Source organism: Tubulanus polymorphus, chromosome 6 (assembly GCF_964204645.1).
Source record: "Tubulanus polymorphus chromosome 6, tnTubPoly1.2, whole genome shotgun sequence".
Taxonomy (NCBI): domain Eukaryota; kingdom Metazoa; phylum Nemertea; class Palaeonemertea; order Tubulaniformes; family Tubulanidae; genus Tubulanus; species Tubulanus polymorphus.
The window spans coordinates 21,061,452-21,325,592 of NC_134030.1; the positions used below are offsets into that span (position 1 = coordinate 21,061,452).

At 40.2% G+C, this 264,141-nt stretch overlaps 8 protein-coding genes and 2 long non-coding RNA genes across 11 annotated transcripts; 5 read left to right on the plus strand and 5 right to left on the minus strand.

Moving 5' to 3' along the window:
• Positions 1-4,871: 4,871 nt before the first annotated feature.
• Positions 4,872-5,958, plus strand: LOC141907843 (uncharacterized). The gene is made up of 2 exons (XM_074797585.1): positions 4,872-5,829; positions 5,924-5,958. The coding sequence occupies exons 1-2, from the start codon at positions 4,872-4,874 to the stop codon at positions 5,956-5,958; spliced, it is 993 nt and encodes a 330-aa protein (XP_074653686.1).
• A 6,813-nt stretch (positions 5,959-12,771) lies between these two features.
• On the minus strand, positions 12,772-14,067 carry LOC141906774 (growth factor receptor-bound protein 2-like). The gene is made up of 5 exons (XM_074796138.1): positions 13,946-14,067; positions 13,575-13,728; positions 13,394-13,491; positions 13,112-13,234; positions 12,772-12,996 (listed from the first exon to the last, which is right to left on the minus strand). Exons 2-5 carry the CDS (start codon positions 13,650-13,652, stop codon positions 12,831-12,833), a joined length of 465 nt encoding a protein of 154 aa, XP_074652239.1. The 5' UTR covers positions 13,653-13,728; positions 13,946-14,067; the 3' UTR covers positions 12,772-12,830.
• Positions 14,068-16,209: 2,142 nt separating this feature from the next.
• On the plus strand, positions 16,210-26,660 carry LOC141906764 (integrator complex subunit 10-like). The gene is made up of 16 exons (XM_074796121.1): positions 16,210-16,392; positions 16,821-16,888; positions 16,972-17,075; positions 17,990-18,129; positions 18,641-18,722; positions 19,207-19,356; positions 19,847-19,997; positions 20,778-20,941; positions 21,222-21,297; positions 21,850-21,998; positions 22,500-22,648; positions 23,208-23,261; positions 24,261-24,428; positions 24,965-25,130; positions 25,396-25,492; positions 26,086-26,660. The coding sequence occupies exons 1-16, from the start codon at positions 16,225-16,227 to the stop codon at positions 26,243-26,245; spliced, it is 2,046 nt and encodes a 681-aa protein (XP_074652222.1). The 5' UTR covers positions 16,210-16,224; the 3' UTR covers positions 26,246-26,660.
• Positions 26,661-27,405: 745 nt separating this feature from the next.
• On the minus strand, positions 27,406-37,540 carry LOC141906762 (molybdenum cofactor sulfurase-like). Its single transcript, XM_074796117.1, has 16 exons — positions 37,455-37,540; positions 36,620-36,776; positions 35,009-35,919; positions 34,349-34,478; positions 33,954-34,030; positions 33,386-33,573; positions 32,708-32,824; positions 32,143-32,302; positions 31,340-31,638; positions 30,763-30,925; positions 30,589-30,682; positions 30,080-30,201; positions 29,511-29,624; positions 28,927-29,039; positions 28,272-28,376; positions 27,406-27,984 (listed from the first exon to the last, which is right to left on the minus strand). Exons 1-16 carry the CDS (start codon positions 37,498-37,500, stop codon positions 27,874-27,876), a joined length of 2,907 nt encoding a protein of 968 aa, XP_074652218.1. The 5' UTR covers positions 37,501-37,540; the 3' UTR covers positions 27,406-27,873.
• A 1,571-nt stretch (positions 37,541-39,111) lies between these two features.
• On the plus strand, positions 39,112-179,416 carry LOC141906777 (poly(rC)-binding protein 3-like). Its single transcript, XM_074796141.1, has 16 exons — positions 39,112-39,175; positions 80,282-80,365; positions 93,027-93,091; positions 130,901-131,095; positions 144,820-144,843; positions 146,814-146,846; positions 149,892-150,008; positions 150,374-150,505; positions 153,336-153,464; positions 160,381-160,506; positions 162,899-162,976; positions 163,935-164,019; positions 165,237-165,302; positions 167,671-167,833; positions 168,420-168,539; positions 176,983-179,416. The coding sequence occupies exons 4-16, from the start codon at positions 131,015-131,017 to the stop codon at positions 177,023-177,025; spliced, it is 1,197 nt and encodes a 398-aa protein (XP_074652242.1). The 5' UTR covers positions 39,112-39,175; positions 80,282-80,365; positions 93,027-93,091; positions 130,901-131,014; the 3' UTR covers positions 177,026-179,416.
• A 20,406-nt stretch (positions 179,417-199,822) lies between these two features.
• LOC141906775 (basic phospholipase A2 nigroxin B-like) lies at positions 199,823-201,775 on the minus strand. The gene is made up of 4 exons (XM_074796139.1): positions 201,689-201,775; positions 201,141-201,282; positions 200,742-200,860; positions 199,823-199,984 (listed from the first exon to the last, which is right to left on the minus strand). The coding sequence occupies exons 1-4, from the start codon at positions 201,744-201,746 to the stop codon at positions 199,866-199,868; spliced, it is 438 nt and encodes a 145-aa protein (XP_074652240.1). The 5' UTR covers positions 201,747-201,775; the 3' UTR covers positions 199,823-199,865.
• Positions 201,776-204,450: 2,675 nt separating this feature from the next.
• Positions 204,451-207,784, minus strand: LOC141907844 (A disintegrin and metalloproteinase with thrombospondin motifs 9-like). Its single transcript, XM_074797586.1, has 4 exons — positions 207,733-207,784; positions 206,517-206,740; positions 205,918-206,076; positions 204,451-204,588 (listed from the first exon to the last, which is right to left on the minus strand). Exons 1-4 carry the CDS (start codon positions 207,782-207,784, stop codon positions 204,451-204,453), a joined length of 573 nt encoding a protein of 190 aa, XP_074653687.1.
• A 2,420-nt stretch (positions 207,785-210,204) lies between these two features.
• Positions 210,205-215,521, plus strand: LOC141906779 (uncharacterized). Of its 2 annotated transcripts, XR_012619414.1 has the most exons (6): positions 210,205-210,259; positions 210,592-210,695; positions 211,022-211,145; positions 211,256-211,468; positions 215,039-215,086; positions 215,426-215,521. It is a non-coding gene; the product is annotated as an uncharacterized LOC141906779 (long non-coding RNA). The 2 variants fall into 2 exon arrangements; XR_012619413.1 differs by lacking the exon at positions 215,426-215,521 and having other exon boundaries at positions 215,039-215,283.
• On the minus strand, positions 214,623-220,626 carry LOC141906778 (uncharacterized). Its single transcript, XR_012619412.1, has 5 exons — positions 220,567-220,626; positions 219,418-219,526; positions 219,200-219,314; positions 218,527-218,703; positions 214,623-214,784 (listed from the first exon to the last, which is right to left on the minus strand). It is a non-coding gene; the product is annotated as an uncharacterized LOC141906778 (long non-coding RNA).
• Positions 220,627-238,205: 17,579 nt separating this feature from the next.
• LOC141907845 (collagen alpha-6(VI) chain-like) lies at positions 238,206-260,625 on the plus strand. Its single transcript, XM_074797588.1, has 19 exons — positions 238,206-238,560; positions 240,982-241,024; positions 241,846-242,020; positions 242,959-243,151; positions 247,072-247,267; positions 247,728-247,739; positions 248,002-248,231; positions 248,766-249,116; positions 249,845-249,873; positions 251,899-252,002; positions 252,102-252,190; positions 254,181-254,226; positions 255,633-255,807; positions 256,319-256,511; positions 256,990-257,185; positions 258,186-258,197; positions 258,577-258,797; positions 259,033-259,374; positions 260,040-260,625. The coding sequence occupies exons 1-19, from the start codon at positions 238,516-238,518 to the stop codon at positions 260,139-260,141; spliced, it is 2,754 nt and encodes a 917-aa protein (XP_074653689.1). The 5' UTR covers positions 238,206-238,515; the 3' UTR covers positions 260,142-260,625.
• The last annotated feature ends 3,516 nt before the right edge of the window (positions 260,626-264,141 follow it).

The window sequence follows — 264,141 nt, forward strand, 5'->3', positions numbered from 1 at the left end:
AGTTGCTGCCGCAACACTGAGATGAATCGTTACACGCCTGGCCTTTTGGCAAGCAACCTATATTTTAAAAAAAAATAACGTGAAATTAGTAGTGAAATTTAGAAGTAGAACAATTCTTCACATTACTAAAATCGAAGAAATGATTTGAACCTCGACCCCGGATCCTTGCGATGGCGATGATAGACGCCCCTCGATCTTCGGACAAACAAATATATACAAGAGTTTTGGAAATAAATAGTGTATGTAAGAACAATATTGCTCGACTTCAATTGACTGGGTTTTTATCAGAATATAACTATTCAATATTATTTCTGAAATGTATTCATCTAATTAATTCGTTCAGCCGATAGACGCCTACTAAATGTTTACTGATAATTGTGAATTTTATTACATCATTTATGGAATCCTACGAAATTGTGTATCATTTTCCAAACAGATACTCACCTTCTGCTAACGCCACGGCACTGACCACAATCGCAACGATTCCACATATGCGAGTCATTGAATAAGCAAACATTTTCTTCGTCTAGGATTTGAATTGAATATATGCTACTATAGCAATTTGGCATTGCGGGGAAATCTCAAATATTCTGATTATTCAACAATTTTGAAGAATTGCTGAGAATTATTCAATGAAAGGTGCAACATCATAGAAAAGAGACTCCATATTTTTTCGAATAGAATAAAGTCAACATTAAAATCATGGAGTCACTTTTCTATATTTAACCCCTTTCGATGAAGACTTTTGGGAATCCTTCAATACAGTTAAAATGGACCAGAAATAAATGTTTTAGGTCCACTGCCAGTCATTCCTGGCTCTTATAAGGTATTTGTTAGGTATATACCATCGAAACTGACTGAGCTAGGCCACCAAGGTCCGGTTTTATGGACTGGTATTATCTTTTAACTCGGGGGGCCAACTCAATTCATATTCAATTCGGATAACCCCCGGGTTAAAGATAATACCAGTCCGTAAAACCATCCCCCGATATGCTCTCGGGTCACGTAAGTTTCCACGACCATCAACGTTTTTAGAAATCATGAAGGTATGAATATGTCTTCACTGCGCTTACCTTAGTCGCTTCTTCCAACGTGTTCAACTTTCGTAGTGAAAAATATCTAGATTTCTCGAGCCAAAAACAGTCGACGAATGACTAAAACATATTGCGTGCGACATTCTATACGTTTCAAATACAAATTGAAAAATTGAGAAATTGAACTGATTACACAGCTTGATATCGATTGGAACGGATCGTATTTGTTTAAAGGAGTTTCAGCTTTATCCGCCATGCCACCAGAATTTTCTGTCAGAATTGAAATTAGGTTTGCGATGCTCGACAAATTTGGCCCGAGCCCGATCCGTGCCAATTTGGCCCGGGCCAAATCGTCTCCAAGTGATCGCGGCTTATCATTTAGGGCAATAGGCCTTCACTCATGTACAGCCTCCTGGCTTGCCCGTTGTCCTTTCTCCTTTTCACGAATTATCTAATTTATGCTGTATTTATGAATTTGTGTGAAATTTATTGTAAATAGGAGATAAATAAAGAGATATTTCTGATATCCCAATTTTCATTATTATTTCATTATTACCATCTGAGAAAATGAACTACAAACGCCAGACATTAGATATTTTATCAGCTCACTTTCAAAAACTGATCGTCCACACTTCACATGTGTTCAGTGCTTCACCTGAGACATTTCTAATTGAAAATGAACTACAAACACCAGATATGAGACATTTTATCAGCACACTTTCAAAAACTGATCGTCAACACTTCACATGTGTTCAGTGCTTCACCTGAGACATTTTTAACTGAAAATGAACTACAAACACCAGACATCAGACATTTTGTCAGAACACTTTCAAAAACTGATCGTCCACACTTTACATGTGTTCAGTGCTTCACTTGAGACATTTTTGATTGAAAATGAACTACAAACACCAGATATTAGACATTTATCAGCATACTTTCAAAAACTGATCGTCCACACTTCACATGTGTTCAGAACTTCACCGTAGATATTTTTCATTGGATATAAACTAAGAAAATCTCACATCATATATTTGATCACCTCATATCCAGAAAATGGTCGAAATATCCTGCGCAAGAGTGTGATATTGATTGCCAATACGCGAACATGATAAACGCTTAAACACTTCGTTCGAGGTAGTTATCGAGGCCAGTTTTAATCAATAACATCATCGTTAATCTAATTCCATACAGTTATGGGGGTTTTTTAAATAGTATCATCGATTCCACACAAATATTCATATATGCGGTAGATATTTTAATCTCGCTTTTTACCCGAGAATCGGCCTAAATATCAATCTCTTATCCAGCGATTTTGTGGTCCAACTAAACAGACTCTGCAGCAGTTGGATTTACATTAATGGCCTAATTATCGATGAGCAGTTTATTCTAATTCATAAACCGGCTACGGGAAGAATAATAACACGCGTCAGTTCACCAAACAACCTTCTTATCTCACGTACAAAATCTAACTTTGGTGATCGTATTTTTCGGCTTCTGGCCCCAAACTTTGGAATTCCCTCCTGGCCTTGCGGGCTTGAAATCACTGGACTCAATCGATAGTTTCAGCTCAAAACATGGTTGTTCCACAAACACTTTGGAGAAACAGCGCTTTGAGCTTGGCATGGAAAGGCGCTATATAAATATTCTTTATTATCATCATTATCATTATCATTGCCGTTGCCGTTGCCGTTGCCGTTACCGTCACCGTCACCGTCACCGTCACCGTCAACTTTACCGTTACCGTTACCGTTACCGTTACCGTTACCGACCGTTACCGTTACCGTCACCGTCACCGTCAGCGTCACCGTCACCGTCAACTTTACCGTTACCGTTACCGTTACCGTTACCGTTACCGTTACCGTCACCGTTGGTCGGTCTAATCTTGGGGTAATCATTATCATTCAGCATTTTATTCACGTAGTGACGTCACCTGAATACATGTAGAAAGCTAATAATGTTCGGTGTATTTGGTATAGATTGAAACAACGTTATTCAGGGATAGGGAATTCGTTTTTTATATAATTGATTATCAATTCATTTCAGTTTTCATCGGTTGTGTTGACACTCGAGGAGCCCCGCACTCTGTCAAACTGGTAGCACATGTATTTGCTCATCGATTCATCATGAGTTTCTAATCGATCAGAAATTAGTAACCAGAACCTCAAACGCACTAGGCGATTGGTATACGTGTATTTGCTCATAGATTCCCGATGATTGCTAATCGGTCAGAAATTTCAGTAACCGGAAACTTCAGCGCAACAGGTGAGTAAATCGGCTGACATTTATTCGATGGTGAATTGTTTAGATGTCGCTATCTAGTATACAGCAGAATAAGCATTTCTAGATTCCAACTGATGGAAATTCTAATGTAAGCTCAATAAGATTCGCCTTACCACCGATACCGCCGAAAGACTGACTTTTTTAATCATTGTGTTTTTAAGGTGCTAATCGTCAACCGAGCTCCGGTACTGCGGGTATAAAAGTAATAGTGCAATACAATACGATACAATAGAGAACAATGCAGTACAATCGAATACAATGCAATTCAATACAATCGAATACAATGCAATTCAATACAATCGAATACAATTCAATGCAATACAATCGAATACAATGCAATTCAATACAATCGAATACAATTCAATGCAATACAATCGAATACAATTCAATGCAATACAATCGAATATAATGCAATTCAATACAATCGAATACAATGCAATTCAATACAATCGAATACAATGCAATGCAATACAATCGAATACAATGCAATTCAATACAATCGAATACAATTCAATGCAATACAATCGAATACAATTCAATGCAATACAATCGAATACAATGCAATTCAATACAATCGAATACAATTCAATGCAATACAATCGAATACAATTCAATGCAATACAATCGAATACAATGCAATTCAATACAATCGAATACAATTCAATGCAATACAATCGAATACAATGCAATTCAATACAATCGAATACAATTCAATGCAATACAATCGAATACAAGTCAATGCAATACAATCGAATACAATGCAATTCAATACAATCGAATACAATTCAATGCAATACAATCGAATACAATGCAATTCAATACAATCGAATACAATGCAATGCAATACAATCGAATACAAGTCAATGCAATACAATCGAATACAATGCAATTCAATACAATCGAATACAATTCAATGCAATACAATCGAATACAATGCAATTCAATACAATCGAATACAATTCAATGCAATACAATCGAATACAATTCAATGCAATACAATCGAATATAATGCAATGCAATACAATCGAATACAATTCAATGCAATACAATCGAATACAAGTCAATGCAATACAATCGAATACAATTCAATTCAATACAATCGAATACAATTCAATGCAATACAATCGAATACAATGCAATTCAATACAATCGAATACAATTCAATGCAATACAATCGAATACAATTCAATGCAATACAATCGAATGCAATGCAATTCAATACAATCGAATACAATGCAATGCAATGCAAAATACAAGATACGATACGATACGATACGATACGATACGATACGATACGATACGATACGATACGATACGATACGATACGATACGATACGATACGATACGATACGATATAACACAATGCAGGTGATTAAATCGGGGATTTTCTTTTATTCTGTACTACGGCCTTCCAGTTTTTCCACATCCGCCCCGTAGTGGGCGAGTTATCTGTGCAGCTATGATTGGGCGATGGTTAAAAACGTTCATATAAAAAACGTCGGATACTTATCATTATAAAAGCCGTTCTATTCGCGTCATTATTTTGTTTGTGACAACATGGCTCACAACGAGGCTCACAACATGGCTCACAACGAGGCTCACAACATGGCTCACAACACCACCATCAATATCACTGATAATCTGAGCGCCGCGATTTGTCCAATCAGAACCGTCTATGTCCACATACACTACATATACCTACTCGGTATTGGTCCGCTATGCGTAATTGGACTGAATTTCAACTGTTTAATTTTCCTGACAATCCGACACCGGCAGGTGCGCGTTTCCGGCAACCAGACGAACTCGTTCTTGTTGCAACAGTTAGCGATTAGCGACGGTTGTTTCCTGGTGATTTCATTCGTATTTTTCGTCGTGCGACATTTGTACGAGCGACTGCGCAACGCCGGCGAGTTAACCGTCTACAAACTGAACGATACAGCGATCGGTTATATTCTCTTCTTCGCTACGATATTTCCGTATTTCTTCGCCCAACAGATCCGCAGTTGGGTCGTCGTCACGATGTCCGTCGATCGATTTCTGCACATTCGTTTCCCGTTTTGGGCTCGAAAATACGCCACGGTCCAATTGTACAAAACCGTTTTTACGGCCAACATCGCGATATCGGCTTTTGTGCATTTATTCACGGGGTACCTGACTCACGGCGTCGTTCTAAAACCACACCGGTGTCTACCGGGCCGGCCTAGGTATCTCGGAAAATTCTATGGCTTTGTCAGTTGGGATATCATGAGAAAGTACAATAGCATAACCTATTTTGTGTTTCTGATCGGCGTTCCGCTATTGGTCTTATGCTGCGTCAACATTTTGCTGATCTCAGCAGTCCGGCGTGCCGCCAAACTATCAAAGTCGCTTGCCGCAGAAGGCGATTCCTCCTCCGGCGAGGCCCGGGCGCAGAATCAAGCAACATTGATGGTGATCGCTGCCGTAGCTGTGTTCATATTATGCGAAAGCCCGGCTTGCGTTGATCGGGTTGCCGGGCTTATCTACGCGTTCAAAGGTGTGTCGAATTTTCTTAACTACGCACGAAAAATCAGCCTTTTACTGGTGATTCTAGATTCGGTTCTGAATTTCCCGGCTTACTGTTTTTTCAGCAAAAGATTTCGTAGAGACGTCCTACAGTGTATAACAATTCGGCATTAGCATTTTAGCCACGCCAGACAGGCCTTCCGCAGTTATGAGTTAATAATGTTAACTCTAAGCGAGAATAAATTCATTTTCAATTAGTCAATGAGTTAACTCCCATCTCTGCGATGGTGCCGGCTACCAGAAGTCGAAAGTTCTTCACTTGGCTATAGATTCTTAGGTATGAGGATCCAATCCAATATAAATACCATAGATTCGGTATTTTCAAGACGCGAGACGATGTAGATCAGCTATCACTGACCAACAACGTCTATGTTCAGTGCTCAGTGTAGTTTGTTAGGTCTACCAAATCGCTGATAATCATCGGATCGGCTCATGGTGGTATGTGAGAGTATCCGATCGTGATACTATCAAACCGCGCACAGCTTTACTGACTATACGTCCAGTATTGACTTATCAATTTGTTTACAGCGCGCAAATTTCCGACCCAAAGCGTACGAAATCAATTCTCATGTGGATTTTTCATTGCTTGGTATTGACGTTTCAAATTGAATGCACCGTCTCAATTTGCGCTCCGAAGCGCGCGAAATTAATTCTAATGTTTCTCATGCAGTTCGTTAAATCTGGTGTACCATGTCACGTGCTCATCATTCTATCTGACACATCTACGGTTTCAGCTTGTATACTCCTATGGCAATTGCAAAGATATCAAGGCAAGGTGTTACGTTTCAAAACATTTATTTATTTTTCGCCAATCGTAGCACAATCTGCACCCCAATATAACTAAGCTATGAGAACAACATTGCCCTGCAATATGCGCGACAGGGGCCTGACACAAAAAGCTTTGGACCCCAGTATCCTAGCTGCCTAGTTTACCTACATACCGGGGCCCAAAATCTTTACTGGTCAGGTCACTATGCACCGTATAAATTCACATTTGAATACGACGCGTGCATGGTGTGACTATGGCATTTGCTAAAAGGTACGAATGCTATATTTGAACGGACGATACAGATGACTCTGAAGGCTATTCTTTCGAAACCTTACGAATAGACACTTCGAATAAAATTTGGGAAACCAACAGTTCAGAATGGGTGAATAAACAAACTAACAAAGAATTTACTTTTATTTTGAAAAATATCATCACATTTGCATTCCATAACACATCCTCCCCCGGCAGGGATTCGAACCTGATGGCATCGAGATTCCCACGGCACGAAACCCTGCCATAATCGACCGTGTGCGCAGATACATGCGCAGTTCAGATGATGTGATTTTTAGCCAATCAGAAATCCCGTTTTATTTTAGCCCGGGTTTTCCCATTTATAGTTCATCCTTGAAATTTGCCTCAACGATTATACAACGAGCAATCTGATTGGTGCCGCCAGTTTTCGTTCGGAAAGCTGCGCATGTACCTGCGCACCCGGTCTACTGATGCAGGGGTTCGTGCCGTGGCTGAGTGTAGCGATGCCAGGTTAGAGTCCCTGCAGAGGGAGGATGTCCATAACATAGAAATAAAGAACAATTTGAGGATTTCAATTCATGCCTCCAACAAGTGATAAAAGTCGATATCATTTATTCGAAGAGAACTCATTCGGTAGAAAAGAAACGATGAAAATAAGCAGGACCAAGCCCAAGGGCTTCATTTCAACCGGCATTGAATTCTCATAATTTATTTCTAGCTTCTGTTAAAGGTGACAAAAATTGTCGTCATAATAAAGAGATGTTAAAATGACAACCAAAATATAGCTAGGACAATTTAATGATTATCATACTGTTCACATTTGTCAAGAAACTGTTCCTCTTTTTTTCGATAGAACCTCGATTGGTATTTCCATAGGAAAGCATCAACGTTTGATTGTTGCTAAAACTTCATGAAACGATTGGAAGGTTTTAACGTGAATCATATTTATTCTTATACAACAATTATAGAAAATGCCAGATTACGTGCTGGAGGAATTATAATGTAAGTTCCTCAAACACGTGGACTGTATATCAAAAATAATCCAACCATGGACGCATAAACTAGGACGATTAACTAATTAACACTGTTCATATATCCTCATTTACCAAGAAACTGCTCCTCTATTTTCAATAAGACCTTAATTGAAATCCATCGTGGTATACAACTTCATTTGGGCCTTTGAAAATATCAAAGCCATGAGAATAGAACATCTACAGTTCTGTAAATACTCGCAGAATACCGCCTAACGTTATGGACCCATCTGGAACTCTGGTGGTTAACGTTATGAAATACTATCTGCTCTCAGATTTTTGGTACTATTTTTAAGGCGCATCGGACTGGTCAGTCGTCCGTAAAAATCTTAAGATACATTTAAATGATTTCCAAAAAAAATTGGTTTCCAAACAAATGTTAAAAAACATAGCCAGTATGCACAGAACTGTAGGTGGCGCCCACACTTTTTGGCCAAGTCAAGATTTTCAAAACATCATTAAAATCCAAAAACGAGAATATTACGCGTATTAACTTTTTATTGCGTCTAAAGTCTTAAGTTTATTAAAATCTGAAAATCTATGTCCACATATTTTCGCAAATACAAATTTTTTAAATACCGAATACTTAAAACGTTTTAGCTAACATTATTATGACGCCAAGGGAATATAAAATGAACCACTATTTCTAAGATTGATTGATAGAAGACTAAAAGACCAATTCATCCAATCAAGGCAGGTTGATATGGAGAACAGGTTTATATGTCATTATCACAAATCATTCAAGCTATACTTAACTAACTATGCAAATTATCTGAACTTTAGTTCACAATATCATGTTTATATTATATCTCAGTCTAGACGTAACTCAATCAACCGATGAGTCAAAACCAGGCGGTGGATGCGATCATTTAAACAGCGTCACCAACCTAACTATGGAGCGTAGATTTTATGGGACTAAGAAGGAACTTTCAGTCAGATTACGAAATGACTCTGTTTACAGATTTGTCTCCACGAAAACAGTTCACCCAATCAATTTTAAAGTATAAGGATGCTATTCTATCGAGATATTCAAACGTAGATAGTTCCTTCTCAGGCCACAGAACCCTAACTATCCTCACTTCAATTCCATAAATAAATCATTACAAGTAGACTGTAATCTGGTAAATTTCGTTAACTACATTTCCAACTATAGACCAGTTTGTAAAAATGCGATGTGTAAAAATAAAACAGTTCTTCACTATACTTGGAAGTCCACTTTTGTCTCTGTTGCTCCTCAAGTGTTTATAAGATTCACTAGCTGCTCTTCAAGTGTTTTAAGATGCACTAGCTGCTCCTGAGTCAATGTTTATAAGATGAACTAATATCTTTGCTCCTCCGGAATCAGTGTTTATAAGTTACACTATTGTCTCTGCTGCTCCTGAATCAGTGTTTTTAAGATGCGCTATTGTCCATGCTGCTCCTCGAGTGTTGATGGAAACCGCTACTGCTGCTCGAGAAGTGTTGGTAGAAATCCACCATCATTTGTTGAAGAAATCCTTCGTTGGGCGATAACTCGCTGCTGGCAGCACTACTTCTCATCTGGACGTCTGCAGTTTTCATCGGGTTCAGTAGTCGTCTACTTTTGGTTGTCGTTTACTAATCGAACACCATTATTTTCAGGATAGAGTTTAGCTGAAATAAGAAAAAAAGAACATCCTTTGACGCAGACGATCCTAACGAGCATTGATGATAATTTACACGATTATTTGAATTATACTGGACGCCAATTTTTTCATACAGGAAAATTCATCGAAATTGACTGCAGTTTAAAAGTCCAATAATTTATAGTAGTTTAGTAGTTTTATACATCACTGTTTAGACCAGTAACGATAGAATATAAGGCTTGATTCAAAATCAGTCGTACGGACCGTTACATGTAAATTATAATACAGCAAATTATTAGACAATAAAGAGGTCTGAAATGTCTATACTATAAGAATTTCCGAACATTTAAACCCATCTCTATTCTAGATATTTAAACAATACATATTTTTAGCTATAGTTTATTTCAGCAATTTGAGTGCCTATATCCTAGTAAGCCTACTAGTAATTACCCTCTATTGATTAATTATAACTGACCTATTTACATTTCAACAATCAGACAAGAATATTCATATGGGACTTCACGAGTAATATTTGGTGCAATGATTGTCTTAGATATTAATTCACTAATAACCATATACCGGCCACAGAGGTTCAATCTTCAATTTATATTAAAATTGAGATACCAAACTTCACCAGCGCCTCTGTTCTCTGCAGTGCTATACGCATCCTGCCCTTGATGCTAACTCAGAAATAAAAAATCAACTTAGCTTTTTATGAAGACTGCCAGGTTCTGTTTCAAAAGGTCTCTTGGTGTTTTGTTGATGAGTTTTATTCAAGCTTGACTCTTCCATGGTCACTTCTGGTCGGTAGGGTCTAGATGGCTAATGTATCTCATGCTGGGCCTTTCCAGATTCAAGTTTAGCTGAAATGAGAAAAAGAATGACATTCTGTAGTCATACAATTCTTTGATTAATTGCAATTTACATGTGTATCAACTTAACTTTCTTAAGATTGCCGAGTTCAGTATCGCCTTAGTGTAGCATCCTTCCTCCGTCATCTTCTTCGTCATAGTCTTCTGGGGGAGTCCTGAAATGAAAAAAAGAGAAGAGCGATGAAAACCTGGTACGGAACAAAACTAATGTTCGAAAGCTTTTCAGCTCTCCGTCGCCGGTCACATGTCGAGAACACCAGACAATGAGCCAGCCAGGAATATACTACCCTCTACACGCCCTCACACAGAACGCGAAAACCAGAATGACAACGCCCCACATTCCCCATCTAACTGCAGGATGTACTGGGCGACGTCAGTAACTGACACACCTGTAAAATTGCTCGAAACACAAATGGCGCAGTACAACCAGCTTGACCGGGTGAGATTCAGGATCTCAACTAGCACCCAAAAGCGTGACAAGAGACTTCATCCACCGACCGAGGTTGTCACAAGGACACAATGAAACTAGCACTCACAAGCCGACGAGAGACTTCATCCACTGACCGGGGTTATCACAAGGACACAATGAAAACTAGCACTCAAACTAGAAATCAAAGAGCGTGACAGTAGAATCATCCCTCAGCCGACTCAGAATACCAGAAACAAAGAGCGTGACAGTAGAATCATCCCTCATCCGGGCGGTCACAAGGACACAATGAATGCTAGTAGCGTGACAATCCAGTATAACCACTCCATTCGTATCCCGCGCAATCCCGCAGATATGCCCGTTATTGACATCACTCAGCACACTTTGTAGATAGGTGGGGGCAGTGAGGCCTCGTCATCCTGGTTTTCGTGTTCCGTATGAGGGCGTGTAGAGGGCAGAATTTCCTGACCGACTCTTTGTCTGACATCCTCGACACATGACCGGCGAAGGAGAGCTGACGCTTTCGGACGTTAGTTTTGTTCCAGCAAACGTTGAAATTCGACAGAGAAATCGGCCCTGAAAAATAAAACGGATTAGACGCTGAAAAACAGTATGGATTAATAAACACAGAACAGTACAGGACAGCACACGGACGGACAGTAACACATAAAACATAAAGACGTCGTTCCTCGCAAAGGAGGAACCAGCTAGTAGAGCGCAGCGTAATCGCGAGGATGATCGCCGGGATGATCGCCGGGATGATCGCCGGGATGAACGCCATATTCGAAATCCTGTCAGCACAGTGTGAAGATCAAGAGATGAATGACTGGCCTAGTGATTCTACTCACCGTCGACCGGTGGCGTATTTCAATATTTACCAATAGGCAGCCGCGCTGTTGTCTCTACTGTTGAAAGGCTTTACATTGAAGTTTGCTGACCGTTCCGCTGTTACACACGCTAGGCGATCGTGACGTCACCTCTGTAATACATCCAGCATATAGACTGGGCACACAGGTACCATTGAAAATTGATCTATAGAAATATCTCTGAACATTTCGAATTGTCGAAGTTACCGCATGATAAAACACTGACGCGACGTCACCACCTCTATACACCCGGCATCTGGATATGGTATGGAATTCCTGGAGGGACATGCCAGTTGCTAGTTGCCAGTTGCCAGTAGCCAGCTGCCAGTTAGTAGAAGAGTTTCTGGTGGATCCTCGCTTGCCACTGGCTGTCGGACCGTGACTCTGAAATTTCCAATTTTGTATTTCGCCTTTCAATTTGATGTCTGTATTGTATGGAAGACCTGGAGGAACATGCCAATTGCTTGTTGCAGATTGCCAGTTGCACATTTTTCAATCCGTCCGCCATTTTTTTAATATTTTACCATTTACTCCATATCAAGCATGGATAATATCAATAACACGATATAGCCATTATCAGTAACAGGTTTTCAGGCAAAAAAAATCAGTTTTAGCCAGTAAGGAATTGTTTCTGATGATTGACACCGGGGCTGTGAATAGCCTACGGCTACTAAACACCGACCGGAGCCGACTACGAGACCATTACGTACTCACGATTCTTTTTTCACTTTAAAGCGAAATTAGACTCGAACATAAATACAGAAATTGCAGGCAAAATGTTAACCGTTGGAACCGACGAAGAAAAAGCAGTACTGAAAGCAATGAAAGAGACATTTCCATATGCTACTGACTCAATTGTTATGCTACCGACTTAATAGAAAACGTAAAACGGCATTTGCAACTCAAAATTGGGGTGAATGATAAAATAAAAGATGAAATAGTCGACACTTCATTTGGTTTTTAGTAGGAGCCCGGGCGTGGGGCTAGTCTGACCAAGACTCCGAATGCGGCCTTAGCAACGAACCGAAAAAAAGCAAGATAAAACAAGAACACTTAGTTTCATTTATTTCATAGTTTCATATTTTTTCTATGAAGGTTCTATAATTCTAACTAGATTCTAATTGTTATTTCTCTTTGCACATCTGGTCGGTTTAATCCCGTTTCATATCTTTCAAATATATAGTTTCTGAGCGAGAAACAGATGCGGCTCGATGGTATTCAACTAGCTGATTGAGTGAATTGAATTTCACAACCCAAAGAAAGTACTTCCCGGCACCATCTCTCAAAACTTTGAAATGTTGTACATCGCTCTGGTATCTGGAAATACAAAATGATCGTACTTACTACTTGGGATTTATCACTGCCAAATGTAAATACGAACGAGTGAATAAATTTTAAATGAAATGTTCGAAAAAGAAATAAAAAAACTTACTTAACAGAAAGTGCGAAATCGCCCTCTGTTGATTCGCTGTCTCGAATTAAAAAGGCTCCGTCGTGCGGTTGGCTTTTCAATATATCCTCAGCGACACTGCGTGTAATTCGACCATGATACCATCTATAACATTAATAGGCATCTTCATTTTTCAATGTGTTCCACCGAAAACTATGGGGAGCATGACGTGACAACTCAAATTCTGCCAATCAAGCAGCTCTGAGACAACATAATCTTTCTTTGGAAAATAATTCTTCGAAGTGAAATTGAAAAAAAACTTACCCGTTTGGTTTTACCTGAACATAATTAAGAGGTATGCGACCTTCCCTGCCAAATTGTTCAGCAGTTGGCCAATGGCTATCGTCATGATATTTTAAAATCTGGATTCGATACACAAATATAGAGTTAATTCGAATAATCAATAAAAAAAACCAGATAACTGCATTCCATATTCGTTCTCTACCTTTAAGATTGATCCTCTGTTGAAACCGAGTTCATCATCATTGGCTGGCGTAAAATCGTGTAATGCTACGGCTTCCATTATGCACTGTATGTACTAGTACACACAAGTTATAAAGTTATTCCATACGCGCAGTACAACACAAGGCACGGATTTACTTTATGATTCGATTCGATATATATAAATATATATATATATATATATATATATATATATATATATATATATATATATATATATATATATATATATATATATATATATATATATATATATATATATATATATATATATATATATATATATATATATATATATAATACTAATCTTAATCTTAATCTTAATAAGTGAATTGTCAACCGTGATCTACCCACCGCGACGACGGGAAATTAAGCATTTGCTCAGTCTTGTAACGCGAAATATATGTGTGTGTATATATGATATATGTATTACATCTAATCATATCTGCCGATATAGTATTTTTTGTTGAAACTTTCCAGCCATGCATATAGTCTCATATAGTCGCATATAGTATCATATTACATGTATATCTGCTTTTATATCAGTGCTTTATATCAGTGCTATCAGTGCTTGTTTATCAGATGTTAATGATTATAAGGGTTTCTGCTGCTTTCGCAGAAGCCCTCTTGTAATTCTGTTGATTATTATTATTATTTTAATAAATTTTCCACTTTTCAGCCGAATATTTTTCATAAAATGTAACTCCTCTCAGATTCGACTACCAACAGCTTATAAACGAAATTTTCATTTCTGTCAGAAATATAACTCAGCGCCTGACCATTTCGAATTTGCGTATAGTAATCTATTATGAATTAATCCCGCAAAATTACCGGGTCTAAACAGCGACAAAAATAACGCAAAGAATCGTCATCCATTGATAAAAGTACACCCCGAAAAGCCTAAAATTTACCGGACGACCTTGAGCGTTAACTCAACCGTAAATCACGGATTCGGACTCACATTAGTCCGGACACGTCAATTCTCGCTATCTGATTCATATATGAGCGATTCAAAAAGCCGCCATTTTGTTTTCGCAAATCACCTAATCGGACTGATATAGTTCCCGATCCGCCATTTCATGTTTTTGTTCCATCTATCGCCGCCATTTTGTACCATCTTCCGTTTGGCAGATGAACTCAACATTACCTAGACTGGTCGCCGGATTCGTGGTAGCATATCAGACGAAGATGAGGAACATCTCCTTCTGCATTGCACAGTGTTTAATATCAGGCGATCTAAACTATACATGGGACCTTGCCAGATTTTCAACATTTGATTTTAATCTTAACTGTAATTCGGACAAAATAGCCTTTCTATTAGGCAGTAACGACCGTGAAATCATGAAGTATATTCAACAGTTATTTCTGACTGTTCTTGTATTAGGAACTTGAAATTGTTTGGTGTACTACCGAAATAATACCATAATTTCTCTGTATTTTTGATTGTTTTGTAACTTGTAACTATTTTTGTACCTTTATATCACATTTTCTTTCAGTTTGTTTCTCTATTGTAAACAATCCGATAATGTTATGTTCATTAAGGAACAATAAAGTTTATTGTATTGTGTTGTAATGTATTGTATTGGTCTCTACTTTCAGCATAGAACTATAACGGAATTCCGTTATAGTTCTATGCTTTCAGTTAGATTCTGACTGCGAATGCAGGTGGCGCAGAATTGGACAGGCGACCAGTCTAAACATTACCTTAATCGCTTCAAAGACATGCCACATCAAGTTCGAATTCCGACAATGCAATAATTTTGTTACCTATAATTCCCTCTTTGTGATTTAAGTAAATTAATGTTCATTGAATATACGTTGTTAAGGTCGTTTTCAAAGTTGTTATAGTTCAAACATATGTATAATATGTAAACTATCCCTAATAAATGAAAACAAAAAAAACCTTTTTTTAAAAATTGTTGTTTATTTCTAAATGCAAATTCCTCATTTAACAAATTGTAAGTAGACCAACCTACCGGTAGTATTAACTAAATTATGGATCATCATGCGCAAGGAGAGCATGTGCGACAGACTAGTTCATGCAACTGCCACCAGGAGCCTTTGAAAGAACCATATCTTCGGTTGAGCCATTTTGGTACAACGATACTTTTTACGTGGTAGCCCTTGTATATAGCTGGGTCCATATATCCAGCATATTGTTGACCCAGGTTGCGCTTCTTGGAAATAAGGCATATGTTATGAACTGTAGAATTATTTCGATGACGCTTCCCAGTGCGATATATGAACCAGTTAGGCAGAAACCCGTTATCGCTGCTATGCAGCTATATTTATTTTTTTCACACTTTGTAACATGTATGTACTTATAAATGTCAGTCACTGAGTGCATTTGTTTATACTGAATAAATATTTGAATTGAATTGTAATGATTACATTAGGTTTCACTAGAAATACTTTTTCGACGAGCTGCGTTACGAAAATAAACACAGATTTTTTGAAGACATGTTTGAATTGGATATGGATTTTTGAATGATATTTCAGGGAGTTTTGTGTATAGCATATGAACCGGTTTGTTACGCCGCAATCGTGGCGACGCGAGTCCAAGCTCCGGGAAGTAGTGATACCGATATGGAACAGTTTTTCAGTCCAGCCACCGAGATTTTGCGAAATCAGAAATGGCGGCCTCTACAGCTGATAAACAACAATCAGGCCCAGTCGGCGCCGGTAATAATGAAGAATGGATGGTTAATCGAGCTCGACACAGTCTCAGAACTGATCCGTGCGCCGCTAAATCATGGCTGTTAACCGCTCGAACGATGTTCCCCGGTAACTTCCAAATACAGGTACGTTTCTTTAAAAAAGCCGTTCGAAAACTAGGGCAGGCCCTCCCCCTGTCCCCCCAGCGCACAGCAAGCTTATCTCTTATCAGCTTATCGTTCGCGGCTCAGTTAATTTCATCATAATATACCGAAATCGATAATCGTCACCTGTTCTCTCCCTCCTCTCTCTGATCGGTTTTCGCCCACCTCCCCCCCACCCCTGTTTTAGTCTGGCACCCGTCTCCTCTCCCCTTGTTTTCTCTCTCCGTCGCTGTCGGTACTTAGGAGGAACCTCTCACTCTCCTCCCTCAACCCGCCAACGAAATTGGCCCGCCATTTATACCCGTAGTCATTATCAGTCATATCGAACCAGGATCGGCATTTTAAAGTTAGATTTCATCGTTAGATAGCCTAGGCCTAATTAGTTTTATTTTTTGTTTTTATTTTTCCAGTTCGAAGCTTATACGATCGAGAAAAACGAGAAGAATCTTCGAGAGGCGGCGAAATTACTGCAAGAAATGTACGTTTCATTCGTAACATGAATTTCACAGTTTCGTTTTGCGTTTGATGAAAAATTCTCATCGTACTTTCACGTTTTTTCAGGTTTGCTAATTTCGCCAATGAGCCGCAATTGTGGACAGAAATAAAGGCTATCACCGACGCTTTGGCGGCTGAGGTGCTGGATTCCAAAACACAATTCATGATTGGTAAAGATTAAACCAGATACTGATCGTCCACACTTCACATGTGTTCATTGCGTCACCTGAGACATTTTTAATTGAAAATTAACTACAGATATTAGACATTTTATCAGCACACTTTCAAAAACTGATCGTCCACACTTCACATGTGTTCAGTGCTTCACCTGAGACATTTCTAATTCAAAATGAACTACAAACACCAGATATTAGACATTTTATCAGCACACTTTCAAAAACTGATCGTCCACACTTCACATGTGTTCAGGACTTCACCTGGGACATTTCTAATTCAAAATGAACTACAAACACCAGATATTAGACATTTTATCAGCACACTTTCAAAAACTGATCGTCCACACTTCACATGTGTTCAGTGCTTCACCTGAGACATTTCTAATTCAAAATGAACTACAAACACCAGATATTAGACATTTTATCAGCACACTTTCAAAAACTGATCGTCCACACTTCACATGTGTTCAGGACTTCACCTGGGACATTTCTAATTCAAAATGAACTACAAACACCAGATATTAGACATTTTATCAGCACACTTTCAAAAACTGATCGTCCACACTTCACATGTGTTCAGTGCTTCACCTGAAACATTTTTAATTGAAAATGAACTACAAACACCAGATATTAGACATTTTATCAGCACACTTTCAAAAACAGATCGTCCACACTTCACATGTGTTCAGTGCTTCACCTGAGACTTTTGTAATTGGGAATGAACTACAAACACCAGATATTAGACATTTTATCAGCACACTTTCAGAAACTGATCGTCCACACTTCACATGTGTTCAGTGCTTCACCTGAGACATTTCTAATTGAAAATGAACTACAAATACCAGACATTAGACATTTTATCAGCACACTTTCAAAAACTGATCGTCCACACTTCACATGTTTTCCAGATTTGGTATCCCTGATTCCGCCCGAGGTTCAGTGTCACATGTTATTCAAGATGGCCGACGAGACGCACGATATAATCGAACAATGTCGCCTGAAACTGTTGGCTCTCGCTCGATTTCCACATTTACTCTCGTTACACGGGGTAAGTAGAATCCTCCAGGTGTCGCTAGTGTACGGTAGGACATCAACTACTGCGACAATAGAGTATTCTACTAGTGGCAAGTGAGGATCTATCAGGTGTCGCTAGTGTGCAGTAGGACATCAACTACTGCGGCAATAGAGGATTACGCTTTTGGCAAGTGAGGATCCACCAGGTGTCGCTAGTGTGCAGTAGGACATCAGCTACGGCTGCAATAGAGGATTCTACTAGTGGCAAGTGTGGATCCACCAGGTGTCGCTAGTAGTTACTCTTCAATTTAAATTAAAATCAAATTTTCTTCTCTGAGTAAATCAATTATCACTGAAGACTATACCAGTACACTGACAGTAGATAAGTGTGAGTGTTTTTCGAGGCCTGTTCGACGATCAGATTTGGATTCGCAATTTTAAAAATTCTGACCTAAAAATCGAAAATTGAAAATGAACTGATGAACTGAACAACACCGCCTGGTAGCATGATGCGGTACTAACATTAATGTTTTTTCTATTTTCAGACTGAACTCGTCGACACTTTGATTTCAACGGAGAAACATTCGCACCAACAAACCCCTCTCAACAGCTACCGGAAATACCTCGGTGAATACAGCTTATTTTAACTTGTCTTCAGAATTTCAGATATTTTTAACCCATCTAGTGCGTTTACCATACTATGCGAAGTTTACCCGCTCTATGTAATATTGCACCTACACCGCAGTGCGGTGTATCCATCTAATTATGAATTAGTCAAAATCCCTATTGAAAGGAGGCAAAACCTATCACATTATAGATATTAGCGCCTAATGATACACTGCACTGCAGGGTTGCACAATATAGCAGTATATCCATTACACACCGCACTGCAGGGTAGACACAATATAGCAGTATGCCTCATACACCGCACTGCGAAGACACAATACAGCAGTATATCCATTATACACCGCACTGCAGGGTGGACAATATAGCGCTATGCCTGTTACACACTGCACTGAAGTGAAATTTACAAAAAAAATCTCCAGAAGCTATGGGGTATTAAACAGTCGACAATAACAGGTTGAACAAATTCTAAATTGTGTTCTTGCAGTTTGTGATGTGTTGCCGCTGTTGTTGAAATCGGCGAATTTGAATCTCGGTCACAAAACGCTGTATCGCTGGCTTCAGAAATCCATCGATTTCTACGTGTGCTACGCGACGCGACCGGCGCCACCTAGTGAGCTGAATGACAACACTTCAGGTTTGTATCTATTTCACCTAAAGTTAGAACCACTCAGTCTCAGGGTGCGGCTGCTTAACCTGCAAATCAGGGAAAGTCGGGGAATTTTCTTTTGTTGAAGATAGTCGGGGAATTTTATTTTAAAAGGAAGCTCAGTCAGGATATTATATGAACTTTGAACTAAGGGACAAATGAAATTTTTATGGATATTTTCTAAAAACAAGGAAAAAAGAAAATGTTGGGTTTCTTTTTTTTCGAGGAGTATATGTTGAGATTGCTAGATCACTTGAAAAACAGTTTCTGTCTTTGTCTTACACGTATTTGACTGTTAATTGCTTGAATTCTTAGCAGACCACATCAGGGAAAACAACATGCCAGGGAAAAGTCAGGAAAAAAGTCCATTAGTGGCTAAAACTGTTTTAGAAAAGTAATTCTGAAATTCCCTGATTTTCCCCTTTATTCCCTGATCTGTACGAACCCTGCAAATGCTTTACCAATGTTTATTTTGTAGATGTGTTTGCTGGACGGCGCGGTTCAGTGATACAGGGTCTCACCGAGAAAGAAAGCTACATCTCGAACCCGTGGAACAGTTTATACGAAACGATGCATTTAATAGGATTACACATGGGCTGGCAGAATACGAACCTGCTCGTGAAAAACAGGTACGCGAAAATTACCCCCCTCAGAAAATTTGCTGTCTGTACCCTGCACCCAATCAGACAATCTGCTGCCTGTACCATGCACCCCCTCAGACAATCTGCTGTCTGTACCCTGCACCCCCTCAGACAATCTGCTGTCTGTACCCTGCACCCCTTCAGACAATCTGCTGTCTGTACCCTGCACCCCTTCAGACAATCTGCTGTCTGTACCCTGCACCCCTTCAGACAATCTGCTGTCTGTACCCTGCACCCCATCAGACAATCTGCTGTCTGTACCCTGCACCCCTTCAAACAATCTGCTGTCTGTACCCTGCACTCCCTCGGAAAATCTGCTGTCTGTACCCTGCACCCCTTCAGACAATCTGCTGTCTGTACCCTGCACCCCATCAGACAATCTGCTGCCTGTACCCTGCACCCCTTCAGACAATCTGCTGTCTGGACCCTGCACCCCTTCAGACAATCTGCTGTCTGTACCCTGCACTCCCTCAGACAATCTGCTGTCTGTACCCTGCACCCCTTCAGACAATCTGCTGTCTGTACCCTGCACCCCATCAGACAATCTGCTGTCTGTACCCTGCACCCCATCAGACAATCTGCTGTTCTGCACCCCTTCCGATAATCTGCTGTCTAAACCCTGCCTGTCACTCCCCCTAAAACTGCTGTCTGTACCCCTGTTGGCATCCCCACTGTGATTACTGGGTCCTAAATCACCGGTATCCCTTGCATTCTAGCCCCTGTTTCATTGAAATAACTGACTGTTTGTTTGTTGATTTCTATTTACAGTGTTGAGTCTCGATGGCAGCTGGCGTTTCAACTTTACCGCGACATGAAGCAGAAAACCGGCGCGGCGTCCGTCACCGCGAAACAGGTTCTATTCTCGTGTATGGTTCTGCTGTTCGAGTGTTTATATCAATATTGCAGTATGAGTTATCCGGATCAGTTCGCCAGTGAGTTCAATCGCTTTTATTCGCAAACATTTCAATAGCTTTCTTGTAATCCCGTCTGAGATTTCTATTTGATTCATATCTACGTTAGACCTGACTACCTAATACTATTTGAGAGTAGTTACTGCTACTCTTTCGAGAGCTTTATTACTGTAAAAAATATCAGAATATTCTCAAAATAACATTTTTATTCAACCTTTTATTATAATCGCTTATATTCGCAAGAATGTTTTCTAAGCTATAACTACTCTTCATCACTATTTTCGATGTCGATGTATTTCAGATAATGCCGCCCCCGGCAGCCCATCACTGGTTCTAATTGAAGCAATGAAGGCCAACATTGATGAACGAACAATTGAGTAAGTGATGATCTTACGGGCTAACATAGATCTGCTTTAGAAATGGGCCCCATCCGCTGTGGGCCGAATCCCCGAACTAAGGGTCTGTGTACTGTTGGACACGTAGAACATCCATGGAATATTTGGTGTTGATCTAATAAAAACTCGTAGAGTAGCTGTGATAACTGGGTTTAGAATAAATAACTAGATGAGTAGTGCTATATAGGTTAACTATTTATTTGACGTATGAGCTTTGGCTACTAATGAATGGAAGCTTCTATACATTAGGAGCGAAAGCTCGCGCGTCAAATAAATAGTTAACCAATATAGCACTACTCATCTAGATATTAAGATATCATCTAGAATATGGGCCCTATCCATTGTGGAACGAATCCCTGAACTAAGGGTCCGTGTACTGTTGGAGTGATAGAACATACGTGGAATATTTGGTGATGATCTGATAAAAACTGTACGATTAGTTGCGATTCATAGTGCAACTGGCCCCATGAGCTTAAGAGAGTTTGTTATTTTATTATCGTTTATTTTTCATGAATTACGCAATCTACGTTCCAGACCGCGGCCGAAGAAACTGCGAACCGAGTCGCAGTCGGTTCCGAGAGTTCACGTTTCGAAGTCGATCGTAAAAGGCGACGAGGTCGTGTTGTATTTACAAACGGCGTTGAAATGTTGGGACCTGCTTCACACGGAGGAACTCGAAAAAGGTGCGAAACGATCGCTTGAAACCAGTCATTACCGAAATCTTTTCTTCCGACGCTTATACGATTACTCAAATTAATTAACCAGGGTCGCTATGACTCCTGATTTCCTTAACCCTTTCAGTGCTGACTAATTAATACCCTATAGTGCTGGAGAAAATTTGAAAATTCTAAAAAATTCCACCCTAGTGTGTTGAACAATGGGAATACCACTATAGTGCGTCTACATCGCAGTGCGGTGTATCGTTAGTTACTAGTATTTCACTATGTTTGACACTTGCTGCCATTTTTCAATAGAGATAATTACAAATTACTAATTACATTAATACACCGCAGTGCGGTGTACTAGCAAAATCCATCACTGATTTATACACCGCACTGCGGTGTAGACGCACTGAAAGGGTTAAAAATTCCTTCAAAACGAATAATTCTTTTACATGTGCTTAACCCTTTCAGTGCGTCTACACCGCCTTTTAATCCGACTGATTCGAATTTTTTTCTCTTAAGATTTTAACAGTTTGTTACATCACTGGCGCTCGGACGGCTGGACGTGGTTTAAATCGTTTGATGTTGATCGACTGATCTATCAGGGCAAATTTCTCGAAGCAGTCGTCAGGATACAAGCGCTGCCCGCAACGCAAAAAACATCCACCCAGGTAAATTACCGCGTGGATCCACTTGTCGTTTATTCTGAACCTGCTAATACAACGTGGAAGAACCCAGTTCCACAGTTGTGGAATAAGATCCAAGTTCGCCAGTTGTAAATTCAAAATCCAGTTTCACGGTTGTGGATTCCAAACCCCAGCTCCAGAGTTTTTGTTTCAGAACCAAGTTCCACAGTTGTTGATTCAGAACCCAGTTCCCCAGTTGTAGATTCAGGACCCAGCTCCACAGTTGTAGATTCGGGGCTCAGTTCCGTTATTGATTCAGAACTCGATTCCACAGTTGTGGATTCAGCCCCAGTTCCACAGTTGCAAATCCAAGATCCAATTCCACAGTTGTGCATATAGAACACAGTTCCTTCAGTCTTGCTTGTGAGGTTCGTCGTCATGACTCTTCAATATTTAGAAACTAACCGATTCAAAAGAATTAAATCTAACACAGCTCCAGAACTGAACCGATACGGGATATGTGGAACTGGGTCCTGCTAGCAGGCTGTATTTAAACGAGGTTGAATTTTCAAGTCTTTAATCTAATGAGTTTGAATAATTGTAGATATGTCGCAGTATACAGTTAGCTTGCTGCCACTGCTGTCTGGGCAACCGCGGGGTGAGTTTCAAAATGTTTCCTCAAGTTTTCCACGAAAAATTGCAAGTTTAACCCTTTCAGTGCGTCTACACCGCAGTGCGGTGTATGAATCGGTGATAGATTTTGCTAGTTCACCGCACTGCGGTGTATTGATTTGTAATTACTAATTATCTCTATTGAAAAATGGCAGCACCTGTCAAACATGGTGAAATATTAGTAACTAACGATATAAATGAAGAAATCCCACACTTCGAATTTGAAATTATACTATCAAATTTATTATTACGTAACCACAACGTTTCTGCTGTTGACTAACATTCATTCCACCTGATGACGGCTGTTAGTCAACAGCCGAAACGTTGTGGTTTCGTAATAATAAATTTGATAGTATAATTTCAAATTCGAAGTGTGGGTTTTCTTCATTTATCTACAGTTTACTCGGATTATAGTGTTTATTCGACAACTAACTAACGATATACCGCGCCAGGGTGTAGATGCTCTTTAGTGCTATTCCCATTATTCAACACACAAGGGTGGAATTTTTCAGAATTTTCAAATTATCTTCAGCACTATAGGGTATTGATTAGCCAGCACTGAAAGGGTTAAAGGTGGTTTAGTTTGAATTGTTGTCCTCATCGAAAACATTAAGTAAACAGGGGCAACTAAACCATGAATTGAGTTTAACCCTTCCAGTGCGGTGTATAAATCCACAATGGACTTAGCTAGTACACTGCATCACGGTGTAGTGATGTAATTAGTAATACATTTCTATCACTATTCAAAGATGTTAACGTCTGTCAGACAGTGAACGATGCACTGCACCGCGGTGTAGACATACTACAGCGGTATTCCCATTAATAGAACCCACTGGGGTGGAATTTTTAAAACTTTCAAATTAGCTCCGGCATATTTGGGTATTAATTAGTCGGTAATGAAAGGGTAAACTTTTTCTTGAAATCGTACCCAGGCTTCAATTTCCTTTTAACAATTAAGTTTTTGTAAAATGTGATTATTTTCTAGCACGCATGCGATGTCCTGTTGAATCTGGTCTCCTCGTTGCCGACTCGAGAATCCGCGCCGATTCAAACGCAGTTCGCACAAGGCGTGGGGCGCCACCTGTGGCTACTGCCGTGCATCGATGTCGAGATTCTACCGTATTGTATCGAAATGTTAGTTTCATCGCTGAAAGTGAGTTTCAATTGAAAATTATTTCTCAATTTTTCTAGCTTCTGTCATCGATCACCTTATGACATCATCAAAATACTTACCATTGATATGATCTATAGACACTTTTATGAAACATGGCTCCCTCCATAAATCCCCCTATGACATCACCACATTATCCACTAGTGTTTTGATCTACTGGCTCTTGTAGATTAAGACATCTGCCTCCATAAATCCCCCTATGATGTCACCGAATTTTCGACTAGTGATTTGATCTAAATGTACTTCTAGAAAAGATGCCATCATTAGTTCTCCCTATGACATCATCAAATTGCGTACCATTTTATCTATAGACACTTCTAGAAAAGATGACCACCTTCATAAATCCCAAAATGACATCATCAAATATCTACTGATAAGACTGGATAGGTGTATAAGAGTTATTGAATTTGATGATGTGATAGGGGGATTTATGGAGGCAAAAGTATTTTCTTTGTGTCTATATTAAATTTAAATTCGTATGATTTGAAATTTGGCAATGGATTTTGTTTTTTTCACAGGAAAAGGCGTTCTCCAATAAAGAGTACAATGACATGTGTTTGGGTCACATGCTAGTTTTACTGCAATACGATTGGCCGAAGCAGCAGACGTTATTCGACCAGGCGATGACTAGAATCCGGTCCCGAGGGTCGTTCACTTACAACATATTCTTCAACTACATCATCAGTATCCATTTTCAATGTTGAAATCATCTTTTCAGTGTAAAGTTTAAGAGCAGCTTTTCTAGGTAGAAACAAATCGAATTTGTCAATTTTCAGTCAAAATTAGTTGATTTTTGAGCAATATGGTGAAATTTTTGTCAAAATGGTTCAAATTTTGAGCAAAATTGTGAAATTTTTCATAAAAGATGAATTTCTAAAGTTTTTTTTTCTGGTTCCACTGGGCATACTGATTTCCCAGTTATTTTCTTCGTAACCATCTATTTGTTCAGATATTGATATTTTGGAGGAATTCGCTTACGTGAAAACTAAAGAGGGCGGAAAAGTGACATTAGACATTCTACCGATCAGTACTAAGAGTATAGCACAGTAAGTTTCAATGGGAATTCGGGGGTTCAGAGCGCTCCACTCCTGACAATTGATAGTTTGAATCCCGACAGTGACAGGTTTCTTTCTGTAGTTCTTCTCTGCACTCTCCATGAAAGTGACAGATATTCCACTCTGAGCTCTCCACCCCCGATAATTGATAGTTCAAACCCCGAGTTCTCCAACCCCAAGATAGTCTGAACGCGGAAAGTGAGTTTCTGTAGTTCTTCTCCGAGCTCTCCACCCTGACAAAATGATAGTTTGAATCTTTTCACAGTGACATTTTTTTCTGCTGTTTTAAGTTTCCTGACAGTGACAGAATTTCTGTGTTTTCTTTTCGTGGTTTTTCTTTAAACTTTGATCGGATAACTTGAATTATGACAGTGACAGAGTTCCATGGTTCCTGTCTCCCTCCCTCCCTCTCCCTCCCTCCCTCTCTCCCTCCCTCTCTCTCTCCCTCCCTCTCTCCCTCCCTCCCTCTCTCCCTCCCTCCCTCTATCTCTCCCTCTCTATCTCTCCCCTCCCTCCCTATCTCTCTCCCTCCCTCCCTCCTATCTCTTATCTCTCTCTATCTGAATTTCTGTTTTCTCTTACAGACAAAGAACGATGACACGAGGTGTAAATAAAGGCGTGCAAGAAGATTTCCACGCGTCGTTGATGAAACAAGTGACTCGTAGTGACGAGAACGTCGAATCTCTCATCCGGCAATTCTTGTCGGAAGAACGTGAAATACTTAAACAGAATCTGACCTCGTGATCTCAGCCGAACATAAACTCGCTTCAACGGGTTTGTGATCGATACAGAACATCGGTTTTAAGTCGAATTCAGGATCCAGTCCCACAGATCCGGACCTGTTTCATCGGTGTGAGTTAAATTCGGAACCCGGTTCCAAAGTTATCATTTGCAGAGGGCGGATCTCGGACAATTTTTGAATAGATCCTAAAATATGCAAGTTCCAATGAGGATGAGTGCTCAATTGGCCAAGTTTAGCTATTTCTGTCGTGTCGAAAAGGACAACCAGACCAAGGACAGCCAAGGCAGACACCACCCTCTAAATCCACCCCTGATTAGCTGATTTGAACTCGCACTGAATTTATTAAATCTTCAGCTAATGTGTTGTTCAAACTGCGTTTTGTAAATACGTGTACAAACAAATAAGTGTAAATAAATCAGTTAGAACTGAAAGGAAAAATTAAATATTCGTCTTGAACTCAGAAGATTCTTGTTAGTATTTGGGGGTTTCAGTGAGCTTTAAACTCACAACGATCAAAGAGCCATGAGCTAGAATGGTTGTGGTTACAAAGAATGCATATGGTAGGTACCGAGTTATATGTGGAAATGCGCCTTGCTTTTTCTCCAACGCCCCCTGGTGAACATACAGAATGACCCTAAATCGCCCCACAATCATAGAACATGTCATGAGCTAAAACTTTGCGATTGATTGCGGTTGCTAGGTGTGCATACTATGTAATTTCCCTTTTCAATGCCACCTGGTGAACATAGAGACCTTGAAGGCGCCATAAAATCATAAAACATTTCGTGAACTGTAAAATGGATGATAAGGGATCATTCATTAATTACGTACGCATAAAATTTGAATTTTTCAACCCCTCTGTGCGCAAAATCGGCCATTTTTTCATATACATTAAGCATTACAGTACGCAATTGCGCTGACCCCTCCCCCTCCCCTAATGCGTACGTAATAAATGAATGACCCCTAAGTGAACGCAATAGCCCGCTGGGGCTATAATTGCCCGAGCGGGCTACAAGACAGGATGTCATATTTCATGTGTAGAAAGATAAAGTATATTTTGTGCGCATAAAAGTCTTAAACGGTTTTACAAAAACATTCGTAAATAGATATATATATATATATATATATATTAAAATGATTTAACAATATAAATTCAAATCCTTGCATCTCACAGAATACTGTTTCAATTATCAAATAAAATATAACTTGTGCAAACAGGGTCCCTACAACTCCTTGATACCTTAAAAGCCCTTAAACGGGAATTGCTTTTGAAGGTGCTCGAAACTCCTTTTAACTCGAGAAAAATGTCAGAAACTCTTAACTACTTCAATTTTTGAGAGATAGTCGATTAGATGTTTCAGAAATTGTACGGTAAACTATGTCTAAATCAGTACAGTTGGGAGCAGGATCTTTTGTACCCAATTAGGTAGTTACCAAATCAGAAAGCTAGTTTGTTTCAAAGATAAATAATTGCTAATTAAACCACCTTGAAGGAATCAATTGCCAATAGAAGGAATCGAATCTACTCAAATTGGGATGCAGACGCTTACTCCTTATATCTAGACCTTTGACCGATCGGTAGGGACCCTGAGCGAAAGGAATTATGTCATGTTTCGATTTAAAATAAATGTTAATCTCCTGTACTGGTTGACAGACGGACTGCATCACCGATTCGAATTTTCAAATTCTGCGCCCCTCCGTTCACACATCCGGTGTGTTTCAGATAAATACCGAATTTCATCTAAAAAAAAAAATTGCATAGCTTTGGAAATCACCTTTCAGACTGATTATTACCTGTTTACAGTATGAGGGTGGCTCCAAGGAGCGGCCCGGACTGTAGACTAATATCTGTATAGAATAGCTGAATGGGTGCCTCCAAGCTCAAGGGGTTGTTCCAGTAGATTGTTTTAACTACGAAGACCGAAGTTTAACCAGGGTACAGGTTCCAGACATGGATTGTTTGAGGGGGTGGCTCCTAATTGATACAACGCCCCCCCCCCCCCCACACCTGCGTGAGATAGAAATTACCTTTTTATCGTTGATGGTCGTCAGCGTTAAAAGCGGAGTTTGATTTTTTTCCGCAGACGATTGATCAATACAAATCATTTGACATCGATTACAACGACCTTCACTCTGCAAATACGCACACAAAACATACATGGCTGCTTACATTCATTAATACAACCTATGACATCATCGAAAATGGTCGCCTTCCTGGGTACAACCTTAGACATCATCAAATTACCTCATAATAATCCATAGAACAATGCGGTAATCACGGTTGCCTCTTTACAAATACCCCCTATGACATCATCAATTGCCAATTTAGACTTGTTTCCGGAACAGAATATCCTCCTAAATTTTGACATCAAATTGTTTACTAGTGATTTTATCTATAGACACTTTAAGATGGCTGCCTCCATAAATCTCCCTATGACATCATTAAATCATCTACTAGGGATTTTATCTATAAACACTCAGAAAAGATGGCTGCCTCCATAAATCCCCTATGACTTCAAATTGTCTACTAGTGATTTTATATATAGACACTTTAAGATGGCTGCCTCCATAAATCTCCCTATGACATCATTAAATTATCTCCTAACAATCTTATCTATTAACACTTCCAGAAAAGATGTCTGCCTCCATAGGTCCCCTATGATGTCATCACGTGTGAACTTACGTGAAATTTATGTGATCCGATTTTGATATCGGACCAGGAGTCCTCGGCGAACGGTGAATTTCCACCAGAGATAATGAAATTTGCCCGAAATCGACTGAGCAAATTAGATAAATCTGCAACGAAACAAAACATCGTAACTTCTAAATAATCTATCCATTCAACCGAGTAAATAGAACAGTTAATGCCTATCTATCCTGTACATTACTTTTTGAAATCGTGATCAAGTTCATAATAACAGACCCAGCAGTTATTGAAATAAACAAATTTTATAGCAGGTTACAAAATGACCCAGCTGATTAGGAGAAAAACACGGTATCATTGAGACACCTGACATCCTCCCAAGGGGTCATTCATTTATTACTCACGCATTAGGGGAGGGGGGAGGGGTCAGTGCTATTAATTGCGTACTGTAATGCTTAATGTATATGAACAAATGGTCGATTTTGCGTACAGAGGGGGAGGGGGGTTGAAAAATTAAAATTTTATGCGTACGTAATAAATGAATGATCCCCAAGCGAAGTTGACATGGACATTACTAACTTGAACATGACTCAAGAGAAGAGATATATTCAATGGTTGTTTACCTATTTCATCGGTAGTTGTTGCATTTTGTTTGTTGATGGCTTCGAGGAGATGTTTCGCGCTTGTTTGATTTATGAGTAAAAACTGCGACTGATTGGCTAGAGATAACTGACCATCTGAAATATATAGAAACAAACATCGATATCACATTATTCACATGTCCTTCATAACACTCTGACATGCACATGTAATTATATTCTGACATGCACATGTTCCATATGATATAATGTTAAAACATGTTCTGACGTGTAGATGTCCCACATTTTACATTCTTGCAAGCAACCATTCCTTGGCTATCGATTTGACATACTCATCTACTTCATCTAACATTTCGACATGCACATGTTTCGGGCGTATCATTCTGACATGCACATATTCCTTATGTTCAATCTGACATGTACATATCCTTCATATGCACAAGATTCTAACATATACATGTCCCTGATGTAATATATTGACATGCATTTGTAACATAGTGACATGCACATGTAACATACTGACATGTACATGTTACATACTGACATGTACATGTTACACACTGACATGCACATGTATGAGCTGTATTATTTACCGGTGGTATGGCGAGTAGATCGGTTATCATCGGTGTGCTGTTGTATAAGACGACACCCCGACTGACCTAACGCATCGGAGACCCATTCACCGGCCTGCTCCCCTAAGTCTATACCATTCACTCTACAAATATACAATTAACTAAACCTTCAACACCTTAGAAACCATATCATTCTATAGCTGTTTGCAGGGGGGGGGGCAGATACAGGGGTGATTTACGACCATAGTACCCAAAGAGTAGAGCATGTTGCAAGCAAATTCCTATCCTTTCTAAGTTTGGTAACCGCCTAATTGGGCAACAAATCCCGGTTCTAACTGTACCGATTAATGAGTAGTCTATTAACTTCTAAAGTTTCTAATTGCCTTTGTCTCGAAATTGAAGGAGTTTCAAAGGAGTTTCACGCATTTTACTCAAATCAAAGGAGTTTCAAGAACCTTTAAAAGCATTTTCCATTTAGAAAGAGTTTTTGAGGAATCGTAGGGACCCTGTACAATGGCCATGACACTCACCCATCACCACAGACTTTAGCTCTGCATAGAGTCGCGTGTACTTTGTCATTGCGGTAAAAATCACCACCAAATGGAACGCATAAATTAGGCATCCCTGAAAAATAAGATTTATTTGTCCGTTGATATAAATTATGTCGGCTAAACTTAAGATTCAAATCTTATACTAAAATTTACCTGGTTTTGCTAAGACTAGAATTCGCTGTTCCGCGTCGATGTAAGGTTGTATGAGGCAGAGTTGCGGCGCCCTCTTTTGACTGAGACAGACACCGGCCTTGTTTACGATCATCCACCGTCGATCGTACAGCAGACCGCGGCTTCCGATCTGCCACGACGCCACCTATTGATAAAACAATACATTAGGCGCCTCTCAACTCAAATCTATGAAGGTAGCTTGAAAGTGTACATAGATCAAATCACTTGTAGGTGATTTGATGATGTCATAAGGGGGATTTATAGAGGCAGCCATCCTTTCTAGAAGGTATAGATCAAATCACTAGTAGACAATTAGATGATGTCATGAGGGGACTCATGGGAGCAGCCATCTTTTCTGAAAGGGCTACAAATACTATCACAAGGTTATTTGATAATGTCATAGGGGGATCTATGAAGGCAGACATCAGGTTTATGAGAAATCCAAGACACAGTAAACCCACTTTATCTGCCGAATCATTTTGGCTGTTCTATGACAAAAAGTGCACCATTAAATACTTAGTTTTTAGGGTGTAATTTCATTAAAGTTTCATAATTTTACCTGAAAACCGGCGCAAGATTTCACAGGATACAAAATGATATTTGTGAGAATATTTTCGTCGGCGTTTTCCTCCAAATTGAGCGGCGCAGTCGACTGATCTTCCATTACGCGCCAGTAATCACCCGACCCATCGAGCCAAGGTCGTGACCTCGAGCCGTCTGCGGGCTGCAAAATCTCTGTTGGTTGAGACCGCGACCTTTCAGTCGGTTTTGAGCTTACGACCTCGTGTGACTCGACTTCTTGAGAATCCATCTGAATTACTGACGAATCATCTTTAACGATCAATTCCGACAAAACTTCTGCAAGAAAATAATCGTACGAAAAAATTTTGAAGTACGTTGTTTTGTAATATTCCCAGAAAGAACTTATTTCGTATGTACTAAAATAAAAGCATATTCAATTAAGTACTCATTTCATGTATTATCGAAATTCTAAGTACTTATTGGAATAAGTACTTATTGGAATAAGTACTTATAAGAATAAGTACACATACAACAAGTAGAAACAAATCTCAACTTTAAAGCACTTTGACATGTTAGTGCTTTTCAACGCATTTACCAGGTACTTGATGTACTAAGTGCCTACTCAATGTATTACTCAAAACTTATTCAAACACTTTCTGAAATTGGTACCAGGGCCCAGTTTCACGCTAAAGTTCAAGCCTAAAGCGGTTAAGTTTGAATTGTTGTCCTTATCGAAAAAACATGACCAATAGCAATACCTACTCCAAAAATTTGAGTTTAACTTTTTCGTGAAACTGGGCCCGCGGTACTTTTCATACAAGAGACTAAAATGAAACTTACCGTGTTTATTAGAAGAATTTTCCTGAACGAAACATTTCTCGACGAACGAAATGAAATTCAACGCGTCCTGCGCGGTGGACATATAACCGAACGAAATCCTCACAGAGCCAGTCGGACGCCCGTCGATCAGATCCATATCATCTCCGCAAACGTGACCAGCCTGTCGTAGAAAGTATCATAAATAAACCCAGTTTTGAATAAACCTGGGCTAGAACGATAACCACACTCAAACGTGGTGAAAGGATAATAAGATAAAAACCCACTATTTACGGATCAAAAATTTAAAAACAAGAATTCCTTTATTCAATAAATATAAAATGAATATAAAACGTCTTATATTTATTGAATAAATAAATTCTTGTTTTTAAATTTTTGATCTGTAGATAGTGGGTTTTTATCTTATAAACCTGGGCTAGTTTTCATCGATAGATTTGATTTACTCAAAGAGAAAAAAATATAATTAAAATCTAGAAGAAATTGAGGAGTAACTACTAGGGACACCTGGTGGATCCTCACTTGCCACAGTAGCATTGCCGGTACTGTAGTTTCTTCCTAATTTACGTACCTGGTAATTGGATTTAATATCGTCGGATGAAAGTCCCATGAAATATTGACAGGCTCCGATATTACAGAAACATCCCGTACGTAGGTGTATATCATTTAACTGAGCTAACTTATCAACCTGAAAAACAACAACACCAAGTTCTACAACTGCGCTTAATTCTGAATCCAGTTCCACAGCAATGTGGTCTAATTTGATTCTGGTTCTGGTTCCACAGTTGTGTGAGTTTAATTTGATTCTGAACCCATTTCCACAGTTGTGTGGGTTTAATTTGGCTTTGGCTCCAGTTCCACAGTTGTGTGGGTATAATTTGATTCTGAACCCAGTTCCACAGTTGTGTGGGTTTAATTTGGCTCTGAACCCAGTTCCACAATTGTGTGGGTTTAATTTGGCTCTGAACCCAGTTCCACAGTTGTGTGGGTTTAATTTGATTCTGAACCCATTTACACAGTTGTGTGGGTTTAATTCGACTCTGGATACAGTTCCACAGTTGTGTGGGTTTAATTTGATTCTGAACCAAGTTCTACAGTTGTGTGGGTTTAATTTGGCTCTGAACCCAGTTCCACAGTTGTATGGGTTTAATTTGGCTCTGAACCCAGTTCCACAGTTGTGTGGATTTAATTTGATTCTGAACCCAGTTCTACAGTGTTACTAATTAATTTGAATTTTCTATAAACAGACCGTGCTATAGCCGACGTAACTCCCGTCATCGCGCAAAACGTTGAAATTGATCACGTTGCCATGTAAACTCGGGCCATCGAAATACGACCGCACGACCGGCTGGCCGTTCGAATGCAACAATGCTGTCAGTTTGTCGTAGACGAATTTTGTCAGTTGCGAAATTCGCGTGGAAATCGCCTCCATTGTTCCTGCAATAAAACAGATAATTTAATACCGTTTGAAATTTTTATGGATGTCTTATGCCCCCCATACCTTGATGAAAATTGTTTAATCAGTTCAGTGTGTCTACACCGCAGTGCGGTGTATAAATCAGTGATCGACTTTGCTAGTGCATCGCATTGAGGTGTATTGATGTTATTAGTAATTGGTTTTTATCACTAATGAATAGTGATGGCAGCACCTGTCAAGCATAGTGAAATATTGGAAACTAACGATACACCGCACTGTGGTGTAAACACAATAAAAGTTATATGCCTACTATGCAGCGCACAATTTCTTAGAATTTTCAAATTATCCCCAGCATTTTCAGGCATTGATTAATCAGCACTGATCTTAAAAGTTTGCTCACCTCCTATTCTGTCAAGAGCATCAAATCCATGGTTCAATGCAATGATGTCTAAAAATGGCAAAGTTCCATCTTCGAATCTGTAATGAAAAGTAAAATGGACCAAATCAGCGATTTGTTATTACAATACCAAGTACTGATTGATAGACCAAATATCAACACAATTGATCGAAGCAACTTCATAACTTCCTATAAAACATTTTATAATGCGCTCGTGCAGATTGCAGTAAACAACAATGGATGCCTGGCAGCCATCTTAATTCTGATCAGGGTATTTTATATGTTGCAGTTGTGTTAAGGGTAGATACGTGTATAGATCAGAAACAATCAATCCAAGCATCTTCAAAACCTCCCCAAAATAACTTCAGATTTTAGCGAGCTAGACAATCCTACGTTACCTTTCATGAATTTTAGCAGATCTGTTGACATGAAAACGCTCGGTTGCCAGGGAAACGAGCACCGTTCCACCGCCGAAATAAGTCTTTTGTAGTGATTCATCGGCGATTTCATTGCGTACCAGTAAAGCACCTACGGAAAAATTGACACGCTATAATAAATATATTCATCCCACTCAGACCAGCAGATCCCAGCAAAGTACTATGGCAAGTGTGGATCCACCAGGTGTCGCTAGTGTGCAGTATGAAGGTTTCAGGACCATTGCCCCCCCTCCAAATAAAATCTTTTTAATCTCAAAGTAACTGATATTAACTTGAATCAGTCAGAGTAAGTAGCTGCACTAATTAGCTAGAATTAGTTCACTTTGTCTAATTCATTAGAAGTTAATATCTGTGGGGGACAATTTTCCTAGAATCCATTAACATATCAACTACTGCGAAAACAGCGGATTCCACTTGTGGCTAGTGAGGATCCATCAGGTGTCGCTAGTGTGCAAGTAGGACATCAACTACTGCCAAAACAGCGGATTCCACTTGTGGCGAGTGAGGAACCACCAGGTGTCACTAGAGTGCAGTAGGACATCAACTACTGCGAAAACAGCGGATTCCACTTGTGGCGAGTGAGGATCCACCAGATGTTTGTTATACTAAAAATAGGCTTACCCAGTCCGGTAGGAAATCCGAAAATTTTATAAAACGACAACGCAACGAAATCCGGTTTGAACTTGTTCAAATCGAGTCGATTAGTCGAAACAAACGACGCCGCATCCAGGCAGACGTACCATCGATTAACACCACCGGGGATTCCCCTCACACCACCAGGGATTCCCCTTGTGACGCCGGGGAATCCCCGATGAGTAAACCTAAGCGAATATTTCTGTCCGTTGAAATTACTCGACGCCGGGTAGACGAATAATCCGTTTGAACGTTGCGGAATACCACACGCGCCATTTACCGCGCCACGTGTACCATCGCTCGTAAGCGGTACGGCGTTCAAATCAATCGCGCCATCGGAATCTAATTTCTCGCTCGCCGCCAAAAACTCCCCGTACGGCATGTAGTAAATGGACGCTCGTTTGGCGGCGGCGATTTCGCGCATACCAAGCACGGAGGTGTGCGTGTCTTGGGTATAAAGGAACGCGCCCGTACCAAAACAGTTCTCATCACAGCTAGCATCATTCATACGAATGTTCATACCATTTTCATCGCAGTCCCCTTCACAGCGGATTTTGGCGCTTCGGTCATTTTGGCGCATGGTTGCACGGTTCTTGTCGCAGAACCTATCACCGCGGGTATCAACACCATTTTGATCACATTGCCGAACAGATTGGGAGCTACTTTCGGAAAAATGTCGACCATTACAACGACGGAATGTTTCGGAATCATTCGACGTTCCACCGGCGGTCGCGAGAGTTTGGGAGCCGTCCTTCGCGCGAGCTAAACGCCGCCCGTTACCGTTGTTCGGCGATGCGGCGAAATTGAAAGTTTCGGCGAGTAGTTTTAACGCGGCCGTACAGCCCGATGTGAATATGACGCTGTATTCTTCGGAGCTCGTGCGAAAATGGCGCAAAATCCTGCAACGATTAAAAAATCAAACAAACCAAGAATCATGATGATCTTGATTATCAATTTTTATTCACAGTCTCTTTTATCAATACCTTACACCTGAGGCCATACATAACAGGGCCCCCCGGTAATATTGTAAAAGTACCCTTTTTGCAAATATTATTATCCGATAGAACTGCCCTTTTTCGGGTTTCTCTACCCCCCTTCAAAATTCAAATGCTAAGTACGAGAGGAATATCGGTTTTTGACTATCCATTTTTTTCGGTAAAATGCCTTTTTTCGGGTTTCCCTTCCCCTTAGATTCAAATACTAGGTAAGGCCCTGAAACTCCTGAAGCCTTACCCCCAACCGTCCTATGATTACAATTTGTGTCCCCTTGCAATATTACCCTAAATCGTTGACCCCGAGCTTAAGGAATTTCTTGAAATTCATTGATTTTCCTTTTCAACCATCATTCTAGAATACTTATGGATTTCAGGGCTGGGTTTCATAGATGTGGAAGAAAAATAGTCTCTGGGAACATTTTGAAATTTGTCAGTTATTACCACAGTTTCTCATTGTAACCATGGTGGTTGTTACCCAGATTGAGGATTTACCCCTAGGGATAACTTTGATACTCAGTCTATGAAACCGGGCCCTGGAGTCACCCATCACGAAAAGGATCTTGGAGACATCCACCGCAGAAATATATGAAAAATGTCGACTGACCTTTCTCTGACTTGGTCGACGGTGTTAGCCGTATTCAGACCACTAAGGGATGAGCTGTGAGTGTTACCGTACAGGTTCTCTAATAAATCTTTTTGATACGCTTCGATTTGACGGCGCGAGTAAAGGGTGGCTCCGACGTGGTCCAAATAAGTCACATCTAATGAAACAAAAACAAAATCGCAGATTTCCGTATTAGTTTAGGTAGCCTACAGAAAAGAGTTTAAGATAAATAGTCCAACTGCCCAACTGACATAATGAACAAAACACAGTCTGGTTAAACCAATCCCGGTCCAAATCTTATAAGTGACTGGACCAAACACTGGGCAGTTTGATTACTGACTAGACCAAACAGCAGTCTGGGTACTGACTAAAATAAACGCGTTCAAATTGAATTTGAAGTTCAACATCATTCTACTTCTACTTCTACCAATTTATGGCCACCATCAACCAGTTGATGATTTTGCCATCGAGAGGTGCATGAAAAAATTATTTTATTTTTTTTTGTTTATTATGGTTATATTTGCTGCCCCAAAACTGCCCCAATGGCGTTAGGCAGTTAGGAGAGACTTGAAGGCTTCATTGGATTGGACTAATTCACAGGGACTTGACACAAAAGGATTTTGGCCCCAGTATCCTATATACAGGTACTAAATAGTATATATAAATTATAAACAGACTTATTGTGGTCTTGGACTAATTGCATAATTAATTGATTTCCCCTCTTCTTCTAGTATTACTCAACCAACTTTTCGGCGATGACAACCCAAGAAATACCCTCGTGGATTAGATCTAACACACCCGTGGATTAGATCTAACAAGAAAATCTCATAATCACCTTTAATTTGGTCGAATTCGTCAGATAATCGCGTCGTTATTGACATTTTCTGACGCTGTGTTGACGGTTTCTCGCGAACGCGGAAGTGAACCCGTTTTTTGAATTGAATTGAATTAGCGTCAAGGTCGTTATTACGGGGGGCCACGTGCTTTTGTTTACAATTCTTTCGAACCAAAGAAAATTCAATTTATTGATTCAAAACTTAATCTTTCCCTATCTTACCGACGCGTGGTAGTGCTTTATACATGTACATCAATATGCTTGAATATATAGATTGTGCCCCGTTGATTGTATTGAATTCCTGACATTGTGTTGTCCCCAGACAAGGTGTCAAGGTCGTTGTAAATGGGGGGCCACGTGCTTTTGTTTACGTTACCTTCATTATCAAAGCAACGGATTTAATCAGGGGCGAGGATCCAATGCGGGATCAGGGCGGATCTAGGGCGGGTGTGATTCAGGGAGGAGTGCACCCCCAAAATAGGGCATAACATGAAATTAAACGGAGGACACACCCGAAAGAACGGGACCTCGCAAAAACTCAACGTGCGGACACTTCGAATGAAAACTTAGCAGCTAGATTTGATTCGGTCTAGGGCTACTACTACATGCACGCGTTTTACTATTGAAAACGCATTTAAACTAAAAAAAGAAGTCCGGCGCTCTAGATCTGTCTTATCCAACATTCTAGGGCAAATTGATAAGATAAGCGCAGTTCCGGCAGCACCCTTAGTCAGACCTCATTTGAAAGTTTCCGACAAAAATTGTGCCAGTGAAATTCTGCCGGCCATCCTGGTTTACGAACAAAGCCGCCCAGCAAGGCTTACAATATCAAACATGGCGTCATGTACAGCAAATTCCAGTTTTAATCTAAAATGTAAAGTTTTGAATGGTGTTATGAAGGAAACGTTTGAAGTTTCGATCCGTCAATAATTTTATGCCATGGTTTATAAGCGGCGGGTCCAGGGCAATGGCAGGAGCGCCAAGAAATGAAAAGGGCACACTACTCAGGGTTAGCCTTATACCGAAAAAAGGGCAAGTTAGGTATCCACGCCAAAACAAGGGTCTGGAAAACTTTCAGTGCATTTCATAATAAATTCTAGGCAGGCCTAAGCTCAAGAGTGCTGTCATATAATTTCAGAACTCTGGAATTTCAGGTGGAAAAAAGTCTCCCGTATATATTGCCATTGTATTTCAACAGGGCCACTGGAAAATTGCGACAGGAGCACGTCTGGATCCGCCCCTGATATTATGCCGATTTTCTAAAATCGGGCAAGTGTTTTGTTTTAAATTTCGCGCTCGCGTCGCTTATCTCGAGGATCAAGTTATGAGTGAGTCACCGATTTGAACTGCACAAGCTGTTTATATACTCGAGGCGTATTGACACGCGCGCTACGAAATCCTATTGAACATACTGAAAACCATTCGCTAGACAGCACAAAACACCGCCTTTCTATTCATACAAGTCACCGGGCTTGAAATCGGGCCTTTTCAAACCTTTCAAACTCGCCGTAGCGAGACAGTATTCGACGCACTATTTCTGCAGCGAGAACTAGCGTGCGTGCGGCGCGTACGACGACTGTTTAATCAGCTGTTGTGAGTGATTCGGCTCTCCTGTGCATGGTACCTGTACATACCACCCTCACACTACCCAGCCTCTCACCAGCTACCTGAGCGAGCTCCACCCGCCAAACCTTTATAGAACCCATCTCAAAAACACCAAGGTACGTTTAACCGTTACTGTTTTCGTTGTCATCATATTTTTCACCCGGTTTTTGATGTTTTTTTTTTTTAAATTGTGCTCGGTTTCTCGACTCTCTCAGTCTAACTAACCTTCATCCGTGTGTCTACTACTATACACACACGAGATATAGCATCGATCAATTTCTCGGTTTTGACGGCTCTTGTCAGTTTAGACTTCGATAACCAGTTTGAAAACGTCGGCATTTCATAAATAGCGAATATTCTCGATGGATTGATATAGAATATTATCTAAAGCTAAATTCTTAAGACTTTGTTCAAGACTTGTGGTAATTTAATTCTGTAACATTTTTGCCTTTACAATACATAGTTATTGTAAGCTAAAATACGCATGGAATACATACAGAATACGTGTATTTTTGGCAAGAAATACATGTCATTTGAAGATATTAATTTTTACAAGGTTGAGATTAAAGGTTAGGTTTTGGCCACTAAATCTTGAGAAAAGTTGATATGATAATTTTGATAATTTTCAATTTCAAGTGGAATTATTGATTATTCATTTCAACATGTTCTTGATATATTCGATAGTTTTGAACCCGGATTTCAAATAAAAACGATACTTACACTAAAAGAAGTAATTATCTTTTGGATATTTCGATTTCAAATTATATATTTCAATTGATATTTTTTGTATTGGATATTTTTAAAGAATTCTGAAGCTAGAATTTCAGAATTTCTCAGTTGAAATCTAATTTAATGACGACTTTCTTGATATATTGAAAACTTATTATCAATTTAATTTCAAAGTGTAAATAAATATCACGATATATTTTTATATTTCGATAATTTTGAAAATCTTTCGACTGAATTTTGAATTGAAATGCTTATGATAATCGCGATAAGAAGCAATTATATTTTTGATATTTCGAAAAAGAAAAACTAATAATTTCGAAATTACTTATAAAAAAGAAAAAGCTCCACCTACTGAAATCTTAGGAAATATCGAAGACATTTTGAAATATCGAAACAATTTAAGTAGATGTTAATTTATTCGAATAATCAATTGCTTGAATATGTTTCTGATTTCCTTACTGGTCTAAACTGACAAAGCAACCGTTCAAAAATCATGATGGCGCAAGTTTCGAAATCTTAGCAGATGCTGTTAGCCTTTAAACATATTTTCAGGCGTGGATCCCGGGGGTGGGGGACTGGGGGTCTATGGGGGTAGGGATTGATCGAGGGGACTGGGGCTATCCTGCAAATTTTTTTTCTCGCAAATTCTAGAAGCACAATTTTCAAGAAAAATTGAAATTAAAGAAATATTTTCGAAAAAAATTGGATAATTTTGCCACCAGAGTAGGGGTCACAGACACAGCACCCCATACCTCCCCCCCAGCCCCGGGATCGACGCCTGACTTTTCATCGGTCAATTTTCTAGCGTAACACATCCGCGAAAAAAATATCGTGCATGCTTTCAAAAACTTGATTAACCACCGTCTTCCACCGAAACCCTACTACCTCTCCCCCTCCCCCCTACCCCCTGAAAATTAATCATCCAGCCTGGAATAATCTTGAATCTCGGGCGCAAATGGGCGATGATCTTTGTGCATGTTTCTCAATCGGCCGCAGTCCCCGGCTCGGTTGTTTATTATTTCTCTCGATCGGCTTTCCGCCAAACCCCCCTCGATCATCAACTATATATCGAAAACCCGTCCTCTTTTTAACCACCGAAAAAATTGTTTCGAAAAATCTTAACGAAAACAACAAAAAAAAATCTGATTTGCACCTAGTGTCGACAAGCTTTCTCCTGTCCCCCCTTCCTACCACACCCCGTGCTCCCTACCCAGACGCTTAGCCTTGAAATCAAACGCGTTTTCAAATAACGTAGATATAACGTCCTTCTAACCGTGTGCCGAAAAAAAGTCCGCGTCGAAATTTTGAAAAAATTTTGTCGATCGAAAATTTGTCCCCGACGAAACGCGCGTCGAAAAAGGAAAAGTTGCGTCCGTTTAGAAATTTGTTCCGGAAAAAAGTCCGCATCGCGAGGCGGCCGTGTTTTTAAGATAACCGTCACAGATTCGGCGCGCCGTTGGACTAGATCCGAAAAAACAGAACGTAGGAAAAAAGAGACAATGCCGGAAGAAAGTCCGCATCGGGTGGCGACCATGTTTTTAAGATACCCACAGCGGACTCGAAAAGCGGATGAAAAATCGCGGCGGGATATTTCAGCGGCTGTCGTTCGTAAGGAATCGGATTATTTCGTTGTTTTTGTGCCCGAATGAAGGATTTAAATCGTCATTTTCGGGAAATACCATCTTTTCTGTCGCAGCAAATCGTTTGCCATCAAAGAGCGGATAGAAAACACGGACTGGTTGTCGGCGCATGGGACCCGACGACGCAAGAAAGAAGAACAGTTTGTTGTGAACGTTTTTGTGTTATTTTCTGTCGAATGATATTATTTTTTTAGGTAAAAAAATGAAATTTCAATCAGTAAGGTAGGGACAAAAATGATTCGCCTATATATATATATATATATACAGGGTCCCTACGCCTTCTTGATTCCTTACAAACTCATTTCAAATGGAAAATGCTTTTTAAGATGTTTGAAACTCCGCTAATTTGAGAAAAATGCCCAAAACTACTTTAATTTTGAAAAATAGGCTTTTAGAAATGTTTGTCTAGTTTGTTGTACAGTAAACTACCCCTAAATCGTTACAGTTGGGACCTGGGTTTCTTTTCTTTTACTAAATTAGGCGGTTACTGAATTAGAAACCTAGTTTAGTAAATGTCTCAAGGATAAAGATTGCCTACGAAACCAGTAAATTAAAAAACGGTACCGATTTTTTGAGGCTTCTACTGTATTTTGGAGATATGTCTCCAGGAATGACTGATATCTGTAGGGACCCTGTTAAAACTCCTTATATCCAGGAATGACTGATATCTGTAAGGACCCTGTTAAATCTCCTTTTATCCAGGAATGACTGATATCTGTAGGGACCCTGTTAAAACTCCTTATATCCAGGAATGGCTGATATCTGTAGGGACCCTGTTAAAACTCCTTATATCCAGGAATGGCTGATATCTGTAGGGACCCTGTTAAAACTCCTTATATCCAGGAATGGCTGATATCTGTAGGGACCCTGTGCATTAACTCATAGTATTTAGTTCCATAGTTCACGTGTGTGAAAATTCAACTCAAAACCGATTTAAAAAAAAACACTGGAAAATTGATTTATTTTGAGTCTTAGAAGTTACCTTTATCCGTGGATCGTGGAACTGGATCTCTTTTTTCTAAAGGTTTTTCTCGTAAAATTGAAATCAGGTTAATCGAAAGTTTTTCACAATTTTACGAACAGATGAAGATTGTTTTTTGCTAATGTTCAAAGAAAAAATATTTGTGCGATCCAGTTCCATGGTAGTCGTCAGTTAATGAGTTTGACTCTATATATTTAAGATAATTTCAGACTTAGGGTTTGAAAAAATGATACCTTGTCTCTCCTAATCAGCTGGGTCATTTTTGTAAACAGCGATAAAATCTGTAATCATTTCTATAACTGCCAGGTCTGTTATTGTCAGCTTTATCGTGATTTAAAAAAATTAATGTACAGGGTATATAGGCAGCCGGCCGGTTCAACCGTTAAGCTCAAGCAGAAATGAGAAACAAGGTATCAATCTTTTCGAACCCGGAGTCAAATTCGAACCAATGGCATGGAACTGGATCCGCGCTTAGGCGAGTCGCAATTTCCATAATTTGGTTCAGAAGTGGATGCATTTTTTCAGCGGGGTAAAAAAAGTGCGGCTTGAATGGAAAAAGCGGTGTTTCTAGGGGGGGGATCTTTTTGGGGGTTACGATTTAATAGAGGTTACTGGCAATGCGTGTTTTTCTCGAATTCGTGCGCTTTCAAAAGTAAGTCTCTAGCCCTAGTCATTTGTAGAATGGTTTTGGTGGCTGCGTAAGTCGCAGGTCCTTCATGTTCTTAGATTGATTCTACAGAATTTGAGAACTAAGTTGCGCGAGTTACCAGTCATTTGGTAGTTCTTATTTTCGGCTTAGAAAACTAAATAGTTTTTCTTGTTCTTCGACTTATTCTACAGAATATAAGTCGTAAGTCGTTCGTCGAAAGTCTTTTTTCCGCGGTTTTAAGAATTCCTCGGATAGAAATGCGGCGCCGGTTTCTAGAATGGAATATCGGATGACAATTTGAAATAATTCGAAGTCATCGCGGGGGCCCCGGCTGTTTTTCTCGCCGTTAAAAAGCGTGACTTCCCGATTTCGAAACAAGTCGTAAGTCAAACGACGACATCCTTCGGAAAAAAAAGTAATCGCCGATTTTGGTCGGGTTTTGTTTTTCCTGACGATTAAACCAAATGATACGAGTACGTTTTAAAGTTTATGTTCTTATTTTTTAAGAATAATTGAGTTTTGAAGGGGATGAGAAATGTCAGTCAAGTACACTTGAATTCTGCTGCAGGTCGTCGGTAGCGTCCTCGAAAAATGCGCATCTGATGCAGATTTTTTGGCGGTCTCTTTTTAAATTTTGCCCCCAGTTAAAATATGGTTCAAGTGGCGTCTCCCTCTCCCCCTCTCTCCCTCTCTCTCTGCTTTTTAAAAATAAGTAATGATTTGTGACTGTTTTATTAAGAGGAGGGGGGGGGGTTAAATGTCAGTCTAAATCGTCTGGATGTTGGTACTTGTATTTAATTTATTGCGTTTAAGCCGTGTTTTAATGAGTGTCTGTTGTGTTAACTGCACAGTCTCTCTCTCGCTCGTGATATAATTTTTGAGGGGCCTATTTTATTCTAAGCGACGATTTTGATGCACATTGCGCCTGGGAGGGGGTTAGCTATCTTAGATCCACTGCCTGCTGGCACTAGCTACTTAGTTCCACTGCCAGTCGGGGCTAGCTACCTTGGATCTGCCGACCGCTCGGGCTAGCTACCTTGGATTTGCTGACCGCTCGGGCTAGCGACCTTGGATGTGCTGACCACTTGGGCTAGTGACCTTGGGTGCGCCGACTGCCTTTGATCAGCTTCCTTTACCCGGGCTATCTGCCTCATCCAGAAAACAGGATATCGCTTCCTATATCTTTCTCGCGCGCAGTTTTCTTCCGTTCCCTGCAGAGGTTTATCTCTCTATCGCGCGCATCGTAAGAAGTAAGTCTGGGAACTGGGTTTCCACACGCGACCTTGGACGAAACATTTTTGCTGCATGCGCGTATGAAAACATTTTCGCAATCGAGCAATATCTCAGTCACTTGTGTAAATATATATATATATATATATATATATATATATATATATATATATATATATATATATATATATATATATATATATATATATATGCATGTGTAATAGGCTTATGATAAGTTTTTCTCGCATGCTCTACCACTCTCAAACGGCTTATCAGTCGGACCGATAGTAACTATGGCGATCTCATGCGTTCGCTTATCTGACTGGTGGAAATGATATAATGAGTTATGATTTTATCGCTGTTGCTATATCCGATACAATGGTATTGTTTACGATGAGATTTATGAGTTATGCGGGCAGTGTTTGAAAAAGACGCGGAAGTTTTTTCTTTTTTCTCTCTCCCTCTCCCTCTTGCTCTCCAACTCGCGAGTGTGTTCGCTGCTAAAAGTCGTCGGGATTGAGTTCGGCAGCTTGAAAAATCAAGCTCATTTCCAAGTGATTGTTGTAGATTCAGCTGTCTTAACCCAGAACTGTGGAACTGGATCCGGAATTGTGGAACCGGATTTAGGACTGTGGAATTGAGTCCAGTTACTGAAACTTGATTCAGAAATGCGGAATTGTGTCCTGTAACCAAACCTGGGCCCAGAACTGTTGGATTAAGTCCATAAACTGGAACAGGATTCAGTACTGTGGAATTAGATCCAGGGGCCATATGCACAGTTGTGACTTAAGTCCAAAAGTGGTCTTAGATCTTAAGACAAAGTTGGTCTTAGACTGGTCTTAAGTCTAAGCCATGACTATGCAACCGGCCCCAGGATGTAGGTCCAGAACGGTTTGATTGGGTCAGTAACCATGGAACTGAGACCACAACTGTTTTAGCAGGGTCAAGACCTGTGGAACTTGGTCCAGAACTATGGACCTGGGACCAGTTGCACAGCTGTGACTTAAGTCCAAAAGTAGCCGTAAATCTAAAGGTCTTAATTTCTTGATTGGCTTTAGAACTAAGTTGGTCTTAGACTGGTATTAAATCTAAGCTATGACTGTGCAACCGGCCCCTGGTGTCCAGAACTGTTGGATTGGGTCGGTAACCATGGACCTGAGTCCACAACTGAAACGATGGAACACGCTTAGTTATAAAACTTGGCCCTCCTCCGGAGATGTTGTTTTCTACTTCACGTGGAGCTGAGCTGAGCTGAGCTGAGCTCCACGTGGTATCCGAGATCTAGTTATATTAGAAAAAAGTATATCTTCTTTCTCACACACACTCAGTTGACGGAGGCGTTCTAAAAACAACCGAATACTAATCCTCGAACGAACGGCAGTAAAACTGGCTGCTGGTTGTTGGTTTAGATTAACGAGCGTTAGTTTACTCAATGCTAATGAACTTCATTTTCTCGGCGCGAGGTTTTTGATTTCATGGACTCGAGGCGCGCGATGGCTATGTACGGTCGTCGGAATTCATTTATATCGATAAAAATCCTCTTGAGTTTAATATTTCAGCTTACTAATAACGAGGTAATAGGGCTTGGATTAAAGTCCAATAGTGGTCTTGTATGGTCTTATAGACTGGTCTTCTTGAAGTTGTTAGATTGACTATAGAACCAAACTCGGCTTAGACTGGTCTTAGACTGGTAATCAGATTGGTTATAGAACCAAAATGAGCTAGACTGGTCTTAAGATGTTAGATCGGTTATAGAACCAAAATGAGCTTAGACCGGTCTTGAGTTGTCAGATTGGTTATAGAACTAAAATGAGCTTAGACTGGTCTCAAGTTGTTAGATTGGCTACAGGACTAGGATGGTCTAAGGCTGATGTCACATCTAAACCATGACTGCCTTCAGTTTTGTAGACTTTTTAAACAGCACATGGATTTTGCTTCATTGTCTTCTACTCTCTCTCCCTCTCCCCCTTTCCCTCTCCCCCCTCTCCCCCTTTCCCTCTCCCCCTCTCCCCTCTCAGTTTGTAATGGTATATATTATGATATAATGATAGAGCCCCGTGGTGCTGTGCGTGGTAATTGATTAGGCGCTAATTATTTGAATCAATGTTTATTCAATAAAATATCATCGACGGAGCTCACACGCTGGTTGCAGGCTGCGGCATGCGTTTTGTGCCGGCTATAGATTTAATATCCCAGATGTTGTTTTCATTGTAGTGTATAACATAAGCGTAGGAATATCATCGCGATCTAGAGGAATCTTTTAATATCTCATCCCTGATTTTGCATCGCGCGGTTTTTTCCATTTTTGTCCGGTCCCATTTCGTCTGGAATATACTACAAGCCATTACAGGAGATACGTCTAAACTTGTTAACCCTTTCAGTGCGTCTACACTGCAGTGCGGTGTATAAATCGGTGATAGATTTCGCTAGTACACCGCACTGCGGTGTATTGATGTCATTAGTAATTAGTAATTATCTCTCTTGAAAAATGGCAGCACCTGACGAACATAGTGAAATACTAGTAACTAATGATACACCGCGCCGAGGTGTAGACGCACTATAGTCGTATTCCCGTTATTCAACACACTAGTAGGGAATTTTTCAAAATGTTCAAATTATCTCCGGCACTTAATTAGTCCGCACTGAAAGGGTTAAAGGTGCCATCAACTAATTGCCGAAAACAATCGCATTTAGCTTCCACTGAAAAGTTGATCGAGTAAATTTTCCCTCCCAGCGATCAGGCAGGTGATTAGCTATTTACGAGACGTGAACTGATTTACTTTTTACTAAGTCCTATGAAATCATGGACTCGTCGAAACGTTTCAGAGTCCATTTCACCGGGATTGTTTCTAACGGGAGGGAGGGAGGGGCTGATGTTGAAATCAGATATTCAAGTACAGATAGCGACAGTTCATAGCAGTCCTTGAAGTTTTGAATTGGGAATGGATCTATTCACAGCCCTTGAGTATCATGCAATGAGCTTTAAAATCTTCAAGTCTTTATCATAGTCCTTGAATGGTATCAGATCACTGATACTCTTGTAGTAGTTCATTGTTACAGCTCTTCAAATCTACTGATTTTAAGAATGCCTGGAAAATGTAAATTTCAGCATTCCTGGCTTAAGCCTTACGATAATATATATAAGTCCTGTGTGGCCTGTTCCTCAGTTGAGATTTAAGTCCAATAATGGTCTTAGATTCTAAGACTAGTCTTAAGTTGTTAGATTGGTCATAGAACCGAAATGAACTTAGACTGATCTTAAGTTGTTAGATTGTTTATTGAACCAAAATGAGCTTAGACTGGTCTTAAGTTGTTAGATCGGTTTATAGAACCAAAATGAGCTTAGACTGGTCTTAGTTATTAGATTGTTTATAGAACTAAGATGAGCTGAGACTGGTCTTAAGCTGTTAGATTGGTTATAGACCTAAGATGAACTTAGACTGGTCTTTAGATGTTAGATTGGCTATAGAACTAAGATGAACTTAGACTGGTCTTAAGTTGTTAGATTGGTTATAGAACCAAAATGACCTTAGACTGGTCTTAAGTTGTTAGATTGGTTATAGAACCGAAATGAACTTAGACTGATCTTAAGTTGGTAGATTAGTTACAGAACTAAAATTGTCTTGCCATGACCGTGGAACGGAGCTCTGGAATCCGAGTCCAGAAAGTCATTGAAATTCAGTAAATGAGATCAAGGTCATGGACACTATTTAACCCTGCTGAATCTGGAGAATTTTTCTTCAGGTGGTGTCAGATTTCAAGGGGGGTACACTATGCAATGCGATTTCGCGTAGCAGGTGCTTCAAATATGTATGAATAAGACCAGTTCTTGAAATCAACCTTACGAACAAGTTTCTACGCGGCACGTGATAGAACCTGTTACTTACGTGTATAATAGTTCATGAAATCGGATCTTTTTCAATTGGAGGCGATTATTGACTTTTAAAAGTCGACGATATGAAAGTGTTGTTTCTTTTTTTTTTTTCGGCCGGTGTCATTCTCGGCGTTTGAATAGCCGCGTTCCGCTAAACGCCGTTGACAAAACACGTTTGTTACAACTTCGGAGCCATCGTTTCTTTTTCGAGACAGGTTTTGATAGATTCGAATATGATTAATGCACAGTTTCTACTCACCCTTTGCGAAGAAATAAAAAATCGCGAGGTAAATAGATTTCTAAAGATATTATCATTCGGGAGCTAACAGGTTGTACACAGTAACAGTAGGCTATTCACTAATATCTCTTAATAACTGGTTTTTTGTGCGCGTTTTTTTTTTTTTTTTGATAATAATCTAACTCGATTCTATTCATGAAGTCGCCGTTAGTGTGTGTTATAGAGCTCTCCAGTGAAAGGTTGTAAAAAGCGATTTAGCAAACGGAATTATTTTTATGAACTTAGCTCCTCGAAATTCTAATTCCCGTCGGAATCAAGAACGGCTTAGCTTAGCTTGGATATCCTGAGCCTAGCTTAAATCGACCGTGACTATATACAGGGCTCTGAATTCCAAAGAATTCCTGAAACTGACAGTTTTACTTCTATCGGAATTCTAACTTAAACCCGAGAGCCCTCCTTGATCAGAAGTGTCCAGTGACCGGTTCCATAGTCATGGCTTAGACTTAAGACCAGTCTAAGACCACTATTGTACTTAAGTCTCGACTATGGAACCAGCCCCTGAAGTCTAAATATTCTACTCTAATTCTTAAGACTGGTCTCAAGTTGTTAGATTGGTTATAGAACCAAAATGAACTTAGACTGATCTTAAGTTAATAGATTAGTTAAAGAACTAAAATGAGCTTAGACTGGTCTTAAGTTGTTAGATTGGTTATAGAACCAAAATGAGCTTAGACTGGTCTTAAGTTGATAGATTGGTTAAAGAACTAAAATGAGCTTAGACTGGTCTTAAGTTGTTAGATTGGTTATAGAACCAAAATGAGCTTAGACTGGTCTTATGTCAGTTAAATGGTATTGGGTCTTAGCTTGTAAGATAATAGAACCAAAATAGGCATGGCTTTAGACTGGCTGTAAAAACGAAATTGAGCTTATTAAGACTGTTGTTAAATCTGAGACATGACTCGTGCAACTGTAGCCCATAAAGCTCCGATTCTAATCATGAAATCTAATATGTACGTACAGCATCGCGCGCGCGCGCGCGCAGATTAAGGCGCTTCAATTATCTTAAACGTCTTAAGATAAATAATACATGATCCCCGTAGGGGGACTAGCGCGTAATAATATCGATAGGATCGTCATTCATTGGCGCGCGCGCAGCCCTCAGTCAAAGAGCTTTTAGAGAATTTAATATCGCATCTGCGCAATGACAATATCAACATTTCAACTAGCATCGATTTTACGCTCGTGTCGTGGCCTTCTTCAATACAAACCAAGAGTCGTCTTGAATATCATCTATTGAAATGTGTTTGCTCAATTGAGTTAAACAGAAGCCACGCGGCTGGCACGCAGGCTGGAGGTGATAGTGCGACTGTAAATAACGCGCCCTCAGCTGTGTGTGACACATCAATTTCGTTCCCTAGGAATGCGCTAGATGTTGAATTCACACGTTGCTGACTTTCGCTGCTGTCGATGATTAGTACGAGGGTAGCTTATACAGTTATGTCATACGCCTGCGGTAGTTTATTATAAACCTGAAGTCTTTTTAATGTTGATAAAATGTCTGGTGTTTGTAGATCATTTTCAATTAAAAATGTCTCCAGTGAGGTTCAGAACACATATGAAGTGTTGACGATCAGTTTTTGAAAGTGTGCTGATAAAATGTCTAATATCTGGTGTTTGTAGTTCATTTTCAATTAGAAATGTCTCAGGTGAAGCACTGGACACATGTGAAGTGTTGATGATCAGTTTTTGAAAGTTCACTGAAAAGATGTCTGATACCACATGTTTGTAGTTCATTTTAAATTAGAAATGTCTCAGGTGAAGCACTGAACACATGTGAAGGGTGGACGATCAGTTTTTGAAAGTGCGCTGATAAAATGTCTAATGTCTGGTGTTTGTAGTTCATTTTCAATTAAAAATGTCTCAGGTGAAGCACTGAACACATGTGAAGTGTGGACGATCAGTTTTTGAAAGTGTGCTGATAAAATGTCTAATATCTGGTGTTTGTAGTTCATTTTCAATTAGAAATGTCTCAGGTGAAGCACTGAACACATGTGAAGGGTGGACGATCAGTTTTTGAAAGTGCGCTGATAAAATGTCTAATGTCAGGTGTTTGTAGTTCATTTTCAATTAAAAATGTCTCAGGTGAAGCACTGAACACATGTGAAGTGTGGATGATCAGTTTTTGAAAGTGTGCTGATAAAATGTCTAATGTCTGGTGTTTGTAGTTAATTTTCAATTAGAAATGTCTCAGGTGAAGCACTGAACACATGTGAAGTGTTGACGATCAGTTTTTGAAAGTGTGCTGATAAAATGTCTAATATCTGGTGTTTGTAGTTCATTTTCAATTAAAAATGTCTCAGGTGAAGCACTGAACACATGTGAAGTGTGGACGATCAGTTTTTGAAAGTGTTCTGATAAAATGTCTAACGTCTGGTGAATATATCCAAAAAACTCTCGGTTCCCATAGTAGTAACGATTGATGTGAACCAGTGTCTGAACTTCTCACAATGAACTATTTATTCATTCAAACTGCTGTCATTTTTCAATTGATTTCATGTTTTGTCGCAATTGGGTTTGATCAATATTTAGCACTTTTTCATTTAAGGATTTATTGATTGTTTTGGGAGGGCGAGTACTGTCTGCCTGTGTTGTGTCTGTCTGTCTATCAGATACCTAGTCTTTCTGGGGTATATATCTTACTAATAAAGTCTTATAGCAGCCTTCTGGGGTATATATCTTACAGACCGAGTCTTATAGCAGCTTTCTGGGGTATATATCTTATTGACCCAGTCCTATTGCAGCTTTCTGGGGCATATATCCTACAGACCGAGTCTTATAGCAGCTTTCTGGGGTATATATCTTACAGACCGAGTCTTATAGCAGCTTTCTGGGGTATATATCTTATTGACCCAGTCCTATTGCAGCTTTCTGGGGTATATATCTTAATGACAGTCTTACAGCAGCTTTCTGGGGTATATATCTTACTGACACAGTCTAATAGCAGCTTTCTGGGGTATATATCTTACTGACACAGTCTAATAGCAGCTTTCTGGGGTATATATCTTACTGACCCAGTCTTATAGCAGCTTTCTGGGGTATAAATCCTACAGACCTAGTCTTACAGCAGCTTTCTGGGGTATATATCTTACAGACTGAGTCTTATAGCAGCTTTCTGGGGCATATATCTTACAGACCGAGTCTTACAGCAACTTTCTGGGGTATATATCTTACTGACCCAGTCTAATAGCAGCTTTCTATTGTACATGTAATCTATTATGATGAATGGCGCTGTTGACAAAAGTATAATGTGATCGATTAAAAATGGCTCTGGATATCTCGGATGGTACCTCCTACACTACGGTCTATGCGTTACTGATGCCTCAAAGCTTTTTGATTTCGCTCCAATTTCTCCTTTTAGCAAGGCTCAGTTCCTTAGTAGAGTCTTACATTTAGAAGTGGTCTTAAATCTTAACACTGGTCTTAAGTTGTTATAGAAAAAAAGTGAACTTAGACTGGTGTTAAGTTGGTAGATTGGTTATGGAACCAAAATGAGCTAAGACTGGTCTTAAGTTATTAGATTGACTACAGAACCAAAATGAGCTTAGACTAATCGCGAGTAATATTGAGTTAATATATTGGTTTTAGAATCAGAACGAGCTTAGCCTGGTCTTAAGGTGTTAGCTTGGCTTTAGAACAAAGATGTCGTGAGAATGGTCTTAAGACAAGCAGGCCCGTGCAGTTCTAAACCCACTCAGTATATGAAGCTGCTGTTTCTATCTAGCCGCTGCTGCTGCTGCTGCTGCTGCTGCTGCTGCTGCTGCTGCTGCTGCTGCTGCTGCTGCTGCTGCTGCTGCTGCTGCTGCTGCTGCTGCTGCTGCTGCTGCTGCTGCTGCTGCTGCTGCTGCTGCTGCTGCTGCTGCTGCTGCTGCTGCTGCTGCTGCTGCTGCTGCTGCTGCTGGTATACATTGTGATTAACCTGCCACGTGCCGTGCGTGTTCAATAATGAGATTAAAATGTAAATTCCTCATTTATTGCGACGGAAATTAAACTGCGGAAGCCTGCCACGTGAGAGGGAGCGATGAGAGGCAGTGGGGAGAGAGGGAGGGAGGGAGGAGAGAGGGAGAGATAAGGAATGAGACAGAGGGAAATAGCTGAGAGGAAGAGATGAGGAGAGAAGAGACAGGAGCGGGACAGAGGGGAGAGAGAGAGTGAGAGATGAGGGAGATAAAAGACATGAGGGGTGAGACAGAGATGAGGGAGAGAAGAAAGAATAAATAGCCTATTTCTTTTTTGCCCGGCAGCAGGTATTATCTTTCTGCCCTTCTCTTGCCCTCTCCCTGTTCTCCTCCCCCTCTCCTCACTCTCCCCCTCTCCTCTCCTCACTCTCCCCTTTCTCTTCCTCTCCCCCTCTCCTCACTCTCCCCCTCTCCTCACTCTCCCCCTCTCTTCTCTCTGGTGATCTCTCTTGAGGACGTCACCGACGAGTACGAAAGCCGTAAAGATATTAATCCGACGTCTTAGTCGCCTAGCAACCGGCCCTGTGAAATTGCCAAGTGAGCGTTTGAGAATAGAGCAGCAGCAGCAGCAGCAGCAGCAGCAGCAGCAGCAACAACAGCAGCAGCTGCATTGTGTCGTACTAATATTGTCTGCAGCAATACGTGTGTCCACTCAGGTGAATCGCATTATTACATCAACCAAGTAAAAACCAGTGATCAAAAAGAAAAACCAGTGCATCCTGTCTGTAAAACTGGTCGTCCACTCTTCACATGTGTTCAGTGCTTCACCTGAGACATTTTAAATTGATAATGAACTATACTAACACCAGATATTAGATATTTTATCCGTACACTTTTGATGCATACTATGATAGTGGATGTCTTGTGGTTTCCAGGCTACAAATTGATTTATTCTGCCGGTAATTGAAAATCAATCTGCTGTAATTAATGTTTGATTCGTTGCACTGATTCAGACGGAATCCACGTTTTTTTTTGTATCGCCGTCTACCGATCATTTTTATTCTCTGTTCGTTAATCGGTCTCTCATTTCACTTTCACTGACTCACTCAGCCCTCGCGAGGAGCTACGCGCGCCGTCCGGCCGTAGCTGCCGACCGCGAGGGGGTACAGGTTGTCATGGAAATGCAACGCAGAAGCTATTTGCCAATTTCCTGTCTCGATGATTGACGGCGAGGTGAACGGCAAAATAAACAACCGACTTAGTAGCAATCGGTGCCCGGATTTAACCGGGATTAATTAAAGCTCGGCCCGGATTTCGGAATAATCTACGGATTGATTTATAGTCGTTGTCGTCGTCGGTTACAGAGCTCGCTGATGATAGCTGCGTACGGGTTTTATAATACGGTTAGCGCGCGATTCACTAAATCGTTATTCCGATTCCGTAAAAGTTCTTAAAGAAGGTTTTTCTTTGAAAATAGTGAAGTTCTAAGTATTTTTTTTTATTTTAAGTAAATAAATTTTGAAATAATCCTCTTTCACATAGCTCTAACCCTATTTCTTAACCTTGCTCAGCTGGGATTTGAACTTGGGACCTTGTGCACGGCAGCCGCGCGCCTTAACCACTTAAGCCAATGAGCTGAAGTGATTTTCAGGGTTTAATAGTTTGCAATGACCATTAGTCAGGTATGGTGACTATTCGCTAACCCGCTCGAACACTCTCTGGGTCCGGTTCCACAGTTGTGAGTTAGAGTTGACTCTGAGTTAAAATTAGTTCATTTTCGATTTTTTAACTTTAGAGTCAAATTTAACTCAGAACTGTGGAACTGGATCCTGATGACTAGAGTTTCTATCACATTCAAAAATCAGGAATTTCTAAGGCTGTTGTTTCAATATTTCCCATTTGGCAAATTTGAACGAATATAAAGTTCTCGATTCAGTAACAATTCCTGCTCTATTGTGATAAGTGTTGACAGGAACGTTCGTGGGCAGTAGTTTCAAAAGGAACATTTTCCATCGAAAAAGGCATCTTTATCGCTTAACTTGTACGTTTGAAATCGAGCTAGCTTCTGAATCAGCGATTCTCTATAAAGTCTTTAATTTCTAGAAAGCTACTTGGCCTGAATTCGCCCTGGGTGTTGAATGTTGTTGAATCATCTCAGAGGTTCTTCTCAAACCCACAGTAGTAGTCGCGCGTATAGCTTGAGTTATCTTTATGGAAATCTGTGCATGCCTTATCCCTTGTGGGTATCGGCAAATTAGGAAATACCGCGCTGGATATTATTCAAATATCTTATGGAATATTGGAGTGTAGATTCCCGGGGCTATGTGCGGGACCGCACTCGGGGCTATAGGTCAGGACTCTGTCGGGTTGAAAGCCATGTGTTCATTCATGCAGGATTGCAGTCAAGGAAATCATTTGATCTTATTCGATATGACTTTATATACAGGACTTTAATAACCATGGTATTCTGCAAGGATACATGCTGGGGCCCACAGCAATCTTGTGAGAAATCCCGGAAAAAGTCGAAATTGTGCCACTTCGAGACAATTAGCCCTTTGCTAACTTATTAAATAATTTTACCCTAAAATTATTCAGGAGGATCCCTATCCCTTGCTGTGTATTCACTCTTGTTTAGTTCCACACGTCAAGATCCCAGTACCATGGTTCTGACCTCAGTTCCACAGTTCAGAACCCAGTTCCGCAGTCCAGACTTATGTCCAAAATAGATCTTAGATCTTAAGACTGGCCTTAGATTAGGTATAGAACTAAAGATAGTCTTAGCACCAGGTCCACAGTTGGACCGGCTTTAATTTGATTACATTATTAAAATTTTACATCGATCAATGAGCTCTTTTCTAATATACGAAATAAACATTTTACCTCATTACAGCAAACAGTAGCTACACAAATTTAAGTTGATTGAAAATATTAGTAGTTATTACGAGTATGAATTGTACTGTTTTACTGTAAAACCCATGTTCACGATGATTAAACCGCGAAGTCTTTTGTTTAGCGGCCGGGGACCAGATGTTCGATTCATTACATTCATCCCTGTGTTCAGCGACGTTGCGGCTGAGCTGTTGTTAATTTCGTAAATACACACACCACTGGTCTGCACAACAGTCTCGTATTGAGCTGTGTTATTAGCTGCTGCCGTATGCATTTCCTTTGTGGTAGATGTATGCTCTGCAACGTGCGAGTTTTACAGCCATTTCTTCATCTACTGCACCAATGAACTTCTCAGGATCCAGTTCCGCGGTTCTAAGTTAGAGTTAACTCTGAGTTGAATTTAGTTCATTTCAATGAGTTATCTCAGAGTCAAGTATTAACTCACAACTGTGGAACTGGGTCCAGGGCACCAGATAATCTGTTCGTTATAACCGATAGTTCTATATACAGCGGAACCTCGTTACAACGAACTTCAGGAGACCAGAAAATCTGTTCGTTATAACTGATAGTTTTATATACAGCGGAACCTCGTTACAACGAACTTCAGGAGACCAGAAAATCTGTTCGTGATAACCGATAGTTCTATATACAGCGGAACCTCGTTACAACGAACTTCAGGGGACCAGAAAATCTGTTCGCTATAACCGATAGTTCTATATACAGCGGAACCTCGTTACAACGAACTTCAGGAGACCAGAAAATCTGTTCGTTATAACCGATAGTTCTATATACAGCGGAACCTCGTTACAACGAACTTCAGGGGACCAGAAAATCTGTTCGCTATAACCGATAGTTCTATATACAGCGGAACCTCGTTACAACGAACTTCAGGAGACCAGAAAATCCGTTCGTTATAACCGATATTTTTATATACAGCGGAACCTCGTTACAACGAACTTCAGGGCATCAGAAAAACTAGCGCTAACATTTTGAGCGATGGTTGATTTTTCCCGTGATATTTCAGTTGTCATAAATCGGCATATTGTCAGCGTTGTTGAGGTTGTTTATGTTCCCCGAGGGCCGCCCGGTAATGCGCTTGTAATTCTTGATCAGATTATTTCATAAAAATCATTTGGCGCCGCTAGAGTTTTTCGCAATCGGCGCTAATGCGAAGACGGGGGTTCTGATTGGAGAACTGCGAGGAAATGAATTCCCGCCGAAAAAAACGATTGGATCCATAAGATAAAAACCCACTATCTACGAGAATTTAAAAACAAAATTTTTTTATTCGAACAATCTAAAATATATATAATACACGACATTTCGATCTCACCCTAGAGATCATTGTCAGGTTTCACCTGTCGTGTGTTTCATATATTTTAGATTGTTCGAAATTTCCTGTTTTTAAATTCTTTCAATCTGTAGAGAGTGGGATTCTATCTTATTATCCGTTCACCACGTTTCAGTGTACAGGTTATCGGTCTATGATTGGATCCATTTTCTTGTCGGCTTTCGCGAGCTCGGAATTCACGCGAAAACTGAGTTCAAGTCGGATCGGTAACTGCTTGAATTAACTATTGTTCCTCGGCGTGAGAAAATGTGTAATAAATTCGGAAAGATTACGCGAATTCGAATCCTGAGTTCGTTCGTCATCAATCCGCGAGCCCTTTAAAGATCGGGCTCGCCGATGATCTCTCGGCCTCTATACCACAGCATCGATCGCAGATTAGCTGATCTTTCTATTATGATGGTCGCGTAGGATAAGATTTATACATTTTCACAGCCGCGTGCGATCAATATTGGTCTCTTACCCTGAGACGTGTATACACACACAGCGCTATACACGCACTACATCACCGAAACTACCTTCACATCGCTATCAGATATACTACCTTTAATCAACACTGAACCCACAATTCTGAATCATATCACAGTTTCACAGTTTTGTGGGTCTAATTTGTCTACAAACCCAGTTCCGCAGTTGTGTGGGTTTAATGTGACTGAACCCAGTTCCACAGTTGTGTGGGTTTAATTTGACTGAACCCAGTTCCACAGTTATGTGGGTTTAATTTGACTCTGAACTCAGTTCCACAGTTGTGTGGGTTAAATTTGATTCTGGACCCAGTTCCACAGTTGTGTGGGTTTAATTTGACTCTTAACACAGTTCCACAGTTGTGTGGGTTTAATTTGACTCTGAAACCCAGTTCCACAGTTTGTAGTGAACCCAGTTCCACAGTTTGTCGTGAACCCAGTTCCACAGTTTGTAGTGAACCCAGTTCCACAGTTTGTCGTGAACCCCTGTCGGGACAACTCCAGTTTTTATAATCAGCCTGTAATTCAATGCGATCTTGCTACTCCTACATTTCACGAATTCGATTATGTCTTTGAGAGGTGGCGTACATCGGCGTAAATCTCGACTTGACGCCAAAACCGAATCCGATACCGTTTGATCACCGTTTGTTAAGCGCTACTCGGGGGATAATTCGATCGGACTGGTTAATAGGAAACGGCGTATAACGACTCGGGATCGAGATTCGATTTGCGACCGAGGTCCGCGCGATTCATCGATACCGAATCTAGCCGTAAAATTGCTATCTTATATTTACTGGTATAATAGAATGATTGAATGATCGACATCTCGCGAAACGTCTTAAACGGCATCAGTTCAATAAATGGTGATCTTTGACGCTGTTTTGCTGTTCTACGATCAAAAGGGACGAGAGAGAGAATGTAGATAGTGTATTGTTGATCGTTTTTAATTGAAAATGAACTACAAACACCAGATATTAGACATTTTATCAGAACACTTTCAAAAACTGATCGTCCACACTTCACATGTGTTCAGTGCTTCACCTGAGACATTTTTAATTGAAAATGAACTACAAACATCAGACATTAGACATTTTATCAGAACACTTTCAAAAACTGATCGTCCACACTTCACATGTGTTCAGTGCTTCACCTGAGACATTTTTAATTGAAAATGAACTACAAACACCAGACATTAGACATTTTATCAGCTCACTTTCAAACTGATCGTCCACACTTCACATGTGTTCAGTGCTTCACCTGAGACATTTTTAATCGAAAATGAACTACAAACACCAGATATTAGACATTTTATCAGCACACTTTCAAAAACTGATCGTCCACACTTCACATGTGTTCAGTGCTTCACCTGAGACATTTTTAATTGAAAATGAACTACAAACACCAGATATTAGACATTTTATCAGCTCACTTTCAAACTGATCGTCCACACTTCACATGTGTTCAGTGCTTCACCTGAGACATTTCTATTTGAAAATGAACTACAAACACCAGATATTAGACATTTTATCAGCACACTTTCAAAAACTGATCGTCCACACTTCACATGTGTTCAGTGCTTCACCTGAGACATTTTTGATTGAAAATGAACTACAAACACCAGACATTAGACATTTTATCAGCGCACTTTCAAAAACTGTTCGTCCACACTTCAGATGACACTTTCAAATAAGGTGAATGCCTGAAGGATTCCCAGGCTGTAACAGATTGATATACACATCATTGAACTTAGCTCATATATTCTGACTCACATCTCACATGGCCTTGTGTTAGTTAGTCTGTGGTCAATCCTAGAGCTGTACCTGCCAGTGTAAATCAGCTACTGGTCAATCAATCTATGTTTACTTACTGGTCAGTATTTACAGCTGTTGTTCTGATAGTCTAACATGGTTTATTCGTACCTCCGATTTCTAGAATCAACCCCTGGCATGCGTTGGTATCTCCGGTGTACTGGAACCGTGGCAGTTTCTTTACCCTCAGGTTCATATAGAAACACTTTTCTCGTTTATAACAAAGAGTTTTATAACAAGTAAAATGATTTATTTTTCACAAGCGTTTCGTGTATTTGTTCTGGAAATCTAGTTTATTTGTATTCAAGGTCGGGTTATCTGAGTCGGTAAGAGGGAGTGAGAGAGAGAGAACGGAATGAGAGAGAAGAGAGGGAAAGAAAGGAATATATGTGAGAAGAGGGGAGGGGGATTAGAGAGAGCTCTGGGAGAGGGAAAGAGGAAAGGGGAGGGAAAAGGGAAGTTTGATGCTGTGAGGGGGAGGGGTATATTAGAGTATGGAGGACATGGAAGTAAGGCAGCTGAAAGAGATAAGACAGGGGAGAGGGAAGTGGGAGAGGGAAGGAGGGAGAGGAGAGACAGGGAGGGGAGAGAGGGTGAGAGAGAGATAGGGGAGAGGGAGGGGGAGAGAGGGAGGGAGAGAGAGGGGAGATAGGGGAGAGGGAGGGAGATAGGGGAGAGGGAGGGGGAGAGGGATGGAGGGAGAGGAGAGACAGGGAGGGGAGAGAGGGAGAGAGAGAGATAGGGGAGAGGGAGGGGGAGAGAGGGAGGGAGAGAGAGGGGAGATAGGGGAGAGGGAGGGAGATAGGGGAGAGGGAGGGGGAGAGGGATGGAGGGAGAGGAGAGACAGGGAGGGAGAGAGAGATAGGGGAGAGAGAGAGAGAGATAGGGGAGATGGGAGGGGGAGAGAGAGATAGGGGGGAGAGAGAGATAGGGGAGATGGGAGGGGGAGAGAGAGATAGGGGGGAGAGAGAGCGAGAGAGGAGAGAGATAGGGGGGAGAGATAGGGGGGAGAGAGAGATAGGGGAGAGAGAGATAGGGGAGAGAGAGGGAGGGAGAGAGGAGAGAGATAGGGAAGAGAGAGGGGGAGATAGGGGGAGAGAGAGATAGGGGAGAGAGAGATAGGGGAGAGAGATAGGGGGAGAGAGAGATAGGGGAGAGAGAGGGAGGGAGAGAGGAGAGAGATAGGGAAGAGAGAGGGGGAGATAGGGGGAGAGAGAGATAGGGGAGAGAGAGATAGGGGAGAGAGAGGAGAGAGAGGGGGAGATAGGGGAGAGAAATAGGGGGAGAGGGAGAATGGAGACAGAAGAGAGGGATGAGAGGGAGAGGATATTTTTCTTCTCCACTAAAGTTGTAACCCATTTTGATCTTCCCTTCTACGCAGCACTGAAAAGAGAAGAATAATCATTTCCGGGAATTCTACCCGTATGAACGTACGTTCTCACATACAAGTACGTGGTGTATGTCGAGTACACGTACAAGTATTGTTGGGTATCACACATTTCTGTATGATGATATATGCGTATGCTTGTATTTTTGTATCTGACGCGTTAAAACGAGATGTTGTTTTATGAAGCCGAGTTTCTTGAATTATTGCGCGTATCTTTCCCCCTGGCTGCGTCGAAAACTAACGAAAATCGTATTTTTTTTTTTTCAAAACCACCGAAACAGTTCCGATTTAGGAGGAGTCTACTATAGTGTATACTGATATGAAAGTGATGCAGACGCTTCCTTGAAATTTTTGAATTTTTCCTGTTAAAACTGCTTATATCCAGGAATGACTGATCTGTATATCATAATCTTTGAGCGTCGATGCGCCTGTTTCGCAATTGATTAATTAGGCGGTCGTTAATTGCTAATTAGCGCGTCGCAAATTGTCTTATTGTCATTGGTTGATTCGTGCTTTATCTTTTTGTTCCCGTCGGACCGCGACTGACTGACTGACCGATTGACCGATCGCGACTAACCATCAATTAACAACAACAACAAACAGCGGAAACTTCCTCTCTTTGCCAAATTACCTTTGATTAACGAAGAGAGGGTACCCCTGGGGGGGACGCGCAGGGGGAAGCTCCCCTCGCTTGTTTGCGCTCATGCAACACCTAATTAACTCTGATAAGGTCTATTCTTGTTCTGCGCGCTGAATAGGTGTTCGCCGACAACTCTTGTGGTAGCGTCTGTCCCTTCGGTGCGTTCTTCACTTGTACATCCGGCTAATTTGATTCATTTGGTTGATTCCTTCTAGCTCGCCGCCGGATTCAACCAGGAATCTCGTTCTTGTTTGCGTTGGTTAACTGGAGACACCCAGTTATATCTGAGTTCAGTTTCGATCTAACAGTTGAAACTAGTACAACTCAGAGAAACTCTCTTTTTAACTCTCGTTTCTGAATTGTGGAACTGGTTCTTCCACTGTGGAACTAGTTATGCCACTGTGGAATTGGACCTTGAACTGTGGAACTAGTTCTTGAAATTGGCCCGGGCTGAAGAAGCAGCTCGTGGGCAGAGGGACCAGCTCGTGGGCAGAGGGACCAGCTCATGGGCTGAGGAATCGGCTCTTGGGCTGAGGAACCGGCTCTTGGGCTGAGGAACCAGCTCTTTGGCTGAGGAACTGGCTCTTGGGCTGAGGAACCAGCTCTTGGGCTAAGGAACCAGCTCTTTGGCAGAGGAACCGGCTCTTGGGCTGATGAACCGGCTCTTGGGCTGATGAACTGGCTCTTGGACTGATGAACCGGATCTTGGGCTGATGAACCAGCTCATGGGCTGTTTAACTTGTCTTTGAGAACCAGCCCCTACAGTGTTCATTTCTTTACATGAAAAATGAAATCCATCCAAAAAAACCACTAACATCATCATGTTGACTGAGCTGAGCTTCTTTATTGGCGTCATTTCAGGTGTCGTCGGCCATTTTGTATTTCCGGGACGAGCTCAGTGGTTATTAGTGAATCTAGTAATAAGGAAGTGAGGTAGATCTATCGCTGTACACTGGCAGAGACTGTGAACACGCTATGATTTATTAGATTTTCTCACTCTCGCGACTAATCGCGAATTCTCAACGAGAATTTCTTGCGTTATTATCGGATCGGTCCATTACGCAATTTCAGCCTCGGATTTTTACTTCCATATGCCTCTTAGAGAACCTCAATACCTCCTAGACAACCTCACTACCTCCTTCTAAACCTCAATACCTCCTAGACAACCTCTCTGTCTCCTTCTAAACCTCAATAACTCCTAGACAACCTCACTACCTCCTTCTAAACCTCACTACTTCCCTTCAAATATTTCAACTTTTAAATCGAGTCACATTTCACGTGTGCATCTGGTGCTAAGCCACAACTGTGGAAATCCACAACTGTGGAAGTGGAGCTGCATCTTAAAAAATCTTGCTCGGCCAAATCTTGACCCTCAATCGAGGAACTGAGGTGAAAAATTGGGTTGGTAGAATACAGGACAGCAACTCGCGAGGCTTCCCGCTGACTTCAATAACTCCAATCTATAGCTTTTAAACTCACAGACTTTAATTCTCCTTCACGGGGCAGAATATGAAATTGTGTATTTCTATACAGGGGGAGTGGGGAGGGGGAGGGAGAGGGGGGTGTTATAGTGAATGTGTAGCGTGCGTCGATGTCTGAATAATCGAGTTAATATAAACTTAGGTTTATTAATAACCGCCGCACCGAGGGGATAAAACTCATTTGATTTCTCAGCTGCTGCTGCTGCTGCTGCTGCTATGGCAGACGTCTCCTTCGTCGTTCGTCGACACGCGTTTAAACTGAAACGCACCGTGTAATTGTAGTCGCCGTGGAAACCAGTTGACGTACTGACGGACGGACAGACTGTTTCCGGTCGTGTGTCCGGGGTTATTTATTCCTGGGGTAATTATTCGAAATGGTGCTGCCTAATTTAGGGCATCATAGTCCGCCGTTTCGCGTATACGACAGGCTGTATGTCCGCTTGCTAAGTCGACTATAGTCCATTTTGCAATGGATGAGACCTGGGGCCAGTTGCGCAGTCGTGACTTAAGTCCATAAAAAATGGTCTTAAATCTTAAGACTGGTCTCAAGTTGTTAGATCGGCTATATACCTAAGTTGGTCTTAGACTGGTCCTAAGTCCTAGCCATGTCTTTTCAACTGGACCCAGGAACTCAGTTGCGCATCTACAGGGACTCACCAGTCTATGGCTAGGCCAGGGACTCGAAGTTCAAAAGTGGTCTTAAACCTTAAGACTGGTCTCAAGTTGTTAGATCGGCTATATAACTAAGTTGGTCTTAGACTGGTCCTAAGTCCTAGCCATGTCTTTTCAACTGGACCCAGGAACTCAGTTGCGCATCTACAGGGACTCAACAGTCTGTGGCTAGGCCAGGGACTCGAAGTTCAAAAGTGGTCTTAAACCTTAAGACCGGTCTCAAGTTGTTAGATTGGTAACAGAACCAAGTTGGTCTAAGACAGGTCTTAAGTCTAAGCCATGTTTTTGCAACAGGCCCCGTGTTATCCTGGATATTTTGCTTGCTTTTGGTGTGCGTGTACCTCGTTTAGGACTTAACATATTCCCAAAAATCGCGGGCAACAACCGAATATGCGATATTATTCCAGTTCTTGGTAATACCTCATCCTGCGCGAGAATACACAATAATGGTAATAAACGTAATATGAATAATAGTAATAATATCGTAAATTGTGGTCGCGTTGAGTGTCGTCCGTTCGGTCGCGACTTGTCTCCTCAACCTCTAGAGAGAGAGAGAGATAGACGTACCACGCGACTGCGATGAATTTAATTCCGTTGCCTAGCGACACGACTATTTCTCGAGTCGAGTGACAATCTGTTAATTTAGTCGCGTAGAATCAACTGACTGGTTGGCTAACTGGCTGGCTGACTGATCGACTGACTGACTGTCTGGCTGGCTGGCTGACTGAATGATCGACTGACTGTCTGGCTGGCTGGCTGGCTCGTGTGTCAGCTACGTGGCTGGCTGGCTGACTAGCTGGCTGACTGACTAGCTAACTGGCTGGCTGATTGACTGGCTTGTGTGTGAGCTGACTGGCTGGCTGGATTGTGTTCGCGCTAACTGGCTAACTGACTGGCCTATCAACCGACAGACCGACTACCAACTGACCAGCTGATAGACAGACTGTCCGACTGACCAGCCAACGGACAGCCAGCCAGATTGACTAGCGAGCTTACCGGCTTCTGTGGAACTGGGTTCAAAATCACACCTGCAACTGAGTGAAACAGTTGTGTAACTGGGTTCCAGAGATTCACTCGTGAGCCGATGACTGAGTAGGAGTTTATCTCGATAGTCACAGACTGCTGCAACCCCTCGCGAGCGGCGTTCAATAAATAACCGGTCGCGATCGGATTAAAATCATTGATCGATTTATCAGTGACTAACAGACAGACAGACAGAGAGAGAGGGGCTTAATTAAAATCACTGCTTTATTGTCGCAATCGGAATAAATCCTGTCTTAATTAATTGAAAGCTATCATTGTGAATTGTTGAATTGTTGTCTGTGGCTGTTCAGTCTGGGGTAGATACGAGACTCGCTGCTCGGGGACGGCGAGGCTGCAGTCACTATCAGACCCTCACGTACCCTGTAATGATGCAGACGCTTCCTCAAATATGAAATGTTCGCCTTAACGACTCCTTATCTCCAGGAGTGACTGATCTGCGGGGAACCCATCGGTACCTTTTTTAGTTTTCCTGCCGCAATCGCGCTGAAATTCTGAAAACTGCCTGCATTTACAAATTTAAATCAATCGTTGAAATTTGTTCCGTTTTTTCGAAAAAGGTCAGAAAATCATCTATCGATATATCGGACGACCTTTTAAACTTTGGAACTGCTTACCAGATGCAATTAAATCTAGTCATTCTACTGATGTTTTTAAATCGCAACTTAAAACCCATTTGTTCACTAAAGCTTTTAACTAATGATGTAAATTGTTTTTTTTTTCTATCTTCATGTTTAAATTGTGTTTTTATATTGTAAAGCCAATGAGCATATTTTATATGGATTTTAGGCTCAATAAATTATTATTATTATTATTATTATTATTATTATTATTTAAAACCGTAGCCCTCGCTCTAAAAACTTATCCAAACGCTTCGAATTGTATTCTTCTCTATCATCTCGCTGGTATTATAATAATACGACCGATTCTCGGCATATGTAGTTGAATTTGATCCGCCTGCCTCCCTGGCAAACATACACGGTTATCTGTCAATCAATACGCTCTCCCTGGAGAAGAAGTGGCTGATAGCTTATGCTTATGCCTTTTCTTTTTTATTTCTTTCTCTTAAAAAAATTCCGCTAGCGCGTAAAAATATCGGCGGCTGACTGTGAAATCGTGTAGTTGTTGTTTTTTTTGTGCTACGCAGTCAGTTTAGTTGAATTGGCAGTTCACGGCGCGATTCTTTCTGCTGCTTTGAACTGACTGGATGTCGAACGTTTGGCACGGGATGCAATTTCGACAATTGTTTGGGTCAATTCGCGTCGGAAGTTTTGACGCAAGCGGCCGTTTTGCACAGTTTTGTGAGTGAGGATTTGATTTACAGTTGAAATGAGTTTACGAGTCAAATTTCAACAACGCCGAACCTAGTGAAATAGTTCGGGACCCGGATCCGCGGTGCTTTATCCACTTCCACAGTTCTGGATCCGGTCCCACGGATCTGGTTTCTGGACTCTGTTCCACAGTTCTATATCCAGTTTCCATATCTAGTTCCACAGTTCACGACCCAGTTCCAGAACTGTGGAACTGAGTTCTGAACTGTGGAACTGGATTCAGAACTGCGAAACTGGATCCTGAACTGTGGAATTGGACTCAGAACTGTGGAACCGAGTCTGGAAGTTTGGTATTGTGGAACTGACTTTGGACTCCTGGAACTGTGGAACTGGGTCTAAAACTAGGTCTTTATTCTGGGTCTAAAACTAGGTCTTTATTCTTCATGTTGGCTCATAAACTCGAGGTCATTTTCTACACGTGGGATCTCCAGAGGTCTTATTCTGAATGTCGTCTTTCTTAGATTCGTTTTCTACAGATACATACCAAACCACCGGGTCCTGGTAACTAGGCTTTCAATGTAAACTCGCAATAATATTTCCGTCAAGTGGAACCGAACCCCCAGCAGAACCCTGTATATTATATGCTCTGTATCTAATATCATTGAAGTGGTTGTTTTAAGCGTAATCGAAGTCATCCATTCCGTTAAAAATCTTACCGCACACAAACAAAAAAAATCAGTTAAAAATGCGGAGACCCGTGCGTGAAAATCAGTGAATTTATGCCGGCTCTTAGCGCATGACAGCAATATGATATTTTGCACTGGTTTTTAGTTTATTGTTCGTAGCTGAATAATCGTGTCTCGGGGCTCGTGAAATGCTTCACACGTAGATATGAAGTGTGTTTATGCGTCGAGGGCTGTTTTTAGATTTTTATTTTTTTCGTGAGGAATTTTTTTATGTCAGGACACGAGAATTAGGTTTTATATTCATGGGTCGGTTCGCTTTGGGGATGTGGATTTATAGAAGTGATAAATCTGCATCCTGCATACTGCATCCCTTCAGAGATATTAGACATTTCATCAGCACACTTTCAAAAACTGATCCACACTTCACATGTGTTCAGTGCTTCACCTGAGACATTTTTAATTGAAAATGAACTACAAACACCAGATATTAGACATTTTATCAGCACACTTTCAAAAACTGATCGTCAATACTTCACATGTGTTCAGTGCTTCACCTGAGACATTTTTAATTGAAAATGAACTACAAACACCAGACATTAGACATTTTATCAGCACACTTTCAAAAACTGCTCATCCACACTTCACATGTGTTCAGTGCTTCACCTGAGACATTTTATCAGCACACTTTCAAAAACTGATCGTCAATACTTCACATGTGTTCATTGTTTCACCTGAGACATTTCTAATTGAAAATGAACTACAAACACCAGATATTAGACATTTTATCAGCACACTTTCAAAAACTGATCGTCCACACTTCACATGTGTTCAGTGCTTCACCTGAGATATTTCTAATTGAAAATGAACTACAAACACCAGATATTAGATATTTTATCAGCACACTTTCAAAAACTGATCATCCACACTTCACATGTGTTCAGTGCTTCACCTGAGACATTTTTAATCGAAAATCAACTACAAACACCAGATATTAGATATTTTATCTGCACACTTTCAAAAACTGATCATCCACACTTCACATGTGTTCAGTGCTTCACCTGAGACATTTCTAATTGAAAATGAACTACAAACACCAGATATTAGACATTTTATCAGCGCACTTTCAAAAACTGTTCGTCCACATTTCACATGTGTTCAGTGCTTCACCTGAGACATTTTTAATTGAAAATGAACTACAAACACCAGATATTAGACATTTTATCAGCATACTTTCAAAAACTGATCGTCCACACTTCACATGTGTTCAGTGCTTCACCTGAGACATTTCTAATTGAAAATGAACTACAAACACCAGATATTAGACATTTTATCAGCGCACTTTCAAAAACTGTTCGTCCACATTTCACATGTGTTCAGTGCTTCACCTGAGACATTTTTAATTGAAAATGAACTACAAACACCAGATATTAGACATTTTATCAGCATACTTTCAAAAACTGATCGTCCACACTTCACATGTGTTCAGTGCTTCACCTGAGACATTTCTAATTGAAAATGAACTACAAACACCAGATATTAGACATTTTATCAGCGCACTTTCAAAAACTGTTCGTCCACATTTCACATGTGTTCAGTGCTTCACCTGAGACATTTTTAATTGAAAATGAACTACAAACACCAGATATTAGACATTTTATCAGCATACTTTCAAAAACTGATCGTCCACACTTCACATGTGTTCAGTGCTTCACCTGAGACATTTCTAATTGAAAATGAACTACAAACACCAGATATTAGACATTTTATCAGCGCACTTTCAAAAACTGTTCGTCCACATTTCACATGTGTTCAGTGCTTCACCTGAGACATTTTTAATTGAAAATGAACTACAAACACCAGATATTAGACATTTTATCAGCATACTTTCAAAAACTGATCGTCCACACTTCACATGTGTTCAGTGCTTCACCTGAGACACTAAAACGAGCTGCAACAATGAATATATGAAGGTCAGTAAGTTTCAGGCTGCTGTCATCAGGAGATGAAAAGTTTCAATTCGATAGTTTATTAAACCGGAAATTAATACGCGAATGGAAGATGTTTTTGATTGAATTTACTCGCTGCACGCCATCCGTCTGTTAATGTCAAATTAATTACGCTCCGTTCTCAATTTACCTTACCTCATTCGCGATTCTGTCTCCAATTTCCTGTATTCATTTTTGCGTACGGATTTGATCAAAACTTTCGAACAAAGAATCAATTTCTAAAAAACGGTTTATCGAAAAAAACTAACAAGGATTGAATCTTGTGACACACTAAGTAGATCTAGTCTGATCTTTTGACGTGAGAGTGATATCTGAGTTGGATGGTACAGTAGACTCCGCTCAAGTCGGATCTTTTGACTTGAGAGTGATATCTGAGTTGGATGATACAGTAGACTCCGCTCAAGTCGGATCTTTTGACTTGAGAGTGATATCTGAGTTGGATGGTACAGTAGACTCCGCTCAAGTCAGACCTTTTGACTTGAGAGTGATATCTGAGTTGGATGATGTAGACTCCGCTCAAGTCGGATCTTTTGACTTGAGAGTGATATCCGAGTTGGATGGTACAGTAGACTCAGCTCAAGTCTGATCTTTTGACTTGAGAGTGATATCTGAGTTGGATGGTACAGTAGACTCCGCTCAAGTCAGACCTTTTGACTTGAGAGTGATATCTGAGTTGGATGGTACAGTAGACTCAGCTCAAGTCTGATCTTTTGACTTGAGAGTGATATCTGAGTTGGATGGTACAGTAGACTCCGCTCAAGTCAGACCTTTTGACTTGAGAGTGATATCTGAGTTGGATGATGTAGACTCCGCTCAAGTCGGATCTTTTGACTTGAGAGTGATATCCGAGTTGGATGATACAGTATCGGATTCTGCATGTGTTGGATATCACTGTCAAGTCAAAAGATCAAAAGAATCTAGTATATAATCATAACGCCATGTACTTTCTTTATCTGAAAGATATTTTTTCTCACGGGAATTCAGTACGGGAGGGAGGGAGGAAGAGGGGAGGGAGGGAGGGAGGGAGGGAGGGAGGGAGGGAGAGGGGGAGGGAGGAGTGTATTTTACTGTAAACTGCTGTTGATATTGTTCATATCTCATGGTTCAGATAATTGTTATTTTACTGTGTTAGGATACAACATTCTAAATTGTAAGGTTAAAAGAAGTTTCATGTTATACGTATATTGTGTGAATATCCTGTATTGTGTGAATATCGTGTAAGACAATAAAATATGATATTATTTTGTTGATTTAACCAACGATTTTAGTTTTCCTTGACGTGTTTTATTTACGGAGGATCGGATGATGTGAGATATTCTCGGAAGCGGAATATTTTTAGCGGGATTGAATTCGTCTCTCTGCGCAGGTGACGCCGTCTGCCAATAGGAAATCCCCCTATGACATCATCGAACTGCTTACTGCTTTGCTGGGTCCACCGCGAAAAAAACCTATGACATCGTTAAGCTGCCAGGTCTATAGAACCTTTCATACAAAATGGCCGCCTCCATGAATCCCCCTATGACATCATCAAATTGTGTACTAGTTATTTGATCTATAGACCTGTAGAAAAGATGTCTGCTGTCCCTGTTAAAACTTTTTACATCCAGGAATGACTGATATCTGTAAGGACCCTGTTAAATCTCCTTATATCCAGGAATGACTGATATCTGTAAGGACCCTGTTAAAACTCCTTATATCCAGGGATGACTGATATCTGTAGGGACCCTGTTAAAACTCCTTATATCCAGGGATGACTGATATCTGTAGGGACCCTGTTAAAACTCCTTATATCCAGGGATGACTGATATCTGTAGGGACCCTGTTAAAACTCCTTATATGCAGGAATGACTGATATCTGTAGGGACCCTGTTAAAACTCCTTATATCCAGGGATGACTGATATCTGTAGGGACCCTGTTAAAACTCCTTATATCCAGGAATGACTGATATCTGTAAGGACCCTGTTAAAACTCCTTATATCCAGGGATGACTGATATCTGTAGGGACCCTGTTAAAACTCCTTATATCCAGGGATGACTGATATCTGTAGGGACCCTGTTAAAACTCCTTATATCCAGGGATGACTGATATCTGTAGGGACCCTGTTAAATCTCCTTATATCCAGGAATGACTGATATCTGTAAGGACCCTGTTAAAACTCCTTATATCCAGGGATGACTGATATCTGTAGGGACCCTGTTAAAACTCCTTATATCCAGGGATGGCTGATATCTGTAGGGACCCTGTTAAATCTCCTTATATCCAGGAATGACTGATATCTGTAGGGACCCTGTTAAAACTCCTTATATGCAGGAATGACTGATATCTGTAGGGACCCTGTTAAAACTCCTTTTATCCAGGAATGACTGATATCTGTAGGGACCCTGTTAAAACTCCTTATATCCAGGAATGACTGATATCTGTAGGGATCTTGTCAAGAATGACTGATCTGTAGGGACCTTGTCAAGAATGACTGATCTGTAGGGACCTTGTTACTGCAATTTACAAATAACAGGCGGACATTGAACTGATTATCGGACAGGTGATGATGAATGGCTAGTGCGGTTTGCTCCGTGTCCGGTCACAGTTGCAGGTAATAACGTATATATATCTCGTACCTGCTGCAGCGGCGGCAGCTGTGCCGGGATACTGCGCCGGTAGCTGCTAAAGATTTAACGGTAATTAAGCGTGCCGATTGGTGGGGTAAGAGAGACCGGTACCGGTACCGGGTACCCGCAGAGTCACTGAAAGCGTTACGAACGTTTGCGGTCGGGCGCCGCGAGGTCGACCGGTGCAACAGACGGCTGATTTCTCAGATGAGTTTACTGATTGTTCGCTGAAGGAATTCTACTTAGAAACTTTGGAACGTTGTCTAAACGGATTTGCGAGAATTCTGCGGGAAAGAAATGTTCACCGATACACGAGGTCTACGAATACCTGACCGCAGGGGGTTCGCGGTGAACAACAACGTTGAATTTACAGGATTTAAAAAAATTGAAGAAAATTGTTCATTAGCCCTCGGGGGTGCGTTAACAAAATGTCCTCACCTTGGCAGGGGGGTCGCACTGACCTGGAAAACAGACAAATCTAGAAAAAACTGTGGAACTATATATATATATATATATATATATCACAACTGTGGAACTATATATATATATATATATCACAACTGTTTATTTAGTTCCGTACAATTGTCAGAAATCCGGATGTTTCTTTATTTTTCTTATGCTAGAAAATTGACGACGACGGCGATGAATTTCTTTTCAGCTCCTTTCATTTGTAGCTTCAAAGAATCCAGACTTCAAAGTCGACAATTGAAAACGGAATTGATATTCAGACTTAAAACGAACTGTTAGTCACGACATCTTGTGGCGGTCGTTGGTAACAACCATATATGTGGTGGTCACTATCCTGGAAATCGGGGAAAAAGCGCGGAATTTTCTTTTCTTTGAAAAAGTCGTGGAATTTCGTAAATTTCGTAAAAATAAAAAACCTAAAAACCTGAGAAAAGTCAGGAAAATTTGTTGACTCGGCACATGAATTCAAACAGTTGCTGTCCATGTCTTACACGTATTTGACTGTGTTAATTGATCGGATTCTTAACAGATCAAGTCAGGGAAAATCAACGCGCGTGTCAGGGAATTGTGGAGGGGGAAGCAAATCGAAAATAAAAGTGGCTTAACTTTCATGGACAGAAGAAACATGTTCTCCATTTGCTGGAATTCTAAACGGGGCTGCGTTCATTGTTTAGTGTATGACATCCTGGCTGTTGAAGTAGCAAGGCTTTCGATCCCCCCCCAAAAAAAATAGAGAAACTTTAACTTAACTTTGGTATAGAGGGTATAGCGGTATATCGGGGGTGTTTTACTATGTATTTGTATGGGATGTACATTGAGAAAACCTGGCGGTAGGGGGGGGGGGGTGGTGGTAAATGCGAGGGCGGTATGTGCTAGGGCGGTATATTGGGGTTCACTGTATTTCAAAGCAATGATCGGTATTGATAGAATATTGATATCGCTCTGACCCTAGCTGACATTTTTTTAAGATAGCTGATTTTCAGAGGGGTGGATGTAAAAATGAAAGGGTGGCCTCCATTCTAAATCCTGCGGCGTAGAACGCTGATTAGACGGTTTTAAAATCCTTGAAACAAAAAACTTTTCGAAAATAATTTTCGAGTATTATCAAGTTAAAGTTTCGATTGACGTCGTAATCACGAGGGACGCGGGCGTAATTATAATTATAACTCGATTACGATCGGAACTTTGATTACGATCGGTTGCCGTTGTCGGTTCCGACGGCGACCTCTTCCCCGTCGTCGTCGTCGTCTGAAGATTTGAAACACGCGGCGACCGTTCGTCAAACGAAACGAGATGCGTTTAGCTCTCTCTCTCTCTCTCTCTCTCTCTCTCTCTCTCTCTCTCTCTCTCTCTCTCTCTCTCTCTCTCTCTCTCTCTCTCTCTCTCTCTCTCTCTCTCTCTCTCTCTCTCTCTCCCTCTCTCCCTCTCCTCTCCCTCTCCCTCTCCCTCTCCCCTCCTCCCTCTCCCTCCCCTCCCCCCTCCCCCTCCCCCTCCCCCTCCCCCTCCCCCTCCCCCCTCCCCCTCCCCCTCCCCCTCCCCCTCCCCCTCCCCTCCCCCTCCCCCTCCCCCCTCCCCCCCCCCCCCCCCTCCCCCTCCCCCTCCCCCTCCCCCTCTCCCTCTCCCTCTCCCTCTCCCTCTCCCTCTCCCTCTCCCTCTCCCTCTCCCTCTCCCTCTTCCCTCTCCCTCTCCCTCTCCCTCTCCCTCTCCCTCTCCCTCCTCTCTCTCTCTCTCTCTCTCTCTCTCTCTCTCTCTCTCTTTCCGTAACTCCGCGAGTCGTTTTTAAGCCGCCCGTTTCGCCGCGTTCGTGACGTGACGTGAGTTTTTCCGCGGATGGGATTTTTTTCCGTACTCCCGTTTTAGATCAAAGCTTTCATCCCGCCGGCGAATTTCGTCTCGTTTAAACGAACGCCCGAAACTACGATAATTGTCTTTTATGAAATGTCGTCAAATGACGTCAATGCCTCCACGTTGGTTACCCCTTTCAAATCGGGCGGATCTATGATAGTTGGTAGGTAGACTAGGGTCCAGAACGAAAAGCCGACAAATAAATCGATCCTAAAAGATGCGAATTCCGAGTAGATGAGTTTCAAATTCATCCGTTTACTGTATCTTTCTTGACCTCTCTCGATGGGAAGGCCTCACGACCCCTGAGAACACCCCCTAAATCCGCCCCTGTTTAAGCGAGTCTACACTGAAGTGCGGTGTATGAATTGGTAGTGCTAGTACATGGCACTGCGGTGTATTGATGCAATTTATGATTATCTATTATCATCTATTATGTTACCATGTATTGAAAGATGCTGTTTGATTTCGTAACCGATCTTGAGAAGCATTTTGGTTTTTATAACCAATCTAACATTTTAAGACCAGTCTGATTTCATCTCGGTTCTAGAACCAATCTAACATTTAAAGGATAGTCTAAGCTCATTTTAGTTTTACTAAAGCCACCTGGCATGTTAAGAACAGTGTAAACTGAATTCAATGTTTCGCCGATCTGATAATTTGTTCGAATTCGATGATATCCCGGTATGAAATCTGAGCGTTCACCGGCGCAGCTGACCTGTGTGTCTGGATGAATACGAGTAGCGCGAGTAGGAGTCGTCTGCCGCTGTTTTTCCCGAACGAACTCGATGATCGTATTGCGCGGGCGGCGACGACAACAAAGAACGGACGGACATTAAGTGATTACGGCGAACTTCACAAACAAACCATTCGCGCAAAAACACGGGAAATCAATGTCGCCAACAGCCATCTCACAGATATAGCAGCAACTAATTCGATGATATAACAATGTGGCTGTACTGCTAGTCATACTGGTACTTGTTCGATGCGTACGACAGTTGAGTGCCATTTTTATTGATCACTTTGACTTTGACTTTGACCACGGCTGCTTTGCACCAGTCTGGGGCAGATCTGGCTTTTCGAAAAATGGGGGATGCGCACTGCTTACTTGGGTCACTACTTACACAAGGGGGTAATGGGGACTCCAGAAAACTTAGATGTATTTATGTGCAATCTGAGCGCTTTCCTGTTGAAATTAGGAATGAAATATGTCCAGAATTTCTCCACTTCCTAAACTTAAGTCTTAGGGAGGGAAATTCCATGGCCATAAAAAGGAATGCGTGTTGCAGGTATAATTTAAGTGTCCCTATAGCAGCACTCAGGTCGCCCTACGACGCGACGCAACTGAAGACCACGAGTTGTAACTGCGCTCAGGTCGCTTACAACTAGAACTAGAGGCGACCGGCAGCAACGGGATTGAAACGTTTAACGCTAATCAGTGCGCGCTCAGGTCGCCCTACGACCGTCGCTGCAACGCGCGATTCAATTGATCATGTGATCTGTTCAAAATGGCGCCGCCCATGTTCAATTGATCATGTGATCTGTTCAAAATGGCGCCGCCCATGTTCAATTGATCATGTGATCTGTTCAAAATGACTATAGTACTTCCCTACAACGCGGAAATCGGTTGCAGTAGCGCTCAGGTCGACAAAAACGCTGTACAACTAGTGGTAGTCGCTGCGACGCGTTGCTGAAAGTTCAGCATGTTCAACTCATAGCGACTGGCAGTTTTTGCGTCGCCGACCCGTCGCTGTCAGTTGTAGACGCGCTCAGGTCGCCGCGACTGGGAAAAAACCAGTCGCTGACGATCGCTGCCAGTTGCTCGAGCCAGTCGCTTCTAGTTGTAGTTGCAGTTGTAAGGGCGACCTGAGTGCCCCTTATGACTCCTTCATTCCTTAAAAACTCCTCCAGTGTCATTAAACGCTTTTAAAGGTGTTCGAATGCCCAAAACTCCTTTAATTTTGAGAAATGGGCGATCAGAAACACGTAGACTACGCCTATATCGATACAGTTCTGCACACTGAATTTGACTTAAACCTCTTTTTGTAAACTTTAAAACTAAACATGTAAACAGCAGCTGTGAGAAGTGGAAATGATGACTGATTACGCTCATCGGTGCTAGGATATCATCACCTAACTATCGGGGGATATCAGCGAGATAATTACTAACACACTAGTCAAATTGATGAATGGTTCCCGCGAGAGTCGACTCCGGAGTCCTCAAGGATGTCGGCGACTTCCGCATTGCTGACAATATGTGTTATTAGAATGGATTACGAACGCGAGTTTGTTAACGGAGCAGAGCTAACTATATCTCCTCGGTTAACACCGCCTATTTCGACGAAAGGCTTAACTTTTTTCCCTTGAGGTACAATCCTACGGAGCATCATCGATAGGCTTATCGTCTAACCTTGAGGAACACTTCCAAAACAACATCAATTAAGCAGACCTGACTTCCGCTTGTTGAGAGTAGTTACTACTGTTTTATGAGTTATTTTTTTAATGAAAATTATCAAAATACTCTCAAAATCAGAAGGGTTTCTAGTTCATTTCTAATTAGACTACTATTTTTGAGGTCAAATTACTCACATTAGTGGTGAAAACTACTTCAAAATGGAAATACTGAAGTCTGATTATGGGCTTACTATCTATCCTTGAGGTACACCCCTTAATAAACTTAGAAGGTTCGCTGTGTATCATTGAGGTACAACCGAAAACAACACAAATAAATGGCTTACTGTCTACCCTTGTGTTACCTCTCCTCCATTAGTGGCGAGCTGAGTATCTACCCTTCAGCTACACCTCACCACCCAATTTATCAACGTTGACAATATCTACCCCTGAGGGACCCGTCGAAAATTGACAAACTGTCCACACAGCCGAGTCAAATCAACTCAATTGTCCATTTCAGTATACCTAACTTGAGTACGAAAGTAACTGATTCCGAAGTCAATTTGGAATCAGTTGAGCTGCTGCAAACGTGGAGAAGAAACAATATCCGCTCCCGGAGAAAGGATTTTAGAACTTCTTCCAGAATGATGTATGCGAAAATCTAGCTGCTCGAGAGAGAACCATCAACTTCCCATCAAACTCGCAACATCGGAAACTTACTTAAAACAAGTGCTGCTGACCCGAGTAATTACTCGTGTTATAATAGAAAAAGCGCTTTATTTACGATTCCTAGACTTACATTATCTGAACGAAAATGATGCAATAAACTTAAAAATCAGCTCGCAATATAGACCTAGTGAACCCTTGAAGCGCCAGTTTGAAATGAGATAAAGATATCGGTATTCTCACCTAGAATTTAGGGGTCAGTTAAAACTTGGTTTAATCCCAGGTGTTCTGGTCGACCCTGGTCTACAAGGCAGTGGCCGCTTACCGGAAAATCAGGAACAAATCGGGGAAATTCTTTTCTCTGAAAAAGTCAGGGAATTTTGTTCGGAAAGTTCGAAATTGGGGAAATATCTGGTAAATATGTTAAACAGTTTCCGTCTATGTCTTGCGTATTTGACGAAATTGAGTTAATAAATTGAAATTGAGTTAAGTAGGTATAAGATTTTAAGAAAAGCCTTTAGAACTATACGCGGAAAGAATGGTTTAAGCAGTACCGATTTAGGAGGAGTCGACTGTAATCGGGATGTGAAAGTTCTGCGGTGAAAATGACGCTTAATGAAATATGAAATATTCTCCTTTTTAAAACTCCTTAGAAACTCGTTGTATCCAGAAATGACTGATCCTTTAGTGAATTCACTTCTGACTGACGTGCGAAAACTCGGCGCGAAAAACGAGCTCCGTCGAATCTTGCGAGCATTGATTTCTTGAATAACAACGTTTGACACATTTTTTCCTCCCCGAGCACACATACACACACGAAAGTGTACCGGTTCGAGATCAGCTAAATTGACGCTAAAAGCATTTTCGCGCGAGGCTGTATAACGCCGGGCTTTCTCGGTGAGCATTCGTCATCTATGCGTGAGAGACAATATCAATTAACCCCTTCCGGTCGGAATACCGTTCGTACATTTGTGATTGTATCCCTTTCTACTTCAGATACTGTTCATATATTTGTAGCAGTGTGGTGAAGCATTAGGGTAATTCTTATGTCATGGGCCAAGTATGTATGTGAAGGGCATTTCACGTTCATTAGGGGTTAACGACCAGGAACCAATTGCTCAAAAGTAATAATAATAATAATAATAATAATAATTTATTTTTCATTTAACTTAAAGTACAAGATATAATAACGACAATAGTGAAGAGAAATAACAGTTAAATGAAGGAAGCAGTGAAAGCCTAGAGGCTGTACAGGTCACTGCACCTGAAGACATTATAATAATTATTGCAATAATTTAAGTTGGTAACTAAAGCAGTTATTAAAAGTAAGTTAAGTTGGTTAAAGATAATTGAAGATCCACTGGTTAAATCTAACAAACTTTTCAGCAAATGGCCCCAAGAGTGTGAAGCCAAGACAAGGGGATCTTGTGGTTGACCCCAAGGAAATTGTAGTGTCTAATTAGGCTTTAATGTGGGATCCTCAATTGCCACAGTACGCCTGTGCTTACCTGAAAATAAGGGGAAAATTCACGGAGATTTCTTCTTTTTCTTTAAAGTCAGGGAATAATATGGAAATTTTTTTAAGCGTAGCTAAAAATCAAGGAATAGTTGTGGAAATTAGTAGAGATGCGTCAAATCAATCAGATTCTGTCTATGTCTTACGTATTTGACTAATGTTAATTGATCGAATTCTTAGCAGATCAAGTCGGGGAAAACAACACGCGTGACAGGGAAAAGTCAGAAAAAAAGCAAGTTAGATAAAAGTGGCCATTCTTCAGTCGCGTTGTATCTCGAGTATGCCGAGGGTTAATGGTATGGGAGAGAGAGAGAGAGAATTTTTGACACATCAGTCTCTTACAGTGTAAATACAGTGTACACAGTGTTATTTATTGTCCTGCTACGACGAACGAACGCTACGATTTTATAAATAGAATTCATCCATATTCTTCTAACACCGAGAGATATAAAAACACTATTGACACTTCTCGCTGCCGTCTGCTGTAACTGTGAATACACTTACTGTAAACATGGCCGCCACCATAAATCCCTCTATGACATCATCAAACTTGTTTGCCGGTGAAGTGATCTGTAGACACTAACAGAAAGATGTCTGTGGTTAAGACCGAATTATTAGACTTGCCAATGACAGATTTAGGGCGGTGGACCAGGTGGACTGGTCCACCCATTACAAATGTAGAATGTGCCCTCCAAAATGTCTGGCAATTTAGTTTCGCAAAGGAAATATAAAAAGTTTAGATATCACACCATTGAATAGGCCCTGATGAAGCCTATAGTAGCCTTGTTTTGGCCCTATAAGCCCTAAATCTTCTGCGGGTGGGTCAACAGGACCCCACTGATGTTCACGCCCGCAGCCCTCGTATTACCAAATCTGCCCTTCTCAAATTTAGTGCCTATTCATTCATGTTTTTAGGTCCCCTCCCTTCGAAGAATCCCAGATCTGCCCTTGCGTATCTAGAAACAATGGCTGCCTCCATTAATATACCTATGACATTATCAAATTACTTTCAAGTATAAAAGGAATCGTAATTTAATTAGCAGTTTTCCGCATGTAATTCTAATGTGACGCAAACTCTTCATGTTTTACTCGAACAACCGCGATAATGTGAATAGTCAGTTACGACTGGTATTTCGATCGGTTGCCGTCAAACACAGATGGCAGACGTCGGACGTGTAGTGTAAGACTAATGGACGATATGAAATCATACTCCTCTTTCCCTCTCTCTCCCTTTCCTCTCTCCCCCCTCTTATTCTCTCAAACCAGACTTCACTTGCGCTGCTGTCATTTGCAGTAATTCAAGTTAGCACGCTTCAAATGATGTTAACCCCCCCTACCTCACTAGTGACACCGGGTGGATCCTCACTTGCCGCATGTGGAATCCTCTATTGCCTCAGGAATCGATGTCCTACTGCACACTAGCGACACCTGGTGGATCCTCACTTGCCACTAGTGGAATCCTCTCCTGTCGCACTAGTTGATGTCCTATAGCACACAAGCGACACCTGGTTGATCCTCACTTGCCACAAGTGGAATCCTCTATTGCCGCAGTATTTGATGTCCTACAGCACACAAGCGACACCTGGTGGATCCTCACTTGCCACAAGTGGAATCCTCTATTGCCGCAGTAGTTGATGTCCTACAGCACACAAGTGACACCTGGTGGATCCTCACTTGCCACTAGTGGAATCCTCTCCTGTCGCAGTAGTTGATGTCCTACTACACACTAGCGACACCTGGTGGATCCTCACTTGCCACAAGTGGAATCCTCTATTGTCTCTGTAATCGATGTCCTACTGCATACTAGCAACACCTGGTGGTTCCTCACTTGCCACTAGTGGAATCCTCTCCTGTCGCAGTAGTTGATGTCCTACTGCATACTAGTGACACCTGGTGGATCGTCACTTGTCACATGATCGTCAAGACGACTGCCTACATCGATCCCGCATTTTCTAATGCGTGCTTGAAGGCCAGCAAAATCTATATTAAACTAATCCCTTTCTTAGATAATCCGCGGATTATACTAATGTTTGGATAAAAGTCATCCCCGTAGATTGAATACGGTATTAACGAATCGTTAGGAATCAGTATTGAATCATGAGTTGATTCAATGTCGTTGGCTACGTAAGGTACGCGCAGTCGTAGCCCGCGGTAACAGTGATTGTGGTCAGCTTTATCGATCTCCGTTTCCCGTTCGGCGGCGAATGTTTCTGGTGAAGTGCGTGAGTTGTGGTCGCGCGCTGTAAACAAATACCCACTTACGAGTTCTACTACGAGTTAACCCCGAATCCCAGTGCCGTCCGGGGGTCGGCGCTACCACGCAGGTGATCGGTTCCATAATTAGGCAAATTTGATTGTTTGACGTGAAGTGAATTCTTTTATCAGTTCGAATCCCATCAAGTTCGGTCTAGAATATCCTGAAATGGATTTCTAGCTGTCCAATTCGGTCTAGTTGCTGTCCAAATTGTCTTAACATTGGGTTTTGTGTGTGAATCAACCATATGATAACCAATACGTCTTTTAAAAAAATCTAAAATCAAAATTGAATTATTGCCCTGTTTTGCCCAAATTTTGCCTGAAATTTGCCCCAAAAATGTCCTATAATTCAATTCTAGCTCCAGCCTTGATTGTCTGCCGTTCAAAGATAGTCCTGACTACCCAGGAAAATAAGCGTAAATCTTGGCTCGAAAATATCTTTCGCAGAATTAAAACCCGAGTTGTTTGTTCTTGTATTTTTCAGGTGAGAACTATTCGGTCGAGAGAAAAGGGTAACTGAATTAGACGTTTCTATGTATAGTTGAACTGTAGTATTTAGTCGATCGAGGTAAGATTCTGAATTCGAATTAAATCGTTGATTCATGAATGACGTAATGAATACTATTAGGGGTATCTGTGTCCCTTTTGTTTTAGTCTTGTGCCCAGTTTTATAGACTGGCATTATCTTTAAGCTGGGGGCTGACTCCGATTGATTTTCAGTTGCGTTGGTCCCTGGGTTAAAGTCAATACCAGTCTACGAAACCAGCCCCTGGTGTTTAGCCTAGGCTGTACCCCTGGGTCGGGTTTCACAGTTTTGAGTGGGTCCTGGGCCTTAGTCAGGTTTCTTGTGAACGCAATTTTTGTCCGATCTTCTTCAAATTCGGATATATATTGACTTGTGTGTGGCCCAAAAATCTTGGATGAGAAATTTGTAAATAAGCGGAAAAATTGCAGAAAACCTGTTACATGCACCACCATTTTGCAGCTATAAACTATTAGATCTACAGTTAGTCATTAACAGTATTAGATTTATCTTCGAAGTCGAATTTATCGACTATATATCATGACCTCGAACCGCCGATATCGCTGCCTGGCAGCCGTATTTAAAAAGTCTATAATTACATCGATGACAAAAGCAGTTTCGTCGTCGAGTCAAGTGTCAACGCGAAGAACAATGTCAATTTGCGTCGTGTTTGTCGAACTCGTCGCTGATTGGCTTCGTCGATATTTTCGCGAAGTCGAAAGCTCTTCAAAAGACAACTCTTCAAAGCGTTTCATCTTCTTGTCGGCGTAGCGCGACTTTAAAACGAGCAGTCTTTGTAGGATTCTCTCCATATCTTATTTTAAACATATCATAGTGCAATTTGAAAAGGCACGTAGTAGGATCGTACCAATAGCTATTCTTATTATCTGTCCATTTCCTCAGTAAGTTCTCAATGCGCCGCTATTAAATGTATATCCCCCCCCCCCCCCCGTGGGGTTCTATTGTCGTGTTCATTCACCACGCTTTACAATGTGGAAGTACTTTCTTGTCGTATTATTTAATAAAGAAATAAACTTGTAATAATAATGATAATAAAAATAATAATGATGATAATGATGTAAATTGAGAAGTGGGTGGCTTTTGAATGAGCTTCGTTTTTGATGATATTTTTTTTCTTCGACGTTAATAGTGTTAGTCGTTCAATTTCAATTAAAAATGTCTCAGATGACGCACTGAACACATGTGAAGTGTGGACGAATAGTTTGTGAAAATGTGCTGATAAAATGTCTAATATCTGGTGTTTGTAGTTCATTTTCTATAAAAAAAATGTCTCAGATGAAGTACTGAACACGTGTGAAGTGTGGACGATCAGTTTTTGCAAGTTAGCTGATAAAATATCTAATATCTGGTGTTTGTAGTTCATTTTCAATTAAAAATGTCTCAGGTGAAGCACTGAACACATGTGAAGTGTGGACGATCAGTTTCAGTTGAATGTTTTGAATATAAAGGCAGCAGACTTTGCCCTGGCCTTAATTAGCTCGTATGTAACGGAGTTTTTATGCTCTCACAAGTATAATGTTATTGTATGGTTTTTTCCACCGCGCGCATTCGGTGTTTTCATAATATTATCCGCGGATATTTATGTAAGCTGCGTATGGCAATTAAACGGAATACAATATATATATATATATATATATATATATATATATATATATATATATATATATATATATATATATATATATATATATATATATATATATGCGTGTACCCCCAGCCGGTGCTGGTGTATATTTACATCGAGATAGATATTACCTCCCAGAAAAATTCATAGAAATATTACACCTAGGCGAATGTGTGAGTTCCGTATGTGGGGGGCGAGGGCTGATCCGCTGAAGAAGACAGATTTATCTAGTTAACCCTTTCACTGCTGGCAGTTTTATGATGCCCTGAAGTGCTGTAGATAATTTGAAAATTATTGAAAATTTCACCCCAGTGCGTTGTATGACAGGCATATCACTATGTTGTCTCTACATCGACCAGTGCGGTGTATTGTTAGCTACTATGATAGCTTTTATTATGCACTGCATCTGGAACCCAAAATGATGGTCAAAGTGGAGCTCCCAGATCTTCTCAGACGCTGAAAAGTTAAACCCTGACAAATTCTTACCCTAAAGTGCTGGAGAAAATTTAAAATTCTTTGCTAATGTATCCTTTAACAGACAGGCGTACCACTATAGTGCATCTACACTGTGGTGCGGTGTATCGTAAGTTACCAATATTTCACAATGTTTAACAGGTGTTGCCATCTTTCAATCGAGATTTTAACTGGTTGATCGTTACCATTACACCGCGATGCGAGAGAGGATCAACCAGGCACTGATTTGTACGCCGCACTGCGGTGTAGACACACTGTAAAGGGCTAAAACCCTGCCTTGCTGAAGTTATTTTCAATTAGTCAGATTTGTTTGCCAGTGCACCGAACTGAGTAAGATCCTTGAACCCATTTCTAAATCAGATCATATGAACAATTGTTTTTTTTATCATCAGGAATTGTTTGTTCCGGTATTTTTCTTCTCGCGCGCACGAATGTTCGCGGCTTGTCCGACATCGAGCCTAAACACATACGAAGAGAAGTGATAACATCAAAACACGGATATCGGATTATGTGCGGGAATGTTTTTTCGGAAGATGTCGAATAAATAAATTGCGGGTATGAAATTACGTGTATGGACGCATCTGACATCGTCAGGCGTTACGATTGTTGGAATATCCGATGTTTGTTGAAATATCCGATTATCACCTGTACGGTTGTTCAATTGGTTTTAGCTGGGGCTATGATCGTTGGACTCTTAAGAGTTTCTTGGGCTTGGATTATTGAAATATCGTATTAGGGCTATGATTTGCCAGGACAATGATGGTCAAAATTTCTATTGGCTCGGCTTTGATTGTTGCAATATCTGTTGCCAGAACTACAATTGTTGAAGTATCTGTTGCCATGAATACAATTGATGAAATATCTGTTGCCAGGAATACAATTGTTGAAATATCTGTTGCCAGGACTACAATTGTTGAAATATCTGTTGCCAGGGCTACAATTGTTGAAGTATCTGTTGCCATGAATACAATTGATGAAATATCTGTTGCCAGGAATACAATTGTTTAAATATCTGTTGCCAGGACTACAATTGATGAAATATCTGTTGCCATGAATACAATTGTTGAAATATCTGTTGCCAGGACTACAATTGTTGAAATATCGGTTGCCTGGACTACAATTGTTGAAATATCTGTTGCCATGACTATAATTGTTGAAATATATGTTGCCAGGACTATAATTGTTGACATATCTCTTGCCTGGGGTTTAATTGTTGCAATGTTGTAATGTTATTTGCAATGTTTTAGTTGTCAGGAGTATGATAGTGCTGAAGTTGAAATAGCTGATTGCCAGCGGCGGGTATATTTACCATTTCAAAAATTTCCTCATCTTCTCGAACTGCGTTTCATTCAATGATTGCGACTTCACAGTTTGATTTCGTCTCGGCGAGAAGATTGCTCTGAAATTGGGTGTTTTGACGTTTGCGTAAACAGACTGTCGGCGGCGGGAATGTTTTGATTACTGGTTTACGTTCGTGTTCCGTTTGTCTGATGGCAGTGATTTCAATGACGTTTGTCGACTGACGGAATCGCAATAATTGATACTGCCGCGAAAATAGATCATCTTGACGACCGCAGCGACTGCCGCCAACATAGTATCGACTATTCCAGACGTATAATTATTTCTTACTGAATTGCAGGCCTGGTGGATCCTCACTTGCCACAAGTGGAATCCTCTACTGTTGCAGTAGTTGATGTCCTAGTGGACACAAGCAATACCGAGTGGATCCTCACTTGCCACTAGTGGAATCCTCTATTGCTGCAGTAGTTGATGTCCTACTGCACACCAGCGACACCTGGTGGCTCCTAACTTGTCACAAGTTGAATCCTTTATTGCCGCAGTAGTTTATGTCCTACTGCACACTAGTGACACCTGGTAGATCCTTTGCCACAAGTGGAATCCTCTATTGCTGCAGTAGTTGATGTCCTACTGCACACTAGCGACACATGGTGGATCCTCACTTGCCACAAGTGGAATCCTCTATTGCCGCAGTAGTTTATGTCCTACTGCACACCAGCGACACCTAGTGGATCCTCACTTGTCATAAGTGGAATCCTCTATTGTCGCAGTAGTTGATGCCCTACTGCACACTAGCGACACCTGGTAGATCCTCACTCGCCACAAGTGGAACCCTCTATTGCTGCAGTAGTTGATGTCCTACTGCACACTAGCGACACCTGGTGGATCGTCATTTGCCCCTAACCTTGCTTCAATCCTATTCCTATGATATATGACATTACTAATATTGAGTAAGCTATATGTGTTTACGCTCTCAGTAAATCAGTGCTGCGTTAAGTACCTCTTAATGCACAACATCTTGAATCCGCCGTGAACTTATCACAAATTGAACTCTCTTGACTTTCTGGAATATCCGGTTAGTTTCCGTCTAAAGCGTATATGTGCAGGGCTTTCACTCTCGACGTCGTCAATTCAACTCTTCTTCACGATTTCAGTCATCGGTTCTCTGTTGGGCTCAATACTGTTCGATTGTCATTGAAGGATTGTGAGAGTGATTGTATTTTACTAGACAATCCCTGATACCGATCCTAATTTTTTTCATCCATATCTACATTCTTACACCAACTCCAAACGGCCACCTGGAGTTGATTCAATGGAAAATGAATGAATTGTTGAATTATTATAAACCTAGAAATTTCTTCCCTTCACTCGGGGAATTTTGTGAAATCACATGAAAAAATCAGGGAGAACTCTTGGGATTTGTAAATGGGTGCCAAGTGGCCACCCTGTACACCCCACTTTCTCCATCCCTGCATGAAGGGAAGCTATTTCCCCATTCTCTGTTTGGTGCATAGGTAAATTGCACTTCCCGGCTCCTAGAGTAGGTACATCACGCGTGGGGAGGCTATCCCCCACTCCTTGCTCCCCCACTCCTTGCTCCCCCACTCCTTGCTCCCCCACTCCTTGCTCCTAGATAAGGTACATCGCACGTGAGGACGCTATCCCCCACTCCTTGCTCCCCCACTCCTTGCTCCTAAAGTAGGTACATCACACGTGGGGATGCTATCCCCCACTCCTTGCTCCCCCACTCCTTGCTCCTAGATTAGGTACATCGCACGTGAGGACGCTATCCCCCACTCCTAGCTCCCCCACTCCTTGCTCCCCACTCCTTGCTCCTAGAGTAGGTACATCACTCGTGGGGACGCTATCCCCCACTCCTTGCTCCCCCACTCCTTGCTCCTAGATTAGGTACATCACGCGTGGGGAGGCTATCCCCCACTCCTTGCTCCCCCACTCCTTGCTCCCCCACTCCTTGCTCCCCCACTCCTTGCTCCCCCACTCCTTGCTCCCCCACTCCTTGCTCCCCCACTCCTTGCTCCCCCACTCCTTGCTCCTAGTGTAGGTACATCACTCGTGAGGACGCTATCCCCCACTCCTTGCTCCTAGTGTAGGTACATCACTCGTGAGGACGCTATCCCCCACTCCTTGCTCCTAGTGTAGGTACATCACTCGTGAGGACGCTATCCCCCACTCCTTGCTCCCCCCACTCCTTGCTCCCCCACTCCTTGCTCCCCCACTCCTTGCTCCTAGAGTAGGTACATCACTCGTGAGGACGCTATCCCCACTCCTTGCTCCCCCACTCCTTGCTCCCCCACTCCTTGCTCCTAGAGTAGGTACATCACTGATGAAGAGAGATGTCTAATTTTCTAAAAGCATCATCAATAACGACATCATCGTTGTACTAATCGGCATTGATATACGAGCAATATATGAGTAAACATTTCCCTCGTCGATTCATACCGTAAACAAAAGACAGATTAAGATTTGTCTGACGTGAAAATCACGACGATATTTTCATTTCCTTGTTCGCCCGTTCGTCACTATGGTTACGACGTCTGACGGACGGACAGACGTGATTTAATAGTTATTACGACTTTTGTTCAGGTGGCGGCGATGAAAAAAACTAATAATCAAAGTAACATCCTACGCTTTATTTCTTCATTATCAACATCAGCATCCTTTATGTCTTCGATCCAGTTCCACAGTTGTGTCGGTATAAATTGAATCTGGATCCAGTTCCACAGTTGTATCGGTATAAATCGAATCTGGATCCAGTTCCACAGTTGTGTGGGTATAATTCAATTCTGAACACAGTTGTGTGGGTTTAATTTGATTCTGAACCCAGTTCCACAGTTGTGTGGGTTTAATTTGACTCTAAACCCAGTTCCACAGTTGTGTAGGTTTGATTCAACTCTGGATCCAGTTCCACAGTTGTGTGGGTTTGATTTGACTCTGGATCCAGTTCCATGGTTGTGTGGGTTTAATTTGACTCTTGATCCAGTTCCACAGTTGTGTGGGTATAAATTGAATCTGGATCCAGTTCCACAGTTGTGTGGGTTTGATTTAACTCTGGATCCAGTTCCACAGTTGTGTGGGTTTGATTTAACTCTGGATCCAGTTCCACAGTTGTGTGGGTTTTATTTCACTCTGAACCCAGTTCCGCAGTTGTGTTAGTCAAATTTGACTCAGGACCCAGTTCCACAGTTGTGTGGGTCTAATTTGACTCAGGACCCAGTTCCACAGTTGTGTTAGTCTAATTTGACTCAGGACCCAGTTCCACAGTTGTGTGGGTCTAATTTGACTCAGGACCCAGTTCCACAGTTGTGTGGGTCTAATTTGACTCAGGACCCAGTTCCACAGTTGTTTGGGTTTGATTAGTGAACACGGTTCAATTATGTAATGTATCAATATCAGGTAGTACTGGTATAGCAGTGTCTCCTCGGTGCCGCATACAGTAAGTGTATCACAGACTGGATTGAATATCAATGACAGATCTCTAGAGGCAAACGGAGCTGCAGGATTTACGACGTAAAGAGACTCTATTACTCTTTGATTGCGATACCCACGTAAAGCGACTACTGTTTATCACTAAGCTTACCCAACCCAGCTTCTAGATTTACATCAAACAGAAACCAACTTTTATCCGAAATGATCATCCGTCTTTCAAAAGACCCATTTTTGTCGGCCATCGATTTTCTTTGCTTTGGTTCTGCAGCTATGAATAATGTAGGTATGAATTCACAGCTGGGATGAGATCATCCATTCCTTACCTTAGACATTTCCAATTGAAAATGAACTACAAACACCAAATATTAGACATTCTATCAGCACCCATTCAAAAACTGATCGTCCACACTTCACATGTGTTCAGTGCTTCATCTGAGACATTTTTAATTGAAAATGAACTACAAACACCAGATATTAGACATTTTATCAGAACACTTTCAGAAACTGATCGTCCACACTTTATAATGTGTTCAGTGCTTCACCTGAGACATTTCTAATTGAAAATGAACTACAAACACCAGATATTAGATATTTTATCAGCACACTCTCAAAAACTGATCGTCCACACTTCACATGTGTTCAGTGCATCACCTGAGACATTTCTAATCGAAAATGAACTACAACCACCAGATATTAGATATTTTATCAGCACACTTTCAAAAACAGATCGTCCTCACTTCACATGTGTTCAGTGCTTCACCTGAGACATATTTAATTGAAAATGAACTACAAACACCAGACATTAGACATTTTATCAGCATATTTTCAAAAACTGATCGTCCACACTTCACATGTGTCCAGTGCATCACCTGAGACATTTCTAATCGAAAATGAACTACAAACACCAGATATTAGACATTTTAACAGTACACTTTCAAAAACTGATCGTCCCCACTTCACATGTGTTCAGTGCTTCACCTGAGACATTTCTAATTGAAAATGAACTACAAACACCAGATATTAGACATTTTATCAGCACCCTTTCAAAAACTGATCGTCCACACTTCACATGTGTTCAGCGCTTCACCTGAGACATTTCTAATCGAAAATGAACTACAAACACCAGATATTAGACATTTTATCAGCACCCTTTCAAAAACTGATCGTCCACACTTCACATGTGTTCAGTGCTTCATCTGAGACATTTCTAATTGAAAATGAACTACAAACACCAGATATTAGACATTTTATCAGCGCACTTTCAAAAACTGATCGTCCACACTTCACATGTGTTCAGTGCTTCACCTGAGACATTTTTAATTGAAAATGAACTACAAACACCAGATATTAGACATTTTATCAGCATATTTTCAAAAACTGATCGTCTAAGCTTCACGTGTGTTCAAGACATAAGACATTCAGACATTACAAATTTTGCTTATGTAATATTCACTGTAAATTCTATAAAATCTCGTATGGAATCAGTTTTTATCGTCTATAAACCGACCGCATCATCAGCGCGCGGCATTTGCGCAAAAAACCGACAGCTATTTCGCAATAACGCTGGCGGTTTAATGGTCAATATACCGAATGCAAAAAGAAAGAACATTTTATTAGATTCTAAGTTTCTTTTTTTTCGCCGGCAGCGATGAACATTATCTGCAGCAGCGCGAGCTACATATCATTTGCAACGATTTGTTTTTTTTCTTTGAGGTTTCGTTGTCGTGACGTTTGATTTTTTATTCGCGTCCTAAAGCGTTGCTCGACGATCTGAAAGCATTTTCCCGCTTTTTTAACGGCGATTTATGATTTCGATGTGTTTTTCCGAATGCACAATCGTAGGCGTGGACAATCGCTTTTTCGAGAATGGAAGTTACCGCGATCGACGATTTTACATTTAGACAATCAGTGATTTAGACCAGACAATCATCTATAAAACTAGAAAATCTTAGATCGAGACAATCAAGAGACAATCAATAATTTTGGATAATGATATTTGAAGACAATCATCGATCTAGATAATTGTTGAACTTGGACTTGGACAATCATAGATTGGAACTGAGTGGGTTTTGACATTCATATTTTAAGACAATCATATTCATATAGTCATTGAATTCAGACAGTCGTTGGATTCAGACAATCATTGATATGTGAACATACATTAATGAAGTTATTGATTTTGAAAATCATCGATAAAAATCACTTGAAACAATCATGAATTTAGACAAGCATGAACTGAGACAATCATTGGTTTCGACAATGTAGACAATCATTGGTTTAGACAATCATTGGTTGTTGCTATTAACAATTGCTGTCGTGTATTATTCCGATCAGTAGTTTTTATCAATAATGCATTTCGGAGGCTGTTTAGCGGCTGCGTCATTTATCCTGTATTTAGTGTACGGACTCGTTGATGGATGACCCCCGACAGGCCTGATACGTATTTTTAGGTGATATTAATCGGCCCCTGTCGTATTCGGCGCGTCGCGAGCGCAATTTTTTATTCGACGGCTATGATTGATTCTGCATCGCGTGTGGAGTGTCTGTATCTGATAGACGTGAGAGTGTCTATTGGCGAGTGTCATTGTAGAGCGCGTGTGTTCGTCCGCCCGTCTGACCGGCCGTCCGTCTGCCAGTGGCGTGATGGATCGCTTGTCGACGGTTGAAAATTTCAATAATGAATCGGTAAATAAACAAACAACGACAACGCAATCGAATCAACGGTTTATTTAAACGACGAGGGCCAAACTTGGGAATTGTTCGTGTCTTTGTTGGAGATATGAATTCAGATTTTCGTTTCATATCTGTAATGCGACTGCGGCAATAGAGGGTTGCACCTGAAATAAGGATCCACCAGGTGTCGCTAGTATATAGTAGGGCATCAACTACTGCTGCAATAGAGAATTCTACTAGTGGCATGTGAGCATCCACCAGGTGTCGCTAGTGTGCAGTAGGGCATCAACTACTGCGGCAATAGAGGATTCCATTTGTGACAAGTGCGGATCACCAGGTGTCGCTAGTGTGCAGTAGGACATCAACTACTGCAGCAATAGAGGATTCCTTGTGGCAAATAAGGATCCACCAGGTGTCGCTAGTGTGCAGTAAGACATCATCTACTGTGGCAATAGAGGATTCAACTGGCAAACACTGAAAAATGAAGGGTTGAAAAGTAGAAATGTGTGATTGTTTTTTTTGAGGCTCATTTTGATGATATTATTTGGACTAAGAAAATGGATAAAGAAACTTGCAACTATTGATACAGAAATAGAAATTGAAAATGAATGGCTATTGAAGCGTTACTGTAAGTTTGTGTTGCCTGTTGTTAGATGACGTTGATGATGATGGTGATGATGACAGTGTTGTATCAGGTTTATATCTATTTGTCTTCATTGAAACGTGTGTTAAACCTTATCGGTTCAGTCATTAATTATATATTAAACACTGTCGGATACCAGCTGAGCGTAGCGCGCCCTTCTCTCTCATCTCATCGATGCTCTCACTTCTCTCTCCTCTCTCCCCTCACACCTCTTCTCATCTCTCAAACCAAATCTCTCTCAAACATCTTTCCTCTTCTTATACCTCTTACCTCTCCTTTTCCTCTCACACCTTTCGCCTCCCCCCATCTTATGATGCCTCCTTCCTTTTCACCTTTCTCATCTCCTTTCTCTGCTTCCCTCTCTCCCCCCTAGCTTCAAGTTATCTGATTCATAGGAGAGGGTGATGGAGAGGGAGGAGACAGAGAGGGGGAGGGAGTAGGATAGAGGAAGGGAGGAGAGGGAGGGAGTAGGGTAGAGGAAGGGAGGAGAGGGGGAGGGAATAGGATAGAGGAAGGGAGGAGACGGAGAGGGGAGGGAGTAGGATAGAGGAAGGGAGGAGAGGGGGAGGGAGTAGGATAGAGGAAGGGAGGCGATGAAGAGGGGAGGGAGTAGGATAGAGGAAGGGAGGAGATGTAGAGGGGGAGGGAGTAGGATAGAGGAAGGGAGGCGATGAAGAGGGGGAGGGAGTAGGATAGAGGAAGGGAGGAGATGTAGAGGGGAGGGAGTAGGATAGAGGAAGGGAGGCGATGGAGAGGGGACGGAGATGGGGAAGGGAGGAAGAGGGATAGATGATGAGAGGTAGGTGACAGAGAGGGGAGGGAGAGGGGGAAGGAGGTAGGAGCCAGAGAGGGAGAGAGAGCATATTGTCTGATAGGTAATAGCTCCACGCCGATTCACTACTCACACTGATTCGTGTATAATACATAATACAACGAATCAAAGTTTACGATTCATCGGTGATTAACTTGAATCATTAATCTGTAATCTCTCGTCGAGGGAGCAGCGTTATCAGCTCGTAAAACAGACTCCGGAGTCGCGTCGCGGAGTCGACAGATGATCGTTGGGAGTCGTCGGTTAATTCCCTGTCGACATTTACATTATTCATAATTATCAGTCTCCGCGTTAACCCTTTCATATCCGTCTGCCGAGTTCATAGTTCTACCACTAGGTGGCATGAGTTGTTATCTCTGCATTCCATCTGCTGAGTTCATAATTCTACCACTAGATGGCATGATTTGTTTTCTCAGCATTACCTCCTTTCATATCCGACCTGTGAGTTCACAATTCTACCACTAGATGGCGTGATTTGTTTTCTCAGCGTTACCTCCTTTCATATCTGACCTCTGAGTTCACAATTCTACCACTAGATGGCGTGATTTGTTTTTTCAGCGTTACCTCCTTTCATATCCGACCTCTGTGTTCACAATTCTACCACTAGATGGCGCGATCTGTTTTCTCAGCGTTACCCCCTTTCATATCCGTCTGCCGGGTTCATGATTCTACCACCAGGTGGCATGACTACTTATTGAGCAAATATTCGTAATAAATATTCGTATTCAAATAATTTCACTGGTAATCGGAAAAATGTATTGATTTGATTAAAAAGACCCGCAATATTTCGGATTTCGCGTGTTGATGTTTCTGGTAGAATGCTTCCGCCATCTTCGGAGATTTATCGGAAATGAAATTCATGAATTCGAAATCACCCCGTCAGACTTCTATAAGACGTCAAAGAAAGAAGCGATGAATTCTATTTTTTTGTACAAGATACATGTCATAATTAAAAACACACTTGGATTTTAGGCTGAATAGATTATTATCATTATCATTAAGACCCGTAACAGATTTGATAAGGATTAAGTCTATTACACTGACGTTTCAGGTGGAATTTCTTCTTAAGAGATTTATTTCGAACAGAGCTTTTTCACCAAATATGGGTAGAATTCACTGAAATTCCATCCTCTGTAAATACATAAATCGTAACACGATTGTAAAAAGCTATTCATTCAACTCAACTTGCGTGTTATTCAAAGTCCACCATTCTGGAGTTATTTGACTAAGTCGGTATTTAACTGCAGCAATAACGCTACAAAATCATCGTGTAGTGCTTCAAATATGTTCGTTACTAAAAAACATTCACGGTTTTAGAGAAATTCACAGAAAAACAATATTTTCTTTTAAAACGAAGTTGTTTTTTTGCGATGAAATTCTCAAATCATTACTTAACTCTTCAAGTATCATTTTGTCCAAACCATTCATTTTTTGGTAGAAATCACTTTAAAAATTTTAAACATTATCCTATGTATATCTGTGCTATATATTAAGGCGTAGTAATAATACTAAATTTTGTGTAACCAGCATTTATGTTTGTAAATACAATCCGTTATAATTTTTTCTATGGACCCGGTATCTGAAATAAAGTTTATTAATATCATTATTACAATTATTAATATTATTATTATATCTAAAACATTTGCTGCTCATTTTGCAGATTTTGAGTTTTCTTCATTTTTGTATTTTTCAGATATTTGTGTTTTGCGGGTCACACGTTTTGATGTCACAGTTTTCCAGATGACCGACGAACTAAAGGTAGGTACTTATTTGAGCTGTCAAACCCGACATGAAAAAACTTTGAAATTTTATTGAAATGGCGAACTTATTTTCAATATTCAGCTAAAACCATTTTTATCACTGGTTTGTTAGGGTGGTCTGTAAATGTAAGGAATACATAACCTAACCCTTCCTAGCTCAGCTGGGATTTGAACCAGGGACCTTGCGTGTGCCACACCCATGAACTAACCACTTGAGCTACTGAACTGTAGTTTGGTTAGTCAGACTGGTCAGTGAGTTCACCAATTGTCTGCGTTGACCATCAGTCATGAGTGTTAACTATCAACTAACAATAACGTGGTAAAACTACGCAATGAATCGCGAGAGACGAATAGAATATTTAAGTCCCACAATCACAGGATCGAATAAGTTTTAAAAAAAAAATTGAAATTATTAAAATTTATTAAAAACGCGAATTTTTCGGTTTTACACTAAACATCATTTTCAAGAGTAACGATACTTGATAACTATTGACTAACAATATTCTGGATCCAGTTCCATAGTTCTGAGTTAGATTTAACCATGCAGTTAAAACTTTTAAAATGAACTGATTTTAGAGTTTCAAAGGCGAATCTTTTATATTTCCGGTAGGGTAAATTTTCCACCGGAAAAGAGTCTCATAAGAATGCAGAAAAATAGACTTAAAATTCTCAAAACACTGACTGACTATACCACCTCATATGTTGATAGTTTTCAAAATATTCTCTACCAGAAAAAAAACCGATCATTTCCTGATTACAACAGATTCTTGTCACACCCGATTCTGGGAATTTTCAACAGAATGAGTCTGTTCCATAGTTTCGTTTTCGATAATGAAAAAAAAAAACAACTTCTCATAGCAACAATTTGTGCCAAACTTAAAAATAGCTCTGTTCGCTAACAATACCTGCTACAATTCTCAGATTACGAGGGAAAAGTTTCTAAAACCTAATTGCCAGGAATTTTCAAGGGAAATTACTCTCTTATCCATTCGATAGGGAAATTGTTTTGCAAAAATGCCAGAAAACTAAGGCATGAAAAAAAGAAGTGAAATGCTCTTTTTCTTGTAAAATAACCTGATGGAGAATAGGAATTTATCGGGACAAGGTAATTTACTCAGGAATAAGGTTATCTAAACCTGGACAGTTTTTCGAACTTGAAGTTCAGGGGCTGGTTCCTCAGTTGAGACTTAAGTCCAAAAATGGTCTTAAATTTCAAGACTGGTCTTAAGTTGTTAGATAAGCTACAGAACTAAGTTGGTCTTAGACTGGTCTTAAGTCTAAGCCATGACTATGGAACTGAGCCCAGCCTTTTAGATGCAGTTTTACTCGGATGAGCATTAGTTCAGTTCTCTATTATCAGAGGGCAGCACTGCATTGTATGGAAGCTTCCTCCATCTGACTGATACGAAATTCCCCGATTGATACAAAGAATTTCTTCTCCATTTTTGTGCAATCTTTCGGTTCTCATGAAAGGAATTGTGAATCTTTTCATCTTTTAATGAGAACATGCAAGAAATTCGAAAAACGGTCGATGAAACGGTGCGGCCCTCGACCAGTAGGTGGCGAATGGGTGGATATTCGAAAATTTCTTGTGACTTTTTCATTGTGAATCGGAATTTCATATGCCTTAAAACAGATTTTTTTAAAATTTCAACCGAAATCTTTTACGTTTCCAACAATGTGAATTTTTGATCGAGAATCAATAAGAATCTTATTGAAAAATTCAAATTCAGGATTTTTACCGCACGTTGCTTAGAAATTTTGTTTGACGATTATGAATTCAAAATTTGAATCTTAAATGTAGACTTAATTAAAATCTTAACCCAAGACTGGTGACGACTGAAATCTATTTATTATCGGAGCAATTTTTATTGCGGAAACAAAATTAAAAACGCCAAGAATTTGTGTCAAGTATTGTTTTGATTTTTCCGCCGGCGAGCGGTTGATAGCGTCGAGCTGCACCGCGACCCTCTTAAATATCTATTAATTCTATTGTTTACCAGTCTCGGCCTCGCCTTTGGGTCATGTGATCGTGCGGGTCATGTGATCGTCGTTCGATTAGCTTTAGAAACGCGTACAACTCACGACCTTCACCTTCACCTCGTTGATATCTTCTGTTCTGGTGCAGTTCAGATAAAATCGAACTATCAATCGATTTTCAGGTGGCTCTAATTTTATTTCTTTGAACGCAAAATAAGGAATAAAACAAAAAGTCTAAAATGAAAATGAAATTTTTTGTCGAATTTTCCAGTTTTTGTTTGACCCTTTCAGTGCGTCTACACCGCAGTGCGGTGTATTGATGTAATTAGTAATTAGTAATTATCTCTCTTGAAAAATGGTGTATTTTTCAAAATTTTAGAATTATCTCCAGCACTATAGGGTATTGATTAGTCAGCACTGAAAGGGGTAACCCTTTAAATATTTTTGAATAGACATGAGGTCCTGGTGTCAGATTGTGGAGGTTCTGTTTGATCAATCGCAATTAATCACTGTTAATTAAAATTATAGGTTAAGCTGGGTCTAGGGCCCAGTTTCAAAAAAACTTTAGCTCAAATTTTTGGTGTAATTGCTATTGGTTACTTCACATTTTCAATGAGGACAACAATTCAAACTTAATCGTTTTAGGCTAAAGAATTTTTTGGAAACTGGTCCCAGGGCTCAGTTTTCACGGGCACTTTCTAACGGTCCCAAATAGATCCAACTTGAGAGCGGAGTCTACCTACAGTAGTAATGTCTAGTAAGTAGAGTATTAGCGAAATTGTTAGATAATATTTCTGGTGGTTTAGGCGATTATGGGTAAGCTGATAGTTGCCGGGTAACCCTTTGAAAAAACCGTGTAAGCAAAAATCATAAGTATGAAGACTTTGTTACGCGGTGGGTGCTCAAACAATCGGAGCCAGCCAATATCCCCGACTCTCGTGGGTATGATTAGTCAACTCGTAAAAAATGACTTAATACCTGCGGTCAAACCATATGCCTTTCCAGTACGTAGACTAGGATCCACTAAAGCCGCCTCCCGAGGCGGTCGGCGCGTCGTTCAAAACTTAACTTAAGACTTCGGAAGATGTTATGACAGGCGGGATTTCCGAATTAGCATATGGCGTGGATTCTATTGTTGAAATCGTAAGATCCGGTTGCTGTGTTCGTCAGCTTTAGTTTCTATTATAGAACCGGGATGGTCTTAAGTCTAAGCTCTGATTGCGCAACTGTACTACTGGTTGCTGGACTTACAGTTGCGCAGACATTATCTAGACATCAGACCAGTCAGGATAACCACTTAAAACCAGTCTAAGCTCATTTTGGTTCCATAGCCAATCTAACAACTTAAGACCAGTCTCAACTAATTTTTGGTTCTATAACCAATCTAACAACTTGAGACCAGTCTAAGCTCATTTTGGTTCTATAACCAATCTAACAACTTGAGACCAGTCTAAGCTCATTTTGGTTCTATAACCGATCTAACAGCTTTAGACCAGTCTAAGGTCAATTTGGTTCTATAGCCAATCTAACAACTTGAGACCGGTCTTAGCTCATTTGGTTCTATGGCAAATCTAACAGTGCAACTTAGGGTCCTGAGATTCAAAATTTGAACAGATAATTGAGAATCAACTGTTCTGACCACCTTAGGACCCTCGGATCCCTCAAGCCTTGTAAACTATTTTTCAATTTTAAGCATTATTTATGTAAATGAATTATTAGTTATGAATACAAGAAATCTTTATGATTAATTAAACATCGATTGATTGATACATTTTAGGAGGACACCCTGAGCCCTAAGAGCCGTACCTCAGGGGGGAGGGAACATCCTTTATAAGATACAATAATGACTTTATAATATGATAATATAACGAATAATCAGACAAAATACAAGTGATAATGAGGATTATTATAAACGTAAAGAAAATAGAAAAGAATGATAAAAATTATTATTATAATAATAATTTACTTGCCGATCTTATTGACGTCAATGGTTTCAATTCTAAATCTATATTTGTTTATTTCCAAATCATTTTTAACATGACTTTTATAAAGAAAACTATCAATATCACTTTTATCATCTTAGTTGAATTGAGGAAAAATTGAATATCATATACCATATCATATCATATCATATCATATATATATATATATATATATATATATATATATATATTAACATTACAACAGTGTTTCATCTCCACGGGAGGGGTTTCTCTCTCTTACGTCAACAGTACCTGCTGCTGCTGCTTCTGCTGCAATCTCCCAACCAGAGTTCTTTAGGTCACTAAAACCATACCTACACGTGTTAAATGTAAATATGCTCATTGCCGCCGCTGGTTAGAACAACTCTCTCCCCCTGACTCTCCAGCGCGCGTGTTCGCTTTATTATATTTTATTTTCTCCGTTTATCGAGAAATTCTCCGATTAATTTCCGCGTTGATTAAGCGAAACTGGTAAGTGTTAACAAACCTTTTCTTATATCGATTATCTAACGGTCTTAGAGGTTTTTCGTTTTTGAAGGATGATTGGTTTTCAGATGTGATATTTCTGTTTTTATATTCCGTAATTCGGTCGGTTTTAAAACTGAAAGTTTTGTGAAAAAAATATAAAAAGTGGGTTTTTTGCGCTCGCTTCGAACTCAACAAAGCGATATTGTTGTCTCCGGATCAGAATTCAGGCAAAAACTGCAACTCAACGATTTCTTATTATTGTCTTTTTAGTATTTATGGTTTCAGACCAGTTTTGTCATAGACTAGGTTTTAACTTCACTCAAATAGTTGACTTGAACTTAATAGCGTTATAGTTGAAAAATTGGTATTGATTTCTTTTTCAAATTTGAGATCTATTTTCCGGGTAAAGTTGTTTTTATTTCTTCGTCGTGAATTCCGATTGTGACCAGGTGTCGCTAGTGTGCAGTAGGACATCAACTACTGCGGCAATAGAGGATTCCACTTGTTGCAAGTCAGGATCCACCAGGTGTCACTAGTGTGCAGTAGAACATCAGCTACTGCGGCAATAGAGGATTCCACTTGCGGCAAGTGAGGATCCACCAGGTGTCGCTAGTGTGCAGTAGGACATCAACTACTGCAGCATTAGAGGATTCCACTTGTGGCAAGTGAGGATCCACCAGGTGTCGCTTGCGTGCAGTAGGACATCAACTACTGCGACAATAGAGGATTCCACTTGTGGCAAGTGAGGATCCACCAGGTGTCGCTAGCAGTAGTTACTCTTCAATTAGTTCCAGATTTAAATTAAAATCGGATCAAATTTTCTTCTCTTTGAGTAAATCAATTATCAGTGAAAACTATACCAAACACTGACGGTAGAAATGTGTGAATCTTTTCATAATCATATTTGGATTCGCGATTTAAAAATCCAGACCTCAAAAGTTGAAAATTGAAAACGAACTGATTTTGACTCACAACGCCAGGCGGTGGTCAGATAGTGTATTAGAACTAACCCATTGAGAACAGTTAATTAGTCGATGTATCTACGCTCTGTAAGGGGTTCGAATATTCAGTATTCAAATAGCTGTTAATTAAAGATCTGGTAAAAGTACGAGCTATGCTTACATATATCGCTGGTCAGTGAAACCAACACCTCCTCTCTGACTGATTCAGACTGTCTGTTCTAATCCCTCACTTCTGAATCTCAGTAACACACCTGTCTGATATTACAAATAGTTATCATACAGTTGTGAGGGTAAACTCATTCTACAGATCAGATATGTGAAATGTGAGATTGTTGATTCGTATATACGCGATCTATACTAAAACATTTAACCTTAGCCTTATTGTATTTGGGTTTAATTTGACTCCCAAATCAGTTCCACAATTGTGTGGGTTTAATTTGACTCCCAAATCAGTTCCACAGTTGTGTGGGTTTAATTTGACTCCCAAATCAGTTCCACAGTTGTGTGGGTTTAATCTGACTCCGAATCCAGCTCCACTGTTGTGTGGGTTTAATTTGACTCCCAAATCAGTTCCACAATTGTGTGGGTTTAATCTGACTCTGAATCCAGCTCCACTGTTGTGTGGGTTTAATTTTACTCCTAAATCAGTTTTACAATTGTGTGGGTTTAATCTGACTCTGAATCCAGTTCCACTGTTGTGTGGGTTTAATTTGACTCCCAAATCAGTTCCACAGTTGTGTGGGTTCAATTGGACTGTGGATCCAGTTCCACAGTTTTTGTGGGTTTATTTTGACTCTGGACCCAGTTCCACAGCTGTGTGGGTTTAATTTGACTCCCAAATCAGTTCCACAGTTGTATGGATTGATTTTGACTCTTGATCCAGTTTGCACAAGTGTGGATTTAATTGGACTGTGGATCTAGTTCCACAGTTGTGTGTTCCGACCCCCAGCACGTAGCATAAAGGATAATCCGACAACTAGAAAAAATGTCAAGCAAGTAAAACTCGGCTCAGCTCAGCGAGTGAGTGAGTGATATGTGGGGCCCTGGTTGAAGATGGAAGGAGAGGTGAATATTTTCTAGATAAACACAGATGTCAGAAATCCAATCTTTGCACCCACAATATGTCGTATACCCATACTGCTTTCTGAAAAGACAAGCAAAATGAATCATCACAAACAAATTATGTTTATATCATAACCTAACATATTCAGTAAACTATACCATTTCCTCTCACTCTCTCTCTCTCTCTCTCTCTCTCTCTCTCTCTCTCTCTCTCTCTCTCTCTCTCTCTCTCTCTCTCTCTCTCTCTCTCTCTCTCTCTCTCTCTCTCTCTCTCTCTCTCTCTCTCTCTCTCTCTCTCTCTCTCTCTCTCTCTCTCTCTCTCCCTCCCCCTCCCTCTCCCCCCTCCCCCCTCTCCCCTCTCCCCCTCTCCCCCTCCCCTCTCCCCCTCCCCTTCCCTCCCCCTTCCCCCCTCCCCTCTCCCCCTCTCCCCCTCCCCTTCCCTCTCCCCCTCTCCCCTCCCCCTCTCCCTCTCCCCTCTCCCTCTCCCTCTCCCTCTCCCTCTCCCCTCTCTCCCTCTCTCCCTCTCCCCCTCTCCCCTCCCTCTCTCCCTCTCTCCCTCTCTCCCTCTCTCCCCTCCCCTCCCCCTCTCCCCCTCTCCCCCTCTCCCCCTCTCCCCCTCTCCCCCTCCCCCCTCCCCCCTTTCCCCCTCCCTCCCCCCTCCCTCCCCCTCTCCCTCTCTCCCCCTCTCTCCCTTCCCCCTCTCCCTCTCCCTCCCTCCTCTCCCCTCTCCAGTCCACAATCTAGTTACACACACTGTGGAACTCAGTTCAGAATCAAACCCACAACTGTAAAATGCAGTCCAGAATCAAACCCACACAACTGTGAAACTGAAATCAGAATCAAACCCACACAACTGCAGAACTGAGTCCAGAATCTAGTTAAACCAACACAACTGTGGAACTGAGTCCAGAATCTAGTTAAACCAACACAACTGTGGAACTGAGTCCGGAATCGAACCCTCACAATGAAACTTGGGTTCAGAGTGAAATCAAATAATTTACTTTGTAGTTCTTAAACCAAAGTCATAAATTTGGGTAAGAGATATACAAACTAGAAGAGTGCGTCATCCTAGCATTGCGTATACACGTTTAGGTAAACACTGTTTACACAAAGTTGTTGTTTGTTGTTTGTGCAAATGAAAATGTGTTGAAGAACGCATGGAAAGCTGAAGTGTTGAGTTTAAGTTTCAATTCTTTTTATCAGTCATTAACGAGGGGTCATCCGTACGCCTGGGTTCAACATCCGGGTGACTCCTACCAGACTCATGAGTCACGACTCCCGCCCTCGTTCCACAGCTGCGACAAGTGTTATACGGTGCTGTGGTACCTGACTGTGATTGAGAGCCTGTTACTGTGGTACCTGGCTGTAATCTCGAATCAGGTGCTGTGGTACCTGACTGTGATTGAGAGCCTGGTACTGCGGTACCTGGCTGTAACCTGGAATCAGGTGCTGTGGTACCTGACTGTGATTGAGAATCTGGTACTGTGGTACCTGGCTGTAATCTGGAATCAGGTGCTGCGGTACCTGGCTGTGATCTGGAGTCTAGTGCCACAGTACCTGACTGTAATCTGGAGTCTAGTGCCACGGTACCTGACTGTAATCTGGAGTCTAGTGCCACGGTACCTGGCTGTAATTGTTAATCAGGTGTTGTGGTACCTGACTGGTATCTCCAGTGGTGCAGTACCTGACTGTTATCTGGAGTCTAGTGCCATGGTACCTGACTGTAATCTGGAGTCTAGTGCCACGGTACCTGACTGTAATTCAGCGGTTGGTGCTATGGTAACAATGTCCACGACAATAACCTAAACGACGATTATATTTTATGGCATACGTTGTTTTTTTATGAGATAAGCCGGCCTCCCAGCACCCCCCGGTCCCCGAAACCCCCCTGAAGCTACAAAGTGCATTCTCTCGTAACCGGCAGTCGCCGAGATTTTCTCGTATTTTCGATGATTATTTCGCCGTAATTATCTATAAATCTGTAGTGATATCCGGACTGAGGCCGGATACGGTCGCTGGTTACGTATTCTATTCTTACCGGCGTGAGAGTTAGCGAATGCTTCCCTGTTCATTCATTCATTCATTCATTGTTTGATTATTTATTGAAATGACTTTTCTTCGTAGCCGCTTCAGGCTGAATATTATATTTCTAGATAAGGAGGTTTACGAGCTCTCTCTTTCCCTCTCTCTCTCTCATCTTCGCTCTCCTCTGTTCTCTAGATGACGTTTTCGCTCTCTCTATCCCTCTCTGTCTTCTCGCGTTCTTCATCTCCCCTCTTCCTGTCTCCCTCCCTGTCTCGACTAGCTTGTATCTTCTCCTCTCCTCTCTCCTCTCCCTCTACCTCCTCTCTCCCTCTCTAGATGAAGTTTTCTCCTCTCTCTATATCTTTATACCTTTCCTCATCTCTCTCTTCTCTAGCTCTGTCTCCGTATTTATGGTTTTCACTCTCCTCCATCTTCAGATAAGGTTCTCTCTGTCTTTGCGATTGCTAAAAAAAACAAATGATCCTCTTCCCAGATCTCTCTCTCTCTCTCTCTCTCTCTCTCTCTCTCTCTCTCTCTCTCTCTCTCTCTCTCTCTCTCTCTCTCTCTCTCTCCTCTCTCTCTCTCTCTCTCTCCTCTCCCTCTCCTCTCTCTCTCCCTCTCCCTCTCTCTCTCTCTCACCCTCTTCTCTCTCTCTCTCTCTCTCTCTCTCTCCCTCCCTCCCTCCCTCCCTCCCTCCCTCCCTCCCTCCCTCCCTCTCTCTCTCTCTCTCTCTCTCTCTCTCTCTCTCCTCTCTCTCTCCCTCTCCCCTCTCCCCTCTCCCTCGCACCATCCCTCCCTCTTTCCTCCTCTCTCCCAGTTTCATTTACTCTTCTCTGTCTCCCTGTCTCCCTCTTCCTCTCCTCCCAGTTTCATTTACTCTTTCCCTGTCTCCCTCTCTCCCTGTCTCCCTCTTCCTCTCTCTCCCAGTTTCATTTACTCTTTCCCTGTCTCCCTCTTTCCCTGTCTCCCTCTTCCTCTCTCTCCTCTCTCCCAGTTTCATTTACTCTTTCCCTGTCTCCCTCTCTCCCTGTCTCCCTCTTCCTCTCTCTCCCAGTTTCATTTACTCTTTCCCTGTCTCCCTCTTTCCCTGTCTCCCTCTTCCTCTCTCTCCTCTCTCCCAGTTTCATTTACTCTTTCCCTGTCTCCCTCTCTCCCTGTCTCCCTCTTCCTCTCTCTCCTCTCTCCCAGTTTCATTTACTCTTTTTCCCTCCCGTCACTTGAAAGACGAATGATTCTAATATTCATCGCTCAGTGTTTTATCGACGTCGCGTCGAAAAGAAACGAATCAAATTCCAATTCGGTGGCAATCGATAATTCATCATCGCCGCGAAGACGAAACGAAACCGCGTTTTAGTGCGAACCGAGCGAGCGCGCAGTTTATTACGACGCGTTACGATCGTCGGCAATCGCGCGTTCGTAATTGAGAACGAAATAACTAAATGGTCAACGGGAAGTGAGCGCACCTGCTTCCTGTTCGCGAGAGCAGTAGCAGACGCGGTTCGCGGTATCTCGTTAACGCTGGATACCGCTCTCGTCCGGTCGCCATTGGCAACCGCCCGCCGGATTCGATGATAAGCGCGATATTAATAGTAATAAGAAGCGGGTTCGATTTCAGGATAAGACTTTAAGATAAGTCTTTAGTCGTAGTTTTGATCGTATTGAAGAAGTTTGTGATGAAATATTCGCGGGGTTAGTGCTAGTACTCTAACCGACCGCCAGATGGCGCTGTGAATGAATGACATGTAGGTTTTATGTCAACGTCAAAATCAGATTGTTGCAGTTTTTGAAATAGAGGATTTCACTTGTGCATTAGTTGATGTCCTACTGCACACTAGCGACACCTGGTGGATCCTCACTTGTTACAAGTGGAATTTCTATTGCCGGAGTAGTTGATGTCCTACTACGCACTAGCGACACCTGGTGGATTCTCACTTGCCACAAGTGGAATCTTTAATTGCCGCAGTAGTTGATGTCTTACTACGCACTAGCGACACCTGGTGGATCCTCACTTGCCACAAGTGGAATCCTCTATTGCCGCAGTAGTTGATGTCTTACTACACACTAGCGACACCTGGTGGATTCTCACTTGCCACAAGTGGAATCCTTTATTGCTGCAGTAGTTGATGTCCTACTGCACACTGCACACTAGTGTCACAAAACTTTTTTCAAAATTTGGCCTGACTATAAAAATCTTTACCAAATTTTAACGTAGGCCAAATCATCCCTGAACACACTCTCATCAGGCATGGGCCTAAATCTTTTCGGGAGGCCCGGTCCGGTACAGTTCGACCCCGTATTAATAGGCTCCCTGTAGTCGTCGGTTTAATACATGCAAGTAGGAACAAGTTCCGATCAGATATAGACGAGAACAATCAACAACAGCTTACGAATTAGATCAACTTCTTATCAGTTGATCCCGTTATTAGATATATTATAGTTGCTATGTATGTGCGAACGTATTTCAAGTATTTGACCTTTGAGCCTCCCTTCTTGTTCTCTCTCTTTCTCTCTCTCTCTCTCTTTCTTCTTCCTGCGCGTGTATATATATGTATGTATATATATAGTATGTATGGAAAGTTGAGATAAGTCTTTGAAGGGTCATCAGATCTGATATCATTCCGCGTATGGCACATGAACAGCTTTAGTTTTATTACGCAGCTAGGAAATGATAAACAGTTCATGGATACAATCACCCATTATTACTACTTCGTTAAGATCGTAGAGTAATTAGTTAATTGAATTAGATACGAATTGGCTGTTTAGACTTGGGTAAGTTTGATTTGCGAAATCATTTTTTTTTATCAACTTGCGGTTGCATCGTCATGGCTTAAATGATTTAAGACCGGTCTTAGCTTATTTAGGTTCCGCGGCCAGTCCATCAACTTCGCAGATCTGCCTAAGCAGATTTAAGATCGTTAGCCCTTCTTAACAACTTAAGACCAGTCTAAGCTCATTCTGGTTCTATAATCAATCTAACAACTTAAGACCAGTCTAAGCTCATTTTGGTTCTATGACGAATCTAACAACTTAAGACCAGTCTAAGCTCATTTTGGTTCTATAACCAATCTAACAACTTAAGACCAGTCTAAGCTCATTTTGGTTCTATAACCAATCTAACAACTTAAGACCAGTCTAAGCTCATTTTGGTTCTATGACCAATCTAACAGCTTAAGACCAGTCTTGGCTCATTTTGGTTCTAACAAATCTAACAACTTAAGCTCAGTCTAAGCTCATCCTGGTTCTATAATCAATCTAACAACTTCAAACCAGTCTAAGCTCATTTTGGTAATCGATCTAACAATTGGAAGACCAGTCTAAGCTCATTTTGGTTCTATAACCAATCTAATAACTAAAGACCAGTCTCAGTCTAAACTTATATTGGTTCTAACCAATTCAACATAAGCCTTGACTGTGCAACCTGAATAAGCTCATTCTTAAGAATTGAGGGTTCATTGTTAAGTGCTGGAGGTCTCAATCTTAGCCTACATATTTGCAAGGCCGATTACCGCAGACATATTTCATACATATATGTGTGTATATAATCCAAGCAGACTCTCTTTTTAAATGCGGATACATAATTCATTATGCTATGTTTCCATAAACAATATCTATTTTCTGGAACAACTGTCTTTGAGATTTCTATGCAATGTATTGCTTGTATATACAGGCATTTGCAAATTTTCTAGCTATGATGGAATGCAGTTTTGTGTCGGTCACCCCTTGCATAGCAAGCTAACTTAGGTTGTTTTTTGAAAATGCGCTGATAAAATGTCTAATATCTGGTGTTTGTAGTTCATTTTCAATTAAACATGTCTCAGGTGAAGCACTGAACACAAAATATGTGAAGTGTGGACGATCAGTTTTTGAAAGTGAGCTGATAAAATATCTAATGTCTGGTGTTTGTAGTTCATTTTCAATTAGAAATGTCTCAGGTGAAGCACTGAACACATGTGAAGTGTGGACGATCAGTTTTTGAAAGTGAGCTGATAAAATATCTAATGTCTGGTGTTTGTAGTTCATTTTCAATTAGAAATGTCTCAGGTGAAGTCCTGAACACATGTGAAGTGTGGACGATCAGTTTTTGAAAGTGTGCTGATAAAATGTCTAATGTCTGGTGTTTGTAGTTCATTTTCAACTAGAAATGTCTCAGGTGAAGCACTGAACACATGTGAAGTGTGGACGATCAGTTTTTGAAAATGCGCTGATAAAATGTCTAATATCTGGTGTTTGTAGTTCATTTTCAATTAGAAATGTCTCAGGTGAAGTTCTGAACACACGTGAAGTGTGGACGATCAGTTTTTGAAAGTGAGCTGATAAAATATCTAATGTCTGGTGTTTGTAGTTCATTTTCAATTAGAAATGTCTCAGGTGAAGCACTGAACACATGTGAAGTGTGGACGATCAGTTTTTGAAAGTGAGCTGATAAAATATCTAATGTCTGGTGTTTGTAGTTCATTTTCAATTAGAAATGTCTCAGGTGAAGTCCTGAACACATGTGAAGTGTGGACGATCAGTTTTTGAAAGTGTGCTGATAAAATGTCTAATGTCTGGTGTTTGTAGTTCATTTTCAATTAGAAATGTCTCAGGTGAAGCACTGAACACATGTGAAGTGTGGACGATCAGTTTTTGAAAGTGTGCTGATAAAATGTCTAATATCTGGTGTTTGTAGTTCATTTTCAATAAGAAATGTCCCAGGCGAAGTCCTGAACACATGTGAAGTGTGGACGATCGGTTTTAAAGTTTACTACCAACATTTCTTTTCCCTTGAAAGAAGTTGCTGCTTCCTCTTTATAACATGTGTTATCTATTTGAAGTTCTAGGCCAACGACTGTTGTTCTAAGCCAATGTTGACTTATAAAACAAAAATTAATATCTGAAGACATTCTGTGTAATGCGAGGATATGTTATTCAATTTATTTAGGTGTCTTCTACGTAGATCAGACCAGTAAAGAGTCCGAGTAACCTGATGATTTTTATTGCGTTAGCTAGGAGTAAACTTATCCCAGCTTTGATCTTAATCTGCTAGTAGTGTTAAGTGTCATATCCACAGTCTGCTGGTATGAGCTCAAGGCCACCTAGCCCCACAGTCTGCTGGTATGAGTTCAAGGGCACCTAGCCCCACATTCTGCTGGTATGTACTCAAGCCCAGCTCACCCCACAGTCCGCTGGTATGTACGTGCTATCCGGTCGAGTGTGGTAGGGTTTCGTGCTGTGGCTGAGTCTAAGGATGCCATCAGGTTCAAATCCCTGCTGGGGGACAATGTCTCTTAATAGGCATGGGCCAAACTTGAATCGGGCCTGATTCGGACCAGTTTTACGCGAGCCCTAATCATCTCTGCGTCATCTTTAAATGCTATTTGCCGGTGTCGGTTCAAGATTAGAGGGGTTTTTTACGTAACTATTTCGAAGGTAATTCTTCACTGATGTTTTCAAAAAGTCCGATCAGTGGATTTTGATGTTTTTGAGGGATCGTTTAAATAGCGTTGAATTGTCGAAATCGTAAAACAGCCATTATATCATTCGCAATGCGCGTCGTTCTGCCGTCATTTCAAAACAATCCGACTTAACTTTTATCTCCTCCGTAATCAGTTTCAAACGTCTGCCCAACTATTTTTCTGTCGTCTGTCTGCCAGCCTGTCGTGTCCGCCAGCCTGTCAGTCTTCTATCTGTCTGTTTATCTTTTGTCGCAGCCTGTCTGCCTGTCCAACTGTCAGTCTTCTATCTGTCTGTTTATCTCTTGTCGCAGCCTGTCTGCCTGTCCACCTGTCAGTCTTCTATCTGTCTGTTTATCTCTTGTCGCAGCCTGTCTGCCTGTCCACCTGTCAGTTTTCTATCTGTCTGTTTATCTCTTGTCGCAGCCTGTCTGCCTGTCCACCTGTCAGTCTTCTATCTGTCTGTTTATCTTTTGTCGCAGCCTGTCTGCCTGTCCAACTGTCAGTCTTCTATCTGTCTGTTTATCTCTTGTCGCAGCCTGTCTGCCTGTCCACCTGTCAGTCTTCTATCTGTCTGTTTATCTCTTGTCGCAGCCTGTCTGCCTGTCCACCTGTCAGTTTTCTATCTGTCTGTTTATCTCTTGTCGCAGCCTGTCTGCCTGTCCACCTGTCAGTCTTCTATCTGTCTGTTTATCTCGATTTGGCCCGGATCTGGCCCGAGCCAAATTTGGCGCGTGTCTTATAAGAGAGCCACTCACTCGATACAATGAAACAATGCTTAAACAACGTGAAGTGGTTCACTTCTGTTTGGCCCCTACTAGTTGCAATTCAAACGCAATCATGTCTCGTGCTAAAATTTGGCTCAGGCCTCATCTGACTTTTCCGTAGTGCCAAATTGTTACACGTGTGAACAGTTGTTTTCAGGCCAAATTTAGCCGGAAATTTGGCCCGGGCCAAACTTGCTCGTGTGACCGTTGCTGTAGATATCGCACAGTTTAGTGATGTTATATCCGTCTCCCGTTCAACTGACTGTCTATCTCCCTTCTGTCTCTGTCTGTCCGGCCGTCCGTCTATCTGTCTACCCGTCTGCATGTCACTGTCATTCTCCTCTCCTCGGCGCCAGTCATTCTGCTCCTTGTCTGCCCGTCTGTCCGTCTATCCGTCTGCATGTCACTGTCATTCTCCTCTCATCCGTGCCAGTCATTCTGCTCCTTGTCAGCCCGTCTGTCTGTCTATCCGTCTGCATGTCACTGTCATTCTCCTCTCCTCCGCGCCAGTCATTCTGCTCCTTGTCTGCCCGTCTGTCTATCTATCCGTCTGCATGTCACTGTCATTCCCCTCTCCTCGGCGCCAGTCATTCTGCTCCTTGTCTGTCTGTTTGCCAGCAGAAATGAAAAACATGTAATCAAGTTTCTCTATGAACACGTGATTTTAAGATTATACGTATTTTAACGTTGATGGTGTCAGTTATTTTTGAAATGCGCGTCGCTCCCCTCCGTAATTACTGTGTCATTTTCACTTCGAAGGTTTGTTTTTTGTTTTTGATCCGCGCGAAAGACAACTTATATTTAGCGGGTTTCAGGTTTGAAGGTTTTCTTCAAATTCGATTTAAACCCACACAACTGTCGAACTGGGTTCAGTCACGAATTCACACAACTGCGTAAAACTGGTTTCACGATGAAATTAAACCTACACAACTGTGGAACTGAGTCCAGAATCTGGTTAAACCTCCACCACTGTGGATCTGGGTTCAGAGTCAAATTAAACCGACACAACTGTGGAACTGGTTTAAGAGGCAAATTTAACTGACACAACTGTGGAACTGGATCCAGAGTCTTATCAAACCGACACAACTATGGAACTGGTTAAAGAGGCAAATTAAACCCATACAACTGTGGAACTGGCTTCAGAGTCAAATTAAATCCACACAACTGTGGAACTGGTTTAGAGGCAAATTTAACTGACACAACTGTGGAACTGGTTTAGAGGCAAATTAAACTTGACACAACTGTGGAACTGGATCCAGAGTCTTATCAAACCGACACAACTATGGAACAGGTTTAAGAGTCAAATTAAATCCACACAACTGTGGAACTAGTTTAGAGGCAAATTAAACTTGACACAACTGTGGAACTGTATCCAGAGTTTTATCAAACCGACACAACTGTGGAACTGGTTTAAGAGGCAAATTAAACTTGACACAACTGTGGAACTGTATCCAGAGTCTTATCGAACCGACGTAATTGTGGAACTGGGATGAATCGAACCGATTTGAATGGAATTGTGAGGTTTTTCATTTAAATTACCGCAAACCACGAGACGCGATTGAAATCGAACAGAAAAAAACAATTTCCTTCGAAAACGATTTCAATAGACGGCAATAAACGAAGTTATCGTAACGTCAGGTTTTATGAATAGAGATTGAGAGAGGCGGCGCGCGCGGGAGTCGGTAATTTTCCGACCGAGCGACCACGCGTGCCGACTACCGATACATCGTCTGCGGCTGATAACCGCGTCATTCCGCGCCGCGCGATTAACAAATTAATTTAACAATCGAAATTCCGTGATTCCGTAGAAAAGTCCGCGACCGCGATTTCGAGAATAATCGTCGGGATTAATTCCGACCGACCGGTTGTTATTGATGGCTCGCGTTCGTGCTCGGCGTTCGTTTGCGATTAGTTAATTAATTCGAGTTGATCGTAATTAGTTATGGATGGAATTTATTGGAAATCACGCGTTTGAAATGGGAAAAATAATTTCCGGTATTCAAAAAGTTATTTTCCGCGAACTGAGATCGTCGGTCACGGGTTGTGGATACAGTTCCACAGTTGTGGATTCAGGATCCACTTCCAGAGTTGTAGATTAAGGACCTAGTTCCACGTATGTGGATTCAGGGACTCGGTCGCGCGTGTGGATATGTTAAACTGTTCCACAGTTGGTCACTCTGGACTCGGCTCTACATACAGATGCAACAACCGGTTCCACAGTTGTGGACTTAGTTCTACAGTTGTGGATGCAAGAATCAGTTCCACAGTTCTAGATGTAAGCACCACTTCCACAGTTACGGACCCACTTACACAATTGTGGATTTAAGAACCAGCTCCACAGTTATGAACCCAGTTCCACAGTTGTGGATTTAAGAACCAGTTCCACAGTTTTGAACCCAGTTCCACAGGTATATGTATAAGAACCAGTTCCACAGTTTTGAACCCAGTTCCACAGGTATATGTATAAGAACCAGTTCCACAGTTTTGAACCCAGTTCCACAGTTGTGGAATCAAGAACCAGTCCCACAGTTTTGGAACCAGTTCCACAGTTCTGGACCCAGTTCCACAGTTATAAAGTGAGGATCGAGTTTAGGTCCACATCCAATTAAGCTCATTAAGAACATTGACGTGTGGATCTGGCTCTAAAAATGGATGCTGGGAACAGTGGAAAACTAGAAGAAACAGCAGATTATCAGCCGTAGGGATCTCGGGTAGTGACTACCAGGCATTTTCAAGTGATTAAAAACAAAAAACAATTAAAACTCGTAGATCTGTCTAGTAACGAGGCAATTAACGCTTGTAATTAGTATTAACAAGCAGCTGCGGCAATAGAGCCATTTTGTATTAGAAAAAAAAACAACAAAAGATTATTTTCGAAAAAAAGATGAGATTTTCATTCACAGGAATTTGATGAACCGATAGAATGTGTGTATCAGAAAATTAGCCTTGTCCAGATTCGCTTTAAACCGGTCTTAACTGATTTTAGTTCAGTTTGGCGGTTCTGTTTTCAGATTTGGCAGATGATCAGGTATCCAAAAACAACCCCGACACAAATCCACATGTATCGATTCAGGTACTCAATTCCACATTCATAGATTCAGAACCCAGTTCCACAGTTGTAGATTCAGGACCCAGTTCCACAGTTGTAGATTCAGGACCCAGCTCCACGTGGTCTCTAGAGCCAGTTCCACCGTTATGTTAGAGACAGTTCCACAGTTCTCTGAACCTATTTCCAAAGCTTTGTTTTCTGGATCCAGTTCCACAGTTGAGGAGCCAGTTCCACAGTTGAGGACCCAGTTCCACAGTCGTGTTCTCTGAAGCCAATTCCGAAACGTTGTTTGTTTTCTGGACCCAGTTCCACAGCTATGGATTCCGTAATCAGTTTCCCAATTTTTCTCCTCTGCATCTGTGGAACTGTGTTATCAATTCTATAAGTTCAAGACCCAGTTGTATAAGTTTTATCAGTCTTATCAGTTCTATCAGTTGTATCCGGTGTTTGAAGTATTTATCAATCGATTTAATCCGTTTTTAATCCCGGCTTTCATCGGACTAAATTCGTTGCGTTCATTTTCATTTTTCGAGAAATCAATCATTTCAATTTTTCGTCGACAATTCGGTGTTTAATTCGACTTCGAACGACGCGGCGGAGGTAATTAAATCAACTCGCGGAAGAAGAAAAGAGGATCTCGTGCGCGAGGGGTAGGGGGGGTAGGGACGCGGGTCGATAGCTGAGCCGTGTTTATCCTTATTATCGAGAGAGGATGAAATTTCATATTGTGTTTCCGAGATCAAAGAGTAAAACGGATATAATCGCAACGACAGACTTTTTAATCGGATTAGTTTCATTTGTGGATTTGTATCAGGTCAATATTGCGCTCGCGCGCGTGTGCGTCTGCTGAGGGGTAGGGCAGATGAGGAGGGGGCGTTTGAAGCGAGCAGCGCAGACACTTACCTGGAAACAAGGGAATAGTTGTTAGACGACGAGTATAAATCCAACATTTGATAGTGTAATCGACTGGGGGCTATTTCCATTAGTCGAGACTTAAGTCCATTTTAAATGTTAATACTGGTGTTAAGTCGTTGGTACTAAGATGGATTTAGACTGGTCTTAAGTTGTAAGATCAGTTATAAAACCAAAATGAGCTTAGACCGGTCTCGAGTTGTTAGATTGGTTATATAACCAAAATGAGCTTAGACTGGTCTTAAGTTGTAAGATCAGTTATAAAACCAAAATGAGCTTAGACCAGTCTCAAGTTGTTAGATTGGTTATAAAACCAAAATAAGCTTAGACTAGTCTTAAGTTGTTAGATTGGTTATAGAACCGAAATGAGCTTAGACTGATCTTAAGTTGTGAGATAGGTTATAAAACTAAGATAAGCTTAGACTGGTCTTAAGTTTAAGATCGGTTATAGAATCAAATAAGCTTAGACTGGTCTAAATTGTTAGATTGGTTATAAAACTGAAATGAGCTTAGACTGGTCTAAATTGTTAGATTGGTTATAGAACTGAAATGAGCTTAGACTGGTCTTAAGTTGTTAGATCGGTTATAGAATCAAATAAGCTTAGACTGGTCTTAAGTTTAAGATCGGTTATAGAATCAAATAAGCTTAGACTGGTCTAAATTGTTAGATTGGTTATAAAACTGAAATGAGCTTAGACTGGTCTAAATTGTTAGATTGGTTATAGAACTGAAATGAGCTTAGACTGGTCTTAAGTTGTTACATCGGTTATAGAATCAAATAAGCTTAGACTGGTCTTAAGTTTATATATCACTCTTCAATTGTTAGGTAGGCTATAGAACTAAGATTGTCTGGAGGCTGGTTTTAATGTCTTATGTCACGTGTAATTATTTTTAAAGCCGGGTATCTTAGAAGTATTTTGAGTGGCCTAAGTTTAAAGGTGGCACTTTTTCTCGAGATTAGTACATTCTATGTATAGAAAGGCCGTTTTGATCTAAACCGGAGACACAATTTTGGCGGAATTATGAACTGAAATGTATGCGAAAAGCGTCGGCTGTCGAGCCGGTTTTTTAATCAGGCAAAAGCAGCCGGCGATTAATTGTCGAGATATTTACGAGAAATTAATTCGATGCTATGACGGTCGGACAGCGTTTTATTTCTTTTTGTTGCGTTGTTTTTCATCAAGTTCCGGCGGAATTATTATCGAGTCGGCGATCGAAGAGTTGGCGTCTCTGGCGGTAAGCAGCCGTAAGCAGCCGTAAGCCTACGTACGATAATCCGGAATCGTGAAATCGAAATTAGGCCGGTTACTTCAGTTCGATGGGACGCGTCATTTCGGTACCGGCAAACGCCACCAGACGGCGTGGATAACGGTCAGTTATACATCGAAGTCGAAATTAGTTTCTTTTTCAATTTTTCGACCGTGAAGTCTGGATTTTAGAAATCGCAAATACAAATCCGATCATCAAACGATCCCGGAAAAATATTCACACTTTTCTTCTGTTAGTGTTTGGTATAGTTTTCATTGATAATTGATTTACTCAAAGAGAAGAAAATTTGATTCGATTTTAATTGAAATCTAGAAGAAATTGAAGAGTAACTAGGCTAGTGACACCTGGTGGATCCTCACTTGCCACAAGTGTAATTGTTAATTGCCGCAGTAGTTGATGTCCTACTGCACACTAGCGACACCTGGTGGATCCTCAATTGTCACAAGTGGAATTCTCTTTTGCTGCAATAGTTGATGTCCTACTGCACACTAGCGACACCTGGTGGATCCTCAATTGTCACAAGTGGAATTCTCTTTTGCTGCAATAGTTGATGTCCTACTGCACACTAGCGACACCTGGTGGATCCTCAATTGTCACAAGTGGAATTCTCTTTTGCTGCAATAGTTGATGTCCTACTGCACACTAGCGACACCTGGTGGATCCTCAATTGTCACAAGTGGAATTCTCTTTTGCTGCAGTAATTAATGTCCTACTGCACACTAGCGACCCCTGGTGGATCCTTAACACAGTAATAGAATACTAAAACCTGAAGAAAAGACTTCAAATGTCTGATATTCGATTAAACATCTGCAACATTAAACATTTTGATCGTCTCATAAATGTCTAAGATATCTTTACAAATTCGAAAAAATATATGTCGGGGATATATATAATGATTATAAGTCTGGGGGTCGGTCTGGCAATAACAAGGATTACGCCTATTGAATATCACAATGTATTTATATGACAATGTCTAAGACGCATGCCAGGCAGCTGTTTCCATAAAGGAGCAATTATATATATATATATATATATATATATATATATATATATATATATATATATATATATATATATATATATATATATATATATATATATATATATATATATATATATATATATATATATATATATATATATATATATATATATATATATATACACACACACATAGGCTTAACTATGCACACCAAGACAACAGCTTGACTTTTAATCCTTAGATGAATTAACCCTTTAACATTCTGAATCTTAATGAAAAATTAGCGAATAACTTTGAAGATAGTGGTACAACATGTCAATAGGACTTCCACGAGTTTGCGTAGTGTAAATTTCCAATTGCCTGTACACATGCCCCAAGAGCGGACCAATAGTATTCACACTTTCCATGGACCAGTGGTGGACCCAGTAATATCAATGGGGTGAATGTTTATGCAGAAAGGGCCCATGTGCGAGCGCGTATGAAGCCGTACAAAACCGATTTAATTTTTCTTCAAATTAGCCGAATGTAGTTCCCTGACTAAGATGGACCCTCTCAAATCAGTCTTCGATTTAGGATAAACGAGCGGCTGATTTTACGAAACAAAATTAGGTAAAAGTAGTTCCGTGACTAAGACGGCCCCTCCTCAATCTGAGTTTAGTATAAATACAATAGCGAGTGGCTGACAATAAGTTAACTCTTTCACGCCTAAATGGTCAATATAAATAAGTCAATCAATAATTCTCAGTCACAACAGTTGCCCATTTATTTTTCCGAGTGCAAATGTGGCGCCAGGTTGCCAGGTTCGACAAGGCTCTGATGATTCCTTTTAAGTGGCGCCAGGTTGGGTAGACACTGAGCGTCCATCCCCTAGTGTGACATGTGGTCAAAGACATGAGTTGCAATCACAACCGTGGAACTGGGTCCAAAATGAAAATACGATGTTTTTTTAATGGGACAGGCATATTTTGGCATGGAGTTTTCAACTCATGGCAAGTGAGGATCCACCAGGTGTCGCTAGCGTGAAGTAGGACATCGACTACTGCGGCAATAGAGGATTCCACTTGTAGCGAGTGACCATCCACCAGGTGACGCTACTGTTAAGTAGGACATCGACTACTGCCGCAATAGAGGATTCCACTTGTGGCAAGTGAGCATCCACTAGGTGACTCTAGTGTGCAGTAGGACATCAACTACTGCGGCAATAGAGGATTCCGCTTGTGGCAAGTGAGCATCTACTAGGTTACGCAAGTAGTTAAACGGTTTCTTGCCAAAATTCGATACCCGCTTCAGGATTCATTCGTCACATGTTCTAGAGTTAAAACAAACTTATCGCGATACAACGATATTATGTAGTTCTTAAGTCTTAGCAACTTAACAGGACTGAACTTAGACCTAGGGACCTACGGATTAACTGATGTATCTTCTCTCAGTTACTTACGCAATCTATCAGCTATATTTCCGGATGAAGATTTGTCGTTGGATGTAAACAGACTGACTTCGATAAGAGACCGACAGCTACGGATTTATTGCACATTATTTCTGATTATGAAACGACATAAAACATAGTTTTATCAGTAGGATACACATTAGAAATCCCCGCAGGTATCAATCAGCCGCCCGGACCGACCGCGCACCCCTCTGACATATTCACTACTTTATCACCATCATTCATTACAATTTTTGATCGTCCACACTTCACATGTGTTCAGTGCTTCACCTGAGACATTTCTAATTGAAAATGAACTACAAACACCAGATATTAGACATCTTATCAGCACACTTTCAAAAACTGATCGTCCACACTTCACATGTGTTCAGTGCTTCACCTGAGACATTTCTAATTGAAAATGAACTACAAACACCAGATATTAGACATTTTATCAGAACACTTTCAAAAACGGATCATCCACACTTCACATGTGTTCAGTGCTTCATCTGAGACATTTCTAATTGAAAATGAACTACAAACACCAAACTTTAGACATTTTATCAGCACATTTTCAAAAACTAATCGTCCACACTTCACATGTGTTCAGAACTTCACCTGAGACATTTTCTTTTGAAAATGAACTACAAACACCAAACTTTAGATATTTTATCAGCACATTTTCAAAAACTAATCGTCGACACTACTCTCTACTACAATGATGTATTTCATCAAAAGAAATGTATGAGTGAGTTAGTTTTAGTGGAAGTGTTTAGTAGTGATGTTTGTTTTAAAAGAGATTTTTCTTAAACCTATGTCAGTCGGGGTTTCTGAGTTGATTCAGTGCAAGGATTCCCGTGTAGAGTAGTGAAACGCTTAACACAGAGAAATATTCATCATATGTTAGATATTTTAAAATCCCCCACCAGGGGGTGTGACTAACAGGCAGTTTCTTTGGTTGTTAGATTTGTTGTAGGACCAGAAAATGAGCTTGGACTGGTCTTAAGTTGTTAGATTAGTTTTAGCACTTGAATGAGTTTCGACTGGCGTGTCTTAAGCAGTTAGATTGGTTTTCGAACCATACAATAAGCTTAAACTGGTCTTAAGTTGCTAAATTAGATATAGAACGAAAATGAACTTAGCCCGGTCTCAAGTTGTTAGCTTAGTTTTAGGACTTATGAGCTTAGACTGGACTTAAGTTGTTAGATTGGTTTTAGAACAATACAATAAGCTTATAGACTGGTTGATCAATAGAATGAAAAACTGAAGTGAGCTTAGACTGGTCATAAGTTGTTAGAATGAGGAACTGAAGTGAGCTTAGAACTAAAATGAGCTTAGACTGGTCATTAGTTCTTAGATTGAGGAACTGAAGTGAGCTTAGACTGGTCTTGTCAGTTAGATTGGTTATAGAACTAGAATGAGCTTAGACTGGTCATAAGTTGTTAGATTGAGGAACTGAAGTGAGCTTAGAACTAAAATGAGCTTAGACTGGTCATAAGTTGTTAGAATGAGGAACTGAAGTGAGCTTAGAACTAAAATGAGCTTAGACTGGTCATTAGTTCTTAGATTGAGGAACTGAAGTGAGCTTAGACTGGTCTTGTCAGTTAGATTGGTTATAGAACTAGAATGAGCTTAGACTGGTCATAAATTGTTAGATTGAGGAACTGAAGTGAGCTTAGAACTAAAATGAGCTTAGACTGGTCATAAGTTGTTAGATTGAGGAACTGAAGTGAGCTTAGACTGGTCTTGTCAGTTAGATTGGTTATAGAACCAAAATGAGCTTAGACTGGTCATAAGTTGTTAGATTGAGGAACTGAAGTGAGCTTAGACTGGTCTCAAGTAGTCAGATTGGAACCAAAATTCCCTCAGAATGTCTTGAATCAATCTATGATATTCGAGTAACCGCTATATGGTATCGGGTAAGATGCTGTTACAGTAATCGCCCCGCGGGAGCCTCTCTCTCCCTGTGAGCAGGTATGACTCGCGCTAGCTGCTGTAACTGTGCTATTATTACCCATCGCGAGCCTCGTCGCTGGTGATTCCCAGTTTTCACCAGGTGAGCACGTTTATGATTACCTCAGATCAGCTGTGGAGACTGTGTTAGCAGGAACTGAGCAGCGTACAGACCAGCTCTTTAACAAAGGACAAACAATATCGCTCTTAATTAACTCACCGCTGTTTAGTGATAACCGCGATCGATAATTACAGGATTTTAATATTTTCGGTTTTTTCGCTCGTTAAACTGAAGGTGAGTTGTTTAACTACAGAACTAGGATCATCGCGGGATTCATGTTTGGTAGCTCATTTTGTTTATTACGTTTGTGGCAACTTCAGACCAGTCTAAACTCATTTTGCTTCTATAACCAAACAAACAACTTGAAACCAGTCTAAGCTCATTATGGTTCTTTAGTTGATATTAAGACGTAGCTTATAAGACCAGTGTAAGTTCATTTTGGTTCTTACAACTTAAGATCAAGCCATTTCGGTTTTAGTTTTATAAACAATCCAGCTGCCTTAAGACTAATTTAAGCTCATTTTAGTTCTATAACAAATCTAACAACTTAAAACCAGTTTAAAAACTCATTTTGGTTCTATAACAAATCTCACAACTTAAGACCAGTTTAAAAACTCATTTTGGTTCTATAACAAATCTAACAACTTAAAACCAGTTTAAAAACTCATTTTGGTTCTATAACAAATCTAACAACTTAAGACCATTTTAAAAACTCATTTTGGTTCTATAACAAATCTAACAACTTAAGACCATTTTAAAAACTCATTTTGGTTCTATAACAAATCTAACAACTCAAGACCAGTTTAAAAACTCATTTTGGTTCTATAACAAATCTAACAACTTAAGACCAGTTTAAAAACTCATTTTGGTTCTATAACAAATCTAACATCTTAAGACCATTTTAAAAACTCATTTTGGTTCTATAACAAATCTAACAACTTAAGACCAGTTTAAAAACTCATTTTGGTTCCATAACAAATCTAACATCTTAAGACCAGTCTTAAGTTGATTTTTGTTCTAGTTATATAACCAAATTAACGACTTACACACCAGTCTGATCATTTAAGCAAAGTTTCAGACTGAAAGGTTCTTGAACGTGAAACATTTAATATTTTCTGAGATGCTTTCGACCCTAAATGATGAATCATGTGGTAATGCAAGTAGTTCGCACAACGTTTATCATGGCGAGCGTCAGTTCAACCTGCAGTCTCAACAATGACTTCAGAAATGCCCCTCGCGCGCTGCCTTTGTCGGCTATTGATTATGATAATTTCGTTAATTTCAATTTCATATCCCCGGCCGTGCCGCGCGGAGGTGCTATTCATACGGGTAATAAGTTAACATGTATCACTAGCCGCTACTCAAGGTTGTGCTGCTATATTTAAATTAGATTTCAAGTACGGCTACGGCGTGTGCCATTCAATTTTATGGTAATTCTCCTGGACGGCAAAATTGCATAATAACGACTTGCTTTCAGTTTCACGGATGAGTTTGATTTGAATCTGAATCCAGTTCCACAGTTGTGTGGATTTAATTTGACTCCGAACTAAGTTCCACAGTTGTGTGGGTTTGATTTGACTCTGGACCCAGTTCCACAGTTGTGTGGATTTAATTTGACTCAGGGCCCGGTTCCACAGTTGTGTGGATTTAATTTGACTCAGGGCCCGGTTCTTATATCTCAGAATAAATAAAAAAATGTGAATATATATATATATATATATATATATATATATATATATATATATATATATATATATATATATATATATATATATATATATATATATATATATATATATATATATATATATATATATATATATATCCATATAGTGCTAGCAATTAGCAGGGTTTTAAACAATAGTAGATAGCTGCTAACAGCTTTGCCTACAGCTCATCAGCGTAACAGACCCATCAGGTCTTGTTACTGTAAACAAGTGTTGTTGATTATTATTACGCAGGGGTTGAGGGCTGCAGCTAGTAATGTTTGGGTTATCTAACTTCTTCACCTAAGCGTAATATCAACATTTTCGGGCTAAATGTCTGCATTCTCGGGTGAATGCGAATTTTGAGGATTATGACGCACTCGAACAAAGGTTGCAGACATCGACAATTTGTTTGTATTTGCTGTCAACATTTTATGGGCTACTTATGATGGATTTGTATTTAAAGGAGAATTTTTTCGGCCAGTTTTTAAGTTTATGGATATTTGAACAGAACTGAAATGAGCTCGAGACTGGTCATTAATTTGTTAGAATGGTTATAGAACCAAGAGCTAAGACTGGTCTTAAGTTGTTTGAATGGTTATAGAACCAAAATGAGCTTAGACTGGTGTTAAGTTGTTGCATTTGTTATAGAACCAAAATGAGCTTAGACTGGTCTTAAGTTGTTAGATTTGTTATAGAACCAAAATGAGCTTAGACTGGTCTTAAGTTGTTAGATTGGTTATAGAACCAAAATGAGCTTAGAATGGTCTTAATTTGTTGCATTTGTTATAGAACCAAAATGAGCTCAGACTGGTCTTAATTTGTTAGATTATTTATAGAATTAAAATGAGCCTAGACTGTTAGATTGACTATCGAACCTATCGGTCATTAGTTACTAGGTAAAGAACCTATCGGTCATTAGTTACTAACATTTTTTTGTTTAAGAACATGAGCTTAGACCGGGTCTTACAACCCAAAGATATGACGTAAGTTTATCCCTGACAATACTGTACTGCTTATCAGTTGAAGCACTGAAAAACAATATCTGCGTATCGTAATTGAGCTGTCTCATCGTGAGGACTCTACATCAAATAGCGCTTAACTTAAAAAACAGATTGTCGTGTAAATGTGGGTTTTGAACCAGCGACCTCACGAGCGCCAGGCTAATACTCTACTGAGCCATGAAGATTGGTCTGTAGGAATAGCATTAGTTCAATCATTACTAAATACTAGCACTTACTAAATACTAGCACTTGCTAAATACTAGCACTAACTAACTACTAGCACTTACTAAATACTAGCACTTACTAAATACTAGCACTTACTAAATACTAGCACTAACTAACTACTAGCACTTACTAAATACTACCACTTACTAAATACTAGCACTTACTAAATACTAGCACTTACTAAATACTACCACTTACTAAATACTAGCACTTACTAAATACTAGCACTTACTAAATACTAGCACTTACTAAATGCCCGATATCCTGATAAACCCGGTTGCACAGTTTTGTAGGTTTAATTAGACTCTGAATTCAGTTCCACCGTTGCATGGACCCAGTTCCTATATGTCAGAAACCCACAAGCTGTGAGAACTGTTGGAAGGAACTGATTAACAGATAAAAGAAGTTTATATACGCAAGATTGAGCCATAAAAAGTTGATACAGATGAGAGAAAATATCTGATATTCTATACACCCTTTCTCCCTCTCTCCCCCTATTTCTCCCTCTCTCCTTCCCTCCCTCTCCCATCTCCCCCTCTATCTCTCTCTCCCTCCCACCTTCCCCCCGTCTTTCCCTCTCCCCTCTCTCTCTCTCTCTCTCTCTCTCTCTCTCTCTCTCTCTCTCTCTCTCTCTCTCTCTCTCTCTCCCCCTATTTCTCCCTCTCTCCTTCTCTCCCATCTCCCCCTCTATCTCTCTCTCCCTCCCACCTTCCCCCCGTCTCTCCCTCTCCCCTCTCTCTCTCTCTCTCTCTCTCCCTCTCCCTCCCTCTCCCTCTCTCTCTCCCCCTCCCTCTCTCCCACTCTCTCCCTCGCACGCCGATAAGCTATGATCTAATGCACTGATCTCAACTTATCCGACGTTTCTTTTTAAATCCCCGCTTGAAATAAGGTAATTTCTACTCATGAGAAAATTCTCCTCCCTTCGCGAGGTTCCGATTCGCTTCAGAAGATTTCTTCTTCCGTGCGTTTTTTTTCCCAAGGATTATCGCGGCGTCGTGGTTTTTTTCCTCCTCTAAACGGCCTCGTTAACGGCGGGGAATCCCCGTCGAAAATCTTATCCCGTCTCTCGACACCGAAAACAAGGCTGAAAGCTACGCGTAAAAAATTGTAAATACGTTTGCAGCGCTTCGTGAGCGCACCTGACTTCAACTGATCATGGTTCCCACAGAACAGGGAAATTGAGAAAAACTTGGGAATTTGGAAATGATAATTCCCGGTTTGGAAATATTTGGGAATTTGAAAAATTTTCCTCAAATCAGGGAAATATTTGGGAAATTCATTACATTTCACGTATTGCATTTGCCGAGGGCAAATTTCTTCAGCGATTTCCCTCGGAAATCACCTTTATCAACCAGTCACCGCTAAAATGTTGACTGTAGCATGATGATATGTGTTCATTTGCATTTGGGAAAATTGAAAAATCACCCATGAAATATTTGGGAAAAACTTTGGAATTTTGAATTCATATAACTGTGGGAACCATGACTGATACTTTACAGTTCTTTCTAGAGAATTGGACTTCAGAAGTGGAAGTTCCGGAGACCTGTTGGGGACGTTAGGTTTAGAATGTTTACGATTCATTCATCGTTCATTGGATCAAGTACCGATAAAGAAACACATGGTCAATAATTTGATCAGAATTCCCTGAGTTTTCCAGCTTTTTTTTGGTAAAATTCCCGAATTTTTCTGATTCTTGCAGTTTTCCAGGTTTTCGGGTAAAATTTGTCGAATTTTCCCTTTTTTTTCGATTTTTCCGATTCCCTGAGTGGCCACCCTGGCATAGCTCGGACAGCGGGTATCCCCACACGGGAAAACCTGGTTACTATATAATTAACAGTGAAAATAACGAAATTCGGCGAAACAGCGGCATAGCTGCGACTTTCACGTTTTGATTTTTATTGATATTGAAAAACTCTTCGAAATATGCGTAAACCAGTGCAATATCCTTCCTAACCAAAACTATGATAACCAGTAAGGAAAGCATTTGCCATGGACCTTTGAGTCCCTGAAATCAGAATACGTTTTCGGATTCATTCCAGGCGGCCGAGAGTAATCGCTTTCAACTAACGCCAGAATAGCAGTTTCATTAGTTGAACCTGATCTTTGTGAAAAAAAATCATGAACATATATGGATTTTATGATTTCGTTTTTGAAATAGTCGGGATCATTTGTAACCGATTGAATTCATCCTGTTCGTCTGAAATCCGAAGTCCGATTTAGGAGCAAAGATCGATACCAAATGTTGCCGTTTATTTCAATTAATTCCATTACACAAAAATGAACTCGCGATTGAAAAGGTTTTCATTTGAATTCGCGCCGTTCTAAACAAGCAATTAGCGATGTAAATTAACGAATTCGCTGACGAACGATTCAATTTGAATATCTGCAAAAAACCGACTTGATTTAGGGCGGAATTAAAGCGAGTGAATTGTAACGTTGTTTTAAGCGTAGATATTTCTCCGGATTCACTCGCGGAATTGTGCGTTATCGCGTGGAAAAAATGAACGAACGAATGATCGCTTTATTTTCGAATATAGTTTACTGCATAGCCTACGAAAGCTTCATATAAAATAAAGTAAATTAGACTTGGAGGAGTCTGTAGAAACTAAGAAATCGTTTATATAAAACAGGTCCCTCAAAAGAGAAAAGTGAACATCAGAGAGGTTTTGTAAATGGTCGGAAAGTGGGCACTCGTTGAAGACAATTGTTATAAGGGGTTCGAGCCGGTCAAAAGGCTGATAGTGTTGTATTCACAATGATCATGACTTCGCTAGTCAAGCTATTGAATTTGGAATAATGGACCGCCTCGCCGGTGGTGGGGGGCCACTCTCGGCGTTAGGGGCGGGCGAATACTTCATCGACAAAGATGTTTATACAGCGAGAAAAGAAACCATCATCGAAAGATGACACTCGCCGTATATAGAAGTGTTAGTGGCATGTTTATATGACAAACCGCGTTCGGTGCTCCAAGCTGTGGCCAGAGTTTCTTGTCAAAGCTACGCGGGTCACAGCTGCGTGGCTATTGTTATCGACGCTTCAGGCACCGCGTACACGCGAATGGCCCAACACGGCGCGCTCTCGTGGAGTCGGTCGTTTTCGTAATGTAACATGACTCCTGACGATGATGACTCTTTTCATGTAAGTCGTACAGTCATTAACACCTTAGATAGCGGGTAAGGTGATAATAGCAGCTTACATACACACACGCATAGGCACGCGCGTACTGGATACTTTGTCACAGGTAGGCGGCCATTTACCAAATTCAAGTTTTTGACGTACAAGTTCTACCTGTCAGTTGGAGAAAAAGAAAGATAATTTTGATGAAAAAACCAAAAGTTTTCGACTGAACTCATGTGAGACATTTTCTTGATAATTTTCTGCCTCTAACACAAGTATTTGACGTTTAGACTCAATTTTATGAGACATTTTCAAAACTAAGAGAGTAGTGACGTTTAGACTCAATTTTATGAGACATTTTCAAAACTAAGAGAGTAGTGACGTTTAGACTCAATTTTATGAGACATTTTCAAAAACTAAGAGAGTAGTGACGTTTAGACTCAATTCTATGAGACATTTTCAAAAACTAAGAGAGTAGTGACGTTTAGACTCAATTCTATGAGACATTTTCAAAAACTAAGAGAGTAGTAGTGACGTTTAGACTCAATTCTATGAGACATTTTCAAAAACTAAGAGAGTAGTGACGTTTAGACTCAATTCTATGAGACATTTTCAGAAACTAAGAGAGTAGTGACGTTTAGACTCAATTCTATGAGACATTTTCAAAAACTAAGAGAGTAGTGACGTTTAGACTCAATTCTATGAGACATTTTCAAAAACTAAGAGAGTAGTGACATTTAGACTCACTTATATGAGACATTTTCAATAACTAAGAGAGTAGTGACATTTTCAAAAACGAATATGAAACCTGAATATGAAGTTTTCATAGAATTAAGTCTAAACATCACGATTTTCTTCATAATAATTTTGACTGCAGAGTTAAAGTAATTGAAATGAACCTATTGATCTGACCAAGTGCATTCCAGGGATGAAATCACAAAATATTTGGAATAAAATTTGGCAACATTTCAACGGTTTCTAATTAAAAGCTATACATGTGTGAAAAGGCTTATGACATGTAATAGATGGTATCATACACTGCAGTAGTTAGTCTCAGCTCCCTATTGCGAGCCTTTGTTCTCTAACCAGGGGACTTAATTAACATCATAATAAGCCTTACATAGTCACAGGTCAGATTTCAACATCCGTTCACCGCACACACGCAGTGGGGGAACATAAACGCATTATATGAATAGGCTTAAATTGGATTTAAGATCACACTTCTGAATCCACTTCGATGGTTGTGTGGTTTGACTCTGAACCCAGTTCCACAGTAGTGTGGGTTTAATTTGGCTTTGGACCCGGTTCCAGTTGTGTGGGTTTAATTTGGCTTTGGACCCGGTTCCAGTTGTGTGGGTTTAATTTGACTCTGAACTCAGTTCCACAGTTGTGTGGATTTAATTTGACCCTGGACCCAGTTCCACAGTTGTGTGGGTTTAATTTGACTCTTGATCCAGTTCCACAGTTGTGTGGGTTTAATCTAACACTGAACCCAGTTCCACAGTTGTGTGGGTTTAATTTGACTCTGAACTCAGGTCCTCAGTTGTGTGGATTTAATTTGACCCTGGACCCAGTTCCACAGTTGTGTGGGTTTAATTTGGCTTTGGACCCAGTTCCACAGTTGTGTGGGTTTAATTTTACTGTTGATCCAGTTCCACAGTTGTGTGGGTTTAATTTTACTCTTGATCCAGTTCCACAGTTGTGTGGGTTTAATCTAACACTGAATCCAGTTCCACAGTTGTGTGGGTTTAATTTTACTCTGGACCCAGTTCCACAGTTGTGTGGGTTTAATTAGACTCTTGATCCAGTTCCACAGTTGTGTGGGTTTAATCCAACACTGAACCCAGTTCCACAGTTGTGTGGGTTTAATTTGACTCTGAACTCAGTTCCACAGTTGTGTGGGTTCAATTTGTCTCTGGATCCAGTTCGACAGTTGTGTGTGTTTAACTTTTAACTTTTATAGATGTTATTCCAGGTGTAACTAGTAATTACACCTAGCTAATCCCAGGAGTAGATTACATAATGACTGAGCCAATGATGTGGAGAGTCTGTATATTTAGTACACAGGGATCTGTATTTAATTTATTTATCTGATAACATGCTGGCAATGATTGCAGGAACTGGTCAGGGACTAATATCTTTAAGAGATTATATCTTTTAGTAAAGGTCAGTGCAGCGGAGTCTGAGGGTTTGCATATGTTAAGTCTACAGTTACCTGTGAGATACTTCATTACTGAATAATTTCAAATTTAGACGCAAAATATCGTTACTGATTTCAGCAAAGATTTTCAATTTAGACGCAAATTTTAAAGTAGATTTTGATATATTTCCTAAGTTTAGCTGGTCTATAGTTCAACAGAATCGGCCTAATTCGTAGTTTGTCCGCGGGCGGACCCAGCAGCAAGACCTGAAGATAATTTCTAAAGTCAAACATTAGTCTAAATAGGTATTGACTGGCTGAGGAAAATGATTTTATTAGAAAGCGCCTTAAGATGATTATGCAACGAAAATTTAGAAAATAAAATTTTTCGTCCCATTTGTGAGGACGTTTTCTGTTGTGTTAGCAAGGTCGTATTTTTATCTTGTTGGCTTCGACATTTTTGTCCTATTTGCCTGGATATTTTGCGTGGACATTTTAATCTCGCATTCACACACGCACACGCCTATTCTAGCCCGCTTTTAGGAACCACCATCTTGAACTGCAGATGATTTCTGAGTCTCGGCGCGCAAACCGACAAGATTTTAGGCTGGACGCGCATCTGTGGCCTGAGCAGACGCCACAATCTGCTGCGGTCGTATTTTCATAAAGGCTTTGTAATGTTCTCTGTAGAAGAAACACTGCTGCACGGCGTAGAGATGATGTTGTGTATGGTTAGATATAGAGGTTTAGTGTGCACACCTGTCGCGGCTTAAAGAAAACCTCCTTTATATCCTATATGTCATTATTCTATCATCGCATGTATGAATAATCATTGCATTGCATTTGATAACGCTCGGGATCGTGACTGACTAATTTGTACCTTATGGAAATATTGCTGCAGTCTCAGCCTATATCTATGAGTCCACCACGGTTGTAAGGGGGCTCGTACCCATTAGGTTCTTTCAGACCCTCTCTCGTGCGATGGGCACCGGTGACGACGAAATTACGCGCACTTACCGGGGCTCGAACTCGGGTCTCGTATTCGTAGAAAGCGCGGGGAAAGTGAACGTTTACAATTTGACAAATCTTACCAAAAATCTGGCAAACTCAGGGAGTGTAGATAACGCTATCGACCACGTGTGTTTCTTTATCAATACGCGATTCAATGAAAAATGAATGAATCTTAATATTCTAAGCCTAGAAAGTTTCTCAGATTCACTCGGGGAATTTTGCGTTTTCACATGGAAAAATCACGAACAAAAATTAGGGAATTTGTAAATGGGTGGAAAGTTGCCTCCTTAAAAGTTCCCCAATTCCGGCGAAAAACATCGCGCCCTGTGTGTTGTCCGTATTTGCGTGAAATTCTTCGCTCGAGCAAGAGGCCGCTCACAGCATCAACCCTACTCTCACATGCTCGCTGATAATTATTATCACAAATTCGGATTATTGCGATTATCAAGCAGCTCCTTACGATATCTAAAAGTGCTCAACGTATGAAAGCTATTTACTACTACTACGCTATGTATTTGTGTATAGATGTGGAGTGTATATCGCTGTAATCGGGGTCTCGTCGGTCCGCGATTCATCTCCGAGATTCATCAATACCAATTATAGGCTTCATCGATTCATTAATTGGTCGCGGTTAATAGTCGATTGATTCGGCTAATCGGTCGACGACTTGTACACCTCTTCGATCGACCGCCAGTCGACGACTGGTTGGCTTCATATACGCGCGCTGATTGACTTCGTCGTGAGGTGGGGGGAATGACTCATCAGTCTCTTTGGAGAGTCGTTCAAGGTTTTGATTGTAATAAACCTATGAATCCTACATTATAAGAATCAAGATGGGAAAATAAATATAGCTGCAAAGCGGCGATATTGGGTTTTCAGCGGCAGGGTCAGGTTCAACTCAAAATTTTGGTATGGTTACTTTTGATAACTTCACGCTTTTGACAATTCAAATCTAACCATTTCTAGCCTAAATCATTTCATGTAGTTGCGCCCTATGTTTTAGTTATAGTCAACAACCATATTTTAATGCTGTTAACTGAATAATTACCTGATTTAATTTGATGCCGTGGTTCATTAAGCAATGGTTTATGCTTACAGCATATCGTACCATGGTATGTGAAACAATGGTTTATGCTTACAGCATATCTTACCATGGTATGTGAAACAATGGTTTATGCTTACAGCATATCCTACCATGGTATGTGAAACAATCGTTTATGCTTACAGCATATCATACCATGGTATGTGAAACAATGGTTTATGCTTACAGCATATCATACCATGGTATGTGAAACAATGGTTTATACATACGGCGTATCGTACCATGGTAATTTAAAGTCATTGAATGCTTTAAAAATCGGTACTGATTTCGTTTCTTGTGAATTTCTTCGCCGCACGCGTCAAATCGACTCTAAGAGTCGTCAGTCAATCGCTTTTAACGCTGTGTTGCCGATGGCGATATTTCGATTCACTCTAAAACTCTCTCCCGCGCTCGCTGTCGGCTTAGAATAACGTGTGACATTTAGTCGCGTCAGTTAAATTCCCGCGAGTCGTTTTGACGTGTTTCGCTCGCGTTCGAACGAATTACGTATCGATGGTTATGAGTTTTAACCGGCTCGGACGATCGCTGAGATCTCCGACTTCATTCGTCGTCATAAATATACAATAGCGGCCATCTTGAATATCATTAATTCTCTGGTCAAATACGATGTATTTGTTTAAATTTTCAGTCTTACATGTTAAGTGTAATGATTATCTTTTTATAAAATTGCTCTATATAAAATATATTATTCCTATTATTATTAACTTTATCATTAAAAATATTATTATTATCATTATTATTAATTAATCATTATGATGTATATGATAGCAGCCATCTTGAATATTAAGTTTTGGCTGGTTTAAACTAAATGATGTTAGCCATTTTGAATACGATAGGTTTTATGGTCAAAATACACGATAGCAGCCATCTTGAATATAGGTATTTTTTAAGACTGAAATAAATGATGGTAGCCATTTTGAATACGATAAATTTTTTTTCGATAGCAATCATCTTGACTAGTAGTATTTTTCGGATTGAAATAAATGATGGTAGCCATCTTGAATAATATCTTTTTTCTTGGCGAAATTTATGATATTTTCGGTTTTTCGGTCGAATTCGGTTTTTCGGGTCAAATTCAGTTCGCGTGACTACTTTCGTAAGAAATGACTAACGGACTAGCGGACTAGAAAGCGAGTTTAATTCGATCATAAAACGATCGCGCGTCGCGGCGAAATTTAATTTCTGTCGTTATGACGACTTCAAACGCCGAGCGTCGCCTCGCGAGATTTACGAAAAATCAGGTATTTCCGTTTTCGCGCGATGGAGACTTCGCCCCGCCCTGAGATATAATTTACTGGCTTGTTAATTTTCTCTTTTCATCTACGAAATAAATAACGCGTGGGGGGAGGAGGCACGGGGAGGTGGGGAGGAGGCACGGGGAGGTGGGGAGGATGCACGGGGAGAGGGGAGGATGCACGGGGAGAGGGGAGGAGGTGGGGAGGACATACGGGGAGAGGGGAGGATGCACGGGGAGGTGGGGAGGACGCACGGGGAGAGGGGAGGACACACGGGGAGGTGGGGAGGAGGCACGGGGAGAGGGGAGGACGCACGGGGAGAGGGAGGATATACGGGGAGGTGGGGAGGAGGCACGGGGAGAGGGGAGGATGCACGGGGAGAGGGGAGGATGCACGGGGAGAGGGGAGTCTGTGCTAGCGCTAGTTTTAACCGCGTTTGAAAATTTTGATTTCGTTAAAAGTTAACGAAGTAACAAAGACTGACTTGGACTTGGACTCGGTTCCGCTGTCACAATTTGAATATCTGAACTCAGTTCATCAGGGGCCGGTTGCTTAGTCATGGCTTAGACTTAAGACCAATCTAAGACCAACTAAGTTCTTTAGCCAATCTAACAACTTAAGACCAGTCTTAAGATTTAAGACTACTTTTTGACTTAGGTCATGACTGTGCAACTGGCCCCGGGGCTTTGTTCGATTTAAGACCAATCTTAGGTTCTACCATCTTGGTTCTATAGTCAATCTAACAACTTAAAACCAGTCTGTTGCTGATATATCGGCTTTAGAACTAAGCTGGTCCTAGACTAGTCGGTCTAAGCCCTGACTATGGAACCGGTCCTAGTTACAGTTCGACATTTAGAGTCAGACCCTACCTGTGGAGCTAAGTCCAGATATCTGTAATGTTGAAATTGGACTAATTTTTTCGGGGAAAAATTTCACTTGAATCTTACTCAGAACTGGACGGTTAACTTTTCAAAAGGATAGAAATAGAATTGAAAGTGTATATTATTATGGACAAGCTTGATATGCAGAATATTGAAATTGTCGATGATATGCGATAATCAGTTTAATTGTTGACAATTATGTGTTAATGTGTTGTTCCTGTAAGCTAGTGTAAAAGTGCGTCTATTTGAGCTGTCAACCAACTCTGATTATCAGGAATAGTCTGAAAATACTTGATTGTCCCCCCTGACGCACACAGAGCTGTCAACCATCCCTGATTGTCAGGAACAGTCTCTGAAAATACTGTACTGTCCCCCCTGACGCACACAGAACTGTCAACAATCCCTGATTGTCAGGAACCGTCTCTGAAAATACTGTACTGTCCCCCCTGACGCACACAGAGCTGTCAACAATCCCCGATTGTCAGGAACAGTCTCTGAAAATACTTTGCTGTCCCCCCTGATGTACACAGAGCTGTCAACAATCCCTGATTGTCAGGAACAGTCTCTGAAAATACTTTGCTGTCCCCCCTGCCGCACACAGAGCTGTCAACAATCCCTGGGGCCGGTTGCATAGTCATGGCTTTGACTTAAGACCAGTCTAAGACCAACTTAGTTCTATAGCCAATCTAACAACTTAAGACCAGTCTTAAGATTAAAGACCACTTTTTGACTTAAGTCACGACTGCGCAACCGGGCCCCTGGTTATCAAGATCAGTCTTTGAAAATACTTTGCTGTCCCCCCTGACGCACACAGAGCTGTCAACCATCCCTGATTGTCAGGAACAGTTTCTGGAAATACTTCACTGTCCTCCCTGATGCACACAGAGCTGTCAACAAACCCTGATTGTCAGGAACAGTTTCTGAAAATACTTTGCTGTCCCCCCTGACGCACGCAGAGCTGTCAACCATCCCTGATTGTCAGCAAAAGTCTCTAATTGCCGCCGAATCAATTTTTCAGGCTTAATTCCTCAAAACCGATTGCGTTTTTCTATTTAGCAGGATTGACACCGAGCCGGTAGTGAGATATCGTTTAGAAGTGAACAACACATTGTGAAAGTCTCGTTGGTAATAATTATATATATATATATATATATATATATAATATAAACGATGGAACCCGAACAGAAGCAGACGAATGGCGGAACGCCGGTTTCATCTACTCTTACTATACGTATGATAATGCAGGGAAAGGTAGGTAGAGCGCGCTACTGTCTTTTATTGTTATTTTTATTTTTTATATTATTATTTTTTTTTTATCTGAAAATAGGGATTGTCCCCATTATTTATTTATTTGGCTGGTAAATTTCGTTTGATTTTTCGACTGAGTGCCCCTTACAGCCCGCCACACCTGCCGGGAGCGAAACAGGGGGTTTGATTTTGAAATCGCAAATCGAAGTACTTGTTATTAGCGTTGATTATTTGAGACCTAACTTCGAAGACGAGCTCGTTCTCAGAATAGCCAATGCCGTTACTGGTATCCCTATAATAAGGTTGTGGATTATATAGTTTCTATCTTCCTTTCATTGTTTATAGTGTTCACCCTTTTCTGGGTTTGTTCTCTTTCATTCATAATCATGCACCTCGATTCGTGATGAATAAACGAATTTGAACTCGATTTTCCGATTCGAGTTTACGGCTGATATTCGGATCCGTCATGGCAAAAAAAATTCAGTTCTTGGTCGTTCATTTTGCGAGTTTAATTTTTAACTCGAATCTTTGTAACTGTGTCCGGAATCCTACTCTGACGTTTCCTGTTTTTGTGGCTATTTACAAAACGTAACAGGCATAAGATAGGCCCGGACTTAGCTCCTCCGCGAGGCTCCTTGCGATTTATAAAGTGGATAGTTAACATATCGATAATTCAGAGTTAATCGTTCTGTGGTTTATTTACCCGCCGGTTATCTTTAACCAACCTTTCAACAACTCCAGGGTCCAGTTCCACAGTTGTGAGTTAAGTTAACTCATTGAAAATGAACTAGCTTTAACTCACGAGTTAACTCTAACTCACGACTGTGGAACTGGGTCCAGAAGTCGAAGACCAAAAATAGTCTATAATTTAGACTTCGGCGTAGAGCTAGATTTTAGTCACGGCGCCATCTGGTGATCGGGTACGTAGCCTTAATTTGAATTGGACGATCATTACTCAACTCTGTCCTGTCGTTTTGAAATAGGATCGTAAATGAAAATACGAAGTCGTTAAATATCGACTGAATGATGTTTATCGTTGACGGATATTTTCTGATGTAAGATTGATAAGCGTCGGTACGAGGGGGAGGGTTCGGTCTGTGTGTGTGTGTGGTTGCAATCTGTTCTCTCAGTCTCCGCTGCTCAGCCGGAAAATTGCTATCCCTACAACCATAAAATCATTCTGTCGTTACCGCTTCACGGCGAGCCGGTCTAATCCGGTCTAATCGGCCGTTTATACCTCGAGCGCACGACCCCCCCAGCCGTCGCGCTGTGCACCAGCTGACATATTCAATCATCAACCGCGAGAGATCCACCAGGTGTCGCTAGTGTGCACTAGGACATCAACTACTGCAGCAATAGAGGATCCACTAGGTGTCACTAGTGTGCAGTAGGACATCAACTACTGCGGCAATAGAGGATTCCACTTGTGGCAAGTGAGGATCCACAAGGTGTCGCTAGTGAAACTAACACCAGCTACTGCGGCAATGTATGATTCCTCTCGGCAAATGAGGATCAACCAGGTGTCGCTAGTGTGCACTAGGACATCAACTACTGCAGCATTAGAGGATTCCACTTGTGACAAGTGAGGATCCACCAGGTGTTGCTAGTGTGCAGTAGGACATCAACTACTGCAGTAATAGAGGATTCCACTTGTGGCAAGTTAGGATCCACAAGGTGTCGCTAGTGAAACTAACACCAGCTACTGCAGTAATAGAGGATTCCACTTGTGGCAAGTGAGGATCCACCAGGTGTCGCTAGTGCGCAGTAGGACATCAACTAGCGTGACAATACAAGATTCCACTTGCTGCAAGTGAGGATCTATCAGGTGGCGCTAGTGCATAGTAAGACTTCAACTCCTCTGGCAATACAGGATATTGTCACTGCCGTCAAGTCTGTTTTCAATCCAGTTTATTAATGATTTTAAGCGTATTGAAATTGAGTCGGGAGTTTACGAATGAATCCTAACTTTTTTTAACGGATTTCGTGAGATATTATATTCCTTTCATCGCTCAAAGTGCATTAAAGGTGAGAAGATGAGAGACAACCAACACTTTGTGGTTGTCGCTGTAACCATTCTTGCATCATCAAAGTCAACATATTGTATTAAAGCAATGTTACACTCCCACTCATTAGAAATGGAACTCTCCCTCCCTCCCTCCCTTTCTCTCCCTCCCTCCCTTTCTCTCCCTCCCACCCTCTCTCTCTCTCTCTCTCTCTCTCTCTTTCTCTCTCTCCCCTCCCCCCTCCCTCCCTCTCTCTCTCTCTCCCTTCCTCCCTTTCTCCCTCTCACTCCCCTCTATCTCTTTCTCCTCCCTCTATCTCTCTCTCTCTCTCTCCCCCTCTCTCCCCCGCCTCCCCCTCATGCGGAACACTACCCTCGCCGCTCATCTAACAATGATCACCGCGGCGTTGCGTCGTAACTTTCATCTCATCACCGTGGTTACGATTATTGCTCAGGTGTGCCGTCGTCGTCGGCGACGACAATGCGCGGCGAATTTCGGCTACAAGACGAAATTGAATTTATAATCTCATAGCGGTGTTTATGATGAAATCTGGCTGCGGGAAAATGATGACGATGACGATGATGATGATGATGATGATGATGATGATAGATTTTTGCAAAGGTAATAAATAAACCGGGCGCCTTGTTTCGTAAGTTCAAGGGTCTTTTATTTCCATTTCATTAGGATTATACGTCACCGCGTTCGTTCCTCTCCGTTCCCCGTCGGCTTACCGAAGCGTTATTGATAGTTCTGTTGGGTAATCGGCAAATCGGTATTTCGCGCTTCCTACGTGCACGCACGCGTGCGTGTAAAGGAATCAACGATCGTCGGAGAATTGAATGTTTTTCAACCCTCTCATCGTTCACTGATTCGTACCCTGCCTGTGGAGACAATTTGAAAGTTTGTATAATGGCTGCACTACTAGCTTGCGTCTACCCCACAGTGCGCGGTGTATAATGGCTGCATTACTAGATTGCGTCTACCCCATAGTGCGGTGTATAATGTCTGCACTAGTAGATTGCGTCTACCCCACAGTGCAGTGTATAATGTCTGCACTACTAGATTGTGTCCACCCCACAGCGCGGTGTATAATGGCTGCACCACTAGATTGCATCTACCCCACAGTGTGGTGTATAATGGTTGCACTAGTAGATTGCGTCCACCCCACAGTGCGGTGTACATAGTGCGGTGTATAATGGGTGTATTACTGTATTGTGTATGTCCCTAAGTTGTTTCGATGCAGTGTACTCGCAGAGTCCATCACCGATTAAGCGAACACCGCATTGCGAGGTAGACACCAAACGGGTTCAATAGAAGATAAACATGTGATCGGTATTTCAATCGTGTGGCGAGCACTTGTTTCGATTCCGAGCAATGTTTTAAGTGTGAAACTAACTAACTAAGAGTGTTTGAAAATTGTCACTCGAGTTCGAGTATAGATGTGAATATTCTTCGGACTGACTTCATCGGAGTTACGTTTTAAACAAACTTAGAATCAATTACAACATGAAGCCGCTTAAGGAATATCAAAATCATGACGTATGGAGCCATCCCTTTTCTGGAAGGTGGCGCCACGAATCGCCAGTTCAGAGCCTGCCTTCCCGATAGCGGCTGGCTCCGGGAATATTCAAACCATGATGTTTCGTGGTTCGTCTGATAGGTGTTACGATGAAGTCGCTCATTAAATGAATAATCCCGCAGGGTTTGAATCAGCAATCATTACGAGCGAGAGCGCGGTTTGCGAGCGCGTCGTCTGCCGGGTTTGGCTTTGATTTAGACGAGTCTTCGTACGATTCTTACACAATACCTCATACAGAGTTAATTAATGAAGATGAATGGAGCTGGCCCTGCGTGTTGAAACGGCTCTGAGGTCAGTCATAGGTTCTCATTATGTCAGAAATTCGAAACTTTTCAGAAATTGAATAGAAACCGCGGCCAGTCGGGGATTCCCTACTGAGACAATTATTGCACCTGCTATCTCACTAGATGACGTGCACATCATTACGAAAACTCTAGAAATTCGGCTCATATTCAATGATCTTTCATATAGCTTTTAAGCCTCCCAAATGGAGCTTATCTCTTGAGAAAACTCCTGCAATCTAGTTGATGTCATATTGCACACTAGCGACACCTGGTGGATCCTTAGTTGCCACAAATGGAATCCTCTATAGCTGCAGTAGTTGCTGTCCTACTTCACACTAGCGACACCTGGTGGATCCTCAGTTGCCACAAGTGGAATCCTCTATTGCTGAGTAGTTGATGTCCTACTTCACACTAGTGACACATGGTGGATCCTTAGTTGCCACAAATGGAATCCTCTATAGCTGCAGTATTTGCTGTCCTACTTCACACTAGCGACACCTGGTGGATCCTCAGTTGCCACAAGTGGAATCCTCTATTGCTGAGTAGTTGATGTCCTACTTCACACTAGCGACACCTGGTGGATCCTCAGTTGCCACAAGTGGAATCTTTTATTGCTGAGTAGTTGATGTCCTACTTCACACTAGTGACACCTGGTGGATCCTTAGTTGCCACAAATGGAATCCTCTATAGCTGCAGTAGTTGCTGTCCTACTTCACACTAGCGACACCTGGTGGATCCGCAGTTGCCACAAGTGGAATCCTCTATTGCCGCAGTAGTTGATGTCCTACTGCACACTAGCGACACCCGGTGGATCCTCACTTGCCACTAGTGGAATCCTCTATTGCCGCAGTAGTTGATGTCCTACTGCACACTAGCGACACCCGGTGGATCCTCACTTGCCACTAGTGGAATCCTTTATTGCCGCAGTAGTTGGTTGATTCCTCATTTTCCCCTTGAAGTGAGAAGTCTATAGTTTACCCAATCAATTGCTAATATCAACCTCTAGTTTGCTGAGTTGAGTAGTTTCTTTCTAGTCAAATCCCTGATGATTTATCATTTGCAGAAGAAGTTATTTATCAATCAAGCTGTGTTGACAGCTCGGTCTATCAGGGGGTCAGTGACCTGCACTTGTAGCGATTGTGTTTGAATTGATGTTTTAAACGCTGAGCGAACATATTTTGATTGATGGACCAGTGATAGTTATTTCAAACATGATTGGCTGATATAGGAAAAATCCCGTTCCCTTCGCGCTGCCTAACCCTCACCTACTCATCCCGTCAGACTGTCGGAGTTAAACGCTGAATCATAGTTGGAAAAAAAAAATCTCGGAAGGATGCTCGGAAAGATTTCTAGCAACTGGGCTCAAACTGACATATAGATTATTGAAACTGGTTTAAGTTAACCAGTGGTTAACATAGCGGTTGACATTTAGAACTGGTTAACCCTTTCAGTGCTGGCTAATTAATACCCTATAGTGCTGAAGATAATTTGAAAATTCTGAAAAATTCCACCCTAGTGTGTTTAATAACGGGAATACCACTATAGTGCGTCTACACCGCGACGCGGTGTACCGTTAGTTGCTAATAGTTCACTATGTTTGACAGGTGCTGCCATCTTTCAAGAGAGATAATTAGTAATTACTAATTAAATCAATACACCGCAGTGCGGTGTACTAGAAAAATCCATCACTGATTCGTACACCGCACTGAAAGGGTTAAACGACCGAGAAATTGGGAAAACTCGGGGGGAATTTCTGGAAATATTTGCGAATTTAGTCAGTTTTCCTCTATAATGCGGTAAATATGTGGGAAATTCATTTTAAACTTCACCTAGCAGAGTTGTTGGATGTCGATTGTTTGCCGTAGGGCGACTTTCTTCATCAATTTTTCTCTGAAAATCATAATTATCGAAAACAATCACTGCTGAAAACGTTGACTAGAGATCCCGTAGTAAAATGAAAAAATCAAACGTACGAAACATTTGCGAAAATCTCTGAAATCTCGAATTCACGTATAATTGTGCGAACAATGGAAAAGTTTAACTGATCGATATCGAACTGATTGAAGAATTTTTTACGGCGGGTTTGATGAGGGACTACAAATCAACACTAGTCAGACTAAATCTATACTGAAATCACGGTCAGCGGACTCGGCGGTACTGAAATCACGGTCAACGGACTCGGTGACTGAAATCACAAGCAATGCCCTGTGAAGTAGCTTAACCCTTTCAGTGCTGATTAATTGAATAACGGGAATACCACTATAGTGCGTCTACACCGCGGCGCGGTGTATCATTAGCTTTGAATATTTCCCTATTTGACAGATGCTACCATCTTTCCATAGAGATAAAAACTTATTACTAATAACATCAATACACCTCAATGCGGTGTACTAGCTAAGTCCGTTGCCCATTTTTACGAATTCCATTGCTGATCATACACCGCAGTTCGGTGTAGACGCACTGAAAGGGTTAAGTCATCTGCGGTTATAGCGAATGGAGGGTTAATTCTACTCATGCGAGCGCACGTCCGCGTTCTAGAGGGTTAATCGACGTTATCTCAATACGAACAATGTCATTAGCGAATGCCATCAAATTTTCTGATAGAATTTTTCATATTTTCCGACGACGACGACGACGGCGACCGACGCTACGGTACGAGACGTTTATTAACGCGGGTACGTTCTTCTAAAGATTCAGTGATTTCCGGCATTCCCTCTCTCGCGCTCTCCGGTCTAGATAATAGATAAAAAACGTATTCGTTCGTTCCTTTCATATATCGATACGCCTTATTAATAACCGAAAAAAAAGGAAGAAAAAGGTCGGAATTAGGATTATCTCGTTGTCCCCGAGAAACGATAGCAACGACGCAACGACGTACGTACGAGCGCGACTTCATCATGACTTCCGTAGTGGTTCCGGAGTCATTAGCGTACGGGGCTAATCTCTCGACGAGTAATTGACGTGTCTAATGATTGAAGTCGTTCGCCGGTCGTTGATGTTTGCGTCTTGCCCGGTTTTTCGACTTCGTAGTAGCTCTTCGAAGAATTTCACGCGAGGACGGTTTCGTTTTTGGATTCGGTCGCAATCGAACCGGGTTTTCTGGTCCGTTTCGGCATGCAACCAGTTCGGCAGTTTATGAGTTAAGATTTGACTCGTCAGTTAACTCGTTGAAAATGAACTTATTTAGCTAAGAGTCTCTAACTCACAACTGTGGAACTGGATCCTGGGTTTAATTGTGGACAACTTGAACTTGAACTTCACTACAGTAAAATAGTCCTGTAGTTTATGATTTCCCAGCCTTATTTTCCTTGTCCAGTAAGGACTATATGAGTCTAAGCTTATTTTGGTTCTATCACCAATCTAACAACTTAAGACCAGTCAAAGCTCATTTTGGTTCTATAACCGATCTAACAACTTAAGACCAGTCTAAGCTCATTTTGGTTCTATAACCGATCTAACAACTTAAGACCAGTCTAAGCTCATTTTGGTTCTATAACCGATCTAACAACTTAAGACCAGTCTAAGCTCATTTTGGTTCTATAACCGATCTAACAACTTAAGACCAGTCTAAGCTCATTTTGGTTCTATAACCGATCTAACAACTTAAGACCAGTCTAAGCTCATTTTGGTTCTATAACCGATCTAACAACTTAAGACCAGTCTAAGCTAATTTTGGTTCTATAACCGATCTAACAACTTAAGACCAGTCTAAGCTCATTTTGGTTCTATAACGAATCTAACAACTTAAGACCAGTCTAAGCTCATTTTGGTTCTATAACCGATCTAACAACTTAAGACCAGTCTAGCTCATTTTGGTTCTATAACCAATCTAACAACTTAAGACCAGTCTGAACTCATTTTGATACTATAATTAATTGATTCTACAATCAATCTAACAAGTTAAGACTTGTCTAAGTTCATTTGCGTTCTATAGCCAATCTTAGCAACTTGAGACCAGTCTTAAGACTAGAGGTCACTTTTAAACTGGCCGTGCCCCTTTGTTCTAGAATCTCCAAATATCCGCTGACGCTTCTATCACACCATTTTAAGTCCCGAAAGTTTGAATTTGTTTTTTTTTTTTACGACAAAGAAGTCTAAAATTTTAATACGTTTTTATCTCTATATGATAATCCTTGTTTCATGCAACCTTCCTTGCAAACGGATAGAAACCAAAGCCTGACGATGAGTTATTCCACGGTAAAACCCTCCCACAACATGTTTCTCGTAATGAATCCCTCGAATTTCAGCCTTTTGATGTATTGTCGAGTCGGTAGTTGCGCGAGATAGACTGAATTTCATTCATTCACGGATTCCAGATTTCGTACCGGTTCGTCACGATCTCGTGAAGTTATTAGAATTCGACGAGCGGCTGATTGTACGCGGAAAATTGAAAAATCGTTATCTAGAATTCGCAAAATTCGCAAAAAAAAAAGAGAAAAATAACCGCTCGAATCCATTGGTCTCGCGAGATAGATTGATGACGAAATAGGGGATTTCCTTGACCTTTTTTCCTCGGGGAAAAGGTACCGAACACGGTGGGGGATTCCCTTAGATATTTGGCTCGGATGTACTGGCATACCTGTACTGGGATACCCCTCCTTTCTAAAGGTTTGATTATTTCAAAAGTTAGGTCGGGTATGTGGGGCGAAAACCACTTCAATGCGTAGCTAAGACGCTGGCCTTTGAGTCATAAGCAGGATTTCCCCTGAATTTACGCGCTTATATATGAACTAAACTCTTGAATTTCTTGTTTTAACTATAGGATATTGAAGATTTTGAAAATAGTGGTCTGAGCTTTTGATATTTTTTTACCTCGGAGCGCGGATATTTTTGTCCCATTCGCCCGTAACATTTTGGCACCTCTTACATCCCTTCGAACCTAAGACCCCCTTCAAGCTTGCCCCTCAGCACCTTTCAGATTTACATTTATCTTCGACTAACCTTTTTAGCCGTCCCCCCACCCCCTCTCCCGATGATGATGATGATGATGAAAATGATGATCTATATTTACATACTGGTATTGCCGGCCAACTTGCGCCCGTTCGTCGGCGTCGCCAATCGCTTTAGGGGCATTTTTCCGTGCCGCGCGTTCGGCCGGCGACAATTTTTTAAAAGCTTTTCATTAAGCCGACGGTTGGAAGCTCACGTACGTAAACTCCGGTACGTACGTGAGCACATACGTACACGCACATACGCGGCTGCGTAAGACAAACCGTCTTAAAAGCGGGCAAACATCGACATCGTACCTGACGCCGTACGTTAAGAGGCTATTTGCTTACAGCCATTGACGGGGAAAATTTCATAATTGCTGCGTAATGGAATCGCGAGGATTAGCTTCGGGGGGATCTTTTACTATCGTCTTTTTCTTACCATTTGAATATTGGCTGAAATTGTTAACCCTTTCTTGCCATGCGCGCGGTTGCGGGTGTTGATTATGAAGATTACTGGAAGGAAGGAAGGCTGGCTCTCTCTCACTCTCCCTCCCTCCCTCCCTCTCTCTCTCCCTCTCCCTCTCTCTCTCCCTCTCTCTCTCTCTTTCTCTCTTTCTCTCTCTCCCTATCTCTCTCCCTCTCACTCTCACTCTCCCTCCTTCCCCTCCCTCCCACCCTCCCTCTCTCTCTCTCTCTCTCTCTCTCTCTCTCTCTCTCTCTCTCTCTCTCTCTCTCTCTCTCTCTCTCTCTCTCTCTCTCTCTCGCTCTCTCTCTCTTTCCCCTCCCTCCCTCTCTGTTTCTCCCTCTCTTATCCTCTGTCCATTTTTAACTCAGAACATCCAGAATTGATGACTCGCATAGGATGTCATAACAACAATATCCATTCACACGGGACCATGTAATCGGATTAACCCAGGATTACACCTGCTAGATTACACTCGCATCACTGCATCTGTGTTTACCAATGGGGATCTTATCACTTATCAGCTGGCCTGCTTACCTGTGTCTGGCCGGTGATAAAACACAAGTTCTCACTCCTTATTGTTTTCACAGATGTGATCATGTTTTCTGTAAGAGGATTCCAGTTTACTGAAACGTTGGGCAGCTAGAAAGTGTGTTTTCCGACCACCAGATGTCAGTGTAAATAACAGTTGTTTTGATCTCGAAATCAAAATCTGTTCTTTTTAAATTATTGACAACTCGGATTTTTGAACTTGTTGATCCAAATATTATAATCAAATAGCCAAGGAAAACATTCACACATTTCTACTGTCAGTGTTTGGTATAGTTTTCATTGATAATTGATTTACTCGAAGAGAAGGAAATTTGATTCGATTTTAATTAAAATCTAGAAAAAATTGATGAGTTGCAACTAGCGACACCTGGTGGATCCTCACTTACCACAAGTGGAATCCTCTATTGCCGCAGTAGTTGATGTCCTACTGCACAATAGCGACACCTGGTGGATCCTCACTTACCACAAGTGGAATCCTTTATTGACGCAGTAGTTGATGTCCTACTGCACACTAGCGACACCTGGTGGATCCTCACTTGCAATAGCAACAAGTTGCCAGAGTTCTTATTTCGATTCTAACGGTCGATGAGTCGAGTCAATCAATCAGTATTCCAACGAACGCCGATTTCAACGGGAGAAATCGAAATTGAGGATTTATTTCTAATCCGGAAATAGAGACGGGAGATATCGTATTTGATCGGATGAACCCGTCACCGCTGATGCTGCCGATGCTGCTGATGCTGCCGTCCTGATGTTAAGAGGATTTCAGGTCCAGTGACAAATTAAAAATCAATAATCTGACAGGCGGACGACATATTTAAACTTCAATATGGAAACAGGGAGCTTGAATAGATTCATTATAGACAAAATGAATTTAGACTAGTCTTAAGTTGTTAGATTGGTTATAGAACCAAAATGAGCTTAGACTGGTCTTAAGTTGTTAGATTGGTTATAGAACCAAAATGAGTTTAGACTGGTCTTTTAAGCTAGTACCTGGTTTCTCAGTTCAGCCTATATGTGAGAATGAGCTTGTGACTCAAATCCATTTTCACTTAGAAAAAAAGAAGGAATTTCCACCGGGAATTATTCATGTATCTAACATTATGTAACATTAGCATCAACGGTCTGTTCGGTGACTATGATATCATCGAGATGGAATATTCTCGACTTTGATCTTCGTAACAACTGAATCCATCTCCTCCGCAGTTATATCAGTGTCTAATAAGTCTTCTCTTTCGGAGAGAGCGTTCATCATCATCATCATCTCCTTCAACGCTCCTTAATTCGGCTTGTATTGAATTCGAAAAAGCGTGTTCGCTGGATTTTGTCCTAATTGGTTGTTATCTAACTGTGTTTGGCTGCTTTGCCATCCCCCTGATGAGCGCTGAGCTGTCAACCATCTCTGATTGTCAGGAACAGTTTCTGAAAATACTTCACTGTCCTTCCTGACGCACACAGAGCTGTCAACCATCTGTGATTGTCAGGAAAAGTTTCTGAAAATACTTCACTGTCCTCCCTGACGCACACACAGCTGTCAACCATCTCTGATTGTCAGGAACAGTTTCTGAAAATACTTTACTGTCCTCCCTGATGCACACAGAGCTGTCAACCATCCCTGATTGTCAGGAACAGTCTCTGAAAATACTTAGCTGTCCCCCCTGACACACACAGAGCTGTCAACCATCCCTGATTGTCAGGAACAGTTTCTGAAAATACTTCACTGTCCTCCCTGACGCACACAGAGCTGTCAACCATCTCTGATTGTCAGGAACAGTTTCTGAAAATACTTCACTGTCCTCCCTGACGCACACAGAGCTGTCAACCATCCCTGATTGTCAGGAACAGTTTCTGAAAATACTTCACTGTCCTCCCTGACGCACACAGAGCTGTCAACCATCTCTGATTGTCAGGAACAGTTTCTGAAAATACTTCACTGTCCTCCCTGACGCACACAGAGCTGTCAACCATCTCTGATTGTCAGGAACAGTTTCTGAAAATACTTTACTGTCCTCCCTGATGCACACACAACTGTCAACCATCCCTGATTGTCAGGAACAGTCTCTGAAAATACTTAGCTGTCCCCCCTGATGCACACAGAGCTGTCAACCATCTCTGATTGTCAGGAACAGTCTCTGAAAATGTCCGCAGTTAATCTAGACAATATTTTTCTCAATCTGTAAAATCTACTCAAACAGAACTAATCTAGAAGGCTTAGAACGGACTACGGTGCATTTGTATCGCGCTCACGACGAAGTTCGTTATATTTCCTGCGCAGGTCGCGTTCGCTCTTTCAGCCGGTCGCTGATATTTCCTGTTGTTCAGAAGCCGGCAGAGGCTGTCAAGGTCGCGCGGCGAATAAATGGACGTCAGCGCTGCGGGAGGATGGGGAGGTTATTTCCACTTCATTATTTATTTAAAACGTTGATGATTCCAGATTATAACGGTTTCGTTGCTTTTGCGTTATTTACAAAGATGTTAACCCTCTCCCGTTCGGTTGCTATTTTGAAGAGGATTTTTATTGTTGCGAAATTATCTTCGTTCGAATGATCGCGTACTTTATGAGGGCTTATTCGAAGAAACTGCTCGCCTTAACCCCCTGTCCCTGCCTACCTCGTGTTTCTTAACAGTTATCTGTTATATCTTTAGCACCCTTACCTTTCCCTTCTACCTCTCCTCTCGATATCAGCTCTCTCATATCTCTCCCTCGCCTCTCATTCTCTCTCCCTCTCCCCACCCTCTCTCCCTCCCTCACTCCCCTATCCCTCACCTCTAAATCTCTCCCCACCCTCCCTATCTCTCTCTCCGCCCTCCTCTCCCCTCTCCCTCTCTCCGCCCTCTCTTTTTCTCCCCCTCCTCTTTCTCCCTCTCCCTCTCTCCGCCCTCTCCCTCTCCTGGCTCTCCCTCGCATCCTCTCCCTCTGCCTCTCCCCTCCTCTCCCTCTCCCTCGCTCTCTCCCTCTCCTGGCTCTCCCTCTCTCTCCCTCTCCCCTCTCCCTCACTCTCCTCTCTCCCTCTCCCCTCTCCCTCCCTCTCTCCGCCCTCTCTTTCTCCCTCTCGCTTTCCTCTCTCTGGTTCTCACTGCTCTTCCTCTCTACATCTTCCCTATCTTCTCTCTCTCTCTCTCTCTCTCTCTCTGTTCTCAGTATTTATTCAATGACACTATCGGTTGTATTCAGTAATAGGTAACTATGCTAATTACCGCATTCTCTCACGAGTTGTGATTAGCCAATACAAACGCGTTACGGCGATATTCGTGGAAATGATGCGGTCGACGAAACTCTTTTGATTTAACTAATTAAAAAATGACAGCTTTAACGACTTTACGTGACTAGAATTCACCGCTTATTAATTAGAAAAATTGGAAATTTTTTTTTTTCTTTTTAGCCAGTTTCATTGTTTGGAATTCCACATTTCTGAATCTAGTTCCTCAGTTCTGAGTCCAGTTCCACAGTTCCGAATCAAGTTCCACATTTCTGGATCTAGTTCCACAGTTCTGAGTCCAGTTCCACATTTCTGAATCTAGTTCCACAGTTCTGAGTCCAGTTCCACAGATCTGAATCTAGTTCCATAGTTCTGAGTCCAGTTCCACAGTTCTGAATCAAGTTCCACATTTCTGAATCTAGTTCGACAGTTCTGAATCAAGTTCCACATTTCTGAGTCCAGTTCCACAGTTCCGAATCAAATTCCGCAGTTCCGAATCTAGTTCCACATTTCTGAGTCCAGTTCCTCAAGTTCTTCACCCAGGTTGCAACGTCGAACCGGCTTATATAGCTAAATCCAGGCTCTCGTTTCAAAATAACAACGCAGCCTTTTTGAAAGAACTGACTGAATTTTTACCGTGGACAGATTTTATGAATCTCGATTTCTATTCTTAAACCGGTTATTAATGTCCTTCTTTTCTTTTGTGTCTTTGCAGGAAGTCGGCAGCATAATCGGAAAAGTAAGTATAAATACGACGATAGAATATTGCCCTGGCGAGTGAGTAATGACTTGGATTCTCCTAATGGATTAACTTATTCTGTTTATGGCTTCGTAGACAGGATATCAAAGTCAATTTTTAAGGTCAGGTTAACCCGGTTATCAACCACCTGATTGAAAAACCGTGGTAATGATTCAATATATGATTAGAATCCGAAATGTTTCCGGCTAGGATCATTTTGGCCCAGCATTTACGAAATTCAGTTCTCGGGATGAACTCGAGGAGAATCAACTCTTAGCCTATTATAATCCTCAAGCCGGCCAAATCAGCTTTAACTCCTCATCAGCAACACAAACACTGTGGGGATTCGTACCCAAAAGCCTATGATAAAGCCACACGAAGAAATACCCTAGTTTCTCATCAGATTTCTTTCTGGAAAGTGACGAAACCGGGCAAATTTCATGATGATAATTAAGACATCCTAAACTTCAAAATTCTGTACAGATCTTCCTGTTTGAAATTCTCGAGTAGGCCTTGTAGTGTGACCATTGACGGATCTGAGCGCTCAATTATATCCAAGTAAGTCTGGATGAATACGGGGAGGGAGGCGAAAAAAAGGTCCTGATTTTGGTGGCCCACCTGAGCAAATCTTATATCGTATGAAAGCGTAGTGTGTTTACAACAATTTAACGAACTTGTTATACCTGGAAATCAACAGGAATTGAGCTGATTCCTGTATATCATAGTAAATGTTGATTTCCCCTGAATTTTCTGACAGGTAATGGACAACATTACATAGCGAAATTACTAAAACTGAATTAAAGAGTGTTAACCCTTTCAGTGCGTCTACACCGCAGTGCGGTGTATAAATCAGTGATGGATTTTGCTAGTACACCGCACTGCGGTGTATTGATGTAAGTAGTAATTTGTAATTATCTCTATTGAAAAATGGCAGCACGTGTCAAACATAGTGAAATACTAGTAACTAATGATACACCGCACTGCGGTGTAGACGCACTATAGTGGTATTCCCATTGTTCAACACACTAGGGTGGAATTTTTTAGAATTTTCAAATTATCTCCAGCACTATAGGGTATTAATTAGTCAGCACTGAAAGGGTTAAGGAGGTGAAAAATTGTGAAAATTCCGCTGAAGTTCATCATTGTGTGCCATAAATAGATGAGATTGGTTTCTTAGCTTTACGCCGAAAACTGGTCGTATAACGTCGGCCCTGGGGGTGTATTCGGTCGTGTCACGCGCGCGCGTCTCGCCCTGAAGTTAGCCGGGGCAATCTCTTTCATCTTTCATCTAGCAATCGGGCCTCGCAGTGCGCCGCGCAACGACGACTACTTCATTACGAGCTCGATAAACGCGGAGATACAACGCCGACCGGCCGGCGGGTTATTAGTCGCGGAAAAACAATCACGCGCTAGACCGCGTTTCGAAAGTCCGGGCCCGCGGGTGCCCGCGAGGTCCGCGAAAAAGACTTTCGTCGGCTTAATTAGACGATGCTATTGTTAGAATATAACGACCCGCGGTTACGGAGACCCGGCGGGGCGGGAGAGGAATTCCCGCGCTCTCCTAATTAGGAAGCGCGTACGTAGGCGGCATTCCAGATTTGGTTCGATTCCAGCCACCAGGGGGCATTGATATACGGATTTGATGTTTGGATGACAGACAAATATTTGCTCATTAGCAGTTGGGAGTTTGACAAATAGATGAGTTAAACCCTTTCATTGCAGACTAATTCATACCAGAATTGCTGGAGATAATTTAAAAAAATTCCACCCCATTGTGCCGCTCAGGAATCACGTACCCATTTACTCCTGGGTGGAGACGCAATGAGGATAAGTGTCTCGCCCGAGGACACTGCAGTAATGTACAGGGTTTTGAACCCAAGACCTGGCTTTCCGGGCCACAGGCTCGAATGCCAGGTATTTAGTGTACAAACGTGTTAAAAAACAAATTTTGTCGTTTTTGTGCATTTCAGAAAGGTGACAATGTAAAGAAATTCCGTGAAGAGGTAAGTTTGAATATGCGGGTGGAACTGGGTGAGGGGTGAGGATCGCCCCCTCCCTAAAATAAGCTCTTGGTTTTAACTCCCCCCCCCTTCCAAATAGGTTTTCCAATTGCACTAGGGTCTTAAAGATACCAATCTAACAAATTAAGACCATTCTTTAGGTTTAAACTTATTTCTAGACCAAATTCAAAATCTCATAGCCCGGACCAACTCTTCCAAACTTAGCCCAGAATGTGGTTCGTTCTGTGGAACTGGATCCAGAACTGTGGAACTGGATCCAGAACTGTGGAACTGGATCCAGAACTGTGGAACTGGATCCAGAACTGTGGAACTGGATCCAGAACTGTGGAACTGGATCCAGAACTGTGGAACTGGATCCAGAACTGTGGAACTGGATCCAGAACTGTGGAACTGGATCCGGAACTGTGGAACTGGATCCGGAACTGTGGAACTGGATCCAGTACTGTGGAACTGGATCCAGAACTGTGGAACTGGATCCAGAACTGTGGAACTGGATCCAGAACTGTGGAACTGGATCCAGAACTGTGGAACTGGATCCAGAACTGTGGAACTGGATCCAGAACTGTGGAACTGGATCCAGAACTGTGGAACTGGATCCAGAACTGTGGAACTGGATCCAGAACTGTGGAACTGGATCCAGAACTGTGGAACTGGATCCAGAACTGTGGAACTGGATCCAGAACTGTGGAACTGGATCCAGAACTGTGGAACTGGATCCAGAACTGTGGAACTGGATCCAGAACTGTGGAACTGGATCCAGAACTGTGGAACTGGATCCAGAACTGTGGAACTGGATCCAGAACTGTGGAACTGGATCCAGAACTGTGGAACTGGATTCAGAACTGTGGAACTGGATCCAGAACTGTGGAACTGGATCCAGTACTGTGGAACTGGATTCAGAACTGTGGAACTGGATTCTGATTGTGGAATTTGGCTCAAAACTGTGGAACTTAGTTCAGAACTTTGGAACTAGTTCCGAAACAGTGGAATTGAATCCAGATCGATGAGACAAGGTCAAAAACTCTGTTCCACTGTGGAACCTAGTTCAGGTCTCAATTCCACCGTGGAATCGGTTCCTGTTCGGTAAGTTACACCGAACGGTTTAACCGGGTATCACTATTAACCGGCGCGCAATCGGCGGCTGGTTCATCTCGGCGGAACGTACGCAATTTCACTAAATCGCATTAATTTACGGTCATTCTCGACGTCGAGCCGTGTATCCGTCATCGTCGTAGTCGGCGATTGTTTCGTAACTAAGGACGCGCTTAGCGACGACGGCGGGCCGCATTGTCGCAGCTGTCAAACTCGTTACGTTCGGCGGTTAAAAGATTGCCGCGGCGATTTATATTATTCGAATAAACATTGTTGCGGGCGTTTCTTAATTAGCGGCGGCGGTCGCGCGCGCATGCGCCGCGGGAAGTTGTAACAATGCCGGCTGTCGTCGTCGCGGGCGATGGTTGATTTTTACGGCGTTTGTTTTTTCGCGATATTAACGACCCGCACGCACGCGAGCGAGCGAGGCGACGCCCGGTTATTTATGGCCCGAGTAATTTTGCCCAGATTAGAAAATGTTCTTCGGCGGTTCAGTTTTTTTCGATAATAGATCGCGCTCGACGTCGATTTCATTGTTATATATATATATCCGAATATATATATATATATTTGAGAAAATTGATTTCGAGGGAATAAGAAAATAAAGTTCAGGCTTTACTAAAAAAGATGGTCTGAAGTTTACCCTAAATAAGCTTACTTAGACTGGTCTTAAGTTAGTAGATATGATATACAATCAAAATGAGCTTAGACTGGCCTCAAGTTGTTAGATTGGTTAAAGAACCAAAATGAGCTTAGACTGGTCTTAAAATGTTAGATTGGTTAAAGAACCAAAATGAGTTTAGTCTGGTCTTAAAATGTTAGATTGGTTAAAGAACCAAAATGAGCTTAGACTGGTCTTAAGTTGTTTAATTGGTTATAGAACCAAAATCAGCTAAGACTGGTCATAAGTTGTTAGATTGGTTATAGAACCAAAATGAGCTTAGACTGGTCTTAAGCTGTTAGATTGGTTAAAGAACCAAAATGAGCTTAGACTGGTCTTAAGTTGTTTAATTGGTTATAGAACCAAAATCAGCTAAGACTGGTGTTAAGTTGTTAGATTGGTTAAAGAACCAAAATGAGCTTAGACTGGTCTTAAGTTGTTAGATTGGTTATAGAACCAAAATGAGCTTAGACTGGTCTTAAGCTGTTAGATTGGTTATAGAACCAAAATGAGCTTAGACCGGTCTGAAGTTGTAAGATTGATTATAGAACAAAAATCAGCTTAGACTGGTCTGAAGTTGTAAGATTGATTATAGAACAAAAATCAGCTTAGACTGGTCTTCAGCTGCTAGACTGCCTATAGAACTAAAAGAACTTAGCATGTAGCACCTCTCTTAAGTAGTAGTTAGATTGGTGATAGAAGTCAAATGGGCTAAGACCATTCAGACCAATAATCAGTAATGAACAAGTCATGTTTAGCGTCTTATATATATATATATATATATATATATATATATATATATATATATATATATATATATATATATATATATATATATATATATATATATATATATAGGCCTTTTCTTCCATCCAATTTCATCTCGATTTTTTTATACATCGCGGAACAAAGAGTCATTTCTAACGCCTAGCGACTCTTTTATCGAGAATCAAATAACGTGCTCAAATCGCTTTGTCATTTGATTGACTTTTTGTGGGCGTGCGCAATCATCTGAAGTGCTTTTCAAGGATGCGAAATATTGCGTCGCGTATTTTCCCTCGACAAAGTAATTCGTAACGAATTCTAAGAATAGATTTCGAAATTGACGCGTTTTAATGGAAAAAAATGTTTTAATTTTTGTTTTTTCGATGCCAAATTCGATGAAAGGTTTACGCGATTGATTGAATTCTTTTTTCTAATTTCTTCAAGAAAGATTTTTGGGAGCGAGAAGAAAAAAAGTTTGTTAATATTTTTTGGCAATTTTTTCGTTTCAGAGCGGAGCGAAAATAAACATATCGGACAACTCGTGTCCGGAGCGAATCGTCACGGTGATGGGCGCAACCGACGCCATTGTTAGAGCGTTCTCGATGATTTGCAAAAAGTTCGAAGAAGTAAGATATAATTTGTTTGCTGAGAATTTTATTAACCCTTTCAGTGCTGACTAATTAATACCGTAGATTGCCGGACAAAATTTCGAAAATTTTTGAAAAACTCTCCCTCGGTGCACTAGAGCGCATCTTCTCCGTGGTGCGGTGTATCATTAGTTACTAATAGTTCACAATGTTTGACAGGTGCTGCCATCTTTCAATAGAGATAAAAAACTTATTACTAATAACATCAATACACCCCGATGCGGTGTACTAGCTAAGTCCATTGCCCATTTTTACACCGCAGTGCGGTGTAGTCACATTGAAAGGGTTGAAACGTTGATAATTTGAAGATTAAAATTTTTTGTTTTTGTTTTTCTTCGTTACAGGATTTACAGAATATCGCGAACGCGGGCGGAACTTTAACGAAACAACCGGTGACCGTACGACTAGTGATTCCAGCCAGTCAGTGCGGCTCGTTAATCGGCAAGGGAGGATCGAAAATAAAAGAAATTCGAGAGGTGAGATTGAGATAGTAGAGAGGTGGGAGGTGAGATTGAGATCGAGAGTAGAGAGGTGAGATTGAGAGAGTAAAGAGGTGGGAGGTGAGATTGAGAGTAGAGAGGTGGGAGGTGAGATTGAGAGAGTAGAGAGGTGGGAGGTGAGATTGAGAGTTGAGAGGTGGGAGGTGAGATTGAGAGAGCAGAGAGGTGGGAGGTGAGATCGAGAGAGGTGAGATTGAGAGAGTAAAGAGGTGGGAGGTGAGATTGAGAGTTGAGAGGTGGGAGGTGAGATTGAGAGTAGAGAGGTGGGAGGTGAGATTGAGAGAGTAGAGAGGTGGGAGGTGAGATTGAGAGAGTAGAGAGGTGGGAGGTGAGATTGAGAGTTGAGAGGTGGGAGGTGAGATTGAGAGAGCAGAGAGGTGGGAGGTGAGATCGAGAGAGGTGAGATTGAGAGAGTAAAGAGGTGGGAGGTGAGATTGAGAGTTGAGAGGTGGGAGGTGAGATTGAGAGAGCAGAGAGGTGGGAGGTGAGATCGAGAGAGGTGAGATTGAGAGAGTAGAGAGGGATGGGGGAGAGAGGGATGGGAAGTATAGAGCAGGCCCGTGCCAAGCTTTTTTGAGGGGTAGAAAATGGGCACTTCACTATCAAAAAAGGACAGATCTCTTTTGATCTTGAAATAGGGATTGGCTTTGATAAAAGAAAAGGGCAGTTATTAAATACGGGAGATGACTTCGAAATGCAAGTTAAGAGTCGAATATTTGAAATGGGAATTTGTTTAACGTAGAAATGGAGTGAGTGGGGAAGAGAGAGAAGGGATAAACAGAAGGTAGAGGGAGAGAAGTGATTGAAGAACCACGTCCGGAGAAGAACTCGAGTCCGAACCAAAAACAAACGGTTTTGATAGAAATTGAAAAAAAAAAACTTTTCAGAACAGAAAGAGAAGCCGTCTTTTTCTCGTCGCGTCAAAATAGAAAAGAAACCACGCCTCGTGACATTTGCAACCAACGCCCGACACGACGAAAAAAAAAACAAGTGATACTTTTACGTTTTTAGAAGAAGATGAACTTTTAAATTCGCGAGTCGTAATTATGGCATTAGCGGGCTTCCGTTTACGGCACGCCGCTTTTACCGCGTCACTAGAAAAAAAGTCGTTTGATATTTTGTCGGAAGTCGCGCAGACATTTTCTGCGTCTCAAGTCGAATATTCCTTGCAGATTACGTCCAGGCTGAATTTTCTAATTTTCTAAATTTGAGAAATGCATTATGCGTATATCTTGACTTCAGTTATACAGAGGTGTCAATAACATTGTCTCAAATATGCCTAGATTCACAAATGGGTAGGTTTGAACTCAGTGACCCAGTTGCTTTAGAGTCATGACGTAAATCCAAATGTGGTCTTAGACTGATCTTAAGTTGTGAGATTGGTTATAGAACTAAAATGAGCTTACACTGGTCTTAAGGTGTGAGATTGGTGATAGAACCTAAATGAATTTAGACTGGTCTTAAGTAGTTAGATTGGGGATAGAACCAAAATGAGCTTAGACTGGTCTTAAGTTGTGAGATTGGTTATAAAACCAAAATGAATTTAGACTGGTCTAAAGTTGTGAGATTGGTGATAGAACCAAAATGAATTTAGACTGGTCTAAAGTTGTGAGATTGGTGATAGAACCAAAATGAGCTTGGACTGGTCTTAAGTTGCTAGAATAATCATAAAACCGAAATCAGCATAGATTGGCTTAAGTTGTTAGATTGGTTATGGAACTAAAGCAGGCTTAGTCTAAGCCTAAAACGGTTAAGTTTGAATTGTTGTCCTTATTGAAACATGAAGTAACCAATCAAAAATTACATCATAAATTACATCAAAAATTTGAGTTTAAATTTTCTGTGAAACCTAGCCTCGGTCTGGATTGTCTTAAGATTGGTTATAGAAGATGTTCTCGGACCATTCTTAAATCTAAGCCATGACTCTTCAACCTGTGGAGTCAATTTCATCAGTTACGTTCGGACTGTGGAGTCCAGTGACATTCTGCGGTTCTACGGCTAGCGAAACTGCTTAACATTAGTCGAAAGTATGAAGACCACTTTCCGAATTATAAATCATGACTGTTTGCAACTAGGCCCTCGAGTTAGTCACCGGTAAATCTGAGAGATTAGTCTTAAAGGCAGGTGCATTTGGCAGGCAAAAAAATCCGGGCGTCTCAACGCAATCGGTTTAAGCAAACGCGATTTAGTGCGGCAGTATAACAGGGTGTTACACGGTATTACGGGGTATATTAATTGTTTTGGGTAACGCGTCATAAAAGACATCTGTTCGTAGCGTTTCAATCTGAAACTTTCCCTCATTTTCACCATTGTTATCATTTTATAATATAAAAGTCACGGAATTTAGGTCGGGGAACGTTAGATTTCTGGAGAACTGTTATTTCCCGAAAAAAAACAGCGCGATTTTGTGAATCTCTTCGGTATTTTTTTTTGCGAGAATCATGAATTCCTCAGCAGCAAAAAATCGATCGGGACAGGGATTGGAACTTCATTCGGTCAAAATTGAAAAGTTTATTGACACGTGGCAAATGAGACGGACATTCATTTGCGTAATGTAATGGTTTTGATTACCGTATTTGAGTCGTTACTACTTGAATCCATAATTATTTTCGTAAAGGCAATTCTCATGCGCGAATTATCCAAAATATGGCCGTGAAATTGTGAATTTCTTCATTTCTTTGCGTGAAAATATAAATAAATGCCCTTTTCTTTACCCCCCTTCAAGGTGTCAGAAAGAAGTCTCGGAATTTGGTCGATTATCGGGAACACTGAATTTTAATTCATCTTTTTTTTCTATTTGATGTAGACAACCGGTGCATCGGTGCAAGTGGCCAGTGAAATGTTGCCGAACTCAACCGAGCGAGCGGTCACTATCTCCGGCAACGCTGACGCCATCACTCAATGTATCTACCACATATGCTGCGTAATGGTTGAGGTACGTATATAAAAAAAATACGAAATTAGGTCGAAAAATGAAAATTCCCACATCAGATATTCGATGGGATTAAGTCTTCGTGAATATATTTGCATAAATTTGCATGCGTTGAGAACTTGAAGATGTTTTGAATGTACGCATTTTTAGGAACTTTTCTCAAAAGGTTCGTTGATGTTATCCGGCGTTTGAATACTAGATTTCGATTATGTGTAATACCGTAACCGACCACCAGGTGTCGTTACTAATAGTCACGTCTTATATGTTAAAGTCGAAATTAGTTCTTTGTCAATTTTCAACTTAGAAGTCTAGATTTTCTAAGAATCGTGAATCCAAATAATAATCACCATCAAACAAGTCTAAAAAACATTCACACTTTTCTACTGTCAGTGTTTGGTATAGTTTTCATTGATAATTGATTTACACAAAGAGAAGAAAATTTGATCCGATTTTGATTAAAATCTAGAGAGAATTGATGAGTTGCAACTAGCGACACCTGGTGGATCCTCACTTGCCAAAAGTGGAATCGTTAATTGCCGCAGTAGTTGATGCCCTACTGCACACTAGTGACACCTGATGGATCCTCACTTGCCACAAGTGTAATTGTTAATTGCCGCAGTAGTTGATGCCCTACTGCACACTAGCGACACCTGGTGGATCCTCACTTGCCACAAGTGTAATTGTTAATTGCCGCAGTAGTTGATGCCCTACTGCACACTAGTGACACCTGATGGATCCTCACTTGCCACAAGTGTAATTGTTAATTGCCGCAGTAGTTGATGCCCTACTGCACACTAGCGACACCTGGTGGATCCTCACTTGCCACAAGTGTAATTGTTAATTGCCGCAGTAGTTGATGCCCTACTGCACACTAGCGACACCTGGTGGATCCTCACTTGCCACAAGTGTAATTGTTAATTGCCGCAGTAGTTGATGTCCTACTGCACACTAGCGACACCTGGTGGATCCTCACTTGCCACAAGTGTAATCGTTAATTGCCGCAGTAGTTGATGTCCTACTGCACACTAGCGACACCTGGTGGATCCTCACTTGCCACAAGTGGAATCGTTAATTGCCGCAGTAGTTGATGTCCTACTGCACACTAGCGACACCTGGTGGATCCTCACTTGCCACAGCAGCATTGTCAGTTCCCCATTTCCACAGAATTCGCAGTATTCAAACACCGGTTGACGTGATATGAAATGATTTGAGAATGCCAGGCCCCAGAAATAACAATGTCTCCACATTTCACAGCATCAAATTTCTCGCGTCTTTTTCTTCTCGTCCCTCGTCTTTTTAAGATTTGTTTTTGTCGGGAAAGAATTTCTTCACCTGTAATTGATTCAATCATTTTCTTCCGTGTTGTCATTTCATTTGGCGCCGTCTGGTGACGAGACATAGATCAATAAATGTCGAATTTTACCTCATTAATTAATTAATGGATTGATCGCGGTGTTGACGAGTATTGGCTGAAGTCCAAATTGTTGTCATTGTTTCATCCAATATTTTTACCCCGTAGGTCCAAGAGAGCAGTGCACAGATTACACAGTTGTGTGGAACTTATTTTTCTCTGAATCCAGTTCCACAGTAGATGTGGGGGTTTAATTTGACTCTGAACCCAGTTCCACAGTTGTGTGGATTTAATTTGAGTCTGGACCCAGTTCCACAGTTGTGTGGGTTTAATTTGACTCTGAATTCAGTTCCACAGTTGTGTGGGTTTAATTTGACTCTGAATTCAGTTCCACAGTTGTATGGGTTTAATTTGACTCTGGACTCAGTTCCACAGTTGTGTGGGTTTAATTTGACTCTGAATTCAGTTCCACAGTTGTGTGGGTTTAATTTGACTCTGGACCCAGTTCCACAGTAGATGTGGGGGTTTAATTTGACTCTGAACCCAATTCCGCAGTTGCATGGGTTTAATTTGACTCTGAATTCAGTTCCACAGTTGTGTGGGTTTAATTTGACTCTGGATCCAGTTCCACAGTTGCGTGGGTTTAATTTGACTCTGAATTCAGTTCCACAGTTGTATGGGTTTAATTTTACTCTGAACCTAGTTCAGGTTCCATTCAGTATAGTTTTACTCCAAATTTGGGTCAACCATATTTGCCTCTGTGAAATGAACTCAGTTTAAACTGTCTGTTCACTGCTCTCTTATTGTCGGGTTCAATGCCTGTTGAAATCACTCATTTTGTTATTCTCATTATTATTATTATATTAAACCCTTGATTAGATATTTTACCGTTTGAAATTTTTCACATCTCAGTTTCGCCGAACCTGAAAACCTCACAGAAAAAATAGGAAATACATAAATAATCTTTCAGTTGCAATAATATGATTAATTTGACTGCAGACCTTTTTACCCAGTTCCTCCGCTATTATGTGGCTTTTATTTGAATCTGGACTCAGTTCCACAGTTTTATGGGTATAATTTTAAACTGAACCCTGTTGTACAGTAGTGTGGGTTTAATTTGAATCTGAACCCAGTTCTACAGTTGTGGGTTTAATTTGAATATGAACCCAGTTCCACAGTTGTGTGGGTTTAATTTGAATATGAACCCAGTTCCACAGTTGTGTGGGCTTAATTTGAATCTGAATCAAGTTCTACAGTTATGTGGGCTTAATTTGAATCTGAATCAAGTTCCACAGTTGTGTGGGCTTAATTTGAATCTGAATCAAGTTCTACAGTTATGTGGGCTTAATTTGAATCTGAATCAAGTTCTACAGTTGTGTTGGCTTAATTTGAATCTGAACCCAGTTCTACAGTTGTGTGGGTTTAATTTGAAACTGAATCCAATTGTGCAGTTGTGTGGGTTTGTTTCGACTCTGAACCCATAGTTCAGGTTCTATCCAGATTAGCGTATGAAGGCATGACTCAGAATTGATGACTCAGCGATGTGAGAAATTTCTTGTAAACACCTTTCCTTAATAAGCTTGATGATAATTAGTGTCTTCTTTTCCCTGCAGGTGTCCTCTCGAGCTGTGGAATAGCCTGGATCTGCTAGACCCTGTGTTAATAACTACTCTCTATCTCCCAGACCCCTTTCTACAACAACAACAACAACAACAACAACATAATAAAACACAATAAAAACCGCCGCAAAACTCCAAAACATAGCATGGTGATGAAAATCAAAACCCTTCTATATCTGGAATGATACAAATCTACCGATTAGCCCGCCACACCCTGCAGGTCTCCTCAACATACCATACTGGTATCCTGATGAAAATGTCTTAAGATTCCTTTTTGGGAAATTCCGAATTCATTGCTAAGGGACGATTCCGGTTTCTGATGCAGGTATTAATCTGCAACCGGGAACCAGACATTCAGCATTTATTGCTTAAAGTGTAGACAATCAGCTTTAAAAATGTGTTGATAAAATGTGTAATTTCTGGTATCTGTAGTTCATTTTCACATAATTGTCTCAGGTGAAGTTCTGAACACATGTGAAGTGTGGACGATCAGTTTTTGAAAGTGTGCTGATAAAATGTCTAATATCTGATGTTTTTAGTTCATTTTCAATTAGAAATGTCTCAGGTGAAGCACTGAACACATGTGAAGTGTGGACGATCAGTTTTTGAAAGTGTACTGATAAAATGTCTGATATCTGGTGTTTGTAGTTCATTTTCAATTAGAAATGTCTCAGGTGAAGCACTGAACACATGTGAAGTGTGGATGATCAGTTTTTGAAAGTGTGCTGATAAAATGTCTAATATCTGATGTTTTTAGTTCATTTTCAATTAGAAATGTCTCAGGTGAAGCACTGAACACATGTGAAGTGTGGATGATCAGTTTTTGAAAGTGTGCTGATAAAATGTCTAATATCTGATGTTTTTAGTTCATTTTCAATTAGAAATGTCTCAGGTGAAGCACTGAACACATGTGAAGTGTGGATGATCAGTTTTTGAAAGTGTGCTGATAAAATGTCTAATATCTGATGTTTTTAGTTCATTTTCAATTAGAAATGTCTCATGTGAAGCACTGAACACATGTGAAGTGTGGACGATCAGTTTTTGAAAGTGATAAAATGTCTGATATCTGTCCTCAGATTAATACCTGCATTAAATTATTCGATATTCTTCTGAATCATCAAAGTCTATAAATCAAATGGATATGAATTTGGAATTGAGAGTCCTATCCCCTCGATGCCTGACCCCCACTCACCCCCCTTTTCCCATTGGGTTGATATATAAGTTATATATGTTCAATTAAAACCAGCATCCATTGTGTTTTAATTTTTACCGGTTACGAATGATATTGATATTATTATTATTATTATTATTATTATTATTATTATTATTATTATTATTATTATTATTATTATTATTATTATTATTGTTATTATCACGCTGTATACTCCGTTCCAAAACTAAAAACTAATGACCTATGTATAATCACGTGATAACATAAGATATACCGATTGTTGCAAAAAAAGTAAAGGCAAAAAATTCTTCTTAAAGATCAAGAGAGAGGGAGAGGTTTGAATTGATGATGTCATTAAGGTGAATTATAGGGGCAGCCACATTTTCTGATTATATAGATCAATGCCCTAGTAGTCAATTTGATTTGATGATGTCATACGGTGCTTTTTGTTCCATGAAAAATCTTTATAGCGGACAGGGAAGCCTTGAATTGATGATGTCATAGGGAGATGCATGGAGGTAGCCATCTTTCCATATGTGTGTGTAAAGCCACGGGTCATCTTATCGTGTGAATGCTAAATGCTTCCAGAAGTGGTTTATGACATCATAGGGGGATGCATGGAGGCAGCCATCTTTTCCAGAAGTGTCAAAAGATCAAATCGCGACTAGACAATTTGATATCATAGGGGCATTAATGGAGGCAGCTATCTTTTGTAGAAGTGCCTGTAGATCAAATCACTAGTAGGTAATTGATGTCATAGGGGGATTTATGGAGGCAGTTTACTTCATTATCACTAGTAGACAATTTTATAATGTCGTGGGGTGATCTACTGACAACCATCTTTTATTAGAAGCAAACATCTTTTCTTAGAAGAGTCTTTAGAAAAAAAATCACTGTTTGGCAATTTGATGATGTCATAGGGGGATCATCGTTTTGGATATTAATGCCCCTCCTCGACCTCCTCCTCTCTCTCTCTCTGTCATGGACGCGGAAAATGAAAATTCTCATCCTACTCCGAATGGCCTGCTTCTATCTCTAACCACATCACAATCCCCTGCAAGCAACAATTTGACTTTGGAAATATTTACTCGAAAATCGAATCTTTGAATTCGTAGATTATTCTTAATAATGTTTGAATCAAATTTTGATATTTTGACTACATAGGCCAGTAGGTGGCGCCATTTTATGGGTTTGGTTAATTTCTCATGTGAGAGGAAAAACCAGTTTAAGGTGAAATCTTTAAGGAAAAAACCAAAATGATATTGGAATTAAACTTATGTAATGGTAAAGCACTGTTTAGCTCGATAATATAGGGGAAAACCCGGATAATGTGAAACAGAATAAAATTAAATCATTGTGAAACCTAGTCCAAAAGTGTGACGCAAGGAAAAGCCTAGTTTGCATTAAACAATGGAGAATTTAAAGGGACAAAAGTGGGATCTAAATTATGGGAAAAACTTCTTTTTAAATCGGGGCAAAAAACCATGTTAAAAGCGAAACCAAAAAGTAGGAAAATCCCGATTAAACCTATATATCCCATATCCCTGCTTCTAATCTGGGGTAAGTAAGTATTGTGGTGTTAATGAGAAAAGAGAATATAGATCATGAGATTTGAGCTACTATACTTAAAAGAAATATTCATCAAAAATTAAAACATTACCTGCCACCCCTATTATGTTCAATGCCAATGTCTCGTACCCGTCGCCCCCCGTAAAGATTTTAGTTTCATCCATTTTCCCGCTGGCATACTTTAATTTTTCTACATTTTGAATATTCGATAAATAGAAGGGTTCATGAAAGGGCCTGTCGTTTTTAGAAAGAGGACCCCTTTGAATGTGTAAAGAACAACCTTTTGATGATAGAAAGCTTTCAGCGCAGACCTTGTTCTTACGGAAATTATTTCATTTGATAAGCTGTTGGAGACTTTAGATCAGACCAGTCTATGCTCATTTTGGTTTGAAGGCTTAGACAGGTCTCGAGAAGTTTCAATCCTCTCAGTGCATCTACACTTCAGTGCAGTGTATTAATCGGTGATGACTTTGTTAGTACAGCGCATCGCATCGCGGTGTATTGGTGTTATTAGCAATTTCATCTATTGAAAGCTGACAGCACCTGTCAAACATAGTGAAATATCAGTAACCAATGATACGCCGCACCATGGTGTAGACACACTTAACCCTTTCAGTTCGTCTACACCGCAGTGCGGTGTTGAATCGGCGATGGATTTTGCTAGTACACTGCACTATTGATGATATCAGTAATTAGTAATTATCTCTTGAAAGATGGCAGCACCTGTCAAACATAGTGAAATATAAGTAACTAACGATACACCGCGCCGCGGTGTAGACGCACTATAGTGGTATTCCTGTTATTCACTAGTCAGCACTGAAAGGATTAAGTGGTATTACCGTTGTACAACACAATGGGATGAATTTTTTTTAGAATTCTAAATTATCTCCTGCACTTTTGGGTATTAAGCAGTCAGCACTGAAAGGGTTAAGCCAATTTTGCGACTTCGCATAAGTATATGCAAAGCCTGAGGTTGAGATTCCGTTATAACGAGGTGCGATGAAAGCCTCAATCATCATTCACGTTTTTCATTATTGACCGCGTATTTTCAGTTTCAGACGAGACGCAAGCAGCTTTTTAGAGTATGTTCGATTTTCATTTTGTGTTTCAGCCGGCGCGTCGCCACCAGAGGTCGCCGCTTGCCACTAGGCCTCTTGTACTTCTATCTTCCTCACATTCATGACCTTTGACCTTCCTTTATTCCTACAGTCCCCTCCTAAGGGTGCGACCATCCCATACCGTCCAAAACCCCCAATGCCGCCGGTCATCTTCGCAGGGGGCCAAGCATACGCCGTTCAAAGCCCGTTCGCGACAGTCCCCCATCAAGCGACTGAGGTGAGTGTGAATTTTTTAATCGGTTCTGAAATTAGAATTCGTTGTTTTTTTTTTTTCGTCACAAAATCCATCGCCGCCGACACTATCCCGAAGTGAATTTCAGTTTTCATCTATACGTCCGCGATCACACGATCGTTTTTCACCTAGACTGCCGCCAAATGGGTCCATGCCTGTTCGACAATAGCCTCATTAGAAACATCGGACCCGGGCCCGTGCAAAATTAAAGCACGGGTCATCTTATCGTGTGAATGCTAAATGCTTCCAGAAGTGGTTCACCTCACTTGCTACAGGATCATTTTGATAGCATATCAGTACTGAGTGAGTGATTTACCTGTAAATTAAGTACAGGCCAAATAGACTCGGGTCTGGTTTGGCCCCGGGCCGAATCGTATCCGTGTGATCGCGGTTTATGTCATAGTGGTCAAACTTCGTGTGTAACTTGCTAGGCCACCAGTCTTAAGATAAGCGCGGCCTAAGCTACTTAAGTCATGACATCGCAATTGGGGCCAGGTCTTAAGATCTAAGCTGAGATTTGAATCTAATTAGTCTCCGGTCGGGATTTAAACTTGCAGAGCTGATTGTGGTCTCATAAGGCAGTTTTAAGATGACTTATTGGGACTTGACTTCATACTTAACGTGGTCCTAATTTGGAAACCCATGACCTCTAAGTTATGTCACGCTTATTTCACATTGAACATCATACTACACCTTTTGTGACGAGTCCACCGGAAGAATATTTGTCGTAATTAACAAATTCTCTGTTAATTGATGTCTTAATTACTAACAGAATGATTCAATGTGCATGCACTGGTAACGAGACGATCCTCAATGGGGGAATTATCAAAAGGGCATCGGTTTGTGGTTTTCGATATCCACGACCCAGGGGCACCATAGTTGTCTTATAGATCACCCATAATTTCGACTATTAACCCTTCCAGTGCGGTGTATGAATTGGTGTTTGACTTGGCTGATACACCGCATCGTGGTGTATTGATTAGTTGTTTTCTGTAAAAAAATGAAATATTAGTAACTAATGATACACTGCACCGTGGTGTATAGACACACTTAAGTGGTGCGCCAGTTATTCAACACACTGGAGAATTTTTATCTGCTGCAATTTTGGGTATTTATCAGTCAGCACTGAAAGGGGTAAGGTCTATCAAACCACACAGCTCTCTTACTGGGTCACTACGGAACTTGGTCAACCAGATTTTAAAAGCATGACACAAAACGTGAATTAGATAAACTTGGTTGTTGAGGATTTTCGCAAATGTTTAATTCATATTCAAGACAGTTTCACACCACTTTTTCACGATAAGGGTCAGTTGCTTGGTAGTTATTTCTAAGATAACCACCGATAACTAATGATAACTAATTTTCAGATGGCGCTGTTAACATGTCAGTATAGTTATTGGACAAAAAACTTTTCAGCAACTGACCCTGGAACTGTTGTTATATCAGGATTCAGGATTGATGCATTTTCCAGTTCAATGTAGTGCAAATCCTGGGGCTAGGTTTAATTTTGTGACCCTGTGATTTCCGTTAATCAATATGAACCCGGCTTTTGATTTTTGAAATGAACGAATATTCATGTTTTACCTCAATGTTATCATGTATATAAGCTAATGTATGTCTACGGTAGTCTGAAATATCTTAGAGTTAGCGGGAATTCGAACCTGATGGCATAGTGACACTCTGCCACGTTCCTCCCTTGGAGGGATTCAAACATGGTGGCATCATCACGATTGATGAAACACGATATCCGTGTTGAAGTGATGTAGAGAGAATCCCACAATGATAACGACAAAAACAGTCCCAAAATATAACTGAAGCTAGTGTAGTTTATTCAACGTTTTGACTATATCCTAATAGTCATCTTCAGGAATACTGTATTCCTTAAGCTAGTGTAGTTTATTCAACGTTTCGACTATATCCTAATAGTCATCTTCAGGAATTTTGCTGAAGATGACTATTAGGATATAGTCGAAACATTGAATAAACTACACTAGCTCAAGGAATACAGTATTCCTGAAGATGACTATTAGGATATAGTCGAAACGTTGAATAAACTACTAGCTTCAGTTACATTTTCGGACTGGTTTTTCCTTATCATTGTGGCATTCTCTCTAGATGACATCACGAGACTCTGCCACGTTCCTCCCGCGCAGGGATTCGAACCTGATGACATCGCGAGACTCTGCCACTTTCAGAGCTTTGAACATGACGGCATCAGGAGACTGCTCCATTAAGAAAGAATGGATCCACTGTTTACTCTAGGGTATAGATACTAGTATAGACATACACACTCTCTCCAGTCTATTCTATATAATCTCAATGTTGTCGTTCATATTTTTAAATGTTTAGTTGAGCCCTGCTTGTTTGTACTATATAGGAACCTAATGCATACACTGCTATACCGTCGCCACCTATTGATGCCGGTGCTTCTACTGCCGCTATTTATGGTTACCAGGTTAGTACACGATCTATCCTCGAGTTTAGTCTGTTTTGTTCGCTTCATAGCATAACTACTTAGTTCAGCCATTTTGATTTGCTTAATTAACTTATGGGGTAGAATTTTACCGGTCTCAACTTTACCGCAGTAAGAGACAGAGTCTACTGTATTTCACAAACTCTTACTCAGTATTTGACTCCAACTCGGGGTAGAATTTTACCGGTCTCAACTTTACCGCAGTAAGGGACAGAGTCTACTGTATTTCACAAACTCTTATTCAGTATTTGACTCCAACTCGGGGTAGAATTTTACCGGTCTCAACTTTACCGCAGTAAGAGACAGAGTCTACTGTATTTCACTAACTCTTACTCGGTATTTGACACCAACTCGGGGTAGAATTTTACCAGTCTCAACTTTACCGCAGTAAGAGACAGATTCTACTGTATTTCACAAACTCTTACTCAGTATTTGACACCAACTCGAGGTAGAAATTTACCGGTCTCAACTTTACCGCAGTAAGAGACGGAGTCTACTGTATTTCACAAACTCTTACTCAGTATTTGACACCAACTCGGGGTAGAATTTTACCGGTCTCAGCTTTACCGCAGTAAGAGACAGAGTCTACTGTATTTCACAAACTCTTACTCAGTATTTGACACCAACTCGGGGCAGAATTTTACCGGTCTTAACTTTACCGCAGTAAGAGACAGAGTCTATGTTGCATGATTTATTTTCTTCAAAATGTTATTTGCATCTCATCCAAATAATTGTTTCATTCCCTTGTATGTTAATCCATTTATTTCAAATAACTGAATTGGAAATTTTGATGACGCTATTTGCATGAATTTCACTAGAAAAAGTTCCTTCTCAATTACTTTAACTCTACAGTCAAAATCAGTTCATTTTCAATTACTTTAGTCAAAATCAGTTCATTTTCAATTACACTTATCTGAAAGAATGTTTTACTATTTTGTAGCAAGTGGCAAAACTACAGCAGTTAGCTATGAACCATGGCAGTCTACCATATCTTCCAACGGGCCAGGCCATTCTTCCAGGGGCATGTAAGTATATGTAGGGACTGACTGCCCGAATTATATATATATATAAACATACACGTGAAAATTGACCACCGTTATGATTTTGATGATGATTGACGTTATTGAATTGAATTGCTTTGGTTCGGTATTTCGAGCAATTTTTCACCGCTCGACGCTTTTTCGCCGGGAGGCGTACGATCTTAAATTTCGATATAATCCTCAGCTTCCTGAACCCAGTTCCACAGTTGTGGAGAAAAGAGTTAAATTTGAGTTGTAAGATTATCTTATTCGGGCTTTATAGTCTGGACTCAGTTCCACAGTTGCGAGTTAGAGTTAAACTTAGTTCATTTTCAATGAGTTAACTCGGAGTTTAATCTTAACTCAGAACTGTGGAACTGGACCCAGACTTCTAATTCTAACCCAAGGAACTGGGAACAGGCTTTGAATACTAATGATAGCGTTTGTATCTGGAGTTCAGTTTCACTAAAACAGGAAAATCAAGAATTGGACAAATTTTACTAAAAACCTGGAAAACTCAGGGAATTTCGGATAAAGCTATTGACCGCGTGTTTCTTTATCAATACGTGATTCAACGAAAAATGATTGAATTGTAACATTTTCAATGCAGTAGCAGTTATTACCACCAGGTGGTGTTGCGATTTTAAATCAATTTCACGTTGATTGTCAACTTACGATTGTGGATTTCTAAACTCGCATATGATCTCAAATGATCATCAAAAAAGAATTATGCTCTTGGTATTTCGTATAGTTTTCATTGATAATTGATTTACTCGAAAAAAAAGAAAATTTGATTCGATTTTAATTGAAATCTAGAAGAAATTGAGAAGTTACTACTAGCGACACCTAGTGGAGCCTTACTTGCCATAAGTGGAATCCTCTATTGCCGCAGTAGTCGATGTCCTACTGCGCACTAGCGACACCTGGTGGATCCTCACTTGCCACAAGGGGAATCCTCTGTTGCCGCAGTAGTTGATGTCCTACTGCACACTAGCAACACCTGGTGGATCCTCACTTGCCTCAAGTGGAATCCTCTATTACCGCAGTAGTCGATGTCCTACTGCACACTAGCAGCACCTAGTGGATCCTCACTAGCCACATTACTCATTGCTGAAAGTTTAGGTGGAAATCAAATCTTTTTCGTGAAACTGAATCTTGGATCTGAGATTTTTAATTTTTGATCATCCGCATTTTTTTGGTGAACGGCTTGGCTTTATTTACAGATACAGGATCTCATGGGTTGACCTTGAACAAGGCTCCACAGCTCAGCGACGCTGGCACCATACAATGTATGCATCTATTTCACTACTTAGCACAACATAAATGTTAAAAACAACAACAATGGTTAATTCAACAAGATGTCTACCTCCGTTGATTCCCCCTATGACGTCATGGTATTACTTATTAGTGATTTGATCTACGAACACTTCCAGAAAAGATGTCAGCTGCCATAAATCCCCCTATGACATCATCAAACTGTCCACCGCTGATTTGATCAGTAGATGCTTCCAAGAAAAGATTTCTGCCACCATAATTCCCCCTATGACATCATCACATTGTCTACTTATGATTTGATCAATAAGCGCTTTTAGTAAAGAAATCTATATCCATAAATCCAATAATGACATCATCCAATTGACCATTAATGATTTGATCTAAATTGACACTTCTGAATGATTGAATTGACCCTTGTAAAAAAACTAGATGAAGGTTTAGGCAGATTTATTAAGCATGGTTTGAATGATCACACGCAAAGCCAATATCCCTGACCTTCACCTAGTTTAGCTCTTGCTTGTTGTGTTTGAGATAATTTGAAAATTTGTAAAAATTGTGCGTTGAATAATGGGCATATCAATTGAGTGTCTACACCGCGGTGCGGTGTATTGTTAGTTACTTATATTTCACCATGTTTGACAGGTGCTGCCATGTTAAAAAAAAAAAACAAAAAACTTATTGCTAAAAACATCAATACATCACGATGCGGTGTACTAGCAGAGTCCATCACTGATTTATACACCGCACTGCAATGTAGATGACAATGAATGTATTTATATCATGAATGTCGTGTTCTATGTTGTTAGACCGTCAGTCCGTAGGCAGTATTCCAGCTTTGTTGGAATCTGAAGGTATTTTGAATAAACATATACATACAAAAAATGGGCGATCTTTCTCGAAGTACAGTGCTGCCAACCGGTCCTGATTTTCGGTATTCTGTTGCTATTTTATCTCAAGAAATACTGATCTAATTATTTGTTCGGAAATATGAAAGATCTTACTGGGGGTCTTAACTCTCTTGATTACTGATTAATTTGAACAGAAATATGGAAGATGTCGCTTAGAGTCTTAACACCCTTGATTAATGATAAATTTGTAACGTTTTCTTTTATATTTTGGTGAAAGGTTCTTGAAAAATGCTATTTGTTACTGATAGCACTTTTCAGAGGTTGGCAGCCCTGTAAATATATAATCAATATCTTTCCGTAGTAACTGCTGTAAAATCTGTTTCAGTAGGTCACAAACCAGTTCAGCAGTTTTAAGTGAAGATTTGACTCGGGAGTTTTGACTCAATGAGAATGAACTACTGTCAACTCGATTCACATAGATTTAGTTCATTTTCCATTACTTCAAAGTCGAATGTTAACTCAGAACAGCTGTATAGACCTACTTGGTCCTTGGACTGGTTAAACGATACGTCACTTAACCTAGTAGTCACGTAGCTATAGGGATAGGCATGATTAGAAGTTAGTTGATGTGACTCATTAGGCTCGGTGAATTTTCGTAAATTACATAGTCGAGGCTTAGATTTAATACCAGGCTCAGACCATTCTCATTCTAAAGTCAATCTTACAATTAAAGACTCTTCATAAGATTTTGGACATTTTGATTTTGGTAACTGTACCAAAAATGAACGGAGATCTAAGAATCTAGTTTGGCTATTGGTCTGTAGGATTGGTCCTAAATCTGTAAGCCTTGTCTGTTTTACTTGCCCTTGGAGTATGAACAACTATCTGATTCTCTGGAGTTGGAGTATTATGGCGTTTAAGTAACCAGCCTTGAACTGACGGGTTGTGAAGCATGCGTCTCTGAACATACAATCATCTTTATATAGTTAACTATTCGTTAGTGAAAGTAGGGTAATGTTGCTTAGACTGGTCTTAAGTTGTAACACTGGCTATAGAACCAAAACGAGCTTAGTCTGGACTTAAGTTATTTGATTCTTTATAGAATCAAAGTGAACTGAGACTGGACTTAAGTTGTTAGATTGGTTATAGAACTAAAACGAGCTTAGACTGGTCTTAAGTTGTTAGATTGGTTATAGAACTATAACTAGCTTAGACTGGTCTTAAGTTGTTCGATTGGTTATAGAACTAAAACAAGCTTAGACTGGTCTTAAGTTGTTAGATTGGTTATAGAACCAAAATGAGTTTAGACTGGTCTTAAGTTGTTCGATTGGTTATAGAACTAAAACAAGCTTAGACTGGTCTTAAGTCGGTAGATTGGTTATAGAACTAAAACAAGCTTAGACTGGTCTTAAGTCAGTAGATTATTCATAAATCCAAAATGAGCATCTAAGACTGGTCTTAAGTCTCTACCGTACAACTGGTATCATCATCAGATGGCGCTGTTATTGATAATCGTGGTTTTGTGTATTTGTAGGTTTCGTTCCGGGTTCGTTTGGTTCTCCGAACGCGATCAACTGTTTACAGGTTCCTCGACCGAACAATCAGACGACGTCGGCGCAGACGCACGAGATGAATATACCGAACGACCTGATTGGCTGCATCATCGGCCGCGGCGGCTGTAAAATTAATGAAATTAGGTGAGGCGAATTTGACGATATCACAGTGACAGTTTCACGCAGGGTTTCATGAAAAAAAAATTAATGATGTACTAGTAATGTACTAATGATGACCTTCTCATTTTAATGACTTCGACAATTCAGTAAAATTATGATTAGTTACTAAAATGGCTATCTAATTCTCAATGACTTCAACAATTCAGTAAAATTATGTTCAGTTGTTAATTTCTACCTTCTCATTCTCGATGACTTCAACAAACCATTAGAATTATGATTAGTGACTTATGACTAACTTTTCATTCTCAATGACTTGAACAATTCAGTAAAATTATGATTAGTTACTAAAATGGCTATCTAATTCTCAATGACTTCAACAATTCAGTTAAATTATGATTAGTTGTTAATTTCTACCTTCTCATTCTCAATGACTTCAACAAACCAGTAGAATTATGATTAGTGACTTATGACAAAATTTTCATTCTCAATGACTTCAACATTTCAGTAAGATTATGATTATTCAACAGTCCTATGAGACTCGCGCGAGATCCTCAAAATTTCAAATGCCCCGTTCATAACTTAAGACGTTCGCGTTCTATTTCTTCTTCAGGCAATTGTCGGGGGCAACGATAAAAATCTCGAATTCCGAAGAGGGAAGTTCGGACCGCAAAGTGACGATTCAAGGCACTCCGGAAACTATCAACGCAGCTCAGTACCTGATCAACGCTAGGTACGTATAACTATCAATAGGTGGCAGCGCTGACTAACTGGTCGGTTGCCTCGGCGATCGTCATTCTCTTCTCTCTATCTGTCTGTTCGTTCGTTTCGAAATTCTGGATTCGTTGATGGGTCAGGTGACGGTGTGCCCTGTGACAGTGTGCCGGGTTGCGGTGTGCCCTATGACGGTGTGCCTGGTGACAGGATAACGGGCTCTACATGCACTGGGGTGAGGGAGGGTCGGTGTGCCCCGTGACGGATGGGTCGGTGTGCTCCCTGACGGTGTGCCATGCGCGCCCTAGCCTAGGGATGGGTTGGTGTATCCCGGTTGGAGGACCGGCCGGGGTGCCCCGTTCCCCTGTGCCGCGCTAACCCCGTTTAAGGGATGGGTCTGTGCGGGTCACAGCACTGCATGTCTGCACTAAAAAAAAAAAAACATCCCGTATTCAAACATTTTCAAATCTGGAAAAAATTCTTCCAAATTATTTTTTCTTTTCATATCCAGCAGCGGACGAAATTCCTAGTTTTTCGTTGAATTCTTATTTTCGTTCTTTTCACGCGAAATTAAACATCCTCCAAATCGCTTCATTTTAAAATCCATACCAAATTTTTCGTTCTTTTCGAAATCCGTTTATGTTTTGTACGTATTTTTTGGCTGTTGCTTTATTTCGAGTATATATATATATATATATATATATATATATATATATATATAGACTGGATCGGCATTACTTGACTATTTTTTTCTATAACTACGGACAAAAACAATTATAACGTATGTCTCATTTTTTTTCTCGGTTTTTTTTTCCCAAACGGTGATTTCAATATTGTCATTGGTCCTCGGGGAATACGTATATTTTCCAAACTCCAAATACCGGTATTTCTCCACGTGTATGTACCCTGTCTCTCCCGTTCATTGTCTGTTTACATCACAAGCCCTAATGCGCCGATTTCGATTCGAGCGGCCATCTCGGGGATTTCGACGCGCGTGGTTTTCGCGACGAGATTCAAGATGGCCGTTCGCGATACCGAATCGGGGTTTTGTCACTCGGTGCTTCAGTCAACTTGTATCGCATCATATGTAACTGTTTTAGAACGAAAACTATAGATAAAAAATTTTCATGAAAATGACGGATAATAGTTTAAGCGATAATCTATTCCGAATATTATCAATTAAATTCAATATCATTACTATGATTATGATTATAATTATCATCGTTTTTAAATGTGAAGATATTGTTTAAACGACCCCGAAGGAACCAGGCAGACGCTCCTCCTCGGCGCAGACGGACGGCGGACAAAATCAATAAACACGACCTTGAACTTGTAAACTCGGGGGAAACTCAACACGTCATGTCGCGGCGCATGAACTCTAAACTCGAGTGGGGGGGTTCGTCAAGGGGCTCTATCGGCCCTCTTTTACAATTCGATAAGGTCACTTTAACCCGATTCCGCTTTTGTCTGTTTAAGTTTTCGCAGCACAATTTATGAAATTATCATATATCCATCTTTGATCATCTACATCGAGTGGATCAATATTATTTCGTTATTATCATCATCATAATTATTATTATTATTATTATAATTATTGTTATTATTATTATTATGGCTACCCGTCAAATGCATGATATTATGTTGTAATGACTGAACCTTTAACTACTATGTTTAGATCACTTTACCCATCCCTGTTTATATCATAGTAAAACCCAGACATCACTAAATGTGAGTATTCGCGTCCTAAAAACAAACCTTATTCGTGACTGTCTGTTACGTTCAAAAATTGTGGAAACTTCTTGAACTAGGAACGGCCTTTGAAAAACTTAGCCGTCCCCTCTGACACTCAAAGCTGTTTATCAGGAATCAGTCAGTCAGCAATATAATACTTAACTGTTCCCCCTGATGCACACAGAGCTGTCAACCGTCTCTGATTGTCAGGAACAGTCTCTGAAAATACTTTACTGTCACCCCTGACACACACAGAGCTTTTAACCACCTCTGATTGTCAGGAACAGTCTCTGAAAATACTTACTGTACCACCTGACACCAACAGAGCTGTCAACAATCCCTGATTGTCAGCAACAGTCTTTGAAAATACTTTACTGTCCGCCGTATCACCAAATGGTCAAATAGCGCCTGCTAGAATCTTTAAGGTCGGCAAGTTAATATTTTATTTATACCGCTAGCTTTCAAACGTACTAATTCATAATCACGGTTGTCATTACTGTCAGTACTCATGAAGCAGACTCAAAAATGACAAAGTCATTTTGTCACACGCTCATTTCATTTAGTGGTTTCACGCGAACTATAGCGAAAACTTTTGAGTTTTTAGTTTAAATTCACACCAAACGAACATCCCCGATACGGAGTTTGCATTTGTGATTGTGTTTGTGTTCATATTACCACCGTAGTGCCCCCTGGTTGTATTCCACCGTACTAGATAAGCTCTGCCTGGCTTCTTCGTGTGTCCAAAAATATTTTTTAGACGATTTTACAACGTACTAACCACCATCTTGTTCACCGGGCCAACGCTAGCGAGGAAAAACAAACATGGATGAAATTTTAGTCGCAATTTTCTAAATATTCACCAAATCCAAGCAACATTTTTGCCTTTGTTGATCAACAGGAAACATGCAAATTTCTGGTAATGATATGCAAATGTATGTTTTTTGCTATGAATATGCAAATTGAAAGGTTCATTCAGAATTTTAAGGTACTGTTTTGAGTAGGCTAGTGGGTTAAGTTCCACAGTCCTGACTTAGTGTCCAAAACTGGTCTTAAGCTGTTAGATTGGTCATAGAACCAAAATGAGCTTAGACTGGTCTTAAGTTGTAAGATTGGTTTATAGAACCAGAATGAGCTTAGACTGGTCTTAAGCTGTTAGATTGGTCATAGAACCAAAATAAGCATCTAAGACTCAAGTTGTTGGTTGGGAATAGAACCTAAGTGAGTTTAGACCATTATTGTGAGTCTCGACTGTGGAACAAACCCTTCTCATTTGAAGGAAAAAGGAAAAACAAAAACTGACCAAAAAAAGAAATTTCATCGATTTTGTTCACCGTCGTTTTTTTTCTCGTGTTCAGTGTTGGCCCGGTGTTTAAATGTGTCTCGTCTCGCGAACGCAATGTCTAATACTACTGTTATCCCGGTACCTCTTTTCTTTTTTCTCTCACAGCATGGAATTACATAAGAGCATCCAAACCTTGAGCAATCCCATCACGGTCCCGCCAACGTCAACCGCAACTACAACCTTGAACCCCGCTCAGACCCCTCCCATGGCTATCCACCAGTTGGCGTCGTTGATGAAAGCGCCGTATTCCCTCCTGCCCGGATTAAACATGGGAATATTCGACGACAACGCCAATCGCAAACAATTGACGACGAAAATCCGCCCGACGTTGGCGTCTGCCGCGTCGTGCCAACAGCCGCCAAACGGGAATGCCACGACTGCCGCCGTGAACGCCGCGAAGAAAGCCGAACGCGCCAAATTCTCGCCGTATTAATACAATATTAAGATATATATCGAGATATATATATTAATATATATATTAATATATATATTATTTATTCGCGTTCGGCGCGCGAAAAATCGTTATATATTTTTTTTTCTTCTGATCGTCTGGTCGCGCGATGTGTGAAGGTCGCGCGGAGGTCGCGTCGTTGCTGCTGCTTTGTTTATAAATGAAAAAAAACGGAAACGAAATCGAGAGACGCCGCAAATGAAGGGTTAATGAAAAACGCGGAATTGGTTGTTTCGATAGAATGCAAATCATGACTTAAATTTGGCGTGTGCGCATGCAGCACACGTGTACTACGGGATAGATGGAACGGACTAGTTCTTAAACCCGTGTGCGCGCACATCGCTGCGTGATTCCAATATCTAAACGGATGAAAATTAAATACCGATCTCAGATTTTATTCTCTACTGCGTGTCCGTGATGTTGTACGCGTTGTTAGCGAACGGGTACTTTTCTGATTAGGGGGCGTAAGGCGGGTCGGGGACGGGCGCGGGAGGGACTATTTGATAGTTGTGTTTTAGTTTCAAAGCGCGGGCGCTGTGTCCAGTCGGTCGCTCATGCTATCAATGGGCTTACCAAAAACAGAGCTACCTGACCGCTAGATGGCGTAATGGTCCTTCTGCACACTAGCAACACAATGTGGATTCTCGCTTGCCACAAGTGGAATCCTCTATTGCCGCAGTAGTTGATGTCCTACTGCACACTAGTGACACCTGGAAGATCCTCACTTGCCACAAGTGAAACCCTCTAATGCCGCAGTAGTTTATGTCCTACTGCGCACTAGCGACACCTGGTGGATCCTCACTTGCCACAAGTGAAATCCTCTAATGCTGCAGTAGTTGTCCTACTGTACACTAGCGACACCTGGTGGATTCTCTTGCTACAAGTGAAATCCTCTAATGCCGCAGTAGTTGTCCTACTGCACACTAGCGACACCTGGTATGTTCACTTGCTATGACACACCAGTGACACCTGGTAGATCCTCACTTGCCACAGGGAGCTCTGCGCGAAGCCCATTCGATAATGAAAGATTTTCACGGGCCAGACAGCGCCCCCTGGTAGAACAAATGCATATCAAGACATAACGTGTACATAGTGGAAGAAAAAGAAAAAATATCGCAGATAATTATATTGAAAATCTATATTTTGTAAATGTTTGCGCCCGATTAACAAAAAGTATTTTTGTTTTTCGAATATAATTATAATAACAATATATATTAGGTCATTATCATCATTATCATAATAAAAATGATAATTTTTATTATTATTATTATTATTATTATTAATGTTTCCTAGCGACTAGAATAGTCTATGTATAACCGCTGGTGTACATTTCTTCGTTGCAATTACCCACAGTTTGCACTCAGCGATCGTAAAGCTGATCGAAATGATCGTTCAGATATTTCTGGGTTATTTTTCGAACGAATTATTTTGAACGAATTTTTTTTCTGGGGAAAGTTTCGATTTCGAAAAAATGATATTGTCGTTTCATAGTTTTAAACACTGCGTTGCTTATCAGATTTTCGGTTGAAATAGAAATTGATAAATTGTAATTAGTTACTGAGAGTTATGAGATATATATAAATATATGATATTATTCATTAAAATTATTATTGATGATTAATTATTAGCGGATTAAAGTTATTCGTAGTAAGATAATATATCACGTTGAAATTTGATAATGATAATATTTGTAATTATTATAATCATTAATTATTACGTTTTATTATTATTAATTGAAATTACTGTCATTATAAATATTATTATTAGGATTATGATTATTAATATTATAGTATTATTAAGTGTAATAATTAGGAGATAGAATTGGGTATTTTTTATGACGTGGAAAAAAGGTTGATTTCACGTCGACGCCCCTCTCTTCCCCTGAGCTGATGTAGATAAAAATATTAATTATTAATATTACGATTATTATTAATATTAATTATTGATATTATATTATTATTAATATATATTATTATATATATATGGATATAAAGATATATTTATCTAGTCAATGATATGGAACTTGTGACCAGTTCAACATATTTTTGGTGCTGAAAATCTTCATTTTTATTATTATTATTATTATTATTATTTTTATTATTATTATTATTTTGGCACTTTTTATGTCATGTTCTTCGCGCATGCTATGATTAGTTATGATGTTCGATGTCGACGCTAAAACACGGACTAAAGACTGTAAACCGGCGTTGAATACGTTGCCGAGTCCGATTCCGCGTTTTCTCGTTTCTTTTATCGAGTAAAATTGATAGATGGCGCTAACGATGTTAAACGACGGTCGATAAATCCTGAAATTAATTACTAACTGCATTTCTAGTACTTTAGTGTATGTAACCATGACAACAGTTTAGGTATTGATTTTATTACTTGCCGAAAAGCGATTATTGTGCTAGCCTTTCATCTACCAAGGTTCAGGAGAACCCTTCCTCTGTCACTTGGGGTTGAGGGAACCTTTACCCTACCGCACGAGGATTAAGGGAACTCCTAAATCTGCCTCGCGGGTTTAAAAAAAACCCCTACACCCCTAGTTCCACAGTTGTGAGTTGATTAGTTCATTTTCAATGAGTTAACTCTGAGTCGAATCTTAACGCAGAACTGCGGAACTGGGTCCCAATCTGCAGTACAGGAATGACGGGAACTTCTAATCTACTATATAGGGTCGTAACAGGGTTTTTGGAGAACCCTTAATCTGCCGCGGGGTTTGAAAAGAACCCTTTGTCTACTCTGCAGTTTTTGACGCGACCCTCAATCTGTTGTACGGAGTTGATAAGTTAGCGAAGGGAAAATTGAAATGGATTTTTGTATTAGTATATTTGCTGGTAACAGGGGCTTCCATCGACCGATTATCATTATTTAAACGATGATTTTTAGAATATTTCGGGTGTAAGAAATTTAGTATTCGAAGCAGTTTCTGACCTCGTAATTTGCGCTCGAATTCAAACTGTCTCTCGTTGATGTTAAAATGGCCGAAGTCTCTCTTATTACGTGTTGCGCAAAATAATTATCGCTTACGATGTATTGATTTTTTTTTTCTCTTCGAAAAAGAAAAATGCTGCTTCATTTATTGATTAACGAACGCATTTGAAAATCGAAATCTTCCGAAAACGCTGAACTCCCTGAAAAGTTCTATTTTTTTTCGAATATCAAATGCCAACGCCATATCCCGATATCATAATGACATTGTACTTACTGTACTTAGCGTACTTACCGTTAAAAGTAGTTACGTTCAGTACTTATCGTTAAGTGAAAGACAAATAATCACATTTTAAAGACAATATTTTTCAATTACAATTTTACTCATTTATCAATATTATCCTTCTAATGCAATTTTATTCGAAATGTGTTTTCTTAATCTATATTCACGCAGAGATACTTGCCATAATTTCAAGCGGGCATTTCAACGATTTAGATATTACGATTAGCTTATAAAAGAAGTTAAGGCTTTTTGAAATATTTGGTTCCGTGCTTAATCAGTTATGGATTGATTAGTTAATGAGATTCAGTAGTACGAACTGCTTATGGTTGAACTGTTTTGATTGTCGATTAGCTGGATTCCGTTGAAAGCAAACCAACAGGATTCGTTTCTATGTTGGAAAAGAATCGCGGGTGGTCGTCCGTACTTACAGTTGGGTAGACCGCTCTGAGATCCGTTCATGGTTTAGTCAGTTTGATCCAGATTTTAGTCAAACTCGGTTGTATTTACAATCCCCTTGTACTTAAATGGGTGCAAATCCTTACAACATGTTCACTGCCGACTGCAAGTTATTGCATAGTGCTTATTCAGCCATCATTGCCGTTATGAGATATCTCATAGTTCCAGTTCAGCCATCATTGCCGTTATGAGATATCTCATAGTTTCAGTTCAGCCATCATTGCCGTTATGAGATATCTCATAGTTCAGTTCAGCCATCATTGCCGTTATGAGATATCTCATAGTTTCAGTTCAGCCATTATTGCCGTTATGAGATATAGCATAGTTCCAGTTCAGCCATCATTGCCACTATGAGACATCTCATAGTTTCAGTTCAGCCATCATTGCCGTTATGAGATATCTCATAGTTCCAGTTCAGCCATCATTGCCACTATGAGATATCTCATAGTTCCAGTTCAGCCATCATTTTAACTACACGTCTTGTAGTGCTGGTTTAGCCGTCATTGCCACTATGAGATATCTCGTATTTCAAGTTCTGTCAACATCGCAACTAAGAGATATCTTGTAGTTCCACTTTGGCCATCATTGTAACTACGAGTCTTCTTGCCATCAATGCTACTATGAGTTATCTTCTTGTTCACTCTTTTGATATTTGCACCATGACACACATAGTCCCTGATTGGCTGGTAATGTGAACGAACTCAACTTCATTCTCAATGCTCATTGGTCAATTTTAAACGATTACGTGATTGCAGCGCCAACTACAATATTAAATAGTACATGTAGTGGCAACTAGGGGGCAGCACCGTATAACCGAGTTGGCGGTGAACGTGTTCGTCCTGATTTCCGATAAACCGGATGAATTTCATCGGTCCCGAATGATTTGTGGGTTTCACCTCGAACTTTCATTACTCACGCGAGATTAATTCGAAGGCCAAATCCGTTAAGATCCATGACAAACGACGTAAATGACACAGACTTTTTAATGACAATTTTTAACGTAATTGAAATTTTTTACGCGTAATTTTAAATATCCGATGATACGATTACGATAACGAATATGATTTTATTACCGTTGATGATTGTATTGTGTTAATTGTCATCCAGTATTTGGACGCCTAGCGCGTCTGAAAATCTGCCTCTTCCTATGAATCGGTGTCGATCGCTTGGTTTTAAATTTGTCATAATTTTCGCCCCGCAAATTTTCATATTTAAGTAGAGCTTCGATTTAAGTTCAAAGTGCAGTTTAGGATTGTACCTCGTGTAAGGGTCAGTTCACAGTCTGGGCTTTTGTTTTATAGCGAATCTTGAAAACTTAAGACCAGTCTAAGTTCATTTTGGTTCTATAGCCAATCTAACAGCTTAAGACCAGTCTGAGCTCATTTTGATTGTATAACCAATCTAACAACTTAAGATCAGTCTAAGTTCATTTTGGTTTTATAGCTCATCTAACAGCTTGAGACCAGTCTGAGCTCATTTTGGTTCTATAACCAATCTAACAATTTAAGACCAGTGGAGTCTTAAGTACATTTCAGTTCTATAACCAATCAAACAATTTAAGACTAGTCTAAGTCCATTTTGGTTTTATAACCAATCTAACAACTTATGACCGGTCGAAAACCTAACACCTATGATCTGACTCGAGACTATTTTCAGACATGTGCAACTGAGCCCTGAATATGAGGTTCTGAACCCGGTTTTACGCACTTTGGTTTCAAACTAGAAATAAATATCATTATCACTAAGTACCATATCAGCTATTGATAACTGCCAGAAATAAACGCCATATCTTATTGAACCCGGGGATGGGACTTCAGTAGAAAAAATAAGAACTGAATTAATTGTTAAGTCATTATCAATTGAAATTAATTTATGATATATTAATATATATATATATATATATATGCATTTAACTTCAATATCATTAAGGAAATCAGAATGGTTTTTTGTTCAACTATGAATTTTATCCTGTTGTTTTAGCTATAGTGATTTTACGCGTTTGAAAGTGTGTGTTTAGTCGAGATGGCTACTGTTGACTACAGACATAATGTCCTACGGGCTGGATCCTCCCCCGGAAAAAATGTCCGGTTATAAAGTCACGACCAAAAGACGTTCACCGGGCTTTGGGGATGGATTTGCTGTAGAATGTTTAACTTGAGAATCGTATATATCTACCCTTCCCGTGCCCCCATTGTCGGAATCGGATGTTCTGAATCGCAGCGGCCGTCTTAACTATCTATGAATTCTGTGTAAATATGGATGTAATGTTCACTTGTTAATTGCATATCATGTACAACATTTTAATTGTCATCAATATATCGCATGTCCGTTCAGAGATTCAGTTTCATGAAAAAGTTCACGAGTGCGAATACCATTCTGGATTAGCCCGAATGCACAGGTACATGCGAGTAGCTTCGATCAAGATTGCCTGTTGTGTAATCATTGAGGCAAATTTCACGGATATCTTCAACCCTTTCAGTGCGTCTACACTGCAGCGCGGTGTATTAATCAGTGACAGACTTAACTAATACAGCGCATCATGGTGTACTGATGTTATTAGTAATTAGTTTTTATCTGTATTGGAAGATGGCAGCACTCGTCAAACACAGTTAAATATAAGTGACTAATGATACACCGCACCGCGGTGTAGACGCACTATAGTGGTATAATGCCCATTATACGATACACGGGTGGAATCTTTTTGAATTTTCGAATTGTCTCCAGCAAATCATCAACCCAGGCTAAAATAAAACGTGATAGCTGATTGGCTAATAATGTCATCATCTAAGTTCCAGTTGTTACGGCATTGAAAGTGATTCGATTCGTGATTGAACTTTTTCGTGGAATTGGATCGAGCATATCGCTGTGTACTTACGAACTCCGTACTAATCCTGTTCTTACTAAAAAATGAAAGAAATGATTTCGTTTGTTTTTTTTTTAAATTTTGTTTGCGTGTAAATCTTCCTAATGTCTTCTCGGTCATTTCTAACTGTAGACTGCTCCTAAACGCCAGTCAATTCTGGACATCGCTCCGCGGGGTTTCTTACCTGTAAAAGTGAGCCGGCCATCTTAGATAATCAGTCGGGTTCTGTGAAATTATCATTTGATTCTTTCTTTGAGGCCATTCTAAATTCAACCACTTCGACTGTATGAATCCAAGTCCCGCAAGCTGAAAAGTGAAAATATGAAAATGTTGAAATTTGTTCAAAATTCCGAATTTTCGGTTTTTCACTAAAACCCGTTTTCGATGAAAATTCTGATTTTAGAATAAATTTTAACATTTTCATATTTCAACTACTTTTCGGCTTTATGGTTTTAGAACTAGATCCACAATTGCTATGTTAGGTGACACCACGCCTGGAAAGTAAGTGGGTTTCAAGGGCGTCGAGAATTTGTGGTTTATGACATTCAGAGGAATTTGGATTCGTTGCGGTCAACTTGTTAAGTGAAGTCCTTCGATTTCCTCGATTCGTAAAGTTGCGACCGCCGGCTTCCGGCGCCGAGTATTAGGAAGCAGTCTACCGCCGCGTTTGTAACTGGTCTTTCCCTCGTTTTCTTTATTTCGAAGTCCGCCGGTTTTTTTTTTTTTAAATACTGATTAACTACGTCGATATTAACGACGCGTCGAATGCCATGATATGGAAAATATTTAATAAATTCCGTGCATATTCACGAGAGAGAGAGAAAATCTCGAGAAAGAAATATTTTTCGTGTTTTATTTTTGTTTTTTGTTTTCGCCGCATGTTCTGCCTGCATCCCACTGTTTTCGATGTGCCAAGCGCCGTCCCTCCAATCGTTATGTTGTCGTACTTATGATTTTCTTTTTTACGAATTGAGGATTTTTGCCGGATGGGCCTAAGTCCAGTTGCACCGACTTAAACTGAGTGTGAGCATATGACAAAATAGTCGATGATACGCAAATTTTGACCTTAATCCTATTCTAAGAATATTTGAAAGAAGTTTGAGTTCAAATTCTGCCAGCATAGCCATTTATTTAAAACCACCGCACTTTTAAAGTTGTTACTAGCCGTGACTAGTTACTTTTTTGGGCTCAATTACCTTCAAGATATTACAAGATAAACCCAAAAATCAGATTCGCTTCTAGTTAGTTCATTTTCAATTGGAAAAATATCATTTTTGATGTCAAATTACTCTCAGTTAGGTTCAAACTACTCGACAAGAAAATAACTAATACGTATTCAGTTATGCATGGCAAAAATTGAAATCGTATTTTGCATAAATTTGCATATGCAAATCAACAGAATTTTACCAATTAATATAGAGACTTTAGATTTAATGTCGAAATTTGCATATTGTGTATTTTTGAGAACTAAAACTTTATAACAAGGGACAGCATTTTGCGAATGGCAGACCGTGCTCTCCATGCAGGGTTTCGAGCCTTAAGGCATCGGGTTATAATTATTTTGGACCGCCATAAGGCATGCATTGGCATGATTTATACAGTTCCCTTTCGATTATGGATTTACATTTACTACCATTTACTATGTTTGATACATGTAGTACCGTGCATGTTTTTCCGTCTGACCAGCCAATTGCAATGCTTGAAAGGGAGGTAGGAATGAGGTCATTCATAGTCATTAAGCCACCAGGTTCGAATCCCATTGAGGGAGGTTGGTTGAATGCGAGTTGTTTAGACCAAACATTAGGTAATCATCGAGGATTAACCAAACAGTGCAGAAATAACCGGCAGGTTCAAAACGTCTGACCTAGTAGATTGTACATGGTTGTAGTGTGCGGATACTAGGTCTGATTCAGGGAGGGGTTCACCCCATCCTCCCCCGGCAGGGATTCGAACCTGATGGCATCAAGATTGCCACGGCACGAAACCCTGCCATAATCGACCGTGTGCGCAGATACATGCGCAGTTCAGATGATGTGATTTTTAGCCAATCAGAAATCCCGTTTTATTTTAGCCCGGGTTTTCCCATTTATAGTTCTTCCTTGAAATTTGCCTCAACGATTATACAACGAGCAATCTGATTGGTGCCGCCAGTTTTCGTTCGGAAAGCTGCAAATGTACCTGCGCACTCGGTCTACTGATGCAGGGGTTCGTGCCGTGGCTGAGTGTAGCGATGCCAGGTTCGAGTCCCTGCAGAGGGAGGATGGGTTCACCCCGGAATAGAAAATATCATATTTCTACAAGGACACCCAAAAAAAGCTCACCGGAATTATTAACTGATTTTTTGGAAATGCAGACCAGAAGCATGATTGAATACATTTTAGCTATCAATTTAACACTTTTCACTGTCCCATAAAACCCCCTGCGCTGCACCTTCCCCTTGGATCCGCGCCCCCTGAAAACAAATACTTCAATCCCAACATAGTGTTCAGCAGGACGTCAGTCACCTGTGGCACATTTTTAATTGAAAACCAACAGATGAACAAGAGTTAATTTATCACATTTTATTAGACATATTCGATAGAAACATCATCAAAATAGACAATTTAGACTACCTCAGAAAGAGTTTCTCAAAAAATGAATAACTACAGATCACTCAAACAATAATTCTTCATTATTTTCATCTAGATTGTTACAATTCTTCATTATCTTCTGAGAATTCATTGACGACATCATCCTAACAATCCACTTTAGTACCGTATGACGTCTTAGCGCAACCAAACTATTTGTTTTGTAAGAACCGTCCCGTATTCGGGGCACCCCCCTCCCGGTTTTGTCGTTGCCCTATTGCAACTCGGAAACTTTTGAATATATTTCTAACTGGATGACGCATGTTTGGAATAATTCGTGTCGCCGCTTGCATGCGCGCGTGTCGGTTTTGCGTCATTAACCTCTAAGTGGATTTTCTCGATTGTCGCGGACGAATCCCGTTAATACCTACCATTTTCTTCCAGCAGCAATTATTTCCTTACGTATTTCATAAAGGATCCTCTCTGCTCGGAACGGACGTTCGAATATTCTTTTTTTTCTTAATTTCTGTCTCTGCAGGATATCTACGGAGGTATGCGGACTGGGGTTGCGCTAGTACCCGCACAAATAACGACCCAGTTTATCGACAAGTCGAAAAAATCGCTAATGTATCCGTGAACAAATGAATAAATTAATAAATTATGAATATTAATGATGATGATAATATTATTACGAAAATGAATAAATAATGGAACTTGTTAAAACAAAGAATTATTTTTAAATAATATTATTAATATTATACATATATATTATTATTATTATTATTAATATTATAAGTAATATATACATGTATGGGAGAGTGACGTCATTGTTTTATGTGTATCATGTGACGTGCCCACGTGACTGGGGTGAATTTTTTATCAGAGTTATTCAACATATATTGTACTACTATTTTTTAATCATCTCTGTTTGAACCTAACGGAAATATTTAATGCGACACTTACACCGGTAAGCGGGGGTTGGGGACTCGTAGAATCCGACTGCGGGAAGCGAGTAGCAATGAACGAGTATTTCGCTGGCGTTTTCTTTTTCATTTACCAGTTTTAATACGATTTAAAAATCAATATTAGGATTATCATCGATGTATGTAAATATACAATGCAAATCGCGGTAAAATGACTGATCTCAATTCGTACCCCTATCGCTGCACCCTCTACCGGAGGTAAAGTGAACGACTACGCTCTCTGGTAGATTGGTTGGTTGGTCGACAGGACCCGTATGTTCCGCTGCGAGTGGAGCGTGTTTTATCGCTGATCTCAAACGGGTCTTTCTACCTCAGCTTTTACCCAAAATTTAGTGCACGGTTTTAGATGAAAGTTTTTCTTTTTGTTCAGTCAATTTGATGCCGCTTGCCAGCAAGGTCGCTTGCCAGTTCTGGAACCTCAATTGAGACTCGCGTGACCAGTCTAAGCCAATGACCAATAGTCCTAGTTCTATAATCGATTTTCAAATAAGATATTGCCACTAGTGTCATCCTCGATAATGCCCTACTGCACACTAGCGACACCTGGTGGAACCTCAATTGTCATAAGCGGAATCCTCTATTGCCACGGTAGTTGATGTCCTACTGCTCACTAGCGACGTCTGGTGGATCCATCCTCTATTCTATCTCTTTAAAATTATAACTGTGATCCCATTCACCTATTGACGTCATCAATGATACATAATCGATGTCAACGTAATCGGGATTTCGTATTCAAACCGGAAGTGCGAGATCGTTATCGGTTTCTCGCGCCTCATTGGTCATTTAACTGAAATAGATTCGTATTTGGACCAATCGCGGCGAATTTCATATTCAGGATATCATTTGCTTCCGTTTAAAAATGACGATTCGATGGGATTCGAACCCGTATCGGAATCCAGTTGCGGGGGCTTCCTATTTTTCATCAAGCATCGATGTTTATTACTTTCTGATGCGAATTATTGTCACGAAAAACCAGGAAATCGCTTTTAGAGGGTCTATTTTTCCAAATTTTTATTTCTGAGGGGGCGCAGAGAAATGTTTTTTGGACCCGCATTGCGCGTTGTCCGAGCTAGCCAGAAGATTCATAAATCTACACCCGCCCTTCTATACTGGATGACTGGAACCGCCGCTCAATTTCCAATTCAAAACTGCACCCCGCACCCTGGCGGTAATAATCTCAATACGTATCAGGTTCGAACCCCGCTTGGCTGTCGAATTTTTCACAATACTCGTTCATTCAGTCGGAATCGATAAACGCTCAAATCACGTATATATTAATATATATATATATATATATATATATATATATATATATATATATATATATATATATATATATATATATATATATATATATATATATATATATATATATATATATATATATATATATATATATATATATATATATATATATATATATATATATATAAATTCGGGGAGATATAAAATATAAATCTCAAAGATCTCTGAGAAATATATGAGAAAATACTAATCAGTCTTCTCGCGTTGATGATATAATGATGATAAATAATAATCTACAAATCGATATACATAAAGTATTTATTTTCTGTGTATATATTGCTGACTATTTTGTAATGAAAGTTGATTCGTGTATTGTATTGATCTGAACGAAATGAAGGCTTCCTTAATAAATTATTGATCGAAACATGTTAACGCCCCCTTTTTCCAAACAACTAGCAGTTTAAAGGCCGATTATATGTTCGACCCCAGGGACTTAGTACGGTTGTGAGTCCTAAGCAGAAATTCACAAATACTAAGTCTTTATGAATTTTTGGATTCAGTACCAAAGTTGTTAGAGTTAACTCTGAACTCGGGACCCAGTTCCACAGTTGTGAGTTAGAGTCGACTATGAACTCAGGATCTGGTTCCACGGTTGTGCGTTAGAGTTAACTCTGAACTCAGGATCCAGTTCCACAGTTATGATTTAGAGTTAACTCTGAACTGTAGAGTCTCAAACTTAACCGAAAACTTTGGATCTGGGACCGGAATTTGTTTTAGAAGTTACAAGGAGTGTTGTTTGGCAAAAAAGGTCGCATAAGGTTTGACCTCTCAACCGAATTGTTTTTAACCTATGTTTAGCCTACTAAGTTTTGACTATGGTTTGAGTGTTTTCGTGTAAAATTATGTATTTATAAGTCGTTCAGGAGAACCCTGTCCCTAACACGAAAGATGCAGTTGTGTTGGTTCTGTGGGTTTAAGTTTTTTCTGAGAACCCAGTTCCACAGATGTGTGGGTTTAATTTCACTCAGGACCCAGTTTCGCATTTGTGTGTGTAATTCGACTCAGAACCCAGTTCCACAGTTGTGTGGGTTTAATTTGACTCAGGACCCAGTTCCACAGTTGTGTGGGGTTGATTCGTCTCAGAACCCAGTTCCACAATTGTGTGGGTTTAATTTGATTCAGAACCCAGTTCGACGGGTATGTAGGTTTAATTTGACTCTTGGCCAAATTCCACAGTTGTATGGGGTTTAATTTGACTATGAATTCAGTTCCACAGTTGTATGGGCTTAATCTGACTCGAAAACTGAACCAAACCGTGTGATTTTGAGCATACGGGGCATATACAGAGACTCATAGCCAAACACGGGGCTTTCGTCAAACTGTTCAAGAAAAGCGGCCCTTTACTGCCCGCTGATCAAATCTCACCATTAACCCTTCTGTTTTCACGAAGACTGACGCCTGGCGTCCAGTAAACCTGTTGGAGGGGTGAATTCAAGATCGTCTCTAGGCTTATTAAAAATGACTATTCAAATCTCAAATTTTTAAAAAGTGTCTCAAGAAATCTTACGTCTTTAGAACTGAATCGTTCACATCGACGACGACGGCTTTTTACGGCCATTATGACGCGTTGTGGCGTCTTCTGGACAGACAAATTCTATTCGATTAAGAAAAAAAAAAGAAAACAAATTTGAAAGAGAAAGGTCATCGATGGAAAATATTTTTGATGTAATGTGTATTATTAAATAAATGAATATATATATATATATTAATTAAATGAATTGACTTATTAAAAATCAATTATTTGATTAATTAATGAAATAAGATGTATTTAATTGGTTTGTTTGTTTGTTTGTTTGTTGTGTATAGAATATTATATTGGTTTTTATTGTGAAGGACGGGTTTTTAAATTTTTAACCCCCCAGTCACGGGCGCAGTGTTTCATTGTTATGATGGGACTAGTCAAATCGAATTGAAATAAAATGATCATTCTTTTTGCTGGGAAATCGATTGTTTCGTTAATTTCTTCTCGATTCGGGGTTCGAAACCGGCGCGCCTGAGTTCATCCTCCTCGAGTAGATTCGTATAGAGGTATGTCCCGGGTTCGAACCCGGGCTTTTTATGATGATTCTGAGCGTTCTCGATCTTTGCTCAACAGGACTCAACAAAAATGCAAGACTGAACTGACACTAGATCCAATATTGGGATCGGGTGAGCAATGAAATAAAAGTTCAAGTCCAAGTTCAAGGTCTAAAATGGAACGGACCATGTCAGATGCACCCACGCTGCAAGACAGCAATGTACGGGGTTCTAACCACGACCTGTCTACCCAGAGTGGAACGCTCTAACCACTCGAACCTGGGCTTTTTATGCGATGTTGAGTGTCCTCAATGCTGGATAATGTTCAACAGGTGCTTGGTTCCTTGAGAGACAAAAAAGAAAGACTGAACTGACACTAGATCGGTCTAAAACGAACGGATCAATACAGACGCCCCCAACATAAATAAAGTAATTTAATATCCGAAACATTACGGGACTCGAAACCGATGACATGAATTCCCAAGGGCACACGCTCTAACCACTCGCCCACACTGCTCGCTCGAAAATCGACGGATTAACTAGAGACTCATAATGGAGCTGCTGACCCTCTCTTAATCCTGAGATCTATTGTGAGGGGCATGAATAAGGGGAGGCATTATTTTCGTTGACACCGATCTGAATAACGCAGTGATATAGAGCTTATGCAATTGAGGTCACAGTATTTCTTATTGCCCGCCGAAAAGCACAAGCGGCTTAGTGAAGTAAAATATGAGCTGTCTCTTAAAATCTGTCCGCCCAAGGGTAGTAGAACAACGAAGGGTTTGCGTTGGCGTGAGCGTTGGCAGAAGGCAATCAAACCCTGGAAAGTGAGGATGACAACATGCCGGCCGAGAGCACTGAATTTGTCAATCTGTAAGTAGATATTTTAAGACTCTTTTTGTAGACAATTCAGTTTCGCTATTCGTATCGTACATGTAAAAAGCGAATACAGTGGTGAAGTTGCCCCTTATCGTCGTGTAGCTAACCAAACTAAGTCTAAGTAAAAACACTAGCGCTTCATGGCTGTAAAGCGACCAAAACCTGCAGTTTCACCAGGAACGACTTTACGACAACTCAGAGAAAGAGGAACATTTCAAACGACTGTCGTATTCCAAACGCATTCCTATGTGGCTCGGTAGGCGGGATGTTCGACTCAAAACCGAGAGACTGAGGTGGTGAGTTCGAATCCCGGCGAATTGATTAACGTACAAATTTGGACGATAGAAAACAGAAACGACTGTATGACAAGTCTAGAGCTCGAATGTATTAAGTAAAACGACCGTTAAACTGTTTGAATGTTCAACTGTCGTTATAAGTATTTGAAATACAGTTAAATGTCGTTAATTTATTACATCAATTGTTAATTTACAAATCGAAAGACGAAAACGATTTCATAAGGTGGAAAATTGATGTGAACAGGACGACAATAGGGAATGTAGTAAGCGTGTCGGCTGATGATTGGCTCAATGTCGATGCTTCATCTGGTTCAACTGTAGAACCTGAAATGTAAAATGAAAATAATTATTTGAACTCGAAATTCTAATGAGGGGTTTGTTTGTGTAATCTAGACAATCGAGAATCCACCAGATGCGTGCAGTAGGACACCAACAACTGCGGCAATAGAGGATTCAACTTGTTGCGAGTCAGGATCCACCGGGTGTCGCTAGTAGTTACTCGTTAATTTCTTCTAGAAAAGTCTGATGATTTACGAGTTTAAAAATCGTCGAAATGAAAATGAAATGACAATCAATTATTTAACTCATTTAGTCACGACATCTGGTGGTGTGAGCCGGTACTGCATTTACATGCTATTGATTAGGAATTAAGGAATTATATTAGAATAACAACTTTTAGTGAAACTGAATCAAAATTTCAGAGGAATATTTGAATTCGTTCGTGCGAAACCGGTTGTTAGTCACGCCACCTGGTGGCCGGATGTCTATTTTTTTCGGGTTGAAAAAATGTCGATTGTCGTAAGTTGTGTGCGATATAAGACGTACTGGTAGTCGTACTAGTGTATTCTCTTGTCGTGGTTGTTGGTCTCAGGCGGCCTTCTATCGCTAAGTCACACAACACGAGCGGAGACCCGAGCGATGCCGACTTCACGAATAACACCAAACGTCCGTAAACCTGACCTCGACAGCGCAGGCGCACCGATTCCAAGTGTACGAGGTCAAGGTCGTTAATAACCCCGCATAGCGTGATGTTAGCCGTTCCGCCCGATGGCACCAGCACCGCTGGGTTCCCACTGGTTTCCGTTGTTGCAGGTGGCGCAGTAGTTGTGAACGTAGGTGGCGTTGAAGTTGATGACGTATTAATACTGTTGCTTCCAGCAGAAGGGAACGTAGTCGTGTTGATTACCTGATATAGAAAATACAATGATTCATCATGGGTGAGTGTGGTGTAGATCCAGCAGGTGTCGCTAGTGTGCAGTAGATTACTATATAGACCAGTAGGTGTATTTTCAGTCTTCTAAGTGAAAGGCTCTGTTGTCAAAGTGCTGTTTGTGGGAAAAGGAATGAACTTTGGAAGAAACTGTCGGCTTTTCGCGCAATAACTCGCTTACCACTGGTGGCGCGTTGTTCTGAAGGAATGCTCCGGGATAAAGCGCGTCTAGGCTTGAAAAATCAACCATGTCCATTACATACACAGATATGTTACGATAATCTCCTAAAATGAAAACAATGTATTTGTTTATAATCATATTTGTTCATATCAAATATTTAACAACAGACTCCATTATATTTTAGCGTTCAGGGCAATCCGGCAGAGTCTCGCGATGTCATCAGGTTCAAATCCCTGTTGATGATCAAGGCGTCGGATCTAGGATTGGCTAGGATTACTACTTGCCAGGTATTGATGTTTTACAAAGCGGCACTGCACACTCCTCCCATCTGGTCGATTTAATAAGAGTATAGCACCACGGAGCTCCCGAATAATCTGGATCGCGACAGTAATTCTCAGAAAATGACGTGTCTTTCTCGTAGACGTTTGTGTGTTTGGCGTAACTATGCGAGTGAGGCGTTTGTTGCCTCCATTTCTGACACTTTTTACCGGTTTTCGTTTCGGAATGAAATCCGGCGTAGTTTGAACCAGTTTCCGTCATTTTACAGTCGCCTGAAAATATATCTTATGTCTTATTTCACACTAGCGCCCTCTGGCGGCTGCTCGAATGCCCCGCCGGTCGATTTAGTTATTCCATAAAATTCGCATATGACAACTTGAGTCTTACCAAATGCATGGCTAATTAGCTTGATGATGTCATATGGGATTTATAGAGGTTGAAGCCTTTTCTAAAAGGGTCAGTTTGTTTTGATGATGTCATAGGTGAATTTATGGAGGGGGGCATGTCTACTGAAATCTATAGATCAGATAACGCAGCATTTTCATCAGGCTTTGGATCAAATATATGTGGTTTAAATCAAATGTGGTAATTTGATGATCTCATAGACGTAGACATCGTTTCTAGAATTCTCCATAGGTCAAATAGCTTTGTTGATAATTTGATGACGTCATATGGGCTGCTATTTTTGGACGGTCAATGCACGTAGTTTTTCACGTTTTGATGGGTGCAACCGATATGCCTATAACGGTATAATGCGTACCTTCGGCGAATCCGTGATGAGTAATATCGATATTGAAGATATCGTACGTATCGCCTAGGTCAGTAAACCACCACTCCGCGGACCGGGAACCGGACGTTTTAGCGCATTTACCATCGAAAAACAGTCCGTCGTTAGCGTACTCTGGTTTACTCGACGCGTCCGCGCGGTTTGACATGAACGCCGGCTTATCCTTAGCAACTTCATCCAATACTATAAAATGAACAGGGTAACAGGGTTGAGGGTCTAAGGGAGCTTTAGGGCTTGAGTCTGGCTATGCATTATCATAGGGTACTTGTACTTAACATCATTAATTGTATATAAGATAGTGTCAATGCGGATTTACATATGATTTGCATGAATTATCATAAGAAACCATCCATATTATATCTATTTAACATCAAATCGATGCAATCTTTTTCAAATATAAGTTTGTCAACTGATTTTCATACAATTTACATAAATTATTATACATGAAATAGTGTCATCGGTATATCACATTGAATTTACATAAAGATAGAGTAATCTGTATATCTACATACAATTTACATAAATTATCATAAGAGAAGATTTACATACGATTTTCCTGCGGGTTCGGTTTGAGCGGTTCGCTCGCGTTTCCGTGCACTTCAACTTCGCACAGAATCAAATCGCGTTCGGAAATCGTTTTCACAATGGCGACGTATCTGCCGACTGTTTCCGGGCGGCACTGAACGGGCGTGACGCTACCGGCTGTTAGCGGCCCGGTCACCGCGCGGCAAAGTCTGAACGGTGTCGACAATACCGTGTTGATATCTACACTTTGTCGATAAACGCGTATCTCGAAATTCCTCATAACTCCAGCTGCAAAAAAGATGAATTTCATTTATTTGCCGATCCTCTAGTGGCAAGTGAGGATCCACCAGGTGTCGCTAGTGTGCAGTAGGAAATCAACTACTGCGGCAATAGAGGATTCCACTTGTAGCAAGTGAGGATCCACCAGGTGTCGCTAGTGTGCAGTAGGAAATCAACTACTGCGGCAATAGAGGATTCCACTTGTAGCAAGTGAGGACCCAGCAGGTGTCGCTAGTGTGTAGTAGGACATCAACTACTGCGGCAATAGAGGATTCCACTTGTGGCAAGTGAGGATCCACCGGGTGTCGCTAGTGAAAACTTACTAATTTTATCCGAAACGGTGAAAATGACGACTCTTTCGACCTTGTAAACTTTCTCCAAATCGACGAACCAGTATTGCGGGTAAAATCTGTCATACCTGATGAGCGTGCAGGTGGCGCTGTAATATAACGTCATCAACACCCTATCGACGGCTAGTTGCGATGGTTTTGCATTTTTGGTTTCTTTGCTCTGATGTGTCGGCTTTCGGGAGGCTAGGTTATCTACAGCGCATTGGAAAACAAGATGAGCTGTGTAAAATGTGAATCCGGACAGAGAGATCGAAACATTGGAAACAAACAGAACCTAATAGAGTCAGCCCTGAACGTAAATCAGAAAGGTAAATAATTCGATTTGAAACCACGAGATCTCGCTATAGTTCATATAGAATACGTAGGTTCGTAGAGTCGCTTCATATAGTAGGGTATAAAATATTCAGAGATCTCCGTGATAATAGCGACAAAGAGGTACCGGTGACATACACCAGATGGCGCAACATTACCATGTGTCGTGAAAATTGGTTAATTTTCTTTGAATGTTTAAGTTGAGCTGTACTTTTAGGCCCCCCGAATCCGAACATTATGAAACAAGTCTCGAATAGATGTAAGATTAACTTCGATATTTTACCCATTGAATGCGGGAATCCCTGCACTTCTACCTCGCACAAAGACAGCGTACCCGGATGTCTGAATCGTTTATAATCGATTATGACGTATCTACCGTACGCGGGGTCGACGCATCGCATCGTTTTCGTGACGCCGGGAGCCGGTGTTTTCTTGAATCGTCCACAAATGGCCGCGGTTGGGGCCACGCCAGCAGTAACAGCACTAGCACCAGCAGCACTGGCAGCAACAGCAGTATCAGCAGCACTGCGGTCAAAAACCCGCGCAATTTTAACGAACATTTGCTCAATATCTGCCGCTAGAATGAGAAATAATTGATACTTTTCCACGCTTATGATGACATCATTTCCTTCTTTTAGCTAATATTCTTTCGACGTTTCGGCTTGATTCCCGAATATGACTAGCCGAAACGTCGAATAAACTAGTAGCTCAAAGAAACATTCATAATTATTCTTAGTTTTTTATATCATCTTTACAATTCGGACTCGGAATGTTCCGTCAATGGGATTAAAGTTAAAATTGAACTGAAATGAGTACATATATACATAATCGAGATGACTCTGCATCCTCACAGGGACACCATTACATTAAAACGGCACCTCTATTACTCCTGGGGAATGTAATCCTGACACCCCACACTAGGTGTCGCTCGAGTAGGTCCACCATCCACCAGTGATGCAGCCGATCAGAGCTCGTTAAGCTGCAACTGTGTAATTCGTTATCATTCGAAATGGATGTCAAGCCGTCCACTGCTAGGCCAGCTTTACCGAATTCGTAATGTCCAGACGTGCTTTGTAGAGCTTGTTTACCAAGGGCAACATTATCTGAAATAGAATATTAACGGTTTGATAGCTTCTTGGGACTCTGCACGCACGGATTTGAACCTGATGACATCATGAGACTCTGCCACGTTCCTCCCTCGCAGGGATTCGAACCTGATGACATCGTGAGACTCTGCCACGTTCCTCCCTCGCAGGGATTCGAACCTGATGACATCGTGAGACTCTGCCACGTTCCTCCCTCGCAGGGATTCGAACCTGATGACATCGTGAGACTCAGTCATGTTTCTCCCTCGCAGGGATTCGAACCTGATGACATCGTGAGACTCTGCCACGTTCCACCCTCGCAGGGACTCGAACCTGATGACATCGTGAGAATGCCACGTTTCAATTAGGTCTTCACGTTTTACAAGCTTGTATCACTTACCAAAATAGTCAGAAGAATAAACCTCAACCTCGCATAGAATTAAAGGGTAATTAACTCGACTTGTTACAACAACATGGCGCCCGATCGATAACGGTTTCTCGCATTCAAAAACATTGACACTTCCGCCGCGCAGCGTATCGTCGCGTCGTGCGCAGATTGTGAACTTCCGCTTGTCGGTGAGCGCGGCGACATTTCCGGTGAAATCGTCGAGACCGATATAAATAGAAACACGACCCGGACAGGAAGCTACAGGAAAAAATACACAATCATGTATAACAGTTTCAACAAAGAATTCATCATCTCGTCCATTCGTCAATTCATCTTCTCTGCTCCCTGTCCCTCCTCCCCCTCCACTTCTTCATAGCCCTCTCCTTCCCTTCGCTCGACATTCAACTCTTCTCTTCTCTCCGTCTCTTCTCTCCCTCATTATTCCCTTCCCATCTCTCTCCTCCCTTTCTTCTCCCTCTCTCTCTTTCCCATCTTTTCATTTTATCCCCTTCATTGTCTCTCTCCATACAATGTACCCCACCATTAAAACATTCAATACTATCAATTTACCAGCGCAATGTCTTTGTGTCGTAATCAATACTTTCGCCACTCGCGACGGTTCGTCCAGAGATACCATCCACCAGGGGGCGCTGGACGTAGCTGTCGTCACTGAACATGATTTCAAATCGAAGTCGACCGCGCGATGGCCGTCAACTGCTAACCAAGCCGGGTAAACACTGGAATCGTCATTCTGAGTGGAGTTCCGAGATAAGGCCAAGTTTCCTACGTGGAATTTTAAAGATAAGTTTGATTTTAAAACGACATGATTGGAGCATCAAAGGAAGTTTCTTATAATATTCTCAATTCTGAGTTCAATGATGAACACTAAAAGGCAACTACGGCAGTGGATGATTTTTTTGTGGCAATTGACGATCCACCAGGTGTCGCTAGTGTGCTAAAGGACATCAACAACTGCAGCAATAGAGGCTTTCACTTGTGGCAAGTGAGTATCCACAAGATGACACCCGTGCTCATTAGGACATCAACTACATTAACAATGAAGGATTTCATTTGTTGGAAATTACAATCCAGGTGTCGCTAGTGCAAAGTAGGACATTAACTACCGCGGCAGTAGAGGATTCCACTTGTGGCAAGTGAGGATCCACCAGGTGTCGCTAGTGTGCAGTAGGTTCGATCTCAACTCACCCACGTGTACTTTGGCGTTCACTTCTATATCAGCGAGTAACAGTTTCTCAGCGGCGCTGTTCGTTTCAGCTCTCAGAAGCAGGTAACGACCCGCCATTCTACCGCGCTCGCACGGGTACCGCAGCAGGGAACCGCGCCGTATCGGGTTCACCACGTTGCGGCATATCGGGAATGAGTCGACCTCGTTCTTGTCGAACGCTCTCGTAACGCGGATACTAAACGGTACAAATTTCACCACACTACCTGCGAAATATACCACATAGTTGTTAGATTGGTTATACAACCAAAATGAGCTTAGACTGATCTTAAGTTGATAGATTGGTTAAAGAACTAAAATGAGTTGAGACTGGTCTTAAGTTGTTAGATTGGTTATAGAACCAAAATGAGCATAGACTGGTCTTAAGCTGTTGGATTGATTATATAACCAAAATGAACTTAGACTGGTTTTGAGTTGTTAGATTGGTTATAGAACCAAAATGAGCTGAGACTGGTCTGAAGTTGTTAGATTAGCTATAAAACCAAAATGATGCAAACATCTGCCGTAGTCGAACATATTATAATGTAAAGACCTCAGTAGAATATACTCACTGGTTTCTGGGGTCCACACGGTCACGTGTGAAATATCGTACATTCCGTGTAAATCAATAGCCACCCATTCGCCAGGGGTCGCTCCAGTTGTCGCGAATGACGTCGACGCATCCCCGTCATTAACGGTTGAACCGTCCGACCACTGATCTCCATTTGTCGAAACAGCTTTATTCAACGCCAAGTTTTCTACAAAAAAATAAAGCATTTGAATTGTATGTGAATATTTTTTTCCGAATGGAGTGCTACCAACGCTATTCTGGCAATCGTGGATTCCTTTTGTGGCAGGTGAGGATCCACCAGGTGTCGCTAGTGTGCAGTAGGACATCAACTACTGTGGTAATAGAGCATTCCACTTGTGACAAGTGAGGATCCACCAGGTGTCGCTAGTGTGCAGTAGGACATCAACTACTGCTGCAATAGAGGATTCCACTTGCTGCAAGTGAGCATCCACCAGGTGTCGCTAGTGTGCAGTAGGACATCAACTACTGCTGCAATAGAGGATTTCACTTGCTGCAAGTGAGCATCCACCAGGTGTCGCTAGTGTGCAGTAGGACATCAACTAGTGCGGTAACAGAGTATTCCACTTGTGGAAAGTGAGGATCCACCAGGTGTCGCTAATAGTTACTCGGTCTCTTCTAGGTTTTAGTTTAGATTGAATCAAATTTTCTTCTTTTTGCGTAAATCAATTGGCTGATTTTGAAAACAGCGTGATAGTTGTTGCATTTTTGTTGTTGAAATTTGAATTCCCGAATGAACACTGACCTGTAGTTATATGATGGCCGTATACCTCGATTTCAGCGATCTGTAAGTTTGAATCGGCAGGATTCTGAACCATATACAAAACCAAATAACGCCCTGAAATAGAACAGCTTGTTTCTATTAGAATTTGGAATCACTTCATTCCGAAATGGTGTCGCTAGTAGGAAATCAAATCTGCGACAATAGAGGAATCCACTTGTGGCAAGTCAGGATCCACCAGGTGTCGCTATAGTAGTTTCGTTCACTGATTCACTTGTAGCCTATGGTTGTGTATAGTAGATAGATTCTAGTTATGCTCGCTTACCAGTGACGCGTTTGCGGCAGTATATTTCCAGTATTTCAGATTTATCCAGTTGTCCGGGAATGTGTTTTATCGTCAGTAAGTCGTTGTACCAGATATTTGTCGGGTTGAAGTCGTTACAAACTGCTATCGTCAAATTCTTCGTTTTTCCTGTACAAAACAGTAAACACTTAACACTCTTATCACCAAGAATCGTCTAAGTCATTTTTTCCCTGAGCAATACGGTCATGCTATTTTATTGTGTCCATAAATGAGTTCGACAAATCATCTTGATTTTTTTTGCCAGTTCACGAATCATCGTGTCTACTAACATATAAATCACCCTAATCAATTAACCTTAGTAATTTGATCTACAAACACTTTCAGAAAAGATGAACTCGTGGGGCCCGTAATGGCAATGGCGCCACAGATTTTGAGAGACCGCCGTACAGGTCTCAAACCTCCCCCTGAGCCATCCAAGCCCCCATCGAAATTACCTTGGTCTCCTCCAAATACAATGATTTTACGAATCAAATAGAAATCGGACAAATCAACGGCGATCCACGATGTATCAGATCTCCACGGTACTCGGGGTCGCGCGTACTTTGACGGGTCTCTGTTCAGGTCGTTTATGAATTGTCTCGTGTCCATATACTCGTCCTCCATGTAGGTGGCTTTACCGGCAGCTAAATTAACTGTGAATAAAAATTCTGGCGATATCGATTTAGTCTATAGAACTCTCCAGACGAGACACCATGAATCCTCCAATGATGTCATAACATTTTTTACTCGTTATTCGATCTTTAAGCCCTACATACAATTGATTTTAGCCCCCTCCGAATAAGTGCCACCATAAATCCCCTAATGCCGTCATCAAATTCATCTTAGCCCCCTACAAATACGCGCCACCGTTAAACCCCTAATGTCGACATCAAATTGAGCTTAGCTCGAAATACCATGAATCTCCCTATGACATAATCAATATTAACATACGTTTAATCTACTAGTAGTACTTGTTAATTACAGGACCCGGTTCCACAGTTCTGAGATTTAACTCTCAGTTGAACTCATCGAAAATGAACAAATTTTAACTTAGAATTAACTATAACTCACAATCGTGGAACTGGATCCAGTAGGTAAAAATATTTATTCCGGATTCGTGGTTTCAAATGCTATCAAGGCTTACTCATTGCAAGCGGCGAAAAAACTTCGATTTCCGATACTGTCAGTCGAAACGCCGATTTACTGAATCGTTGAACCACGACGTGGCGCCCTCTGGCGTCGAGCGGACAGTAGAATTCGTTCAGCTGGTTTTTAACGAGCGTCAAATAGCCGTACTTCTGCTTGCCCTGGCAGTGGATGTAATCGGGTTTATCGTACCGTTTCAAATCGTATTGTGACGTCACCAGCAGTCGGATGTTATCCTCTGAAGAAAATCGTCATATCATATTTCCGAATTTACGGACAAGCTTCCGGTAAAAATGGCCACCGGTGATAAAGTGTGATGTCATAAAATCTAGCAATGATTAGATTTACAAGGTTTTCAATGAAAATCCCCTTATGACATCATCAATTTGTCTACTAGTGATTTCATCTATAGGTCCTTCCAGATGAGATAGGCTGCACCTATGTCCCTATGACATCAACAAAATGCCTGCTAGTGATTTGACCAATAGCCCCAATAGACTGACTTTATAAATCCCCCTATGATATCATCAAATTTCCAAAGTGATATGATTCAAAGATCCTAACGATTAGAACGATGACCACACTCAAACGTGGTGAACGGATAATAAGATAAAATCCCACCATTTACAGATTAAAAGAATTTAAAAACCAGAATTTATTTATTAAATCTAAAATATCTGACGATGATCTCTAGGGTGAGATCGAAACGTCGTGTCTTTTAAATATTTTAGATTTAATAAATAAATTCTGGTTTTTAAATTCTAACTAACAGAAATAATGACTGGCCTCTTTATGACGTCATATCCAGGTTACTGATCTGCTAAATACTTACGTTCAGTATCGGTCCAGATATTGATTTTTCCGATTTGGTATTCTTTATCCAATTCGACGTATATGAAGTTTGGATTATATTCCAGTTTGTCGGTAATGAATTGATCTCCGTTCGAAACCGCTCTTTTGCCGTCTGTTACCAAGGAACTCGTCTTCCCGTTCGGCCCGAACGCCGGCCTCCTAAACGCGAGGTTTCCTATCAAAACATTTGTTTAGTTTGTACGTGTTGTAACGATACTTACCTATACTTTGTATCACGTCTTTGACTAGTCTTTTTGTTCTAGGTTGTATATAAGGCCACGAAAAAATACCCTTGTTTCTCATCGGCCCTTGTTTGGAAAAGCGACGGGGCGACAGGTTTTAATTTTCACCTCCCTTTTCAAAAAAGCGAAAAAATAAGCTTTATTCCTAATTCCAAAAATGACGAGGCGAATTTTTTTTGGTAATTTTTCGAATGGGGTAATTCAGGCGTCAGCTATCTCGAATCAGGATCTCATTTATATCAAATTATTTCGCGTTTACTTCAAACGTAATTACATAACATTTTCTAAAAGGGGCATATATGAATAAATGTTGCTTTTTTCAATTGTTTTTATCTATCATTAGTTGTATTTCTTCGGTGATGTTTACCTAGTTCTGCGTATGTTGTTCAATTCGAAAATACAGTATTGAATCATATTTTTTCTTTATAACTTGCTTAATCTAATAACAAATATTAATTAGTGGTCCTCATTTGTAATTCACATATGACGCCATGTTATTGATAATTTACAGTTCTAATTAAATCGTAAATCGGAATTAAGTTTTTAATCATGAAATATTTTTGTAAATCAGTTGAATAAAAACTATCAAAATATAATTTCTATTAATCCATACAATACATCTAATAAATTTGTTATTGAATTACATCAAATTATCATACCTTTAATTTAAAGATTTAAAATAAATTTACTACCTAAAATTCTATAAATGGTTTGCAAAAGTGAGGCGTAAAAGGAGTTGCTTATTAGAATATATAGAAATTGATACATAATTTAGCATTGCTCAAAATATTTGTTTGTGGGATTAAATTTTTTTTCATCTCAAATTACAAATATTCTAAATGATGCTAAATTAGATCAACCTTTTTAATCTATCGATAAATTGAAATTAATAATATTGAATTATTTCACTTAATATCTGTATTCTTATTTTTCGACCTTTCGGATTTGATAATATCGCTTTTAAAATTGTGAGAAAATTTGACAAAGATATGAATAAAAGATAAAGTCATATAAAACACTGATGAATTGCAGGAAAGGTACGGATATTTTTGGTTGATTACTCGTCGCAAAATCAATCTGCTATCCTACGACCTGATGATGGCTTTTCCCCTGAACCCGCGCGGTTGATGACGGTTGTTGATAATATCTTTTTTCTTCTTTCTCCAATCTAGGGCGCTTTCGACCAAAAAAAAACCTCTGTCGCCACCAGGATTCGAACCCATAAGCAGTTTGTCTGCATGATTTAACATTTTGACTATAGAAGCAAAGTCGTTTTATCCACGAATCACCGGACACCGATTTCGATGATTCATAAAAAAATCTTATTTCTTCAAAAAAGATTTTTTTCCATTTCAATTTAAATTGTTTTCAACTTGATCGATTGTTTTATCCTTACCTTCCGCTTCGTACTCGATATCGGCTGTTCTAACGGACATCATACATCGAGAAAGCAGCACAAAACCCGTGATAACAGCCGTCAACAACATTCCTACGATCCTCTCTCCCTCCGTCTCTCTCTCTGTCTCTTATTTTCACAAATCGATATCGTCTTATTCGGCAGGTCTGAACGACTCGGTATTTACGAGGCTTTTAGCGCGAATCCTCCCAAATCCCGAAATATATATTTTAGATTAGTTTTTGTTTGCATCGAAATCGGTCTTGCCTGCGGGGCCGGGTATTTAGAATGGCGAACGAACTACATTATATAGACAGCTATTTGCGACTAATTTACAAGTTCTTTTAAAGCTTTTAAAAAGCGCCTATTGAATAAATAGCGCTACCTGAAAATGGAACCACTTTAATCGCATTTGAGGAGACGATTTTCCTTGAGTCTCCGAGGATTAGGGACATTCAACGCGAATGAAGTGCTTTTGTAGAAAGACATTGAAAAGAGTTTTTTGTCGAAATGATATAGTTTTGATTGTGAAATCTGATTCAAGGTGGAATTTCGATTTGTTGAAACGATTTGAATCTTTATGTCCACTCTAAACCCAGTTCCACAGTTGTGTGTGTTTAATCTGAGTCTGAATCCAGTTCCCCAGTTGTGTGGGTTTAATTTGGATCGGAATCCAGTTCCGCAGTTGTGTGGGTTTAACCTGACTTTGAATCAAGTTCCACAGTTGTGTGGGTTCAACCTGACGCTTAACCCAGCTCCACAGTTGTGTGGGTTTAACCTGACTTTGAATCCAGTTCCACAGTTGTGTGGGTTTAACCTGACGCTTAACCCAGCTCCACAGTTGTGTGGGTTTAACCTAACTCTGAATCCAGCTCCACAGTTGTGTGGGTTTAACCTGACTCTGAATCCAGCTCCACAGTTGTTTGGGTTTAACCTGACGCCTAACCCAGCTCCACAGTTGTGTGGTTTAACTTGACTCTGAACCCAGTTCCACAGTTGTGTGGGTTTAATTTGGATCGGAATCCAGTTCCACAGTTGTGTGGGTTTAATCTGACGCTTAACCAGCTCCACAGTTGTGTGGGTTTAACTTGACTCTGAACCCAGTTCCACAGTTGTGGGGGTTTAACTTGACTCTAAACCCAGTTCCACAGTTGTGTGGGTTTAACTTGACTCTGAACCCAGTTCCACAGTTGTGTGGGTTTAACTTGACTCTAAACCCACTTCCACAGTTGTGTGGGTTTAATTTGACGCTCAATTCTATTTAAGCATTGAAGACGTTTTTTTCTTCAGTGTAGTGTAGTTTATTCGCCAAATTTGTGGTTTGACAACAATTCATTATCTATGTTTGTTACTGTTGTTGTAAGACCCATTCTCTCTTTTGAAGCAGAGAGCGCACGCCTTGTCGCACTCGCACAGAGCTCGCTTACATCTCGACGATCCCCACCAACTTCTCGCTGCAAAACGAGAAACAAGAAATGAAGAAAAATAACATAAATCGCTTCGGTTCAAATCGTCAACAATAAATGTTATAATATGAAATAGATAATATTCAGAATCAGTAATCGATTTGAATATATCGATGATTGAATTGAATTGACCGGCAACCAGTCTACCCCGGTATATTGATGACGTAGGGCACGTCCTCGTAAAAAATAATCATCAGAATTTATCAAAAAGTAAAATAGGATTTATGAAATGTATTCAATCGGAAATCAAACGCCATGATTCATAACCATTACTATGGCCGTTATATTGATGGCGTATATGCACAGCACCCCTTACATGATACATATTAGGTATCAATGCATATAAACATTATTGTAACGATTTTTACTACGTCAAAAAATCAAAGCTTTCAGGGCTACATTCGCGAGGCCGCAATTTCGAAACTAACTTTAAAAAAGTGATATTTGTTTCAGAAATATTGAGGATTAAAGTTTCAAAAATTGCCTGCATTGTTTTCGAAGTCTAATCGTTGGACATATTTCAACGCGAGCGAGCATATCGTTTGGATGTAAAACCCGCTTTAATTGGTCAATGGCTACTAGCCAATAGGCACAGTGTGTTCTTAGTCTGACATCCACTGATTGGTGGCTTTGTAAATGGCCTCCTGCCAATCAGCACTTAGGAAAGAACAGACTCAAACAGGACTAAGACAGAACTGCTCCTCCCGACGACTTGTTTCATGAAATAATGATAAAAGCAACTTACTGCAGGACAGTCGGCGGTTTGACCGTTTTTTCCAGCTGTAAGTTGTAAAAAGCAGATTGTACTTTTTGCAAACTCCCCTTTTCAAATCAGCCCAGCATTTATCGTGGTTATAACAACATCTGAGGAAAAAAGAAACACATTTGATACGTAATACTAGGTAGTTGAATAGTAAAAGCAATTAACAATATCCGCGGCCACCAGTCTATGTAATAGCCAATCAGATGCGGTCTTTTTGGCAAAGTCGCTTCATCATACCACACATACGATTGGCTAGTAGTGTTGTAAAATGGCGTACAGGAGGACGTACAGAAATGTCGGAAAAACCCCGAACAAAAGTGGTTCAGTCATATTAGTTCAAAGAATTATCTGAAATAATATCTAAAGGGTAAGAAAACTTACCGATCAATGCTATCGACGATTGGACCGCCACCGCCGTAACCGCACCAGTTTCCATACTTATTGAAGTCCAACGCCTTCCGACCAGTTGTGTGTCGAATCATTAACCCGAACTGGGCAACATTTTGCGAACTTTTCTCAACAGCTAAAAATAAAAGCGAAATCCATGAATTCATTTTATTTTTGATCATCGGGCCTAGACAGGTGATATCGTTTTCATTTTAGTTCAATCGCCAATCTAACAATTTTAAGACTAATCTAAGCTAATTTTGGTTCAGAAGCAAATCTAACAACATAAGACCAGTCTAAGCTCATTTTGGTTCTATAACCAATCTATCAACTTAACACCAGACTAAGCTCATTTTGGTTCTACAACCAATCTAACAACTCAAAACCAGTCTTAGCTCATTTTGGTTCTGTGGCCAATCTAATAATCTAAAACCACTCTAAGCTCATTTTGATTTTATCGTCAATTTGTCAACTTAAGACCGGCCTAAGTCCATTTTGGTTCAATATCCAATCTTACAACTTAGGACCAGTCTAAAACTTACCTAAGATCGCGATTAACGATACAGCGAGGAAAACCTGCGTCAGGCTGCCTGATTTCATTTTCGAATATTCGTCAGACTTTCGGGAACCGATCTTAGTCGAAAAACAAACACAGTCGGATCGTAGTTGAGTTTATATAGGATTCAAATCCCTCGAACACCTGGTCACGTTTATTAAAATACGCGATTTATTGGAATTTCCGTATTTTCATATTAAGGCTGATAAAAAAATCCGAAAATCCTGTTTAACGACTTTTTATCGGTTTTCATAAATTCGTTGCGCCTCATTTGTAGCGAATATTGACGTTTCGTTAATCCGACAATTACCCGTAATCTCATCCGACACCTGCGCGTTCAGTTCGCTCGAGTTGAATCGAAGTAAACAACAAGGTTGCGGTAATTCTCTGGTGTAATATTATCATCAGTGTAAGATAAACACCCAAAACGACTCCTAAACATCCCCCCTTGAGCTAGTGTAGTTTATTCAACGTTTCGACTATGTCCTAATTGTCATCTTCAGGAATACTGTATTCCTTGAGCTAGTGTAGTTTATTCAACGTTTCGACTATGTCCTAATTGTCATCTTCAGGAATACTGTATTCCTTGAGCTAGTGTAGTTTATTTAACGTTTCGACTATATCCTAATAGTCATCTTCAGGAATACTGTATTCCTTGAGCTAGTGTAGTTTATTCAACGTGTCGACTATATCCTAATAGTCATCTTCAGGAATACTGTATTCCTTCAGCTAGTGTAGTTTATTCAACATTTCGACTATATCCTAATAGTCATCTTCAGGAATACTGTATTCCTTGAGCTAGTGTAGTTTATTTAACGTTTCGACTATATCCTAATAATCATCTTCAGGAATACTGTATTCCTTGAGCTAGTGTAGTTTATTCAACGTGTCGACTATATCCTAATAGTCATCTTCAGGAATACTGTATTCTTTGAGCTAGTGTAGTTTATTCAACGTGTCGACTATATCCTAATAGTCATCTTCAGGAATACTGTATTCCTTGAGCTAGTGTAGTTTATTCAACGTTTCGACTATATCCTAATAGTCATCTTCAGGAATACTGTATTCCTTGAGCTAGTGTAGTTCATTCAACGTTTCGACTATATCCTAATAGTCATCTTCAGGAATACTGTATTCCTTGAGCTAGTGTAGTTTATTCAACGTTTCGACTATATCCTAATAGTCATCTTCAGGAATACTGTATTCCTTGAGCTAGTGTAGTTCATTCAACGTTTCGACTATATCCTAATAGTCATCTTCAGGAATACTGTATTCCTTGAGCTAGTGTAGTTTATTCAACGTTTCGACTATATCCTAATAGTCATCTTCAGGAATACTGTATTCCTTGAGCTAGTGTAGTTCATTCAACGTTTCGACTATATCCTAATAGTCATCTTCAGGAATACTGTATTCCTTGAGCTAGTGTAGTTCATTCAACGTTTCGACTATATCCTAATAGTCATCTTCAGGAATACTGTATTCCTTGAGCTAGTGTAGTTTATTCAACGTTTCGACTATATCCTAATAGTCATCTTCAGGAATACTGTATTCCTTGAGCTAGTGTAGTTTATTCAACGTGTCGACTGTATCCTAATAGTCATCTTCAGGAATACTGTATTCCTTGAGCTAGTGTAGTTTATTCAACGTGTCGACTATATCCTAATGGACATCTTCAGGAATACTGTATTCATTGAGCTAGTGTAGTTTATTCAACGTTTCGACTATATCCTAATAGTCATCTACAGGAATACTGTATTCCTTGAGCTAGTGTAGTTTATTCAACGTTTCGACTATATCCTAATAGTCATCTTCAGGAATACTGTATTCCTTGAGCTAGTGTAGTTTATTCAACGTGTCGACTATATCCTAATAGTCATCTTCAGGAATACTGTAGCCTAATACGTAGCTTATAACAATATGTGAATGAACCTAGTTGCACAATAAAATTGATGACACGAAAAGCAGTAACCGAGATAGGATACGATGTATATTTATTTCTGCAGATTAAATTACAGTATATATATATTAGTATATATAAGGAGAAATCTGAGTGATTAGTGTCTAGAAGTACATGATACCATTCCAAAATGGCCGCCATCAGTTCATTAACCGTCTGAGTGTGAGAAGACCAGTGATTTTATTTAGACTCATAAATAATAATTTTCTATCTTATTTTCTTGATATCATTGTAGTAATACAAGAGAGACAAGGTTTGATACGTCTTAGATTAAGCAGCAATTGTTTTTTATATAATCAGGGGCCAGTTACACTCACGGCTTAGGACCAGTCTAAGACGAACTCAGTTTTAAAGGGCAAATGCCATCAAAATTGTACTTTCCGACTATCATGGCATATACGACGGTAGCAAAACTTACAATGGCAAGAGTTTATTTATTCAAATCACTCCTAAAACGATAAAATACCGCATGAAATGTCGAGTGAAATGACCGGAAGCGGCGAGCGTTTGTCTGAGATGACGTCAGTAACACGCACCTGCTAAGATAAACAATAACAGTGAGCACGTGCTGAAATTGCCGATTTAAAAGTGATATTTCTCAGTAATGGCTGAACTAAAATTCAAACCAATTCCATATTTGATATTTGTGAATACATCACATTTGAAAATGAATTTTACAAAATATTCTATTTTGATGGCATTTGCCCTTTAAAGTCGATCTGACAACGCATGGCCAGTCTTTATATATAAATTTAGATGTAATACTCGACTGTGAAACCGACTCGTGGAAGTTAGACGATCAGAGCAATATTTCCAATTGGATTGCAGTAACCACAGTCCCCGCCGCACTGGCCAGATGCTTTCTTGGGATCGTCCTTATTTACGCTAGCTACACTGGCCGGATGAAAGCCGTCTGCCTTCCATTTAACCTACAAAACAAACAATTATGAAAAACATACAGAACACGATCCTTTGCGAACTGTCCACTTTTATGCAACATGATATGTCATAGTCTTTCTGTAAAAAAGACAAAAAGAAAGTCCACAAACTAGGTAGGTTCAATTGAGATTCATCGCAGATGATGACAACCCTATTAATATTTCGCCGAACAAGAAGAATTGGAGAAAATATCGACTAGGAAAGAAACCGATAATTTTTTTTTTGAAACAAACGCGCTTTGGAACAGTTGATTACGGAGTGAATATATTTTTTTGGAATATTACGAAAATGTGATTGTCCGTTGTAAAGAAAAAACCCTGTAATAATGTAAGGACGGTTAAGGTTTTGTATGGATATAGTTTGTATGCGAAGCACATGGTCATCCTCGCTTGCCAGGGTTTCGTTGCCACCTGCACAAGCTCGCGCCAACATAAACTTTCCATCGGTCTATTACACCGCCCAAAATTTCTTACTGGCAGATCTAATTGGCTAGATATATATGGACTGGTGGCCGCTGAGCTAACGCTGGGTTTATAATTGCGTGGGCATCGGTGGGTGGCAACCAAACCCTGGCAAGTGAGGATGTGCGCGGTCAGCAGTGGGGGTGATCAAACCTGTGCACCGCCTCTCCAACACAGTACAACTAGTCCACGCCATCGCAAGCAGTGCTGATCCACGCCATTCAACACTGCGCACTATGATGAAATCACGAAGGACAGACATTTTCTATCTTATTTGATGATTTTTGCAGAAGGCATCAGACCACAATTAGGTTACTATCTCTAAGATGCGTAGGGCCGGACCCCAAAAATAGTACCTAGAGTGAAGAAGAGGTCCCCTATAAATGTTGCCATAATTTCTGCAAATGGGATAGGTAACGAATTTCGGTTATATGTATGAAATCCATTGATCCTGAAAGACAGATTGATGATGAAATAAGGGATTCCCTGGACTTTTTTTGCTTGGAGTAAGGGTACCAAACACGGTGGGGGATTCCCTTAGATATTTGGCTCGGATGTACTGGCATACCTGTACTGGGATACCCCTCCTTTCTAAAGGTTTGATTATTTCAAAAGTTAGGTTGGGTATGTGGGGCGAAAACCACTTCAATGCGTAGCTAAGATGCTGGCCTATGAGCCATAAGCAGGATTTCCCCTGAATTTACGCGCTTATATATGAACTAAACTCTCGAATTTCTTGTTTTAACTATAGGATATAGAAGATTTTGGAAATAGTGGTCTGGGCTCAGGATTATGGGAAGTGGGAATCCGTGCTGCTGGTAGTTAGAAAAATATTGATTTGCTTTGTTCGTAACTTACTTTGCTAGCATCGAAGGAGAATGGTGTCCCGGTTAAGTCTAATGCAAATGTGCCGGACACAGCACCTTTCCCCTTGCATCCGCCGCCCTGACCATATGGAACTTTCACATTCGTTGTAGATGTTGAATACGTATAATCGGTACCTATTACCGTCATGGTCTTAACAAATAAAAGAGTAAGATTATAAAAAACTGTCCTCGTGCGGTTAGCTCAGTTGGTCCATGGACTCTAAAACGAAGTCCATGGTTGGTCGATCGGAGGACTGACAACCGAGAGGTCCCTGGTTCGAAACCACCTAATCTATAACATAAAAACTAGCTTAAAAGTTTATTGAATTGAATTGACCGGCACCAGTCTAACCGAAATATATTGATGACCTAGCACACATCCTCTCAAAAATGATTATTAAAATCTATGAAAAAAGAGTTATGAAAAAAATGCTAAAATTCATAACGCATACTATAGGTATCGATGTCTATAAACATTATTGTAACGTTTATACGGTGTCAAACATACCCGGTCTCCTAAGACCCTTAAGGGTTCTAAAAAAAGGAAAATAAAGAACGTCAGGAAATATTTGGATATAGCGAGAAACATACTTTCGGGTCTAGGCGAATCTTTGTCCATTCAGTTCGCCCACATTGCGGCCAGTTACGTTCGCAAATGTTGTCACCGAAGTTTTTCGCTTTCAGCGTTATATATTCTTTGCCATCATTACAGAAAACTGTGACCGGTGTGAATTTCGGTCCCAGATACACTTTGTAGTCGCCCGGCTTAGTGGCCGAGGCTTCTGCGCATGTTGTCGGCAGTGAGCAACACCACGCTAAAAACAAACGACATATAGAAAATATAGAAATATGTGATAATAATAATAATAATAATGATATTGATCGTGATAACGATCCGATGACTCTATAGTCTATGCACCCATGAAGACACTTATATATAACAGTAGGCCCTACCCTTGTATTCTTTTATATAACTTTGTATGTATATAATCGTGTTTATATTCGAGGGAAAATAAAGTTTTATTATTATTATTATTATTATTATTATTATTATTATTATTACTATTGCTATCGCTATCGCTATCGCTATCGCTATCGCTATCGCTATCGCTATTATTATTATTATTATTATTATTTTCTGATTTGGAAGCCTAAAAATCGAGTTCAAATTCCATTTTAAGATGAACTAATTTTCACTAGGAATAATGATTAGGATTACTATGAAATGTTTATACAATATTTACAAGGCGACAAAATATAAAAAACTTATTTTGATAAAATATAACGAAGTTATCAATCAATCCATACGAATCGGAGGGATCTATATACATCTGAGCCTTCTTCTATGAATTTAGCGACTGGGTTGTTGGACTTTTTAGAACATCCAAACTTCCAAAAGATTTCGAAATTCAGATTGTTTGTTTTCACGGATTTCATTCAGTAGAGCTCAATCAGAAGTGAAATGTAATTCATCACCTTAAATATCACAAGCGGAGCTTAATCTATCATTTCTATCTAATTGAAGGTTTGATAATTCGTTCGTAGGCAAAATAATTCTCAATTCTTAATTCGAATGAACTTATTACTAAATCTTCGTCAAATTCACTAAATATATCTTTCCGATTTAATTATCATTTTTATTGCCTAAAATTAACTTATGTCGGATTAGCATCTATAATTGTGGAAACGGTATTATGTAATAGGTGTTGGTCATAACCTAGTGTTTTGCGCGCCATCTGGCGGTGCAGCCGGTATCCAATTATATCACGATATTTCGGATTAACCTACGTTCGAGCACGATATTTACCCGTATGAACTACAGCGCCTAGAAACGTCAGAATCAGCGAAGTCGTTTTCATTTTCGTAACTGATCACACCGAACAAAATCTGAAAATAAATATGGATTGCATTGAGGTATAGGCCAATGCGGGACCCGCGGGACCGCCTCAAAATGGCACCTGGGGCCGGTTGCATAGTCATGGCTTAGACTTAAGACCAGTCTTAGACCAACTTAGTTCTATGGTCAATCTAACAACTAAGACCAGTCTTAAAATTTAAGACCACTTTTGGACGACTGTACAACTGGCCCCAGGTAACTAAACTGGAAACTTCACCATTTTTTGCGATTTTGATTATCACAATTTTAACCATGATGCCATTTTTAGCCACGACGTAACATATCAGCGACTGATATACTGATCTGCAACAGTCCGGCATCGACCTCAGTATTGTGTTTTGTATTCTTGTCAAATTTATCTTTACGAAATAAAACTTCTAATAACAAAAAATGAAGCATATTACATTAGGCAGCCAGGAAAATTAAACCCCATCCAGTCGCTTGCCGGTTCGGGTGAGCGGTATCAGTAACTCCCAGTGGTACAAGGCTGTTGATGGTTCGAGTCCTGCTGGGTGCTTACAGCGTGTGGGCAAAACTTCGGAAGTCGTGGTCCCTTAATCGTTAGGTTAAATGAGGAGTGTGCCTTGTAAAACCAAGATCTAAATAACGCGAAGCAAAGAAAAAAAAATAAACAAAGGCCAACAGTAATAAGATCAACAATACTTGCCAAGTTTTATTTACTGCGTCTGTGTCGATGTGTCGATGTGCGATGTGTCCCGCGCCACTTGTAGTCTGGTTACTGAATTTTTACCTCCGCGACCGAGTACAAATGCTGTTCGTATCGAATGTGGCTTTTTTCCAATAATAATTAGCGTGAGATATCCTATTATATAAATTTTTTCGATAGCTATCTCGAAATTTATACAATACCACAATGGATTATCAATACGTTTTTGCAATTACTTGATGCGGTATTGGTGAATCCAGTTAAAGCTAATGACCTGTACTTTAAGCCGGTTGTAGGACGGCCTTTTTTAAATGCCGATCGTCAAGAACGGTCATCAGCCGCAAAAGTACGAAGCGGCGCGATCCGGGATTCTGGTTGTAACTAAAAATGGGGTAAAAACAATTAAAGTGGTTTTCTAAACACTCAACGAACATAGCATCTCCGGATCCATCACATTATTGATAGGCTTTTAAGACTCGCAGCTAAGAAGACTGGGTCCAGTTCCACAGTCCCGAATTAAGATTTGACTCTGAGTTAACTATTGAAAATGAACTTACTTCAACTCAGAGTTAACTCTAACTTACAACTGTGGATTGGGTCCATTTAGGGTCGTAACAACGTTACAAATCGACGAAATCAAACTCGAGATGAAGAATTCTATGAAGCCTTCTTCTGAAAAAAGAATTTAAACATCTCATTACTATGATGTGGGACGGTTCGAATCCCAGCATTTCTTGAAAACATCGCTCGATCAGCAGTCATGGGTCGCTGCGACGCTGGCCGTCTAAATAGGAGGGGGACAGTCCTCTGGATCTGCTCTTTCAAGACCTGTTGCACTTTAAGCTTGGGTTGCGCTCGATGTGAATCGATGAGCACGTGGAAGCAGGTGGCATTCCTATCGAGGGAATAGCTCAATTTTCCAATTATGGAGCAGATACGTAGCAACCAATTTATTGATGGTCCGGCGAATTATTTACCAAGCGCCCTTTTGCGCGAGTAGTACAAACTTATTGGGGGGGGGGGGCTGGGGGCCACCATCTGAGCCATGTTCAATACTTCTGATTTTCCACACTTTCTGAAGAAGTACGAAAATTGAAAATTACATCGTTAAATCTGCAATTATTAAATCAATAAACTCCCACATGGCCAAGCCATAGAAAAAGCAACACAATCGCAATTTCTTTAATGACACATCGCAGAACAGTGTTGCTAATCAACACAAGTTATTGATCGAATGCCAGCGATGTTCTACTTATTTTTGAACAATGTGTTAGACAAATTTCGGTACGTACGCTTCGGCGAGCGCCGCGTACAATCCTACCTGTAGCTACGCCCCCGTGGAGTCGATAGTCAGAGCGACATTCATGTTGAACAAACTGATAATAAAACTAAAATTCATGAAGATATTAGTGCAGTATGATTTTCATATTATTGTGACCTTGAGTAGTGAGTCAATGAAGTTCGAGTCGAGTAAAAGTTAAACGTAAACCCGCCACGAATATCAAATGGTGTAATCTGTAGATATGGTTGGAGGTGATTTTGGAGGACACGTCACGGTTATTGGGCGTCACATTTCTATTCGTAGTGCAATTGTAGTATATAGAGAATAGAGCTAGAGGCCCAATAAATTCACCGCTCCACTGACCACGTATAGGAAATATGCTAAACGCTGAGCGCGTCACCCGATATCTGGTCAGACGGTGGTTGTTCGGTGATAGGAGCGGTTCGCGTCGCTGTTAATTCAGTGGGATAAACATAGGACGTGTTCGTGTAAGTTGAAATTATATTTGAGACCAGTTTAATTTATAAATCTACTGATCATGAATAATACTGGTCGATGATTATCTTAATGTATCATAGAAAACTGGAAACCGGACATCGATTCGTCCAATCGGAATTAAGCCGAATTTCTTGCATCATACAAACGCAGGATATTCTATATCGCGGAATATACAGTGAACTGTGCGGAACTTCTGTTTCTGGCATTTATCTGTTTAGTCGCGTACCAGGGACGCACTCGTCCATCTCCGATTCTGTGTTTGCTGACGATCTTCCATTTCTTCGTCGTTTTTCCACACGTTCCATTGGTTTATATTTTACAGTAACAGCGTGTAATCTATAATGATGTCTGAATAGAGTCGCTACTTGGACTGGTGTCGCTACTTGGACTGGTGTCGCACCGGCGCAGCATATACCAGAATGAATTGTGAGTATAAAATATGTACGAATTGTTGATTTGAATTCAGAATTATTTTTTTTGAGATTTATGTCTGATTGTTAAATGCACTTGTTCTATGGGTAATCATGTTAGAAATGCCAACACGAATCGATTGCATGATTTGCTAAAGCGATATGTTTGTTTGAGTTTGTTATTTGAAATACATTAGTCTAGAAATGCCGATTCTTGATAATACTGGGGGATTAATAAACCGGGTTGACTCAGACACCCCGTGTAGGGGAACTCACTAATGTACATATAACGACTCGAATATTGATTCTTCCAGTTATCAAATTGTTGTTTATTCTTTTTAGATCAGCCATTTCTCATTTTCTCGTCATCACGACCTGACTACTGCCAATATTACGAGGCCGACTATACCTTCAAGACCTCTCGAAATAATCCATAATGCTCCACACAGAAATAAGTTTGTGCGTGGTGAGTAGATTTGTTGCTGTTTGATACTGAACCGATTAATACAATGCGCGTGACATATCGAGTTTTATTGAAAGTTCTAATGGTCATGGTCGATGATTCTCTTTTTCCAGACCTTCTATCAGTTCGTGACTACTAAGCCAGCGAATGGATTCCAGACTATTCCAGAACCAAAAAGTCAAAACGACCTTCAGACCTTCCTCGGGACCTGATTGCTAGCATTACCGTGTTGACTCAAAACCAACCTGGCCCCGGTTAAAATTACCTGGGATTACCTGGATGTCACCTCTCAAATGGAAAATATGTAAAGCTTCGCTCGTGAATTGGTGAGTAGACATTTTAACTGTTTGTTGTATAGGAAACTTAGGTTAGGTTTAAGCTTGTTCAATCATATGGACCCTCGTTACGGCAAACTCAGATCCTGTTAGCTCGAAATAATTTGTAACCAGATGGCTTGTGTTTGAGTTTAGGTGACAACATTAGTTTGACAAAGCGAAAAATTAGAATTTAGTTTCACGAAAAGGATTAACTAAAATCTACGGTGATTTGCCATTGGTTACTTCATGTTTTCAATGAGGACAACATTTCAAACTAAAACCGTTTTAGGCTTATATTTTTTCGTGAAACCGACCTGTATCCCGCTTGTAACCGGTTCAATCGTCCGAGACATTTATATATTGTGTGTCATAGTTCAATAACACACGCTCAATCGTACATTCAATTCTTAGTATATTTTGATTCAGTTCATATGTGAAAACACTTTAGGTAATATTCGTTAATAGTTTGAAAATTGTTTCGAAAAAAAATTTAAGATTCTAATTCGCGACTTGAAGCTTTCATCCATAATCTGGCGAAACACTTACGTTTTATTCAAACGTGTCTCACCAGCCACGTCTGATCGTGAATGATAATCATCTGCAGGTTGATCAATCGTTCATTCAATTCTTAACATATTTGGTTTTAGGCCATATTTGAAAACATCGATGATGACAAAAGTCATTCGTAAATATTAAATTCTTAAAAAACGACCAATTGCACGCAGTTAATAGTATTTTAAAACCTAGTTTATGTTTCGGGTTAGCTCATCACAAGTAGGAAATGTATTTGGATTTAAGTTGTATATATTTGAAAAACTTATTCAGTCATAGTCGTAGACATTTTGAAAAGATAATCTCAAATGTGAATCTTGGCACTTGACGCCTTGATTCATAATCTGGCGAAACTATCGGGACTTGAGTTTGATCCATCAACAGTGACCAACCTGCCGCACCGTGTGCAAAGTTTCTCCTGGTGAAAATCGATAGTGAACTTGAAATGAATTTGAAACGTTTTGTTCACATCTCAAACTGGCAATATCAGAGAGCTGTATCGGGATTCGAACCCAACAGCTTCACGGCCATCAACCCGATTGGTAGCCTAGAGCCCGACCGTATGAATTGGAACCGGATAATACGGGTGGATGTCATTTGGTGGTTTCCCTGGCCTGATGATTTTCAGGAGAGGCTACGCCGATGTGTCCAAATACTTGTAAATTTGCTCAAACAAGACAATGTAGTATTATAGGAAGGGACCTAGATTGTCATGTTAAGGGCACCTAATAGGAGTTGATCTAAGGTTTGTGAAGGGTTAATTTCTTGATAATTGCAATTTTCTACCAACTCATTTTGAAGATTAGTTTTTATTGTCTCCTTATATCGTCGTGAATTCTGAATGAAACCACAATCAACCTTATCTTATATTTCACATACATCTTTGTATCGTCACAGCCACTTTTTTCAGTTGAGATAAATTTAAAAACGGTATAATTCGTAACGAATGAACTCAGTTTGTGTAATTCACAATAGATGGGACAGAATCGATGAAAAGTATTTTATATTCCAACATCTCGTAACTATACACATACCTCAAATATATCACCATCAGGACCCAGTTCCACAGTTGTGAGTTAGAATTAATTCGGAGTTAAAGTTAGTTCATTTTCAATGTTTTAACCCAGGGTCAAATCTTAGCTCAGAACTGTGGAACTGGACCCTGATTGGTCGAGGACGATTAACCAGGTTGTAAGCAATCGGTTTCTTCGAAGAACACATTTATTCTGGTCACTGACTATTTCACAAGATGGCGTATTATTATGATATAAACAGTCGTCGAGATGAACATATATTCGATGTAGAGGATTTGATGCATACTAGAACAGGGTGGTTCTAAAAAACGCAACAGATGTCGCCTTTACTAATTTACACTTGTCTTGGTAGTTTTTTTCTGGAGGTTCATTAAAGAAGCGTGGTGGGTACAGGATGGCGCACCAGCCCACAGACTGATAAAGTTTACAGACTTTCACTGAGTTTGTTAACGCTCATTGCGACCATCCACCTCGCTCACAAATCCTCAAGCTCGTGCCACTCATTTCCCTATATTAACTGAAATATAACTCCAATGATCTTGTTCGCGTAACTTGGCCCTCGCTAGCTTGTAAACAGACTTGTAGTTGTAAAAGGAGACATTTTCACAAAATGGTGGTATTTGAATCAACTTTGTACGATATTGAATAAAATTCACGTGGAAATTAGTGTTTTTTGTCAGTTTGTCGTTTTAGTCAAATCTGCGACAAGTGTAAATTAGAGTCTCTTGATTTAAACATTGCCCAGCCACGAACCATTAAACCAGTGCAATACATTGGAGTGAAGCTGGCATTGCCCTGGTGAAATACCAGGTTTAATCGGTTTATCATCTCTAGTTATAAACCCATCCCACGAGTATCATCTGTTGCGTTTTCTAAGTACCGCCCCGTAAAGTTGGGATTCTGTAAGGACTTCTCCGCTGGTGCTGTGTAAGGACTTCTCCGCTGGTACTGGGTTCCAGTGTCCATACATAAGACGTTGTCGTGTTCATAAAGGTAAGTGGAGTGTTTAGCAGCCATCTGATGAAATAGTCAAACCAATAAAGCTTGTCGTAAACGAGGGTCCATTGTAGCGCAGGCATCAATCACTTATTCAGACATCGCATGCATTAATTATTATTGTTAACTGGCGTGTCTAAATCATATCCGTCATAGCCACCTCTCGTAGCTCCGCCGACCACTGATCCTCAATACCAGTAGGTTCGAGTCCCGCTACCATGCTTACCGTTTATCATGAAAATTCAGATTTGGTCCAGTTAATAATACTCTTAAGCCACGTCCTTTCGGAATTTCCAATACAACCATCCATTGGTGCACATGAACGATGAATAAAAGAAATACTAAGAATGGTTCATAGAAAAGTTTTTATCATGATTGTTTGGTAATTGGGCCTACCGGTGTTTGGTAATTGGGCCTACCGGTTCATAATAAGTCTTTAGAATATGAGTTACAGATAATGATAAAATAGTATGTAATAACGTAAGCGATGCCAAATTCATTCCGTAATGCCATGATTATTCTCAGTCGTGACGTTACTTTTACTCCAAATCAATTGAATAATAATAATTTAATTTCCACCAATTCTTTTAATTGACGCTTTTTCAACAACATAAGTGCAGTTTATAACATCTTCAAGACTATTGTAATCATGTATTTCATGTATTTCACAAACGTGTATCCTAAAACAGAGGTTATTTAGACCTTGCATATCTTCAGGCATTCAACCTCGCTTCAGCGACACCCTACAAAATAAATAGTCTATATGAAAGATTTATTTGGGAATATCTTATTAGGGATTATTTATGAGGTGGCTATGACCGACGGGCTTTCACTATCCAAATTCTGAACTCGATTTGCGGATTTGTACAATGTATTATTACTTATCCCACTTGTTTGGATGATATCGTGATGTCTTCAGTTAGGGATACGTTCTTAGTTGTTGTAGGAATGCGTTGAAGCTCTAAATAACTTTAATTCCGTAACCATTTTATTTTAGATGCCGCTTATAGAGGGCGTTCTGATCGTTTCGTGCAGAATAGGCGTGGTAAGCGAAACGGAGCCAGCCTGCTGGGTATGCGGGACGGGAACCCAGCCTACAGAGGGCGGCACTGGATATTTCGTGTTCAGTCATGCGTGACGAATGCGAAAGGTGACGATAGGGACCCAAGGGTTGCTCCTCTTCCACATACGGCCCTCGTCACGCATGAGTGCACACGAAATACCCAGTGTCTGTCCTCTATAGCCGGGCCTCGTCACGCATGACTGAACACGAAATACCTAGTCAGCATGAACACGAAACAGCCAGCCTCCCTCTATAGGGGGGTCCTGGCTCAGCGTCTTTCAGCTGTGGCTAGTTCTTTCATTTCATACTTTTTTTATTTAGTAGGGCGCCCGAGTGAGGATATCGTCGATTAATGGCGAGAAGGCGTCAAGTGAGAGAAGCGCTGACACTTTATAACGGGTGGCTTTACAGCGGGCCTTGATTAGACCTAGTTTGTTTTTTACAATAAAATTCAAAATCACAAAGAAATTCTTCTTTCAAAATCGGAGTGATTTGGATTACGATGCAGAGTTATTATGCTGTTTGAATAATTGTACAAAAGTCCTCTATAACATCACCAAGGCAATTTTCATTGATTACGATTATTGATAATAAATTCAAATATAATCAACGTTTTCAATCTCTTATAAATGGATAACGCGAGCTGGATGGACCAATCAGTTTTAAACCTTGTCATCATAGTCGCAAACCACGAAAGGCGGTTTAAGCGGGGTTCGAACCTAATGTATTATAGTAACGACTATGGACATCATGTTTAATTTTGTTTAAATACAGGTATCAATCTGCAGCCCGGACCCGGCACCCCCTAAGACATTTGTCCCTTCATCACTATTCTCTCAATTTCTGATCGCCCAGACTTCAAAAAATGAACACCAGACATTTGATAAGCTGTCACGTGGCATGGTGGATGAGGCATTTGGGTTGTGAGTTCGAATCATAATGAAACCATGATTCAGGCAGGACACATATCAGTGCCAGACGACTACTGATTTAAACAATGCGTACTTGGCTAACCGATCATCAACGTGATTAAGTTGGCCAGTAAGCGGTAGAACATTATCAGCGATCACACGTGCAAATTTGGCCCGCGCCAAGACAAATGATTGCGTTTGAATTGCAACTAGCACCGGAAATGATCCACTTCTCTTTGTTTGAGTATTGTTTAGTATCGAGGGAATGGTTTGCGTGTGAACGCGCTCTCTAATTAGGCACTGGCCAAATTTGGCCGAGCCTGATCCGTGCCAATTTGGCCCGGGCCAAATCGTTTCCGTGTGATCGCGGCTAATGTCATTGCAAAGACTTTATACTTGTAAGTGGCGTGGTTCGAACATACAGACTGATACCTGCATTAAACATAATACAACGGAGCCTCGTTACGACCACAAAACTAACACTGTTTTGACTATTTCACACGGCTAAATGATAACTTCACCTACAACATTTCACCTACCTACAAGAAACGGCATTTTTCGAAGTCAGCAACAGCAGAGAAGTCCTTACACACAGCAGCGGCGAATGAGGCGCGAAGCGTCCTCAAATCATCCCACATTTACAGGGTGGATCTTAACAACTCAACAGATTTTATATCTACGATTAGTTTAAGACCAGAATGGACTGATTAAACTTGGTATTCAGTCTTGGCTAGATCAATGTATTGTACTGGTTTACTGGTGTCGTATTGTACCGGTTTACTGGTTTGTTTCTGAGCAAGAATTGTTTGAATAAAGAGACTCTAATTTACACTTGTCGCAGATTTGACTAAAACGACAAACTGACGCAGAACAAAACTGTTTCTAACGTGAATTTTATTCAAAATCTTACAAACTTTACTCGTAATTTCGAAGGGATTTCAGCAATGACAATCGATATTCAGTTTAACCTGCAAGCCATAAACAACATCAAGTAAAAGAATTACAATCCGCTCTTTATTTCTTGCAGTTGCCGACTCGTCGCTTGAGATCAGACCAGGGGTCCAACACAAAATAGCTTTATTCGATTTCTTAATCATTTCAGCTAATAGAGAAACTACAGTCAACCTCGCTTAGGTATTCTTAGTTTGGATAATCATCTTATGTCTAATCAAAATTAGTCTTACTGTTAATTCAATGAATTTGAAAAACAAATAGATATGGCTTAAGTGAGCTATCTGGAGATAAGCGAAACTGGGTTCATTGTAGTGGCATTGGGGTCAGGTCTGGTGAACCGCAACGTGCGAAGAAAACCTGTCTGTAAAAGGTCTCGCCCGTGGGCCGGAGCGCCGTCCTGTACCCTCCGGGCTCATCTACCGAGTCTCCAGAAAATAAATACTACGACAAGTGTAAATCAGTGAAAGCGACATCTGTTGTTACTTTTTAGAACCACCCTGTTTCAGTATGCGTCAAATCCTCTACATCGAATATATGTTCATCTCGACGACTGTTTATATCATAATAAGACGCCATCTTGTGAAATAGTCAAACTCAAAAGCTTTAAGTGACCAGGAAATGTGTTCGTTGAAGAAAGCGATTGCTTAAAACCCGGTTAATCGTCCTCGACCGATCAGATGGCGATATATTTAAGGTATATTTTACGAAATTGTGAAATTTTAATTTTCATCAAATTGTCACATCTATCGCGAATAATACAAATTGCATCATCATGAATTCATCTTCTGAGAGCTGAGAGACCCCCCTACTACTGTCTTCGTAGGAGTGGTTAGAGCGTTCGGCTCTGGGAAGCCAGGTCGTGGGTTCGAACCCCGTACATTGCCGTAGTGTCCTCGGGCAAGACACTTATCCTCATTGCCTCTCTCCACACAGACAGGTGACCCCTGAGGGCTTGTTAGCAGCTCTGAGTAGCCTGGCCGGATTTAGCGCTATATAAGACACATATCATTATCATTACATTATAAACCGTCACAAGCCCCTGTGACTAAACTCCTCTTTTCAAAATGTTTTCGAACGACTTTGTACTCAGGTACTTAAATCTAAATATGCTCAGAATTGAATGTACGATTGAGAATTGTGACCGAACCATGTAAAAATGTCTCGGACGATTGAACCGGTTACAAGCGGGCTACACACGTCGGTTTTATAAGTAACATTTCATGACCCAGTTTTATGAGATAAAGCAAAAGTTCGCTTAATCCGATAATTCGTTTTATATTAGAACTCCTCTTAACCCAAAATCAGCTGACGCCGAATTATCATTTTTAACCAGAACACAACAATTTTAGAACCGTTGCAGATTAATGGAATATTAATTTCGAAAAACATGAATTTTCACCAGAACTCAAACACAATTCACAGGTTATAAAAGCTATTTAAGTTAAGAGGAGTCTACTGTATCTGAGTTTGCCGTAACGAGGGTCCTTATGTCAAAACAAGCTTGAACCTGACCTAACCTAATTTGCTATAAAACAAATACTTGAAATGTCTACTCACCAATTCATGAGTGAAGCTTTATGTGTTATTTCGATCTGTATTTTTTCCTTGTAGATGTGACAACCAGGCTGTACAGCATTCAGATTCCAGGTGTTGTCTATCGGTCCAGGTTTGTCGAGAAAGCACGGCAATGCTAACAATCAGGCCCAGACGACGGGGAAGTGAAGAATGGCTGATCTGAAAAAACGAATAACAATAATTTTGATGAATAGCAACTTTCAAATCCGAACGGAATAATCGATATTCGAGTATAGGTTAGAGGCGTATTAGTGAGGTCCCCCTAAACAGGGTGTTAATTCGGCTGATGATAACCTACCCCCCCCCCCTTGTACAAGATGCGGAATAAGCTTCCTTTCTAGACTAACTAATGCATTTCGAAAATTAAAAAACGAAACAACTCGTTTTTTTTACATATCATACAAATCATTCGTATTAGAATTCTAAACAAAGTTTCCCATGAAACAAAATGCATTTTACAAATCAAGGCATAAAACTGTGAAGTAATTCCGAATTTGGATCGACGATTTATATTTGTCATTATGAAACTTCGATTCCCTCACAAGTCAACTTAGTTACTTTAAAATGCATTTCATCATTCAGCATTTCACGAATAGGTTTTCAAAACTGTCGACAATTAGTTCTAAATTCAAATGAAAATTTCCTGTATACTTACAATCCATTGTGGTCTCAGGCGCCGGCGCGACCCCGGTCCATGAAGCAACCACTAAATTAAATCTCGTTATCATTTAGTCATCTATCATAGATTACACACTCGTTATAACGGCTTTCTGGAAAATATAAATAGAAAAAATGGAAATTGTCCAAACCTCCCATAAACTCGGTATAAAATACTGTCAATTAATTCTGAATTCAAACTAACACAATACTTACTTACAGCTGGTAGAATCCATTCCGGTGTTAGCTGCGCCGGCGCAATAACCAGTATCCAAGTAGCAAAACTAGCATCGCAATATTCAGACATCCATCATAGAACGGCTTTCTGTGAAATAAAAACCGAACAGAACGTACAGAAAAACAACGAAGAAATGGACAATATCCGAACCTTTAACAAACACGGTTTCTGAATGGATGAGACCGCCCCTGGTATGCGGCTATAAATGATTTTGAGAAAGGAAAGTTAGCCCAGTCTCACATGAGAATGATAAATCGTTTAAATTGTCGAAATGAATCAGTCTGAAAAATAGCGAGTTTCCAATTTATTCAGATTTCCATAATACATGCTAATAATAGTCGAATGAAACACTCTGATCTAACGTATATTGTAGATTAATCGAAGAAGTCCGACAGTCGTCATCAGGTGGAATGACGACCTGATGATGGCTGTTAGTCAACAGCCGAAACGTCGCGGTTTCAAAATAATACATCATTTCATATAAAATTCGATTTGCGGGACTTCTTCGATTAATTATGCTGATAACAATCGACCAATATTATCGATGATCTGGGGCCGGTTGCTGACTTAAGACCAGCTTAGTTCGACAGCCAATCTAACAACTTAAGACCAATCTTAAGGTTTAAGACCGCTTTTGTACTCAAGTCACGACTGAGCTACTGGCCCAAGGGGCTGGTTCCTCAGTTGAGACTTAAGTCCAAACAGGGGCGGATCCAGGTTGCCTTCCATGCCTTCCGGAAGGCAGTCAACATTTTTAAATGCCCTTCAACTATCAAAGTATATAATTCTTTTTTTAAACTCTGAGAAAAAAAATGATTGCCTCTGGCATGCTTTCAAAAACAAAGTGGTGGTTTACCGATGGAATTCGGGCGTCGCCGCTGCGTGGCTCGCTGATACAAGTGCAGACAATTTCTCTCATGATTACAATAATATGCCCTATTAAATCTAAGAAGGCAATCAAGTTTGCCCTCTGGGTCCGGCCCTGCCAAAAATGGTCTAAAATTTTAAAACTGGTCTTAAGTTGTTAGATTGGTTATAGAATTAAGCTGGTCTTAGATTCGTCTTAAGTCTAAGCCATGACTATGAAACTGAGCCAAACTGTGGTCGCAAATATAATTTCAACTTACACGAATACGGCCTATGTTTTATCCTACTGAATTAACAGCGACGCGAACCGCTCCTATCACCCAAAAACCACCGTCTGACCGGATATCAGCTGACACTCTCAGCGTTTAGTACATTACGTATACGTGGTCAGTGGAGCGGTCGTGGTCAGTGGAGCGGTCGTGGACATTGTTCATTAGTAAGTTAGTAAGCTTTCATGAATATGGCTGCAGGTCTCTAACAGTAGAGGCTACAATGAATAGAATTGTACGCGCATTCAATCACAGGGACTTGTACTAGCATTCAATTTTTAAGCAATGCATTACATTACATTAGTAACAAAATGAAATCTTGCAATTTGGCGTAAAACAAACAATAATACAATTTTCAAAGTTCCTTTAGTTTGACGAGAGAAATCCGACAATAACGAAGCCAAGATTGAAAAATTCTATATCAGAATGATTATATTTGAGGAGCGACGTTTCGGCTAACAACTGTTAGCCATCATCAGGCGAACTTATTCGTTGTGGGATTTCTCTCGTTATCATCATACACGGATACTGTGTATCTTCTCGTCAAATCCTTTGGTTTATAATGATACAAGAAGTTCCTTTATCCAAGACCATAATTCGTGATAATCAAATTACCAAAAATCGTGCCAGGAAACACCGGGAATGTTACAGTGCAGGGCGCCGACATATAACCGACAATGATACAATAAGACAGTGACAATAAAACTATTAAAAATCTTCCAGAAAGTACTATCACAGTGCCGAAATAGATAACATCGGAAATTATTTCCAAGAATGGCCGGATGTTATTGCTGTTGAATCGGGGGCGTAATCGACCGATCGGCGAATTGGGCTGACACAACGACGAGATCGCGACGATGCAAAAAATAATTCGCAATATTTGGTTTCAGAAGTTGTTTTCGACTGTGAATGGCGAAGTGTTAGCTCTCTCATTCAAACGTGGCTTATCCACATGTACACGTGTTTGATTCTAAATCGATAATTTCGACGTGACAGGATCAGATCTGATTTTTTTTTTAACGCGGAACCAGTTTATATGCAAATGAGCTCCTACACAATTCAACTCGCATGATGTATATGTATTGTTTCATACAGCTTGATAATACATTATTAGATATAAAACCGCACCACACTCAGTACTTACTCAGTATTTGACTCCAACTCGGGGTAGAATTTTACCAGTCTCAGCTTTACCGCAGTAAGAGACAGAATCTACTGTATTTCACAAACTCTTACTCAGTATTTGACACCAACTCGGGGTAGAATTTTACCGGTCTCAACTTTACCGCAGTAAGAGACAGAGTCTACTGTATTTCACAAACTCTTACTCAGTATTTGACACCAACTCGAGGTAGAATTTTACCAGTCTCAACTTTACCGCAGTAAGAGACAGAATCTACTGCATTTTACACCAACTCGGGGTAGAATTTTACCGGTCTCAACTTTACCGCAGTAAGAGATAGAGTCTACTGTATTTCACAAACTCTTACTCAGCATTTGACACCAACTCGGGGTAGAATTTTACCAGTCTCAGCTTTACTGCAGTAAGAGACAGAATCTACTGCATTTTACACCAACGCGGGGTAGAATTTTACCGGTCTCAACTTTACCGCAGTAAGAGACAGAGTCTACTGTATTTCACAAACTCTTACTCAGCATTTTACACCAACTCGGGGTAGAATTTTACCAGTCTCAGCTTTACTGCAGTAAGAGACAGAATCTACTGCATTTTACACCAACTCGGGGTAGAATTTTACCAGTCTCAGCTTTACTGCAGTAAGAGACAGAATCTACTGCATTTTACACCAACTCGGGGTAGAATTTTACCGGTCTCAACTTTACTGCAGTAAGGAACAGAGTCTATTTCCCAAACTCTTACTCAGTATTTGACACCAACTCGGGGTAGAATTGTAAATATGAACTACTGTCATATCACAACCAGGATCATTTCCACAGAGGTTTGGGTAATAATCGTTGATAGTCACGCAGGCATCGTCATTCGACATTAATCATGAAACCAACTAAAAAAATCCGAATTTAGAATATCTTAGCCGCAAATTTGAAAAAAATCTGACTGACATTTAGTTGGTGTAAGCAATGTAACATATAATCGAAAATAACAAGTTTTGACAGATTAGAGGTACTTTACTCCGATCCGTGGAACCGAGAACCTCAGGGGGGGGGGGGGAGGAGGTGCCGTTTGAGGACACATTATATTAACAAACGCTTCTAAAATCCTCACTAATACTCAACTCTTGAAAAATATTCCGGAATCAATAATTTAACATGTGTTATTTTGTTCGATCGCGGATGCCAATCAAAAACAGGTGGATTTCAGCTGGAAAGAATAAAAGATTGGTAAAATTCACTGCAGTTATAGCTGTGATCTCTGATCTACAACTGACGTCGAGAAATTTGTGGCTGGAAAATTAGTCAAAGCGTGAGTAGAATTTACTGTTACAGTTTTTAGATCTGGAAATAGACATTCTACAACGTGGGTAAATGTGTTCTTTTCTTACAGTTAAAAATGTTCGCCGGAAAATTGATTTTGATCTTGCGTAAGTTTTAAGATATATCGCATTCTATTGCTCCGTCTCCCACTCCCTCTCCGTCCGTCTCCGTCTCCGTCTCCGTCTCCGTCTCCGTCTCCCTCTCCGTCTCCCTCTCCATCTCCTCTCCCTCCCTCTCCCTCTCCGTCTCCCTCTCCCTCTCCGTCTCCCTCTCCATCTCCTCTCCCTCCCACTCCGTCTCCCTCTCCCATTTGGTCTTTATTTCCAGTGTCTTTAACGGATGTCGGTAACTGTGTAAAGCGTGCAATTGATGGATATGAGTCTCATCATGGAGGCGAGGAAAGTGGTTTAGGCGATGACGATGAAAGCTTAGTCAAATGTCCCGCAGGGAAAGCGATGAATTGTCTATGTCAATACGATTATAAGTACTGTGACGGGGCGCTGATTGGGGACGACGGAAAGACATGTGTTGCTTATCATACTAACGACGCAGACCATCCGACAAGGGTAAAGATTAGTTTAATTGCCAATTACTTTGAATATCAATCATTTTAATTACCGATCACATTATTGGCCTTTCAATTACCTCGTAGATCGAAGAAGCGTAGAAAGAATCACCCGGAATATTCATACAATTGCGCATTTTACATTTTACATATATGTGTTTATAGCCTATATGTATTCATCTCTGTTACATTAATTATGTTAAAAGTTCCTGACCTTCTAAATTGTTCCATTATACTGTTATAATATCTTGCTTTTTTCTATAATCCATCTCTCCTGCTCGTCCTGTGCACTTTATTGAACCGATAATGTATTTGTATAACATTAAGGATCAATAAAGTAAATTTGAATTTGAATTCAAATTTACGTTTTTTACCTATATCCATAATAACCAGGATATATTTTTGTTTCATCTGGTATGTGCAGTCGGTTCCGCATAGCCAATAAAACTTCAGTTTGAGTTTTCCAAATTTCGTAAAAACCGTATTTTCCAGGCCTCGTTAGCTTGCGACGGAATCGAGGAAGACAACGAACATATAATCGTCACAACAAATTTAGTTAGTAATCCTAAAGTCTATTGTCCACCAGGTTTAATACAGATTCACTGCATGATCAACTATCCGTAAGTCATTTTTAATCTTACAATATATTGAAGAATGTCGGTCTTCCGTAGTTCGTGATATTAGCACCAGGGGCGCATAGTTGAATACGCGTATTATTGTTTTTATATGTAACAGTATTAGATCGTAGTGATGCCACTAGGGGGCAACATGCCATTGCCGATGCAGAAACTATAGTGTTTTATTCGAATGTATTCCAAATTAGTTGCTATGTTATTTCAAGTTAATTGTGTTATTGAATTTGTAAATATTCTACAGTGTAATAAAATCTGTAAATTTTGTGTTGTTTACAATACCTGTAATGGGTTAGAGTGTAAAAATAAATGAATAAATAAGAAAGCCGAATAAAGCGCTGTTTGATCCATAATTAGCTGCCTTGCAGCTTTATATTTAACTGACAAGTATAGCGCTGTTCTATTGGATAAATATGGTGCTTTTTGAATATATAAACTGTTCACATTTCTTTCACATTTTTCCTAAAACGATTTTCATTCAGATTCAAACATAGTGACGAGAATAAAGCTGCGATTGGACCAGTCGAATTGGGTAAAACTGGATGCGGAGTTTCACAACCGTGCACTAAAAGTTTGGGCTGCAAAGTGCAGGCTGTCTGCGTGAAATATGACCCGTATTACACCAAACCTGAAGATCTTGATTAAACGGTCAGTGTGGAAAATTGTTTTATATATTACTTTCATTCGCTGAACTTAAAAATGTTGTCATCGATATTTCTCGGATTTTGTTCTCGGGGATCTTCGTTCGGATTTTGAGGCGTGTAATTAGTTAGAGAAGAAATTAAGAACTTTCTCCTCGTCAATCCTAAGACCACTGTGATGGATTTTGGGTCTGCGATGAAGCCAGTAATTTAAGTCACGGATGTTGTTAGAAACTTATAGTTAATTAACTAAACCATTGAAAAAACCAAGAAACTGAAATATACAAAGACAAGTACATCATATTATAATATTCACACAATATTCATTAACTTCTAAATATTCATATCATTCCTAAACCTAAGACCTAAGGTTTAATAAGGTAAACTCGTATTCCCGTTATCAAATTTGTTTTCAGATTTAGCATGTTTGAAAAATCTCAGCGTGGCCTAAATGAGCCAACATAGATAGTACTTGTTAGGATGATATGGTTGGATTTTGGATTTAGGCTAAAAGTGTTTTGTAGATGGCTTGTGAGCCTTCAAAAAGTGCAGTTTATGAGCTACTGTTTCAGTGTGTAGTTAGGTGCTACTTTTTGGTGTCATTGGATCGAATAAATGTGTTTTATGTGTGGAAATTGGAACAATTTGTATTGATAATCGGTTGGTCTGGTATCTAAATCGTCTATCAATCAAAATTCGCGATAACAATTGAGTAGAATATAAGCCCCCTACAAGCAACTTTCCTGCTACTTACAAAAATTGACAATTTTTCACTTGCATCAGGATAATACAACATATTTTTATGTACGACATTACTTTATTAATTTCTATTCGAATCTAATGTACAAATCATCAACAGTACTCACTGAGTTATTCCTTCACGACGAAAATCGGTGTTACAACATAATATTTAAATTAGATGCTAATTTGATAGTGATTTGCAGCGCTCCTAGTGATTATTGAAAGCACTACGTAGTTCGCGTATCGTCTACCTCATTGAAATAGATCGGATAATTCAATTACTTTGCACTAAACGTCTCTTTTGAAGCGATGCGCAAGTGTTTGGGACAGAAATCCAGCACATATCCGTGCTTGTGCTAGTGGTGTTAGTAAAAACTTGTTTATGTTCCAACATTTTGACATTTATAACGCGTACTTATAGGTTATAGGCCCATATCAAATAAGATCTCAACGAGTTCTCCAAACCCGTTTATTTCTAGCCCGAATTGATTTAACATCAATAGTGAGGATGGTGTAAAGAAGTGGATTCAGTGACGAGTTGATCGGTAGGAAAAGTACCGCCAACCAAGCCGCCACTTGGTTCGGTATTTCTACTCGCAATACAGCGCAAAACTGAACGATAATTATCGGTAACCAGCAAAATAAATTACACAGATTTATCACTAAACTCCTACGTGCCAGAACCAATTCGGTAGGATCAGCTCTACCCGAGCCGGACCTGCTTCCAGATACGAGTCTATACATCTGTGCATACGTCATCATTATTGTAGCAAGTACGACCGAGTTAAACACGGCAAATATAGCGAATGAGTATTGCCAGGCGTGGACATTGATGGATAGTAAATTCATAGGTAAACAAACGCCAGTTGTGCCGTAAAAGTTATTTCCGAAATAAGAAGATGACGATAGCGGTAGCATTGAAATATTGCCCAAAATGATCCAGCATATACAGCAAATACCGGACACATATTTCGATGATATAATTGGGCTTCCAGAAAATGGGTTGACGATATTCGAGTATCTCTGACGGGTTAGAATGAAGAGAAAAATCAAAGATCCCTCGCACGAAAAAGTCACTATAATCCCGGCGAGTCGACACAATGAACTATCCGTCCAACTTTCTGAATTTAGGAAATAAACTCCTTTATAGACGTAATCGGCTCCTGCGATCAGAAACAGATAAATCGACATCAGAAAATCGCAGGAGGCAATATTAATGATGAGGATATCAGAGGATGTGTTACGTGATTCAGAGGATGAAATTCGAAATGCTCGAACGCGAAGTAAAATGACAATTATGTTCGCGACAAAGCTGAATGAAGCGATCACCCAAATGATTGCTCTAAGAACAGTGTTACCCATCAGGTCGGAACAAGATGAAAATTGGTCGGCTTCCGGGAGACACTGGTCAACATTCGGAATCATGCAACAAAATTTGTACGCGTCAGAAGCCAAAGAACTCAATAATGTAAGACTGTCAAGAATGGTTCTAACTACGGTTATGACTTTAGAATTTTTGGTAAGATCCAGATTTCTAAGTTTTGTTAACCCGGCGAATGCGTTTGGTGAAATATAACTGATTCTGTTATTACTGATATCTAACGAATCTAAAGCTGATAAACCACTGAACACATTTCCACTGAGTAACGACAAGGAAAGTCCGTGAAGATCGAGATCGCTTAGTGAATTTAAACCTTGAAAACTGCCTTCTTCTAAATAACTCACTGGATTCCCAAAAATCAAGAGCACCTTCAAACTATACAAACCGGCGAATGTATTCGCAGACAATGATATTAAGCGGTTATATGTAAGATCTAATGTATGTAGATTATGTAGGTTTGAGAACGAGTTTGGAACAATATAAGACAAATTGTTACGTGAAATATTAAGAAGGTGTAGATAGAGGTAAGAAGAAAACGTGGACTCATTGAATACAACTCGATTTTCTGATAAAATCAGAACTCGAGTTGATGCCGAGAAAAGATCAGTAATTTCTACTAAACCAGCATCATCGCAATCAATAAAATGACCCTGACATTCACAATATTTTGGACACGTGACGTCACAGTAGGACTCGTCATCAGTGGTATGTTTACAATTAATAACACCATCACAAACTTCTGATTGAGGTATACATCGGTTTTCTTGGCCACATTTGAACATGCCGGAACATGCCAAAGTCTCGCAGTTTCGCTCGTCTTCTGAATTAGGACAATCTGATCGACCATCGCACACCTGTCCCATCGGTATACAGTAAGATGCTGGACATTTAACAGTACCAGCTGGACATATGAAATCAGTACAACCTTGTATATGTTCGAGCCTTCTACATACCGGGTAACCAATCGGCATCCTTTCTAAAATACATCTATGACGTCTAGAATAACAATGAGGAGAATCGAAAGAACATCTTTGTTCATCAGATTTCTTACATAAGTTTGTGAAGTTAGTCGTACAGTAGTTCTCATCATTACAGTGAGTCTTCGGTTCAACAGTTATATTGGTTACTATCTCATCTTCTTCGAGGCTACCACCACAATCTACAACACCATCCCGATACATCAGAGAACTGATACATTCACCATTTACACACAAAAACCCTTTACATTCATCTGAAGAGCAGCCGATCTCATCAGATTTATCTTTACAATCAACCAGTCCATCACATCGTTTATATTTACCCACACATTGTCCATTGCTACACTTAAACTGTTCAGAGGAACAAGAAGTATGATAGCACGAGTTCTCATCTGATCCGTCAGCGCAATCTCGTACAAAATCGCACAAATTACTAACTGATATAACTTCTCCATCGGTACAGTGGAACTGACTGTGTAAGTTTGAACCCGAACAATTGAGTTCATCTTCACCGTGTTGACAGTCGTTTCTGTTATCACATACGCGATGGTCGCTGATACATCTTTGATCGTTACATTTAAACTGCCACGGTTTACAACCGCTTATAGAAGCCAACTCTTCATCAGTTACATTGTAGGAACATAGCACGGAATGCGCTACATCTGTGACATTATCGAGGGCAGTCATTGACCATTTCACTGTTTTTATATATGTTATTTCATCTTTAGTTACAATTGGTTTTAAAGCCAGAATTCTGTTATTTGTTGCCTTTGCTAGTATAACACCATATTGATGTTCATAATTGAATGTTTGAATCAAATGTTCAATTTTTACATTATTGGATATTACACCCATTTCGCCACCGATTGCAAGACACATTTTCTCTGCTTCACGAATTGACAATCTGTGAGTATCACAGGCTGTAAGTATTTGATAGCAATTTCCAACTATACCAATCCATCCTTTACGACACTTGGAGTTAAACCTGAACATCTGAAAATGATAAGTATCGTTTTCGTTTGAAATATCAAATTGATGATCGATTATTGAGTTATTCGTGTCTTTTTCACAAATGAAAGTCGTTCGAGTCTCCTCGATTTGACACGGGAATCGAACCCAGTTCGCTGATCCTCGTGGATTATTCAGTATCATCGCCGTACACGGCATATTGACGTCATTTATCGGTTGTTTTCGTAGAGGAAATATCAATCCTTGAATAACTTCTGGTATCGTTTCGTTTACCATAGCAGGTTTAAACCACTCTGCGTAGCTCAATGGTTTGCCATCAGTCCACGTGTAATAACCATCATTCTGTTCAGAAATAAAATCCAGATTCATCCATCAACTTCAAAAATGGTTTTAGCATTTTTTTCATTACGATCAACTTCAAGACATGAGCGTTTAAACTCAGTTAATGAAAAAAAAAAATTTGTAAAGTACATCATCAAACTTTTCAAATTTGACCATTCAATTAAATTAAAATTCTTCAATTCCAATCGATTCTTATTTTTAGCATTATATATGATATACAATTTAGTTTCATCCATCAACTTCAAAAATGGTTTTAGCATTTTTTTCATTACGATCAACTTCAAGACATGAGCGTTTAACCTCAGTTAATGAAAAAAAAAATTTGTAAAGTACATCATCAAACTTTTCAAATTTGACCATTCAATTAAATTAAAATTCTTCAATTCCAATCGATTCTTATTTTTCGCATTATATATGATATACAATTTAGTTTCATTCATCCACAGCAAAAATGGTTTTCTATCTTAATCATTGAAACCGTGATTAACATATAGAGCGTCTGGAATCAGTTCATCAAATTTTGATCATTTTGACTTTCATAAAAATATCTTTCAATGAATATCAGAGAATTTTTAGACATTTAGTGGAGAATGAATGAATGTCGTTGCGTATTCAAAAATTATAGTCAATAGATATTTAAGTGTTAAACGCGTTACCTGCCGTATCAATCCAATCATCACAATTAGCGCCACCTGTGAATATGCCTCCCGAAGCAGTTTCGTAGCGAAGAGTTTCTTTACTGCCATCATTTCATCTTGTGAGTTGATACTGAGAAGATGTCCTCCGTATTTCTGTTGACAGTACATTTCAGCTTTCTCCCAATTCAGACGTTCATGTTTGATGTATCTGACACACGAAACACCAGAATCTAGAAAATCTGATCCGCAGCCATTATTCAGATGTGTTTGTGAAGGCGATTGTTGTAAAGTGTATTGAATTTGAAATATTGGGATTTTGTTTTTCGCTTCAAAGTAAACGTCGTGCCCGAGTAGACTGTACAATACAAGTCCAGGTACAGCGTTATTTCCACATATTTTAGTCTCGTGCTGCTGGTTAACTTTACGGCTACCAAGGTTTAAGACCTGTACCAGTAATAGCAGTTCTTTTGTATCCGAAAGTTTAGAAGCACTACACGAGGCCTGTCCGATGAATTTGAACAGGAATCTGATGTAGTAGTTCTGGTTCTCTGCGTAGTAAAACGAGTAAAATATTGATTTACTTACACCGAGAAAATATCCCGGAAAGTTCGGTGATCTGACGACTCCGCATTCCTCTCGCATGGGCGGGATCAATGCAAAGCTATTTACACGAAGAATCGGGGAATCTTTATAGGCCTGCAATCCCAAACATACACGGCGTATAACAATCATCAATGGAGTCCTCCAGAACATATAACTCATTTTTAGTAATGTAAGATGATTTGATACGAGACTGTTATTAAGAGATCGAGTAGTAAGAGTTATGGTAGGACAAATAATTAAATCACGAGAGCATGTGTCAATTTGATATTCATGTTCTGATAATATATAAATGTTTTCTAAAGGAAGGCGCCGATTTTCGGGTGTAATCACCAGGCAGTGTGACGTCATATTGATCTGATTTTCTCCTTCCCGTAAAACATACCCGTCACAGTCAGTAGGAGAGAAATGTAGATTTAACGTAGGATCAACTGTTAACTTGTTATCCCAGTTATAAGCGTACCCTACTACAGTAACCGGTCCTCCTGATGTAATCAGACTGACGACGTTACGACCGTACCACCGACCATCAGGACAATACGGACCATAGCGTCTAGCTGTAAAATTACCACCATCATATATATAAAATCCAGCTCTCTCGCACGTCTCTGATAAAACTGTCAGTTCTAATCCATCCTCATAGATATCAACTTTATGTTTAAGTTCTATTGTATTTATACGATACATTAATGTTGTCTTCTTTGTCGTCGGGAACAGAGAGCGAGGAGGTAAACTGTAACCGGAGCCATATATCTACAAAATAAAAATGATTCAACGTATCAGATGATCAGTTTAACTAGTAGCCAGGGACCGGCTACTCACAAGTTGGTTGATAGTGGATAGTTAGCATTGACATAGTGGCATTGTTGAAAGTTCATTGTTACTATCAATGGTATTTATCCGTCGGTTGTCTTTAACCGACTTTCGAGCAACTGATCATTATTATGTCTACAAAATATAACAAATCAACTATAGGTTGAATGGTTGAAAATTTATAACAAATATATATTTCTACGTTTCATGTTACTTGCCAGAGCTGAAAGATCAAAGTCAACTAAGATTTTTTGAAGATTTTCAAATTTGTTCACACGCGAATTCAGTCCAAGAAACATTTACTAGAACTACATTGATGACGTCATGCGTAATTTGAATAATCGATTTTCTGAAGTCAGCTCAGATTTTTGTTTTGAGCTGAAAGTTTTCAAAGTCAGAATGGATATATTTTCAGTAATATTTGAGTTTCTGGACACATCCTAACGACAAACTGTTAAATTTGCTCTGTTCCACAGAATATTCTATAGTTATTTGTATATGGATGGACAAAGTAACAATATCGATACAGAATTAACAAATTAGCTATAGCGTTTTTTATATCGTATTTCGTCATACGGTTTATGATTTTATCGCATTACAATAGCGTCACAGGTTTGATTAAGATAAATTTCTTTATCAGGTAATGAATCCAAATTTGATTACTTAAAAAACGTATTCGCTATTACTATATACCCCTCGAAAGAGAAAATCATTCATTTAAAATTCAGATATTCATTTGTTTCTAAAAAAACGGAGATTTTCTAGATGAAGCCGAGTAGTTACTTTTACTCACCCAGGGTTTGCGGACTTGTACGTCTCCTATAGAAATAGATTTCACTTCAAATTCATTTTTTACATTCGATTGTAAAACACCTGGTCTTATTAAAACGCACAGTATGACGAGAAAGCCGTCAGATTTAACACTCAGTGATTCCAGGTAGTTGTAACCGAGTAAAATATCAGTTCCCACGCGTAACCCTTCTAGTTTATATACACCGATGACGTCACCGGATGTGCTGAGATCACGTGTCCAGTTGAAGACGATGTACTGTAACACCTGCACCGTGATAGACCAGCAGTGTAAGCGTTTTGATCGAGTTATTACGTGTAAACTGTTGTCATCAGGAATGAGCACTCCAGACTCGTTATTAGAGATTTGAATTAACGGATTAGAGACGTTCCAATCAGATATTCTATACACCTGAACTGATAGTTGTGAGTTGATGCGTTGGTTTTGTAGCAAACTGATAATGGCTTTGTTTGTTTTAGTATAAAACGATGAAGGTGGATGCCCGGTTTGTTCTGGTATAACAGCTATAGGTTCACTGGTGTTCCATCCGTCGTAAATTTGAACAGTTGTCGCTGAATCAGCCCCAGGAGATAATCTGAAATCGATCTGTATAAACGTCAAATTCATAGCAAAACCATCCGGGATCCCGATCCATTCCAAATACAATTTACATCGTTTAAAAAAAATTACGAATTTGTATCCTGTTGAAGTTTGTAATTTGTTTATTTTGAAATCGTATTTTCCGCAGATTTGAATCAATTTCAATTTGTTCCGTTCATAGCGATATGTGATATAAACCCGACTACCCCGCGTACCATCGACGTTACTTCTAAACATCAACGAGATCGAATCGTTACGGCGGATTTCATGTTTTCCTTCACCGCAGAATCTGTTATCGGACTCACCGACGAGAAGGTAGTTATCACTACAGAATATCGACGGCTCGATGTCGTAGTATAGTTTGATGTTGAAAGTTCCCGGTAAAGAGCTGTTGACGAACCAACGACATTCAACACCGCGCGTAAACGACGGGTAATTCGGTGAAACGATGTAACCGGACGTAGAATCGACGGGGTACCAAGTGTTGTTACAAGACGAACTGACCGTCACAGCGTCAGACAGATCAGCGTGTGCGATGTTAACTCGCCAGACGATCAGCGACGCTATAAACAGCGCTCTCAGTCGATCCATACCGAACAGCATCAACACGACAGAATGAATCGAATCTTTCAAATTGACGTTCAGATTACTTTACGTCGAATAGCCGGCGGAAACAGATTACAGTTCGTCCAATCAGAAAATTCGCTGAGAATTCTTTGAAATAGATATTTTTCGTTGCTGCTGCATTTATTTTGAAACCGATTCTAATTATGCGTGCTTAGTGTTCTTGCTGACAGATCGGTTCATAACAAATATACTATTTCTACATTTCACGTTACTAGCTAGAAGCGAAAGATCAAAGGCGTCAATTTGTTCAACTAAGATTTTTTGAAGATTTTCAAGTTTGTTCACACGCGAATTCATTCCAAGAAACATTTACTAGAACTACATTGATGACGTCATCCGTAATTTGAATAATCGATTTTCTGAAGTCAGCTCAGACTTTTGAGCTGAAGTTTTTCAAAGTCAAAATGGATATGTTTTCAGTAATATTTGAACTTCCAAACGACAAACTGTTAAATTTGGTCAGTTCCACAGAGCCCCGCGCTAATAAAGGACCTTGCGTTTTTAAAGTTGGGTCTGATTCAAATAATGTGCGACAAAAGAAATAAGTTACAATGTTGGATAAAAAGAATCCTGGTCATTATCAGGGATTGTAATAGGGTTGGAATTCGACGCGAAAAATTTAGGCCGTTCAAATGTTTGTTCGAGTACAAGATTCTTTTTGCCGTGGAAAAAAATACTCGATAATCTGTTCGTTATAACCGATAGTTCTATATACAGCGGAACCTCGTTACAACGAACTTCAGGAGACCAGAAAATCTGTTCGTTATAACCGATAGTTCTATATACAGCGGAACCTCGTTACAACGAACTTCAGGAGACCAGAAAAATCGTTATAACCGATAGTTCTATATACAGCGGAACCTCGTTACAACGAACTTCAGGAGACCAGAAAATCTGTTCGTTATAACCGATAGTTTTATAAACAGCTGAACCTCGTTACAACGAACTTCAGGAGACCAGAAAATCGTTATAACCGATAGTTCTATATACAGCGGAACCTCGTTACAACGAACTTCACGGGACCAGAAAATCTGTTCGTTATAACCGATAGTTCTATATACAGCGGAACCTCGTTACAACGAACTTCAGGAGACCAGAAAATCTGTTCGTTATAACCGATAGTTCTATATACAGCGGAACCTCGTTACAACGAACTTCAGGAGACCAGAAAATCTGTTCGTTATAACCGATAGTTCTATATACAGCGGAACCTCGTTACAACGAACTTCAGGGCACCAGAAAATCTGTTCGTTATAACCGATAGTTCTTTATACAGCGGAACTTCGTTACAACGATCTTCACGGGACCAGAAATCGTAAATCATCTTCAAGTGATGCTGCCACAAATCCAAAAGGCAGTTCTCATGGACCAGGACCGGTCGTAAATTTAACCCAAGGGTCCATTTGCCAATTGAGTTAACACAACGTTAAAACCATGCAATAAAACCAGCCTGGGGTTTTAGTCTCTCCAGTTCGGACCAACATTTTAGAGCCCAGTTTAAAGTCGGCTCCAAGTTTCTGTGTAACATGTCAGTTACTATTATGGGCGTTGGCTTTTGACTGTCAAAGTGAAAAATATCCAGAAACCTTCAAAACTAAGATATCAGATATATGCAGGTAGATATGTATTTTGAAACGAGGAATGATGATTCAGAGGAATATACGCATCGGAACGAGGAACTATCGAGCGGCGAAGTTGAACATATAATTTACAAGCCGAGCAAATGACAAAAAGTTGAAAAGTTCATAGATCTTCAATACACGCATTTCATATGTAAACTACTGGTTTTGAAACTTATGAGTACAAACCGTAACCTAGGTGACAGCGCGCAAGTTTCATTGTGGGATTCGTCCTTTATCAAAGGTGCAAAATATTATCGACATTTTCCGTTCGAAATACAATTTCGCTTCCGGATTCGCCATTGAAAATATTGATGTAAAAATCGGAAGCTTTTCAGGATTGTAGAAATTTGAATTTAAAGCGCACTTTAAACTAAAAATTAGATATTTTATCAGCACACTTTCAAAAACTGATCGTCCACACTTCACATGTGTTCAGTGCTTCACCCGAGAAAGTTTTAATTGAAAATGAACTACAAACACCAGACATTAGACATTTTATCAGCACACTTTCAAAAACTGATCGTCCACACTTCACATGTGTTCAGTACTTCACTTGAGACATTTCTAATTGAAAAAGATCTACAAACATCAGACATTAGACATTTTATCAGCACACTTTCAAAAACTGATCGTCCACACTTCACATGTGTTCAGTGCTTCACCTGAGACATTTCTAATTGAAAATGAGCTACAAACACCAGATATTAGACATTTTATCAGCACACTTTCAAAAACTGATCGTCCACACTTCACATGTGTTCAGTGCTTCACCTGAGACATTTCTAATTGAAAATGAGCTACAAACACCAGATATTAGACATTTTATCAGCACACTTTCAAAAACTGATCGTCCACACTTCACATGTGTTCAGTGCTTCACCTGAGACATTTCTAATTGAAAATGAACTACAAACACCAGATATGAGACATTTTATCAGCACACTTTCAAAAACTGATCGTCCACACTTCACATGTGTTCAGTGCTTCACTTGAGACATTTCTAATTGAAAATGAACTACAAACACCAAATATTAGACATTTATCAGCACACTTTTTAAAACTGATCGTCCACACCACCAAAAAATAAGTTGTTACCGGCATTTTATATATCTATTTTTCTTTTTCAAATATGCTGCAGCACCTTTATTGTTTGATAAAAATACATTGTTTGCCGAGATATATGCACGCTTGTGAAAACACGTGTTAAAAATATTCGATTTCGCTGCAAACTAAACCCACACAACTGTGGAACTGGGTCCAGAGTCAAATTAAACCCGCACAACTGTGAAACTGAGTTGGGAGTCAAATTAAACCCACACAACTGTGGAACTGGATCGAGAGTCACATTAAAACCACAAAACTGTGGAACTGGATCCAGAGTCAAATTAAACCCACCACAACCTTTGAACTGGGTTCAGGGTCAAATTCAACTCACACAACTGTGGAATTGGATTCAGAGTCAAATTCAACTCACACAACTGTGGAATTGGATTCAGAGTCAAATTCAACTCACACTACTGTGGAACTGGATGCAGAACCAGAAATCAACCAAGAGTATGAGGTTTATATTTCTTTACTCAAATAAAGTTAAACCGACTGATGAACGATCCGAATGATGATTAGGCGAAGTGGTTTGTGGTTTGATATTTCTCGTCATAAAAACGTCGAATTCTTGTTGCCTGGAAATTTGCGAAATACGTTTAAAAATGCCTTTTTAGACACATAAACAATGTATGATAAATAATCGTGATAAATGATGGTTTTGTTTGACCTGAAAATGGTAGATGATTGAGACATCAGTAACATAAAACGTAACTACTACAAACATCAGACATTAGACATTTTATCAGCACACTTTCAAAAACTGATCGTCCACACTTAAAATGTGTCCAGTGCTTCACCTGAGACATTTTTAATTGAAAATGAACTACAAACACCAGATATTAGACATTTTATCAGCACACTTTCAAAAACTGATCGTCCACACTTCACATGTGTTCAGTGCTTCACCTGAGACATTTTTAATTGAAAATGAACTACAAACACCAGATATTAGACATTTTATCAGCACACTTTCAAAAACTGATCGTCCACACTTCACATGTATTCAGTGCTTCACCTGAGACATTTTCAATTGAAAATGAACTACAAACACCAGACATTAGACATCTTATCTGCACACTTTCAAAAACTGATCGTCCACACTTCACATGTGTTCAGTGCTTCACTTGAGACATTTTTAATTGAAAATGAACTACAAACACCAGATATTAGACATTTTATCAGAACACTTTCAAAAACTGATCGTCCACACTTCACATGTGTTCAGTACTTCACTTGAGACATTTTTAATTGAAAATGAACTACAAACACGAGACATTAGACATTTTATCAGCACCCTTTCAAAAACTGATCGTCCACACTTCACATGTGTTCAGTGCTTCACCTGAGACATGTTTAATTGAAAATGAACTACAAACACCAGATATTAGACATTTTATCAGCACACTTTCAAAAACTGATCGTCCACACTTCACATGTGTTCAGTGCTTCACCTGAGACATTTTTAATCGAGAATGAACTACAAACACCAGATATTAGACATTTTATCAGCACACTTTCAAAAACTGATCGTCCACACTTCACATGTGTTCAGTGCTTCACCTGAGACATTTTTAATTGAAAATGAACTACAAACACCAGACATTAGACGTTTTATCAGCACACTTTCAAAAACTGATCGCCGAAATGCATGACATTATTGAAAATGAATTATATTTCCTATCAATGAGGCAAAATCTAATGAGTATTGAGTAACGAAATTTCAAAAATCACTATTTTTTCTAACGTTTAACGATGGAGTGTAAATATATATTTGTTTATTTTCGTCAATTCTATATTTCATTTTCGCGCGTTTGAGATGTTTATAGCAAAAATCCGGGATTGGTTTTCTAACTTCCGCTCGGGTTTATTGCATTGGAGAACGAAAATACCTAAAAGACGTTATCGGCTTAATTCGAATACATCATCATCTTCGGCGGTTTATGTTCTTTCCGAGAAAAACTGCCGAACTCTACTTATAAAAAACCCCCTATCTGGTCTGTACCAGACACTGGGTTTGTTTATCATCATACGGCGCCATATATGGGCCGTCGTAACGCACTCGCGCGCCGGTCCAAAGTCCAACCTCGCCTCTCTCGGTCTACAACGATGACGATGAAAGTAATTCGGTCGTACATCATTCAAGTCGGCACACAAGTCACAACACAACTATTTCGAAGCGTAGGAAAAATGACAAACAAAACTATTTATCATTTACCGAAAGTGGGTTTCATTATCACTTTTTTTCGTTGATGTTCCCTGTCCATAATTAGCGCGTCATTAAGTGTTATATAGCGGGTGATTATATTCGATCATCTAGTGAGTGCCAGGTTTAGATCGTGTCTGGAGGTCGAGGCGTGCGGACGATTTGTTTGGCTCGTGCGGCGGTTCGGGACGTATTCAAGATTTGTTACTCAAAAGGACCGATATTTCTTAAATTAGCGAACAATATGTGGAAAGTGATCTTAACCTTGGCGCTGATGCAACTTTGTTTGGTAAGTTTGTCTATAAGTAATGAAATCGTATCATCTTCGAATAGCTAGATTATTTTGATTTATTCCGCTACGAAATTCAATTAAACGGTCGACAAATTTTTGACGGTTAGATTTCGAAATTTGGAAAAAAATAGCTGTAATTCTGGAGATGCCTACCTAGGATATAGTTTAACTTTGGAACGAATTTATGTGAGCTCAAGGAAAAAAAGTATCGGGATTTTAAAGAGTGTTCCATCTAGGGTCTTTAAAGTAGTTTCCTGAAGTTTCCTCTTGGGCCTTTTTCATAGCTTGGTTTACGCGATGTACCTATTAAAACATCATTTCGGAGGAAAGCATTACAAAAATCCCTTAGTTAAAGCATTCCTGAAGTTGACTATAAGGTTATAATCAAAACGTTGAATGCTTGTAAATAGTATTGAGGATGATTATTAGGATATAGTTTAAACGTTGAATAAACTACTAGCTCAAGGAATACAGTATTCCTGAATATTATGACTATTGGGGTATAGTCGAAACGTTGAATAAACTACACTAGCTCAAGGAATACAGTATTCCTGAATATGACTATTGGGATATAGTCAAGTCAAAACGTTAAATAAACTACACTAGCTCAAGGAATACAGTATTCCTGAAGATGACTATTAGGATATAGTGGAAACGTTGAGTAAACTACACTAGCTCAAGGAATACAGTATTCCTGAAGATGACTATTAGTATATAGTCGAAACGTTGAATAAACTACACTAGCTCAAGGAATACAGTATTCCTGAAGATGACTATAAGGATATAGTCGAAACGTTGAATAAACTACACTAGCTCAAGGAATACAGTATTCCTGAAGATGACTATAAGGATATAGTCGAAACGTTGAATAAACTACACTAGCTCAAGGAATACAGTATTCCTGAAACTTTTGGACTCCATATTTTCGTGTGCAGGGATCTGATATCATTTTTACAATACGGACTCAGAGTGTTTCGACAATGGTTATCCACACAAACACACACACACTAACATTCTCAGGTCGTGTAAATGTACACTTTTTTGCTTAGAAAAAAAAACCCAACGCAAATATGAATTCACGTCCATGTAGGTTATAAGTAGAGTATTTGAACGGTGTCGCATGTTTTGCCGATTATTATGCCGCAAGACGTGCAAACAGGAACGCAAACAAGTAGTATATATATATAGTTGGATAGTCGAGTTCGGGGAACAATTGATGGTCCTTGAAAACGTGATTCAATATTTCCCCCACTCATCAGTCAGTCTGCAAACGCGGATGTTTAAAAATAGAATATATATATACATATATATATATATATATATATATATATATATATATATATATATATATATATATATATATATATATATATATATATATATATATATATATATATACTATATATATCGTGAAAATATATATATATATATATATATATATATATATATATATATATATATACTATATATATAATATATCGTGAAAATATATATAGTATATATATATATATATATATATATATATATATATATATATATAAATATATATATATCGTGATGTGCGCTGTGTATAATTTCTATTTAGAAGGGGTTATTATTACTGAGCGTCTTATCAGTAAGATAAGACCGCTGGAATTTCATCAGCAGCACATATACATACAGATTTATGTAATAAACGAGGAATGCAAACAATTAATTATTGTTTTGATAATTTATTCGTGGTTTCTACATTTATACGATAACAAGAACTATGTCATTAATCACCGTATCAAGATTCCCATGGACCTGGATCCAGTTCCACAGTTGTGAGTTAGAGTTAACTCTGAGTTAAAGTTAGTTCATTTTTCAATGAGTTATCTCAGAATCAAATCTTAACTCACAACTGTGGAACTGGACCCAGTTAATCTAGTTTGTCGTAGAAATCTGGTGGAAGTGAATTATACATGATTTCAATTGATATTGCGGAAATAGAGGATTCCACTTGTGGCAAGTGATGATCCACCAGGTGTCGCTAGTAGTTACTCTCTCTAGATTTCAATTGAAATCGAATCAATTTTTTTCTCTTTGAGTAAATCAATTATCAATGAAAACTATACCAAACACTGACAGTAGAAAAGTGTGAATGTTTTCCGAGGCTTATGAGGTTTGATGATCAGATTTGGATTCGTGAGAAATCATCGACTTCAAAGTCGAAAATTGAAATTGAACTCATTCTTTATTCGACGTAAAACCGACTGTTATCCACGCCATCTGGTGGTTTAGTTGGTATTGCGAATCTGATATCTATTCTCTTAATGAAATTTGGATTCGAGAGTAAGTCAAGTCGCGTTTTCGGAGACACCGTCCGCGGCTTTTGAAAGTCGTTCTGATAAATTCCGAATTTGAATAAACCTTATAACTAGTTTTATCTCTTTGCAGGTGTGTGCCAAACCATCCGGAAAACTGACAGAAGGAAAACACGGTAATCATGAAATAATCAAATATCTTTTCGTGTCGAATTTATACTAAATCAAATCGTTAAATCCTTAATCGATTTAAGACCAAATTGATGAAGAGATCACAAAATGTTTAACTCAATTTATTAGATTAGTTTAGATTGAATTAGGCTGGGTTAGATTTAGGTTGTGTATAATTTCTTCATTGATCCTATCTACGTTGAATCGATTTAGCAGTTATTGCTTTTTTGTCAAAGTTAACCCTGTATATAGGTTTTGATAAACGGGCCCAGTTGCGTTGTTAGCAGCTGAAATTTGACTTTAGTGCTGGAAATGAACTATTTGTATCTTAAATCTGGAAATAAGGAAGATTTTCCCTCTTATTTGATTAATTGATTTATTTGTTTAATTATTGATTGAGTTGTTTGATTGTTGATTGATTTGTTTAACTGTTGATTGATTCGTTAAATTGTTGATTGATTCGTTCAATTGGTGATGGATTTGTTTAATTGTTGATTGTTTTGTTTAATTGTTGATTGATTTGTTTAATTGCTGATTGATTCGTTAAATTGGTGATTGATTTGTTTAATTGTTGATTGATTTGTTTAATTGCTGATTAGTTCGTTAAATTGGTGATTGATTTGTTTATTTGTTGATTGATTTGTTTAATTGTTGATTGATTCGTTAAATTGGTGATGGATCTGTTTAATTGTTGATTGGTTTGTTTAATTGATGATTAATTTGAATGTTTAATATTATTGTTGATTGATTTCTTTAATATTATCGTTGATCGATTTGTTTATATTGTTGATTGATTTGTTTATTTGTTTTATATATCATTTTCTAGAGTGTCGAATGGGTCAGGCGGATGTTTTGTTCATACTGGACGAGTCGACCAGTATTTGGGAAGAAAACTATCAAAGACAGTTAGAATTCGTGAATAAAATGATCAGAAGCTACGACATCGGACCAAATCGTGTTCGTATCGGCATTATCAGCTTCGCCTCGCGGGCAATTACCAGGTACTAGGAGCTAGCCTTTTTTTTCGTCGAAATTCTGCCATTCCTCAAAATCATTGCCTTTTTAACAAAGACTTTTTAGCAATCCTGACGTTCTATCGAGCGAGCGGTGTGGCCGAGTGGTTAGAGCGTTAGTCTGCGGGAAACCAGTTCGTTGGTTCGAATCCCGTATATTATCACCGTAGTAACCTCGGGCGAGACACTTATCCTCATTACCTCTCTCCACCCAGGAGTAAATGAGTACCAGGTCTGATGGATGACTCCTGAGTGCCTCTCCTCTTACCAGGGAGAGGTTGATTTTACTGCTATTAAAATGACTACTATAATAGTATTTAACTATTATTATGATTAGCATTTTCATAATAGTAAAATATCATCGATAGTTGATTTTTTAGATTTTTTAGTTCAATTGCCCATCTATTTTAGTCATTTGTATCTGTACCTGTATTTTGGACCTGTGTCAGATATATTCTCACGGAGCTTGCGTTAGGGCACCCGATTACCAATTACCGGACCAAGTTGAAATGGACATTTCCACACTTTTCTTGATCCATAATTCCATCACCATTCATTAAATCCTCTATTATTTCATATCAGTTTGATCAGTTAGAAATCAGTATTCAAAAATCAACTATATGAGTTCCATCAACTTTGATGATGTCGTTGAGGGGATTTGTGGAAACAAGAGGGGATATTTGCTGCAAGTGTATGTTTCAAAGGGGATCAGTGGAAACAAATATAGTATCTTCGATTATGACGTCAAAGGGGGATTCACGGAGATGTTCGATTATGACGTCAAATGGAGATTTATGGAGATGTTCCGATTAATATGACGTCAAAGGGCTTCATGGAGATGTTCGACTATGACGTCAAAGGGGGATTCGTGGAGATATTTTCTTATATGGCTAATAAATGTTGTTTCTTTTCTCTCTTTTCGAAAGATTTGATATGAATAAATATAACACGACTGATGAGATGACGAGCGCCGTGAGTAAGTTCAATCAGTTATACGGTGACACGCACACCTGGGAAGCGATGGCTTTAGCGAGAAACAGCGCTCTTACCACCGCGAAAGGATCGAGGAAGGGAAAAGTGCCACAAATCGGTATCGTCATCACCGACGGCAATTCACAGGTTCGTCGAAAACTCTTATCAGTTTACGAAGAAATTCGGTATATGGTTTTGTGGTATATGGGTTCAGACTGGCCTTAAATTGTTGTATAGGTTAAAGACTGAATCAAAATCGGCTGAGGCAGATCCTAAGTTGGTAGATTAGCCTTGGAACCTAAATAGTCTTAGCGGGTGTTCAAATATGTCGACATTTCGACATTCTGTAAGACGTTTTAATTGGCAATTTTGCGTAATTCAAGCATTGATAGTTGAAGCGCGTGGAGCCACTTTTTCGTGAAGTTCAAATAACGGCTTCTGTGCCGTTTCTTGAGGACGAAGTGAAGTTCAGCAATCCTCCAGATAGACATATAATATTGTAGGTCGTGATAATTCGTTCTGTTGTAGGCGCAGGTATGTCGGTATAAGTCATTCGAGGAAGTTCGTAACCTTTCAATGGAATTTATGCCATTGCATCTCGACATGCAACCGACCCAGTTTCCAGGCTTCTAGTAGCCCGCTACGATGAAATATCTTTATTGTTCCCTGCCGACGTGTCAAACAGCTTCAGCCATGAAAGCGGGGTTTTCGTCTCAACATTCCCGATAGGTCTTTATAGGTGAAACTATTTTATAGAATATTGGAAGAAAGATCGCTCGAAAGATTGCTTAATCCAAAGTAGTTCTGGTGATCATTATGTTTCAGGGCTTACGTACACAAATGATGACTTGGTTTACACTCAGTAAATTGAATTGGAAATACAAATTTAATAGAGACTCACAATAGGAGATGACTTAAGTTACGTGACGACTTGACAAACATATTTTACGTTTTTTTTTTTTAAAGTAACGCGAATGCTATTTCAAATATGGCAAATGAAAAAAAAACAAACAACCTTCTGAACCAGTATAATTTGAAACGAGAAAACTAACTTGAAAGTTCATTGAAATTAATTTTAGATTTGAATATATAAATAATTGAATTGAATTGACCGGCAACCAGTCTAATTGATTACATAATATAATTATCAAAATCTATCAAAAATAGAATGAGAGTTATGGAAATATATTTAGTTACAGAATAAACGCCAGAATTCACAATTGCAATTGTTATTTTGAAACGCCAATATCGATGACGTAATACACATAGAATCTAACACAGAACCCCTCGTATAACGCATACTAGGTATCAATGTATCATAAGCATTTATCTAAACGGTTTTTACGGCGTCAAAAAAAGTGTTCACGTTATTGAAACCGCAATAAGACACAGTCTAAACAGATGAGATATATACAAGAGGAGAAGTCGAAACTACGTCGTAAAATGAACTCATCGAGACCGAATAGATACTTGTTCACTTGACATTGACGCCTCCGGAAACCGTATCGAAACCGCTGCATATGTAACCAGATTATTAAAAAACCGTCAGTGCGATAAAACTTAACATCCGTTTCTAGCTGCTAGTTTCTACTGCTAACCGAAAAGTTAAATCCCAATTCATAACTGTGGAACTGGCATTAAAGCACATTTCGGCCCGAAAACGTCGTTTAGCGCGAGAAAAGACGTTTTCTCATCAAATTTCCCGGTATGGGAAAAATGAAAATGTCGATGCGCAAAAGCTCTCAACTCGACGGGAATAGCACATTTCGGCCCGAAAACGTCGTTTAGCGCGAGAAAAGACGTTTTCTCATCAAATTTCCCCGTATGGGAAAAATGAAAAATGTCGATGCGCAAAAGCTCTCAACTCGACGGGAATAGCACATTTCGGCCCGAAAACGTCGTTCAGCGCGAGAAAAGACGTTTTCTCATCAAATTTTCCCCGTATGGGAAAAATGAAAATGTCGATGCGCAAAAGCGCTTAAAGCGACGGGAATTCTAGAATTCCTACAAATGACAACTGGTCACAAACACGTTATTGAGCCGTTATGAAAAGTTCTATTTCAAAGCTTTCTTTTTCACTACTCAAATCTTCGAACGCTCAAATTATGGCTCGAATTACGAAATCAAAGCTTGCCGACTGGCGGCCATATTGGCATCTATTTATTTGATACATCCATTTTCTAATTATACAGGGGGCGGATCCAGAGCTTATATTGAGGGGTAGCACCCGGTGAAAAGGGCTATGATTATTAAATACAGGTACCATCCACGAGCAGCGAGAGGGGGTCTGGTTGCCCTAATCAAGAAAAATTTTGAAAAATAAGCCTCTGCAGATGCCATTTCCAAGTAGAGCTTGTTTCAACCAAAGAAGAATACATCGGAGACTTAAGACGTCCTCAGTGGCTCGGATGGTACCGAATTTTTACGGAAAGATTTTCGAGGGCCAACTGAAAATCTAGAGGGTAGCACGTGCCGGAGGTGCGACCCCTGTTATATGAAGCTGTGCACCTGCAATTTATCTAAGAAAATTTAAAGATTGCTGACAGGCGGCAATTTTTTACATCTATATCTAGCTATGAAGTGAATTGTGCGCGCGGACGTTGTATTTTGATGAAATGGTTTTCACATATTGCGCACGGTCCGTTTTGTACCTGAAATTGATTTTACAAAAAAATGTCATAAGAGCCGTTAACAGTCATGAAACGTCATAAGCGTTCCCAATGTCATAACTGTCGATCGAATATCAACTCGTGGAACAAAGACCCAGCGGCTAGCTAGTACAAAAACAGAAAAACTGACACTTTTAATAAGTTGTATATAGTAGCGTTTCTAAGTGATAAATTCCGATTTCTAGGGCACCGTACCATCAACCCAATTACAGTAAAACTCGGGAGCGCTAGATGATTTACACGCGCGCCTGGTTCACGTATGATATGCGTGTGTGGGCTTCTGTAATTGTTATTTTTAATATGATTAGCTGATGCGTCACTGTCGGCTTATACTGGAAACACTACCGTACTAGTAAAACAATTTATCGATGCGCTACCTAAATATGGAAGGGCGAAAACAGAAATTATCACGACCTTGTGTCGGAATTCTAGAATTTGATACCATTCTGCCTTTTAGTGTAGAATTCGCGGGGAAAGTGATATGTTTTAATCGCCCCTAGCTCCTTTATCATACTTACACCCCTTATTGTTTGTAGGAAGCGCCCTTTTCCCCCTAGGGCCAGAATTCATAGTACACGCCGAAGGAGCACGTTCACTTTAGCTTCACTCCCCTCTCTCAGGCGCGCGTCCAGGGCCATTCATTGACTACAATGACGACGTTTGTTCGTTTTGGGTCGCTTGGATCTTGGTTTCCCAAGACGAACCCTATTGGATCATTCATGCAACCCCATGACGGGAACACGGCGTCTTTGAAGTGTGGCCCGCACACTGTAAGCAGCCAGCAGGACTCGAACCCACTTGTCACTCACTGATAGTGATGAGTTTCTCAACCACTTGTTGTGGGGGCCACGTTGCGTTCTCCCCTCGTGTTGTCGTTGTTGGTTCCGATTAATCCGATAAGTGATATCCCTCTGACTCCGGAATAATAACAACTCATCTCGTGGGTCTACGTTCTTTCTTTATTTTCCCGCACAATTCGTATTCCTTCCTACAGCTCGTAATTTTAGGCTTCTCCGCCACTCTAGCATCTCTCTCCCCCTTACTGTGCTGACCCTCCCTTTTTATCTTATTCCATGTTACTCGTGACGTATACTTCTACATATGTTATACGTCACGAGTTTATTACTTGTTTACTTCCTAGCCATACCAGAGCTCAAGGCTGCCGCTATAACCAGCATTCCTACGCAGACACTCACGTCACTTTCACCTATCTTCTATTCAGTGTCTTGTGTGCGACGTAAGCATCTACGTAGGTTGTTTACTAACTTTAGCCACTGCCCTGAACTCTGGCTTCCCTCCAGCATCACGCCTTTTCTCAATGAGCTACTGAACCGACGTAAGGCTCAATGCTCGTCACGCCCGTATCTGATGTGCACGCGCGCTCTTTCTTTTTTTCAGATCCCGTGGGAGACAAAAGCGGAAGCGGCGAGAACCCGTAGAGTAACCGGAATCAAACTATACGCTATCGGCATCGGGGCCCGTATCAGCAAACAAGAACTGTACAACATCGCCGGGTCGAAGGACCGTGTCATCACTGTCACCGATTACGCGCAGCTGTTGGATGAACAGGTCACAATTCTGGACGAAGCTTGCAGTGAGTAGAGAACAATACGAACTAATTTAATGCCCAAAAAAATTGACACCTTGTTTCTCCGCTCTGCTGAGCTTAAATGTTGACCCGGCCGGCCGCCTATCTACCCTATACATTACTTTTTTTAAAATCGTGATCAATTTCACCATAACAGACCCGACCGCTATAGAAATGAACTGTTTATAAATTTTATCATATTTTACAAAAATGACCCGGCCGCTGCGGAGAAACAAGGTATCATTTTTGTTTAGCCTAACTAATATTGATACCCACGATTAGCGAGTTCGAATCCCAATTTGTGCGAAATTAATGTTACATATCCACGCGTAGTGAGTAAAGAAATGATAACTCAGTTGTTGTCACGCGGCGATTCTATATCGATCGATTGTTCACGGGTTCGAATCCCGATTTGTCTTACGGTCGCTTTTATCTAAATGTTTCTTTTACGCATTGTATCTTTCAGTGGCTGACCAAGGTTAGTGTTCCTTCGCGATTCCTCCGTAGCCCAAAGAGGTTAAGATAAACATCTTCTTATGAGGTCACGGCCCGATATTCTCAATTTACCTCAACGTCTAGTGTGTTCAAGTAAAAGTTAAAGTTAACAGCAAAATACATACAAAGATTATACAAAACCTATACGCAGTAATCTTTTCAAGTAAAATTTCTAATCAAAATTTACGTCTGTTTCCGAAAACTGTTCATCGATAATTCCTCATTTTTTATTCTCCTGCGTTCAGGCAAGTGCGGCGGTCGAAACGGAGTGGATTGCGTGTTTCTGATGGACACGCCGAACGCCGGCAGTATCGATATCGTAGAAGCGAACGAATTCATGAGAGTCGTAACCAAAGAACTGGACGTCGGCGCCGATAAAGTGAGAGTGGCGTCTGTACCGTCCAGGTGTAACGGTCTCGTGTCGTTCGATTTGAAAACGCACTCGACTAAAGATCAAGTACTCAACGCGTTACAGGTAAACAAAATGGCGGCACATTCATAGGCAATTTTCAGTAACAAATAAACTGTCCGTAGATATTGGTGGCTTCAAGAAGAAAACAGACCACCTCAGTCGGACCTCGCTGGTTAACGGAGTCCTCTATTGCAGCAGTAGTTGAGATGTCCTACTGCACACTAGCGACACCTAGTGAATCCTCACTTGCCACAAGGAATCCTCTATTGCCACAGTAGTTGATGTCCTACTGTGCACTAGTGACACCTGGTGGATCCTCACTTGCCACAAGTGGAATCTTCTATTGCCGCAGTAGTTGATATCCTACTGCACACTAGTGACACCTGGTGGATCCTCACTTGCCACAAGTGGAATCCTCTATTGCAGCAGTAGTTGATGCTCTACTGCACACTAGTGACACCTGGTGGATCCACACTTGCCATGAGTGTAACCCTAATAGCCACAGCAGTTGATGTCTACGCACTAGCGACACCTGGTGGATCATCACTAGCAACAGATGAATCTTAGTGACTGTAGCGATGTTTCTTATTCTTTCAGGTCGAATCTAAATCCAAATCCGCCGGGTTACCTGTACTTTTAGAGAAGACTTTGTCGCACACGTTTTCGACGGGAGCCGGGGGCCGACCGAAGGCGAAGAAAGTCGTCGTGTTGGTGACGGATGGTAAACCGGGTGACGCGGACGCCCTGGCACGCGAGAGTGATCGCTTGAAGGCGCAGAACGTCGAAGTATTCGCCATCGGAGTCGGACCGGCGATCGCCGTGCACGTGCTCGAGAATCTAGCTACAGATAAGAAACATGTTCAGCTAGTGCCCGATTACGAATCCCTACGCAAGATTAAAGATATACTTGTTTCCGGTATTTGTCAGAAGACGACAGCGCCACCAACGGTACGTTTATTAACTACATAAGATAACCTATTAAGATAAAGTCGAAACGTTGAATAAACTACACTAGCTCAAGGAATACAGTATTCCTGAAGATGACTATTAGGATATAGTCGAAACGTTGAATAAACTACACTAGCTCAAGGAATACAGTATTCCTGATGATGACTATTAGGATATAGTCGAAACGTTGAATAAACTACACTAGCTCAAGGAATACAGTATTCCTGAAGATGACTATTAGGATATAGTCGAAACGTTGAATAAACTACACTAGCTCAAGGAATACAGTATTCCTGAAGATGACTATTAGGATATAGTCGAAACGTTGAATAAACTACACTAGCTCAAGGAATACAGTATTCCTGAAGATGACTATTAGTATATAGTGGAAACGTTGAATAAACTACACTAGCTCAAGGAATACAGTATTCCTGAAGATGACTATTAGGATATAGTCGAATCGTTGAATAAACTACACTAGCTCAAGGAATACAGTATTCCTGAAGATGAATATTAGGATATAGTCGAAACGTTGAATAAACTACACTAGCTCAAGGAATACAGTATTCCTGAAGATGACTATTAGGATATAGTCGAAACGTTGAATAAATTACACTAGCTCAAGGAATACAGTATTCCTGAAGATGACTATTAGGATATAGTCGAAACGTTGAATAAATTACACCAGGTCGTAGAAACATCTTGGGACTTGATTTTTTAATTTTTAGTATATAAATCGTAAGAACACGGACTCAGGGTTGTTTCATCGATGTTTATAACCAGCGATTTTCATTTTCTTTCTTGAAAATATCGACAAAATGTCGATGACTTAATTTTCGATTATTTCGACAATTTAAAATCATCCTAATTTGTCAACTTTTTTTTTTCTCCAGAAACGCGTCGTCGCCTCGAAGACGGACCGTGAAAAACGACTTATGGCCGTTTTAGACGAACTCATCGAAGAAGCGGAGAAAAAGAGGAGAATCGACGAGGAATAAAAAAAAACTATCGTTTTGAAGAATTTAAGATTTGTTTCATTCTAAGTGTTATATTTCGGAGTATATTTGATGAGGGACCGCTACTGTGGCAAGTGACGATCGCTAGTAGTGCCACTCAGTTAGCGCGCTTCAATTTCTTCTCAACGTTTTATTTAGAATCGAATCAACTTTTCTGATTTTCGGTATCAATTTTCAGTGAAACCTATTCCGTAAAACTGAGTGAGAAAGACAATCCATTCGAGACTTATTTCATGATATTTCAAATTTCAACGAATACGAATAGGGAATATTTATAACTCCAACCATCTCCGTGATATATGGAGTATTAACAAAAACAGAAATTAAAGCATTTTGAAACGCAACTAGACGTTATTTACAACAACTTGTGTGTATAACTGCGCCCTCTAGTGCGTGTTAGCGGAACCTCATTTATTTCGTTTTGAATTGTGAAATATATGTGTGTGTGTAATTGTAATTGTAATGTGAAATTACCGGGGTCGGTATCAGATTGTTAGTTAAACAGTCTTGGATATTGGCTACATTTCTACACGATTGCGAAACCACCCCCGTCGCTAAAATGTTAATGGGAGCAAATAATTTTTGCCGAATAAGATGTTTATATGAAATATAAGATTTAAAACTCGTGTATACGAAAACATATAATAGTATTGAACCATACTCACTTAACTTTTGTACTTTCCCAATCTTTTAAATGATATTATTTAATAAAAAATGTCTGTAAATGTCGAGATATTTGTCTTAAGTGTATTGTATCGCCCTAGTGGTACGTGAATAAAACAACCCCCTCTGATTAGTAAGAAACGATCCTATTGGATGACGCATCCAACTGCACACACACTTGATCATCATGGATTTTACAGACGCCATTCTACGCATTAGAAAGATGAGATCAAGACAGTCGAAACTAATGATCGAAACACCCAACACGCTATCTGACCAGAAAGTTTCAACTGTTGCCGAGGTACAGATTTTGCGAACATATCTAGTGGTTCGAACCCCGTTGGGCCGGAACGCCTGTTTACACGGGCGCCAAATGGCCCGGGCCAAACAGGCAAAATCGGCCCTACCAAAAACGTTTGACCAGGGTCCAGTTTCACAAAGAAGTTTAACTCAAATCTTTTGTGTAATTGCAATTCGTTACTTCATGTTTTCAATGAGGACAACAATTCAAACTTACCCGTTTTAGGCTTAAACTTTTTCGTGAAACTGGGCCCAGGCCCGAGCCAAATCATAGCACGGGCAAATGATCGCTTTTTAATTACAACTGGTACCGGAAATGACCCACTTCGCTTTTAGTTTCGAGTGAATGGTTTGCGAGTGAGCGCGCTCTCTAATTAGGCACGGGCCAAATTTGGCTCGGGCCTGATCCGTGCCGCTTTGGCCCGGGCAAAATCGTCTCCGTGTGATCGCGGCTGTACATACAACACAAAACCTCTTACTCGGATAAGAGAGTACATCCATGGAAAACATCAAGTTCAGATTTTCGAGGACTCTAGGGAATTCATTAAACGGTACTCGGAATCAACTAACCATCCGCCCCGGATACGGGGTCCTGTAGTACCAGCAGCAATCGTCATACTATTGAAATTCCTTGTAAACAAATTTCAAGTGTATTTACACTCACGCTGATCTGATCCGACAGAAATAGGTGACTACACGTACCTCACCCACTCTTTCGCATCTTTACAAAAATACACGCGACTTGTTGTTACTCGAGCAGGAAGCTGATGATTTTTTCACCGACGCACATTTTTTTCGCCCAGACGTCTAAAACTTTCGATAAATTCTGCTGTTCGGCATTTTGTCAGCGTATCGCGCAGCGAACGACCAGCGCGTCGCAGGATCCACTTCCATAGTTCCTCCAAAAGTTCGTTTTAGAGTTTAGAAAAATAATCTTAACTCGAAGTCGACTTAAACTCTCACAACTGCGGGACTGGATCCAAATTCCTGGATTAGGCAACTTTAGGATTATCACCAAACACGTGGATCAGTCGAACAATCGTGATGTGGAGGTTCCTCGTAATTCTGACCGCCTTTCTCGGGATCTTATTCACCGTACGTACACTATAGTTTAGCTTAGCTATTTCATTATGAAACTTGTTGAAATTGTTTCCTATAGAAACTAATGATTTATTCGACGTTACGAATATATCCAAATATATCAAAGTCGCCTTCGAAAATATCTTTTATTCAAGGGTAGCATTTTATATCAACTAGTTACGAGGCAGACTCAGAGTCTTTCATCAATGATAATGATAATGAATATTGAATATGTATAAATTATCCGCAAAAAAAAATTAACAATAGAGTTACAGAACGGACTACATTATCGTGTATTGCATGTGTTGTAATGATAATGATTAAGTTCTTATATAGCCTATTCCGAAAACATCTTCGCTTACTGCGCCTTCATTCCAGGCCAAACGCTCTACGGAATAACAATGTTTTAACTAAGCGTTAAAATGAGACCATATCATCAACTCATCTGATATTGCGCCATGAGAAGAGAAACTACACGGTCATCAAAATAAGTCCGGGTTCTCTGGGCGACGACAAGATCCAAGTCCGTAGAAAGTTTATCGAGAAATGTTGTAGTTTTGTCTAGCTTGATGAGTGTCCAAGTTTACGTCGTTCTTCCTTTGCTTAGGTTAACTTGCCAAGATTCCCATCAAATCTCGCTCGTAATGTCGTAGTTTGTCTAAGCCCGCCGCACACGGCATAACAAAACACTTCGAAAACGTTTTTCACGAGGGAAGAAAAACGTGTTTTTTTCGTTGCCGTGTGCGGCCGGCTTTACCAGCCAGTACTATATAGACCCTCGCGCAGTACGAGAGACCAGGCTTGTTGCCAACCATGCCTTACCGATTGTCATGAAAGTGGAACTTTTTGATAGAACTCGCGGTACTGGAGACTGGCAACAACAAAAATAACCTGGGAATTTTTCAACCCCTAAGGTTTAGCGTCTTGTTAATCAATAATTTGCCAACCTACTTTGCGTAGTAGCACAAGCTACAACCTTTTCTGATTATAATAGAATTCGTCTACGGTCGACACAAATACGAACGAACATGTTTTGACAATCTGCCACTTAAGCATTTTTACCGAGATAAGGAACTCTAAGCGGAGAATGTGAACTATGTCCCACGCAACACGCAATGATAGATGACTGTGTAATACGCCTGTTTTTGGGTTTTTGTTTGGCGAAAATTAAGTAGTCATTTTTGTCACCCGAATCATACACAAAAATAACCTTACCGCCGATATAAATTTCAAACGCATCCTTTCAGATATTTACATGTTTGTGTGCGTTGTTGATGGAATAACATTTTAGAGTGCATCCTTTGTACTTAAGTTCACTTTCGATTCCAAACGAATTTTCCTTTGAAAAAAACAGGTTGGGCACTTTTGATAGATCGAATTCAAGTCCCGATAGTTTTGCCTGATTGTGAATTATTTCCAAACAGATTTCGACGATGCGAATCAGGCATAACTGACCAACCGCGCATCATCTTTGAACTGCTGTAGGTTGTAATTGACGTCATAAGGGGTATACATAATTCGACGACGCCATGGTAGGATTCATGGAGGCAGACATCTTTTTTCGCGAGTGCCCAGAGATGAAATGAATAGCATTCAACTTGATGGCGTCACAAGAGCTTTCGGAAATCCAGAAACATTCTAAGTTTTAACAGGCTTAACTTTTTGACACGTTCTATCTTCATAATGAAAACGCAATTAAAATGACTTAATGATCGAAGATTCAGCAACACGTCCCCTTAATGATGCGACCGATTTTGACCCATTGTATCGTTGATAAGCATTTCATCCACCGCATCAACCCATTCAGAAAGACGTTTACACTGAGAAAAACATAGATATTTGTTTTTGATATTTTGCTAACGATTTTATTGTTTTACATAGGTTTTAAGTTTTGAATTATTATCATTGTTATGAAAAAATGTGTGTAATTTCAAACATTCTCGCAATCGCGATTCCGAACCGTTTGCTGTTTGGGTGCTTTAAAAGGTTGTACGCATTTTTGTAGGTATCGGCTCAACTCGATGTCGAAGCTTTGAAGCAACCACGCAGCGGTAAGTAAGGATTATCGATCAACGGATTATCCATAGATAATCCGTTAAAATCTTTGATTATCTTTAACTTCAAAATGGACCAGATTCTTCAATATGTATTGAGTATCCTTTATCAAACTTCCAAAACCGTCTTTTTAATCAAATGCCACAAACCTGGGCGAATTGACTCTCGAAGATTTCTTGTTTTCATCACGTTTTTATCTCCGAATAATATTTCCAGAGAAAATAATTGGATGCAATGATAAATAGTTGGGATATGTGGAGAATGTTTTCATCTATTCAGCAATAAACGGCTCTTAAAATAACGTAGAGAATTGATAATCAGTTCGATCAGTTATTCTCGTAAATACATGTCTTGTGGAATGCGCCAGAATTTGTTGGTCGATGGTCATTCTCAGAATGGGTGGAGGAACCTCTTGACTTATTTATGACCTAAGGGTTCGTCGAGTTTTTCTACCCTAAGATTGAGCCCTCTCGGGGTGAAGCTCTTATTTAGAAGTCTCCGACATGGCCTTTTGTGTTCACATTCCCTCCATCTGTCCGTAGGCGGAATCCAGTTATTTTGTGAATCTTTGACTTTTTTATTATCTAGATATCTGGTTTAAGCATGTATCTACCCTAGATAGACGCTGAGCCCAAAGACCGGTCCCATCGGATTCAAGATGGCCGACTGATGACCATTGTTTTCGTCGAAATCAATGCTATTCACAATTATCAATTAAATTTGATAATGTATAAATTGTTTAATTGTCGAGCAGTTCAATAACCACTTTCCAAGCAGGCGTCGTGTCGCTGGACAACTCTACTGTCTGTCACACATGCTCTCCAGGCGATAGTTTACTCGGCATACGCTCGCGTAGTGCTGAAAAAACCGCTCCGCGGACGCACAGAGACGTTGCCATGACGTCATCACATATTCATTAGCATAAAAAACAATGAAGGTGGCGCCACGTTACGGGCCGCGAAAGCCAATCGCTTTAAATTACCATAGTGATTTATTTGTATGGATATCTATGCATTGAAAGTCCGAGTTAGTAACTTTGTTATTTCTGATGTTCATGCAAGTTTATTTTGTTATCGAATTTCGAAATTTTCTACAGTGTTATGAAATTTGTCAATTTTGTGTTGTCCCTCTAATACCTGTAATGGGTTTCAGTGTAAGATAAATAAATTATAAATAAATGAGCCGTTTTCAGCATTACGCGAGCGTATTCTAGGTGAACAATCGCCGACAGATGATGAAAACAGGAACAAATTTATGCCGATTCATAATCTATTTCTGAATGCAAATTCTTTACTGGACAAATTGATAGATTGTATTCACGGATCAATTGGTTATGATCGAAATTCAGGCCCGTCGCACGGAGAGCAGGTGTGACAGGCAGTAGTTGTTATTTTCTACGCAGACTGTAGGATGGGCAAAGTAGACGTTCTATTCATACTGGACGAGTCGACCAGTATACTACCGGAAGATTACGATCGACAGTTGACATTCGTGAATAAGATGATAAAGAGTTACCTGATCGGCCCGGATCGCTCCAGAATTGGTATCATCAGTTTCGCCACGCGTGCGATAACTAGGTACGCACCTGACCATCCCCCCTATGACATCATAATATTGATCTAATTTAAGGCAGTTTCAGAGATCCCCCTATGACACCATGCAAATGTGCTGATTTGATATCATTGACTGCTTCTAGTACAGCTGTCCGCATCCATGATATGTGAACATGTGTTGGCCCCTATAGATCTCCATATGACGTCATCTAAGGTGAAGTTACAGATACAGATGTTATAGTTTTGTTGATGTCATAAGGGGATCTGTGGAGACACAGACACAGAGGAGTTTATGGACACACATAAATCTTCATTTGATGATGTCATAACGGGATATATAGAAATAAATATGAACGTTCATGATGTCATAGGGGGATTCATGGAGATAGTTATTACTTCTACAGGTAGGAACTTCGCTGATATTAAAAGATTCGTGGATGCGGAATATCCTTTGCTAGTAATAGGAGACTTCAACGATGACGTCAAAGGGGGATTCATAGAGTTAATCACTGTTTCTTTTCTCTCGATTCGAAAGGTTTGATATGAATGATTATAGCACTGCTGATGAGATGACGAGCGCAGTGAGTAAGTTCAAACAGTTATACGGTGACACGCACACCTGGGAAGCGATGGCTTTAGCGAGAAACAGCGCTCTTACCACCGCGAAAGGATCGAGAAAGGGAAAAGTGCCACAAATCGGTATCGTCATCACCGACGGCAATTCACAGGTTCGTCGAAAACTCTAGTTATTTTCTCAAGTTCGGGGCTCTATTTCCGACTGCACGTGCATCTGATACCCTGTCAGCACACTAGCGACACCTGGTGGATCCTCACTCGCCACTATTGGAATCCTCTATTACTGCAGTATTTTATGACCTACTGCACACTAGCGACACCTGGTGAATCCTCACTTGCTACAAGTGGAATCATCTTTTGCCGCAGTAGTTAATGTCCTACTGCACACTAGCGACACCCGGCGGATCCTCACTTGCCACAAGTGGAATCATGTATCGCTGCAGAAGTTGGTGCCCTACTGCACGTTAACGACACCTGGTGGATCCACACTTGAGGATGAGATTCAGAATCAGAACTTCCATCGCCAATGAAATAATGTGGGTCAATCCCATCACTAAAGGAGGGCGTATTTCCTTTATGATTCGAAATTCATGAAACTCTATATGATTTCCTGGTGATGTTTTTTTTCAGATTCCTTGGAAAACGAAAACGGAGTCAGCGAAGACACGCGAGGAGACCGGAATCACGCTGTTCGCGATAGGGATCGGAGATTTCGTCAGCGAGATTGAACTAGTCGATATAACAGGATCGAAAGATCGCGTCATGACATCCAAAGATTACGCGCAATTAGTAGATCATCAACAGTCTATATTCAAAAAGGCTTGCGGTGAGTAGTTGCTTAAGACGATGTTTGTTCGTGGTGACGTACAGATTTACAGGGGGAATTAAGTAAACATAGAACCACTCAGAATCAGCGACGCGTTGCTGAGAATGAGAGAAATATGCCGTATGAATTGGGTCGATAGAAATATGTTGCGTACAAACAAAACATATGTAAAAATTATTCAATGTTTTATGCTAATAGATTCAGCGGCAACCAGTCTAAGATTATCTTAGTTCTGTATGCGGTGACCGATCTTAAACAATTTAATACAAGTTTAAAGTGAATGAATTAAAAAGAAAGTGAAGTAAAAAGACCCTGTGTTTAATTTAAAAGTGTTAAGTAAAGTCTACTTGATTTAAAGTGAAATTTCGGCCTTAGTCGGAATTGAAGAAAGCATAGCGTTGGGCCAAGTTGCACAGTCATGGCTGATAGTTAGGGCAGTAGGATGGCTATCAAAGCTTTATCACCTATTTGAAAAACAATTTAAGACCAGTCTATAGATTTGAAACCATATTTTGTCTATGTCGGCACTGTACACCCTAACTCTGGATCCAGTTGTTTAGTCATGACTTTGATTCCAATTGTGACCCTAATTCCGAAGACTGGTCTTAAGTTATTTGATTGGTTATATCAACAAGATGGGTTTAGACAGGTCAACTTTGCAACTTATGCCATCCTAGCATTATAACCAATCTAACTACTTGTTAGACCAGTTTTTAAGATTTGAGACCATATTTGGGAATGTGGAACTGGATCAGTACCAACATGTCTAAGACCAGTATTTATTAGCCTATGTATCTCTTAGTCCAGTTAATCAAGTAACTAGTTCTACGGTTGATGCTTAAGTAAGGCATTGCTTATTCGACTAGATTAAAAAGTTACGATACTTGATATGCGATCAGATAATAATAAAAGATTCAGTTAGTTTTCTAATCTGTTTTTGTTGTTTTCATTTTCGAAAGTATGTTCAATCTAAAATTAAGTTATTATTTTCTCGTTTCAGTTCCGGACAGCGGTAAGATTTCATCTCCAACGCATCTATCACTGAAAGTCTATCACTAAGGTTTCCCTCGGAAAAACTTCTAGTCATTTAAAGAATGCCAAAATCGAATTCTCTTTGCATAAATCAATAATTAATGAACTTACTGAATAAACAAAATGAACTGATATTTGTCGGGTCATGTGACACTATCATCAGCCTAAAGTTAAATAAATCAATAATCAATGAAGTCATTGAATAAACCAACTGAACTGATATTTGCTAAAGATTCAATCGAAGTTTATTTCATAATGATCTAATCTTAACGATGTTAGACGATATACTCGTGACGCCATCTGGTGAGATAACTGGTGTTGCGGTGTTGCCATTAACATGCACGAATATTAAAACCTAGGTAAATGTGGTGAGGTGGACTGCGCGTTCGTGATGGACACGCCGAACGCCGACGCTACGGACATCATCGAAGCGAACGAATTCATGAGAGTCGTTACTAAAGAACTGGATGTCGGCGATAAGAAAGTGCGCATGGCGTCTGTACCGTCCAGGTGCACGACACTGGCCGCCTTCGACCTGAATTCACACGAAACTAAAGACCAAGTGCTCGATGCTTTACTGGTAAGGTCTCATTAAAAATACGAATAGTATTCGATTCCCGTCGGTCGCATCCCGGTTAATTTGCATATGCAAATGTAGAGATGGAACTTCGGTTCGAATCCCAATTAATTCGGGGACGTATCGCGTGCTTGTTTTTTTTTCGAGCATCTACCCCAAATAGATGGCGCCATATCTCAATCAATTCTTGGACTACTAAGATTTCAATATGTAGGATTCATTCGTTAATTGATTTTAGGTCGAATCTACCGCTAAGTCCGGACGTCTGCCGGTCCTGCTGGAGGAGACGCTCGCTAAAACATTCTCGTCCGAGTCCGGCGCGCGGTCCGCGGCCAGAAAAATCATCATCCTAGTCACCGACGGCAAACCGGTCGACCTGGACGCGTTGAAACGCGAGAGCGACCGCTTGAGGGCGCTGAACGTCGAGATATTCGTGATCGGCGTCGGCAAAAAGATCGACGTCGAAATATTGACCGGTTTGGCCACCGATAGAAGTCACGTGATGTTGGTTCCTGATTACGAGTCGTTGCGGAAGTTAAAGGATAAGCTGGTGTCAGGAGTCTGTTACAGAACCCTAATGGTGAGTCCCGCAGAAACTGGGTATCAAAGTTTCTAAATGTATTCAAATTAGGAGAATTTAACGAAGTTCAATGGTTCGATCAAATGGAAAATGTTAGATTCATCCCCTCAAACCACTCAACACGTGGAAACTAGACAATCATTTCTGTATCGTTTCTACCTGGTGGTCTGCCCTGTCGGGACGCAAAACTGGAATCCTCGAAAGAGTCGATTGAGTTAAGATAAGATAACCTTATTTATCGTGACAATATCAATTGTATCAGGATATAGAAAAACATGCAGATTAATGTAAGAAACAGAACAAGTATTTACAGAACATTTCAACAAATCTATCACATTCAATAATAATCTAGGGTCCTTTGTATTCAGTCGTAATATTTTAGCTAGGTTGGATTTTCGTAACAATTACTTGTAAGGTATCCTCTCAGGTCGGTGTGAGAATGACAAATCATTAAGTAGTGGTATTCATCACCGATATCGTCTGAATTACATATTGTACATAGTCTTTCTTTTTCGTATATCTGTCCTCCTCAATCGGTAAACAATGCATATTGGCACGGTATAGTGATTTGACCCACACGTATTGCTGCGCCATCTGGTGTGTACCAACGGCACCGTCGTCATCTTGGTTTTGTTTCCATTTCGCTTTCGATCGTCTATTTTCAGAGATCGGATACAGAAACTCGACAGAAGCGAATCATGGACGCTTTACAGGAACTGGTCGACGAGGCAGAGGAAATAGACCGCGAAAAATCATCGATGGAATAGATGGACATGTGAGAAATTCTCGATAAAATTATGATTGACCCGATTTGGGATGAGGTATCGGCACCGCTGTTGCTGTGGCAAGTGAGGATGCAATGAAGATCCGCAGATATCGATTGCACTGAATGCTTCATTTTTCCGCATTTCAATGAAATCCAAATAAAGTGTTCCGATTGTTAAATCAATATTCGGTGATGTCTATAACACCATAAACCATATATCGGGAAAATCAATCCTGTATCTATTCGAGGAACTTGTCGTCGGGACGTCGTTCGTAGCCTTACGCTTTGGTGATAAAATGCAATAGTCAATGTTAAAAAAGCTTTTACTTTTATTAAACTTGTTCATAACTTCGGCAGAGATGTCTTAATAAGAACGATTGCGACGACTTAATTAATTTTCAGAAAATTAATGGTTGAGGAGTATATTATTGTTTAACTGTAAAAATTGTATTGAGCTAAAACGTAGAAATATTAAACATCTTAGATTCTAAAAACGTTTACGTTTTCTGATCTCACACTTTCAGGCAGTTTTTCTCGTACCGGTTACTTGTGGTCTATCTATATGCATTGCCCCAAGGCAGTTTATTCTCGTGATGGTTACTGATGGTCTATGTATGCAATGAGTTGCAATTTCCCCCAAGGCATTTAACCTGGAACCTGCTTAATGTTGCTGTGGATGTATCCACCAAACAGGAAAAAATTATTTTCATATCATCTTCAAGGAAAGGAAGGAATTAACTGACTTTGATTAATATTGTGAATTCCGATTGTGAATTCTGATTACCGATGCTAGGTTTTCTGACGGCGTTAGGAGGTTATCCGCGCTCATAAAGGTTGGGCGTAAGACTTGGTGACTTTACACAACGATGTCATTAAACAGTTTAAAGAGGATATCACTAACGCCCCTCCTGTAAGTATTAACAACAACAACCAACAACCATTCACCTGCAAGTGTGACGCGTGGACGATCAGTTTTTGAAAGTGTGTTGATAAAATGTCTAATATCTGGTGTTTGTAGTTAATTTTCAATTAAAATGTCTCAGGTGAAGCACTGAACACATGTGAAGTGTGGACAATCAGTTTTTGAAAGTGTGCTGATGTCTAATGTCTAATGTCCGGTAACGAAGGCCTCATTGAATTAAATCACTTTGATTAATTTGACATCTTTGCACCAAGGTCATTGATTGGAAGTGACGTGTTTAAAAGAGAAACCATAAAGCCACCACCAGTGCGTGCTAGTGCCAATGTGTTTATGTTTTTCATCAGAAAAGTTTTGCACATTCTCATTAGATTTCAAAAAAGGTTTCTATCGACTGACAAATGTTTCAGCGAGTTTTCAAAACCCGTTTATTTCTGGCCCGAATAGATTTAACATCAATAGTGAGGATGGTGTAAAGAAGTGGATTCAGTGACGAGTTGATCGGTAGGAAAAGTACCGCCAACCAAGCCGCCACTTGGTTCGGTATTTCTACTCGCAATACAGCGCAAAACTGAACGATAATTATCGGTAACCAGCAAAATAAATTACACAGATTTATCACTAAACTCCTACGTGCCAGAATCAATTCGGTAGGATCAGCTCTACCTGAGCCGGACCTGCTTCCAGATGCGAGTCTATACATCTGTGCATACGTCATCATTATTGTAGCAAGTAGGACCGAGTTAAACGCGGCAAAAATAACGAATGAGTATTGCCAGGCGTGGACATCAATCGATATCAAATTCATAGGTAAACAAATTCCAGTAGTACCATAGAATTTGTTGCCGAAATAAGATGATTGCGACAGCGGTATTATAGAAATAGTGCTTATAGATAACCAACATACGCAACAGATAACGGATACGCATTTCGGAGATGTAATCGGGCTTCCAGAAAATGGATTGACGATTTTTGAAAATCTATAACGCGTTAAAATGAATAAAAACGTCAATGAGCCTTCACAGGAAATAGTCACCAAAACTCCAGCGAAACTACACAATGAACTGTCCGTCCAAGTTTCAGAATGTAGGAAATAAACTCCTTTATAGACGTAATCCGCTCCCGCGATCAGAAACAGATAAATAGACATCAGAAAATCACAAGCTGAGATATTAATGATGAGGATGTCAGAAGATGTGTTACGCTTTTCAGGGGAGGAAAGTTGAAATGATCGAACACGGAATAAAATGACGATACTGTTCAGAAAGAAACTGAATGCGGAGATGACCCAGATGATAGCTCTGAGGGCTGTATTACCCATCAGATCAGAACAGGACGAAAATTGATCAGCTTCGGGAAGGCACTGGTCGACATTCGGAGCCATGCAGCAAAATTTGTAGGCATCAGACGCTAGGGAGACTAATGTTGTCAGATTATTAAAAATATCCTTTTCTGTAGAAATAACTTTAGAGTTATTGGTTATATCAATAAGTCTAAGTTCATCTAATCCCGAAAAAGCATATGTAGAAATATGATGAATTCTGTTACTGCTGATATTCAACGACTGTAATGTAGATAAACCTCTGAATACATTTCGACCAAGGACAGATATGAAAAGTCCGTGAAGATCGAGATGTTTAAGAGACTTCAAATCTTGAAATGTATCGTCCTTTAAGTGACTAATTGGATTTTCAGTCATCAATAACTCTTTCAAACTATACAAACCAATGAATGTGTTTGTGGATAAGTATGTTATATTGTTATATGTAAGATCTAATGTATGTAGATTATGCAGGTTTGAGAATGCGTTTGCTAAAATGTAAGACAACGTATTGAAGGAGATATTGAGCGAACGAAGATAAACATATGGAAGAAATGTCGTCATATCCAAGATAATTGTGTTATTTGACAGATTCAGAACTCGAGTTGAAGCCGAGAAAAGATCAGTAATATTTGTCAAACCAGCATTTCCACAGTCGACCAAATAGCCTTGACATTTACAATATTCAGGACACGTGACGTTACAGAAAGCTTCGTCATCAGTGGTATGTTTACAATTAACAACACCATCACAAACTTCAGATTGTGGTATACATCGGTTTTCCTGGCCACATTTGAACATGCCGGGACATGACAACGTCTCGCAGTTTCGCTCGTCTTCTGAATTAGGACAATCTGATCGACCATCGCACACCTGTCCAATCGGTATACAGTACGATGCTGGACATTTTACAGTACCAGCTGGACAATCAAATTTTTCACATTTCAATATATGCTGAAGATTCCTACAAACTGGGTAACTATTCGACATTCTTTCTAATATACATCTATGACGTCTAGAATAACAATGAGGAGAATCGAAAGAACATCTTTGTTCATCAGATTTTGTACAAAGATTTGTGAAATTAGTCGTACATTGGTTCAAATCATTACAATGAACTGTAGGATTCACTGTAATATTCGCATTTGTTACTAATTCATCTTCTTCTAGGTTTCCACTACAATCCACGACTTCATCCTGATACAACTGAGAACTGATACAGTCCCCACTGTTACACAGGAACCCCTGACACAGTTGAGAGGTGCATCTCATTTCATCCGAGCCGTCTTTACAATCAGTGTCTCCGTCGCATCTTTTATACTTACTGACACATTGACCACTAGTACATCGGAATTGTTGGGGCAAACACGGGGGATGAAAACACGAGTTCTCATCAGAACCATCCAAACAATCCTTAATGAAATCACAGAATCCACTTATTGATATAACCCGTCCATCTGAACAGTGGAACTGTAAGTTTGAACCCGAACAGTCGAGTTCATCTTCACCGTGTTGACAGTCGTTTCTGGTATCACATACGCGATGGTCGCTGATACATCTTTGATCGTTACATTGAAACTGCCACGATTTACAACCGCTTATAGAAGCCAACTCTTCACCAGTTACACTGTAGGAACATAGCACGGAATGCGCTACATCTGTGACATTATCAAACTGTTTCATCAACCATTTTACTGAGTGAATATAAGTGATATCATCTCTAGTGATTATTGGTTTTATAACTTGCAGTCCGCCATTGTA

Excerpts from the sequence above, each read along its gene's own strand:
- LOC141907843 (XM_074797585.1), top strand. The coding sequence starts at position 4,872 with ATGGCTCACAACGAGGCTCACAACATGGCTCACAACGAGGCTCACAAC. Across the intron at positions 5,830-5,923 it reads GCTTATCTACGCGTTCAAAG|CAAAAGATTTCGTAGAGACG; the intron begins GTGTGTCGAATT and ends CTGTTTTTTCAG.
- LOC141906774 (XM_074796138.1), bottom strand. The coding sequence starts at position 13,652 with ATGGAAGCCGTAGCATTACACGATTTTACGCCAGCCAATGATGATGAA. Across the intron at positions 13,235-13,393 it reads GTTCAGGTAAAACCAAACGG|ATGGTATCATGGTCGAATTA; the intron begins GTAAGTTTTTTT and ends TTAATGTTATAG. Across the intron at positions 12,997-13,111 it reads GATTTCGCACTTTCTGTTAA|ATACCAGAGCGATGTACAAC; the intron begins GTAAGTTTTTTT and ends TTGTATTTCCAG.
- LOC141906764 (XM_074796121.1), top strand. The coding sequence starts at position 16,225 with ATGGCGGCCTCTACAGCTGATAAACAACAATCAGGCCCAGTCGGCGCC. Across the intron at positions 18,723-19,206 it reads CAGCTACCGGAAATACCTCG|TTTGTGATGTGTTGCCGCTG; the intron begins GTGAATACAGCT and ends GTGTTCTTGCAG. Across the intron at positions 25,131-25,395 it reads ATTCTTCAACTACATCATCA|ATATTGATATTTTGGAGGAA; the intron begins GTATCCATTTTC and ends CTATTTGTTCAG.
- LOC141906762 (XM_074796117.1), bottom strand. The coding sequence starts at position 37,500 with ATGTCAATAACGACGCGATTATCTGACGAATTCGACCAAATTAAAG. Across the intron at positions 36,777-37,454 it reads CGAATTCGACCAAATTAAAG|ATGTGACTTATTTGGACCAC; the intron begins GTGATTATGAGA and ends TTGTTTCATTAG. Across the intron at positions 29,040-29,510 it reads AACAACTACCGATGAAATAG|ATTTATCTAATTTGCTCAGT; the intron begins GTAAACAACCAT and ends GTTTCGTTGCAG.
- LOC141906777 (XM_074796141.1), top strand. The coding sequence starts at position 131,015 with ATGGAACCCGAACAGAAGCAGACGAATGGCGGAACGCCGGTTTCATCT. Across the intron at positions 162,977-163,934 it reads CCGCTATTTATGGTTACCAG|CAAGTGGCAAAACTACAGCA; the intron begins GTTAGTACACGA and ends ACTATTTTGTAG. Across the intron at positions 167,834-168,419 it reads TGTAAAATTAATGAAATTAG|GCAATTGTCGGGGGCAACGA; the intron begins GTGAGGCGAATT and ends TTTCTTCTTCAG.
- LOC141906775 (XM_074796139.1), bottom strand. The coding sequence starts at position 201,746 with ATGAAATCAGGCAGCCTGACGCAGGTTTTCCTCGCTGTATCGTTAATC. Across the intron at positions 200,861-201,140 it reads ATCGTCGATAGCATTGATCG|ATGTTGTTATAACCACGATA; the intron begins GTAAGTTTTCTT and ends TTTTTTCCTCAG. Across the intron at positions 199,985-200,741 it reads AAACCGCCGACTGTCCTGCA|CGAGAAGTTGGTGGGGATCG; the intron begins GTAAGTTGCTTT and ends CTCGTTTTGCAG.
- LOC141907844 (XM_074797586.1), bottom strand. The coding sequence starts at position 207,784 with ATGAAAACGACTTCGCTGATTCTGACGTTTCTAGGCGCTGTAGTTCAT. Across the intron at positions 206,741-207,732 it reads AGGCGCTGTAGTTCATACGG|CGTGGTGTTGCTCACTGCCG; the intron begins GTAAATATCGTG and ends GTTTGTTTTTAG. Across the intron at positions 206,077-206,516 it reads AGATTCGCCTAGACCCGAAA|ACCATGACGGTAATAGGTAC; the intron begins GTATGTTTCTCG and ends TTATTTGTTAAG.
- LOC141907845 (XM_074797588.1), top strand. The coding sequence starts at position 238,516 with ATGTGGAAAGTGATCTTAACCTTGGCGCTGATGCAACTTTGTTTG. Across the intron at positions 255,808-256,318 it reads GCCACGCGTGCGATAACTAG|GTTTGATATGAATGATTATA; the intron begins GTACGCACCTGA and ends TCGATTCGAAAG. Across the intron at positions 256,512-256,989 it reads TCACCGACGGCAATTCACAG|ATTCCTTGGAAAACGAAAAC; the intron begins GTTCGTCGAAAA and ends GTTTTTTTTCAG.